Genomic DNA, 288,358 nt, shown 5'->3' with positions numbered 1-288,358 from the left:
GCCCAGGATGGCGGAATCTACAGGACTCTCCAGCTCTGCATAATCCCCTCAAGACGAAATAACAGTCTACTGTCTTTGAGGGGTATGACCTCTTCGTATTAATGTAACACACAGTGACTTGTGCGCTGGTTTTTCCGAAAATCACATCAAGCATGCTTTTCACAATCTTCCAATCCAAACCCTCCAGTGGATGGCCTATTTTTCGTATAGCCAACTTTTTTCTATTAGCTTGCCTTGTCTGTATAAGACTTTGTAGTCTCCATATACAGCAAAGATCAAGGGCCGTCTTCTAATCGCAGTACTCTTCTAACTTTAGGCTGCTGATTTTCTAACTCATAAAAGCGACCGAACTGCTTATTGAATACGGACGAGATTTCTTTAGTCATCTCGAGGTCTTGGACAACACAGTGGGCTAGGGAGACGTTTTCCGGGACACTAAAAATATCCTGTCGAACTTCTGGCCATGCCGAATCTAGCACTCTTTTGACATAAATTCATTAAAACTTGGTCGTCGGTCATCTTTGGTGCAAGACGATTTATGTGAACAACTTTTGGTTTATCTTTTGACAACTTCTGAATTCGTTATATTACGTCATTTATTCGGTTTTTAATTTCATATCGACCTTAGCATTGGCTTTGAAGTTTAGGAGACAAGCCTTGACATTCTTGACAATGTTGTAGATTATAAAGCCAGACAAGATCACCTACTTTAAAGTTTTCATTCTTGCATCGAGAATCATCTTTCGGCATCTTTCATTCTGTCACTGGCTAACTGGATGTGTTGTCGGGCAAGTTATACACAAAAAATCATCTTTTAGTACCAGGCAATTCCATTGGCTCCAGTAGGGCTTGACTCTTGGACTACATGCACTAATGTCTTGTCAAGAAGGTCTCTTATCTTGACGCATCCAATCCAATACTCTTTTTATACATGGATCATCTGCTTGGGATCAATAATGACGCTGGTTTGTCTCACGGGGCAAAGTCGTTCCTCTTATTTAAGACAGTGAATATAATTTGCATTGCATGACCGTCTCGAAAGGGCATCAGCATTTAAGTGGACTCTGTGGCCCGGCCAATGAATAATAATATATTAGCGTATAAGCCTTACTGTTGCAGGCGATAATTTTAGATGGCTTCGTACTAGGTCTGGATGTGTAATAGTTCTTGTTGTACCCGTATATACCAAAAAATGATCTACATTTATTATTGATGCGACTCTCGATGTACAAGCTATAAATTCCACCGAAGGACGTAATACTAACAGTTACTACAGTAGCTTTATTTCTAGAGGTCGGCAGTTGCCCCTTGGTGTCGACTCGTTCTAGCTTTTCGACTGGTGTATCATTTTCTTGCAATTACGGCGAATGTGGCCTACGTCGCCACAATTTTAACATCTGGGCTCGCGTGTCTTCGGCATCGTGTTTCGAACTACTTATCGTTTCATTTTCTCCAGACGTTCAACGTTTTGTTCGCCGGCTTTTTCAATGGTTCTTACTCGGTGGTTTCACGAAGTTTAGCTGTTTCGTGTTCCAAGGCAATAGCGAGCACTTCGTCTAGAACTTTTGGTATTGCTAGTGGTAAAGATTTCTGTCATTAATTTTCTTTCAATTCACTGATAATGGTAGCTTGCATTAACTAGTGGTAGTACTCGTACTGTTTGTCCTTCTCCCTTATCGAATGTTCTACAAACGTCTTAAAATATCTCATTGTTCTGTCTACATATTTCATTAAGTATTTGAGAATTTCATCGAATCTTTTTTAGACGGAAACATTTTTAGACGTTTCTTCAATCATTTGAGAAACATTTTCGAATTTCTCGTTGTTCTGTCTACATTTTCTTTAATTTTTTGAGCAGAAACATTTACGAATTTTCCATCAATTATTTTAGTTAAAACTGCTTCTTCTGCTGACTGAAAAATGCCTCTGGGTCACCTCCATTTTTGTTGAGAACATTCTTCTATTGGTCTTGAAGGTTCTTCTTGGATCCGCTGCAGTCTTCATTATGTTCTTCTATTTGTTCACGTAACTGCTTTACTAAAAGTTTCACCAGCAGCATCTTTGGTCCTCGGCATCGTGTTACAAACTACTTATCGTTCCATTTCCTCCAGGCGTTCAACGTTTTGTTCATCGCCTTCTTCAATGGTTATTACTCGATGGCTCCATGAAGTTTAGCTGTTTCGTGTTCCAAGCCAATAGCGAGCTCTTCATCTAGAATTTTTGGTATTGCTAGTCGTAAAGCTTTCTGTAATTCACTTTATTTTAACCCACTGATGAAGATAGCTTGCATTAACTAGTGGTAGCAATCTAACTGTTTGATCTTCTCTTCTCCCTTATCGAATGTTCTACAAACGTATTAAAATTTATCATTGTTCTGTTTACATATTTCATTAATTATTTGGGAATTTCATCGACTCTTTTGGAAACATGTTAGACGTTTCTTCAATAATTTGAAAAACATTTTCGAATTTCTCGTTGTTCTGTCTACATTCTTCTTTAATTATTAGAGGAGAAACATTTACGAATTTTTCATTAATTATTTGAGTTAAAACTGCTTTTTATGCTGACTGAAAAAGGAATCTCTTTGGGTCACCTCCATTCTTGTTAAGAACATTCCTGTATCGTTCTTGAAGGTTCTTCTTGGATCCGCTGCAGTCTTTATCCGATTCTTCTATTTATTCACAAAACTGCTTTACTGAAAGTTCTACCAGCAGTATATTTGATCAGGCACACACGAACTTTCCAAAAGTCTTTAATACAAAAGTCACTACCAAACACGCGGATGTTCTCGACCAACAATACTTTTGAAAAGTTCAAAAGTCTTTTTAAAAAGTCACTGCTTAATTTATTATTAAATTAATAAATTACCTCACACCGTGACACCACTGTAACGTGTTTATAATAAAACGAACGGTGCTAATTTATTTAAGACTATTTATTTTTAAGCTTACAGTACGACATTATCTTATCAACTAACTATAACTACTAGTAACACTTCTCATATATGGGAATACTAATAATACAATCTTCTGGAATAGTCTTCCTCTATTCTTCACCACGTGTGTATTTGTTACCGACACCCGTTTCGCCATACCTCGCTCGCTATCTCAAAGGTTCTCGAACACGCATCATCATTCGGAGAGATTAAACCATTATACGGAGTACGTCGAAATTAGCTTTTTCGTTACAATATAATTTTATTCAAATAATCTGTATGTATTTAATACAGACTTTGTCTATTTATTTATAGAAAAGATGAAAAAATTAACAGATTTGAACGGTCTAAAACTTAAAATGCAATGATCAGTTATCACATTTTTGAATCATATTGAGGTTTATTAAATATGAATTTGACTCATGAATAAGAGTAAAGTACCTTTATTATCGAAATGATCAAAAATAGTTATTAAAAACCTTGATCAAAACTAGATAGGAATCGTGTTCAAATATGCATATATATATATATATATATATATATATATATATATATATATATATATATATATATATATATATATATATATATATATATATATATATATATAAATTAAGGATCACTCACAGGACAAGGAAGGTGGCTACTTCATCTATTTATTGAAGACGTTGAATAGATGAATAGATGAAGTAGCCACCTTCTTTGTCTTTTTTCTCTCCACCTTTTGACCGAAAAAACCCACCACTCTTCGAGTGATCCTTAATTTATATTAGATTGACGGTCGTACTCCTTTTCTATATATATATATATATATATATATATATATATATATATATATATATATATATATATATATATATATATATATATATATATATATATATATATATATAGATCTAGCGGTTAATGTGGGCCTCGTACTAAAACGGTATTATACTAACTCCAGGCGAATATACACCGTGTATATTATTATCTGGGTAGCGCTGTATGTGGACTCCGACCAACACGTCGGATTAAGTGGACTCCGTAATAGGTTGAAACACTTTTGGGATCCGTATACATTTCTTTGCGTACACAACTAAACTCCTCCGATGTTGCCAATAATTTGATTAGTCGTAGATTTTTAAATTTTACAGCAGGTACGTTTTGGAACTTGAAATTTATTTAAATATCAATCAATTTAGTCACTCCGAAATTTCACAAATACTTGGTTAATGTAGTTAAATATTTTATGTTGGTTATTTATATTACTTGCTTTAATTATTTTTAAACTTAAGTTAGTGTCTGTTATAAGCTTGGAAAATGCAAGTGTCCATTTTTATTTATTAGTATTTTTTTAACGCATTGACACTGAAAAATTTAATATATAAATGTACGTTCCGATGTTTCGATTGCTACGTTTTTTGATGTACAATATTTGTTTCACAAAGTAGTAAAATTTAAATTATAATAATTTATAAATCAATCTTAAAATTATAATTTTTTACTGTCTAATTTCAATATTTCGATTTTTAAATGTAGGAAATTCAATATCTTACTATAATACTTTATAGATACACATATATTATACATGGCATAACACCTAATAATTTCGCTTTTAACTATAAATGTATCGTATAACGTAACGTAGGAATCAGTAGTGAGTCATTACTCAGATAAAATATTTCGGTGACTTTATGGTAATTTGATTCTAGCCAACATATCTATTATAATTATTACATAATATAATATGTTCGGTCTTATTGTTTTAAAAAACATTCATGTTTTAAAATAGGTCTGAAGTGAATTATGCTTTGTATTTCTTTAGTGACATCATTATTAACCGTGATTATTAATCTAAGATATTTAAAGTGTTCCATACTTTCGAAATTATAGTTGTTGACTTTAATATTTTACTTAGATGTATTGAATTGCTTTCTTCAAGGGATTCGCTTGTATTTGGTTTTTATTTTGTTGATTTTAAGTGAAACATTTTTCGTGCTCTCTTCACTTTGTTGAAGATGTCGTTTGCGGACGGGAGAGAGTTTCTTATAAGATCAATATCATTAGCAGATACTAGGACTGCTTTGTACCTTGAGCCATTAATGAATTGCATTTTAAATAGACGTTATTTCTATTTTAGTATGCTGTTTATTAAATTTTTGAATATTTGAATCGAGAATCTGTCTTTTATTCAACTGTTTTATAACACAGAGTTTCTTGGCGCCTATCTTCATCTCTGTTTTTTTTTGTTTAGCGTATCATTCTTCTTCTTCCTATGCCGTCCCCATTAACGGAGGTTGGCGACCACATTTCTAAAAGTATCTCTGTCTTTTGCAACGTGAAATAATTCGTCTAGAGTCATTTTTGTCCAGTCACGAATATTTCGCGGCCGTGACTTCCTCTTTCTACCTATTCCCTTTTTGCCATCGACTCTACCCTGCATGATGGCCTGCAGAAGACTTTATATTCCTTAGTATGTGTCCCAGGTATGCAGTCCTGCGTACTTTTATTGTTCTCAACAATTTTTTGTCTCGACCCATCCTTCTCAGCATTTCCTCATTGGTGACCCTGGCAGCCCATGGAATTCTCAACATTCTCCGGTATATCCAAAATTCAAAGGCTTAAAGCTTTCTAACTATTTGCGCTTTTACCGTCCATATTTCTACTCTGTACAATAGTTGAAACCAGACGTAACATTCAACAAACCTCAGTCTCAGCGCAGTATTCAGATTTTTGTCACAGAACAATTGCTTGAATTTTCAGAACGCTGCCCTTGCCATTTCTATTCGTACCCTGATTTCTTAATCTTAATCTAATCCTTTGTTGATGTAAGCTCCCAAATATTTATATTTTTACTCCCGTATCATTATTAAAAGGATTTTGCTGAATGTCGATCTAGGGAATCCGGTGTTATGTATATGATGTTTCCATAACCAACGTTCGAAAATTTGTCTAACTGTAAAGTCATGACGATTTTACTAGGAAATATAGTGCTGTTTAATAATAATAAAGTTCAATTAACAATTCCTATATGCACTAACTTGGTACTGATATCTCTGTCCCCGATACCAGGTAGTAGTCCCGAAAACATTAAAACTGCTACACTCATGCTTCCAATTATCCAACGATTAGCCAGTCCAAGACTATACGCCTTATTATGGTACTGATATTGCTGCTGTCCCTCATAAGTAAATATAATATGCAAGAAAGGTTTTAGCAATTTAATAGCATTTTGTATGTTAGAATATTATTTCTCAGAGAAAGTGAAAAATATCTATTTACTATCCGGATTTAATCCATAGATTAAATATTAGAATGCTATAAAATAATGCTATTAGCAGTAAAAAACAGTAATGAGAAAACTAAATAAATTTTCTTTAACATACAAGAGAGAGGACGTAGAGTAGGGCATAACGTAACAATAAACCCATATAATTTTGAAAGATTGCAGCGTTTTAGGTATCGTAGATAACGCTGTCACATAAGAAATAAAATGGAATATTCAGGTAGCTAACTAATGTAAATATAACCCACATAACACTTTTAAATCCAGAAGTCTAATACAAATCCCCAAAATTAGGATATATAAAAAAGTGATTAAACCAGTGCTATTGACTGAAAATGTGACGAGAACGCTGACAAAACAATGTAAGTAAAACTTAGGTATTAATTAGATCAGGATTACTAGAAAAGTTATCAGAATTATTTTCCAACTTACAAAGGTCCGAATACTAATCAATACCGAACCGGAACTAATGCCAAGGTCTAACAGATATATAAAGATAGCAACGTCATACAAGAGACTAAATCTCAACGTCAAAGTTACGCTGGCGATATCCAAAGGCTTTCTAATAACTGCATTGCCAAGTTAAACTGGGAGAATTTCCCGAGAGAAAAAATGCCCTTAGGACGTCCACGAATCAACAGGGGAGGTAACATATGGTCAGATTTAGGAATAATGGGACTACCTACCGACCCATCATATTTATCAACACATGCCTGTACAACCAACTGCTATCCAACCTACAATCAATCAATCAATACTTATCTGTTGGGAACTATCAAATCCATTACATGTAGTCAAACGAACTAGGCTTAATAAAAGTTGTCTTAGGAAAGGCACTTCAGAAATATTGACATATATTTTTAAAACGTTATTTACGTGGCTAAGTTTTCAATAGGAATGAGGAGACAAAAAGCAGAAAAGCCAATAGAACCTTGTTGCGTTCTGACTATACTATGACGATGACCTTTACAATATAAACAATACTTGAGACAACTGTTTGTCTCAATTTGGTCATTCAGAATTATGTCTGTATTTTTTAATTTGCTTATTTCCATAGATTCTAATTTCCATAGAATCTAAAGATATCTGAAGGCCTTTATTTTAAATATACTTTTTTAGTAATGTAAATACGTAAATAGAATCTGGAATATACATGTAACCTTTAATCTCTGGGATAAATCCATCTCCTGAACAATGGCGCCGATATATTTAGTTAAAATTCTGTGCACTTATTTTAACCGTTTATGTCCTTATCATCCATATATGAGTTGTAACCGATATTACAAACTTATTTACTTTTCACAAAGAGACTCCATATTAACTATAGTTATTACTATACAAATCTGATTCGAAACATCGTCGAGTATGTAAAATTATTTTTAATGAAAAGTTAATTAGCCATTTCTTGTGGTGTTCAAAAGAGAAGCCTTTACAAAAATTTGAGTACAAATAAGACCACCGTAATCAGTTGTACCCTGGGTAATAAATAATTAATTAATCAGCTAATCAGAATCACCCGTTCAATATGATTTTTGTCAAATCGGTCCTTTTTAGGATCAATTATTCTAATTATGTCTATAAATATTAAAGGCATATCTAGAGATAAAGACACTTTACTTTACTTAACCTTATCAGACATATGCGCTTAGCACAAATGTGACATATTTCTAGTGCAGAAAATACATAGGGGGCAAAAAATAGTGTATTTGGTATTAAGCTGATCGCTGAAAATCACATAATAAATGTGAAAGTGCTATCTCTGCCCTGCCGCAAAGAAGCAAAGAAAAACTTAAAATGAGAGAGGACAAAACCAGTCAGCTGAAGGAACCTTTTAACGATGTTGAGCTTGGATCCACTATCTACGTATATAATAAAGAATAGTACGGCACTGACTGAAGATCTGAGCACAAAGCTTATTATAAAATTTGGACCAAAAATACAACAGTTACTGATATCCAAAGTCTGCAGACAAACAAAGCAAAGACAAAGTTGTTGCCTTGCTTAAACCTGGCAAAAACTCCAACGACCACAAAAGCTATTGGTCAATATATTTATTTTGCTTTACAAAATACTCCTCAAGAGGTAAAACACAAGAAAAACTCAAATTAAAAGACAAAAGTTGCTACAGACAGGGAAGATCATGTACGTCACAAATACTAAATCTTGCCCAACACAGCAAAGATGGATACGAAAGATATCAGTTATGAGGAGTGGTATTTGTCAATCTAAGCAGCAATTGGCAGCTTACGACACCTTAAATAAGAGGGCATTTTTTCAAAATCTATATGATATCTCCTTAGGTAATAAACTTCCACATCCTTCCACCCTTAAAACGTAAACGCTTGCATTCTATGCTTCTGCTGCCGAATATACCTTGCCAGTAAGAATGACACCAACACATACTTAACTCGTAGATTTAGCTATAAATTAGTCATCCAAATTCAGCGGATATTAAAACTCACATCCATACATAAGCTCTACAATATCGTAGCTACCAAGACACCTAATATTCGAAGATAAGTAGCTAAGGAACGAAAGAAACAAAATCTAGATTCGGAACATATACTCCACGAATACAAGCCCATTTTATGACTAAAATCGAAAAAAAAACTGGCCAGATCAACACGTGTGTAAGATATACCAAAAAAAGCTAATCCTCGCCATCTGAACCCTCGGGAGGACTCTTGCCTGCAAACACCGGTTAACTTGTGTGAATGTGGGGTGGTAAAAGATTCTTCACACCTTCTTAGTTGACTTTGCCATTTAAATTGCTCTTTTCTGAAGGGACAAGGTTTAATTATTTAAACTGAACATGTACAGTATAGTCAGTAAGCTATTGCTTATAAAAATCATTGCAAATTGAACACTAACTCCACTTATATTGATTAGATATTACCCCTAAATTACCTTACCATTCAGAAGTATGTAATATTGGTAAAGTGATATACTCTGGCTAGATAAATTAAGCATTCTTTCATTTTTTGCGGACTACTATCCATTTTTACACAAAAATATCTATTTTAGCACAAATATTTATTTTAAGATAACCTATCCAGAATTATATGTAGTATACAAACAAAACCAGAAATAAAATAATAAAGAAGCTACAAGATATCGTATAACAATAGATGGATGAAATAAATCAAGTTCATATTAATCGGATTCTTAAATAAAACGTATAAAGACATACTGACGTCAACAAAATGCATTAGGAAATTTCCGCATATGAAAAAAACATCCAACTTGGTAACGAAATCCTTTTGTATCTATAAAGCTATTTTTAGAAAAGCACGTACCTACCAAAAACAGGTATTTGGTAGTAGACATATCTATTACATACTGTAATGCGTATGAATGATTACAAAAATAAGGACTAAGGAGTCCGTATGAACCGTTTAGAATATACGCTGAAAATACACGCCTTAATCGCATAGTTGCCAAACTATCAGAGCTTACTTAAACCGATATACTTATGGTTCCAATATACAGTGAAAAAGACCTGAACGACCCCTATAATATATACAAGTGAACTAAGCGATATACATTTATGATACAGGGGTACTTATGGACTCTACAAAATTTTTAAAAATTATGAAACTATACATGTTAACGAATCGACACAGCCAATATTATGGAATGGTCAAGTGAGCTCCGTATATCGGTGTCCACTTCACCGCGGAGCTCACTTGAACTTTAATTTTAACATGGGCGGAGTTTACTTTATGCCGTAGATATATATAAATAAATATATTATATATATATATATATACATATATATATATATATATATATATATATATATATATATATATATATATATATATATATATATATATATGCAGTGAACGGCTAAATTATGGAATCTTATCATTATTTCGAGAACCGTCGAGCTTTGAGGGAAATCCCGAAACAGGTCGATTTTTATTATAAAATACCCATCTTATAACGTACATGGAGTAGAGATGACGTCACCGGTGTGGGTGTAGCGACATAACCGTTAATTTTTTTTAAATAGAAATTGGTATAATGCGACACCTCATTTGCAGGAGAATTTAATTCTCTATTTAACGACATTACATTTTTAACTAAATTATTTTTTTAACAGTACAAAAACAATTTTTTTAATTTAAATTCAACTAAATTACAACTAATGATTTAATTCATAACATACTTTAAAGTCACCAAATTATGCATAACAATAATTTTAAATTAAATGTTCGAAATGCCATCCATCGGTTCCTGTCATGACTTTCTGAAGTAACTACTTAAAAAAGCAAAAATAAGTAAAAATAATAATGGATACAAAAAGTTATCTCATAAACACTGAAACTTTTTGTCAAATGTTCAATTCAAGCAAGTGATAGTGTCATAGGTACTGTAATATTTATTGACGTAAATGTGAAAATATCTGGTTTCAACAAGATGGAGCCCCTTCGTATTACGCACATGAAGTACGTAAATTTTTAAATCATTGCTTTCCCAGGAGGTGGATCGGAAGACGAGGTTTTATAGAGTGGCCAGCAAGGTCGCCAGATCTAACACATCTAGACTTTTTCCTGTGGGGTTACATAGAATCAAAAGTTTATGTCAATAGACACCAAAATTTACAGTACTTGAAAGATAGAATTAGGCATGAAATGAGTCTAATTACTCCAGAAGTCATCCGCAATGTACTTGATGAATGTGTCCGTAGACTCGCATATTGTAAAAAAACTGATGGATGGCATTTCCAACATTTAATTTAAAATAAAAATTATGCATAATTTGGTTACTTTAAAGTACATTATTAATTAAATCATTAGTTGTAATTTAGTTGAATTTAAATTAAAAAAAATTGTTTTTGTGCCCTTAAAAAATATTTTAGTTAAAAATGTAATGTCGTTAAATAGAGAATTAAATTCTCGTTTAAATGAGGTGTCGCATTATACCGATTTCTATTTAAAAAAATTAACGATTACGTCACTACACCTACACCGGTGACATCATCCCTACTCCATGTACGTTATAACATGGGTATTTTATAACAAAAATCGACCTGTTTCGGGATTTCCCTCAAAACTCGACGGTTCTCGAAATAATGATAATATTCCATAATTTAGCCGTTCACTGTATATGGAAAAGGATAATGCGAGTGAATAATAAAAGTAAAATATAATGGCATGTCTCGCAAAACAGAAAACCAAAAAAGGTATATCGATGGAAGGCAACCGTATATTCGTATTTCTGACTATTGGCCGTCTTCAGTACGGTGCGGCAAAGTTAGAAAAGGAGCATTGTAACTAATTTTGTATTATAAACCTCAAAGTTGCCTATAATTTTTGTTATTTTTTATTGCTGTCCATTAATCTCTGTCAACCACCCTATATATATACACACTCAAAAATGTTTTGCATAATGTAATATTTTCAAAATAATCCACCAAATCTGGTGAAATCTATTTTTTTTTTACAAAAATACTTTATTATATATATAAAATTGTATGTTTTGAAAAAAACAATAAACAAAATTCAAAGGATTAATAATTTATTATTATTATTTATAATATGTATTATAAATATATGTTTTTAAATTTGTACAGTTATAGGAATTAATACTTAATATGCCGTATTTCCACCTCTTGCATCAATGCAAGACTGAATGCAATGTCCCATGCTTCTTATAAGTGTATTAATTTAGTTCTGGTCCATGGTGCCCCATTCTTCAATCGCTGCTATTCTAAGGTCTTGTAGTGTCCTTGGGGGTAGCTGCCGGAACTGAATTTTTCTTTTGAGCATATCCCATCCGTGCTCAATGGGATTGAGGTCGAGTGAGCAAGGCGGCCATTGTAATCTGACGATATCTTCTGTTTCTAAAAAATCTGCCACATGTCTCGTACGATGGGGAGCGTACAACAGGCCTAAGAATGGTATCAATATAAAATTGTCCATTCGTGTTACCAACAATAGGAATTAAAGGAGTTTTATTATTTAGCATGACGCCACACCAAAACATTATGGAGCCACCTTGATATGGGACTCTTTGGACAGCTTGGTTAAGTCTATCCTGTCGATTTGGGTTCCTCCAAATCCTAATTCGGCGATTATTCGACCAAAGGCTAATTTTGGTTTCATCAGAAAATAACACGTTTCCCTATCTGTTATGCCATTGTAAATGTTCATTGGCCCATTCCAGTCGAGTAATTTTCTGCTCTAACGTAAGCTTTGGTATAAATAATGGTCTTCTTGTGAATAAATTCGCCGAATGTAACCTGTTTCTAATAGTCTGATCGCTAATTACAATATTATGAGCTTGCTGGAGCTCTCTTCTAATAGCTGGGGCAGTCAAAGACGGGATTCTCCGGGCAGTTAACGTTAAAAAGCGTTCTTGGACATTGGTATTATTTCTGGATCTTCCGCTTTTTGGACGATCGCTAACAGAATTCGTCTCTCGATATTTTTTCACAATCTGAGACACATCACTCTGATTAACTCCAACCCGGACAGCAACGTCGACTTATGTGTGGCCTTCCTAAATCAAAGTAACGATTCTAGCTCTGTTGAACTCAGATATCACTTGTCTACTCATATTGTTTACTACAAAGTGAATAAAACGCAAACCAATTTTTATAAATATCGGTTTTCGAAAACTGATGAACGCAATGTGAATACTGAGAATCTTTGCGACGATTAAGAAATAAAAAACAAGCAATACAATACATTATTTTAGTAGACAAAAAAAAATCAGTGCAACAAATTTCAAATCAGAAACGTTCAGAGTACGGATAATATGCAAAACATTTTTGAGTGTATATATATATATATATATATATATATATATATATATATATAATAGTCTCCCGTTTTATACCGCTGTCGCGGCTTTGGGAGTATAGCAGGGTAGTCCTAGGGCCTACGGTATACAAGGAAGGTAACATGGCCAGTGCTACGCTTCAACCGTCTATTATTACTCCTGGTTTTACCCAAGGTACTCATTTTTATTCAGGCTGAGTCGACCTGGGGCCTATAGACATTTTTAAAATGTCTAGATGTTCTTGCCGGCGGTGGGATTCGAACCCCGGACCACTGGCTTGCGAGGCAAGCAGCCTACCGCTTGCGCTACGCAGGCCCTTATATATATATATATATATATATATATATATATATATAATATATATATATATATATATATATATATATATATATATATACATATATATATATATACATATATATTGTTGTGAATTTATTAAAAGGTTCAATATTTATAACACTTACGGATTTAATTTATTTCTTTATTTATATTAACTTATCTGACAATAATTTATTATATCCGTACGTAACAAATTCGCGAGCGCGGGTCTTGAGAATTAACTGTCCCTTCCAAATAAAGTTCCGTTATTATATACCAGTGCCGTTATCTCGAAAAATCTAAAACCTTCGATGGCGAAACGGTAAAGGCAAACTGGATTTCCCTCGCATCGGTTCTGGAAGGTCGCTATGGTAAATCGAGGCCTCTCGTAAACTCTACAACATATAAGAATAAAAACATGTTTTAAAGGTTAAAACTATGACTCATATTTTTACGTAACATTGCCCCCCTCTCAAAAGATGGTTCCTCCTGGAACCTTGTTGGGACTAGAACTGGAACGGTATGCTGGTATCGGCAACTGGACCCTCTTTTACAACTTCCAGTTGTATAAAAATGACAAGGGACGGTTTTCTCTCCGCACCAGTAACTATGCGGATTGCAACAGACTAACACCTGGACTTCGGTGTCTTTAAAGATCTCCTCCACCATATTTCGGATAACCCTCCAATCTAATTGGCGGCACTCCAACTTTGGCATGGCTAACTTTTGCACGTCGGACTCTAGTACGTGCCCTCTCAATTGAAGTAAGGCTTCCCATACATCTCGGTAGGTAGGTTGGTCACGGGCAGTGTCTTTTGTTACCAGGTAGAAAAGGTAACGTGATGCATCTTGGAGTTTCAAGGTTTTACCGGGAGCTGGCACTTGGCATTGAAGTTCTGCAACTCGACCAAACTTCCTTCGAAAGACGGATGCCAACCCTGGTGCGTCTTTGATACTGGCCGGGATGGTAAGGGCCAGCGAGTAGTCATCGGGGAGCGCGAGTAGATCTTGCTTTTCTTCAGTGGTAACACCATGTCTTGCTTTACCGGTACCTCCATAGGCACCCATGAATTCCTCAAACGTGAGGTCAGACACGTCTTGGACTTGGTTTACTTCCACTTCTTCATCTACGTCGTGGTCACCTTCGAAAGACGCCAGCCGGTTATGGTGTACTATCATCGGCTTTCCCTTCGGAATCTTGCTTATTCGGTAGATGACATCGTTGATCTTCTCCATAATGAGGTATGGACCTTCCCAAAACTGCTGCAATTTGGGAGAACAACCTTTTCGCTTCTTGGGATTATACAGCCATACTTTGTCGTTCTTCTTAAAGCAACCCTTTTCGGCTTGTGTATCGTACCGTTTCTTCATTCGGTCGCTAGCGATCTGAAGGTGGGAACGGACTAACTCATGTACATCGTCCATTCTTCTTCGTAATTCGATCACATAATCTTCACCTGCTACATCTTCTCCAGGTCGACATCCAAACTCGAGATCACAAGGTAGTCGCATTTCGCGTCCGAATAGGACTTTGGCTGGTGTCTGGCCTGTTGATTCGTTAACAGCAGATCTGTAGGCCATTGTGAAGAACGGAAGGTATTGGTCCCAGTCTCGCTGATGATCGGACACCATCTTTGTCAAATACTTGCCAACTGTCCTATTCATTCGTTCTACCATACCATCCGATTGCGGATGATACGCGGTAGTTCTTGTTTTCTTCATGCCTAGTCTATCACATATTCCTTGGAATAGATCACTTTCGAAGTTCCTGCCTTGGTCACTATGTATCTCCAAAGGCACTCCAAATCGGCTGATATATTCTTGGATCAACTTATCTGCAACGGTGGCGGCCTTCTGGTCGGGAAGTGCGTAAATCTCGACCCACTTAGTAAAGTAATCCATTACTACCAGCATGTACTTGCCTCCATTTTCACTTTCTGGAAATGGCCCAGCGATGTCCAAAGCTATTCTTTCAAACGGGCTTCCAACATTATATTGTCTCATAGGAGCTCTCCTTTTTCGGTGAGGCCCGTTACTCGTAGCACAAATAGTACATTTCTTACACCAGTCTTTTACGTCGTCGGAACTGTTCATCCAATAAAACCGTTCCCGAATTCGCTGAAGGGTTTTCCTTACACCAAAATGCCCTCCCGATGGACTGTCGTGTAACTGACGAAGTACTTCGGCTATTCTGCTCTTTGGGATCACCAACTGTCTTCTCTTCTCTGAACCGTCATCATTTTCCAGGACTCGTTTAAGCAAGCCATCTTCGATGATAAATGAGTCCCACTGGGCCCAGTACGTCTTAACTACTGAGCATAGGTTTGATACTTCCTGCCAAGGTGGTCGACGGTTTTCCTCTTTCCATTTTCGGATTTTTTGTATAACTGGATCTCTCTCTTGTTCTTCCCTGATCTTAGTAGGCGTCCAGTCGTTGTTGACAATCGTCGTTCTTAGCACTGCTGCTTCCTTGGATTCCATTTTGTTGCAGTGGGAACACTCTGCTGAGCATGACCTTCTGGAAAGAGAATCAGCGTTTCTGTGGCTAACTCCGGCCCGGTGCTCAATCTTAAAATCGTATTCTTGGAGTCGTTCGATCCACCTGGCTATCTGACCCTCTGGATTCTTAAACTGCATCAACCACTTAAGGGCGGCATGGTCGGTTCGGATTAGAAACTTTCTGCCATAGATGTATTGATAGAAGTGCTCTACTGATTTAACTACTGCTAGAAGTTCTCTTCTCGTGACGCAATAATTCCGCTCAGGTTTTGAAAGAACTTTACTAAAATATCCGAGGACTCGTTCCTGTCCTCCTTGAATCTGAGACAGCACTCCTCCAATTCCCACATTACTTGCATCCGTATCTAAGATGAACTCTCCTTCTGGCAGTGGATACCCCAAAATTGGTGCTGTTATTAAATGCTTTTTCAACGTTTTAAAGGCATTTTGGCAGTCTATATCCCAGCGGTATTCTCTTGCTTCCTCTGTAAGTCGCGTTAATGGCTTAGCGATATCTGCAAACTTCTTAATAAACCTCCGGTAGTAAGTACATAGTCCAAGAAAACTTCTCACTTGGTGTTTGTCAGTTGGTTTTGGCCATTCCTTAATGGAATCGATTTTTCCCTTATCCACGGCCATTCCTTCTTTACTGACTATATGACCCAGATAATTGACTTTACCTTGAAATAGCTGGCACTTCTTGGGGTTTAGCATCAATTGGGCAGCTTTAAGTCGATTAAAAACGTTTTCTAAATTCCTCAAATGATCTTCGAATGTCTCCCCCAAGACGATTATGTCATCTAAATAAACCAGGCATGTTTTCCAAGATAACCCTCTCAACACATTTTCCATAAGCCTCTCAAATGTCGCAGGAGCATTACAAAGTCCAAATGGCATAACGTTGAATTGCCACAATCCAGATCCTGTGGTGAAGGCTGTCTTTTCTTTATCGACTGGGTCCATTTCTACCTGCCAGTATCCAGACTTCAAATCTAAAGTAGAAAACAATTTACTTCCAGCCAATGTGTCCAGTGTGTCATCGATCCGAGGCAGAGGATAACTATCTTTCTTGGTAACGTTGTTCAGCAAACGGTAATCCACACAGAACCTCGTCGTTCCGTCTTTCTTCTTAACCAGGACCACCGGAGAGACCCATGGACTCGTAGAAGGTTCTATCACCCCGTCTTTCTTCATTTCCTGAACAATCGTTTTAGCTTCCTCTCTCTTCGCCTGTGGTAATCGTCGAGCTGTTTGACGAATTGGCTTAGCATTACCAGTATCAATTTTATGCTTAACAACGGTAGTTCTTCCCGTCTTTCCTCCTTTCGGTACGAAAATATCACGATACTGCCGAAGAAATTCCCTTAATTTCCTTTTCTCCATCTGATTTAGAGACTGTCCTGCAACTGCAACCATTTGGTCGAATTTGTCTTTGGAATTATCAGATGTTGTCGCCTGACGAATTATGGATGTCACAGGTACACAAGTTCCTACTTTTGTCTCTTTCTTTATGGTCACTGGGTAGTCGTTGACATTGATAAGTCTCACAGGAATTTCTTTAGCCGAAGTCACCAATTCCTTTCCAATTATGATTCCACGGCCAACCTCATCGTCGTGGTTCCAAGGCTCCATCATAACAGGTCTCCCTTCGTCTACAATTCCCTGTAGTCGCGCTACTATGATCGTTTCGCTTCTCGCAGGCACGACTGTATCTTCTGTAATGGCTGCTTGCACAGTGTTGTCATTATGTGGATGGAGAAATACCTCCTCGTTGCCAACTTTGATTACCTTATTCTTAAAATCCAATTGGAATCCATGCATATTCATTACGTCCATTCCTAATATAACATCCTCTTCGATGTCAGCAACTATAACAGTATGGACAAACTTTTCTGCCCCAATTCCCAATTGTACCTGGATTTCTCCATGAATGTTGGCATTTTCACCTGTAGCGGTCCGAAGTCGTAACCTCGTTGGTAACAGTTTCTTTCGGCTGTTTATAACTGTCGGGCGTATAATGGTTCTGGTCGCTCCGGTATCCACCAACAACGTATGCTTTTTACCATTTATGTCTCCATCTACATATACACTATCTTCACGACATTTCAAAGAAGCTATTAGTATGAGAGGGTCTTTGGAAAAGTTCTGGGTCGAAGCTGCCCCCCTAAGGCTGACCCGTTCTAGTTTTCCTGATGGTGAGTTTCTTGATTTGCGTCGTACCTAGGGTGCTTACAGGAGCTTCGTACGTGTCCTATTTCGCCACAATTCCAGCATCTGATGGTCTTCGTTTTCTTGTATGTCATGCTTTTCATCATATTAACGAGCTGGTCAAGTTTATCTTCATCTCCTTCCTCTTTTACAGTCCTAACTTTACTGTACCCGCCAGAGGCCTGCGTAGCTGACTCGTATTCGAGGGCGGCGGATAGGACATCAACCAGCGTCTTGTGACGAGCTAATCGCAGTGTTCTCTGCATTTCATGATCACGAAGACCATCAATAAACGTTTGAACGGCCAATTTTTCCATCATGTCTTCGGGAGCTGTTGGATAAGCATATCGTACTAATCTGGCAATATCTACCTCATATTCTTGAAGAGCCTCATCTTTCTTCTGTCTACGATTTTTAAGCTGTGACTGATATACATGCTCCAAATGTTCGTGGCCATATCGCATATTTAACCTCTTCTTCAGTTGTTCGAAATCATCGGTCTCCTCTACGGCTATGGTCTGAAGCACATCTAAGGCATCTCCTCGAAGGGCGATAGTCAGGTTTACAGCCTTTTCTTTTTCAGACCATCCATTTGCTCTTGCGGCTGATTCGAACTGTTTCATGTAGTTGTTCCATGATGATTTTCCGTCGAAAGTTGGGACTTTAACATGAATAGAACCTCCACTTCCTTCAAATTTCGGCCGTGTCTCCAACTTAAATTTCGTCTCGTCTTCTTTTATCTCCACTGTAATCGGATTGTTACCTCTCTCTGCTGTCCCTGTTTCCTCCATCTTCTTTTCCATCTCTTTCCATATCTTTTCTTCGAAGGCTAACATATCGGCAGCAACTTGGTTTTTTAATGAAGATATTCTATCGTCCAGGGCAGACATCTCAGAAGTGACTTTAGAGATTTCCGAAGAGATGTTAGCAGAGACTTTGCTTTCCAGCGAAGAAATCTCGTTAGAAACTTTGTCTTCCAACGAAGCGATGTCGCCGGAAACTTTGGCTACATCACCAGAAACTTTGGCTACATCACCAGAAACTTTGGCTACATCACCAGAAACTTTGGCTACATCAGAAGAAACTTTCGAAATATCGTCAGAAACTTTGTTCTCTAATGATGCGATGTCACCAGAAATTTTCGAAATCGACGAGAGGACAGCATCATGTTTGTCTTCAAATATATAAGTCTCTGGATCTAGTCCTTCTTCTAGCAAAGCGTTCTTTAGTCGTTGGACTAACTCAGCCTTTTTTCCGGTAGAAGCTAATTCTCTGTCTTCAAGATGTCTTCTTAAATTAGTCACTGTCAGCTCATAAATCGTAGCCATTTTCACAATTTATTTTATATTCACTTGTATTATTATTATAAGTCTAATTTATGTTCTATCTCACTCTGACACCATTTGTTGTGAATTTATTAAAAGGTTCAATATTTATAACACTTACGGATTTAATTTATTTCTTTATTTATATTAACTTATCTGACAATAATTTATTATATCCGTACGTAACAAATTCGCGAGCGCGGGTCTTGAGAATTAACTGTCCCTTCCAAATAAAGTTCCGTTATTATATACCAGTGCCGTTATCTCGAAAAATCTAAAACCTTCGATGGCGAAACGGTAAAGGCAAACTGGATTTCCCTCGCATCGGTTCTGGAAGGTCGCTCAGGTAAATCGAGGCCTCTCGTAAACTCTACAACATATTAGAATAAAAACATGTTTTAAAGGTTAAAACTATGACTCATATTTTTACGTAACAATATATATATATATATATATATATATATATATATATATATATATATATATATATATATAAACTATAATACTAATACACTATACTACTAATGAATTAATTCTTATAAGTTCTTAATATCAACAATTAATCAATAAATAATTAATGAATAAATTCTTAATATCAACTCTATTACTATCTTTTTTGTTTTTAGTGTTAAGCAAGATTCTGGGTCAAACCCCAATAGCCCCTTGGAGGCACCTAGTCCTGGTTCTGTCACGGTCTCTGGTAAGTGTTAAGTGTTAAAAAGTAACTCGAAAATTATTGTGTAATATGCGATTATTAAAATATACAAATACACTCGGTTCGCTGATCCCAATCCCAACTACCTAGTAACTTTAGTAATATTTTTTGTTGTTTGAATTTTGACTTCGAGTGGAAGTTGCTGGAAATTAATATACAACGAAAGAGATGTGCTCATAGCCAATATTAATTATAATTTATTTTATTTTTATAATTAATTTTTAGCCGTTTATAGATTATCATTTATATATATATATATATATATATATATATATATATATATATATACATATACATATATATATATATATATATATATATATATATATATATATATATATATATATATATATATACATGGTGGTCCTTAAGTAATCGTACAAAATTAAAGTGCAAAATTAACATTTTATTTTTCGCTATAACGTTCATGTTTTTAAAAATTTATGTATAAAAATTTACAACTGGGTACTTTTAAATATGAGAAATTATAATTTGATGCACACGTTGATGTAACTGATAGAGGACGCCACTTATGCCACATATGTGGTATGAATTTGCACTTAACTTTTTTGCTCTTTAAGGTACCTGTATTTGGAATTAAAAATATTAAAGATACATTATTTTAACAAAAAAAAGGTATACTTCTTAATAACTTCAAAACTCAACAGTTTTCGAGATAATCGCATTTTAAAAATCAGCTGCATAACTCTGATCGTTCTCTGATCTAAGGCAATTACTCCAGGCAACGAAGAAAAAATAGACAAAAACATTAATACTTCTGAATTTTGGTATAAAATACCTTTAACTAAAGTTAGTAGTTAACGAAATATTAAATAAAATAAATATATCAGCAGGATAATTAATAATAGGATTTGACAAAATAACAGAATAATAGGATTTTACATCAAACATTTTACGTTTTATGTTAAATTAAAGTCAAATCAAAACATTTTGTTTACAAACCAAATTAATAAATAGTTAAACTAAATAACATAACTTTTTGTCAAAGTAAGTGTTCACATATGACCACCATTTTCTTTAATTCATTTGTCAATATATTCCATAAAAGATCGTCTCATATTAAATAGCATCATTGGTTCTAAAGAAACTGCTGTAGTATTTATTTCTTTCCATAGTTGGTTGCGAATATTTATGGTATTCTTATAGACACGTTGTTTTAATGCGCTCCATATACCAAAATCAAGCGGATTAAATTCGTATTAAATTACGGATTAAATTCGTAAATGTTGACCAATTAAAATAAAATTTCAATGACCGCTCGACATGAGCGATAGCCGACAACGTACTAGACCGCCGTGTGATTTTGATTTCTGCAAGGAGAAAAGCTGTTTGTTTATTGCTTGTTAACTCAATAAAAAAGAAAGTTTCTTCCATTTTTTCATAGTAAATTATAAATTGTCAAAATAGGTTTAATCATATATCATATTCGTATTCAGCACAAAATTTTACATAAGATAGAATAGTTTTCAACCATCCACCCTTCCATGCATACAAAAAGATACCGAACTGCTGGACTATTGACAGTTTTCTATTATTATTTATTACTTTAGTATTATAATACATCTTAAATTAACATCCATTATTGTTTTTTAATTCAATAATCAATTTACTCTAAATTAGCAATACTGCATTTTATTACTGATGAAAGGGTAGATACGATTTGGATCTTGGGGAATGCAATAAAAATGTATTATTAATAGTTAGAATTGATCAAGAACAATTTTCTGATCTACCACTACATCTAGCCACCTAGACAAGATAACTTTGAAAAATTGAAAGATCGGTTTAACCGCAGTGGTTCAGTGACTATGAAAAACGTGAATGAACAGAAACTAGTCGAATTTACTATTTTTGTTGTATTAAGATGGCACAAGAAAATGGCTTCAAAACAATATTAAGAAACTCATCTGACAGAGGAAAACGAAATGAATATCTGAATGGAAGTTACCGGAAACCCAAACACAAGTATAAGAACAAGGGACTACTCTGTTCGAAAAATTCTTTCTACAAACAAAATGCACCCTTACCATATTTAAATGAACCAAGAATTAAATATTGATGATTTTCAGCAACGAATAGTATTTAGCGCATGGGCCTTAGAACAACTTAATCAATAGAATTTTTTTATTGTGTCCCATTTGGAAATGGAGCTACATTCCATTGAAATGGTTCTATTAATAGGTATAACTTTAAATACTATTATTCAACAAGTAATCCATACCACATCTTCTTCTTCAAGTGCCATCTCCGCGGCGGAGGTCGGCAATCATCATAGCTATTCGAACTTTTGAGACGGCTGCTCTGAAAAGTTCATTTGATGTACATCCGTACCACTCTCTCAGGTTGCGCAGCCGTGACATTCTACGCCTCTCTATGCTTCTCTTTCCTTGGATCTTTCCCTGCATGATCAGTTGGAGCAAGGTGTATTTCTCTCCACGTGTAATATGTCCAAAATATTCCAATTTTTTTGTTTTTATTGAATTTAAAATTTCCATTTCTTTGTTCATCCTTCTCAGAACCTCTTTGTTTGTGACGTGTTCTGTCCATGATATTTTCAGAATTCTTCTGTACACCCACAGCTCAAATGATTCCAGTTTTTTCACTGATGTAGCATTCAAGGTCCAAGATTCCATTCCATAAAATAAGGTCGAAAAAACATAGCACCTCGCCAACCTAACTCTTAGTTCCAGTTTTAAATCCCTGGTACATAGAACTCTTCTCATTTTGTTGAAATTTGCTCTAGCCTTTTCTATTCTTATTTTTATCTCCTGATTGTAATCATTTGTGGAGTTAATCATTGTTCCCAGGTATGCATATTTGTCCACTTGTTCGACGTTGGTTTCGTTTATTAGAAGATTCTCGTTATTTCTTTGAGTTTTCGATATTCTCATAAATTTCGTCTTCTTGACATTCATTGTTAGACCATACTCTTTTCCATACTCTGCTATTCTGGTCACCAGTCTCTGAAGATCTTCAATGTTTTCGGCTAAAATCACAGTGTCGTCCGCATATCTAATGTTGTTAATGGGAACTCCATTTACCTTTATTCCAGCTGTTTCACTCTCAAGAGCTTTTTCAGGACCTCTTCGGAGTAGGCGTTGAAAAGAATTGGCGACAATACGCATCCCTGTCTTACTCCACATCTAATTTCAATTTCTTCTGACAGCTGTTTGTTAACACGTACTTTTGCTCGCTGTTTATAGTATAAATTTGATATGATCCTGAGGTCGTTGTAGTCAATCTTCTTTGATTTCAGGACATTCATTAAATGTTTATGTCGTACTTTATCGAATGCATACCACATAGAAACACATAATGAGAGAAGAACACATAAATAATGAGATGTCATCATCATCATCATTTTGGCTTTACAACCCTGTGTGGGTCCTAGCCTCCCCAAGAATTTTTCTCCAGTCGTCCCTATTCATCGCCTTCCTCCGCCAAGCACGTATTTCCATATTTCTCATATCTTGGTCTATGTTATCTAGGAATCTTGTTCTGGGTCTTCCTCTTCTTCTTTGACCAATAGGTCTATCAAGGAGCGTTTTTCTAGCTGGGTCGGTTTGCTCCATCCGCATTACATGGCCTACCCACCTCAGACGTCCTATCTTTATGTGTTTTACGATATCTGGTTCCTGGTATATCCTATAGAGTTCGAAGTTGTATCGTCTTCTCCAGACACCATTTTCATTTACCGCTCCATAGATGCGCCTTAGTATTTTTCTTTCGAAACATCCTAACATGTTTTCATTGCTTTTTGTTAAAGTCCAGGTTTCTGAACCATATGTTAGGACTGGGCGTATTATTGTTTTGTAGAGTTTTACTTTTGTATTTCTTGATATAACTGTAGATTTAAAAAGGAGATTAAGCCCAAAATAGCATCTATTAGCCGTGCAAATTCTGCGGTTTATCTCTGCGGTAGTGTCATAATGAGATGTAGGTACTTAAATTTTATCGCTAATGATAAACCATAACTGGTAATTCGCGAAACGAATTAACCGGTAAGGTGGTCACCCAGGTTATCACATTTTAATCAAATGGACTTAATTCTTTAGGGTTATGTTAAGAATGAAGTGTATAAAACACCTCCATCAAAAAGGGATGATATGTAAGATAGAATCCGACTTAAATTTCAAAACATATTTTTACAAATCCTTCGTAATGTAATCAAATCTTTCAATGACCGCTTTCAAGCATGGATACATTTTTTTGGAGGTTATTTTAAACACCTTACTAAATAAGTTAAGTTAAAATTAGTGTTGTTTTTTATTTTTTTGTGCATTGATCTTTTTCCAATTTTCCGTTAGTTAAATTATTAAATTAAAAGTAAATTGTTTTCGTTTCTGTATCGTTATTTGATTACTAAACTAACATAAATAATGGTAAACTGTCAGTTTTTGACAAATCAATCCATGGCTAATTCCCAATAATTATAGATAAACGTTTAAACACCTACATAATTATTACTATAGTCGGTTCGCTATTCCCAGTCCTAACTGTCTAGTGAATTTAGTAATTATTTTTTTGCGAAGTTAGTTACTTTTTGACAGACTAAAAGTGGCTGGAAATTACTATACAACCAAGCACACGTACTCATAGCCAATATTAATAGTAAACAAACTAAATAGTAAATAAAATAGAACTTTACGAATTACCGAAAATCAATATTTATTTATCTGCACCATATAATAAATAGTTATGTTAAATTATAATAACTAAAATATAATTTTTAAATATATACTACCCAAAATTTGATGGGTTTAGTATACACTTCCACTATTTAGAATAATTCTTCTTTTTTTAAAGAAAGAAGTCTGCAATAGTAGGATACTTGAGCTATTAATACTGAGAAGTAGGAATTGTTGTGTTGTAGGTTTCCGACAATGAATCTGTCAAAATATGCCCGAGCTAAGCGAATGGAGTATAAAATTTTTATTATTTTATTTTATTTTTTTAATTTATTTATTTTATTATTACCTAGATAGAAAAATGAAAATATCTAACAAATTAATAAGATTTGTTATTTACAAAAAGTCTTATCAATCGTAAAAGTTTATTAGCGGCTGTCAAAGGATTACAATATATATATATATATATATATATATATATATATATATATATATATATATATATATACATATATGTTCGTGTACCTACATATAAAGTAACAATTTATCATCTTAGATGAATATTATTATTACATTTTATGAAATATGTAAATAAATGTACTTAAACTTAAAATATTTAATTGTATTGGAGAAGTTACAGTTCAAAATATTTTTAAGCTGACTTGGTTCTTCAGAAAGGTTTTCGATGCTTCGTTCAAGCGAGTAAAGTGAACATTCTGCATGTGGTGGACTGTTTTTGGGCATCTACATCATGGTCATTATAGTGGAAGATGTTTCGTTAATAAGTGTTTATGGATTAATGTTGTATGACCAATTCTTAGACGATTTATAAACACCTGTTCTCGTCCTTTTTGTCGAAGTTCAAGACGGACACTGATAGGTGGTTTAATCCCTTTAAAAATTGAGGTAGTTGAATCCCAACAACAATATTATTTGATATTAAACTAGATATCTGTGACTGGATTTTTTTTGATAATAATAATGCTTTCATGTGAGGTTGCTTTAACCGCTTCAACGGCGTCAACCTTTTCGTTACCTGAAATACCTATATGTGATGGTATCCAGACGAATTGAACGATTATATTTTTATTTTGCAGGTAATGTAGCCTAGATTTTATGTTTTGGAAGATTTTATGAGTTGAATATATTTGCTTTATGCTTTCGACTACTGATAATAAATCTGAGATAAACAGAAGATTCTTATCGGTATATATTGACACAAACAAATAAGTTGTTTTATAAAAATTTAAGTTTCTAAACTGGTATTCCTTTCTAAAAACCATCTTAATATGTTTATATTATTAAAGAACTATGGTTGTTAATTATTGTTCCTATAGTCCTTTGCTATTATACAGGATGTTAAACTTGATATGGCTTTCATGTAATATTGGGTATAAATTGTTAAATACCCAGAATAACAGAGCACAACTTTATATTGTTGTGATAGTGAAGTTAAATCAGTTTTTAAATTATAATGTTAATAAAGTTATAACGTACTTACGTGAGACACTGTATACTGTAGTATATATATCCTTAACAAATGTATAATAAGGATCTCTTAATTACAGTTTTTAATTACTCACAGCAAACTCTTTTAAAGTGAATTTCAAAGTCTGCGGAAGTTGGATATAATCATTTCAACCTAGTCTTAAGGAATAAATAAGAAAAACAATTAAGATTTAATTTCAATACAGAGTACCACCATTGGGTTATACGTATTTCATCCTTATGGAATCATCACAGCAAACTTGTGGTAAGGTCTATGAATGAAACCAAATCGTTCTGTCATATCAGTAATAATTTAAAAATAATAACACACAGACGCAATAGCGATATCTATTAAAACAATAGACATCCGGAGATTTCTTACGTTTGAAATCAATTCAGGAAACTGCCCAAATCTGTATATTCTACATTTTTCAAAGCAAACAGACGATAAAAACTGACATGAGGAATTAACAATTTGCATTCCATAACTAGATAAAGGTCACTTTATTTAGGCAACAAGCCTTCGCAAATCGGTGTCTCCATTCGTGAGTATTCCAAAAATAAGAAAGTTAGGATGTAATTTCAATTCAGAGCACCACCATTCTCTTATACGTATTTCATCCTTATGTAATCATCAGATCGATCTTGTGGTAAGCCCTATTTTTAAGGATTGCTCTTATTAGGTTATTGGGTTTTATTTATAAATATCGGATTTTTAAATTACCTAGTAGCCTCGGTAGCCTCGAGAGGCTACCGTTTACCATTATAGTTTTAAATTAGCTTTACTAATTAAAGATTTTTTACTGTTTTATTTTAAGGGAAAATTACAAATGGCACTTTTAGTTTCTAAATCTAATTATTGCTATTTAAATATGTAGAATAAAATAAAGATTACTGCCGTGATATTATTCACCAAAGAATCCTGGTTTTTTTATAGAAGACGTTTATTACAGATTCTCTTAGCTTTTTCATTTATTCACAAATATACTGGTTCTTAAAACAACGTAGCATAGAATAATTTTTATATTAATTATGAGAATAGCAAATCTAGACCAGACATTGTTAAATTTTTAGCATTATTTGGTACTAATTATCTATTAAAAATATCATTGAATCTAAGACGTGCATGTATACAGTATGTCTACACTAAAATCTAAAAAAGTCTACAAATCTAAAACATGTCGATTTTTAAATTTAATGTTCTACATTTTACATTCAAATTTCATTATACAAGGTGATACATATTATAGTAATGACATCATCGGCTCTTTTTTTAAATATAACACCCTGTATTTTAGGTTATTTTTAGATCGATAAAAATATAGTTAATATAATATAATAATATATATAATTATATATATTACACACACTGTATGTATTTGTGCTATTAGTGTATGATATTTATATTTGTACTTCATAATTAATTAGTTAACGTTTTTTACCGATAATAGTGTTATCTAGTCACCTTATTATCTTCTAGTTGTTAAAGTGAAAAGTCGAACAATAACAGAATATACCATGAAAGAAAGTATTTGTAAAAGTGCTGTACAAGCAACTATTAAAATACGAGAAAATAACTTTGACCTTAGTAATGGGGCAAAATCATCGTGGTTATTTTACTTTTCAATTTGTTCTGGTAAATATATTTTTTTATTTTGTTGTGTAAGTACATCGTTTAAGAACAAAGCATATTATGTAATCAATACTTGTTTACGTTTATCAAATATAATAATAAAGTCTAAAAGAACTATGCAGAGTACATAATACATCCTTTACATAAAGTAATTCCATAGCTTTACAATATATTGGTATTGTGTGTGTGTGGAGAGAGAGAGAGAAAGAGAGAGAGAGAGAGAGAGAGAGAGAGAGAGAGAGTGAGAGAGATGGCATTAGACAAAGAATCTTTTTGCCACAGAAAATTGTTATAGGGATGTTTAAATTATTATCTAAGAATCGTTTATAAACTTGATTAGAATATTATATATAGATTTGTCAGAATAAGATAACATATTGCTGATGTTAACTGGTAGGCTAATATTGAGATCGAATAAACCTAAATATAGGCTCCGAGTTTGTTCCCTATGATTATGTCAATCGAAAAATAGGTGGTTCAAATCTCCGACAGATTTATTATTACAAGGACAGAAAGGAGTTTCATAGATTCCAATCCTATGCAGATGCTCTGGAAAGAGGCCATGGTTAAGCTTTAACCGGGTTATCAACAAAAAATGTACTTTATTATAGTTAAAATTAAAATGGGGAACATTTTTTGGTAAGCATGGATGAATAGAAAAGTAATGGATTCTTCAAGTCTTCTGAACCTCTTCTGTAAATAAAGGCTGTAAAAATAGAACATTATATTGGTATTATAAAAAAATTTATACAGTGATATACATTGCCAAATCTACAATGTATCACTTAAGCACACAAACAAAAAGTTGACTCTTCTAGTCCCTAAAAAATCTTCAGGGCGACGCGACGCCAAATTCAAATCAATGCTTATCTTATATTATCCATAATCATCAATATAATTATCGAAACTTTTGATCCAAGTAGGTTTTAAGTCTCAAAAACCTAACTAGCCCAGGCTGTTAGCCCTGAGTGAAAAAGAGTGCATTAATGAGTGAATTTTGAAACCTACTCTGTGCTATAAATGGCGATGTCAGGAACAACTCCCCAGTCCGCGCTAAAACAACTTTTTGGTTTTTAATAATTTATGAGACTTTAAAGGGGTAAAATATGCACTTTTTAATTCAGATTGTTTCGAAGCCTAAGGTACGTGACTTTATAAAATATAGCAACAAAATCTTAAAAGTAATTTGACTATGCGTTAATTTAAGATTTTATAAGTCACATTTCGATCGATTATCTTTGCATAATTATCGCTCAAAGTTGAAAAACAGTACTCTAGGAAAATGGGCATATTTTTTGTAAAAATGTTTAAATAATAATTTTTAATGTATTAAATTGACACTTTAAATGTTCAACAAATAGACCATACAAGTAACGATTTTCCCATGACACTCGTTGACACAGGTATCTAACAAATGTTTTTGATACATTTTGTGATAACAATATGTAATAAACAAAATATTCAAAAAAAATAAACTTTATTTTTTATAAAATAAGTACTATACTTAAAAAAGTCATTTTTTACTTATAAACAATTAAACTATTTATTTACCGTGAAGACCGGTAAATTATATGGAAACGTGACACAATTTTACTGAAAAAGCATAGAAAATCCTTTAAAATGAGGGTTTGTAAAGTTATTTTTGTTAATTTGTTGCTTAATTATTGCAAAAATAGCTTCAAAAGTCGATTTTTTAAAAATTAATATTAGCTTTTCTAAAAATGCATAGAAAAAATGCACACATTTCGCGTGAGAATAAGGACAATATTACAAATATTCAACTTTAAAATTTTTAATAAGTTTCACTACGAGCGTAGGCGCAAAATTTCGGGCCAATGTTTTTAAATGCATTCATTTTTTTCGAACCTGAGTAAACTAATACGTACTTTTTAAAAATTTAAACGCAGAATGAAATAATACATTATTACTGAGGGCCGAAAGTACCTGCAAACTTCTATAATGTTTATTTTAATAAGTTACAAGGATGAAAAAGAAGAGAAAATTTAGTGTGATTTTTAATTTCAAATATCTCATTTAAAAAAACTTTTTGTTTATTTTAAGGGACTTTCGGCCCTCGGTAATAATGTAATCTTTTATTCTGCGTTTAAATTTTTCAAAAATAATTGTTAGTTTTCTCGGGATTCGAAAAAAATTAATGCATTTAAAAAGCATTGGCCCGTCATTTTGTACCTACGCTCTTAATAGTTACTGCAAATTTGAAATTGTTTATCCCAAAATCTTATATTTACAACGTTATTATTCGTAAAATATTAGGTCTATATTCCTTTAAAAATCAGCCGTCCATGATGCGCCAAAGATAAAGGGTTTTTCTAAGCAAAGCGAGTTGAATATTTCAAAAACTGAATTCATAAAATCAAATTTGTAAAAGTCACAATATCTCTGGGTCTAATAAAAAAAATATGTTTTGTTTTATTTGGGGTACCCCGTGGCATAAATCAGAAAATGCGTTTAGTTACTTTGTGAAATGATTTTTTTTTAACCGAGTAATTTGTTTAACAATTTAAAATAAATATTTATTTTGCAAAATTTTACTTTTCTCTTATTATTAGTAGAAAAGGTTATGAAATAATAAGCAACATAAATATTTATGTATTATAGTTATAAATAATATCTTTAAACAATCATTTTACAAAAATTAATTTTTTATTTGAAAATCAAACCTATACGTGTTAATTTTTCGTGAATTATGTCTATTATTTTTACAATTATTTTTTCTCAAAAACATCATAAATATATTTTACACAAATTAATTGTTATAAATTTTGTATAATTTCAAACAAAAATTATGGAATTAATCTGTACCTATATATCATTAAGATATTTATTAAAATTTACGTATTTAATTTTACGATTTTTATTTATAATTATACAAAGTTTATAACAATTCATGTTTTTCAATAATTATTTGTCAATAAATATAATTGAAAAACTAATGAATATAAATCAAGAAAAATTAACAAGTGTAGATTTGATTTTCAAAAAAAATGATTACGTTATTATATATTGTTATCACCAAATTTATCAAAAGTAGTTGTTGGGTACCTGTATCAAAGAGTGTCACGAAAAAGGCTTTTTATTTGCTAATTTATCTTTTCTAATAATGAGATTTTATGAAACCGGATCGATTCATTTGTTTGCTATAATTTGTTTATCCCAAGACGAAAAAAGTAAAAGGCTATACCTAGGGCGGGACTGGCTAATAATAAATAAGAGTATGGGAGTCGCCAACCCATACTCTTAAAAAAGCCGCCAACCTAAACTCTAAACAAATGCGCCAAACCTCCTCTTAAACTGTTTACATCAATTTTTTTTAAATCCTAATACACGTAAAGTAAATCAATTTTATTTGTGAATTTTCTTAAACTTAATTTTAATTTAAATCCATAATATAATTTACTATTTCTATTGGGAATAAGCCACAATTTTACGCCAGTTGACACCGCGTACGATGAACCGGCGGCAAGGGACGACCTTTTTAACCGTAACAACTTTAATATATACAGTATTTTAGCTGGAATTACCTGCTGGCACCAGACTTGCCCTCCAATTGATCCTCATTAAAGGTTTAGAGCGTACTTATTCTAACTACGGGGTCTCTGATGAGTCCTGTATCGTTATTTTTCGTAACTACTTCCCGTGCCGGGAGTGGGTAATTTGCGCGCTTGCTGCCTTCCTTGGATGTGCTAGCCATTTCTCAGGTTCCCTCTTTGGAATCGAACCATGATTTCCCGTTACCCGTTACAACTATGGCATCGAAATGTCATAATAATCTTATTTTAAAGTAAAATTTTGGATTAGTTTCGCTAAGTTTTTGTATTTTTCACCTCTCATGATGTGCCCCAAGTATTCCAACTTCCTGGTTTTTATGGAATTTAAAACTTCGCATTGTTTTCCTAGTTGTTCGAGAACTTGTGCGTTTGTTTTGCGATCCATCCATGATATTTATAGAATACGCCGATAACACCACATTTCGAATGCTTCAACGTTTTTAATATTGGATTGTTTCAGTATTCAGGCTTAAACCTCATACAAAAGGGTAAAGAAAATATAACATCAAAGCATTCTTATCCAGAGCGTTATAATGATGTTGCGATTACAGAAAAGTTTTCTCATTCTGTTAAAAGTTGACCGTGCAAGTTTAATGCGTATCTTATGTGATCCATGCTTCACGATATTTGCATGAAGATATTTGTTTAATTTCTATGTTTATTACTAGCTTAACTTTGATGTTTTGTGCTTTTGTAAATACCATGAACTTGGTTTTCTTCAAATTTATGTCCATAATCGTTGCAATACATATTTAGTTGTTTAGCAAGGTGTTGCAAATCTTCTAGTGTTTTCGCCAGAAGGACGGTATCTTGTATATTTTAGGCCAATTATAGAATGTAACACTCTTATATTATAATAGATACAGCTTCTATTGATACCTACTAAAGGTGCCTGAATCGTAAAAATGGTCTTCGAGGGCGCCGCATCTAAGCTATTAACACAAAACCCCAACTGCCATTTTTGAGCTGTGCGTTGGCCTTTGAGGATCTGCTGCCTCATACTAGTTGTATTTTGTTGTAACCACTGACTTTCGTTATATAGGATTCTAAGACGCAACAATCCTGTATGTTTAATGTAGTTAAGGAGCGCAGAAAACTGTAACTGTATATTTTAGGCCACTTATGGGATGTACTACTCTTATGTTGTAAGAGAAACAGCGGATATTGATTCCTAAAGACGCCCGAATCGTAAAAAGTGTTTTTGAGATATCACGCACGTCGTATCCAAGATCTTACTATTAACACAAAACCCGGTGTCTTTTTAGAGGTATGGACGCTGGCCTTTGATTATTTGATATCTGATACGAGTTGTACTGTGTTTTACCCACTGGCTTTGTTATGTAGGATTCTAAGCGCAACAATCCTATATGCATATTGTAGTTAAGGAGTGTAGAAAACTGTAGCTGTATATTTTAGGTCAATTGTGGATTTTACTTTTACCTCTATTAAAGGTGTCCGAATCATAAAAATGGTCTTCGAAGGCGTCGCACGTCGCGTCTAAGCTACTAACACAAATCTCTGGGTGCCATTTCCGAGCTATGTATGCTGGCCTTTGATTATGTGATACCTGATGCGAGTTGTATTTTACAAAAACACTATACTTAATTAAACCAATAAATCAATCAAACGGTGAAATCGGAAGCAAGTAAAAATATTTTTTAAGGGAATGGTAGCTACATCATTTTTGGTTAAAGATTTAACAAATTGTCAGCGTTAATTTTTTTATGGATAGATGTTAACGAAGGCAAAAGGCGCAACGACCCGCGTTCAGTCCGACTGTGGCCATACCTGTTTAGAAGAGACCTAATAAGAGGAGCATTCTCTTTCTATAGAGAATTCTCTTAATAAAGAGAAGCTGATATTTAATCTCTATCATATAAAAATATGCTCAATTTTCATATGAAAATATGCTCAATTTTCATATGAAAATATGCTTAATTTTTTTTACAAATATCCTAAACATTGTAGCAGTTTGAACTCACAAATTATGATTACTGGCTTCAAGACCTACAATAAAAAAAAATGTATGAGCAATAGGAGCCGAGATAGCCTCTTTAAAAAAATCGCTGTTACTTTATTTATAATAATTAAAAAACAAACTTGGCGGCATTCGATACTCAATAACCTATACTTTCGAGAAACGTTTTAGCCCAGTCTGGTTATACAAAAATCATCGATTTCACGGCAAAATGTTTCGCAGATATCTGAAGCTTTTAAGACATAGGTGGGGGATACTAGATGACGAATAGATAAAAAGATACTCCTAGTTTTACCTTGCGTTTTTTTTAAACAATAATTTATGGTCAGAATTTGATTTTTTATCTATAAGTTTTTTCCCTTATAATTTAAATAAATAATATTTATACCATTTTTTTATATTAAGAATATCTTTATTTTCCCGTTTTTTCAATTAAAATTGATAAATAATTTACGGAGATATTTGCAAAAAAGCAATTTTTTGCACTAATTTATAAATTTTATTAATTTTTTTGTTAACAAAATAAAATGTTATTAATACATTTCAACATTGAGCAATTACCGTTCTTTAAATTTGTGCGAAAGTTCCCCCCGATCGGTCAAATAGTTTAAAAGTTATTCAATTTGTTTATCCCTGGGACTAATTATTTAAACCATTGAACTTGCCCTATGAATAATGCTAGACACATTTAACAAATTTCATAGGATTCTTTAAGACTCATACTATCTCAGAAGTTAAATGAATATTGAGTTTTCATCGAAATTATTTACAAAATAAACGTTTGAAAAAGGGATATGTTTTTTACTTATAAACAATTGTAATAACTTCTACATTTTTCAAGCTACAGACTTGTACATACAACCATTAGATAGCTGGTAAAAAACTCACATTTAACAAAAAAAATAAACCTTCTCTAAACAATAGGAACGAAGTTAGCGACAATTTTTTTGTTAATTATATCTCCATTCTTTATAAACATTAAGAAGTAAAATTTGCACAAATTTTGAATGAAAATCTAAACTTTATATTGAATTTTATAGCTATAAAATTCATCCAATTTTTCGAAACTTAAAACCTTTAGAAACGAAGTTACTTTCGAAAGATCGACATAGGAAAGTGGAGGGGAAACTGTTTTAGCTCCTCGCTGCAAAATTTAATATTATGGTTACGGATTTATCATTCAAAAGCTTCAACAGTTATGTAGGAATTTCATTAGGTCCATTTGCTTTTCCATTTTTAGCGTTTCTTATTGCGTATTCTACTTCTTCTTTCAATATGTCTGGCCCAGTTGCATTGATTATTTGAGTTAAGTTGTTTCTATCGTCTTCAAATAATTCATTCAGGTATTCGGTCCATCTTTTTATTTTATTCTCTAGATCTACAATAAGATTTCCATCTTTGTCTTTAAGTTTACCTATTTGGCATTTCTTTATGCTTCCTGTTATCTCTTTTACTTTTTTGTGCATATTGAACGCATCGTACTTTTTCTCATAGGTTTCCATTTCTTCACATTGTTCTTTAATCCACTCCTCTTTGGCTTCTTTTATTCTCTTTTTTATGTGTTTATTTATTTCTTTGTATTTGTCTGGGTAATTCTTCATCTTTCTTCTTTGTTCCATCAAGTCTAGTATATCTTGTGTCATCCACCCCTTATTCTTTGTTGTTGTTTTTGTAAGATATTTCTTTCCTGCTGTTTGTATAGCTGTATTTATGTACTTTAATTTTTAAATAACGTTGTTTGTATCGTTAATTTGTTGCTGCACTGAACGGAGGTTTTCATTTATTTCTTCTCCTGTTTCTTGTCGTATATTTTTGTGTCGAAGTTTATTTAAATCTAGTGCCTTTCTGTGTGATCTTCTAATCTTTTTTGGTCTGGCCTCTATCACAGTAACTACCGGGTTATGATCTGAGCCTATATTAGCTCCTTGGTACGTCTTAGTACATTTAACAGCATTATGATACCTCCTTGCTATCATAATGTAGTCTATTTGATTTCTCACCATTTTTTCTTTGGTATGTTGTGGAGATGTCCATGTATATAACCGTCGAGGAGGTAATTTAAAAAAGGTATTTGTTATTACGAAGTCTTCACTTTGGCAAAATTGAATCAATCGATCTCCTCTGTCATTTCTGTTTCCAAGCCCATATTTTCCTACTTGTTCTCCTACCTTACCTTGACCCACCTTGGCATTAAGATCGCCCATTAATATGTTAATGTATGGAAAGACTGACTTAATAAGTGAAGACAAACAACCTGCAACAAAGAGGTTCAGACCTGACAGTGAAGTCGAATAAATGAACCAAATTTTAACTTTTAAACCAATGTATGTAAAGAAAATAAAAAAAATAAAGTTCAATAAACATTGCAAAATTTAATAAGGCAAGTAAATCGACTTATTTTATCAAAGCAGTAAGGCAGATTAGATTAATATTGTATATCATATTTGTAAGAAAAATAGAATAAAAATCAATATTTTAATTATAAAAATACAAACAATTATAATTAATGTAAGGTACATAATAATATAATATGTAAAAAATTACCTGAAATTTAATTTATAAAATATATACGTATTATTACATCATTGATATAAAATGAAAAAACATATGTTGATTTTCCGGGATTTTCCGAGATTTATGGGGGGTGAAAATTATGTCATAATTATTAATACTGCGACAGACTATTTGAGCAAATTAAAAAAAAGTAAGTATTTAGAGTGAATTTTAAATGGACTCAATTTTTCCGAGTTTTCCCATATTTTCCGGCCAGTGAAAACTATGTAGTTATTCATATTTCGACGAGCTACCCCAGAATTAAAAAAAGAGGCTTGCAGCTGCAAAGGAAGCTGAGATAAAAAAAAACGGAGCTGAAACAGATATCCTCTCCACTTTCCTATGTCGATCTTTCGAAAGTACCGTCGTTTCGAAAAATTAGATAAATTTTATAGCTATAAGTTTCAATATAAAGTTTAGATTTTCATTCAAAAGTTGTGCAAGTTTTACTTCTTAATGTTTATAAACAATGGAGATATGATTTTTTTAAAAATAGTAACTAACTTTGTTCCTATTGGTCATAGAAGGTTTTTTATTTTTTAATGTGAGCTTTTTTACCAGCTATCCAATGGTTGTACGTACAAGTCTGTAGTTTGAAAAATATAGAAGTTACTACAATTGTTTATAAGTAAAAAACATACCCCTTTTTCAAACGTTTATTTTGTAAATAATTTCGATGAAAACTCAATATGCATTTAACTTCTGAGATAGTCTATGTCTTAAACAATCCTATGAAATTTGCTGAATGTGTCTAGCATCATGCGTAGGGCAAGCTCAATGGTTTATAAAATATTTGACTGATCGGGGGGGAAATTTCGCATAAATCTAAAAGATGGTAATTCCTTGATGTTTAAATGTATTAATACTATTTTATTTTGTTAATAAAAAAATTTATAAAATTTATAAATTAGTGCAAAAAACTGCTTTTTTGCAAATATCTCTGTAAATTATTTATCAATTTTAATTAAAAAAACGGGAAAATAAAGATATTCTTGACATAAAAAAATGACATAAATATTGTTTATTTAAAATATAAGCGAAAAAATTTATAGACAAAAAATCAAATTGTGACCATAAATTATTTCTTTAAAAAAACGCAAGGTAAAACTAGGAGTATCTTTTCATCTATTCATCATCTAGTATCCCCCACCTATGTCTTAAAAGCTTCAGATATCTGCGAAACATTTTTACACCTTTTTTTTTAACCAGACTTTGCTATTTATAGTGTTTAAAAATACACTTATTTTATCAAAAATGAATAATAAAGTGAAAGAAATGTTAGCGAAAAAAATCAAGAAAATTGAACTCTGAATTTCAAATTGGCGGATCCCCGAAAAATTTGTGAAAAATCTCGTTGAAAAATGAACCGATTTCGATATTTTTTAATCCACGATATGTTGGGGGTTCCTAATGTTTATAAAAAAGAATAAATCATATTTTTATTGTAATAAGTCAGACTTAAAAATATTTTTTAAGTTTCAGGATGTTTGCAAGGAAAAAAATCAAGAAAATTGAACTCTGAATTTCAAATTGGCGGATCCCCGAAAAATTTGTGAAAAATCTCGGTGAAAAATGAACCGATTTCGATATTTTTTAATCCACGATATGTTGGGGGTTCCTAATGTTTATAAAAAAGAATAAATCATATTTTTATTGTAATAAGTCAGACTTAAAAATATTTTTTAAGTTTCAGGATGTTTGCAAGGACTTGGTGGGTGGTATTTAGAAGCGTTATTCCCCGGTAGTTAAGACATTGCTTTTTGTTTCCTTTTTTTGTTAATTGGTACGATAACCCCTTCTTTCCCTTCATCTGGCATTACTTTTTCTCGCCCATTACCATGAATTGACTTGTATATAGATCTGTACAGTACAGCGCTTGTTCTCCGTGTTTTAAGCACTCTGCGGGTATACCATGACTGCCTGGTGCCTTATTATTTTAAGTTTACTAATTGCCTAGGTTACTTCTTCGTATGTTGGTTATTGGTCTTCTATTTCAGCTGTATGCTCTTCTATGTTTGATATATTATCTTAAAAAAATACTTTACTTTTAATAGGAATAGTATATTCTCATGCTCATTTTTTCATCAAACACTTTTTTTTTAAATAATTAATGTCGTATAAAGTGATGTTCTTCTTTCACGTGATTTTTCCATTACTAGTCTCACTATATGTATAGTGTCTATCGTAGTGTACCCTTATCTACACCACGGTTGGACTGGTCTTCGAAATTAGTCTTATTATATGGGGAATATTCTATTTGATAATGCCGTGGCTCTTCAACAGAGTATTATTAAATAGGATGCTTCATTATTTTGCACAAAATCGAGTTTGCATAAAAGCCAATAAAATAATTTATATTAATGTAACGGCCTTAAGCCGTCATCCGGTATATTGTTATTTATAATAAATATAATTTACTGACACATCTTTAAAGACAATATCGCACAAAAATCAAATCTTAATGAAATAAAGATAGACACACAAAATTTATTTAAAAACATATTTTGAATATTACACATATTTAGACATTTAGACATTGACATTTCATTTATTCGTATTCGTATATTATTTACCGCAACGTTTCCCAAAGTTTTTTGGTCGAGGAGCACTATTCAGGACAGAAATTCTATAGGGAGCACTTACCATATTGCACCTGAACCTATATATGTGTCACAGAGAACGAGTGATATTAGTTGGGGGGGGGGGGATATTAACCATTACATTTTCTATCCACTTTATTCAATTTTTTTTTTCAATCGCAAACATAAGAAACTTAATTACATACACACAGATCCTATTTCTAAAATCTTAAAAAACGTAATGTCTTCATTTTAATATGAAGAATGAGGCTGCCTTGATTTGCACAGGTTAATAATATCTGGTTGAATTTAGGATAACTGAAATCGAATGTCCGGTTCCGATTAAGTCAAGATCTATATTTTGTTTTAGTGGCCACATAGGCAGAGAATACTGCTTCACATAAGTATGTTGTTGCAAACAATTTTAAATTTGTCTTTGAGTTGACACCAAAAATCTACTAGCGACTTACTTCCAAAATGTTTTTTTATCTCAGAATCCGATGTCAAATCTATCAGGCATTTATACTGCTGAAATGTTAAGGAAGCTGGTTTTTTAACAATGCAAGGTATGGATCTGCAACCCAAAAGTTTTCTTTAATTTTGTCGTGGAATTCCTCAGGAAAATAATTATGGAAGTTTTCAAGTAACTTTAGCACATTAGTGTGGAACTCGTTAAAGACAGCTTCAGGTATGTCTGATTCCAGTTCTTCTCTAAATTCTGTGATTCGTGGAACGCTATCCAGATTTTTATTTTTCACCGATTCTGCCCAAAAATGTAATTTCTTCCTATACGCTTTTATTTTATCATTGGCGTTAAAGACAGTTATTGTCTTTCCCTGAAGTAAGAGACTAACTTTATTGACTTTGTTAAAAATATCTGTGAAATATGCCAATTTAATTAGCCATTGCTCGTTACACAATCGATCACCCAAGGCAAAATTGCTGTCAATTAGGAAGGTTCTAATTTCAGCTCTCATTTCAAAGAGCCTAGCTAAACATTTGCCGCGAGAAAGCCACCTTATTTCCGTACTAATAAAAACCGTTTAAACTTCCGTTTAAACTACAAATTTTTTATACATAACATATATAGCATTTTTCATGTATTTTTAGCTGTACTTTACGATTGGACTAGTTGTAAATTAAAATATTCAAATTTAAAAATTTATTAATAAAAAAATTGTTTATTAAAATTGGCGCCATTTTTTGAGATGGGAGATTTACATAATAGTATTCAGCGAAAAATTTAGATGATTTAGATAAAAAAGATAGAATAGTTTTCAACTATTCACCCTTTCATGCATACAGAAAGGTACCCTGCTGCCGGACTATACAGTGTGTAAAAGTCAAATGGAATAAATTCATTATTTAGGTTACTGTACATATTTATAAAAAATCCCGAAACACGTCAAATTAAAATTAAAACTTGACATTCTTTAACGTGAAAATGCAACCCCTACCTTCAACGCCCTTAGAATGACAGGTACAACCCCCAATTTTTAAAATAGGAAGTATAGGCTTGTGATATATCGTTTGAAAGGTCTTTTCATTCTCCATTCAAAAATGTTGTCGCTTACAAGTTTATTAAGATTAATTAAGATAAAATAAATTAAAATCATGTGGTTACCGAAATTCGCTACAATACAATCAAAAACTATAATGTAATGCAAAACGTAATAAAATGTAGAACACGAAAAAGAACTATGAATGTTAATGAAGTAGATGTTCAAAATGTTCACCGCGAACGTCTTAGCAACATCCTAATCTCAAATAAAACTGTCTTCTAACATTATTTAACATAACAGGCGTGATCGACCTAATCGCAAGCGTTATTCGTTCTTTTAAGTCATTTAAATCAGAAGGTTTAGTTTTGTACACATGGCTCTTCACATATAACCATAAAAAGAAATCTAATAATGTAAGATCAGGTGATCGCGCTGGCCATTCAATCGATCCTCGTCTCCCTATCCACCGATTGGGAAATATTGTATCGAGGTACTGCCGGACATTAAGTTGGTAATGTGGTGGTGCTCCATCCTGCTGAAACCATATCGTATTCGCTGGAACTTGAGGGTTTCCTGGATCAGGATATAAATTTGTCAACGTTGGAATGACATCATTTTGAAGTAGTGTCAAATAATTGTTGCCATTCAAGTAGCCCTCAATGAAAAAGGGACCAATGATATTGTTTCCTACAATCCCTGCCCAAACATTAACCTTTTGAGGGTATTGAGTGTGTTCTTCTCTCATCCAGTGAGGATTTTCCGTGGCCCAGTAGCGGCAATTTTGCCGATTAGCATGACCTTTAAGTGAAAAAGTACACTCATCAGAAAACATAACGTCTTCTAATTGGATAATATTGTTACCCAACATGTCCACCATTTGCTCACAAAAAAAAGTTCTCCTATCAAAATCGTCTTCCATGAGCTCCTGAGTAGGTATCATCTTATAGGGATGCAATTTATTTTCTTATAATATGTTTACTATCGATGTATGGCTAGCATTGAATGTAGTGGATGCCTGTCTACTCGATGTATGTGGATTTTCCTGAAACTCAAGCAACACATCTAATTTGAGTTCATCACTCAGTGCATTGGCAGCTGCTTTTTTTATTTGCCTTACATGACCAAACTCGTGAAACTGCTTCTCTTTTTTACTTATTGTTCCTTGGGATATAGGCGGTAAATTAGGAAATTTCTCATGAAATAGGCGAGTTACTTCCTGTTGTGTTCGGGTGTTATCTCCGTAACCAATCATTTGTAAAACTGTTATTTTATGCATTTCCGTTAATCTAAACATTTTTCAGAATTGAATTGAACGAACTTTTTACTTAATTAAAATACTGAGTTTTTTAATGGTTACCATCTAAAAACCACATTGTTATGGTTTTTGTTCACTTTCTCATTATCAAGACCTAAACGGGATATAAGTTTTGAGTATATTTTAGCTAATTTCGGTAACCACATGATTTTAATTTATTTTATCTTAATTAATCTTATTAAACTTGAAAGCGACAACATTTTTGAATGGAGAATGAAAAGACCTTTCAAATGATATATCACAAGCCTATACTTCCTATTTTAAAAATTGGGGGTTGTTCCTGTCATTCTAAGGGGGCTGAAGGTAGGGGTTGCATTTTTACGTTAAAGAATGTCAAGTTATAATTTAAATTTGACGTGTTTCGGGATTTTTTATAAATATGTACAGTAACCTAAATAATGAATTTATGCCATTTGGCTTTTACACACTGTATGTATTATTCCTGTTAAATATATTATGACAATAATGCAGTCTTTTTATTTTGGTCTATATTCAACTAACTCACCCATTATAGTAATTGTGACCTCTTTGGTGGGTTGAATTTGTTTTAAAATTAATTTTTGTATCTCTTTAATGAACTCAATAATGTTTTAATTACTGAAGCAATATTTTTTTAATTTTAGCAATTTTAATTTTTAGCCAACATTCTTCTAATATCAGTAGGATCCATGATGGTCTGGCCGTCGTCAGTAATACCAAAATTATTTTTGAATGATACTGAACTCAATCCATTTGGAAGACCTATCACAGCTATGGAAAATTCAATTCTCTTATCGACTTGTAGCTTTATTTCACTATTTGGTTTTATAGGTTTGGTAAAGTTAGCAGATTTCTTTGGAAGAAAAACAATAATTAGGACGATAGGAATTTTATATTTAGCGTGTCTCATTATTATAGCTTTTGGAAAAAACATTTATGTATACTATGTATTTTGTTCTATAATCGGTGTTCTTGCTGCGGGAGCTATAATTATCATAGCAATATATAATGGAGAAATTTGTACTGATCACGAAAGAACGTGGGTTGGTTGTATGGTTGGTTTTATGGTACCAGCTGGCAATCTCTTTGGATATATAATTGGGTCATTGGTGGAACCAGTAAAAGAGTTGACTCTTATTTATGCTCTACCTCTTGTATTACATGCTATTTTATCATTTTTTATGGTTGAGTCTCCCATTTACCTAGCTTGTAAAAATAAAAAACTTGAAGGTATATCTACTTTAGATAGGTTGAGAAAATTTAGAAAATATGGGGATGCGGAACTGGAATACCTTAAAATAGAACAATTTAATATAAGCCGCGCTAATCTAAATCGTGGACCATGGGCAATTTTTCGTTCTCCCAATTCCAGAAAAGCTTTATTTCTGGGTTTTGTCATTTATGCTACGCAAGAATTATCAGGATTTTTAATTATTGTGGAATATTTGGTCCCAATCTTTAATGACATAGCATTACTCCCAGGTAATGCAATAAGTATTTTGTTCGGATTTACACATATGGTGATTATTTTCCTAGCTACTGTATTTGTCAACAAATCGGGTAAACGGCCTCTTCTTTTATTTTCCACATTGGGTTGTTCGGGCTCTATGGCTTTAATGGCGTTTTACTTCTATTCCAAGCAATATGAGTTGCATTTTCTTAATAAAATACATTGGTTGCCAGTAATCTGCATTTTATTATTTGTAATATCTTATGGTATGGGATTAGGTCCTCTTCCAATTGGTATAGTAGGAGAGTTATTTGATAATGAAGTAAGAGTCACAGGATATTCTGCAGTAACATTGCCGTATTGTATTTTAGCTGTTGGAAGTAATTTTGCCTATCCATTAATATGTAATTCATTCGGAGTGTATATGTGCATGTTATTTTATAGTTTTTCATGTGTTATAGGTTTCATTATTTTTTATTTTTATTTGCCAGAAACTGGAGGAAAAAGTTTTATGGAAATTCAAAGTCTTCTTCAGAAGAATAAAAATTAATTATTACTTTTTTACAAGATGTTTTATTTCTTTAAATACAAAATTGTTATAATGCACTTCATCGCATGGAAATGTCATTTTACTATATATTTATTACATTGATAATAAAGTATGATTTGGTATAAAATTGTTTAATTTGTTCTAGTTTCGTCTAATGGTTCATAAATTCTTTATATCCGTGCTCAGTATGATGCTCAGTATGAGAAAACTGAGTTTACTTCAAGTATTAGCAAGAAGCATGACTACCTGACTTGACATTGGAAGTGCGACCTTCAGAGACGTGCTCTCAAAGAACTTTATAACAACCCTGACATTGTCATCCTTCCGGTCGACAAAGGTAATGCCACCGCCATTCTTAACTCTTCTAATTATTTTGAGAAAATGTGCGAACTTCTCAATTCCACAGAATTAAAACGCGTCCCAAATGATCCCACTATATATCTAGAAAAAACGAGCAAATCCATCATAAATAAGTCCACCCTACCTCCAAACATAAAAAAATCTCTTAAAATCAGAGAAAAATAATCCCAAATTCCAAAAATATACGGCCTGCCAAAAATCCATAAGCCCAATGTCTCCCTAAGACCCATCGTCAGTGCATACAACTGCCCCACTCCCCTACTACCCCAATTGATCGTCTGAAAAACATTTTTATTTCATCCTCAGATATATTATGTTAGTTTTAACATTGTTTCTTTATTCACCAACATTCCTATTAATAAAACCATTTCCATCTTGGACTCTTAACATCAAATCCCCCAAGATACATTATATCTATTATAAAACACTGCATGTCTAATACATACTTTTTATTCCAAAATCATTTCTATTGCCAAATCAAAGGTGTCCCAATAGGATCCCCTCTCACTCTCGTATTAGCTAATATCTACATGGAACATTTCAAAACAACAGCCCTGTCCTTATCAAATTTCAATCTGACCTGCTGGCTACGATACGTTGATGACACCTTTCTCATTTGGTTCCATGGTAAAGACACATTAGATCTCTTCTTCTTCTATCGAAATGGATTACATCCCAGTATTAAATTCACCATAAAAGTTGAGTCTGAAGCGTCTTTGCCATTCCTTAATATTCTTATTCAGAAACATAATCCTCACAGTTTTACCTATTCCCTTTACGGAAACCCACCCATACAAACCGTTATCTCAATGCTTAGTCACATCATCACCCCGCCCAACTTAATTCAGTTATCAACACTCTTGTTTCATGTTCCATAAGACTTGGCGATGACAATCACAGATCATCCGAAATCAATTTAATAAGGCAAACACTGTTACAAAATGGATACCACAAAACCCAAATCAATAGGATCATTCAAAAACATCTAAACCCCATTTCATCCAAAAAAGAAACCTTGATGCATGATCAACCCACAATCTTTCCACCTTTTATCAAAGGTGTCACTGTCAAGATCAGTAGAACTCTTAATCCTCTAAACATCAAAACCATCCTAACTACTCACTACTAACTTTAAGTTGTTCAATCTCGTCAGATCCGTAAAAGACTAAATCCACAATGACGACTATGGTGTCTACGAGATAGTTTGTTCCAGTTGCCCACGAACATACATAGGACAGACACATCGACGAATCCACAACCGTATTTACGAACATTCTATATCTGTAAAATATTCCGATACTACTTCAGCCCTAATCCAACATCATATTCCGATAGGTCACATAACCGTCTCAAATGGACCCATAACCCTCTTGATAATAGCTCCAAAATGGGTGCATAAACATTAAAAACTTTTTTAATTCCTGGGTTTGTCACTTCAATATTACGTAAACGTTTCAGCTATTTGCCATTTTTAATAAGCACTTTAAATATTTAACATTACGTAATACACAAATATATTTTGTCTGCACTATTTGGTGCTTTTACATGGAATCCACTGGGGTACGACCGTCAAATTTCAATACAAAATGTAGTTTATGAACCACAAAAAATGTAAAACGTTCAGTGTCTTCAGAAAGCGAACAGAACCAAGTCAGTTTTTTTTTTAAATATAAGTTAAAAACTATGCAAGAATAGAAGTATAAAAAATGCTAAAAAAATGAATATAAAAACACAGTATGCTTTTCCAAACATAAAGCACAAACAGAATTCCAAAATACAGATTTAACATTAATAAGTTTAACATTTAACTATAGGTAACATCATTAGACCACGTTGTTTAAATCAAAGTAAAAGAAAAATTTATTTTGTATTACAATCCGATTAACAAGCGAACACTTCAAACGTTCTAACGAAAAATAGGCTTGGACAAAGTTGTGAATTTCTACATGCGTGGATATATTATATATTAAATTTTATACAAATTAAAAATTTCTAGAAGAAAAAAAATATTGTGCATTGGGAGTTAATTAGCAAGCATGGAAAAAAGGGGTGACTGGCAATAAAAATTGGTTTTAACAAACATATTTTTTAAACATCCACCCAGCCGTTCGTACAAGTTTAAATCGCCTGGAGACACATCAATGAATAAACGATTTAGAAACGGTGGTAAGGGCATTTTCCACCATGAAAATTTACTCATCGCAAATTTTAAAATAAATCGAAAAAATTGGCAGGCTAAATTTAGAAGGTAACAAGTTTTGGTAAAAATAATAATATGTAAACTGAGTATATGTATAAAAAAGAAAAATAATTTAAATAGCAGTAGGATTATGGAGAAACTAAAATCCATATTTCGTCTTTAACAATGCATAGAAAAATATTTAGAACTTAATAACGTAACATCTAAACAAAAAATAACGATGAGTTTTAATTTGATTGGATAAAGAATAAAACCGTATATGGACAAGATCAAAAAATACAATAGGATATTATGATGATACATGTGTGTACATACCTGAACCTTTACATCACGCCCAACAGAGTTAAGGGCATAACGAAAAGCGAAGTATCCTTAACGGTGCAAGCAGTTTAAATAAATTAGGTATACACGAGTGTCATATTTTATTTTTTGTTACACACCTATTAGTAATCAATTAAAATTGGTATTGATAAAAAAATATGTGAAATAAAAGGAAAGATGTAATTATTTAACGCCGAAATTAAATGTACAATTTAAAATTAAAGAATTCAGTCCAAAAACCAGTCAGCTCCATTTTTGTTTCTAATTTGTGGAAAATCAATAAAAATTTTCCAATATTGTTATTTGTAGGAATTTGTTGTCGAAAAAAAAAAAAAAAAATACCAACTAAGTGTTGGTATTGGAAAATAATTTAATACCAAACTGATAACAAAATATTGTTTTGAGACTTCGACAAAAAAATTAAAAGCTTGGAGTTGACTGTTTTTTGCACCGAACCTCCAAAAAGGACACAAATAAAGTAACATTATTCTGTTCAGCATTTATGTATAAAATAAAAAACATAACTTTATTTTTTAACTCAAAACAATTCAAAAAAACAAGAAAAATAATGGAGACTGCAGGAAAAGTAACAAATAATCTGATAAAAATAAGAAAAAACAACTTTTCAGCAAAGAAAACTGATCAACATAATAAAAAAAACTAGAAATCTTCAGTTTCAACTTCGCCACTGTCAGTGTCCAGTTCTTCTTCTTGTTGTTGTTCATCTTGATTTGTAACTCGTATTTGCTTATAGTACCAGTAATATATTGCTGGTACGTATTTATCTGCTGATATTTTTTTCGGGTTTATTTTAAGTGAAAATGTGTTGTACAGTTTAGTACTTGGCAAAACTAAGCTTTTTGATTACAAATGTAGAATATAGCGAGAGACCTGCTGTAACACTAATCTGTATTATGTTTTTTCTTTATTATTTAAATAGACGATATTTGGAGATAGTAAATCTTTTTTTTTGTTGGTTACTTATGACTTTTTTAAAAATAGGTTTAAAATTTGAAAAATCAATAATTATATCCTGGGTAACGTCTATTACGCGAAACTGTTTTGATGATTTCTTGACTAATTTTCTTTATTTAGAAGGTAAGCATACTATTTCTATTTTTCGTTTTCATTTTTCAATCAGACCAAAGTAACGGTCGCATGGTAGAAAGCTGTGACCAGTTTCTGGAAACTGATGTATAATTTGCTGAATTATTACTATTGAAAGCATTCATAAATTTATGAAAGGAATGCACTATGGTGTGATTTTTGTTTTGGGTAGTTGTTTCTCAAAAATAAATAGAGGGATGTAATAGTTTCCGAGACAAACTTTGTTAAATAATGATATAAATAAATAATCACTTCGTTACAACCTTTTTTGGAAGTGAGCTCATCTTACATACAAAAAGCAGCCCTTTTTTTCTTGGCAGAATGTACATAAAAGTTGTATTGCAAATAACTGCCTTTCATAAAACACGTCGCCTGAATGAATATGCGACAGTGGCAGGTTTTGTTGGAAATCACAGCATAAGACATCAACTGATTCAACATCGTGAGCAAGATTTGTATATTCACGTAATTTAGTATAAAATATTTCAGCCTTCTGTAAGTGTAAATGCTTTTCAGTTTCGAAGCGGATTTGAGTTTCTGCATTGACTTATTCAAGCGGTCACATTTCTGGCAAGTATCTGACCTGGAATGTCCAAAACTAAGATTAAGATTGAAATTAAATTGCCGGTGATAAAAATCATATGTTACTAGTGGCTTAATATCCTTTAAATCTTTCCCCGTCTTTTCTAAAGGAGAACATACTTTTCTGGCTCATATTTTTCAAGTTAAAGGCGATGCATTTATACTATAAGGATTTAACTCATGCATCGGAAATATTGGGGAAAACTAAACCAGTTAGACAAAACGAATGGTTTGACGAGGAGTGCCAAGAAGCAACAGATAACAAAAATAGAACATACCTAAAGACAAATCAAGCTAGATGCACAAGAAGAGCAAAGGAGGAATACCCGGACCCTAAGAACAGAAGAATAAAAGATTACATAGAAGAAAAAAAAGGTAATTTGAAGAAAAGTAGTTAGAAAACATATAATGGTTAAGAAATCAAAACGAAACTCGAAAGCTCTACAGAAATGTAAACAAAATGAATAAAAAGTTTAAGCTGTAAGGATGGAGAAGGAAATATCCTAAGTAATACGGCTTCAATCTCTTCAACCGATGGATTGAATTTATCGAAGCAAAATTTATAGGCCATTCCATTATATCAAAAAAGCAGATAACACCGTAGCCGATGGAAATGATTGGAATCTATTTAACCCAAACGAAAGACCATCTACCACTGACGAGGTTGCCAAACCTATTAAAAAGCTTAACAATAAAGCATCAGTAACCGATCAAATTTGTAGTGAGCTCTACAAGAATGGTGGCAACGCCCTGCTACAAGCACTTCATAAACTTTTACTTCTTTTCTGGCAAAATGAGGCCATGCCCTGTGAATGGTCTCAAGGCGTGATATAAACGTTACATAAAAAAGGCGATTAGCTCCAGTGTGACAATTACAGAGGTTTAACCCTTTTAACAACTGCTTACAAAATACTAGCAAATATTCTCTGCGAAAGGCTACAAGTGCCTGTACAAGTTTACACAATTGCCATAGTTGAAAAATACCAGGCCGGATTCATTCAATAAAACAGATCCTCGAGAAAACACTAGAATTGAATATTGAAACTCATCACCTATTCGTCGACTTCAAGGCCGCATACGACAGTGTCAAGAAAACTAATATACCAATCAATATGTAAGTTTGGTATACCAGAAAAATCCGATTAACGAGAATGACAATGTCTAACTTAAAACCAGCGTTAGGATACAGGGAGAAAATTCTCCATCCTTTGAGATAAAGGATGGACTCCTATTTAACATTGCCTTGGAAGAGGCACTCCCAGACACACGAATTAGAGACGGCGGTACTATTTACAATATTTCGATACAAATCTTGGATCACTCTCAAGAAATATCCAAAGAAAAACTAAAATTATTATATACAAAACACTGCTGAGGCCGGTCCTCACATACGGGGTGGAAACATGGACTCTAACACAGAAGGATGAAAGACTTCTGAGAATATTCGTGCTTGAGATACTCCGCAAAATATTTGGAGCTATAAACGATTACGGGCAATGGGGCAATATATTGAATTTTGAACTATACCAACTCTCTAATGAACCAGATGTCATAACGTTCATTAAACCACAGCTACTTAGATGAGCCGGGCAAATAATACGAATGCCTGACAATATGATTGCTAAAAAGCTAACTACAGGAACACCTCTAGGAAGAAGAAACAGAGGCCGACCGCGAATTAGGTGGTTAGATGGAGTTGAGACCGACTTAACAAGCATTGAAAACATTTTTAGCAGGTTTAAGAGAACCTTTAGGACCCATAATTCGGGCAATCAGACCACAATCTATCGAGCAAGCTATACAATTCATTAAAGAAGAAGATAATATTAAATATTATCAAAAAAGTCAAAACTTTAATAATTATGATAATAATCAGACCACAATCTATCGAGCAAGCTATACAATTCATTAAAGAAGAAGATAATATTAAATATTATCAAAAAAGTCAAAACTTTAATAATTATGATAATAGTAACAAATATTCTAGAAACCCAAACTACAACTTTCATTTTAATTCCCAAATAAGTTCTCGCAATAATAGACATTTTCAACCTTCACAATAACATCAGTATCAAAGAAACACTTCCCAAAGCTATCAGTATAATGTCCAAAATTCTAATAGGCCACCTCAAAATGTTTGGCAACCAAACCCAAATTTTGTTCCTAACAGATCCACTAACATGAGTATATCTACTAGGAATAGTACTCCCCAGTTCAGAAATAGCTTTCAAAACTCTAACAAGCCAGCTCAGAACGTGTGGCGACCAAATCCTAATTTTGCTCCAAACACATCTTCTACTCCTATGAATACAACTACTAGAAATAGTACTCCCCAATTCAGAAATAATTTCCACAACCCTAGAAATTCAAATCAAAATTTTACATTCGAAGAACTATATAATAGTGAATACTAATCGATTAATAATAGTGATCACCAAAATACTCCTCAGACTTCTCATCAACAAGCTTATGATATTGTTAACGAAGAGCATCATCAAAATTTTCAAGACAGCATCTTTCAAAACCAGCCGACTTAATAGAATTAAATTTTTCCACAAATAAAAGAGAACTGCTATATATTCAGATTCATGATCCTCCATTAAAGTTACTGGTAGATACAGGTTCCTCTAAATATTTTTTAAATCCCGAAAAAGCTAACCCTTTCTACAAAAATTATATATTTGATGAACCCTTTGTTGTTTCCGCAGTATTTCAAAGTACAAAAAAGGACTTTTGTGCAGAAATCCCCATTGTTCAGAATTTAATCAGGAAGGTAAGATTAAGTTCCATCTTTTTGATTTTCATAGATGGTCTTTTAGGACCAGATAATATAAAATATCTTAATGCGAGGTTAGATTTCGTAAATTCCCAATTAACTACCTTATATTCTAGTATACCTATAACATACTATAAATCTGACCTAAAAATAATCTTCAAACAAAAATTGGACAGTTTATCTTGTAGTGGAGCCAAAATTCCAGTTTCTCAATAATCAGGATGTATATTTATCCCTGACCAAACTATTCAAAAATGTGAAATCCCTGCATGTCTCTCAAACGCAATAGACGGTTTTGCTCTAGTCGAAATCTATAACCGAACTCAAGATGAAATTTTTGTCAGCTTAAATGCTCCAATTGATACTGTTCCTTTTGACGAAAATTGTCATGAATTATTCCATGCAGACATAATGCCTACTGACGAAATCGAAAAAATTAATATTGAAAATTTAATCCGTACGTCTAATATGAAGTTTGAAGAAAAACAAAATTATTCTAAAAATTTGTAATAAATATTCTCATCTTTTTCATAGCGAAGATAAACCTCTAAAATTTACAAGTAGAGTTAAGCATTTTATAAAAGCTAAGGATGAACTACCTATTTATAGTAAATCGTATAGATACCCTTTTGTTCACAAACCAGAAGTAAATAGTCAAATAAACAAAATGTTAGAACAAGGAATTATTAGACCAACAACTCACCCTGGTCCTCGCCTATCTGGGTAGTACCAAAAAAAGCAGACGCATTAGGAAAAAAGAAATGGAGAATTGTGGTCGATTATAGGAAACTGAACGAGAAAACAATTCCAGACAAATACCCATTACCAAATATTATCGATACACCTGATAAATTAGGCAGGTGCAACTATTTTAGTACACTTGATCTAGCTAGTGGTTTTCATCAAATTGAGATGCACCCAGACGATATTCCCAAGACAGCTTTCAATGTTGAGAATGGACATTATAAATATGTACGTATACCATTTGAACTCAAAAATGCTCCTCAAATTTTTAGGAAGTTATGGATGATATTCTGCGAGGTTTTCAAGATGACATCTGTCTTGTTTACTTAGACGATATAATTATTTTTTCTACCTCAATTCAAAAGCACATTGTAAATTTATAAAAAGTTTTTAAACGTTTATAAGCCAATAATTTTAAAATAAAATTAGATAAGTGTGAATTTCTAAGAAAAGAAGTAGCCTATCTTGGTCACATTGTAACTACAGAAGGTGTAAAACCGAACCCAGATAAAATTAATGCAATTGTCAAATATCCAATTCCTAAAACAGCACGCGAAATAAAAGGATTTTTAGGATTGCTAGAATATTACAGGAGATTTATAAAAATTTTTTCCTGATTAACTAAACAATTAACGAAATGTTTAAAAAAGGATGCTAAGATAGAACATACTCCAGAATTTGTAAAATGTTTCGAAGATTGCAAAAATCTATTAATTAATGAACCTATACCTCAGTATCCAGATGTTGATAAAGATTTTATATTCACTACTAATGCAAGTAATGTAGCAGTAGGAGCCGTATTATCTCAACTGGTAAATGGTCAAGACAAACCAGTAGCTTATGCCTCGAGAACATTAAACTAGTCCGAACAAAACTACAGTGTTATAGAAAAGGAACTTCTTGCGATAGTATGAGCAACTAAGTATTTTAGGCCTTATCTATTTGAAAGACAGTTTAAAATTATGACAGACCATAAACCTTCACAGTGGGTTATGTCTCTCTAAAAGAACCAAATTCACGATTAGTGAGATAGCGTTTAAAATTAGAGGAATTTGATTACATAAAAATTTATTGATTACAAAAAAGGAAGTTGCAATGCAAATGCAAACTCCTTTTCTAGAATACAGATTCATTGTAATGAATTTTTAAAATACATGGAAGAACACAATAAGACTCCGACAAGGAACGATGATGATAGCGTTTCGATGGCTGCAAATATCGACGATGACATTAACAAAAAAAACCTAGAACAAGGAAATGACCAAGATAAAGATTAAAGATAATGATGATGATGAAGAGACTATACATACTAGTATAGAGAATCCAATACTAGGAATGCTCATTTCTGATAAACATCTCAATGTTTTTGATCACCAAATTTTAATTGATTTAGTTTTACACTCAGCTGCCTAACCAAAAATTGAAAAATATTTCCCAACAGAAAAAGACTTGTACAATAAACAATAGACTATTGTACAATAAACTATTAATATATTCAAAAATTACATTGACCCAAAATACAAATATGCTGTGTACATCAAAGAAGACACCTTTATACCAGAAATATTAGAAACGTTAAAAAACACATTTAAAAATTTTGCCTACAAGTTAATAAAATGTAACAGCATCTTAAAAAGTTTAGTAGACAAAGATGAACAGCACGAAAAAAGGTTATTTCATGAAGGAAAAACTAATCACCGAGATATTCTAGAAACAGAAACGGATCAAACGCACCTACTATTGGCCAGGAATAAAACAAGATGTAAAATATGATCGTAATCCGCCAAATCAAAAATTAATGATTACACCCACAGCTACAAAACCGTTTGAAATAATATTTGCAGACACTTTTTAAAGTCAAGGCTAAAAGTTTCTTACCATAATAGACACATTTTCTAAATACTGTCAGGCATACCCACTTTTCAGCTGACAAGTACTGAAATTGTAAGAGGTTTTCTAACCTTCATGACACATCATGGAATTCGTGATCTTGTAACTATGGACCGAGGCACAGAATTAAAAAACTCTGTTGTACAAGAATTCTTCGACATACATAAAGTAAAAACTCATTATGTTACTACAAATAGTACCCAATCTAAAGGATCTATAGAGAGATTTCATTCTACTCTAATAGAACATCTACGAATAATAAGAAGAAAATGAGATAGAAAAATTGACATCTTAAATCAAATGCCTTATGTTATTTTAAGATATAATAACTCAATACATTCCGTAACTCAACAAAAGCCTATAGATATTATAAATGGACACATGAACACTAAAGAAATATTTGATATGAACGTAGACCAAAAACTGATTAATAATTATAAGCAAAAACATAGAGATATGACCAAAGAGATCTATAAAGAACTTAATAAAAGATTGATCGAACAAAAAGAAAAAAGTATTGAATTTAACAATAAGGATCGACACGAACCACTCACGTACGAAGAAGACAGTGATGTTTACAGGAAAAACACTACACTTGTACGAAATAAACTTAACCCTAAATTTATAAAAGATAAAGTTATTAAAGACGCAAGAATTACAGTTGCTACTCAAAAAAGACTTTTACACAAACAAAACTTAAGACGACCAAAAACTAACCGGAAAAAACTCTTGATGACAATGATAATGCTCCTGGGCCTTCAACAGCCCGAGACTAAAGAAATCACCTTTACAAATCTTAAAGACAATTCCGGAATACTCCCTTATAAATTAGGTACTGCAAAAATTAAATCCAGTACTCATTGATTTATTCATTATGTCAATTTAGAACCAATTCAAAAATAAATTAATACCCTAAGACTTTCCTACCAAAATGTAATAGTTGCAATTAAAGACGGCCTTAGTAGTCCTTATTATTCCGAATTAGAAAACTTTGATCGTTTCCTTTTCTTCCAGCTACAACTAGCTGAACAAAAACTCCAATCAGAGCAAAAAGAGATCTTATAGACGGACTAGGCTCAATTATTAAATGTATTACAGGAAACTTAGATACAGAAGACGCAAGACATTATGATAGCGTACTAGAAGAACTAAAAAGTAACCAAAATAAAATTGTAAATAAACTTAATAAACAAATTTCATTATCGACAGAGATTGTAGAGAATTTTAATAATACTATTTCTCTCATAAAGAGTAATCAAGAAGTAATTTTTCTGGTTTAGAATCTATTTGTTCAAACCTTAATAAAATTATTTTTAATTTCTAAGATTTCCTTATAACTAGAAATATTTTAGACCAATTAAGTATAAGTATAAATATTATATTACAGTTGCTAACAGAAATAGAAAACTCGAGACATTTGCGAGACTAGGTATTTTAAATAGTAGTATAGTAAAGATTAATGAACTGAAGTCAATATTAACTCAAATTATGAAATTTAATATCATTCAAGAAACGAACTAATTTATCCGAATATCACATCAGACGTAAATAAATATTAAAATATCTTAGAAACAAGCGTACTACACTAACTTGACAATTGTTTTTATTGTCCATGTTCCAATAGCATATCCTAACGATTACTCCTACTATAATTTATATTCGATTCCTACTGTAAATCGAACTACCATAGTGCCCCCTAACACCTATCTGATAATGAATGAAAATTTTTACCAATACACATCTGTACCATGCTCAAATCTGAAGCCCAAATTCTTCTGTTCCGAGAATTATCTGAAAAGTAAAATACAAAGAAGACTGTCTATTTCAACTTCTTCAACTGAAATCTAATCCTACGAGATGCTAAAGAATAGAAGTTCACATTTCAAAAAATATGATCCAACAAGTAGATGAGTCCCACTACATTACTGTTTTGGTAACCAAAACCAAAATCCAAATGAACTGTACTAACACAGGTAACCAACACAGTACCAACCTAGGTAATTTTTCAATTCCATGAAAAATTCCAGAAACTAAGGGTGGAGGACTTATAGTCGTTGACCTCATAAGCCAATACCCTAAATCCGATGCGTCAGCACCTGAACTATGATCGACCTGAATATAAAAGTACAACTTGTGAATTATTGTTTTATTTTTCAATGTGTAATGTATTTCATTTTAATTAATTATTGTTCAGCCTGATTTGAACCTTTGTACAGTGAAGTCTGATTTTAATATTGTAACTTTTAAGAACGTAATAAAGTTCTCTCGCATTTGTAAATTAAATAATTATTTTTTAAAAATTGTCCCTGAAGGGCAGAAACTATTAGTCACGTTTTTTCCTATTTTCAAGTAAGCTAGCATCGTTGTTTAATTTAAGTTTATTTTGAGTACTGTGTTTATGACATTTTGTACTATGGATAACGTCTTCTCTTTTTTTTTCGATGGTATTTCGATGTTGTTCTCGTCTAACCTGTATTCTTCGATTAGTCTGTCCTATGTACGATTTGTCGCAGTTCTCACAAGGAACCTTGTATACTCTTTGATTTTCCAACGCAATTTTTGTTTTCGCTGATGGTAATATGGTTGAGATTTTCTTGTCGGTGTTAAATATATTCTCTATTGTGTTTACTTAAAAGTCTGCTGATTTTATCTGTCGTGCGTTTATATAGGGCAGGATCGTTTTACAATTGGTTTTTCAGTTTCTACCAAATCTCTGATTTTGTTTCGTAATTTCTGTGCCTTTTCAATCATAGACGTGGAAAAGCCAAATTTTTCTTAAAGATGTTTTAACTTTGTATATTTCCTCCATGGAATATATTAATTTTTTCGAGAATGGGCGATTTTCGAAACAAACCCCGAAACAGGTCAGTTTTTACTGTTAAATCATGAATTTTTTAAAATGAGAATAGGGGTCATGTGCTAGCTCATTTGAAAGGTTATTCACTTGTCGATACAGTGGTATAAACATTACAATAATTATTTATATAAGGTGTATAAAAAATATTTAATTTTTGATATGTGTGTATTTGTTTAATACAAAATACATTTTACTGCTGATGAAAACAGAAAAAATGTTTATTTGACAAATTAAAATTTCTTTTTGGCTTAAATTAAATGTTCAAATTGCCTTCCACCTGCCTCTTAGCAGTAATTAAACCAAGACGACAAAGACGACAATATTCTTGAACGTTATGGATATGGATCATTTCTGGAGTTCTTCTTTTTCTCCTTTCTCTGTATAAACAATTCTGCTTTTTCATTGGCGGATTAATACCTCTACGGATGTTTGTCATTCCATTTTTTGCGCAGTCGTCCGATACTTCTTCTGCCGATTGGTGACTTATTTCATGCTATTTTGACGACACGGGTCTTCTCCATTCTGCTTATATGGTTATTCCATTCTTTTTTCTATTTTGTGTCCATTCATTTATACATTGTACGTTACATTTTCTTCTAATGTCTTACTTCTCTTTCGATGTCTCAGCGTATTTCCTGTAATTCTTCTCAGTACTCTCATCTCTGCCGTTTCCAGTAGCCTTTGCGCCGGGTCTTGTTTCTGAGGCATATGTAATTATTGGTCTTACACTAACTTTATAAATTCTTGATTTCATCTCAGTGTTAATGTGTCTGTGTCGCCATATAGTGTTATTAAGCATATCTTTCAAATTATATCCATTAGACCCGAGTATTATACTATTTTGAATCACCCCATATCGATCTAAAATTGTCCTAAAATAGAAGGTGTTACATTTAAAAAAAGAGCCGATGACGTCATCACTGTAATGTGTATCACCTTGTATAATGAAATTTTATTGTAAAACGTAGAACATTAAATTTAAAAATCGACGTGTATTAGATTTTTTTAAAAAGGCTTTTCATTTAGGAAATATCGAATTTATTCCATACTTTACGGACACACTGTATATAATATATAGCCAAAGAACATGTCATATTAGTGCTGTGTTACAAAAAATAAAAGACAAGGAACTGTGTGATATTAATTTAAGTTTGTGGAGAGTGTGAGTTTAACAAGTATTGTGGGAACTCTCTAATGTTGTTTCAAAACGATGGTATTTTTTAAGAAAATACATGAAAAGTAAAAAGTCTGATAGTCCGAGGCAAGTTGTATTTTTAGATTAAACTTGTCAAAATCATACTGGCAAGATGGCACCACGAAATGTTATTCTTCTAGTCGTTCTGGTAATGGTAAACGCTACATTATACTTCATGCTGGAAATGATGAAGGTTTTAATATTTACGCTAGTTTAATTTTTTCATCCACAAAGAATACAGGGGATTACCATTCAAATATGGATGCAAATATTTTTGTAGAATGGTTTGAAGAAAATTTGTTAAAATAATTGGAGCGACCATCTATAATAGTGTTGGATAATGGATCCTACCACTCAAGAGTAGAAGAGAAATTTCTTTCAAGCAGCTGGACAAAAGAAGAAATAAAGTTGTGGATGACAGAAAAGAAAATTTATCACAGTGACATATTTTTAAAAGTCGATTTAATTCAAAGGTGTGGAGAGCACAAAATTCAAAAGAAATTTGTTACTGACCAAATGGCTCTTAAATATGACCATGGAGTTTAGTTTAGTTCAGTTTAGTAATGCAATTAATTTATTATAAATTTATTGTTTAGTAATATAAATATTGAATTTGACAAACATCAGCAATGATGCAATGAGAGAGATCAGCAGTAAATTCTTTTCTAACGTTATTTAGTTTAGTGAGTGAGTATTTATCGTAATTTAATTTTACTTAACTAAGTACATAATTTTGGTTAACCCTGTACAAATACATATTCAAATAATACATCGTTGTAAAGACGATTAGTAGTTCTCTTAAATGAGATGACAGTAACCTCGGTTTGTGTTTAAAAAAATCATCGATTACGTCGTTACGCCAACACTGATGACGTAATGTCGAACACATATATAACAATTGATGGCCATTCAAAAATTAAAATTTATGTGTTTTAAGATTTTTTTTTCAAAAGTCGTCTCTTCCTGAAAAATAAATTTATTCTATACTTTTGCATCATACTGTATTGGTTTTTATGAGATACTGATCGTAAAAGCGACACAGACTTCAGGTCAGAGTTGGAGATTTAATGGATGAAAATCGCGAACAATGGGATTTAAAAAATCTGAGTACCTGGTTACTCAGTTAAATTTTTCGTTCTATTCTGTTAGTATATTAAATCATGCGGGCGTTGGTCGGTCGGTATCATTAAATAAGAAATGTAATAATAAATAGACTCTCAAAGAAGATGAACTAAATAATAATTTATTTTATTCTCTCTAATAAATTATTGATTTATTCTTAAAAAAATAGTGCTTAAAGTAAAAAATATCTATGCAAATTGCCCTCATGTATCAAGTATTGCGTCTAATCTGGCACCAATACCTATTTTTAAATAGAAAATATTGCCTTCGATCGTGGACATCATCTCCGTGGCCAGTTCCCGACGAAAGCAACATGTTCAATGTTCATGGTTCCAGGGCTGACCGCAGGCTATAAAACTGGAAGTTGTATTCAAAGAGGAATAACCGCAACGGCCGTTAACCTCCGCTTCACGTCAGTGGAGTATGGCTAGATACATATAGTCATAATTTAACTAATTCATCTACCGGTTAAGGTTTAATCTCCGCGCGGTGTTACCACTTATATTGATTTTCAGAAGATCTATAGATTTTTGAAATGAAGGTTTTCCCGAAATTTATATATATATATATATATATATATATATATATATATATATATATATATATATATATATATATATATTATATATATATATTATATATATATATATATTATATATATATTATATATATATATATATATAAATATATATATATATATATATATATATATATATATAAATTAATTTATAATTAAAAATTATAATATAAAAAAATTTTCGCCAAGCAGTAAACTATAATTCTTCACAAAGAATGGTAATATCATGAACCGATCTTCGTTTTGTTGTTAGAAGGGACAAGGGAATCAGTCAGCTGATCTAGGACTTGATGTAACCCGACAGTTTCAAAAAAGTCACAGACAATTTTAGTATCAGCGCAAATCAGTATTTAACATATTAACATTATAGTGACCAGCAATAAAATGTTTCAAAAAGTGGTAAAATATCAGTGCATTCTCAAACTCGTCAAAAAAATTTTGACATTTAATTTAAGAGCTTTTCATACAACACAGGATTCATAGGTACAGTGTGTCAACTTTAAAACTTACAATGGGCTATATCTCACGAACAAAAGCTGATATCGAAAAATTATTGAAACCGTTTGTAGGATAGTAAGGGGGAAGTAAAATGACATGAAAGAGTACTCACCCCCATTAACCCCCTAGGCCCCACTCACCACAACCAAAACAGTTTAAATTGCAAACCCCTACCTGTGATACATCATTGAAGAGGCTATAAAAATGCTATCCAATGGTATAAATAATAATTATACAGGGTGAAGCAATAATTGTGAAACTTTGACTTAAATGGAAAATTTAATGAGGTTTTTGTCGAACTAAAAATTTGTTAAAAATGTCAATTAAGTAAATGTTCAAAGTGGGTTCTATTATTTTGTAAACAATAATATAGCCTATTTTCAAATTCTGCACGAACTTTGGCAAATATTGCTCTAGTAATAGCGCGACATGCTTGCGTAATTCTTTCTCGCAATTCCCCAAGTGACGCAGGTTGAGTTTTATAAAAAAATGAGTTACTTGAGGTAACCCCATAGAAAAAAGTCAGGTGGACGGTAAGTCTGGTGACCTCGGTAGCCACTCAATGGGACGGCTTCTTCCAATCCATTAACCATAATCCATGGATCTTCGTCTAGAGCTAGGTTGCCTTGATCGTCTTTTTGGTTCTCTAATTCATGTACAAGGTTCGATGGTTTTTCCAGTATATGGATATAAATGTGGCACATGTGTGGCACATATGGAACAAAAGTGGCACAAGCTTGGAAAACATTAAAGCAGTTTAGGAAAAATAAGAAAAATGAAGACAACATTTCTCTCATAAAGTTAAATGAATGGGAAGAATATTTTACGAAACTGCTGAAAGAGGATAGAGTAGAGTACAGATGGGAAAAGATAAGGGAATTAATAGACAACAGAGACGAAAGACAGGAAATCCCTATAATAACATTATCTGAATTGACGGAAACCTTAAAAGAGTTTAAAAACGGAAAACCCGCAGGGCCTGGAGACATTCCCAAGGAGCTCGTTAAATATGGGCCGACTGCACTTTTAGAATTAATAGTAGAACTTTTAAATAATTGTATGTGTGGAGACCAGGAAATTCCTAAAGATTGGAATAAATCTTATATAAGCTCCATATAAGATGAAGCTGACAAGACGATGTACGGTGGACGCCTACGCAGAAATGCATGGCACCTTAAGAAGAAGAAGAAGCTCCATATATATACTGTTCCAATTATAGAGGTATTAGTGTGACGAGCTCTGTGGGCCGGTTGTACGGCAGAATATTAAAGAAGAGGGTTAAAAGACAGATACAAGATATTGAAGAACAAAGCGGCTTTCGTACCGGGAGATCCTGCCTTGACAATATATTTATCCTGCGACAAATAATTGAAAAGCGTGTCGCAAGAAGTAGAGAGACCTATTTGGTATTTATAGACCTTGAGAAAGCATATGATAGTGTCCCGTTAAAGAAAATGTTTGATGTCTTCGAAAGGTCCGGATTGGATTCGACGTATATCCGAGCGATATATAAATTGTACGAAAATGCAGTTAGTTGTGTAAAAATTGGAACCAAAACCTCAAATGAATTTAAAGTCACTAAAGGCCTAAAGCAAGGATGCTGTTTATCACCGACACTCTTTAAAATATACGCCCAAGAAGCATTGAGGAATTGGAGAAATAAATGTAGATTTATGGACATCGAAGTGGGACAAGAAACTCTGTATAAATTGTTGTTTGCAGATGATCAGAGGAAATACGAAACCGTACAGGAATTAGAGATACTCGTTCAGATAGAATACAAGGAAGGCAATTACAATGGTATGGTCACGTGATGAGAATGGAGGAGGAGCGGTGGCCAAAGAAAGCCTTAATGTATGTTCCGCCAGAAAGAAGGAAAAGGGGAAGACCACCAAATTCCTGGAGCAGAGAAATTACAAAAACAATGCAATCTAGAGGCTTAGAAGAGGGAGATTGGAGAGATAGGAAAAGATGGAGGCTGAAATGCGGGAAGCGGCAATCGCCGTAGGACTCCCGTTATATGATGATGATGATGGATATAAATGTCTCCACTTTAATTGCCTGCTATGAACAAAGGGCCAATTATAGCATCGCCTAATATTCCTGCCCAAACATTCAGTTTTTCAGGATACTGAGTGTGACCTCCGAATCGATGCGGGTTCGCATTACTCCAGTACCGACAGTTTTGTCAACAAATTTTTTTTAACATTCTCGGTTCAACGCCAATTTTTTCAGTCATTAGTTTACAAAACTCAATTCGTCGGTCTAGATCATCATCTAGTTCTTAAAGAATTTGTGTTTTGTACGGGTGCAACTTATGTAATTTCAACACCTTTCTAACCGACGCATGTGAAAGTCCTGTCATTACAGATACTTGACGTGTTGATGCAGTAGGCTCTATTGCAAAATTTCCAAGGACCTCAATTTGGGATGCTTCATTCAGTAATCTTGGGGAGTCCCTTTTTTTATTTTGCACTGATCCCCTTTCTCTAAACTTTTCAACTAAATAACACTGGTTCTGGGAGGCAAATTTTATTTAGCATTAACTGTAGTTTGAAAACTAAAAGAACAGCTTATAGAGTATTTAATAATAATTTCTGATTTCCTAGAAACAAGAAGACTGATGTGATAAATTCTTGATTATTGTACTGATATGTTCATATACGAATATGTTCTATATGGCCTTCTGCACATATCCTAATTTCCTACCCGCTTTTCGCTTTAATTGTATGATGTCCTCTACAAGTAGTCTGGTAGTATTCTATGAATAAATGTCAATTAGGTAGGATCTATTTATTTATTTTTAATTCAACTCAAAAACTCTTGGAAACTTTAGGGCTTAAAGTTTGAAATCCGAAATCATGCAAACTACATAATTCTGCACAGCGTAAACAATAATATGAATGTATTGTGTAATACATTCAGCTGAATGTAGTCTGCAGCTTAGAATCCGAATGATGAGATGTTACGTTTTTTCTGTCTTACTATATGGCTGGGAAAGTTGGACAATGGACTCTGAAATAGAAAAAAGAATAGATGCCTTTGGGATGTATATATACAAACGAATGTTGAGAATTCCATGGGTACAAAGAGTTACTAATGTTAAGGTACTTCGTCGCATGTGTATACAAAAAGAATTACTAAAAATAATCAAAGAGAGGAAAATGCAATACATGGGTCATGTGTTGAGAGGCGAAAGATACAAATTACTTCAAGTTATACTGGAAGGAAAAGTACAGGGCAAAATATCAGTAGAAAGACGCTAGAACTCTTGGCTAAAAGACCTGAGGGGATGGCTCGACCGTTCATCCGCAAAATTCTTTCGCGCAGCAGTTTCCAAAACTACAATTGCCATTTGGATCGCCAACCTTCGAAAGGAGACGGCGCCATAAGAAGAGAAGATTGTGTAATACTTAATACAAATCAATTTGGCTTCAGGACTTCACCCGCGATCACAAAAGAAAAAGGAAAAGTAATGCTCTGAAGTTTTCTTAGATATTACACAATCTTTCGACAAATTTAGGTAGGCCGAAACTGTATTGTATTTCATATTCACACATGATCCACATCCAGATGAAGGTAACTAGAGCTACATATGCTAATGCACAGTGTTCCCAATATCAGATGAGGACCCGGCTATTGTAACAAACAAACTAGTCAAATATAAACTATATTTAAAATTGGCCAAAATAAATGCAGATTACAAATAAATAAGACCAAATTTGCTCAATTTACTTTTATTAACTTTATATAAAAGCTGTTTACTTGTATCTTTAAATTGTCAATACCTGCTGCAACAAAAAATCATAAAATACTTAAGGGTGTATTTTGGTTTATCATTTGTATAAAATAAATCACATACGTTTCCAACTAACTAACTTGTATTAAGTAGAAGGCCAATCTTAATTAATAGAAAGTAAAATATTGATATAAAAAAAACTATCGCGAAACCCTTTTTGGACTAATGGTGTCGAACTGTGGACAACTACATCAAAGTCTGGTATCGATATACTAGACAGATTCAAGTCTTAACTCCTCAGGATGATGTCTAATGTCACTTTATCTGTGCCAAATACCACCATTGCAGGTGTCCTCGAGATAAAAACCGTAACTAAGCACTAACCACAGTCAAATGTACGCTAGGAGGCTTAGGGAATATTTAGAATTTAATATAATCACCAAATAGATGACTGAAGCGAAATATCTCAGTTGAAGTACTGACAAGATTCTAACCCAATCTACACCTCAGTTATAGGTGATGTTATTGCCAGTACTATGGGCATTTAGAAGAATGCTACTGTATATTTCCCTTCAGGTTAATTATTCTTTTATGATTATAGACAATTTACATATTGTAACTAGAGTATTACGTATTGTAAAGATGGAATGAAAAATAAATCTTTGTAGGGATTTCTTCAATGCAATATCATTTGATAAAGAATTTAAAAAAGAAGCTAAATTTTATAAAGTGAAAGTTATATCTTCTATTGTGAGTAAAGTGAGCTATTTGTGTTGAGTAATTGTAAAATAAAGTTTAAAGCAAAAATTAAATTTTTGCTAAAAATCTGTTAATAAAAATTTGTTTACATGTGCAAGATTATATAAAAATGCCAATTCAACAAGTCAGTTTACTTCTACATTTTAAAGCTTTTATGAAAGAAGTTGCTTAAGCCTAAATACAAAAATTGTTAATTTAATAAACAAAAAAAAAACAAACATATCGTGGATATGTTATATCTGATATAAAATAATAATTCTTATAATTTAGCAATAAATAAATTAGAGTTTGATTTCGCTGGCGAGAGTAAACTAAATGTTATAATGAATATTTATTGGGTCGGGATAGTATCATGAGATTTCTCCTGGTTTTTTTCCAACCTAACATGAGAATTTGTTTTTATGCGGTATTATTAAAGACTGATAGTCCTTCATATAATCATAAACATTAATTTCATGTAACCAAATGAATTATCGTCTATTTTTTCTAACTTTTTTTTTTTTTGATGGGGGTGGAAATGTTCTAAACAGCATACCATTGCTCGGCATGTGTTGGATTCAGGGCAGAGGAAAACATCCGAGCCCATTTCCATCTGTGTAGAGGAGGTCCTGCAAACGGATGTCTTTTTGTTGCCCTGCCTACCAACTAAAACCACTCATTCGTCGTCAAGATACCCCCGTATGTGTTCAGTTAGCGAACGAAACTTAGAGGTGCCTTGCGCTGCCTGAATTAACAATGAAGATTTGTTGCCGGTTCTTAGCTAGGAGCGGTAAGGATCTAAAAGAAAATGTATGTAAAATAGTGACATGGCGTTGACGATGGTATTACCTAAAAGCGGCAAGGAACCAGGGGGAAAGTATATGGAATGTATAGGTATACAAGGTAACAATAAGGTATAGGAATACTAGGTATTAGGTAATACTAGGTAAATATAAGTAAGTATAGTAAACAAGTGTATTACATACATATGTACATACATACATACGTACATACACATACACACCTACGTACACACAAATACATATATACACACATATTCACATATCTGTATATTCATGCATAATATATAATGATAACCAGTTTTGAACGGAGGCGGATTGCCCCAGATCACTCTCATCCTATCTCAGTTTCTTTCTCTATCATGGACTTTCTCTTCATAATTTTTGTTACTTGGTCTATAAGAAATTCAAAGTTCTCTCCGCTTTCCACAGCGACACATATCAAGTTGTCAGGGGATATCTCTCCTAGCTTTGTTCGCATTATATGTTGTTCCGACGCAAACACCTTGCACCTGAAGATACAATGCTCCGCATCGTCTTCTACGTTACATATGACACAATTATCATCGCTGGTTTTTCGTATACAATACGTGTAAGACCTGAAAGATCCATGTCCGGTCAGGAACTGCATAAAATAAAAATTTACTCCTTGACCTTTTACTACTTGAACTTACATTTGTACCAGTCTATCACATTGGGTATTAATTTTTTGGTCCATTGTGCCTTGTCTATCTGTGCCTCCCATTCTGCTTGCCATTCTGTTAGTAATTGTTCTCTAATGACGGCTCTGACCTGAAGTAGGTGGTCGTCTCGAGAGTTATAGAGCGTCTGCCGTTCTTTCGCTATGAGGTGAATAGGGAGCGTGCCCGTTATTACCTGTAGGGCCATCGTTGAAGTCGTCCTGTACGCACTTGTAACTTTTAATAGGGGCTTTCGCTGGGCTCTGGTTATCATGTCTCTGTACTTTTTGTAATTTAGTACATCTGCCCAAATGGCTGTTCCATATAGGGTACCACTTGCAGGTACATTCTTCGTTTTTGGCTGCTTGGGCCTCCTATATTTGGCATGATTCTTTGTAGGGCTGCCGTTCTTTCCTCCGCCCTCCGGACTACATTTGTCAGGTGTTTTGTGGACCTAAGGCCTGTGTCGATGTATATGCCTAGCTATTTTGTACAGTTTGTAGGCATTATAACAGTACTACCAATTTGAAAAGTCATCTCGGGTCTTCGTCGTGGTTCTTTTAGTATGACCACTTCCGTTTTGCTTCCTGCCAGTTCGACATCGTTTCTAGCCATCCAGCTGTTGACTTTTCTGCAGCATGTGTTGACTTTATCTTCGATTTTCCAGTTCATGTCAGTCATGACTAATATCGCCAGGTCATCTGCGTATGCAACAGCTAGAGTATCTCTACCATAGTCTATTTCTAGTACCCCGTTATATAATATATTCCAGAGTGTCGGTCCTAATACGGAACCTTGCGGTACGCCGGCTGTTAACTTCTGTTCTGTATTTTTTGCCACTGTAACGTATCTATTAGTAAGATACCTTTTAATGATATTGATGAGATATCCTGACACTCGTACTGATTCCAATTTTGTTATGATATGTGCCCAGTTGGCAGAGTTGAAGGTATTCTTCACATCAAACATAACCAGTATGGCCCATCTTTTCTTTGTGTTTTTTACAGTATCGATTAAACTTTTTACCACGTCTATTGCTGATTTAGCTTTTCTAAATCCATATTGTCTGTTGGAGATAGTCTCTCTGTCACTTAATTCATCTTCTAGGCTATTTTTGACAATATTTTCGTATAGTTTTCCCAGACAGTCTAATAAACATATAGGCTTGTACGAATTGGCTTCGTCCGGGTTTTTACCGGGTTTATGTATAAGTGTAAGTTTAGCTAGTCTTAGCTGGTCTGGAAACTCTTGTCTTGTTAGCAGCTCAATGAGTGCCCTTCTAGTAGCTTCTGGACATGCATTCACTAGTATTTTTATCGTCTCTGGTGACACACGGTCCGGTCCAGGGGATTTACCTATTTTAATGGAATGTTATTTTTTATAACTTAACATGAGAATTTGTTTTTATTCGGTATTATTAAAGATTGTTGGTCTTTTAGCTAATCATAAAAATTAATTTCATGTAACCAAATGAACTATCGTCTAATAAAGTTGTTCTGCGAACACAACTTACAAATATTGACGGTACCATTTTAAAATCTTCTACTTAGGAAAGTAAAGAAAAGAAAGTAGAACTAAACTGTAGAATGCTATTTTCGATTAATAAAAAAGAAAATAATTTGTTTAATTTTCAAAAAATTGTATTTTAAAAATGATTTCACAGCTAGAAGAGAAAAAATCAAATAAAGTATTTCTAAACACATTTGTGATTAATTGCCAAAAATATTATAATTAAATAAGTCGGTTTACTTCTACATTTTAAAGCTATTATGAAAGAAGTGGCGTAAGCCTAAATACAAAAATTGTTAATTTAATAAACAAAAAAAAAAAAACAAACATATCGAGGATACATTATTTCTGATATAAAATAATATATTCTTATAATTTAGCAATAAATAAATTAGAGTTTGATTTCGCTGGCGAGAGTAAACTAAATGTTATAATGAATATTTATTGGGTCGGGATAGTATCATGAGATTTTTCCTGGTTTTTTTCTAACCTAACATGAGAATTTGTTCTTATGCGGTATTATTAAAGACTGATAGTCCTTCATATAATCATTAACATTAATTTCATGTAACCAAATGAACTATCGTCTATCGTCTATTTTTTCTAACCTAACATGAGAATTTGTTTTTATGCGGCATTATTAAAGACTGATAGTCTTTCGGCTAATCATAAAAATTAATTTCATGTAACTAAATGAACTATCGTCTAATAAAGTTGTTCTGCGAACATAACTTACAAAAATTGACGGTACCATTTTAAAATCTTCTACTTAGGAAAGTAGAGAAAAGGAAGTAACACTAAATTGTAGAATGCTATTTTCTATTAATAAAAAAAAAATAATTTGCTTAATTTTCAAAAAGTTGTATTTTAAAAATAATTTCACAGCTAGAAGAGGAAAAATCAAATAAAGTATTTCTAAACACATTTGTGGTTAATTGCCAAAAATATTATAATTAAAAAATAAGAACAAATGTTAATCCTACAAAAAAATTCAAAAAGAACGACTATAGACAAAACGTTTGGAATTTCTAGTGCTTTTAAGGACCAATGACTGTGAAGAATTGAAATGAGGCAACGTTGCTTTCTCATCCTTGGAGTCAGGATGGAAACATATGGCCACAAATTTTATAATTCCTGCTACAGGTTAAGATTTGACAACACATAAATTATTACTAATCTGTTTCAGTTAGAAGAAATTTTTTATAAAATTACTTAACAAAAGTAAATAATGCCAATCAGTATTTTAATAAAAATTATTTCAAGTACGCAGATATTATGATAGAAACATTTTTTGTTTTTTGAAGGGATATAAGATTTTTCTTTATCTTGAATTTGAGATATCGAAAAATAAAAATTAATATTGTTGTTTGTTATTTTTTTCAATATCACTATTGTCGTATATGAGGATTACAATCGTTTACACATCTCAGATTCTTATTTTGCTCTGCATGTTTGTTAGCTTTAGATAATATCGAAACCAGGAAAGTCCTTGGAACCTGCTACCTCTTATAAACCGTTAGCTGGCTACCATTTTCTTTATGTAGCAAACAAAAAAGTCGTCAGAATTCCATGATTAATATTCTGTTTTGGCGGCGTGGTATTGCCAACGGGTTCAGTTTATTGTGTAATATTACACAAGCGAAGATTAAAGGCAGTGGACAACAGATTTTGGGAATATTTTAATCCACTTTATCAAGGAAATAATGTGCTTACAAATCTGATGTAAAATCCTTGATTTTAGATCTTTTAACAATTTAAATTCATAGCAAACAATGACATGTAATTCGGTCTAGACTTCTTCTCTTCTAGAAGAAAATCTCTTCTCTAAATTTTGTTTATTTTGCACATTTTTTATTTAAAAAATCGTCTCCTATTTTTTTATAACTTTTATTGTTTATTTACAATCTACAGAGTATCCATCTTCTACAGAGAGAATCTAAGGAGAGACATCCAATGATGTCTCAACTTATTCTAGTTTTGAAGTAGGTCTTTGGGCCATGTTCTATCTAGTCTCCTTGTGGCTGGTTCATTGTTAAATAATTTCCTTACTAGCTCATTTTCGTGGTGAATGGTACGTTCATTTTGTGACTCCGTGGCTCTATGATCTCTTATAAACTGTTTGTATTGCAGCTAATTGGCTTGATTTTGGGCTTTAAATATATCTCCGTTTTTATTGTACATTGAGACAATCTTTCATATAATTCGTTAGCAACTTACAACCAAAACTAAAATTCTTATTTACTATTTTTATTGGGAATAAGCCACAATTTTAATTTAAAATAACTTTATTTTGATGTTTCGATTTCCACTTCGAAAAATAAAAAAATAAAATTTTTATATTCTCAAACTATACAAAAAACCCGTCATATAAAAATGATTTACGATTTATTTCTTTAATTAAAGTATAAAATTATACGATAGCATAAGATACGAACAAACAGTATTTATGAAATATCTTATTTAATTTCCCTCTGTGCTATTTACACTTAGACCTTTTGGTCTCATCAAATCATTTTATTAATGTAATGGGATGCAACTTGTTTTTGTTTCTTACACGGTTTGGATCTTCTTAGTCGTTAACCTACTGCCGACTATCGAGTACATGGAGAGAAATTCTGCTGGAACACTACGACTATCCTAAACACTTAGGCGTTATCTTGGATAAAGCATTGACGTATCAACAACACTGTATCAACATCAAAATGAAGGTCTATGGTATACATAATCTCCTTTAACAATATATTTAATATATCCAATATATTGTATCCAATCAGCTTCATGTAGGCTAAAATCACCGTGTAGTTTTCTTAGAGCAATCGTGAACTATACTCGTCTAATTACATCTAAATCATAGAGATGAATAGCATCAACAGATCATAATCATTAGAAGAACTAGCTCCTGGTTACGATGAATCGTGGAAAATCTGGAAATCCCTTAACAGACTACGGACTGAAACTAGCAGATCTGAAGACAACCGTCAAAGAGAAGGATACTCCGTGTCATCCAACCTATGTGATTGTAGGGAGGTCTAGTCGACAGTACATAGGTATTCATATCCAGAGTGTCCCAGCCAATGCAGTTCTGAAGGTCTAATAAATGTAAGCCGTAATGGAATTACGCCTACTACCGTGTATATATTTTATTTATATTCTGTATTTTATATGTTTTAGTATATTATTGTATTTTTAGTCAAATGTTATTTGATTTTTTGATACGAATAATAATAATAATACTTCTTAATCCTTAGTCCGACCATCTTCCTTATTATCAATACGTCCCTGACAGAATGCTTGAAAATGACAACTACAAGTTATACTGGGACCACACTGTGCTCACAGACCAACCAGTGGCACACAATAGACCGAATCTCATACTAGTTAATAAACTTACTAGGCAAACAACACTTATTGATGTGGCGATACCTAACACCAACAATTTACGTGTTAAGTACAACGAAAAGATCGCCAAGTACAGAGATCTAGAAATACAAATCAGGAGACAATGGAAAATTCTCCATGGAGGAGTATTCTATCTTCTACTCTGGTGTTTTTACCAAAAACCTCCTAGAGAACCTAAAACACCTGGGTCTAAATGAACATCTCTATAAGGCTATGCAGAAAGCTGTACTCCTTGCGACACCCATATGTGTAAGAAAATTTTTGGGAGATACTCCAGCATACCAAGTTACCTAGGGCTCGATAACACGGAAAGAGTCCCACCAGAGCTCAATCCTTTTGATACCGTAGGTATCTGGGATGAGTAAATTTTCCCCTTAAAGGGAGTGTGAACCGTATGGCTAAATCTGTCCTTAACCTGTTCAAAACCTAAATAAAGCATACGACGAAATACCAAAAAAAGACATGCAATTAATATTGGGAAACGCAAACGCACAACTGAGAAAGAAGGATACTTGAAAGACTTAGTCGGAAACGGAAAAGGAATTCTACAGGAAAAAACAAATGACAATGGCCACAGAATCTGTCAACTCGCAGTAACACTTGTACACAAGTATGACTTACTTATCGGCAAAATTTGGGCATCCAAGAAATCATAAGGTATCCTGGGGACACCCACCTGTCAGTGAAAATCAAATCGAATACGTCTTAGCAACCAAGACCGAGTTAGTACAAAAACACTGAACAAGAGATCTTTCAGAGGGGCAAACGCGGACATCGGACCACTTTTTCGTAATAATAAAAATAAGCGCGCTCAGTGGGAAAAAAGACATCAAGCTAAAACAAACTCTGATAAATGAAACCTAGAAGCATTAGAAGAGACTGAAGTAAGAGAAAAATTTGAACAACAGATAAAAGACATAAAGACTGGTACGATCACTACTAAAAATCGAAGAAAACGTTAATAAACTATGCCAGAATCACATAGATTAACAACCCATCAGAACAAAACAGGGAAAACACAAAATACCGAGAAACAATGCCAACGCAACAAATAAAAAGAAAAAAAATGAATGGTTAGATAAAAAGCTAAAGGATATTGAAAAAGATTAAAATAATCATAAAATAAAATAATTAAAAAAAATCAGCAACAAAAAATACGCGCGGCGATAAAACAGGAGGACTATAAAACCAAAAAGTAGAAAAGTGTAATTTTAATATAAAAACCATTCTCAACTCAAAAACGATTCAAAATAGGTATAGCGAAGTATTAAAAAAAATGTTCAGAATGACATGAATATTTATAAAATTGAAAAATATACAGGGTGTCCCATTAAAAAACCGAAGGTATAACCGGAAGTAGCAAATAGATGAAAATATTTTCATTAAATAGGTCACTCTTCTAAACCCCGTTATTCCAATTTTCATGATTCAGTTACCTTTAGTTTTAGAGATATTTCTAATTGGCCGTTTATCTGCCACACCCTGAATATTTTTTTGGTTCTTAAACTACAAGTATTCATCACTGTACAGCGTAAATCATTAATACTGTTACGAAAGCTCTGTAAGATTTATCCCACATAGAAAAAGTCCCTTGACGAAAGAGAAGACGGAGTTCGAGAACATTCAAGATGACATCGAAAATTCATGAAATGCCTAGTGAAGTTTGGAAAGTCAAAAAGTATATAAAAACAGGTATTTTTGTCAGTTTAGAACAGTTGTAATTAAGATTTTGAAGTTTATAGTTGTCAGTCTGTTGTAGTGTAAACAAGTTTCTGTTTGAGTAAAATTGATTTCAAAGAAGTGTAACAATACAGACAGGGTGTTAGACAGGAACGTGTTTTATCACCATCCTTGTCTAATTCATGTTCCGAAAATATATTCAGAAAAGCACTTTTAAACGAATCGGCTGATATAAAAATGACTGGCGTAGCCATATGTGATTTCCGATATGCTGATGACACAATACTGATAGCAGATAACATCACTGATCTTCAAATAATTTTGGGTAAACTTGTTGCAACAAAAAAAGAGTTGATCTGTCATTTAATATAAAGAAAAATAAGTTCAGGGTTGTATTAAAAAAAATTATATTCCAAATGTTAATATCCGTGTAAAGAACGAGGGAAGCCCGGCCTCGATTTGGGCTATGGCCAGAACCATAGGATGGTATAGAACGAAGCTATAGAACTAATACAAAACCACAAACAAACATACTGGAAAAAAAGTCAACAGGTAATTATTCAAGGTAAATAAGAATCAGGAGACGAAAAAGCAGGAAGCGCAATAAAAAATATAAAACAAATACTACATAGCAGAGATCAAAGCTTGAAATTAAGAGTTCGAATTCTGTAGTGATATGTCTTTCCAGTTCAGTTTTATGGAGCAGTCATGAACTCTTAATAAACGTCCCCTGAATAAATCAGAAGCTTTTGAAATATGGACATACAGAAGAATTTTAAAAATATCTTGGACAGATAGAGTGACCAATGGATAAGTTCTGCGGAAGATAAATAAAGACAATAAAATATTAGATGCACTCAAAATTTCAATATTTGGGATATATAACCCGTGGTGAAACATACACCACCTTACTGTTGATAATGCAAGGCAAGACTCAAGGTATGAAGAATATTGTCCTGGTTGAGAAATATCAGAGAATGGTTCAGATGTAATTTAATACAATTGTTTCGTGCAGTGACCTCAAAGATAAGGATAGTAATGATGACTGCCAATGTCCGTGGCGGAGAAGGGACGTCAAGAAATAAAGATGGTGTTATTATTGTCTTTTATCCCGGATGTATCTATATATTTCTTTCATTATTTAATTTTGCCTGTTTACCTATATTTTCATTGTTAACGATTAGTCTATTTCCAAGTTCAATTTCTTGTCTATTCCTCTGATTTCTTTGATTTTCTTGTGTATATTAAAAACGTTATGTGAATGTGATTCTTGTAGTTTTTTATTTTTATTTACTGTATTTATTTATGTATATATTTATTTTCTGTATCTTGTTTTATATTTATTTATCGGTGTATTTGACTGTATTATGTTTCTATATGTTCTAATTTTTGCCTTTCATCCATCACTTCGGGCAGTGTCTGACATAAATCTCTGTTATCCAGTGTTTTTTTTTATATAATATAATTATTTTATTTGTAGTATATTATTTAAATTTTTGTATTATTGATTGTTTACGTGTTACTCTTCTATGTTATCGATACAATTAATACGTTGGTATTAGAGGCTTGTGATCTGAAGGTTGTGATTAGCGAATTTTAGTTGCTTTTATAGCTTGTCTCAATCATCACATAAATAATTTGGTTTTATACTATTTTTCCTTTTGTGCCTTGCAGTAATTTCCGGGTATACAGTTTTTTAGTTGTTTGTAGTGGTAGTCTGTAAAATGTATTTGTAATTGCCTGTGACTTCTCTTTAGATATGGTCACATACTCTGTAGTAGAAACATAGATATGATAGATATAAAGAAAGGGTGGTGTCATTTAAACCAATATTCGGTATATTATACTCAGTAAAGTTTAAAGAGAAACATATAGCACTTTAAATTAAATACACACGCAAAATATAATAGGAAAAATAATGAAAGGGAATACTTTGAGTTAATTTTCAATTGAAATACTTCACACTGAAGATTGCGGCGCCAACACAAACAAAAATCAGAGTCGCAGCACTAAATACAGAATCCAGCGAATATTTATACAGAAAAAGAATATCAGAGAAGATCGCTAAGAATTAAATATTAGAAAACGATAACATCGAGGAAAGCTGGGAAAAACTCAAAAATAACATAATTAACACAGCAAAAGAATCACTCGGTGAGAGGAAAGTAACGAAGACTAACATATCAAAAAAGAAAACAGCATGGTTTAGAGAGAAAGTGAAGACAAAATGTGAAGAAAAGAAGAAAGCCTTTTTACAATATAGAACACAACAAACACAACAGGCATATAACCACTATAAACGATCAGAAATAAAACGAATATTTTGGTTAGACAAATAAAAAGCTGGCAGAGCTTCTCAAAACAGATGAAACATGACTTCTACGGAACACAAAAATATGGAGAACGATCAGAGGACAAAGGAAAGAGATGAACGAACTAATAAAAACGAAACACATTCAGAAGGAAACATGGGTAGACTACTTTCGATCCCTATTTGCTAAAGGTGACGATAATGAACCACCAACACCAGAGGTGACGACAAACGAAGAAATAAATATTGAGGAGAAAGAGGTAAAGGAAGCATTAAGGAAATTAAAAAATAGAATACCGAATGAATTCCTAAAGTATGGAGTACCAGATCTAACCAAACAACTATTAAAACTAATCCAAAAATTAATAGAAGAAAACAGAATTTCTCAATAATAGAGATCAAGCATCGTAATACCTCTCTTTAAAAAGGGAGATAAATCAGACCCGGAAAATTACAGAGGAATTAATTTATTAAACACAACACTAAAATTAACAACCAAAAGGATAACTTTGGTAAATGATGATGTTGATAAAAACAACTTAATAATCTGATAAAAAACAACTGATAAAAACAAATAATCTACTATGCAGATGACGCAATACTACTCTCTCAAAATGAAGACGATTTACAACGTATGATGTACCAACTTAATATAGTTGCCAGAAAATTTAATATGTTAATTTCCACAAAAAAGACAAAATGAATGGTTACAACAGCAAATTTACTAAAATGTAAATTGAAGCTGGAAGGTCAGATAATAGAAAAAGTGATGGAGTTTAAATATCTAGGCATCACATTATATAGCTACGGAAAGCTCGAAATTGAAGTGGAAGATCAAGTGAGTAGAGCAAACAAACCAGCAGACTTCCTGAATGGAACAATATGGAGAAATAAAAATATCGGGAAAGAAATGAAAGGCAGAATTTACAAAACAGTCATCAGACCAATAATGACATACGCGGCAGAAACACGACCTGAAACAGCGAGGACAAAAAGGATGTTAGAAACAGCAAATATGAAAACACATAAAAATTGATGGTAAGACACTATGGGACAGAGCTAGAAGTACAGATATACGACGTAGATGCATCGTGGAGCACATCAAGAACTGGGTAAGGAATAGAAGAGTAGAATGGAACTATCATGTAAGCCCAATGACAACAAATAAGGTAGTAAAAACGGCAAGAAATGGTTCCCCAATAGGAAGATCACGAAAACGATGGAGTCACGATGGAGACTTGAGGCACATTGAAAAACAGACAGAGTCATATCTACATAAAAAGAAGAAAAGCAAGTTTACATTGCTTATGACAGATAGGACCTTTCTTAAGTTATAAGTTGAGTACTATTCTATTAACTTATAAAAAAAAACCATGTCCCAACCATCAATTTCTATTCATTTCACATAATAGATAAGAAAATTAAACTTCCATACCACTTACTCTGTTAACACCCTATCAGATATTTAATTTCATGTACTTACAACTTAATTATTTTTACATTTACCAGGTACCAAATGTTGTTTTTTGACATACAGGGCCTTCTATAATCGAGTTATAAGTTAAATTTCACATGACCATTATACTACAAAAGTTTTATCTCATTCATGTAAGAACACTTTCATATTTTAAATACATTCATTCATTTTCCACCAATATCAAACAAAATTTCTATAACTCAACCTTCTACATGTGTCTATTTTCTATTTTCCAAGTACCAAATGTTGAATAAACATAAAGGGCCTAAATATAAAAATCTCTTTTTCATTACACTACCACACACATGCATAGTTGGTTGCCTAACTATAACCACTTTATCTACTCTCCACATTTCATCTCATACACATAAAAATCAATTTTTTAAAAAAACAACAACATTGATGGTTGATACTGTTATATTATTTAATATCAAAAAATCTATTACTTTAACAATTTAATTAACGTTGGCTTTTGTCTTAAGTAGACACATACAGTTATATTGACTACTCTGTTACTTGTTCCGTCCTAACTTGTCAACATTGTCATTTCAATCAGTTGCTTCCATTAAGTCCTCGTAGACACACCGTCTCAGGACTTGCAACTTCAACGTGGAGTCATATGTCGCCATGTTACCTAATCCAACGGTAACTTTAGCATCCTAGCAATTTATATAATATAATGTAAAACAAATGTAACTAAATTTTTGTTAACGGGTTTTTACCCATGTATTTAGTGGCTACATTCATGTACACCTAGTAAGTATTAACCACACTTTACATTAACCTTAGTCAAAATTTTAACTTCATGTTCTCTTTAATTAAGTGGTTATATATTTTATAGGACACTGATGATGGAATAATGGATTCCGAAAACGTTTTGTCTATAACAGCCTGTTTGGGTTTTTAATAATATATACCTTTTACAAAGGATTTTTAATAAATTTTTTTAATATATGGTATACAGCCAAATACAGGAACGTAGATTCCTTGTGGATTTTACAATGTTTCACTTACGTCAAGTTTTTAAAAGCACTACTAAAGAGAGATCCAATTTTGGTGGAAAATCCACATTTTTCCTTTATAAAGGTTAAGTTACTTCTTTGAAAAAACACATACAAGACAGAACATTAGACTCCACTAAAAACACATGAAAAAAATTTGTTTATGGTACGGGTTCAAGAAACTGACCTTTTGGTTGGAGTTAAGGCAAGGCGGCAAACATTATCAGCAGAATTGAATGGCGGCCCTTTAAATGATTCCTCAAAGAAGGTGACAGTTGACACCTGTCGTACATAGGAAACCAAGGTTATTTCAATTATCAAAAAAATGATGCATTGAAATTCATAATGAAATAAGAAATTTATCGAAGACTGTCTAAAATCTTGTTTATCTATTTGAATATAAAATCTGTTTTATAAATCTTGTTTTGCATATTATCATAATTAATAATATATTAAAGATTGACTGAAGGTCAAAGTAGGTTCAATTGACAAGTTATCCCTAAAACAATAATTCAAATCATTAACTTATAATAATAACTTGAACATTGAGCTTGATAGTTCAATGTCAATAATTGACATTGAACTGCTTCTGCTTCTGTAATAGTTCTTTTTATGAGTGCCATAAATCTTAATTTTTATTTTGATGTATTTCCAAAACCTGAAACCTATTACTTATTTCCAGTTGATATTAACTTCCCCTATCTTCTGCTTCTCGCCACATTTCATTTTCGATCTTCGTCTGTTTGTCTATGCTTGTGTTGAAATTATTTTTCTAGTTGGCCTTTACGAGAAAATGGACCGTATCCCTATCTGGTCCTCTCATAGTTCTTACCCCTATTCTGCTGCTAGAATATCTCCCATCAATCAAATTATAATCTATTTGATTATTTGTTCTTCCATCGGTTGATTTCCATGTTGCCTCGTGGATTTTTGTTGTAGCCGAACCGTCGTGGAGTTTTGTTTTGTTAAGGACTAAGTTAAAGCCTGTCGCAAAATCGATCAACCGTGATCCATTGTCATTTGTAACGTCATGTAAACTCATGTCTTCTTATTATATTACACATTATATACGTCTTCCTATGTATTACACTATATATTACATAAACTGTTAATTCCTAACTCTTACCATGGCAATGATCCTTTAAAGTTGAAGCGTAAATAAATAAAATTGTAGAGAATAATAATATATACACTTGCTTAATGCTAGGGGCTTTTGTCCGAGAGTAACAACTATTCGAAGAAGGCACTCTATCGTATTAGTATCATTCTCGTATCAGTATTTCTATTAGTTAATATGCTAAAAGACTTGATATTTTTACTATGCATAGCAACACAATATTTTCTTAGACCTTTTAAAATGAAAAAATAAAGGGTACAACAAAACGAAAAAATATATTGATGAATGGGACAAAACCTCTACCAAGAGGTAGATAGGGGATACTAATTACAAATGTAATCTTATTAATGTGAAATCTATGGTATTTTTTCGTAGAAATCACAGAAATGCCACTTAAAATGTAACGAAAAGTTTACCGTTCGGGGTGCTATATTTGTTAGTTTTACAAGTTGGATGTAAATATAAATAATAAAGAGAGTTTTTGATAGGGAAGTCGCACTATTCACTGACCAAAATAATAACAAAACAACCTCGTTGGTTATCTATTAAAAAAATACAAGAAAAAATATGTGAAAAATGTGCAGTTGATCAAGCTGCTGATGGTTTTTGGCGTCAAAGAATGCACATATCTAAATGTACTTAGTTTAACCTGTCATTTGGTGACACTAAAATAATACTTGCAGAACTTGCGATGCTAGTAAATACAATGCAGATGTAAATACAATACGACAAAACCATGCAGAGGTATAATAGTTGTAGATCTCCAGCACGGTGGGGCGATGACTTTAATGAGTTTACAACAAACTGAATTTTCACGGTACCAGAGGAGGAGAACTGGAAACAACTGAGAAAGGTTGCGACCAAGAGTAGCAATAAATCCACAATACCAATGGAGTTGTCTGGACTTTTGTTGACTTGAAAGAATGTTACTTCTAAACGATTAAAAAGTGGTGCAGTAGACGGTACTGTAGGCTAGCGCGAAGTTTCAAACCCATGTTTTTTTGTATTTTTAAAATCTAAATCACAGTTTTAAAATTGAATAAAGTAATTTCATTATTCATTTAATATTTTTTTTATAGATTTTAATAAAATTGAAAAGGCTTAAATGTTACATAACGGACCACTCTCGTCGCATAAATGGACATCGAGGATTTAGTGTCGCGTAAAGGATTTCAAAAATTGAATTCCTAACTTCAAATTTATAAAAGTCGCAATCTTTTCGGTTTTAATCAAGAAAAATTAATGTTTTTTTTTAATTTGAGGTACCTTAATCAATTTGGGAATTATTTATTTAACTAGTAATTTGTTGTAACAATTTAAAATACATACTAATTTTGCAAAATTTTACTTTTAGCCCAGTCTGGTTAAAAAAAAGGTGGAAAAATGTTTCGCAGATATCTGAAGCTTTTAAGACATAGGTGGGGGATACTAGATGATGAATAGATGAAAAGATACTCCTAGTTTTACCTTGCGTTTTTTTTAAGCAATAATTTATGGTCACAATTAGATTTTTTGTCTATAAATTTTTTCCCTTATATTTTAAATAAACAATATTTATGTCATTTTTTTATGGCAAGAATATCTTTATTTTCCCGTTTTTTAATTAAAATTGATAAATAATTTACAGAGATATTTGCAAAAAAGCAGTTTTTTTGCACTAATTTATAAATTTTAATATTTTTTTTATTAACAAAATAAAATGGTATTAATACATTTAAACACCAAGGAATTACCATCTTTTAGATTTGTGCGAAATTTCCCCCCGATCAGTCAAATATTTTATAAGTTATTTAATTTGTTTATCCCTGAGGCTAATTATTTAAACTATTGAGCTTGCCCTATGCATGATGCTAGACACATTCAGTAAATTTCATAGGATTCTTTAAGACTTAGACTATCTCAGAAGTTAAATGCATATTGAGTTTTTATCGAAATTATTTACAAAATAAACGTTTGAAAAAGGGGTATGTTTTTTACTTATAAACAATTGTAATAACTTCTATATTTTTCAAGCTACAGACTTGTACGTACAACCATTGGATAGCTGGTAAAAAAGCTGACATTAAAAAGTAAAAACCCTCTATGACCAATAGGAACGAAGTTAGTGACTATTTTTAAAAAAATCATATCTCCATTGTTTATAAACATTAAGAAGTAAAATTTGCACAAATTTTGAATGAAAATCTAAACTGTATATTGAAACTTATAGCTATAAAATTTATTTAATTTTTCGAAACGACGGTACTTCCGAAAGATCGACATAGGAAAGTGGAGAGGATATCTGTTTCAGCTCCGTTTTTTTTTCGGCATCGGAACTTCAAATTGCAACACGTAGGAAAAGTTTATATTATATCGGCTTCCTTTGCAGCTGCAAGCCTCTTTTTTTATTCTGGGGTAGCTCGTCGAAATATGAATAACAACATAGTTTTCACTGGCCGGAAAATATGGGAAAACTCGAAAAAATTGAGTCCATTTGAAATGCACCCTAAATACTTACTTTTTTTTAATTTTATCGAATAGTCTGTCGCAGTATTAATAATGATGACATAATTTTCACCCCCCATAAATCTCGGAAAATCCCGGAAAATCAACATATGTTTTTTCATTTTATATCAATGATGTAATAATACTTATATATTTTATAAATTAAATTTCAGGTAATTTTTTACACATTATATCATTATATTCCTTGTATTAATTATAATTGTTTGTATTTTTATAATTAACAATATTGATTTTTATTCTATTTTTCTTACAAATATGATATACAATATTAATCTAATCTGCCTTACTGCCTTGATAAAATAAGTCGATTTTTTCATCACTTGCCTTATTAAATTTTGCAATGTTTATTGAACTCTACTTTTTTTTTCTTTACATACATTGGTGTAAAAGTTAAAATTTGGTTCATTTATTCGACTTCACTGTCAGGTCTGAACCTTTTTGGTGCAGGTTGTTTGTCTTCACTTATTAAGTCAGTCTTTCCATACATTAACATATTAATGGGCGATCTTAATGCCAAGGTGGGTCAAGGTAAGGTAGGAGAACAAGTAGGAAAATATGGGCTTGGAAACAGAAATGACAGAGGAGATCGATTGATTCAATTTTGCCAAAGTGAAGATTTTGTAATAACAAATCCATCCAATGGCGCTACAGCCCAAATCGGGCCTTGGCCTCCTTCAACAGGCTTCTCCAACCATCTCTATTTACCGCTGTTCTTTTCCATGAACGCGTTCCCAGGCAGTTCCTGGCATCCTCATCGACTTCATCTTCCCATCTCTTTTTAGGTCTTCCAACAGGTCTTTTTCCCTGCATTCTTGCATTTAATAATTTTCTGGGGATTCTATTCTCATGCATGCGGACCACGTGCCCTGCCCATCGTAATCTCTGCAGTTTAGTATGTTGTGCTAGAGTTGGTTCGCTATATTGCTCGTCTATTGTACCTAATTCGCCAGTTGTTGTTTTCACTTATTGGGCCCAGGATCCTACGCAATATTTTTCTTTCAAACACATCTAATGCATTGGCAGATTTCTGTGTCACCACCCATGTTTCGCAACCATAACTTACTATGGGCCTGATTATTGTTTTATAGACCCGGAGTTTTGTTTTCCGGTGTACGTCTCGCGATTTGAATATGTGGCCCATCGCGAAATAGGCTTTATTTGCCAGCACAAGCCTTCTATTTATTTCCGGTTCTTCTTCATTGCTTGCGACCAGATCCATTCCTAGGTATGTGAATCTATTTACATGTTTTATATCGTCAATAAAGTGTTGTTGCACCGGTCTATTTGATCTGGTTTGTATGAGTAGTTTTGTTTTATTTGTATTTATTGCTAGCCCTACTGCTTCTGCACTCTGTTTCAACTCAACGTAGGTTTCTTCCGCTGCATTCATTGTTCTGCTCATTATGTTTATGTCATCTGCGTATGCTGCTAATTGGGTAGACTTGTTTGTAAGTATGTTATTTCCGCTCACCGTCAATCGTCTAATTACATATTCCAGAACAAGATTAAAGAGCGTTGGAGCTAGTCCGTCGCCTTGTTTCAGTCCTTGCGTTATCGTAAACGCATCAGTGATCTGTCCCTGAATACATACCTGTGCTTCTGTTTCTGTCATTGTCATTTGCACTAGTCGTATTAATTTTGATGGTATGCCAAATTCTTTCAGTATATTAGGTAGAATTGTTCTATCTATTGAATCATAGGCTTGTTTAAAATCTACAAAGAGATTGTGAACGTCCATGTCATATTCCCATGCTTTGGCTAGTATTTGTTTAACTGTAAATAGTTGGTCAATGGTAGATCTATTTTGCCTAAACCCTGCTTGATATTCCCCGATGATTTTTTCCGTGAGAGGTTGTAGTCTTCGATTAATGATGTTTGTGAGTATTTTGTATCCCGAACAAAGTAAAGAGATGCCTCTATAATTCTGACACAACAGTTTGTCTCCTTTTTTATGAATAGGGCAGATTATACTTTTCTTCCATTGTTGGGGAATTTCTTCTTCTATCCATATCTCTCGTATTAGCTGGTACATCTGTTGTGTCAAATTCCTTCCTCCTTGCTTGAGTAGTTCTGCCGGTATTTTATCTATTCCCGGTGCTTTATGGCTCTTTTGTATGTGGATTGCCGTTTGGACCTCCTCTAGCGTTGGGGGTCTAGTTAATTCATTTTCTTCTCCATCTTTCCCCAGTTCTTGTTGTTGTACCTCCTGTCGTGCCTGCTGCTGCCACTGTTGTTGTAATGGTAGTTGTGTCCCTTTGTTTAGTAATTCCTTAAAATATGTCATCCAGGTTCTCTTAATTTCGTCCATATCGCTAATGATTTCACCTTTCTTATTTTTGCAGAGGCTAGTCCTCGGTTTGTATCCTTGTCTTAGATGTTTGATAAATTGGTATGCGCTACGTGTTTCGTTTTCCTTAAACTCTCTCTCTATGTTTAGTATCCGTTGGTTTTCATACTTTCTCTTTTTCTGCCTGCACAGTTTATCTGCTCTTCGTCTTTTGTTCTCATGTTCTGCTTTTCTCTCTCTAGTACGTCTGAGTATGTAATTCTTATGCGCTTCATTTCTTTCCTGTATAGCTTGTTTGCATTCTTCATCGAACCATGTTTCTTCTCTCCGTTGTGTCTTTGTTCCTAAGACTTCTTTCGCTGTGTTGAGTATGATACTGCTTATTGTGTTCCATTGGTTTTCTATTGTGGAGTCTGCTCTGTTTTCTTCTAGTAATTTTTCATCCACTGTTCTCTCAAATCTTTCTTGTACCTCAGAGACTTTTAGGTTGTCTAAGTTTAGTTTTTCTTGTTTTGTATATTTTTCCTTTGCCTGTCGACTGATTTTGCATCTAAACCGTGCCTGTACTAGCAGATGGTCTGAGTCACAGCTTGCACCACGTCTGCTTTTTACATCCAATATACTCGTCGCCATTCTTTTTTCAGCCAGTATATGGTCTATTTGATTGATCGTATTTCCGTCAGGTGATATCCAGGTGCCCTTATGTATGTCCCGATGTGGGAAGCATGTCGAACTGATAATCATATTCTTTCCAGCTGCAAAATCTATTAGAAACTGACCATTCTCATTTGTGTCTCTATGCAAACTATGTTTCCCTATTACCCCTGTGTATTCTTCTTCTTTTCCGATCTTGGCGTTTGTGTCGCCTATCACCATTTTCATGTCGTTTCTTGGTATTGAGTCATAGATTCGTTCTAAATCTTGATAAAAGGCTACCTTAGTGTCTTCTTCCTGTTCATTTGTGGGACAGTGTACATTTATAAGGGTTATGTTAAAGAAATGCGTTTTTATCCTAAGCTTGCAGATTCTTTCATTGATGGCTTGAAAGTCTGTTATCAGGTGCTTCATTTTATTATCTACGATAAAGGCTACTCCAAATTCTTTATTTCCTTCATCTTTACCGCTATACAGTATAGTGTGTGTTTTAGTGTCCCGGATACCTTTTCCCAACCATTTAGTCTCTTGTACTGCAGTGATTCCTATTTTATATCTTTTCAGTTCGTGTAGAAGGATCCTCTGTGCTCCTGGTCTATTTAGCGTTCTGACATTCCATGTTCCCAGCGTAAATTCCATATTCCGTTGCCAGAGTCGTCGTCTTGATATCCGTCCATTCCGAGGCCTATCTGAAGGTTTCGTAGTAGTACTTTTTTACAAGAATAGGTTACTGGCCTATCGCCCAACCCCCTTTTCGGAGGACCATTTCTCCCTTCCTCGTCAGCCCTGACCCTACTTTCCATTGGGGTTGGTTACCCAATCTCCGGTAAGGTTGCTCAGGTTTGCCGGGGTTCACCCGTGTGATTGAGCCACACTTCTTGGAGGTGAGGATAGGAATTGAGTAGGAGTGGCTAGAGGTGTTATCAGGAAGCAACACCTTGTATTGCGCATCACTACTCCTTAGAACCCCTTGTAATAACAAATACCTTTTTCAAATTACCTCCTCGACGGTTATATACATGGACATCTCCACAACATACCAAAGAAAAAATAGTGAGAAATCAAATAGACTACATTATGGTAGCAAGGAGGTATCATAATGCTGTTAAATGTACTAAGACGTACCCAGGAGCTGATATAGGCTCCTCTATAGACTCATTTATTTCTATGAAGAAATAAATGAAAACCTCCGTTCAGTGCAGCAACAAATTAACGATACAAACAAGGTTAACCAAAAATTAAAGTACATAAATACAGCTATACAAACAGCAGGAAAGAAACATCTTACAAATACAACAACAAAGAATAAGGGGTGGATGACACAAGATATACTAGACTTGATGGAACAAAAAAGAAAGATGAAGAATTACCCAGACAAATACAAAGAAATAAATAAACACATAAAAAGAGAATAAAAGAAGCCAAAGGGGAGTGGATTAAAGAACAATGTGCAGAAATGGAAACCTATGAGAAAAAGTACGATGCGTTCAATATGCACAAAAAAGTAAGAGAGATAACAGGAAGCATAAAGAAATGCCAAATAGGTAAACTTAAAGACAAAGATGGAAATCTTATTGTAGATCTAGAGAATAAAATAAAAAGATGGACAGAATACCTGAATGAATTATTTGAAGACGATACAAACAACTTAACTTAATCAATACAACTGGGCCAGACATATTGAAAGAAGAAGTAGAATACGCAATAAGAAACGCTAAAAATGGAAAAGCAAATGGACCTAATGAAATTCCTACAGAACTGTTAAAGCTTTTGAATGATAAATCCGTAACCATAATATTAAATTTTGCAGCGAGGAGCTAAAACAGTTTCCCCTCCACTTTCCTATGTCGATCTTTCGAAAGTAACTTCGTTTCGAAAGGTTTTAAGTTTCGAAAAATTGGATGAATTTTATAGCTATACAATTCCTATACAATTCAATATAAAGTTTAGATTTTCATTCAAAATTTGTCCAAATTTTACTTCTTAATGTTTATAAACAATGGAGATATAATTAACAAAAAAATTGTCGCTAACTTCGTTCCTATTGTTTATAGAAGATTAATTTTTTTTGTTAAATGTGAGTTTTTTTACCAGCTATCTAATGGTTGTACGTACAAGTCTGTAGCTTAAAAAATAATTGAAAAATATAGAAGTTATTACAATTGTTTATAAGTAAAAAACATACCCCTTTTTCAAACGTTTTTTTTGTAAATAATTTCGATGAAAACTCAATATGAATAACTTTTAAACTATTTGACCGATCGGGGGGAAATTTCGCACAAATTTAAAGGACGGTAATTCCTCAATGTTGAAATGTATTAATAACATTTTATTTTGTTAATAAAAAAATTAATTAAATTTATAAATTAGTGCAAAAAAACTGTTCTTTGCAAATATCTCCGTAAATTATTTATCAATTTTAATTGAAAAAACGGGAAAATAAAGATATTCTTGATATAAAAAAATGGTATAAATATTGTTTATTTAAATTATAAGGGAAAAAACTTATAGATAAAAAATCAAATTCTGACCATAAATTATTTTTTAAAAAAAAACGCAAGGTAAAAATAGGAGTATCTTTTTATCTATTCGTCATCTAGTAACCCCCACCTATGTCTTAAAAGCTTCAGATATCTGCGAAACATTTTGCCGTGAAATCGATGATTTTTGTATAACCAGACTGGGATATTTTCTTCAATTATTATTAGTAGAAAAGGTAATTAAATGAAAGGTAACTTAAATATTAATTTATTATGGTTATAAATAATATCTTTCTAAGAAAAAATTTTTGCAAAAAAAATTTTTTATTTGAAAATAAAATCTATAGGAGTTATTTTTTATTGAACTATGCTTAATATTTTTACAATTACTTTTCTATACCCAAAAACATTGAAAATATATTTTAAACAAATTAATTGTTATAATCTCTGTATAATTATCATTAAAAATAGTAAAACTTAGTATGTAAATTGTACTAAAATATACGTAATATAAACGCATAAAGTTTATAACAATTACTTTGTTTAAAATATATTTCCAACGTTTTTGGGTATAGAAGATTTAATTTTCGAATAAAAAATTAATTTTTTTCTAAAATTTATTGTTAAAAGCTATTATTTATAACCATAATACATGAATATTTAAGTTGGTTACTTATCATTTCATAATCTTTGCCACTAATAATATAAGAGAAAAATAAAATTATGGAAATAAATATTTATTTTAAATTGTTTAAACAAATTACTCGGTAGAATAATCAATTCACAAATTAACACATTGCATTTTTTAATCTATGCAATAAGGTGACCGAAATTAAAAACAAAAACGTCAATTTTCGTTGGTTACAACCGGACATATTGTTATTTTTATCAATTTGAAGTTATGAATTCAATTTTTGAAATAGTAAAATCTAAGATGCAAATCGCTTCGCTTTTAAACAATTCATCTTTGGCTCAACATGAACGGCTCATTTTTAGTTTTAGGAATAGTTTTGAATTGTGTTTGCCAAATCTTGAAAATTTAATCTTTCAAAAAAGTGTCAACTCGGGTTTTAAAGGTCGTAAATTCGTGTAAAATTGTCAACATTTCGAGTAAAAAAATAACTTCCTAGATGTTAATGTATCTGAGGTATTTTAAATTTTATAAGCTTAAAATCACAGCATTTTTAAAAATCTATTTTACAAAATTTAACATAATTTTTTTAATTGTTAAATGATTTAATTGAATAATATAAGTCGGTTCTCTTCAATTTGGTGCTTTCAGAATTTATTTAGACTCAATCGTTTACGCATAATACCGTTATACATAAAAATTTACTGTAATAAACAATTTCGATTTTTCAATATAAATGAAGTTTTTTGAAATTGAATTTTGAAGCTATTTTTGTAATAATTAAACAACAAATTAACAAAATAACTTTACAAACTCTTCTACGTTCTTCACTTTTAGTTTTAAAAAAATGACGTTTAATCCTTTGCATATTTTGTTTATTACATATTGTTATGACCAAATTGATCAAAAGCAGTTGTTAGATACCTGTATCAAAGAGTGTCTTGGTAAAATCGTTACTTCCTTGGTCTTTAACTATATATTTCTTTTCCAGTTTGGTATTACCAATTATATCGGTCATTCAAATGAAATATGTGATGTTTACTAAAATTGCAATATTATTTTAATCTTTATATATAATCTTAAATAGCAGATAATTAAGGTATGCCAACAACGTGGTATTAAATGTTCAAGTTTGAGATCCTGCAGCTCAGTACGATACCGCAACTAACAACAAAACGAATGAAAAAGAGAGGAAAACACGATTGCATCCACGCGGAGTGTGAATGAACTTTGATCCGAACCGGTTTCGATTCTTTCTTGAGAGGTACATATACACGTGTATAGAGATGTATACTATATATGAAGATCTGGCTTTGGGGTAATTGTCGTTCCTTCGGTCTTTTATCGGCCCTTTTTATATTTCATGTGGCGTAACAATTTTTTAGGATGGCGAACAATAGGATAATGTCCGCTTTCTCATCGAAAGCGTGATCAATGCTTTACTGTCACAGGGGGAAGCAATAGGGATGTTAAGGGTCTATGGGGAGACCATTCGGAAAAAACTTTGTTCAGATATTCTACTTATTTTTTATATCAGGATCGGCTTTTATATTAATGACGATTTTGCCATGTTTCTCAGAACAAATATTACATTTTTTCAATTATCACATTTTATGATATTGACTCCCGGATATACCTAATCTTTTTTTATATAAATTCTATCATTTCCTTTTATTATATGCCTCCCAATTCTCTACAAATCTCTCTGGCTGTTTGTCTTTTTGCTGATTTGTTTATTGTGTAATCTTTACAATCTAAAGAAACTGATTTTTATCATGTATGTATTTAAATCAAGATTTAAGCGAATTAGATGAAATGTATACAGATGTATCACACAATAATTGAATAACTAAATATTTGTTATTTTCGCAAGTTACTCCAAAACTATAAAAATCCTACATTTTTGTTTCTTGACGTTTGTTTTCTTTTACTGCGCATGATTTGGTTTCTATTTAATTCTTCTGATACGGAAGTGGTAATACTGCAAGATTTCTATTCGATACTACAGGCAATATATGTCATTTTGGCAGTTATCAATAGAAAACAAATGAGTTACCAGAAAACAAGTGAGATACCAAACTATACTATGGTTCTTTTGCAAACCTTCTTTCAGTGCGTCATTAATTATGACGTCATATAATATATTGGACGTTTCGAGAATTATTTCATGTAATTATTGACGAATCAAACAGATAATAGAATCGTAGTTAGTCACAGGTGAAAAGCTTATGGCATTAAACTAGTACTTTTATTTCAAGGAGGATTCAATTGTAAACAATATTTTTGATTAAATTTATAAATATGGAAATATTTAAAAATTACAACGAAACGATCAATGTATTCAAATTAAAAATGTTTATTAGGTACCTAATATAATTATTTCACGACATAATCAACTAATGATATAGGTATCTGAAACAAAAAAAAACATAAAGGCGACAGGAACTATAAGAGAAAATCTTGTGTAAAAATGTCCAATAATGGAGTTTTCCTTTTCTAATTGAAAATAGTTAAGTAAGTTGAAAATAGTTAAGTAAGTTGAAAATAGTTTAGTAATTTAAGTATCAGTACTTGTTCCTTTTCCGTATATCTTGGCATTTTTAAAATATTTTAATGAAAAAAAAAACCCAAAACACAAAACAAAGCACAGCGAGTAGCGCTGTGAAATAATGTCCAATTTTGATCTGAACGACAACAATCACTTTACTCTTTGACACTTTGAAAGGATGGTCAAGATGGATGAAGGTTTACGTCAAATGTTCGTAATTCGCGCAATTAATTGGCTATAGAAAGCGCGCATTTTAAATATCAACGAATCAAACGTATGTTAGGAATAGACCGCTTATGTAAGTAACGCTGCAATATTTTTGTGTTTAATTACGGAATTACCGCTTTTTCCGTAGCATCCAACTTAATGCGTTAGAAAGAAATCGAAAAACTGTGGCGCAGAAGGAGCAAAGAAGGATCTCAGGAGAACTTTACTACAGAATTACAAGAACTACAGAAAAATATGGTTGAAGGGGGGCATGGTGGGCAGAAAGACCTTGAACATATTTTCTGCATACATAAAACTTAAATTATTAAATTTGTGTTACTGAAAGAACACATCTGTTCTTAGTTTTCATGATGTTTTAGGTTGTAATCACTAAAAATGACGAATAAACAAAATTTTTAAAATTATATTACATCGGATCATATGACAAGTAATACCTCATTTGACATTTTAAGTTCTTTTCAATGATATCTACAGAATTATCAGCTGCAACCGAAAATCTCATATTCATTTCAATTATAAACAATTGCCGGATCTGTGGTTCTGAAAAATATAACTTAAAATAAATATTTTTTAGGTGAACTAAGTTATCTGTTCATAGTTTTTGATAGGATAGAGTAAAGTATTAATTGAAAATTATGGTGTGGCATTTCGTAGGAGCATTTGGAATGGTACCAGTAATTTTTAATCGTGTAGGTATTACTGAAAATAACTTGAAACGCCCTTTTAAATGATATAATATTTGCTGTGACAACATAAAATAAAAATTTTATGTTGGCATTTATGACATTGAGGCTTATTTGTAATTGGTTGCTATTTTAACTTATTTATAAATTCAATTATTTTTGTATTAAAAAAAATGTTTTCAAAATTATAAAAAAATTTTAGAGAAGCATTCATTAGATTAGGACATTTTTGTATTAATTATTTTTAAGATGTATTAGCAGAAATTTTTACTTACTAAACTAATTTTTATTTGGTAAGTTAACAAAAATTGTTTTTTCTTTCTAGTTCAACCTTGTAAGATATTTTGTCTTTTTTAGCTCTTGATAATAATTGTAAACACAATTGAAAGCTCGAGATTAAAAAAATAGTTAACCAATAGCCCTTTTATTGACTCCAACCCATCCAAAACAGTTATATATATATATATATATATATATATATATATATATATATATATATATATACATATATAATATATATATATATATATATATATATATATATATATATATATATATATTTTATATTTTTATAGTGTGAAATACCAAGAAGATTAAATAGCACTATTTATTTCCATTTAAACTCTGAATAATGAGAGAATCTTCTTCCTGTTATTAATGGAACTTTTATCTATTGTCAAATACCAAGAACTTTTAAATGGATTATATCCAAAATGGGCATTACTTTACCATTTTTATGCATTTTACTTTGGTTACACAAAAATATGCAAAAAATTTACTAGTTGCATAAAATATGCACAGTAAGCTCTGTGCATATTTGCCTAAGTCTGATTATCATGCAAATCAGCACTATGCATTACATTGGTTACATCATTTTTAAACTCGTTCTCGTCGATCTGAAATAAAATTTGGACTCATCTAAGTAGAACAGATATTACCACTGGTAGATTGTACAATATTATATATTTTAATCCTTTATTGACAATGCTGCATCACAAATTTTCCTCTACATTCTACTTTAGGCTCTAAAAAACGGTGAAACGGTAAAAATTATTTATACGGTATGTAGTAGCTTACAATAAATCATCTCGAATATTAAATATATGAGAACATAATCTCATAAATCCCAATTGGGTCATTAAACCCAAATATCCGTACCAACATATTTCTATTTACAGTGGATTATTCATTAGTTATTCGATTGACAATTATTACTTCTCACAAGATATAAATAAATCGATGCACTTGGTATGAATTTTAACAAGTTGTTCGATACATAGAAACAGAAATTTCCATTTAAATAGCGTCAAGATAACAAGATTTTCAACAAATTTTATTAACAAGTATGATTACAAAACGTCAAGTGAATTTTAAAATAATGATAATTCCTCAGTTTTTTGACTATTTATTTGACGAGTGATAGTATATTTGGATAATAAACTCATGATAATGTCGAGATAATCATGCAGTGAAATCAAAAGTACAAATGTGGCGTGGGCTTAAAAACTGAGACCACATTTAAAGCAAAAATATCGATAAGTAATAGGATGTTTTTAATATATCCCCATTTTTCCATTATTCATGTATGATACAGACCCTTAAACATTTACTAAAAAGTCAAAATTTACATGAAAAGATCTTCTTGCGATTCCGGACGTTGACCATATTCAATGCAATATGGACTTTGTTACAAAAGTGTCATCTTCATCGAGCCTTGTGCGTCCAAAGTTGAACATAGGCCTCCCCTAATTTTTGCCAGTTCTGTCGATCTTGAGCTTCCTGTAGCCAATTCCCAGCGATTCTTTTGACGTCGTCTGTCCATCGTGTAGGTGGGCTACTTCTGCGTCGTTTGTCAGCTCGTGGTCTCTAGACTGTAGTTTGTGCGCCTGTTCTTCTTCTTATTTCTTCGTCTCTAACTCTGTCTCTAAGAATCAGTCCAAGTAGTGAGCATTCCATTCGTCGTTGGGCTACTCTGAGTTTCGCTGCTGTAGCCTGAGTTGAGGAAAGTGTTTCGGCGCAATAAATCCTGACTGGAAACACACATTGGTCGAACGTCTTCTTTTTCAAATAATTTGGCATGTTCCTCTTGAAGATGCTTGATAGAGCTCTATATGCGGCTCATGCTGCATATGGAGCGGCAATAGTATATCTTACAGTTAATATCTCTTCATTTTTCAATAATGATAATCGAGCTTCTCTCATTCCCAGACTACTTTGAAACACAAAATGGATTTTTCCATATCGTCTTTGTACTTCAGCAACTTTCCTTCTTTTAAGCACATTTAGTAACTCTATAATATGACTTATAAGACTTACAAGATTCTAACGTGTAATGGTGTTCACCCTAAAGTAGTCCTCGTCGGGAAATCTGCACTCTGTTCGGATCTGTTTGCTTCCGAAACAATTTATCTCAGGTAGTGCCATGAATGGGTATAAAAAGTTACCAACGATGAGGTACTTCGGCGCATGAGTAAACAAAAATAATTACTAATCGTGATCAAAGAGAGGAAAATACAATACTTGGGTCATGTGTTGAGAGCGGAAAGATATGAATTACACCTACACTCTACTAAGGCATTGCTTCCTAACTAAAATGCTTCGCTCAGTATTTGGTCGGTTGATCAAAGGGATTAACAAGGGAACAGAGAAGGGATCATACGTCGCCGCCTTTAAGGTGTTCTACAATATATTATGTTAGCGCGACTATACTTGTACTTTGTTTTCGCTGGTTATTAATGTTCTTATCCTTTTCTTTTAACAATCAATTCTCATTTAAAATTCTTAAATACACTTTTTATCCATTGTCGTTTTACTACTTGGGTATAAGTTTGGACATAATTTGTTCAAAGTAAAAGATTTAAATATATATATATATATATATATATATATATATATATATATATATATATATATATATATATATTATAACACTATTTACTAAAGATTACACTTACACACTATTTCACACCGTAAAAACATACATAAAACCTGAAATTCTAAGGAACATCCAGCGCTTATTATTGTGTCTGTACAATAATATGCTTCAACAAAAGAACAAGAATCAGATAATGGATTTCTGTTCTTTTGTATCTATTATATATGTACTTTATTAATTGTCAATTTATCTCCATACTTTTGGACGTAGGCAGTGATGTAGGGAGCGTGCAGTAAAGAGGATATATGAAATAAAAAAGTTTTGATTAAGCTCCATTTTTTTAATAGGGTAAAAGCAAATTTTGTGTTATGTAAAAATTTAGGGGTTAAGCTCTTAATTCTTAGAAATAAGATATACAGATGGCTCATTGTAATGATAGCATCGAATTACACAATTGATTTTGCACGAGATTAATTTAGATGCTTTGATTTATGTCATACTTTATAACCGATAGATACATCAGCTATAAACTGTAACTGAGAATATCTTAGAAATACCACCACCTCGTAGATACATACAGATTTTCTTTTATAGATGGTTATCATGGGCACATTAGATCCAATTATCGTTTATAAATTATGAGTAGGAATACCACAGAATGATCACCACGTTGTACATACGAACAAAGTTGTATTTTGTAGACATAAAGATAGTCTTCATAAAAACATTAAATATAAGTAAAATTTTGGTATTTTTGTATGACAGCAGTGATGGATCCAGCATTGTAAAAAGGAAGGGGCCAATTTTGAGCTACATGCTATGTGGGTTTAAATTATATTTCTTTGGCTAAGACTCTTCTTTTAAAATAATGCGGTATGTAGGTTAATTTTGTTTGTTTGTTTTATGTTTTAAACTCCTTCAAGATTAATTTGTGAGCGTGGGAAATGAGTCTTGTGGAATTTGCGCTATTGATTTCGACGGGTTTGGCTTCAGCCCCTCTGTATATACCATAATAACATGGATCGTGAATAAATTATTTACATTTTAGAGATTTTTTTAATTATTCAAAGAATGAAAGTTATAATTAAAAATGACAAAAACAATGTCAAAACAATTAACAGCATTAACTAATAAAATTTTAAAACAGAAAAGGAGATAAAAACAGCCAGAAAACTACAGAAGTATATATATATATATATATATATATATATATATATATATATATATATATATATATATATATATATATATATATATATATATATATATATATATATATATACGGCTGTCGCCGCTTCTCCGCCCCCAATTTCCATCTTTTTCTGTCATATGCAGTTGCCTCTTCTAAGTTTCTTGGCGCCATTGCTTTATCAATATCGTTGCGCCAACTTCTCTGTGGTCGCCCTCTCTTTCTTCTTTCAGAAGAAATCAATTCCAGTACTCTTCTAGGCCATCTGTACTCTGGCATTCTTTTAACATGTCCGAACCAGATTAATTGTTTTCTTTCTATGTCATCATTGATATTTCGCTCCATTACCGCAGCTTCGTCTCATACTTCCGAACCGTAAAGTGTAATACTTTGGACTATACTACCGTAAATGTGTTTTTTGGTTTCTCGTCGAATTGTTTTTTGCCAGAGGAGAGAGTTTAAGGCACGGGTAGCTGCTCTGCTCTTGTTTATTCTTTCCCTGATTTCATCTGCGCTATTTCCCTTCTTGTTGAAAATGATCCCAAAATATTTGCAGAATTTGCATTTTCATGTTTAGACCTGCGACCTCATATTCTTCTTGCAGTTTTCTTACCATATAGCTAAGATCGTAGCTGTCTTCGGCAATTACTACCTGGTCATCCGCAAAGAAAAGTGTATATAGCGTGTTTTCTTCCACCGTTATTCCCATGTTTCTACATTTTTTTACCCATTTCACTAAGGATCTGTCCAAATAGATTTTGGTGGGTGACAGAGAGCAGCCTTATCTTAGTCCCTACTACAGAAGTATAAACTTGTTAAATACTACGCTAAAACTTACAACTAAAATTTTACAAGTGCTAATAAATCAAAGGATAAGTTTAGCAGATGAACAACAGGGTTTTTGTAGTAGAAGATCGTGTATATGTATGTACAGCCAGCGTTAACAGGCCTTTTAGGCCCATTGCTGGATGGATAATTTCCATCGTTTTCTGTTCTTAGCTATCAGCTTCCAATCGCTGATTCCCATCTCTCTGACATTTTTTCATCACTACATCTCTCCATTTCTTTCTTGGTCTTCCTCTCTTTTTTTTTGCCCTTATGTACTCTCCAAGCAATATTCTTCACTAGTCTATTACCTTGCATTCTTTCTAGATGTCCGAGCCATTTTAGTCTACGTTTTTTCACCAATTTTATTGGAAGATCGTGTACAGATACAATATTTGTTATAAAGCAAATTACTGAGAGATCACTAGAGTATAATAGACCAGCATTTCTGTGTCTGATTGAGCCCCATGCTCTTTAATATGATCAACCATCAAAAGATGGAGTGACAACATTCCATAGAGTTACTAATCCGCCAATAAACAAGCAGAATTGCTTATAAAGAGGAAGAAGAAAAAGAAGATAATTAAAAACAAAAAAAATTGTCAATAAAAAATTTGTATTGCATAATTTTTTTTTTCTACTCTACCGGCCCGTTTTAGCCTACCGATCCATCGGAATGAGTCCCGTACTAATAAAATATATTTATATAATTCATATACTGTAATTTAAAAAAATGTATAATAATCCATTTGAAAAAAAAATTGGGTGTTTTTATAATCTTTATATATAATTAAAAAAAAATTAAATCACTTGCTTTGAAAGCGATTTCCCTATCGCCGATTTTTCTGCAACGTAAATGAGAGGTATAAAGTTAGAAATGAACTTTTATAGGAATCTATCTTCTTTTTGTGCCGTACCCAATTTTGAGTGTCTGCTGCTCTTATGGATATATCTGTGTTGTTTTTTACGCCCATAAATATATGGGACCTTCAGTTTAACCTAGATTGTAAAGGACTAAGCCAGATGGGCTATATTAAGAACACGACTAGGCGAGTCTTTTACAGCTGGCACGGTTTCTCACATCCTATTTTCCAGCGTTTTCTGTTGAAGCACTTCAGTTTTAAATCTTTCTTACCTATCTTTTTTGGCCATCTTTTTTCAGACATTCTCTGCAGTTGTCCACACCAGTTTAGTCTTTTGGCTTCGATTGTGTCTATTATTTCTAGATCAATTTCCATTTCTCTCCTTATGAGTTCGTTCCTCACTTTGTTAGGTCTATTGAGTCGGCAACATCGTATCCAATGGTCCATTTCCGTGGACTTAGTTGTTGATTTGTTTCTTTGATTTAATTCCCAGAGTTCGGCGCCGTACAACCCAATACTTTCTATTATTGTTTTTTAAATCCTTCTTTTATTTTCTTTTATTTTATTATTCCGCAATAGTCCGTATACCTGTCTAGTGGCTGATCTTGCTTGGGCAATCCTGAAATGTATTTCTTCGTTACTCCCTACTTTTGATCTTATTTGGACTTCCAACTATTTGAAGGTTTCAGATGATTTTATAGTTCTCATTTCAATTTGTAGGCTTTCTGGTTTTTCTACTGCAACTAAGTACTCAGTTTTTTGTATATTCATTGTAAGGCCCCACTTGGTGTACTCCTCTTCCAGTTCCCGAAACATATAGTGTATATTACTCTCGTCTTCAGCTAGAATGGCTTGGTCGTCAGCGAAGTTTATCGTGTACAATCTCTCGTCTTCGATTGGGATGCCCAGATTGCAGCATTTTCTTCTCCACATTAAGAGCATCTCATTAAGATATGATTGAAGAGTAGGTGCTATGCAGCAGCCTTGCTTTAGATATTGACTAATAGGAATTTCTGTAGTTAATTTGTTTTCAGTTTTAATGTCTACCGTCATATTTTTGTAAAGCTGTTATAGTTATGTAAAGCAGATAACTGAAATACAAAAAAGGATAGGTCTCGCATGAGCTACCTTTGGTAGATTGAACACCATTTTAAGTCTAATATTCCAAATTGTTGAAAAAGAAAGGTTTTTAACCAATGTGTTTTACCGGTCCTTACATATGATGCAGAAACACTATCGCTGACAAAAGAAACAATAAATAAAATAAGAGTTACACAACAAGCTATGGAAAGATTAACTGACAAAGACAAGAGGCATATCGAAACAGAGGACCACCACCGACTAGATGGACGGATAATATAAAGCGAATCACCACAAATTGGATGCAAGAAGCTCAAGATAGAAATCAGTGGAAAATTTTACGGGAATCCTTCGTTGAGCAGTGGACAAATATAGGCTAGTTAATGAAGCACACGAAAAACAGACCTTCTAGAAATGTTTGTATCAGCTGCAATTTTGCCATGAATTAATTTGAGGAGTTTCACTTAACAATACGTCATTATTACCATTTAGTGGTACAGGACCAGCATTTGCAACATGTTTCACATGTCCAGTTTCTCTAAATTTCCTTTTATTTTTACTAACAATGGACTGTGTGATAGGCGTATTAGAATATTTTATATTAAATAAAGTACATACTTCTTGTTGCGTATTGGTTTTATCCAACTATTCTTTGTGTTTCTATTATTGGGGCCATTATTTATTTATTTCATGCAATAAACTATTCCTTATAAGAAAATGCAAAGAACTGACTTAAATTTGACAGAAGCTACCTCGATTTTTTAAAACTAGACTTTTTGCTATACCTAGTTTTTTTTCGTTACTTAGGTGGCTAATGTGGAAATTTATATTTGGCATTTTATATTAATAGAAAGAGCATCAATACTAAACATTTATTAATAACCTTCTTCAAGTGTTTTACTAATAGATAAACTTAGGAAATAATTTACTGTCCATTTAATCCAATACATTTTAAGAAATTAATGAGGATGAGCCGGATCGCTGATCGACCACCAAATTTACAAGATTTAAAAAATATAATTAGATTGGAAATTCGTAATATAACTCAAGAACTGATCCACAATATTCAAGAAGGTTATCGTCATGGTTCCAAATGACAGGTGTGTAGCAGTTTGAACATTTAATTTAAGCGAAAAGCAATGTTTATTTCTTAAATAAACATTGTTTCTCTTTCCTACCAGCAGTAAAATGTATTTTGAATTAAATAAATTACATACATACTTCTTGTTGTCATACTTCTAATTTTCAATCATAATTTAAAAATAAAAATCGACCCGTTTCGGAATATGTCTCCAAAATGGCCCATTCTCAAAAAAAAAAAATGAAATTCCCTCACTATATATATATATATATATATATATATATATATATATATATATATATATATATATATATATAGTGTGAGAAAAAATATAACTAGAAGATTAATTGAAAAACATATAAGTTATGTCTGTATAAAAATGGAATATAATTTTAGTGATATTCGTTTGAATTATAGTTGTCGTGAAAGCTTAGAATATTATTCGTACATTAAATTATTTAATTTTGAATTAAATTATACTCAAATTTTGTATTAAAAATAAATAAGTCAGTGAATTACAGTAAAATTTATTATATTTAAGAAACGGAAAAATAGAAATGTATTGTTCGTGTTAAATTAAGCAGATTCCCAATAATAAATTCCTGCTCATTTCTCTTTATTTACAACTTTTCTACCGTCACCGCCAACAGCATCATCATTGTACACTTCATCGGTGTTCAAGCACCACCAACAAAACTTAGCGCTGAGCGTTCTTGAGGTCGACAACCCAGAAGCCGGTAGCATGGCATTACTTCCCTTCTGCCAGCTCCTCGTCCCTCGTACCTCATCAACCACGTTACTTCAGCTGCGTCACACTACGGTCCACCTGGCTTCGATCATCTTCTTCAGAGGTTGTTTTAGTACTACGGGAACGCGATTATGCTCTACTCGCTAGAGACGACGTCCACCGGGACCTGGTGAAAACGTGGAGATGGCGTCCAGCCGCCTGCTAACTACGCGACTATCTGTTTTTCGATCGCTAGGACGACAGGAACGACGAAGTCAAGGTTCGGATCTAGAGTGGTGGTGTTGTTTTCAATTGGGTCATGTTTAAATTATGGATACCTATATTTTTACCCCATTTTTTAAAGGAAAAAAGTGTTTTTAATAATCTTTTGTGATATCGTGTCTATTTTGTCTTGGATCTTAAAGTACGAAAAACATGAAATCTATTTTCATACAACAATGTTGAAGGTGATCTTTTAATGGTAAATTGTAGTATTATTTATACCAATTTTTACTAGTAATTATTAAATAATAATTATATATTGATTACAAAAAAAATATTTATCAGTATAAATCTCTAAAAAAAACTGAAATAATTATGCTTTGGTCAAAATAAAATAAATAGTATATCGCAAAATAACAAAAAGTTGTTTCAGAAGAACGTTTGTATGCGAATTTCGTTTAAATTTATTGAGTTTGTTGAAAAGAAAGATGTGAAAGTGTTGTAAATTGGCTGCTAACACATAATAGGTATGCACCACAAGTATTCTTACAGAATATAGCTGTATCAATGGTACTTTAAAATATTTCGATTACCAATTTCATTGAAAATTGAATAATGTGAATTAAATTTGTGCACAATGAAAGAACATATATATATATATATATATATATATATATATATATATATATATATATATATATACTTATACAAATTTTTTCGTCTCCTAGGTACCTCTGTATTAATTTTCAATTCCTTTTTTTGAACATACTAAAAGTTTAGACATTTTTTAATTAAAAATTTTCATTCATCTTTGTTTACAGATATTATGCTAGTATATTTCTTGTTTAAATATTATGTTTTTATGGGATTAAGCCACATAATATTTAACTTGACCATGCCACAAGAAAATAGTTCCAGAACCTGGCTATTTCTTGTTTGAGTTTCTTTACTTTTGGAGTCTACTCTGCCAAGAGTTCTACATTTTCTCAACTATATAAATCAAAATTGTCAGGGGGTTTACGGTTGACGATATTTTCTTTCTTGGTTAGTTATTTTTATTTAAGTCTCTCTTTATTCACTTTGTACATAAACCAGTTTTTTCAAGAGTGTAATAGATTACTTTTCTCTTCTGCGTATCTGAGTTTACACCAATGTTTCTTTACTATTTTTTCTTTACTATTTCATACTTTCGTTCGTTTTCGTATATTTACGTTATATTATATACAATTTACTTATATATAGTTATTATCATATATTATACTTATTTAACAAAATTACTGTGTTATTGTATTATTTATCACCTGTTCTTCTACATTAGTTCTGCTTTCTTAAAGATTAGAGATTTTCGTATATAAATATGCTCTTTCAAATGGTTCTGAAACTGTTTTTTTTTTGTGGCATGTCAAAGTGAAAAAATATTATGTTTATATGGGACTAATCCACAATTGACGATAATGAATATTACATTTTTAATTAAAGTGTGCCCACATAGGTACCTGTTAAAAAGGTTCTTAAACTGTTCTCCTTTTTAAAATAATCTTTTTTGAAAACGATTTCCTTAGTGAAAATCAAAACGTCCAATGTTAGTTAAAAATGTAATTTTCTTTTTAATTAATTGTGGCTTAATCCCATATAAACATAATATTTAGTTATTTAGATTGTTTATCACTTCTATCTATTAAGGATCTGTCATTTTTATTTTTACTTTTCTTCTTATGGGTATTTTTCTATTTCAGATTTTAATATAAAAATTTCTTCTTTCAGGAAGAATGGTTGAAAACATTCAAGTTTTGCTATTGTAGATTCTATGAGCTCTTTCTTTTATATTATAATTCAAGAATTTTTATATTTATATTGCTGTTTTCTCTTTCCGAATATTTATTATTTAACAATATTTCTCTTTTGTTGTATATTTATTTTATTATTATTATTATTATTATTTTCATCTTCTATCTCCCTTTTTCTGAGATATTGTACTTTTAAAGATAAGTTTAATATATACAGAATGTTTTCTTTATACGACGAAGGCTAATATCTTCGATATCAGAAGAGATAATGCAAAACGTTTGATATAAAGATTATATATACAAAAAAATTCACGTTTTAAAATTATTTTCAAATATATAGGAAGTTGCAAAGAGCTAGAACGAATTAAATTTATTTTTTAATAGAACAGCCTGTATATTATTATAAATATGTAGTCTTCTTATATTTTCTATCATGTTAATATAAGGTTTTAGTATCTTTTAGTATCTATTAAAATGGGACCCTTTTCGTGAAAATCTTTCGAAAATAGTAATTTGTGTTAATATATGGATGGCGCAAAACTTATTTCCTCTAATTTATATATTTGTAATACAGTACCTTATATTTTAATTACAATTACAAAGTACTTTAAAAATACGTCTAATTTTATATAGCACTGCCATGTATATTATCAATTAAAACTACAATTTTCATTAATGCAGCTTGTCACTCCTTATTCGGTCTCTCAGTGTGTTTCCTGTAATTCTTCCAAGTATTCATATTTCTGCTGTTTCCGGAATTCTCTATTTTCGCTGTTTTGGGTCTTATTTCTGATGCGTTTGTCATTATTGGTCTTATCCTGGCCTTATTTGGTCTTTGTACTTGATTTCTTACTTCTTTCTCAATATCTCCATAGGTAAACAGTGTAATCCCAAGGTACTTATTTTCATTACTTATTCAGTACTAATTACATTAACTTTCAGTTAACATCTTATTGGTTCTTTACTATTGTTCGGTACTATTGTTTTAGTTTTGTTAGTTAAAATCATAATGTTAAATTCCTTTGCTCTTGTATTAAATCTGTGAACTAGTCTATGAAGGCTACCTTTATTTTGGACTGGCAATATTGCATCCTCTGCTTAATAGAAAATTTTAATTTCATTGTTTCCCATTCTGTATTATCTTCCTTTATTGACGCTCTTTATAACTTCTTCCATGAATTTATTAAATAGCATAGGGCTTAGTGAATCCCCCTGTCTTATTCTTTTGCCCGTATCTATAGGTTTCGTAAGTTGACCATATATTCTTATCTTCATCTTATTATTTTAAAAGACGTTTTCAATTGTTTTTATAATATCCAGCGGGATCTTTTTATTATACAAGAGATGTATTACATATTTAAGCCTAAGTGTAATTTTGTAATCTCTTTTATGACGAATATTGCATCTGTACATGACCTTCCGGTACGGAAACCTTGTTGCTTATCTGCTAAGTTTGTGAGCTAATTTATTCGTTATTGCAAAATTTTAGTTGTAAGTTTCAGGGTAGTATTTAGCAAATTGATACCGCTGTAGTTTTCTAGTTGTTTATTATCGCCTTTTTTAAATAATAGGATTAACTTGCTTAACCTCCATTTTTCTGGTATTTGCACCCTTTTCGATGTGTTTCGGCTCTATTGTTGATATATATTTTATCGTTTTTTTTTTTGTGGGTGAAATACAAATTGTAAAAAAGAAGTTCTTTATTATATACGTTTCGACTTCAAAATCTAAAAGAACAAAATTAAATAGGTTATTTTTAAAACGACTTCTATTTTGGAAAACAATGATGTTGAAATCACATAAACACATATTATGTCAAATTCCACAGAAAATATTTACTTTTTGGATGCCAAAAACATTGATTTTGAAATTTGAGAGCCCATTCTTGGGACTATGTTTTTTCTGTTCTTTAGTAATTTAAACTAAAGGAAAAAATAGTGTCACCACCCGAAACGGGGGTAATCAGGTGTTTTTTGCCAAATTTTAAAAATTAAATGAGCGAAATAGTATTGATTTGAGCGTAAAAATGTCGCGACTTAAAACCACTGTAGAATTTGTTCAAAAGGACCTACAAACCTTTAAAAAAAATGACGACTTTTCATACTTTTAAAATAATTTTTTGTTTTTCCCTTCATTCTCAATCTGCAGGGTGAGTTTTAAGTATGGAACGCCTTAATTATCTTGAAAATACCTTGCATAATTTTTTATAGATTTTCGTACGAGGATCTTGTGATGCAGCCGATATTATGGTGGTATTTACATTGTTGTCAGATCTTCAGTGTTTAAGGAAATCAAATGAACTTTCTTATTTCAAATAGATTATCCTATACTTATATATATTTTTTTGCCTTTTAAAGTCCTTTAAAAATACTGATTATTTTTTATTTTATGTTCCATATACCTAAATTCCATAATTTCGGAGTTATTACCACATTTTTATTATCTTCGCCGAAGTTACATTATTACATGACAAAATTTAGATGGCTATGGCTGTTACAATAACAACTTTGACTTTTTAATAAATTAGTATTTTTGGTGTCTATTTAAAGTCACAATGGATTGTATATCTGAAAAAGAACGAAATGAGATATTATTGATATTATGATAATATGGTGATATGCGTCGAAGTCAACAAGAAAGGTATAATATCTTTAATAATGTATATACTAACCGAAATCCCATGACAAGATCTACTGTCAGAACATTAGTAAAAAAGTTTAACGAAACTGGTTCAGTAAAAGATTGATCAAAATCAGGGCGCAGAAAAAATGCATGAAATAAAAACAAATCTTTAAATGTTTGTGTACTGTTAGAAGACTATCCACATTTGAGACAAGAAATTCCATTCATACAAAATAAGATTAGATCAGGAGTTGTCAGATGATGATTTCGATAGACTTCAAGAGTTTGCAGACATAATGATGAGAAAATGGTTCAATCAAAACGACCGGCGAAAGTAAATCGGCATAATACAGTTATGCCTATATACAGATACTTCTTCTACGGCACTACAACCCAAACTGAGCCTTGGCCTCCTTTATGTTTTGTCCCCACCCTTGCTTCTCTGTGGCTGATCTTCTTCATACACGCACTCCTAAAAGGGCTTGTGCGTCGCTGTTTACTGTGTCTTCCCAGCGCTTTCTTGGCTTTCCAACAGGTCTCTTTCCCTGTATTCTAGCATTCAGTGCTTTCTTTGGTAGCCTATCTTCTCCCATTCTTATCACATATCCGGCACATTGCAATCTTTGTATTCTAATGAAGTCTGACAGTGGTGCTTCCTTATAAAGTTGATAAAGCTCGTTGTTGTATCGACTTCTGAAGATTCCGTTTTCCCTCACAGATCCTAGTATTCTTCTCAGTACTTTTCTTTCGAATGTGTCGAGTTTGCTTTTGGATGTTTCTTTCAGGACCTATGCTTCACTGTCATAGCATGCTATTTGTCGAATTAAGGTTTTATAGATTCTCATCTTTGGATTTCGGTGGATATTTTTAGACAGGGGAGAGGACAAAATAAGCTCTGTTTGCCTGCGTTATTCTCTTCCGTATTTCTCCATCTTCTGATCCGTTGGCATATATTTCTACTCCCAGGTATGTAAACTTTTCAACCGTTTCAATTTCATCTTCAGGTATAATGTTTTGTGGGACTATATTTCTTCTCGTCTGTATCATTATTTTTGTTTTTTCTGTATTAATTTACAGACGCCTTTTTGTTTGCGTTTTTAACTCTGCGTATGTTTCCTGTGCTCCTGTTGATGTTCTACTCGTAATATTAATATCATCCGCATAAGCGGCCAGTTGAACCGTTCAGTTGGTCAGTAGGTTTCCTCGTCCACTTTGCGTTTGCCTAACCGTATACTCCTGCGCCAGGTTAAACAAAGTTGGGGCCAGCCCATCTCCCTGCTTTAAGTCCTGCGAAATTTTGAAAAAGTCTGTCCGGTGGTTTTGTATTGGTACATATGCCGGAGTTTCATCCAGTGTGGCTTTAATAAGTCTAATTAGGTTATGTGGTATTGTCAATTCAGGCAATATATTGTAGAGTTTGTTCCTTTTGACTGAGTCGTATGCCTGTTTGAAGTCAAAGCCTACTGGTTGGAGCCACTGGTTTATAATATCCGTGAAGACTTTATATGCTGTACGTAGTAGAGAAAGTCCACGGTAGTTTTTGCACCGGAGTTTGTCTCCTTTTTTATAGATCGGGCATACTATACTTTTCTTCCAGTCGTCGGGTATTTTCTCTTCTTGCCATATGTCTTTGATGAGCGCGTGGATGTGACTTGCTAGGTAGTTGCCACCTACCTTATAAAATTTTGCTGGTATTTCGTATTTATCGTAATAGCTTCGAGAACTTCCTCTATGGTTGGAGTTTCTACTCCATTTTCTACTTCATTATCTTCTACGTAGTTTGTACCCATTTCATCTTCCATGTCTACTTGTGCACCAAGTAGGGTCTGAAAATAATGCTTCCAGGTTTCTGTGACTTTCTGTTGGTCACTGATTAATTGCCCACTTTTATCTTTACATAGACTTGTTTAAAGTTTATACCCACTTTTTATCTTTTTTAGATATTCGTAAGCCCCTCTAATTTAGTTGTTTTAAACATTTTCTTCCATTTTTCTATTTGGCCATTTTCATAGGCTCTTTTTTTATTTCTACATGATGTTCGTCTTTCCCGTGTGCTTCTTGTTATATACATTTTGTAGGCCTTGTTAAGATATTATTAGGATATAGGATATAAATTATTGAAAAGTATTCAAATTAAACGAATTTATTCATCTAAATGTTTTATTTTATCTTCGGTGAAGATAGTGTAAATGTAGCAATAACTTCTAAATTTTGGCATTTAGGTATGAGGAACATTATATAAAAAATAATCAGTATTTTTTAGCACTTAAAAAGGTAAAAATGTGCAGGATGATGGATTTGAAATAAGAAATAATTTCGAGAAAATGGTAAATCTGACAATAATGTAAACACAATAATATCGGTCGTATTACAAGAACTTTACACACAAAAACTTATAAAAATCGTGCAAGCCGTTTCCGATATAATTAAGTCGTTCCATACTTAAAACTCACTTTGTAGATTAAAACGCAAAAAAAACAAAAGCATTATTCTAAAAGTAAAAGAAAGACCTTCATTTTTGTTTTTTAAAAAAGTTAATAGGTGCTTTTGAACAGATTCGACAGTGATTTTAAGTCGCGAGATTTTTATACTGCAAAATCACTATTATTTCGCTCTTTCAATTTTTGAAATTTTGCAAAAAAACGTGATTACCCACATCCCGGGTGGCGGCACTATTTTTTTCTTCAGTTTTACGTACTAATAAATGAATCAATCAATCAATCGTTATAAATATTGGGTGGTTTAAATAATATGTGGTTTTATTTATTATTTATTGTCGTTATTTTTTTATTGCTATAAATTTTTTTCGTTATTTTCTACATTTTTCTCTCAAATTTTTATTAGTAATTATTATATGAATTATTAAGTATTTCTATTCACGTTTTTGTTATAGGATTTGACTTTCCATTATATTCTACTATAAAGAATTTCACTGAATCCTTTCTCTTTTATCTTATCGTGCCAAATTGCTTATGGTAGTGAATCTTCTTTATTCAATTCTCTTAGTGGTAAATGCTTCTGTATTCATTTTGGATTTCTTTTTTTTGTATTGACAAATATTCCAAACAAAGTTTTTTGTTGTTTTTCTTGTTTAGTTTTATATTTTGTTTATGTTACATTATTTTGTTTATATCTGATTAGTTTTATCTTTTTTTCGAGTTTCGGCTGACTATTTTCATTTGTTTTATTGACTATTTACTATTTTTTTGGTATATAATTTAGTATATCATAGGAGGCCTTCATTCCGTTTTAATGATGTTAGATAAGCATTTAATGTTCAGATATAAATTTTATGAGAATGGTATTCTGCAAATGAAAATTTACAGGCCTTATACATTTCCTCTTAAGTTTATATATTTTCTCCGTTTTTATTTAAACCAATATTTTCCAACATTTTTGTTCCAAATTGTAAAATTAATTCTTGGTTTCTCATCTGTTTTGATTATTAGCTTTGTAGGTGCTACATTAAAAATAAACTAATGTTTAGGCTTCGCAAAAGCAAAAGTTTTTAAGATTGGGAAAAAATTAACTTCGTTATTATTGTTTGTCGTTATTATAAAATCGGTTAATAATGTAATGTCACTTGCACACATTTGACTCCCGTTGATAATTTAATTACAAAAATGAAAAGCATATTAATTTATTAATGTTTTCAATTTTTCATAAATCCTTCTTCTTTTCCTTTTTGAATAATTCATAAATTATTAAATTATAATTATTTATGACTTGAAGATCCTTATTGAAATCGTGTCGCTGTTTGTCCATTTGCTCAATAACTCAAAGAAAGAGTCCTATGGTCTTCATATTTGAGTCATATTATCCCATTGGTTTAAAGATAAACACTACTAAATTTGGTAATGGATGGGTCTTCTTTGTATTAATATAATAGTTAAAAAGCAATACATACATTTACATTTTATGAAGTCGGTTCATCATTATCCTTCAATCTATAAGCCTGTTCCAGGATCAGTTTTCATTTGTTAATATTTAATAACGCCTTCTTTTCCAGTTTCGCACTTTTAATATTCTTACGATTTCCTCCATTTAGTATTTACATCTCGATCGAGTCTTCCTGTCCTCCTTACATCCAGTCTTTGGTTCTTCTTCTTCTTCAGCCTGTATTCGTCCACTGCTGGCCATAGGCGTTTTACATTTGATTGCATTGATATCTACTCTTGGCAATTCTCATCCACTGATTGCCCGCGACTTGTTTGATATCATCTGCCCACCTCTTGTGTGGTCTGCCTACATCTCGCCTGTTTTCTCTTGGTCTCCAGTTTGTTAATCTCTGTGTTCATTTTTCGGGATTATCTCGGGAAACATGTACGAACCATTCCCACTTGAGCCTTGCTATACGTTCTGCTCTTTCACTGTTCTTTCACGAATGTCGATATTTTGAATCCTGTCTCTCAAACTAATCCCTTGCATGGCCCTCTCCATCGCTCTTTGGATCGTACTGAGCTGCTCTAAAGTTTTTTTTGTAAAGGCCATGGTCTCCAGTCCATATGTAGTTACAGGCAAGATACATTTGTCATAAACTCTACGTTTTAGACACATTGGTATATCTTTATTCTTCAAGAGAAAGCTAAACTTGTCGAAAGCTACCCAAGATAATTGTATGCGTCTTTTTATTTCGGCTATTTGGTTTTCTTTGCCGATTTTAATGGTATGTTCAAGATATATATAGTGGGCTACATTTTCAAGACTGACGTTGTCAATAATAATTAGTTTGTAAATTACACATTATTTTTGTTTTCTGAAGGTTCATTTTAAAACCTATTTTGTCTTTGGTTATAATATGTGTTTGGAGGTTTTGTCTTAATATATCTCTTTACATTACGTAGCCATAGGGGTCTGTTTATTTTGATAGATCCGATAATAATAAGTTCAATGGTGATGTGATAAAGTTCAAAATTGTAGCGCCTGCTTTATATTCTGTACTCCTGAACACTATATATGTCAAAGTATTTTATGTTAAGTAGTAGTTAAAAGTAGGCTAGGTGCTCTTCGTTATTTTTTGTTATTGCCCATATTTCTAATGTATACGTAAGGACGGGTTTAATATACGAGTAGTTTCCTTCTTTTGTGACTTTCTGTCTAGTTTCTAGTTGATTTGTGATTTTTCTGTTCTATTCATTCGTTTTATCATTGTGTAAACAGAAGTTTGTGTTACATGTAAATCATCTTTAATTTGGCTAACTAAAATTTTCCCATGAGCACTATTATGTAATTACATCAGTAATCTTGGGAATCATCATCATCATCAAATTATCAACGTTTTTGTTACTTTTATCATATTTTAAAACTTTTTTACGAAATCAATTATTTATATAAGTAAAACAATTGCTTCTCGCAACCTTTCTGATTGATTTGAGTGAAGCGCGGTAATCTGGTTTTGCAGGGCGATATTGGACTATTTACTTTGTCGGATTATAGAATACTGCCTAAAACACTTTACAGTCAGGAATTTTTTGAAAAAAAAAACCTTGTAACCCAACAAATAACAAATCAAAGAATCTATTTGAACTACGAATCATACTGATCAACTTTTGTAATACAGTCTGTTGTATATGTTATTACAGGAAATAACGAAAAAGTTATTAACACAAATAGGAAGTAGGTGTAAGCTTCACATTTTTAAATTAGTTACAAACATACAGGATCTTCCAAGCACAAAAACAGGCGAAACTGTTCATAACAGAACATTCGCCAAAATTAATTTACAGCAGACCTAATAAGCAAAGAAGGCTATTAGACTTTTTAAAAAAGATCAGGCTAGAGGTTGTAATCTAGGATTCAAGGACCACAATAGTTTTGCTTCACAGAAATAAAACTTCTGTCCTTCGTCTTTTAATTCAGCGCTTTATCATAAACGTACCCCTTTAAATGGTAGCACTCAGAAATTTTTTCATATTTCCAAATATGGTCTATTGACCATATTTTTTTACCTGTACGGTGTTTGTATACTGCTTTCTGGTCACAAATGACAAATTATCAGTTATTTTCTAACCTAATTTAATAAACAGCAAATACTTAAATCTAAGGGATTACCCTATGGCTTACTTTTATTTTATTTATCAACTTATGAACTACAACTAACATGCAATGACATCACAGTACTATCTTCTTTGTCAACCATTTTCCATCCACTCCTGAATGTAGGTCTCTCCCAATTGCTTCCATCTTTCTCTATCTTGCGCCAATCTAATCCACTGTTTGCCTGCCACTGTTCTTATGTCATCTACCCATCTTTTTTGAGGTCTTCCCGTGCTTCTTGTTGTCGTCCTTGGTCTCCATTCTAGAATTCTCCGTGTCCACCTGTTGTCATTATATCGGGCTACGTGACCTGCCCAGCGCCATTTCATTTTTGCAATTTCTTCCACAATATCTCTAATCTTCGTTCTACGTCTTATCTCGGTGTTTCTAATCTTGTCTCTTAGTGATATTCCAAGCATGATTCGTTCCATTGCTCTTTGCGTTGTTTCTAATTTTTTAGCATATTTTTTGGTAAGGGCTACTGTCTCCAAGCCGTAAGTACAAACTGGTAGTATGCATGTGTTATACACCTTTTTCTTTAAGTTTACAGGAATGGAGGTGTTTTTCAAGATATATGCTAATTTGCCGAAAGCGCCCCATGCCAGTTGTGTTCTTCTTTTAATTTCAGCATCTTGATTTGGTTTTCCTAGTTTGATAACATGACCTAGATATACAAAATGTTCAACATTTTCTATGGTATGATTTTGTATTGTTATATTTGTCTTGTCTCGGCTCAGTATTTTTGTTTTGCTGTAGTTCATTTTTAAGCCTACCGCTCCTGAAACTGCATTTAATTGTTGTAACATATCATTTAGTTCTTGGATATTATCGGCTATTAAAACTATGTCATCTGCGAATCGCAAGTGGTTTAAGTATGATCCGTCGACGTTGATACCCTTATTGTTCCATTTTGTAAATAGTTTGGGAGAGATGGTGTCTCCTTGTCTTACTCCCCGTTGTAGTCTTATGGGATTAGGTTTTGTGCTTTCGTCCAGCTTTATCTGCATGGTGGCATTTTCATATATGTTTTTAATTATGTTAATGTATCTTGAATCTATACGTGCATTTTCTAGAGATTCAAGCAGTGCCCATAATTCGATGGAATCGAATGATTTATGGAAATCGACGAACGCCATATGAAATTGGAACATTATACTCGGTGCATTTTTCTATCAGTGTTCTTACGGTGTGCAAGTGGTCTATGGTACTAAAATGTTTTCTGAATCCAGCCTGCTCGATAGGTTGATAGAAATCGAGCTTATGTGTTGGGCGGTTGGTTATGATTTTAGTTAGTAATTTATACAGATGTGAGAGCAAGGATATTGGTCGGTAATTCTCGATGTTTGCTTTGTCTCCTTTCTTGAATAGTAAAATGACTTCGGAGTTGTACCATTCTTGAGGAATCTTTTCTTTATCAATTACTTTATTAAATAAAATATTTAATACCTGTTCTATTTTTCTTCCACCGATTTTCAACATTTCGACTGTAATTTTATCCTCTCCCGGACATTTATTAGTTTTTAGTTGATTTAGGGCCATTCTTATTTCATAGTCGGTTATGTCCGGTATTTCTTCTGAGCCGGTGTTAATTATTGTTCGTTCAGTACGTCGTTGTTGTGGTTGTGTATTTGCCGAGTATAATTTAGTGTAGAATTTTTCAATGGCCTCGCTTATTTCCTTTCTGTCTCGGACGGTGACGTTTTTCTCATTTTTTATTTCTATGATTTTTCTTGTGCCGTTTGAGTTTTTTGCTTTGAGTACTTTCATATTGCAGTTATCTTGTATTATATTTTTTATTAGATTGTTAGTATAGTTTCTATGATCGTTCCTAATTTCTTTCTTCACGTTTTTGTTTAAACTTTTGAAGCTGTCCAAAGTTCGATTTGTTCTGTTTCGTCTTTCTTTTAGTAATTTAATTGTATTAGGTTAAAGTTTAGATGTTTTGGCTGTTTTCGTGTTTGAGCATATTTTCTTAACCGATGTTGTTACAGTTACTTTTATTTTATTGGCTAGTCCGTTTATATCCATTTGTCTCAGTGTCTCTACTGATTTTAGTCTTGTGCTTAGCTCTTTTTGGTATTCCGTTTGTTTTTGAAATAGCACATCGGTGGTTGGGTATCGTTCTCGTTTAATAAGTTTGTTTCGTTCTACTCTCGTCTGTATTTTAATATTCGCTCTAACCAATCTATGGTCACTTCCGGTATAGAATTTGTTTAGTACTGTCACGTCGGTGCATATGTTTTTGTTATTGGAGAGTATATAGTCTATTTCGTTCTTAGTTTTCTTGTCTGGGCTGATCCATGTCCATTTACGTTGTTTAGATTTTTTAAAGAAAGTGTTGAGACAAAATAAATTTTCGTTGTTTAAGTAGTTGTACAACATCTCACCCCTTTCGTTCCTGTTGTCTAGCCCAAAGCGACCGATATATTGTGTGTCGCTCTCTTCTTTTATTCCAATTTTTGCATTTAAATCACCTGTGATTATTACGAAGTGTGATTTTTCTTGGTTCCTTGCTGTTGTCAGATCCTCGTAAAATGATTCAGCTTCCTCGTCTGTTGAGTTTCCTGTCGGTGCATATCCATGTATTATCTGTAAGCTGTATCTGCTGTTCAAAGCGATGACAAGATATATGACTCTGTTTGATACTGCACAGAACTTCGTTACTTTATAGGGAGCTCGTTTGTTTATCAGGAACGCTACACCGCCTATGTGATGGTTTTCTACGGAGTTTTTCTGGTATAGGTGGTGACCAGATTTTAAGATGGTACATACTTCTCCTGGTAAGCGAGTTTCACACAGTCCAATTATATCCCATTTGATATTTGAGAGCTCTTGTTCTAGTTCGTCAAGGTGTTCTTGGGTCCTCATAGTTCTTATATTGTAAGTGGCTATACGAAGCATTGATGGGTAGTTTTTCTTATTTGATTCAGTCGAATATTTGCCTCCCCCAGAATCCATGAGGCTGACTGATTGTTCAGTGTGAGATTCTGAGTGTTTAACTCTACTCACCTGGGGTAATTTCGTATTGATACTCGACATCTTTAACTTGGGAGGTTTTAGCATATTTAAAACGCCACGCTTGCCGAGCGGGTTGGCGAGTGATTCTATACAATCCCTAAAATCAGGGGATTGTCACTTCCGCCATCCACGCCGTACCGAAGGTATTCTTCTCCGCCGTGTCTGCCGTTGTGGACTTCATCCGTGACCCTGGATAAGGGACCCTAAGCAGGTACTAGTTTCCCGGGTCAGGAAACCCCTGAAATCTGCGGAGGGCAGGGATTGATTCATTTTTCCTGATAGGACTATCCAGAGGAGTTCCTACCCGCTACCCATCACAGTACTATACACCGCTTTTTACACTAAACTGTTACACATTTACACTAACCCGAATGGTTTTGTCCTTATGAGTCTTCTCTTTAGTTCAGTGTTGTCAAGAAGCTGCATTGCCTCGACATTCACATGACTATGTTCCTCAGTACTTTAAGTATTTTGAAATCTCTGGATAATATGTAGATTACTAGATTTGATACAGACCCAGAGTTGGCACCCATATACCCATACTGGCCTCAGTAATTGCTTGTAAATGGATAGTTTATTATGAATGGATAATGTTGAGTTTTTTCCAATCAGAAATTACAATTTCTTATATCTAATATCTCTTTTCTTTTTGACATGGACTTTTCAGCGCAGCTTCGCGTCTAGGAATTGTCAGCATTGACCATATGAAACAATAAAACCCTTTAATGTGATAGTTTCTGTAGTTCCTTTTAGCCCTTTTTTGGACATTATCAATAATCTATATGCCGGATGACAAATTTTAAAACATTCTCTCTATTTCTTGCTAGCCTTAAAATCACCTTTTTTTATTATTTACTATCTAAAAACCTAGCTTTCATGGACAACATGGGTTCCGAAATAAGCGCATGCTTGTTTCTTTCCTGAAGAGACCACATGTACCTACGCATAGTGTCTATATATCTATTGCCTGACCCACAGTCAGTAGTTGGCACACAGTTTTGAATTTTTTCGTGGTTCTTTTTAATGCTATAAATTGTAGATCGACTAACGCCGTATTTATTTGCTAAACTTCTAAAGAATTAAAAAAAATTGTACGTATTGCAATTCGTGCAATATGGTGGTACGTACAAGCTACAGCCTGTCCAACCATAGATTATATTAGTGAAGATTTAAAAAATGTTTATGTACAATAAACAATGAACGGCATGTCGGATTACAGGGGGCGCCGGATTAGACAGGGCCGGATTACTAGGGTCTACTGTTGGCAATTTGTGAGATTCATTGTTCGTTTTTTTTTCTTTTCGTTTCTTTCTAGTGCCCGTAACGAAAAAAATATCTAAAAGTCTTTAGAATATTTCTCTATATTAGTACGCAATAGAAGAAATCATGATAAAGTAATAATCCCCTAACACTCCCACAAATCCCACAAGGTAGTCTTTCGAGATTTACTTTGTTTCAAAATTGTTCTGAACTGTATTGATTGTAATAACTATCTGACTTATATCTTACTTAGTAAATCTGAGTATATCTTACTTTAATAAAAATTTTGCAAGATCATTCACTTTAAAAGGGTTTATTTTTGTTCTTTTTATTACTTTAAGTACTTATGATAATTATGGGTGATTGCATACGAGTGTATATTTTCTGTTCTTAATAATAAAATCCTTTTTATAATGCCGCCCATACATCTTCAGCATGTTAGAAAATTTCTTACTATTTCAATTACCTGAGTTACATTTTTATGTTTTTTTTATATCTTTAATAAACTTAATAATGACCCACTCGGATTCTTAAAGAAATAAGTAGGAAACATTTTTTACTCGTAAATAAAAATATCTCGGATATCTCTTTAAATAATATTAAGATTTTGTTGTAATTGTGCAGTGGTTTCTTCAAAATAATTTTAAATTCAAATACAACTTGTTTAATACAATCCAGTTTAGTTTTTATTCAACAAATTTACAAGAAATCTAAATTAACAGATGTATCCTAGTGTATAACTATATTTGCTCTCGGGGATGAAAATTTTCGACGTCCGAGTGACAGTTTTTGTCCAACATGAGTTATTTCGATCCGTAAACTTTCGTTATAAAAGTTCATATTCTTGCCCCCTAACATCAAAGTGGTCTCTTGAAATTTTTTTGCTAATAGTGTAGTTTATCAGTCTACAAAAAATAGTAGATATTGTAAATATATATTTACTGATATTTTAATATTAAATTTAGTTTCCTTTATTCATCGATGTTACATTCCAGTACGCCATTCGTTGCTAATTATCATATTTTTATTTTTGACAATGCAGCGTCAAAACAGGTTGGTTGAGCTGCAATTACACAACCGTCGTAAACGATTCAATCAGGAAGTACATCTGCTTTCGTTGCTTCTTCTGCCTTCTTTTTAGTTGTTGCGATTCTTACCAACGAACACTTATATTATGTAATTATAAGATACTGTAATTTTCCGGTGATACAGTATGTTATATACTCGTATTATTGTTATTATTGAAAGCTCGTTAACTTTTATTAGTTTATGAGTAATATATATATATATATATATATATATATATATATATTATATATGTGTATATATATATATATATATATATATATATATATAAACTTGCACAGTAGGTCAAACGGATATGGGAGCTCTCATTGTGACAAATGTGTAGTGTATTTTCAATATGCTGGTAAGCATATACGCTGATCCGGTAGGGGTTTATGAAGTTTTTTGTTCTCTGGCCAGGGTCTGAAGCATCGACTACTAGAATACTCACAGTGAAGTAAATCCGATTCGTTTGTTTCGCTCGCTTGGCTATCTGACCGACAGCGAGGTAGTGTATTTTACAAATTATAAAAGTAATCTCCATATTCTTCAATACATATTTAAATCGCTTTAAATAGGGAAACCGAAAACCGGAAATATTTTGGAAAATCATTAGCTACATATCTACCTCTGGGTGGATATGAAATAGGCGCCCCATGACCCCTCTAAATCCAAATTAAAAAATTCTGTCCGAAAAGATATTCCCTAAGTTCGTTATTGTAATGCGGTTTAGCACCATTTAGAAAAACCACATATTTTCTGGGTGTCGATATTTATCTTCCAAGTACTCTGCTAATAGGAATAGTACTAAGAGGAACCACCAACGATTCTTAAAGTTAAAGATACAGTTAAAAAACTAGCCAGAAACAAATTACCTGGAGTAGATAATCTACCTGCTGAACTACATAAAGAAGGTGGCCACGATACCATAATGGCAGTACAGCAGCTTATAAAAGAAATATAAATACAGAAATCCGTCCCCAATGATTGGAATATTGGAATACTTTGCACCATACACAAAAAAGTAGAAATCTTTGAATGCTTCAACCACAGAGGAATTATGCTTCTAAGTGCAGCGTATTAAATATTTTCCACAGTACTATGTCACCGTATGGCACCATATGCAGAACGGATAGTAGGAAAATACCAGGCTAGTTTCAGAGGTGGTAAATCGACAATTCATCAGATTGCAATTCTGAAACAAATTTTAGAAAAAACACTGGAATATGGCATTGATACTCATCACATATTTATAGACTACAAAGCAGCCTACGACTCTATGAATAGAAGACAAATGTTCAAAGCAATCAAGGAGCTAGGAATATCAAATTAGTTGGTAAATTTAACATAACTAACCCTTAAAAAAGTTGAATGTAGAGTATGAATTCAGCGACAACTGTCTGACCCTTTTAAAACAAATAACGGGTTGCGCCAGGAAGACCCTTTCTCCTGTATACTGTTCAATCTAACTCTGGAAAAAGTAATTCGTATATCACAAATCACAACCGTTATAGAAAACAACGTCATCGAAGCAGTGCACGAATTTGTATACCTAAGAGCGCTCCTGAACACTGAAAGTAATACTATCGCAGAGAGAAACCGCAGAATTTGCACGGCCAACAGATGCTATTTTGAGCTTAATCTCCTCATTAAATCCACAATTATTTTGAGAAATACAAAAACAAAATTCCACAAAACAATAATACGGCCAGTCCTAACATATGGTTCAGAGACCTGGAGTCTAACAAAAAGTAATGAAAACATGTTGGGATGTTTCGAAAGAAAAGTACTAAGGCGAATCTATGGAGCAGCGAATGACAATGGAGTGTGGGAAAGACGATACAACTTCAAACTTTATAGAATATACTAGAAACCAGATATTGTAAAACATATTAAGATAGATAGAGACGTCTGAGGAGGATAGAGCATGTAATGCGGATGGAATAAAATGGCCCAGCTAAAAAAACGCTCCTTAATAGACCTATTGGTCAGAGACGAAGATAAAGATCAAAAACAAGGTTCCTTGATAACATCGATGAAGACATGAGAAATATGGAAATACGTGCGGACGAAGGCGATAGATAGGGACGACTTGTGAGAAACTTTTAGGGAGGCTAGGACCCACGAAGGGTTGTAAAGCCAGATGATAATGTACTCTGTTAATACGTTCTGGAAAATATTGGTTCTATAAGGTATGGTCCACAATTTCTACTTAAATATTAACTTAAAATGTTTTAAAACTTTTTTCTGCCTGCTTAACCGCAAAAGTTTTGCACCACCAAAAAGTATGCTCATTTTGATAGTTGATTTTCTCGTGAATGGATTTCGCTATTTTTTTTATTATTTTAGATTTTTTCTTTTGTATTTATACTTTAGGCACAAGTTTATCCAAACTTCTCTTTTGAGCTTATACCGGGTGGAAGAAAGAAAATATTTTTCTTATGTTAAGTTTAAGACATCCTGTAGGGACAACAAGATACAAGGGTGAGTATACATCGAAATAATGTTGTAGTCTCACGACTTGTGAACATTGTATTTTTTAAATATCCCTAATATCTTTAAAGACAAAAAAAATAGAGGGTGTTATTCTTTTATATGTATTTTACCCTAATAAATAGAGTTAACAATACAGAATGACGGTATTAGATTTTTGTTTTGATAAAGTGCAGCAACAACCGTTGATACGTATTTCGACCTCCTTAAGTCTCTTCAGAACGGTATAGCCACTGCTCTGAACCAAAACAAAAATCTTTCCCGTCCTAGACAATAGTTATTAAAATAACTATATACAGACGTAACTACGCCATCTAAAAACAAAAAGAGAAATCAAACGATTTCTACTTAGCGAAACCGAATTCAAATCTTAACCACTGTGTTTCCTAAAATTTGCGAAACAAACAGCTGGATGAATTACTCGGCAAGGGAATCTAAAATTGCATTCCACAAGCCGTTCATCCTAGTCAAAATTCGTAGTGAATTCAGTTTCTCGTACTTCCAATGAAGTAAATAACAAAACAGAATGACGGTATTAGATTTTTGTTTTGATAAAGTGCAGCAACAACCGTTGATACGTATTTCGACCTCCTTAAGTCTCTTCAGAACGGTATAGTCACTGCTCTGAACCAAAACAAAAATCTTTCCCGTCCTAGACAATAGTTATTAAAATAACTATATACAGACGTAACTACGCCATCTAAAAACAAAAAGAGAAATCAAACGATTTCTACTTAGCGAAACCGAATTCAAATCTTAACCACTGTGTTTCCTAAAATTTGCGAAACAAACAGCTGGATGAATTACTCGGCAAGGGAATCTAAAATTGCATTCCACAAGCCGTTCATCCTAGTCAAAATTCGTAGTGAATTCAGTTTCTCGTACTTCCAACGAAGTAAATAACAAAACAGAATGACGGTATTAGATTTTTGTTTTGATAAAGTGCAGCAACAACCGTTGATACGTATTTCGACCTCCTTAAGTCTCTTCAGAACGGTATAGCCACTGCTCTGAACCAAAACAAAAATCTTTCCCGTCCTAGACAATAGTTATTAAAATAACTATATACAGACGTAACTACGCCATCTAAAAACAAAAAGAGAAATCAAACGATTTCTACTTAGCGAAAAGTAATTCATCCAGCTGTTTGTTTCGCAAATTTTAGGAAACACAGTGGTTAAGATTTGAATTCGGTTTCGCTAAGTAGAAATCGTTTGATTTCTCTTTTTGTTTTTAGATGGCGTAGTTACGTCTGTATATAGTTATTTTAATAACTATTGTCTAGGACGGGAAAGATTTTTGTTTTGGTTCAGAGCAGTGGCTATACCGTTCTGAAGAGACTTAAGGAGGTCGAAATACGTATCAACGGTTGTTGCTGCACTTTATCAAAACAAAAATCTAATACCGTCATTCTGTTTTGTTATTTACTTCATTGGAAGTACGAGAAACTGAATTCACTACGAATTTTGACTAGGATGAACGGCTTGTGGAATGCAATTTTAGATTCCCTTGCCGAGTAATTCATCCAGCTGTTTGTTTCGCAAATTTTAGGAAACACAGTGGTTAAGATTTGAATTCGGTTTCGCTAAGTAGAAATCGTTTGATTTCTCTTTTTGTTTTTAGATGGCGTAGTTACGTCTGTATATAGTTATTTTAATAACTATTGTCTAGGACGGGAAAGATTTTTGTTTTGGTTCAGAGCAGTGGCTATACCGTTCTGAAGAGACTTAAGGAGGTCGAAATACGTATCAACGGTTGTTGCTGCACTTTATCAAAACAAAAATCTAATACCGTCATTCTGTTTTGTTATTTACTTCGTTGGAAGTACGAGAAACTGAATTCACTACGAATTTTGAATAGGATGAACGGCTTGTGGAATGCAATTTTAGATTCCCTTGCCGAGTAATTCATCCAGCTGTTTGTTTCGCAAATTTTAGGAAACACAGTGGTTAAGATTTGAATTCGGTTTCGCTAAGTAGAAATCGTTTGATTTCTCTTTTTGTTAGAGTTAACAATACTTTAAAAACAGAAAGAAACATAACGTAAACTAATATCGTGTGATTCCTCCTCTACTTTTAATAACAGTTCTGATTGAAGCTTAAGAGTTATTTATCGATCATGATTGTTGCACAGTGCAACATAAGAGAGACGAGATTGTTTAATGGAGGTTCGGTGATATTTTGGGGTTGAATTTCCTTGACAACAAGAATGGATTTGGTGTCGTGATGGGGAGGCTCTTTAAATAGCGAAAGCTTTGTTACAGAAATTTTGTTTCTTTTAACACATTGTTTCTTTCGCACTTTACAGGAGACAGTTTCATCTTAATACAATGATAACGCAAGGCCTCACATCTGGCGTGTCGTTACTGAAAATTTAAGTGATGTATATATTTAGATATTGAGTTGGCCCCTCACAGACTTAACGTGAATCCTATTAAACACTTATGGAATATCGTCGGTAGACAATTAAGAATTCGTCCGCATCTTCTTGCTTCCCTGCAAGATATAGAAAGTATGGTTATTGATATCTGAAACTCCATAGACCAAAATCAAATACCCCTCTTCATATCCAGCATGCCTAGGCTATGTAAAGCTGTTATTAGAGGTAGAGGGGGAAACACTAGATATCAGTTAACTTTATGTTTCTTTCGGCTTTTAAAATTTTCTTAACTATTGTTATTTTTTATTGTTAATTTAGTATTGTTTCAGTTATAACATATGCTAAAGAATAAAACCGTCAATTTTCTTTTTTTTTTTTAAGATATCAGGGAAATTAACCTTGTACCTTGTTTTCCGTACAGGGTGTCTCAAACTTACAATAAAAAAATCTTCTCTTCCCGTTTGGGGCGGAAGAAAGGAAAGGAAATGAAAGGAAAGGAAGCGCCAAAGAGAAGTTTGAGTAAACCTTTGCGCAACAGTGTAACTACAAGAAAAGGTAAAATAATAAAAAAAATCAGTTGTCAAAATTTTTGGTAGCAAACCTTTGCGGTTAAGTTATTAATGGTTTATAATTCCATTTACATTGAAGAATTCTATTTAGAATATTTTCTGTTCAAATCAATCGCAAAATATTTTACGATAATCTTCAAGAAGTAACCCTTGAATGCTTTTTAAGTGATAGGAATGAAAATGATGTCCTTGAAACTTCTCAAACCGTCATATAAGAAACGTCGAATTGGGCAGCTATTAACTAGGTACGGCCACAATGTACCAGTCTTCCGTAAATGACGATCAATATGTATATATATATATATATATATGTATATATATATATATATATATATATATATATATATATATATATATATATATGTCCGAAACTCCTGTGGTAGTAGTATAAACCTCCCATTTATATGAGCGCTGCCCGTTTATATGAGCTGGCTTCCGCAGGGGATCAGCCCGCTTTCTCTGTATTTGGTATTCTCTTCCTTCACAGGTTATTGTGTGTTTTTGCTCGATTATTAATCAATTTCCATTTTATGCTGTATTCTACTTCCCTTCTCCACTTCGGAATGTTCATTCTTTTAATATTATCTCTCACCTGGTGTTCACATCTGCACTTCGGTCTTTCTCTTGCTCTCGTATTTGTTGGGTTTCCAGTCTAACATTTTCTTGATTGGTTCATAATCTCGCCTTCTTAGGACGTGACCTAACTATTTCAGCCTTTGTGCCTTTATCTGTCGTACAATATCTTTTTCGTTCATTTGGGTTCTTATCTCGCTTGTTATGATCTCTGCAACAGAGACAACAAAGTTGTCCATTGTTATTTTCGCCAGTCTAATTAATTTTGCTGGTATGTCAATATTTTTCATTTCGACTAACAGATGCCTATTTATAGAGTCAAAAGCTTACTGCAAATCTAGAAATAGGAGGTTCAAGTCTATGTCGCATTCGTTACAATCGTAGGGTTTTAATAATTTGCATTCATATGATGTATATGGCATTTTGGTCAACATCGTGAAGGGCCGTAAACTGCAGTACTTCGGACATAAAATAAGAAATCAAGGCAGATACGAGCTACTTCAATGCATTTTTCAAGGTAAAATTGAAGGAAAAAGGGTCCCAGGACGAAGAAGAATATCTTGGCTTGCTAACCTGAGAGCATGGTATAGAAAGACCTCAACACAGCTATTTCGTATAGCAACCAATAAAGTCATCCTAGCCAGAATGATCGCCAACGTTCGGAACGGACAGGCACCCTAAGAAGAAGAAGATATGGCATCAATCGGTGATTTTTTTCTAAATTCTTGTTAATATACTCCTATTGTATCTTCCGTGTATTACTCTATCCTGTTTTTCAATATATCTGTTAATTTTTTGTATGTAGTAGGTATTCAGAAACATTTTCCCTCAATATTTGTTAGTGTTTGTTGGGACTCCTTTTTATAAATGGTTAAATTATGTCCATTTCTCCAATCTACAGTCATGTTTTCTTATTTCCAAATATCTGTTATGAGTGTATAAATTCGTTGCAAGTTCTTCTCCTCAATTTCTAATTAATTAGTTCATTATTAATTTCATCTAGTGCGGCTGCTTTTTTGATTTCTACATCACTACATCTTGATTTCACTACATCAGTAAATTCTTTATATGAGGGAATGCGTTCTTTTTCGTCTCTTTTGTCCCTTATCACTGGATCGTTTTTTGTCATCCTAGAGCTAGATTTATTAAGTTTCCAAAATGTATAGCTCAGCTTTTTTTACTGATTTTTATTTTTACTATTTTTTTACTAATACATTGTTTCTTTACACATAATTTTTAATCATTTCGTTGTTTATTTCTATTGCATCTGTTTGTTCATTAATTAATTTCGATTTCTTTATTTTGTATAATTTTGCCTTCTTGTTTTTATTTTTTATATTCATTTAGTTTTTCCTTTGTTCACGATTCTATTCATGCAGGTCTTGCTTGTTTCTTCTCTATATTTTTGGCTTTACGTTATTTATCGAACCAGTCTTGTGATTCATGATTGTGCCTTTGTCCAATTGTCTTGTCTGCTACTTCTATTATGCTGCTATTTATTTTGTCCCAGTCAATATTTATGTCTCTGATTTCGAAAGTTTCTAGTTTTTTCGTTATATCCTCTGTGTACTTGCATTTTAATATTTTGTTTTTTAGTTTTCTAGGGTCCACATTCTTTTAATTTTTTGTTCAATTCTGTTTGTTATTATTTTCATTTTTATTTTTGCAATTACTAAAGTGTAATCTCTGTCAGCGTTTGCACCTCTATATAATCTCACATTGTCTAGTATTTTAATCCATTTTTTTAATACCAATATATAATCTATCTGGTTACCATTTCTTCAACCTGGTTCAACCAAGAAAACAATCATACTCCCATTTTATGTTCTTTTTTGTGCTTAAATTGTGTACTGGTTATATAAGTGTTTGTCGTCAAGGCTAAATTGCACAGTTTTGCGGTTGCTATTCGTTTTTTCACGAATTGTTTCTTGTCCTGCTACTTCTATATTATATTCCTCGTTTCCAATTTTGACATTGACGTCTCCTGATATCATCAATATGTCGTTTACGTGAACGTTTTCGCAAGTCTTCCTGAGTCGTTAATAAAACTTTGATTTGTTCTCATCAGTTGCGTCCTCTGTTGTTGCGTCCTCTTCCACTAATTTCTTTAAGATTAAGAATTTTATTTCTCAGTTTTCTGTTAATCATAAAAGCCGTTCCATTTTTTGTTGTCCTTCTTCTCCAGAATATTATGGTGTGAAACTTCTCTTTTCTATTTTTTCCCTTTTTCATCATATTTTCTGTAATGCTAAGATATCTAATTCATGTTTTCTCAGCTGTTGGGCTTTTTCTTGTATTTTTCCTACTGATATTGCCGTTGCTGATTTTGCTTTCTCTTTTTGTTTCTTTGGGTTGGGTTGGGTTTTGTCCATTAGGTTGTGATTTTTGTTGTGCTTATTTTCTTCATTTTACTCATTTGTTGGTTCATCTGTATTTTATTTTTTATGTCAATCATATTCATGTCCCTTTCACTAGCCTCACCGATTTCATTAATATCCGTCGTTTTGTTCCGTAGGTATATAGTTTTCTTTGTTCTATTTCCACAATTTAGCGTCAATTCTAAGTTTGGCAAAGCCTATTTTAACTATTTATTCATATTCTTTTTCTTCGCGTGCTCTTTGTCTGATCTTCTTTTGTATTTCTCTGACTTCTTTGCTTAGGTAGTGATTTATATTTTTTTTCTTTTGTAAGTTTCTCAGTTTTTGTTTGTTTTCATTACCATTTCTTTGTTCTCAGAATCTTTAAGTTCAATGAGACCTATATTTTCCCCCAACGTGTTTACCTCTGTTTGGAATTACAATCAATGATAAATAGTCGTCTGTCTGGTGTGTTGCGATGGGAGTATTTACCATTATAGTGCAATTGATGCAATATTTGCCTTACATTCATTCTTAATTATCAAAATCAGCAATGTTTGAACGCTTTATTAAGCCTGGCCAAACTTACCCAGAATTAAATGATATTTGCCATATTTGAAATCGTGTACGCCATTATGACAAAACTTTAACTTTTCTTAGTAATATTAGATGCATAATAATCATAAGCTTTAAACGTAATATTTAAATTTTACAATATTATTGATGCCACTGTTTAGTAGTATCTATAGCAATGTAAAGTGTTCAGCAACCGACTACATCATTGTTGAAGTATAATGAAAAAAAGGCCGTATCTCGATAAAAACTGGCTCATTAAATCCTATTAAATTTGTATTAAGTGCATAGGGGATGTACTTAAAAAAATATTCTTAACCTTAAGAAACGTGTCCATTTTCGTTACAAAATTTAACATGAGATATTGGAAAGCAATTGTTTTTCATTTTTTAATTTCATTTAGTTGGTGACCTACCTCTTTGTTACATCTTGTATAACCAAAGTTTAAATCATGTAAAACACTAAAGTTAGTGGAGCCAACAGCATGTTTATTTTGTAAGGGTTTTAACGACATTTTTTTGCACATCTACCCTTAAGATGTCATGGTTAGAACCTCGAACGGAATTCGACGACACGACATTTGCGGACGGACATATAAAATAAAAGGGCAGGATCTTTACAACCTGAGGTTATGGTTGTGGTAGATCGGGACGGGGCCCATTTGTGAGCCCTTCAGACAGTTAGACCTCCTAAGACGGGTCTATTGTCCCATCTCTGTCATACAGACTGGGCCCATACGGACCTAAGTCTTTAGCGTTTCTGGGGCCCAGGCTGCTCCGGACTTTCATATCTACTATAGAATAGAATAGAATAGAATATTATTTATTAATCCAATGAGATCACAATGTGATATAGGACAAGTAATATAGTTACATAAAGCATAATCAATAAGTTATATAGGACAATTACATAAAACATAATCAACAAAATATGGATTAATATAAAAAAAGATATCCAATATAGAGCGTCTCTGAATCCCGTCGGTCCTCATTCCCTGTAGTCTCAATAGTCAAGTCAATTCAAAATAATCAATTAGGTTGTAAACGCATAATTGGATCAAACGTGATTTTAATTTATTTTTGAATTTTTGAATATTATTTTCATTTCTCATATTAAGCGGCAAACAATAGTAAAATTTAGATCCTGCAAAATCAGGACTCGTTTCAAAAAGAGTTGTGGAGTGTTTACACACGCTTATCAACCTCCCGTGTTTTGTCGGGTAATTATGAAAGTCAGAGTTAAGGGTAAAATTTTGAAATTTAGTTTTGACATGAATAATACACTTATAAATATATAAAGCATGGAAAGTCAACAGTCTGTGTTCAATAAAATATTTACGACATGATTGTCTATTATCAATATTGAATATCAATCTAAGAATTCTCTTTTGAGTTATAAAACTCTAAAAGAGTTGCTAGAGTTTCCCCACAAGACAACATTATAAGCCATATATGAATAAACCAAATGCATAGTACACACTTATCAATTGATTGGTATTAAATAGAGTTTTCAACTGAAGGGTGGCATAGTAACCCTTATTCATTGTTTTGCAGACTTTAGTAACATTTTCATCCCATGTCATATTACTTTCTAGAATGCTACCAAGAAATAATGTTGTATCACTAAAGGTATTTCCTCAGAACTAACTGTGATCTTATAATCATGAGATGGCTTACAGCGCGAGTAGAACTGCATACAAATAGTTTTCTTTGCATTTACCATTAAAGAGTTTCTTTTACACCAGGTTGTAAATTTCTGTGCTACCAGGTTCATTTTTGATATGAGTTCGACTTCAGTTGACTCGTCAACTACAATTGTTGAATCATCTGCATAGAGAACCGTATGATCTGCAGTTAAAAAAATTATCAAATCATTGACATATAAAAGAAATATTAAGGGTCCCAATACGGAGCCTTGTGGTACACCTTGATCAAGATTAAAAACATATGACTTCTTATTATTGACTTTTACTAGGAATTTACGATGTTGTAAGTATGACCTTAACCAGTTCAAGAAGTGACCCCGAAAACCAAGGGCTTCTAATTTATGCAGTATAATTTCAATGTCAATAGAGTCAAAAGCCTTAGTTAAGTCAAAAAAGAGTGCACCCACATACCTTTCTCGATCCAAAGCAGCGTGGATATAATTAAATAATGAAATAGAGGCACTCTCTGTAGATTTATTAGGAAGAAACCCATGCTGGCATTTATTTAAGATATCATATTTATTCAGAAAATTTAACATTTTATTGTAAATACACTTTTCGATAATCTTAGAGAGTATACTCGTTACAGTGATTGGCCTGTAATTATCAACTAAACATGGATTTTCCTTTTCTAAAATTGAACTAACTACTCTCGTTTTAAGGTCACTTGGAAACTTGTCATCCTTGACAGATCGGTTGATGATGTGAGACAGAACAGGACATATATATGAAGAAATGTATATAATCAGCAGTGGCTCCATATCTGAGTTCTTTCTGCCATTCCGAGCATCTAATCCTTTAGCAACCTTGTAGTCTCACAGAAAGCCACAGGTCTCTTTAGGGGCAACTCCCTCATTTGGATCGGTTGCATAAAATCCGAACCCAGGGTCTGCCACATCTGATAGGCCAGAGCCCAGCACGACACATGTGACAGAGGTTTCCTCCTTCTCATTACAAAGACGGTGGACAATTTGATGTAAATATCAGGATCGAATTGTTTTCTAATGCCCCTTTGTCCGATTCTTTCCTTTCGACGATGGTAAATAAATGGTTGAAGTATGGAGTAAAAATTATAGTTTTATTGACAGCTGCTGATAATTACACTCTAGTTGTTGGTTAGATAACTTTCTAAAATATATTATTTGGCAATTTAATAAGATTGTAGGTTTGCAGGTTGAATGGACTCTAATTATTAAAATATTACTCGATATGTTTCACAATGTTTTGAATTATACACGGTGAAACTATAAAAGGTTAAGAAATTAAGGATAATGTGAGATTACAAATTAAGGGATTAATTTGTGATTGAACAGACGGCACCGTGGGCCATCCTCCAATCCAAGCAGATGAAGGTGCCGCCTGAGTCTACAGTGGTTAGTAAGCATACTGACCACCAGAGAGCATCTTCTACGGTCTAGAAGGAGAAGTTGAACTGTACTTTTGGATGGGCCCACTATGTAGAGCCTAGCCTGTCTCAAAGCTCCACAACTGACCCAGGAGTGCTGAAACCTCTGAACGGCACTCCAATCACTGATATTGGTCCTACAGGCAGGGCGTCAGTCCGTTCGTTCCCTTCCACCATCGGTGTCCCTATACCTATATCAAGTTAACTCTATTGATCAGCGCAATATCAGCAAGTGCTCCCTTGCATTCAAGAACCAGCTCAGAGCTGACTTTGGGCTCTATCTGCTTTGTCAAAGCAGATAGAGATGGTCCTGCCAGAGCAAACCCTATCTATTATTTCTTGAGCACATACCAGTATCGCAAAGATCTCGGCCTAAAAGATTGATGCATGGAAGCCAAGAACCTGGCGAGATTCAATTCCGATTCTGCTACCATATACTCCAGCACCTGCCCGCTCGTTCATTCTGGGCCCATCCGTGAACCAGGTGAGCCCGCTTCGTCGGATCAGTGCAGGCTCTTGCTCCATCCACTCTTCCAGGTCAGAAAATTGAACCAAGAAGAAGGACGAGAACTCAAATTGTGAGATCATGCTGTCCTGTACCATAGAGAGCACAGAACAACAATCGAAGGCATGTCTCCAAATGTCACAATGGCCTATTTGCCCATTCATTCCCAACCAGTATTTAGAGCATTTGACACGGTGAGCTGCCGCCATGGCTTTATATTCTACAATAAGATGTAGAAGAGATAAATCGAGCAGAGCATTAATCTGAGATGCCATTGTATGCGAACTACTGGAGGCGAGTCAACTAGACCTTAGCTGAAACTAGTCTAGCCTGGGGTCACCACACAATGGCCGCATGCGTAAATATAGATTTTATCATGGATTAATATATCCAATGTAGAATTTTCGGCTGCAGACTCCATTTGGCTCCGAAAGCTTTTCTGCACGGCCAGAAAGCATCGGCCTTCTTTACCTTGGCGTCGAGATGGTTACATGTTTACAACCTGAGGTTACATGTTTAAAATTTCCAAAAAAGAGTGAGACAGGGGGAGGTAATATATTTAGTAACATTCAACAAATATAAAAAAATGTAAAATTTAATTGATCACACAAGTAGACGATCCGCTGTTCTTCCATAGATATATTAAAGTCTTTTAAAGTGGTTATTGAATATTTTGTTGTGATACCAATTGTCCTTATTACGGTTCTTTTATGTTCGCATCTATTATGCATTGTGCAGTTGTGTTTGTGGTTTTCTAATTTTTGTTTCTTCTCTGAAAAATCTATTGTTTTATACCTAGGTGATTCAAGGTCTGTTAGTAATACTATGCCTTTAAAGAAAATAAATTTTAGTACTCGCTCGGAGAGAGTAAGGCATTACGACTATTAAAATTTAAATACACAAAACATACACTATACGATTAGATCTTAACTTTTAATAAATGTCTCTACTTTCTATTTCCTCGATCACCTGATAATTGATGGGTCATTGGATATTTGGAATGGATTTTTTGTCAATAATCATAGCTTTGACGTGTTTAAGTTTACAAAAAATTCGCCCGGTATTATTTTATTTTTGTACCCATAATAATAATAATAATATCGTATGGCATTTTTGCCAAGGATATCCTTTCGGACAGGTTCCGGTGCGTTTTGGTAGAGGTTTTGGATAGGATTTATACGAAAACCCGGTTGTTTATCTACTAAACTTATCCTCTGATTCATTAGTTCTTGTAAAATTTTAGTTGTAAGTTGTAGGGTAGGGTAGGTTTCTGGCTGTTTTTTTCTAATTTTTTGAATAGTAGAATTAGTTCGTTCGTTCTTCATTCCTCCGGTACTTGATTGTATTTTAAAATTTTATTAATTAATGTTGTTAATTGTTTTGTCATTGCACCTGCACAATATTTCAGTAATTCGTTTGGATTCCTGTCTTTACCTGCTGCTTTTCTGTTCTTTAGCTTTTCAAGTATTTTACGAACTTCCTGTTTATTTATAGTAAGTTCTCCATTTGTGGTAATTTCTGGGGTTTTCGGTTCTAGCGTCGTTTCTTCTTCCTCTACATAGAGTTTTTTTAGGTAGTCAATCCATATATACTTTTCTATGTGTTTTGGTGATATTAGTTCCTTTACCTCCGTTCTTTGACCTCTTATAAAGAGCCATATTTCCTTGTGCAGACCGTAAAAATCATGTTCCATTTCTTTCAAAAGCGTTCCCAGTGATAATTTTTTATTTTTCTTACAAGTGCATGTGTTTCGTATCTAATTATCTTGGAATTATAGTATGCCCCTTGTGTTTTGATTGACATGTATTTCAGGTAAGCTTTTTTCTTTTTTTTACATTTTTCCTTAACTTCTCTACAAAACGATGTAGTTCTTCGCCTTGGGAACGATTTATTTTTATTTATATTTCTTTTAACAAGAACTTCGTTTGCTGAGGCTTAGATATTAGACTTAATTTTTGTCCAGCTTTCTTCGACCCCATCACTTTCTGTGATATATGTGTTTCTGCTTTTTTCGGTTATTATTTTTTGCAACGGCCAGCTTTTAGAGTCATCCTGTAAGCTTTCGACTTTTATGTTATCTTTGTGGTGCCTAAGAACTAATGCGAGGAAATTGTTCCTTGTAGCGTACCATAGAAGGCAACAGCCCGCTATCCGTTATTTAAATATAACTCCTATTTCACAGTGTTTAAACGTATAGTTGAAATTCATTTAATTATTGTTGCTTATATATTCTTATGGAATTTTACTCAAATATTTTAAGACATACGTTCAAACGTGAGTTACAAAGAGAGCTTTTATGTGTATAAATGGCATCTCAAAATCCGAATCGGTTCTTATAATATGACTTTTACAGAGCTCTTTTAAAATAATTAAAGCCTACACTGATAAGGTACTTTTTTGAGCTTTCAAAACAAATGGGCTTTTGTTTAAAATATTGTAATTATAAATTTTTTTTTGTTTTATTTATGTACATAAGTGATATTTTGGACTATAAGGATATATAGTTTGTTTAATTATAAAGATGAACAACTTTAACTTAAGAATACCTGTCAAAAAATAAATAAATAAAAGCACGTTATGCACATCCAATCAGGTTAGTGTTTCACCTAAATAATTAGGTATTTATAGTTTATATTTAGTTAAAATTTCAAGATGATTAAATAAGGCTACAATGATATAATATCAATCTTATGTCAACCATCGAGAATTTAACAGATTTCAAATATGCAAACATGCATGCTACAATGAACATCACATTATGAAACGATTCATCTATAGTCTAGAAAAAATCATGTGGTAAAAAGAGAAAAATTAGAATTTGCTAAAAATAAAATACCACAATTGGTAAGAATAACCACATCGACTAGAAAATTATAGTTTAAAATAATATCTTCTTCTTAATGTGCCTTTGTTTGTCGAATGTTGGCGATCATCATGGAAATCTTTATCTTTTCTACTGCCACGCGGAAAAGCTGCACAGATATTGTGTTGAACCAGGTTTTAAGGTTCTTTCACCAGGATGTTTCCCTGCACGATGGCTTGTAGGAAGACTTATCCGGATTCATTTCGCATAAAGTACTGTAGTTTTTAAGATTTGATGGTGTTTAGTACCTCTCAGTTTTTCTTAATTCTTCTGAGGGACTTTTCATTTGTAATTTGGTTAGTCCACGGGTTTCTCTGTTATCATCGATACAGGATCATCTCAAACGCTTCCTCTCTTGTATATATCTTTGATTAAGGTCAACGATTCAACACCATAAAACAGAACAAAGAAGATGCAGTATAGAAGCATCTTATTTGTATTCCAAGAGAGAGATTGTGACTTTTGAAGAAGATCCTGATCTGGTTGAAGGTGGAACTATCGTCTCTTATTTACTGGTGGTTTGTCCATTTTTCATTTATTATGATCTTTCTACTGTTGTTTGGTTAACGTAAAGTTGACCTTCTGTTACCCTTTTCTTGCTAATTATCACGAGTTTTGTCTTTTTTAAGTTTATATTAAGTCTATATTGTTGACTTTGGTACGTGATTTTGTTCATAAGGACTCGTAGTTCTTCTGGGTTGTGCGCAAATATAATGGTGTCATCTGAGTATTTCATGTTATTAAACCGGTACCCATTTAGTAGAATGTCCTTTTTAATTTCGTTTACAGCTTTGCTAAAAATTCTTTTAGAGTGAAGATTAAAGATTAGAGGAGACAAAATACAATCTTGCCTTACTCTAATCATGATTTTTACAACCTTATTTGCGATTTGATTTTAGTAGAGGTTTTCCAATTATTCTCAAATCTTTGTTATTAATTCTTGCTTCTTTTAGAATTTGCATTATCTTGACGTGCTATACTCGATAAAATGTTTTCTAGTAATCAAGCAGACATGCGTATACGTTGCAATTGACGTCTCTTCATCTTTGGAATAAGATTTGTACTGAGAGCAGAGCCTCTCTCATACCAATTAGATTTATGAATCCGAACTGGTTCGGGGAAATTAAAAACTTTAAACATCTTATAAATTCTATTATGGGTTATCTTTGGTTACAGTTTTAGTAGATTTATTTGTACGGTAAAATAATATAGTTATAAAAAATATAATCGGATACCAATATTGAGAGTAAACTCAACGTAAGACTGATTACTTACTATGTTGGGCTAGAATTAATAAGAAGATGATTTTACAGTAATGATTGTCTTATGTTATGATTATTTTTTCTGACAGGTGTTCCCAAGTTAAAGTAAATTTATATTGCATTTGTAGTATTTGTATAGTAGTTTGTATTGCAGATAAAATTACACTATTTGAAGATTTTTTATTTGAAGATTGAGTTCCTAAGTGAAAATGGGAACGTCTAGTAAAAAGTATTTTTAATTAATATTGTGAGTTATTTCCATCAAAAATATTGTAGTTAATATAAAAATTACAAGAGAAAATAGTTTTAGAATTATAGTATTTAGTATTTAGAATTATATACACAAGATTTTTCTTAGTTAGTGAAGAACGAAAACTACAAAATTAATTTTTTGAACGCTTAAAAACAACGCATTGGTGTTGAACTAATTATTTAAATATAAATGTTAATTTTTTTAAAGTATCTGAACATAGTCAGATAAATTATTAAGTATCTTAAGAATATTGGGCCAATTCTAGTATATGTACTGAAAGTTTATTAATAAACACAATAAATAAGATATAACCCAGAGCTGTACTGAGTCTCACTATTTGACTTATTTCAACAAATTGTCTTTAGCTTGCTAGAAATAACTAACTAATCTAGAATATTTCCACGTGTTCAATTCTTCTTCATTCTATTTATGCAAATGTTGAGATAAGTAAAACATGTAGTACTGACTTTATGACATTTTTTATTTATCTGTGAATTACTTTATTTAATAAATGCTATGAGGATTCAATGGTAAAGAAGCTAAAATTGTGCCGCCCACATAGCTTCATACTAAACAGGAGAAATAAAGCTCCTCGGCTCTGCTTTTCCACAGCTTAGTTCAGTTCAAACTATCAACTCCAAAGGTGCATTTTTCCTCCTCCTGGTCCTCAAAATTCTTTAAACTTATATTGATTAAGTACTGCTTTACGTCCATAGTTATAATAAAACTTGACACTCTTTTTTAATTTTTATTTCGATCAGGTTGCTTAGATTATATCTTCGATTATAACGAATCACCGTAAACTACATAAATAAATATATATTTCATGTAAATGCTTCGACCTCTTCTAATTTTTCATCCTTCTAATCCACTTCTCTCCTACGGCTTTACATATACGTAAAGAACGAGTTTTAAGTATGGAACAGCTAAATTACCCCGAAAGTAGCCTGCACGATTTATATAAATTTTGTGAGGGGTTTGTAATACGGCCAATCTTATAGATGTATTTGCATTGTTCTCAGATTTTCTGTTTTTTTGGAAATCCGTAAAAACTACTGAAACTTTTTTATGCAATATTTCCTATACTTAAATTCCATAATTTCGGATATGATTAGGCGAATGAAACCATTGGTTTCGCAGTCAATATCCCAACCACACACAGACACATAATTTAAGTGTCTGTAAGTGTTTAAGCTTTTGTGTTAAGTGCGACCAAGTTAAAATAATACATTAAGATGGCTATGATTCAATAAACTTATTTAATTTAAATTCTTAAAGTATTGTCTAACTTCACATGCATAGTATGATGAAGCTCTTTCCATTATTTGGAGTATTATTATTGTCTGACAGTTTCAAATAATTAAATTTCTCTTATTACTGAAATTTAAAATATCATGGAAAATACTTACTTGTATTTGGAAATAACCAAACCAACTGAGGTATGACACTGTTTTTCAAAAATCTAAATAAGCCGGACCATTTAAGGTTCTTTTAATAAAAAGGGTTCCAATTATTTCGTCGCCTATTATTCCAGCCCATACATTAAATTCTGCTGGTTAATTGATGTGGTATTCTCCCATCCAACGAAAATTGTTACGCGACCAGTATCGACATCGACAATTACGCCAATTCACCGTTTCCCTTAATAACAAAAGTGGTCTCATTGCAAAACATAACGTTATTTAAAACATTTGAATCGTTTGGACTTTAAGATTTTTCCATAATTATATCAGCAAACTCTTCACATTTATCAAAATCGTCATCTGACAACTCTTAAACTAAAATGAGGCCCAAAGTAGATATACAGAATTTTTCGAAATTAGTTGAAAACACTACTAGCGGCATAGAAGAACAGTGGTACGAAATAAAGACATCTATAACCCTGTTTTCACATGAAAATCTTAAATAAAAAAAGAAAAGAATATATGACAGAGCAAATATTGCAGATAATGGAAGAGCGAAGGAAATTAAAAGGTTGCATCAATAAGTTGCATAAAAACATACTACGGGAAACAAAAGACCAAAAGAAGTATGGCTGATGGAGAAATGTACGGAAATTTAAGCACTACAATGCAAAACATGACGATTTCCATATGCACAAAAAAGATAAAGTGGTACACAATACCAGAAAATAACGCAATACAGCCATAGTTGTAGACATCGACCGCCAGATTTTAAATACAAATGAAGATAAATTAAGAATATGGAAAGAATACATGCAAGAATTATTCGAAGTTACAGCAAAAAGACAGTTTGAAATAGACAATCCCTACGGTTCAGAAATAAACAACGAAGACATAATTTTGGTCATTAAGCAAATTGAAAATCACCAGGACCTAATAAAGTGCGCAATGAAATTAAGCTATTCAGCAACATATATGATACTGGTCACTTACCAAAACACTGGCTACTATCAATATTCACTCCACTTCCCAAAAAAAGCCAACGCTAGAAAATGTGAAGAACATAGATAACGTGAAGAACGAGGGAAGCACTTTTCAGTTTGCAAGTTCTAATACGAGAGACAGAGATGTCAACTGCGATGTGTATGCATGTTTTGTTAATTTCGAGAAGGCATTTGACAAAGTGCCACATGGAAAACTAATCGATATCCTAAAAACATCAGGACTCGATGGTAAGGATATAAGTCTAAACTTAAACTTCTATAAAAAGCAACGGTGCGATTTGAAAATGAACTGTCCGAGATCTTCACACTCGGAAAAGGAGTTCGACAGGGCTGCTTACTGACCAGTACTATTTAACATATACCATGAAAACATCTTTAGAGAGACCTTGGGCGAATCAGATGATAATATTACATTAAATGGCCAACTTATAAACAATATTAGATATGCAGTCGATACCGTATTGCTGCCAGATAAGCAAGTATTCCAAAGGATGATGGACAATATTATAGAAATATATTATAAATACGCCCTAAAAATAAATTAAAAAAAAATGATCATTAGTAAGAACATAAACGCTAACATATATATTAAGAACACCTGGGACCATAGCTGTGAAATAAAAACTGGTATTGAAAAAGCCTTAACGGTCTTAGGAAGGTTATCTGCAACCTATCTTTAAGTATTAATATTCGCATAGAAATTCTTGGATATTACATCTTTAGTGTCTTCCTCTATGGAGTAGAAAGCTGGAGTCTTAAATAAGATGTCATAAAACGGTTAGAAGCATTTAAAATGTGGTGCTACCAACGTAATATATTAAGGGTCTCATTCTCCAGAGTCTAAGAAAAAGCAAAGAAATTATTAACACTCCACAGAACAGACAATTTACTTACTTCGGCTACAATAATAAATACCGACTTCTACAGTTGATTCCACAAGGTAAAATTGAGGGCAAAGAAGCACTGGACGCAGACGTATATTCTGGCTGGGCAATCTTAGGAAATGGACTAGTCTAACGTCAACTGATCTATTTCGAGATGTTGTGAATAGAATAAGATGGGTCAATGTGGTTCGCAACCTCACTAGAATATAGGCACCTTTACAAGAAGACTATATTTCTGTGGTTTTAAATATTTCATCTGTCATTTTTCACTGTTTCGATTTTCTTTTTAAAACCACTTATTCTTCCCTTTTTACTAATATTTCTTCTCAAGACTTTCTAACTTTTGGGTTTCTTTTGTAGACATTTCTATTATTTATTTGTCCTTGACTTTACTCTTTATTTTTTTGTCTAGCAGGTGTTATTTGTTTTTACAAATTCCATAGTGGACCCTTTTCCTTCTGATGATAAATCGGTTCTTGATTTTATTAACGATTTAAAATGTTATCAGTTTTACTTGTAATTTTTTTTAGTTATTTTTATTTATGGTTGCGTCACAGCATTGTCAACTTTGTTTTAGACCAGGGAACTTACTAATACAGGTATCTACCTACTGCTCTTGAAATATTTACAATAATATGTAATAAACAAAATATGCAGAAGATTAAACGTCATTTTTTACTTATTAACAATGTATAAAATATGTAAGATCGCCATGTGATTTTAAACATGCACAAACAACTTTGATTTCACGTGAGAATAAGAACAATATCACAAATATTCAGCTTTAAAAATTTCAAGAAGTTCCATTTAATAGTTATTGCAAAATTGAAATTGTTTATCCCAAAAAGGGATATCTTTTATCTACAACATTATTATGCATAAACTGCTAGGTCTATATGAATTCTGAAAGCACCAAATCGAAGAAATAAGCTTATTTTATAAAATTACATCATTTAACGATAAAAAGTTTATGTTAAATATTGCAAAATAGGTTTGCAAAAGTACTGTGATTTTAATTTTTTAGAAATTAAATTTTTTTTATTCGCCATTTGGCATTCTTACACCAATTCAAAATAAAACATAATCTCTTAAGACCCTTAAAACCTGATTTAGCCTTTTTTTTTCAAAAATTTTCCAGGGCTTTATTTATAAGCAATAAGAAATTAAAAAAAAAACCATTTGAAAGATTAGGGGTTAGAGTTTGGACAAAAAAAATTAGGAAATTGTTATGTTTTTATTAATCTAATTTATTGTTTTTATTTATTATTAAAGGTTCTACACTTATAACACTTATAAGTTTATTTAAAGTCTGTATTTGTACAATATAACTAATTTATTTACACTAATAATTATATAATTTATCTACGTGCGTTACATTTTAAAAACTCGAGGCGATGTTCAAAAACTAACTGTCCTGTTTACAACAAAATTTATCTTTAAATATAAATTGCCGTTAGTTCCGGAATCGCCGCGATCCCCCATCGAAGAGCCCAGAAGGTCGCTCATACTGGATTTATTCGGCCTGCTTCTGGAAATTTCAAGTCGTGGTTCACTCATCAGAATTCAGGTAAACAGGTCTTTCAACTGAGCGCCGAAATAACTAGAATAGAAAAGAATTAGTCATAATATATTTACAGTTTTATACGCCATAATATTTATCGTAACAAAAGATTCCTTTAAAAATTAGCAGCAATCCATGATGCGCCAAAAGTAAAGGGTTCTAAAGCTACTTTACTAGTTCAAAAACTGAATTCATAAATTCAAGTTTATAAAAGTCTCCGGTTCTAAACGAAAATTTATGTTTTTTCTTTAGTTTAGAATACCTCTTGGCATACTTCATAAAAATGCATTTAGTTATTTTGCGAATTGTTTATTTAACCGACTAATTTCTAACCGACTATTTAACAGCTTAAATATTTATATTTATTATATATACTAATATATATATATATATATATATATAATATATATATATATATATATATATATATATATATATATATATATATAATTTTGTTCTGTTTGCATAATTTAATAAGCTTTTAAAACAATATCCCGGTTAAGATTGCTATCAATAATGCTAAGACTATCAGGAACTTGTTTTCTAAAATTAAAACACCTCTTTCCTTTTTGGAACAAGTGAATGTAGTCTATCACATACCCTGTTCTGAATGTGATGCATGTTATATTGGTCAGACGTGCCGTTCCCTTAAAGGACGCCTTACTTCACATCGTAGTGACATTAAACTTTCTAAACATACCTGTGCCCTTGCACAACATGCAATCAACACCAAACATACTGTGAATTTTGATGATGTTAGAATTCTCTGTAGAGAACGTAAACTTAATAAGAGACAGTTTATGGAGATGTGTCATATTTTGAAACAACCTAATGCATTAAATAAGAGAACTGATATCAGCAACTTAAGCCAAATTTACCATGCACTAATACTACAAAATTGATTATTCCGTATTCTACTTTTAATTATTGGTTTCTTCTTCAGTTTCTTTCATTTTTATGGTGCAAGTTTTTTGTGCACTTTTAGAAAAGTTATTAATCATTTTGGAAAAATTGACATTTAAACCTTATTTTTGTAATAATTAAGCAAAAATTACCAAAAATAACTTTACAAACTCTTATTTTAAAAGATTTTTTATGCGTTTTCAGTAAAACTGCCACTTTTACATATATATTACGGTCTTCACCTGTGTTTATATATTGTTTAGAAGTAAATAATGAAGTTTATTCATTTGCATATTTTGTTTATTATAAATTGTTACTACCCAATTTATCGAAAGCAGTTCTTAGATACCTGTATCAAAGAGTGTCACGAAAAGAGCTTTTTATTTGCTAATTTTTCTGGTCTATTTAGAGAATAATTTTTTTGATATGACTTCCTAGTAATACGTTTTATGGAATAAGTTATTTAATGAAATGGCTTATTATACATCTAACATAGATATAATTAATACATTCTTTTCAGTCACGAAAAGTGAAGATATTACAGGAATTTAAATAAAAAACAACTAAGATCCGATAGATTGGAATCATTAACTATCATCAATAATATCAGTCATCGACCAACTAAGATATTTTGTAATTATTTGAATTAAAAATATCCTTATTATTTTAATCATTAACTAAGTTTCCAGTCCAGAAATAATGTATTAAGTTGCATGTAAATTATTGTTAAAAAAGTTGTTACATTATCTAGTTCTTTCTATACATATTACTGTTTTTACTGCCTGCTTTGCCCATCTTTTTAAGATGATATTTTAAAGTTCAATGACCAGCGCGAAGACTAGTGGTCACTTTGATATCTTCGTTACTTATTTCGAGGAGGCATTAACCAGTTTTGGTTTTAAAGATTCAGTCATAACAAAAATAACGTTTTATGATAGTCAGATAAAAAATACTGGTTCTGCATCAAAAACTTTATATTATGCAACTTTATAATTTATGATTTAAATTAAATATACGAACATAATCGTAAACTATATAGTATTCACTTTTGATTTTTTTATAATTTACTGCCACTGAAGTATATTCTTTTATTTACACTTATATTGGCACTTTTACGAAAGTTTCTATTTTGTTCAATATTCTCTTAAAATTTAGATCACTACATCAGCATACACTAAACATGTAGGTATAGCTGTTAACGTGTCAGCAAGAATTATTAGCGGATATTTAAGATCTATACCCACAAGTAAGCTGTATACCCTATTGTGAGTATCTCTCCACCGGATATCAAAATATAAGTTGCTAAAGATATGGAACGAAAGAAACAAATCGAAAAAATTTTTCTATGGCTAGATCAATCCATCTAAAAAGTCATCAGAAAGAACTCTTTTCAACACATGGCACCTTTCAAAACCTCTCAAAAATAACTACCACCTGGCAGAAACCTTCTTTATCCTGTGTAGACTACTCTATATTGCCTGTGAATCCAAGTCCGAGTGTAAAACTGAGTGTAAATTCAATATAAAGAAATTGGGACTATTACCTGCTTTCTCAGATCCCCAATGTAAATGTGGCGCATTACCCAACACATCTATTTATCTGCCATATGTTACAGTAACCCTACAAATTACACGCAAACCCACACTGTTCTCTTTTGGAGAGACATGATTTGATTTGATACAACTGGACACCATTTTTACCATCAAGAGACCGCAAATGTGTGTACCTTCACTGAATTCCGAAAAACTAAATTAGAACAAAGACGTGTATAGAAAACAGTATATTGCATAACTAAGGTGTAATTGTATAAGTAAAGTATAAGTAAGGTGACTAAGCAAGCCCATTACTATTTACTATTATTATGCAGGATCTCATAATAAACTGCGCAAAGGAAAAAGATAAAAAATAAGAAATGTAATTATGAAAATTCTGTTATGCAGATCAGGTTCCCCTGTTAGCGGACAATAAAAAATACCTTCAATGGTCCTTACATGGTTTTAACACAACAAAGAGAAATGTATACATGGCAATCATCATCATCATCAATCAGCCAATCCCGTCCACTGCTGGACATAGGCCTCCCTCAGTTCTTTCCAGTGTTCTCTACACTGGGCCGCTTGTAGCCAGTTTCCCGCTACTCTTTTTATGTCGTCGGTCCATCTAGTCGGTGGTCGTCCTCGGCTTCTTTTATAATTTCTGGGCCTCTATTCCATAATTCGTCTTGTCCATCGTCCATCTTGTGTTCTGGCTAAGTGTCCTGCCCAGTTCCACTTAAGTCTCGTGGTTCTTTCGATGACGTCTTGAACTCCTGATCTTTGCCTGATTTGTCGGTTTGTTATGTGGTCTCGGAGGCTCACATTCAGCATTGCACGTTCCATGGCTCGTTGTGTAACTCTTAGTTTATTCGCAGATTTCTGCGTGAGTGTTAAAGTCTCTGCTCCATAAGTTTGTACAGGCAAAACACATTGGTTATAAACTTTTCGCTTGAGACACATGGGAATTGAACTTTTTAGAATATGGCTTAGTTTGCCAAATGCTGCCCATGTCAGGCCTATTCGCCTCTGTATTTCATTTGTTTGATTGTCTCTGTTTATTTTGATCTCGTGTCCCAGATATTTGTAAGTGTCTGTCTGTTGTATGGTATTATTGCCGATAGTTATATTTCCACTCATTACGAGATTTGTCATAAGTTTAGTTTTCTCAAAGTTTATCTTTAATCCTGCTCTTTCAGACAGACTTTTATGCGAATGTAGCATAGAAACCGTATCCTGTAAGTTATCTGCGATTAATACGACATCATCTGCAAACCTCAGATGATTTAATCTTTCTCCATCTATATTGATGCCCATATCTTGCCATTGGGTGTTCTTAAATATTGACTCTAGAGCTGCCGTGAACAATTTTGGTGAAATATTGTCTCCTTGTCTTACTCCTCGAACTAAGCTGAATTTTTCTGTGTCTTCGTGTAGTCGTATACTTGATGTAGCGTTCTCGTAGATGTTTTTGATTAGTGACGTGTACCTGTAATCTATTCGGCTTTGATTTAGGGCTTCCAGTACGGTTTCAAACTCTACAGTATCAAAAGCCTTCTCGTAATCGACAAATGCAAGAACCAGTGGTATGTTGTACTCGATGCATTTTTCAATTAAGATCTTTATGGTGTGCAAATGGTCATTTGTGCCATATCCTCTCCTAAAGCCTGCCTGTTCTTTGGGCTGATAGAAATCAAGTTTAGGTGTTAGTCTCTTTGTTAAGATTTTCATAAAGAGTTTATACATATGTGTCAAGAGGCTGATGGGTCTATAATTTTCTAATTTAGTAATATCACCTTTTTTGTGTAACAAGACTATCACTGCATTGTTCCAGTCTTTAGGAATCGTACCCGCATGTAAGCATTTATTAAACAGTTCGCTTACTGATTTTAATAGAATTTCTCCTCCTGCTTTTATTGCCTCAATAACGAGTCCATCGTCACCAGGCGATCGATGGTTCTTCATTTCCTTTAAAGCTGATCTTACTTCTGACACAGTAATGGGTAAAAGTATTTCCGATCCCTGATTTATGAGAGTCTTTACTCGTGTCGGTAAATTTTCTTGTGATCTTTGGCTGGTATAGAGGTCTTTATAAAACTCTCTAGTTATTTTCAGAATGTTTTGTTTATCTGTTGTTGCCTTTCCGTCTTTATCTTCTAGCTTGTATATTTCTTTTTTACTTTGTGTGAGTTCTCTTTTCATTATCTTTAAACCTTTGTTCTTTTCTACTGTTTGAGTAATTACATTAGTATTATATCTTCTTATATCTCTTCTAATATCCGCTGAAATTCTTTTATTTAGTTTTCTATATTCTTCTTTGTTTCCCTTTTCTTTCTCGCTTAGGTTTCGTCGTATTTCCATGAGAGCTTTTGTGTCTTTGCTAATCTTTTCACTTTTGGTGTAATTTTTCTTGCAAAATTTGAGTTGTGCGTTTCTAACCGAGTCTGTGATTAATTTATTATGATCGTCGATACTTAGAGGTTTGGGATTATTACTCTGTAAAGTTTCTGCTACATTTTTTATGTACGCTTCTGGCTGATTTGGTGAATTCCAAACTATGCGTTTGCCACTGTTTATCATCTTTGCTCTTTCTTTTTGTAGGTTTATCGTTATTCTAGCTCTTACTGGTCTGTGGTCGCTTCCTACTGATAGTTTATTAAGTACAGTGACATCTTGAATAATTTGCTTTTTGTCTGTTATTATATAATCATATTCGCTCTTAGTTCTTCCATCTGGACTAACCCACGTCCATTTTCTACTCTGTTTCTTCTTAAAAAAGGTGTTCATTGCATACAGTTTGTGTTGCAGTAGAAAGTTGGTAAGTATTTCGCCTCTTTCGTTTCTTACTCCGATTCCAAAATCTCCGATTGCTACTTCTTGTTCGTCCTTTTTCCTTCCGAGTTTCCCGTTAAAATCTCCCATTATCAGATTGTAATGGGCCGGTTCCTGCTTTTTTCCTCTTTCGATTTCCTCATAGAAGGCTTCAACAATCTCATCTTCGTAATCGCTGGTGGGGGCGTATACCTGGATTATTTTCAGATTGTATCTCTTATTTAGTCTTAGATTTATATACATAACTCTTGGGGAAATGCAGCCAATGCTCTGTATCATTTTCTGTAATTTTTTGTGTACTAATAAACCTACTCCTCCAGTTGTCGATTCTGTTTCCCCATTATAGTGGAATATGTTGCCTGATTTTAGTTTGACCTGATCTTCACCTCTTCTTTTGACTTCGCTAATTCCTATAATATCCCATTTCACATGTCTGAGTTCTTCCTCCAGTTCCGTCATTTTTTCATCTTTGGATAAGGTTCTTACATTATACGTAATTATGTGCAGCGTTCGTCGTTCTTGGTAGCCTCTTACATCCCGGAGATTCTTTGCACCCTCTGCCCGCTGTCCGTGAATCCTACCGCTACCTTGGTTGGGAACTAGCGAGCTGCCGGGGACTGAGGGCCCTTTTCTTGAATGTCTATTTATGCTGAGGGGTTTTGGCATTTAAACACCACGCTTGCCAGGCGGGTTGGTGAGTTGGTTTGGGAAATTGGTAGGATAGTAGGTATTGGGTAGGAATGGGTTTAGGACATGATTTCTCTCCATAGGAGTTGAGAGACAATCAAGGCTCGCGTAGGGCAGGGTCGCATCCCTGAAGTAAGTCTATCCTCCACTGGGATTGTGGAGGAGTACTTACCCGCTACCTGCTACAATACATGGCAATAGCAATTGAAAAAAACTTAATATATATTTATTACTAAAGAATCTATATGATGTAAATTGGATGTAGCCGGGAAAGTAGTAAAAGAATGCTTTTTATTTATGTAAAGATAGAAGATCTCATGCAGAATAATGGGCACAATCTGTGAGAACGATATTTGGAGAAGGGATATAATTTCGAATTGTACGAGAAGTATAAAGATATAGTTCATGGTAGAGATGTAATATGTTTCATAAAAATAGGAAGGCTGAGAGGCTATTAATGGCACCAGTAGGAAATAGGAGTAGAGGTAGACCAAGACTGAGATCTAGGGATAGTGTGGACGAGGAATCGGGAAGATCGGCGAAGCCAACTGGCAATCGTTAGCGATGAACAGAAACGGCTGACGAAATAGACTGGGGAAGGTCAAGACTCAACTAGGCTGTCAAAATACTGATGATGGTGATGAAGATATACAGCTAGATGAAGTAAGAAGTCAAGCTATAAGAACTACTAAAGTCACAGTCTGTCTAAACGACAGAAACTACCATCTTGACATACATATGAAAACTAAAGTGTACAAGACAACAATAATCATGACGCACATTGCAGAAAATAAATAAGCACTGATACTGAAGTAGTGTGAATGTGAATGTTTGTTACATTGATTTTGAAAAAGTAGTTAACAAAGTATATTATGAAAATTAGTCAAAATTCTAAAGATAAAAAACATATACAAAAGAAACTTAAAAATATTAACACATCTTTACTGGAATCAAAGCGCACAAATTGTAATAGATAGCGAACCCCATTCAGAAATTGAAATCAGGAGAGCAATTAGATAGGGATGTATTATATCTTTATTACTATTTAATGTATATGATGAATCCATTTTGAAGACGTACTACTGTACTAAATAAAGGAATAATAATTAACAGAAGAGAGACTAACAACAAAATATAAGCAGATAACACCATGGTTATGGCAAGCTCTGTTGAGCCACTCCATCTACTACTAAACAAAACAAGCAGTTAGGAGAATAGAAAGGAAATGGAGATAGATATTCACCGCTGAAGATTCAGCGGTGAATAGATTAAAAATAGTGATGAGGACATCCAATCTTCTATTGCAGGACGGCACTTAAAGAAGAAAAAGACAAGTAGAACAAAACGAATAATGGAAATAACAGAGATCAAAATAGTATGAAGAATAATCGACAAAACTTTATACGATAGGGAAAGAAGTAAAAACATAAGAAGATGCTGCAAAATAGATCCGGTTAACATATGAATACAAAAAAATAGAATTGAATAAACATATTGATAGACTTGAGCTAACCAGAATAGTAAGAACATTTTGATACAAATCGCCAATAGGGAGAAGAAATATTAAAAAACCTTAAAAGACGGTGCAAAATAGATCCGGATAACATGGATACAAAAAAAAAATAGAATTGAATAAACATATTGATAGACTGGAGCTAACCAGAATAGTAAGAACATTTAGATACAAATTACCAATAGGGAGAAAAAGCATTGGACGACCTTAAAGTCGCTGGCGTGAGTGACTGTTTAAAATATACTGGTATTCTATATGTATATTAAAAAAAAATGAAAAAGAAGCAAAAGTTTTTAGATTATATTGTTGGAATTCGTTATTTTAATCTGAAAGTTCACTTACCATACTTTCACTTACGTTCTGTCCGAATAGATTTCTGATTGCAAACCTTGGTTTTATTGTTAATGTCTTTTGAGATGTAAATTTAGGTCAGCAAAAATCGGAGTTTGGTCCGAGTTATTGTTTGTTTCAGTATAACCAGTAAGAGTTTTTAAGCTGTTCTGAAAGCTCTACTTTATTCCCTAAAAATAAATCCGTAAAATAGTTTCGAAACACAATTCATTCCCTAAAAATACTTTATTTAATTTCTAAAAAGTCTGATGGTAATGTCCAGGTATAAACATCATCATCGTCATCTGTGGCTCGACAATCCTTTGTGGATCCTGGCCTGCTCTAAGGTTCGTCGCCATTTTGTTCGGTTTCTGGCGACCTGTTGCCATCTTCGGATTTTTAATATCCCAAGTCGGTTGTAACCTCATCTAACTACCTAATTCAAGGTCGGCCACTGCTTGTTCTTTCTACAGCTATTCCTATGGTACCTTTTAATCAATCGTGTTGTCCGTCATTTGCATTATGTGTCCAGCCCATCTAAGTCGCTGTGTTTTAATGAACGTTACGACTTCTGGTTCATTAAAGAGTTATTATAATTCTTAATTATATATTTTGCGCCGCTGTCCTTGAATATTCTCAAAAGTCTTTAATTCTTCTGCGTTGAACTTCTTGTGTCTGCCCCATATGTGGGGACCGACCTCAGCAATGTTTTGCATATAATAATTTTAGTTCTTCTTTGGATGTTTCTTGAGTGGAATCGTTTTTATAGTCCATAGTATGCCCTCTTTGTAAGGCTTATTAGTCTTTTAATTTCTTCGCTTGTTTTGTTGGTACTAGTCACTAGCAAGCTTAGGTATGTGAAGCTGTCAAGACGTTCAAATATATGATTTCCAAAGACTGTTTGTCGTTCCTCATTTGCTACAGAATCCTTAGTAATCAACATGTACTTGGTTTTGTACGTGTACTGCTTCGCCGCAGCTTCCAATTCTAGGAAATATTGGTCAATATCTCTCTTGCCACGCCCTAATATGTTAATGTCATCAGCGTATGCTAAGATTTGTATCGCTCTATTATATAGTATCGCTCTATAGTACCGCCGTCTATAATTCGTGTGTCTCGGACTGCCTTTCCAAGAAAATTTTAAATAAGAGACAAGCTACGGCATCCCCTTGTCTGAGTCCTTCCTTTATCTCAAAGGTTCTAGAAATCTATCTCTGTATCCTAACACTGGCTTTTAAGTTAGACATTGGCATTCTCGTTAATCGGATAAGTTTTTCTGGTATAATAAATTCACGAATTGATTGGTATAACTGTTCTCACTATCGTATGTGGGCTTGAAGTTGACGAATAGGTGATGGGTTTCGATGATAACTTCTAGGTGTAAACATGTCACAAAAGGTATTTTTGATAACGAGTTCTTGTTGTGTGTATTATGTTCACTACATAAAAAAATCAATGCACATATCAGATTTGGTGTTGCTTTATTACAAAACTAAAGCAGTGCTTGTATTTAGCTAATAAACGGATGGTTTATTAGAGAGACTCTTTTATTTAAAAATACACTGTTTTCTCAAATTAATTTATTATATGTTACCTGTATATTATTTTATGGTGTACTTATTATGCATTTTAACTCCAGATTATAGATCTTTAAATAATATGGTAATTTGTTTCCATGTTTCGATTTTCCTGTTATTTTATTTTTGCAATTATCATTAATTTAGCTTTTTACCATACAATGTTAGTTCACTTTCTTTACTACTTTCTACAACGTGACTTCAGAGAATCTATAAATCATTTAGCAATTGTACGATCATCAAAGTATGAGCTGATATTGTTATTATAAGGATTCTGTTAACTTTTCATTAGTCAGTTATGCAGATGCTTTCTAAAATACTTTTTGAATTGTAGGTTAAAGTAGATATGGATAAGTAGATTCAATAAACCAACTATGTTTTTGGTTAGTTATTAAATTCTAACATGAGCTTTTTTAACTGAGATACTAAAACATTTTTTTGGCAACGACACACATGGTCTAGTTAAGGCTCTAACGTGAAATAGATATACCGGTTGTCCCAATTTAGATTTTTTAGCAATCGAATAAATTTATTAATATTTCTAAAGTAATAACTTTATTTTTGTTTCAATCATTTAAAATATTTAATTTTTTGTAAAATGACTTACATAAAATCTAAATACATTCATTTATTTATGTTTGATGCATAGTTATTATTTTTATACCAAATTAATTAAATTTCACCATAAGTAACCTGAAACCATAGTAAAAAAGTGGATTGGGCAAACGACTACGAGATGAATACTTATATAACTTAAGTGGCGCTGACGATTAAGTAGTTATCATATAAGTCAAAGGGCGTAAGTTGTATGATTAGGAAACTAGAACAGTATTACATAAAAATTGGATGAAGATAAATGAAGGAAGACCAATGAAAGGAATAGACAAATTTAAAATTTTCTACATTGTAAATCATAAGATTTTCTACTTGGCGAGCCTTTGCATATGACGCTCTAATGATACGTAATAAGGTTGAAATACGTATAAGCGGATGGCATATGCCCTGCATTGAAATTAAATCCTAAACCGTCTTTCCGTTTTAACAATTTTGATTTAAGTAGAGGAACAGCTCCGGAAAATATAAAAAATATACTTAGACAAATAGAGACTCAATATTAAAACTAAACTGCAAGATGGGGATTGGTAGGATAGAGTGAGCCTGAGAGAATGTTGAGAGATTGTATTTGGGAAATTTGATTAAGTACTATTGTAATTTGACATTTAGTAAAATTTGTGTAAATATACGTTAACTTAAAACTTATTCTTAGTTCGCGTATCCTATCATACATAGAATCTATTCATACTATCACCCTGCTCTGGTTTCGACCTACAGATTAATTTGTACAAGTTTTAATATTAAAAATAATGTTTTTTACTTGGCTTTATTTTAATTTCAGTAAATATAAAAAATTATCAATTCAATTTCATCGCCCTCTTCATAAGGATTTAAATATTTTTTAAAATGTATCTGTTGTGAACGTTCTGTTTTCTACAACATAAGTAGCGAGCCAGAGGATGAAACTGGCTGAATATGAAGACTTGAATTAAAAAATTCTTTGGCTAAACAATTTTTAAGTCGAATTGGTAGTAAATAATATTTGATGATTTTTTTTAAAGAACTGTTACAAAACGTATTTATCTAAAATTAAAATTTTATTTGTTATTTTTCTGCTATATACGAAGAGTGTTTTACGCAGTACACGTATAAGTTGCAAAATAGCTGAGATTACACTGTTGTATTGACTAGACGTGGTGTCTGGCTTGAGACGCGAATATCTAATGAATGTTAATATGTACTATCTGGCTTTAGATGCGATTATAGAATGCCATAAAAGCCGCCCCAATCCAACAATTTATAGAAAGCAGCAAACTGTCAGTTTCAATGGCTTTTAACGAAATTAACGAACTTGCATAAAGTGAGTTATTTCTTAATATAATTTCGAAAATAAACCATTTTTGTCATATATCTACTATCGTAAAGATTTATTACTTTTTGAATAAGGATTCCAAATACAATAAAACTTATTAACCCACTTCTGAGTAAACCTATATAACTTAGTGTTTTATACTGAAAGTAAGATGGGTAAAATACGATAAATAACGTTTAACGACCATGTGTAAGTTTGCAAAAACGAAAATTTTTGACTGTATTTAATTTGAGACGAGGTATTTTAAATTATTAATTGTAACGAAAATAATGAAATATTCTTGATGGTATGTTATAGGCAACAGCCATACTTTGACTGAAAAGATGTGAGGATGGATTTTTGCTCTATAAAGCTTCAAATTCTGATTATTTTAAGTGTTCTCCATTATTAATCTGTGCTATAAGTGTTTGTGTATGAGACAGTGTTCTTGTATTTTGTATATGTGTTGTGTGTTGCATGTGTATTGTGTGTGATAGAAGACGAGTCTCAGAATCTCAGAGTTTCTTAATCCGCCATTGTTCGTATGTTCTTATTACTGACTCGTTCAGTATTGGCAACCAAAGCCTACTACATTCTGCTGCTGATTTTTTTTATTGAACACAAAGTACAATGGAAAGATGCATCAATAATCATGAAAAAAATCAGACCTGAAAAAGATAAAATTCAATTATAAACAATACATATGCAACACACATACACAATTCAAGAACACTCTCTCACACACAAACACTTATAGCACATTTTAATAATACAGAACACTTATAGTAATCAGAATTTAAAGTTCGAGGGGGCGAAAAATCCAACCTAATATCTTTTCAGCCAAAGCATGGCTGTTACCTACAATAACACAGCGGCAAAGTGTGTCCATTTTGTGAAATGACATAACATCGTCAACAACTTTGCCGGTTATATACTCAAAATTCTTAATCTTTTTAAAAACGATTTTCGGAGTGGAAATCGTAACGTCAAATTTTTTCGATAAGAATGTTATTATCATTACAATCAATTGTGTCTTAATCCCATATAAACACAATATTTATTTTTATTGGATGTTGATATTTACTTGTTCGAATCTTTTCTGCTCACCACAATATCTATCAGTTGTCTGATAAATTGGAACACCATTAATTCTCTGATATTTCTTTCTAAAATTTAAAATATTTGCTGTCATCTTATTCTACCTTTGTCCACCATATTTTACCTCGACTATTCCTCTCAAGTTGAAAAAGATTTTATGTTGGGTTTCACATTAAGAGTCAATATTTTTTCACTTTTTTATTAACTCATAAATAACAGCTGGTTAATGACTTTCTGTCCTTTAAATTCGACATATAACCCCTTCGTCGTGTATATTACTCGTCCACGCAAATTTTAGTATGCGATTATAAGTCCACATATCGAAAGTCTTCAGTTTATCGTTGCCTTCATAGTCCAAGTCCATTACTTATTGTAACTTGTAATACAGGCACACATGGTATCTGCATATCTCATTCTAATTTTACTATAAAATTAATATCTTTTAATTTTTTGTATTTACTTTATATTTACTTAATTAAAAATCAAGTAAGGAAATGGAAAGACGAGATTTCCACAGCAGTCTAAGAATTACAGGAGAAATAATGGGATTATAGATAGAAGAGTATATTAGAAAAGTAATACGGATAGCAAAGTTGAGTCGACTTTTGCACACAATAAAATATTTTTACACAATTGCTTTAAAACAGCTATTTGCAGCTGTCATATAGACCAATAGGTAGTAAATATTTTGTTCCATACAATTGCTTATAAACAGGTATTTGCGGCAGATAGACCAAGAGGTAGTAAATGAAAAATGAAACAATATACAGAATGTCACCGCTTGTCTACTGAGTTTACTTTTACCGTTGATTGAATAGTTATTCAATCAACGCTTTTACTTAATATCTTATATTAATACTAGTAATTCTGCCCGCTGCCGCATGTGACGGAAGGTTTAATCAATGGCAACCTGCAGTCACTCGTTAAATTTTTAAAACAATAAACTTCTTTCATGTTAACCAAGTAAATATAAAGTATGATCTGATACACTTCTGATCATTTTTTTACTATATCCTGTATATATATATATATATATATATATATATATTATACGCCATTTTGATGACACGCTATATACACTCGCGATCATAAAATCCGGGTCACCTTGAAAATCACCGATATTTCATTTTTAACGAGCTTTATCGTAAATAATAATAGCACAAATACAAACTAATGCATGTTTCTGAGAATTGTTGCGGTTTCCTTTGTAACAAAGAATTCCAATAGTGCCGATTTCGCGGTAAAGTGCACACTTCCCAAAATGAACGCTACCTGTAACTCCGCTTGTTTTAAATGTCTCGTTTGTACTTCGACTTTCTGTTCAAATGCAACGGACAAACGTTTATTATTGCCACCATTAGTGTTTATTAGTGCCATTATTAGTGTTTATTTTTTGACAAAAATGCCTTTGACTGTTGTTGAAACGGCACAAATTGTTGCACTTGTGGAAGACGGTCACACTCAACGGCAAGTCGCAAGAACTGCTGGCGTAAGCCTTTCTACGGTTCAACGAGTGCTTCAACGCTTTCAGGAGGCAAGTTTGCTAACCAGGCGACCTGGCTCTGGACGAAGAAGAACGACCAAGGCACTAGATGACCGTTTCGTTGTGTTTAAGGCTTTACGAAACCGGACCTCAACTGCGGTTATGCATCAAAATCGTCTAGAGGAAGTACGAAATCGCAATTTTAGTGTTGCAACAGTCAGAAGAAGACTTCGTTTTTCTTGACTATCTTCTCGGGTAATAGCTAGAGGACCGCCACTTTGCCGGGTGCCTTGAGTTGCACGACTAGCTTTTGCTCGACAATACGCGCATTGGGGAATTAACGATTGTAGCAAAGTGTTATTCTCAGATGAATCCCGTTTCTGCCTAACTGGATCCGATGGACGTGTAAGAGTTTGGAGGAGAACCGGTGAACGATTTTTACAAGCTTGCATTGCTCCAAGAATGCCATTTGGTGGAGGATCGGTCATGGCTTGGGGAGGTATATCTTCCGACTTCCACACAGAATTACCCTTCATCGAAAATGGGTCCCTAACTGCACGAAGGTACATTACGGAGATTCCGGAAGAACATGTTATGCCCAACATGGCAGGGCTTGGAGAAAACGCCGTTTTTATGCAGGACAACGTGCGACAGCACATTGCCAGGATCAGTATGTAATACTTGGACAAAGTTGGAATTACGAGGGTACCCTGGCCAGCTAGGTCTCCGGACCTGAATCCCATCGAACATCTCTGGGACGATTTGAAAAAACGTATTCAAACCCATACACCTCCTCCTAACAATGCACAGGAGCTTAAGGATCTGTTAGTGAGAGAGTGGAATAACATACCACAACATGTAATCCGGAGAAAAATTGAGAGTATGCTCCGTCGTCTGCAAGAGGTTATTAGAGCAAGGGGAGGCAATACACGATATTGGTCATTGAAATTTCACTGATTTTTTACCACGTTCTGTATTTTCCATTTTTTTTCGTATGTCTGTTTTATCAACAATTTGATTTGTTTTCTGTTTTTTTCAATAAAAACAATAAAAAACCATTTTTTTTCTTTCAAAACAAACATTGATGACAAATAAAAAATATATTAGCCAAAAAAAAGGTTATTACTGCACCAGAGGCAAAAATATTTAAGAAACTTGAAATTTTCAAGATGACCCGGATTTTATGATCGCGAGTGTACATTGTATCTACTACACGTCTCATGTAGTTTTATTTGATGAGTCATATGCTAGGATTCGGCTAGTTGTTTTTTTGTACTAAGTCAGAAGCCTTCTTCAGAAAAATAAAGCAAATACAAATAACAAATACAACAAATAAAGCAAATAAAGTATAATACGTTCGTTAATAACGAAATGCTGTGTAACGCCCTTTTGGTAGTCGCTTTGTTTGTTTCTTCTATCTTAAAGATTCGTTATATTCTCCCCCTTTATTTGCTATGTCGCATGTTAGAATTTGGTCAGTTGTTTATTTTGTACTCAGTCAGAGGCTTTCTTTAAGTCAATAAATCAAAATTTGTCTCACAGTGAATACATTTTTATTACCTTACTTTCATTTAGCATATCACACGCTCCAATCGGACCAATAACAACGAAGATATGATATAATACCCTTTTGGCATTGACGCCATGTGTGCTTTTTTGTCTTAACATATTCGCTACCTCTTCTCTTTTCCAATGAAGTATCATACGTCACGATCCGACGATCTATTCTACACCCACCACAAAACACTAAAAAACTAGTTAAATCATCAGTACGACTTTTTATCGCAAAATAGTGTCAGCTATTCTTTCCGTACAGTTGTTTGTAAACAAACATGTTAGGTTAATAATATAAATAACAATAAAGTGAATGTGAACACATACCTAAATGGGATAAAAAATACCAAAGAAAGTCTATTTATTGACAAAAAAATACTAAAATAAATAAAAAAAGTGCCTAAATTAGCATATCAATTTGATATAACGGAGCAATGTGATTAAATCAATTAAAGGCAATATATATTATTTCATAAATTTTCTAAATCCTTTATTTCTTTCTAAACAATATTATTTCTTTATTAAATAAATATATTTAATAAATATTTCTTCATACATTTATAAACCAGTGACGTATGAGATATAATATAATATAATATCTCTCTTGCGTACAATAAGTGGATAACGTACTTTAATTTGACCCGGTCAAATGCCTTCTTAAGGTTTGCGAAACATAGATATGCCGGTTTATTTTATTCTAATAATTTCTCTTACGCTTGTCTCATAAATATAGCGTCGGTGCAAGAATTCGCGACCTAAAACCTTGTTGTTCTTCTGCTAGTGTTATAATTTCATTTAGTTTATTTGTTATCACTTTAGTTTTTCATTTTAGTGTTGAATAAATTAATTCCTCTGTAATTTTCCGAGTATGATTTGTCTCCCTTTTTAAAAAGATGTATTACGATGCTTGATCTCCATTCTAGAGGAATTCTGTTTTGTTTTATTATTTATTGGATTAGTTTTAATAGTTGTTTGGTCAGATCTGGTCCACCGTACTTTATTAGTTCGTTGGGTATTCTGTCCCCTCCTCGTGATTTTCTATTTTTTTAATTTCTTTAATGCTTCCTTTACCTCTTCCCCCTCAGTATTTATTTCTTTGTTTGTCATGACCTTATATACCTTACATAAAGTGTGAAATAAAGATAACGTTATGGCGTTTTTTAAATCCTTTTTTATGCTTTTTTGTTTTAACTACAAACAACCGTGCAACAAGTCGTGTAATAAAAGGAACTTTAACGATAGGATGTAGAAAAAATACTAAATTGAAAGAAAAATGTTTCCTTAATCAAAAATGTCTTTTCCTTATTTTTATAGCATTCGTTGAACCCAAACTGTTTTATTCGTCTAGAAAATGTTCTTGTTTTGAATTGCTAAAATGGAATCGGTAGTAATTTATCATTGAATTTGTTTTAGTAATGCAGGAACTAAATTTTATATTAATATCGCAGTAAAAAACCACATTGCAGGTCTAAAATATTTATATTATTTTTGTTGATAATAAATAAAATATTTTAAAACTAAATGTAAATTTGCTGTCATTTCGACCTACTGACTACCTAATCTTTCTTATGACTAAGTTCTCCTCTTGCCAGTATATTTCATTTTAAAATAATGTTGTTCTTTCCTTTCTTGTGACTATTTGCTAACGGAGCGAGGAGCTGTAATAATGAGAAGGATATGAGATTTTGAAAATAAATTATAAAAGATGACATTAATATGATTGTAATAATGTACAGTTTTGCTTCTGAACTAAAACTTGAATTGCAATTCAGGAATTTCTTAAGTTAATATTGCGGATAATCGTGTCAATGTTTTTTTTATATTTGTCAATGAATAATTCTCATAAATATATTCGGTGCATGGTTAGTTTCAAATTAAATCACAATATTATAGAATTTATTTTTTTTTATTTTATAACGTAGGGACAAAAAATATTCAAAAGACAGTATCTGGCTTATACTGAATAATAGTGTTGGATTTCTATTTCTACCAATTGAAAACTTTAAAGTTTTGAGTAAAACACGGTGCGAAGTCTATGTGATAGTGCTTAACTATGCCCTTTCAATTTTCTCATTCGCTCTTCATGGTATCCACTTTACGACTTTACTCTATTCCTAATTTTTAAAAATACAATATATTCGCTTTATTTTTTCGTTCTCTATTCAATCTTACTTTCTGTTTCGTCAAACAAGCATTCTTTAGGTGTCAATATTTTTTGCTACGGATAATCAGTTTAACCAGCACCTTCATTGTGATCTTCTCACCTGAGCTCATCTAGTACTCCCGCTTTTCTTTCTTAGTCTTCTCCTTACTAATCCATTTCAGATAGTAGCTGAAACAACCATACACTTTGAACACCTGAGTTAGATGATAGTTTTCCTCTTCCTGTTTACGGCCTGCTCTTGAGGTTAATGATAAAGCACATCATTAGATTAGCCTTTTTCTCTTCTTAATCCATCTTTTTGCATTCACCTAAACCAGTCATTAGTCCTTTCCTAAACCATCAGGTTAATCAATGGCATCCCAGTCAGCAGTGCTACCACATCCGTTGACTTTACCATAACTATTAGGAACTGTGGGAAGACAACAGGGGCATCAGTTTATCAGTTTATCCTGGACGTCCATTATTGCTTCTTTCATCATTTCATTCATCTTAATCTGCAACCCCTGTACGACCCCCATTACGACTGTCAACCGCATCTGTAAATGCAGCACCCTATCATAATAATATATGTTCCACATGATGGATTCGAAGACAGCGTATTGCGGACTATCTGCTTTCATATTGAAAGCAGTATCTCATTCACATATACCTATCATTTAGGTAGCCGTATACTACTCGTATCAATACTTCAAATAGCAGGCTACTTCTCTTTCGTTCAGCTCCCAGTGAAATCTTGTCCCGCCACCCTAGTAGATAAGCCATTCTTCATATACTGTGTTATCAGAATTCAAGAGATCGTGTACCTGCGTTAGCTGCCCTAGAAATCCTTTTCACCTCCATCATTGCATCCACCGTCAATCCACCTTGCCGAAAGCCTCGGATATACCTGCCACTCTCCCACTCTCTCAGCAGTCTGGTATATAAAACACCTCTTTATCATTAGGTTCAATAAGCGTAGTGGACTATATATTCCAGTTTCTTTCTATCTTCCCGTTCCTTCCCAATCATAGTAATACCTTCATTCCACACCCTCGGAAAAATATAATTCGACATTACAGGATCAGTTACATTCAAACATTTTTTTATTTTTATTTAATATCCTTTATAAAAGGTATATAATTAAAACACCAAATTGGGCTACAACACAATCAAAAAACGTTTTCGGAATCTATATTCCATCATCAGTGTGTCTAGGTGTACATGTTTTGAGCCACTAAATATTTGGGTAGAAACCCGTTAAATGTTATTAATTTAAATTTAGGTTACATTATTCCATCGTATATGTTATAATGTTAAAGTGGAATTGATGAAATATGGCAACGTAAGACTCTACATGAGGTTGCTGGTCCTGAGACAAAGTGTCGTACACCTAGACACACTGATGATGGAATATAGATTCCGAAAACGTTTTGTGATTGTGTTGTAGCCAGATTGGGTGTTTTAATTATATACCTTTTATAAATGATTTTAAATAAATTTTTTATGATACATGGTATACAGCCAGCTACAGGAACTTAGTTTCCTTGTGGAGTTACATTCACTCTAACTAAAAAATACGATGAATATTTATTTGTTTGTTAATAATTATATTTTGACCAAGGCATATTGATTATAAAAAACAGTAAACGAAAATAACGAAAAATATATAAAACTAAAATAATATTTTTTCAATTATGTAATGTTATTATCAAAAGTAATTAATAAACAAATGCTTCACTTAACATCGAATGCAATGTATTAAAATTAATATTATTAGTATTATTGTAATGTATTAAAATTATATTTATTTGGTTTGGCAACGAATTAAGAAATTTTGTGGCGATGAAATAATTTTAATAAATACTTTATATTTTTTTTGAGTTTCTACAAATGACAAATAAAGTAACAACATTACTTCAAATCATAAATTATTCTCCTTCCTAAATTATCCATACATTATATGGCATTATAACATACCTATACTATATGTGATTCAATATTTATATGTTCTTTATATTTAAACTATATTTTAGTTAAGAATACGTATAAAAACATTAAAAACTATTGAATATTATTTTTATTTACATTCAATTATAATTTAAACATGACCCACTTAAAAATATATACAAAAAAATATCAGGAGTAGTTTTTGGTGTTGGTAAAATATTCCTACCTTGGGTTCTTTTTTCATTACTTGGTGGAAGATGCATTTTGTATGACTTCTCTAAAAACTTTTCTAAAAGTAAAATTAAGAGATAAATGTAATAAACTATATAGATATTTCTTGCCTTTTTCCACAAAATATGTTCAAGAAAAAATCAGGTAAAATAGACGTTAACTCGATGAATAATTGACTGTCTTTGTCACTTATAATTTCACCTCTTAATCATCTGTAGTATACCATAAAAATACCTGATAACTACTAATTTAAACCGACAATTTGTAGTCAAGAGCCGCTACAAAAAATATGTCTGAAAAAAAAACATTCTAGGTGACTGTATACTATGTGAAACAGGAATGGAAATATAAAATATAATAAATATATTAAGGAATTGACGGGGTACGAACAAAATCGGAAATGGAAATGATGGTAAGAAGAAAATGGCAAGAGATAATTGAGAAACCAACCAAAAAACGGAAAAAGCTTACTAAAACGAAGCCAATCACCAAAAATAAGAAACCACGAATAAAAGTGCCTTAAATTCAATTAAAAACGAAGATCATTAAGGAACGAAAAGTATCTATAAAATTAGTCAATAGACAACGATTCTAACTTTGAAGATGGCATATCAGTTTACTTTACAGTTAGATAAATTACTATCTAAACTGTATCCCAACTGGTATTTCTGCTCAAATGTATTGAACCTATTCCAGTACCGCATTAACAAAATGTAGGACCATATAGCCCATACCACCAATCATATCCAAATTAAAACGTAGGACCATATAAAATGCTGGTGAGTATAATTTTTTACGTCTATAATTATAAAATATATATTAAATATTTTATTGGAAAAATAATAACACTTTATCAAATTCTTTACAGTATTTTCCCTAGAACTATCCTAAATACTTTTATTATGGTAGTATAATAATTATTTTATCGTTTTTTTGAGCAAAATGCTTTGTCTAATTCTTTTTTTTTTATTTTTTTTTTTAAACCGGACGCTTCATTACCAACAGGCGACGTTTCCTTTTCCGTTTTCCTTCAATATTTTTTGTGTATAATATGAGAGTCGCGAAGATCTCTGACATCCTTTAGAATACCCACATACTAATGGATTTGGATTGTCTTATGCTGTTTTTTGTCAAAGAATATGTATAGTATAGGCAAACATATTGGCTACCTCTAATAAGGACTCAGCTTTGATGGAAAATGCTCAAACATTTCAGTTTATTTTTCCAGTTTGTTCCCGTATGTCAAAAATTCAAAAATACTTACGTGGGTTGACATAATCCACATTGGATTATAACGTTATCTACTAGTATGCTTATTTAAAAGTTACTTTTTCGGATAACAATGTTATTTTAAAACCTTGAAGTTTTAGTCGTAATTTTAATTTATCAGTGTGTCAGAAAATTCTAGACGTTATTAAAATCATTATATGACAACTGACAACTATTGAATTAATTATGGATGAAACTTATTATAACGTAAAATTTTTACAACATATCTTTGTTAGATATAAAGTTCCCTATCCGTTTGTCTCCTACTCAACTGTGAGTCATCTTCATTCAATCTTAGCTTGTCTACGGCTCTTATAATTTTTCATCTGTTTTGATCTTGTGCCTCTTGCATCCAATTCCTATGGCAACATTTTAGATCGTCAGCCTAACGTGCTGGTGAATGACCTCTGCTTCTGTAGGCATCATCTCTTAGTTTCCATTCCAGTATCCGCTTTGTTCATCTGTTATCTGTCATTCAACCGGTTCTACTTCAATGTTGCTATTCTTTCTACAGCATCAGCCAATCCCAATCTTCGTCATAGCTGGCGACGATCTTTCTCACTGTTCTCCTTTTTATAGTCAACATTTCCGCTCCGTGTAAACACTGACAAAACACACTGATTAAAGGTTTTTCTTTTAAGACATATTGGTATATTGGATGATTTGAAAATGGTTCAATGACGCTCAACGGTTTGGTTATCTTTTCCTACGCGAATCTCGTGACCTAGGTATTTATAGGCCGTTACCTGGTCTATGCATCATGTTCCATATATCTTCGCCGACTACAAGATTTGTCATCTAGGTTTTAGATATATTTATTTTTAATCTCCCTTCTAGCAAAGAAAGGTAGAGAGCTAGTATCAAAGGCCTTTTCACAATCCACAAATAATAAAGCTAATGGTTTATTATGTTCAGTACATTTTTCTATAAGATTTTTTATTACCAATAGATGATCGAATGATTTCGTAGTCTTTACTAAAACCCGCCTGTTCTATGGGCTGATAAAATTCCAGTTTGTTTTTTAATCGTTTCGTAATTATTTTTGTAAATAGTTTATAAATATGGAAAAGTACACTTATGGGCCTGTAGTTTCTGAGGTCGGTAGCATTGCCTTTCTTATGAAGTAGGATAATTTCTGTGTTATGCCACTGAGTTGGTATTACTACTTCCTGCAGCCATCTAGTAAATAGTTTGGCATGGACCTACCATAATTTGTTTCCAACCACTTTTAAGGCACCTGCCACTATTTCATTGCCTCCAAAGGACCTATTGTTTTCCATTTCTTGCACAGACCTTAGAACTTCATTGGGTGTTATGTCTGGTAAATTTTCAGATTCCTGATTAATTATATTTGGTAATGATCCACCCCAGATAAATTTTTGTTCTTTGTATAGTTGGTTATAAAAACTCTTTATAGTGTTCCTAATTTGATCTCGATCTTCAATGATTTATCCTGTTCATTTCTTAATTTTTGAATGTTTTTTCTTTCAATATACATGTTCTGTCTAAGTACTTTCAAGCTTTTATTTTCTTCCATTACTCTAGTTATTTCTATTGTATTGTATCGTCTCACAACCTTTTTAACCTCATTTTTAATTTTCTGATTCAAACTTCTTAGTTCATTCATGTTATGATTTTCTCTAGTTTTCTTCTTTCCCTAGAAGATGTTTTGTACTGTGGCTTAATTTTTGTTTTTGTTTTCAGCACAAGGCAGTATATCTTTTTAGCTTCTTTCAATGTTTGAAAAATATTATTGTTCATTTCATTGATCCTGATATTCTCTTAGTCATGTATAGCTGAACTAGTCTTAATATTGTCTTCATAAAGTGTTACATCTTCTAATATTCTGGGAGCATCCATATGTAACTCTTCATTTTGAACACCAAAAATTTATTCAAAACTGTTACATCCTGAACTATATCTTTCCGATTTGTTTCTATCTGAAGAACGAATTTAAAAAGACAGTCTCCGGGTATAAGAAGTCAAGAAGCTTGTTACATCTCTCATTTCTCTCGCTAATTCCAAAGTTTTTCATAGCAGATTCTGCCTCACCTTGTTTGAATCCCAATTTGACGTTGAAATCTCCAATTATCATTGTATAATGGGTTTTTGAAGTTTGTATAGCTGCTCTGTTAGTTGTGATGTCTATATTTGTTTTATTGACTACGCCAAGGCATTTGACCGTTGTCACCACCAGAAGATGGTCGCCGCCCTACAAAGAATAGGATTGGATGAGAAGGACATTCGGATCATAATGAATTTATACTGGCACCAGCGTGCTCAAGTCAAGGTCGAAGACCAGCTGACTGATCAAGTGAAGATCATGCGAGGAGTAAGGCAAGGCTGTGTGCTCTCGTCGACTCTTTTTAATATATACTCTGAGGAAATTCTTACTGAAGACCTCACAAACCTAGAGATGGGAATCCGAATGAACGGTAAATACATCAATAATATCCGCTACGCCGATGACACTGTATTACTAGCAACCAGCCGAAATGATCTACAAGCCCTACTAGACCGAGTGAGAACTGTGAGCGTAACATATGGACTAGACCTTAATATTAAGAAAACTAAATTTATGGTTGTCGGCCGTTCAAATTTAGATCCCAGGGCACTAATGGCAGGTATCGAAGAGATCCAGAGAGTCGACAGATTCACTTATCTTGCAACTACCCTCAACTCACAATGGGACTATGCTCAAGAAATTAGATCCAGAATTGAAATGGCACGGTCTACATTTATTAAGTTGAGATCCTTGCTATGCTGCAGTGATCTCAGTTTGGGAACCAAGATGCGGATAGTGAGGTGCTACGTTCTTCCAGTGTTACTATATGGAGTTGAAGTCTGGACACTGGCGCAAGCTACTGAAAAGCGGATTGAAGCCTTCGAAATGTGGATCTACAGAAGGATACTAAAAATATCGTATGTGGACCATGTTACCAACGTTGAGGTCCTACAGCGCATGACAAAAGAAAAAGAACTGCTTAAATTAGTGAAACAACGTAAGCTTGAATACCTCGGCCACGTGATGCGAAACGAAGAAAAATATCCAATTCTTCAACCCATTATGCAGGATAAAGTATTTGGTAGGAGAGGACAGGGACGCCGTCGTATCTCGTGGTTGAAAAACCTCCGACAATAGTTTGGGATGACTTCCGCGGAGCTGTTTCGCAGAGCAGTCAACAAAACCATAATAGCCTTGATGGTCACCAACATCCGGACGGGATAAGATACTGAAGAACACAGCTGCTCTGATATCTTCATAAAATTGATCAACTTTCTCATGTGAATGGTTCGTATTTGGTGCTTCTTTTTCTTCCTCTTTATAAGCAATTCTGCTTGTTGATTGGCGGATTAATACCTCTATGGAAGGTTGTTACTCAATATTTTGCTCGGTCTTCTATACTTCTTTTGACAATTGGTGACTTGTGTGTGCTTAAGCCTATATAATTTTAAGTTTGTATCTTGGATTTAATTGAATAATAAGATAAATGTCTTTGGTACATACACTTTTTATTGTAATTATGTTTGGATTAAGTTTAAGTATATTTCAGTAAATATGTTTTAGGTAAATACATTATGTGTTTTATCCCCAACAAATCATTACTATTTTATTATTTTAACAATTCTTAACAATTCTTTGAATATTTTACACAAATTCGTACAGCGCAAAGGACAGAAAACGATATTACTAAATTGTCTTCGTTCATGACCATCAAAGTAGATAGCACCTTTGTACGCTAACAACTAGGAGACATTCGTTGGACTTGCATATTTGATATTGTATTCAGACCCACTGACTATTTAAATTTAAATATATAATGTAAGTTAGATAAAAATCTCACTGTAATTAAGATCCTTGACTAATAAGTGTAATTATATATATATATATATATATATATATATATATATATATATATATATATATATATATATATATATATATATATATATATATGTCATCATCATGCAACCTCTTCTGTCCACTGCTGGACATAGGTCTCTCCCATTTTTCGCCACTCTTCACGGTTCTGTGCTTCTTGTTGCCATTTCTTGGATATTCGTCCAATGTCGTCCATCCAGCGTGTTGGTGGTCGTCCTCTGCTGCGTTTGTCTTCTCTTGGGCGCCAGTCAATTAGTTTTCTGGTCCATCTTGTGTCTTTCAGTCTCGCTATGTGACCTGCCAATGTTGCTCTTAAAGATGTCTCTTAGTGAACCATACGCCGCCCAAGCAAGTGTTATTCGTTGAAAATTGCAGGTCTGGTTGTCATTGCCTATTCTGATTTTATGACCAAGATATATGTACTGTTCTGTCAATTCTACCACTTGATTTTGGATAATTAGGTGTTCGCTGGGAACTAAATTTGTCATAAATTTGGTCTTACTGGTGTTCATTTTTAGACCTATTGTTGAAGATACGTTTTCTAATTCTTGTACCATTTATTGTGATTCACCCAGATCTTCGGTAATAAGTACTATGTCGTCGGCAAAACGCAGATGAGCATTAGCATTAGCAAAGGCGTATTCGAGGACCGTTATAAATAATTTAGGTGAGAGAGTGTCGCTCTGTCTCACACCTCGCTTGATATGAATTTCTCTGGTGGTATCATGTAGTTTTACACGCATTGTGGCGTTTTGGTATAATGTTTGTACTAGCTTTGTGAGCCGGTAATCTATTCTACTACTGTTCAGAGCAGATATAATGCTGTCTAATTCCACAGTGTCGAAGGCTTTGTGGAAGTCTACGAAGATAAGTACCAGTGGTCTGTTATATTCTAGCGACTTTTCTATTGATATTCTATGATTGGCCTATAGTTTTCTAGGTGAGCCTTGTCTCCTTTCTTGTGTAGTAAAATTGTTACTGCATTGTTCCATGTTTTTGGTATGCAACAATCTGTTAGACAAAGGTTAAACAACATTTTTATTTGGTTGAGAAGGGCACGTCCGCCCATCTTATAGCTTCTATTACGACTCCATCTTCTCCTGGCGCTTTGTTGTTTTTCATATTTTTCATTGCGTCCTGGATTTCGCTTAATGTGATCTCTGGCATGAGCTCTGAACCCTGGTTGATAATTTTGCGTGATGCGGCGGCTTCCAAGTTCTTTTGGTCTTCTCTTTGGGTTGTGTATAGTTCTTGATAGAAGTCTTCAACTATGTGTAGTAGTTCTTCTCTATTTGATGTGAGGACTCCTTCTTTGTTCTTTAGTTTGTGTATTTCGCATTTTCCATTGTTTAGTCGTCTTCTCAGGACTTTCAGACTTTTATTCTCTTCTATAGTTCGTTGGACTTTTTCATTCTTAAATTTCCTTAAATCTTTCCTTATAGCTTTTGATACTTCTTTGTTTATTTTTCGCAGTTCTTCTTCGTCAACGCTTTCTTTTCCTTTGCTTTTTCTTCTAGTTTCCATTAGTTGCTTTATTTCAATGGATCATTTTTTATCAATTCTAATCATTTTGGATCTTTCTGTTATTAAGTCTAATTTTAGTTTGGCTGTTACCATTCTATGATCACTGCCTGTGGTGAAGCTATTAAGGACTGTGACATCGTTGAATATATATATACATATATATATATATATATATATATATATATATATACTTATTTAAAAAAAAATATATATATATATATATATGTATATATATATGTATATATATATATATATATATATATATATATATATATATATATATATATATTTCTTCAATGTCTATTTTGAAATTTATGATAATTTGTATTTTGCCGAGAGAATGGGAAGACAACTTATTGAATCCAATACACAAGAAAAAAGAAGCTCTGTCCGGTAATTATAATTTCTCTATTATCAATAGTCTTAGGGCTTTATACAAGAAAAGGAGCAAACAGCATTCAGAGCCAAAAGACAAACAGTTGATAACAAAAGCATACTACGAAATATATTTATATAGGAAAAAATTTTGTTGGGAGAAACAACACATACATTACGTTTATATACTTTAAAGCTGCATTGGACAGAAAAGTAATGTAGAACACAAAGCAGGAGCTGGAAATATCTAGAAAGTTATTACAGGTAATAAGAAGTACGTACTGCATAGTGGTGGGAAAAGTATAAATAGGATGCAGCAGATCACGAGAATTTAGGATGAATAAGAAGATAAGGCTATTGCAAAATATAAAAATCACAAACAATTTAAAGACAACAATAGGTTATACACACCTAAAGCAAGTTAAGATATAAAAATTACTATATACAGACGACTTGGTACTCATAGCGGACAAACAGAGAAAGATGCAACGACTAATTAATATATGGATTAAGGAAATAGAAAAAATGAAGTTAGAAATAAACATTAACAAACGCAAGACTAAGAAAATAGGCCACCAGGAGAAGACTATTGGATATAAAACTCGAGTGATCTGTAAAGCACAATTAAATTAAAGGTAGTGACAGCCTCCGGGTACCCGATTACGATTATATCAAACGAGGGAAAATTAGACCTATAAATTGCAAATAAGATAAAAAAATATCCAGATTATACTATCCAATAAATATTACAATTTAAAATAAAAGGAAATCAATCGGGAAATTAAATTGCATATATAATCACAGTACCAACGGTCCTATATGCTAAGTACCATAAATGCAGCAGAAATAAAGCAACTGGGAAACATAGCTGGAAAAACGATACTAGACAGGGAAAGAAAAGATATAAGAAACGAACTAAAACCTGAACCAGTAGAGGAAAAATTGAAAAAAGAAAACTGAGCTGGTATGGATGTATAATTAGAATTGATGAAAACAGACTAGTTAAGAAAGTGACAGAGGTCAAAAGACAAGGAAGAGGAAGGAATAGACTTAGAAAGGGGTGGATAGAACAAATCTAGACAATCGGTACCAAGAGAGGGAAAACAGTGCCACAGATGGAGGAAATGACAGAAGACCAGGAGGCCTGCAAGAAATGGGTAAAAAAGGATAGATGCCAACAAGATCAGAAGCTCTAATTAGTTAACCTAATAAGAAATCTGTAAGATACTCAGTTAAAGTTAAAGTACACGTAATATATTCAAATGCGTTCAAAACAAAAACAGAACTAGACGGTACTGCATAATATCACCAATATTATGCAACTTATATTCTGAATATATAATGAGGAAAGTACTAGACGACTAGGATGCAGTAATCACTATAGAAGGCATAAAAATCAGTAATCTACGATGCGCAGATGACCCACTTATACTAGCAGCGAATGAAGTCGAAATGACTACCATCACCGAACAGCTAAGCCGGATAAGCAAATAATTAACTATAGATCAACACCACAAAAACAAATGATTGTAGAAAGGGCAAATAATAATTTACTGCACATACATCAAGTGGCAAATTTCTAAGTAGTAGACAGATTTGTATACTTAAGATCCCTGATCCAACAATGGCGATAGCTCCTCAGAAGATCAAGCGTAGACTAGTAACCGAACCGCAACAGCTAAATTAATTAAAATATAGAAAGACCGAACCAAAACAAGGAATGCTAAGATTAGGTTATGCCCTTATGTTTTCAATTGCTACATACGCAGCTGAAACATGGATTCTTAAAAAAAATCTATAGAAGTGAAAAGCTTTTGAAATGTGGTTCTATAGAAGAATTCTATGCATGTCCTGGATGAAACAGAGAACCAACCTGTCAATTGAGGAAGAGCTTCATATAAAAGAGAGGCTATTGAAAAAAGTAAATCGAGCATACCAAAGTTACTTAGGCCACATTGCCACAAGAATTTGGACTAGGGAACTATTGGTAATAGGAGGAATGGTAGAAAGCCGAAGACGAAAAACAAGATCTACACGATGGACGGACCATATGAAGACTTTGATAAGAAAATCACTAGTATCGCAGCCAATGGGGACAAGAAATGAGGAGGAGGATCTAAAATATAATTTACTGTTAATACTTTGTTCAATATTTATGCCATTATGGTTACAGCTTCTTGTTCTTGTAGAAATATGTGAAATTCTTGATCTTAAATAAAAAACAAAACAAGGCAACTGAATTTATTTAAAATAAACTTTTCAGTTACTTTATTAACTATAAATAATATTAACATTAAAATATTTTTAACAAATATTCACAAATCTTTAGCTAACAACTGCTTCGAACTATAACACATTTCTTCTTTTACTAACATACACTGTTGAAATGATTTGCGAAAAATGTTCAATGTATTTTTCAGACTTCATGCTCCCTTCCGCCCGGTAAAATGGACGTTTTTAAAATAGATCAATCGTTAAGCGGTAACTTGGGTAGTTCTCCCACCTCTGAAAAAATTAATCAGCAGGATATTAGCTTTGAGGCGGGTTCCGAATTCAATTTATGTTTTTTCGACACTCCTGAAGATACTCAAGGATTTAGTGATCCTAGTTCTGTTGGTTCCACGACCAATGGTTCACCACCACCCCAACAATTGACACCTTTACACATACCCCTAACGGTTACGCCAGTTCAGAGCCCGATTTTGCTTTCTTCTCCTGGAGGAACAACTTCAACGATTACTGTAAAACAAGGTAACTTAAAAATTATTTTATATTATACATATAAAAATACATCTTTAAAATATATAATAAATATAAAACTCAGAGCCGGACGGGTCAAAAAAGACATCAACCTTAATATGTATGTACATAATATTATAGTATATGGATCTCCTTACAGTATGAAAAGTGATTTTCATCCTTAATTAAGAATATTTGATATTCCGCTTTGCTTTACGTCTCGAACGTGAAAGTTTGAATAAAAACATGTTTTTTTATTAGTAAAACTCCAGCAGGGGTGTCATGGTTATTGCTATCTGATCGATAAGCAAGTTAGTTTTATCCTAATTTAATACTAGATAAGATATTCTTGAAGCTAACATCAACTTAAACTCTAGCTATAACTTAAAGTTAACATCATTAAGAAACGCTACTACCTGACTTGACAATGGCAAGTGCGACCTTGCCAAAACGTCGTCAAAATAATGGTTTTTTCAAAACCAAAGTTATTCAACGCGGAGTCAAACCCGGAAAACCACAGAAAGCACATATAACTCCCGCGGAAATTTCAAGTGTAACATATATATTATTATCATCTGCCTTTTCTTACTTTTTATTTAACTCTTTATTTATTTAATTACTTTAATTAATTATTTAATTAATTATCTAAGTGTCGCAAATCATATAAAAGAAACAATCTCAGGGTGCCATTTTATAAAAATAATAAATCAGCTTAGGTTATACTTATATTTTCTCGTGGTTTCAAGTATCTCTTAATTGTTTTTTCTCGGGATAAAATAAGGAAAGGAAATAAATAGAAATAACATAAATATACAAATACAAATATATTTTATTAGCAAAAGAAATAATATGAAAATTTTTAAATATTACAATTTTTGTTCATATGTTTTTGTACAAACAATTCTGTATATTATAAAAAGAAACCTTTTAAATTTATTACGCCATATTTATAATTATCCTTTGAAGTAAAAAAAACTTTTATAAACTTGATGGTATCGTAAATAGCGATAATTTTTGTTCTTCTGATAGTATAGAGTCTTTTATTTGAAACATACAAAAAAAATTATGTCATAAAAATTTTTGACTGACCTTTTAACTCACACACGACGATGTCTTCTTTCGATCAGAACAGCTCCCCCTTGTTGATTATGTTAGGCTACCAATCAAAGCCTTCTCCGTTCTAAGTGTCCACATGTCAGCATACCAGCAAACTCTTCCTCCAAAAACACGAGCAGGCCTCTTTTTGAAAACTAAATCGTAGATGCAGCATTCAAATAATTCACTATTATGCACCAACTTCTTCTGCAGATGATGAAGAGGTAGAACAACTTTATGAAGACATTACAAGAGCCAGAAACTTAGAGAAAACATATTACGTAATAATTACGGGATATTTCAGCGCTAAAATAGGAAAGAACGAAAATAGCAACGACAACGAATATATTGCAAATTTTGGACTGGTAAGTAGAAATCACAAGGGAGATATGCTCGCAAATTTTCTCAGCAAAGAAAAACTATTCTGCTTAAAAAGTACAAAATTAAATTGACTTTATACTCTCTAACTTCAAAAGCATTGCTAAAGGTGTCACTGTATTAAATTCTGTCAACACTGGTAGTGATCATTGATTAGTTAGGGTGCGAATAGAAGTAAATACGAAATTCGATAGAAGAAAATTATTAACACAGGATAAATTACCAAACATAGAAGCACTCGAGATGAATCAAGAGGAGTATCAAAGTGAACTAAAAAGAGACTAGGACCTCTACCAGTATTCAACACGAAAGATATAAATGAAATAACACAAAAATTAACGAATGCCATAACATCAACTGCAAAAAAGATCTGTGACCCAAAAAAAAATTGCCCGAGATAATCCCGAAAAATGGATACAGAGATTAACAAACTGGAGACCAAGAGGGAACAGGCGAGAAGTAGGCAGACCACAGAAGAGGTGGGCAGATTATATCAAACAAGTCGTGAGCAAGCAGTGGATGAGAATTGCCAAGAGTAGAAATCAATCGAAGCAAATGGAAGAGGCCTATGTCCAGCAGTGGACGAATACAGGTTGAAGAAGAAGAAAGCTATAACTACAGCAAATTGCTCTCTATCTTGAAGTGTTCTTAATATCAAATGTGTGTCCATGCCTGTCCGGTGTCTTACATTCTTCAGCCAGGAGCATTTTCTTCTTCCTGGACCTCTTTTTCCTTCTACTTTCTCTTCCATTATGAGTCGTAAAGTGTTATATTTTTCTCCTCTGTAAATATGTACTATTGTTTACAATATTTAGGACTTCTCTTTCAGTCCTCATTCTCCTCAGCACCTCGTTGTTGGTCACGTACTCTGTCCACGAAATCTTTAGCATTCTTCGAAAAATACACATTTCAAAGGCTTTTATACGCCTCATACTTGTAATTCCGAGAGTTCATGTTTCCACTCCATATAGCAATAAGGAATAAATACATGTTTTTACAAATTGACATCGGATATAGAACGATAAGATAGAGTTTATTAGGAATGTTTATTACATTCATTAATGTTTACACGTACATTGAGTTATTGCATTTAAATTACTTAACTTTGTCTTGTACACTTGATTTTACTGTCATAGAGAATGTGGGTTTAAATTATTTTTTTTTTTAAGTTTAAGACCCCTTAATGTTGTATCCTTCTTTGTACTTGTAGGGTATTTGAGTTTTAATAACTTCTTATTGGTTTAATATATCGCTTAAAATAATTATTGAGAAAATGGTTCCCTTACATGAGGCATAAATTATATCAATCGCAAAGGTGCAAAAATCTAAATCCTATATCAAAATCACCCTCAAGGACCATGATCCCCCTCCCGACAAAAATTTCTGGATCTGCCAGTGTGGTCGTCATCAGTACGGTGCAGCCAAGTTAGGATAAGAGAACATTGACTTGGGAAAATGATCACTACAGGAGCAATGCATTTATGATATACTTTTGATTTACAGGGCAACAACTAACAACAGCCACGGAGGAAGCTACAGCTACCTGAGGAAAGGTATGCCAAACGTTTTATACGTTTAAAACCTATATTCTCTCATTTTAGCATCAACTATTTCCGCACTTACACTTGCCCTAATAAAACGTTCGTAATTTTATTCTTTTTTGTTTACACCACTTATCAATCTAATCATTCTGGTTTCTGTAACATGCTTTCCTTTTCCTTTATTCTTTTTAACTACTTAAAATTCTGCACAATACATTATATTTGGTCTTTCAGCGGTATTACAGAAATTACCTTAAAGTTTCCTTTTAACCTGTTTATTACACTACATGCCTCATTTCATTTAGTTTTCACTGTGTAAGTGGGAACTGTGCGCTTGGGATATAAAATGCCCTGATTTTAGTCGCGGTATGATTTTTTAATCCATTTCTAATACATAAAATAAACATCATCCAGAGCACAAGTAGAGCATATACAAACTAAAGTTCTTGCCAGAAATTTAAATTGCAATTTAATGTACACTATCGCTTTACAGACCGTACAGACTGTACGGTGTCACTATCAATGTTTGGCACAGATATTGAGAATTGTATGCCAAATATTTGCAATTTTGCTCACAAAACTAAACTATGAGATTTAAGAGAAGTGTATGCAATTTTTATTATAATTATCATAATATATTGTCTAAAAATCTTAAAGCCAAGAGCGTTTCTAAAAAATACAGAGTAAAAACCTTAGTAAAAAGGAAATATAAATGTATTAAAAAACGTACAAAATTACAGAAAATAGAATGCCGATAACGACAATTACTTATTAGGCAACCTCTAATTAACATCCTAAATCTGAAGAAAACTATAGTATAGTAAAAGTGTTAAGATTAAATTGAAAACCTAGAAAACTACTGAAGAGTATCGAAAAATTGTAAATAAAAATTTGTAAATAAAGAATACACGAAGCGGTTAGTCATGGTACTTCAAGCACTAGCAAGAGGTGTTACTACTTGACTTGACAATGGCAAGTGAGTTATTAGGTGCCTAATTCGCTATCGAAGATGGCTCTCCCGACTTCTTGTTGCTTTGTATAGATGCCGCTGCTAGTGTAGTCAGGCAAATATTGTTACTATAACGGCCAAACACAACAACAAAATTTAAGTAACTCGAAACACGTGTAGAACAATGGTGTTCTACAATTGTTTCTGTTCAATTCTCAAATATTCTAAAATTCGAATTGAAAAGGCCACTCTCTTATTTTCAACTAATCTATTATGCGCCGCTGGGGCAGTCATCCAATTTTTATTCATTTTCTTAAGTCTTCAGGTTTATCGTTCTGGTTGTCATCCGACGCTTCGTTTGTAGTCACGTGCTCCTCATTCCAATAGCCTCTTTGTCCGTCGACCGTCTGTCATTTTCGCTATGTGTCTTGCCCACATCCATTTTAGGTCTCGATATTCTTCCAACTTGATATATCTTTTAACTTGATCTCTTGGAGTTATTACCAGCATATAATTTTTATTCTTCTCTGTATTACTCTTAGTTTAGTGGCTTTAGCTTTTGTTAGGGTATATTTCTACTCTTTATATCAGTACTGGTAGAATTCATTTATCATACACTTTCAGAGGTGTCTTTTATTTCAATGTTTTCTCTATTTGAATTTTCATGATTTGTAGATGGTAATTGGTTCCATAACTTTTTCGAAATTCTGACTGTAGATCTCCAATTTTTTTCCGTTCTTTGTAAATATTATTCTGGTAAAAAATTTGTAGGGATGGCTTACAAGACTACTAGGTCGATAATTTTCTAAATGTATCTTGTTTTCCTTTTTATGAAGTAAAATCATTGTGGCGATATTTAATTATGATGGTTTATTGGTATTGTGAAGGTAGGAGTTGAAAAATAGTTTAAATTTTTTTAAGAACTTTTTGTCCTCCGTTCTTTATGCTTTTGTCATTATTTTATCTACACATAGTGTAAGTACAGTTCTGTTTTTGTTGATTTAAATTTTTCCGTTTTCTATGAATTTTCAGCTTTTATTGTCCTCTATTATTTGTTTGATTTTCCTTTTATGTAGTCTAAATCCTTTTTAAATTTTCATATTTATTTCTTTGATAGCTTCTATGCTTACATTGTTATCCTTTTTTTATTTCTCGTCTTTATTTAATAAGGTTAGGAATTTGGCTCAATTTCTTATCTTCCCTATTTATTGGGTAATATTTTTGGGTTTAAGCCTTAGTCAAGTCATCAGAGAGTAAACCCCTAAAAATCATACGAACAAGCTGAATTTGGCCGAGAATATTAATTTTGAGACCCCAAAAATGCAAAAAAGTTTACCACTTTTACTCCCCGGTTTCCCCCTAAAACCTCCCTCGTAGGGGGACAAAAAAATTGATTTACTAAGAATCTGTACGCCGCAGAAAAAAAATATTTCATATAAAAACTGTAGCTGAGATAATTTTAAATAAAAATGTTTAGTAGTACTTTTTGGGCAGAATGAATCGTTCTCTAAGAAACAAGGCTTGAAGCTACCGTCGATTTTAAATGTCAGTTACACGCGCGAAATCAAAGTTCAATCAAATTTTATTTCATTAAAATCAGCTCGACGGTAAAAATTCGATATCTTTTGATCCAAGTATTCTATCGACAAAAATCAAGATGCGTTTTAAAGGTAATGAATGGATCTTTCGTATCCAGTTTCCGTGTTTTACCGAGAATTAACTCAGTTTTTATAAAGGTGTTAAATAAATAAACGTGGCGTGACTTTTGCCATTTTTTACGATTCTCATCAGATCAATAAAATTCATCACTTTCATTAACCATTCGTAGTAAAATTTTTATATTTAGAGATCAATCATTAATACCCATGACATGAAATTTCAATTTTAAGCTATGGCAACAAATATAAGGCATTTGAAATGTAAATAAAAACTAAAAAAAAATTAATGTTTTCCATTAGAAACGATCGCACGTCACCGGAAATGACTCCAACAAGAAGACGGTTTTGCAGGCAGTTTATAGCAGAAGTTTGGTTCTTTTGAAAAACGTACTAGTGTAATTGAAAAAAAAAGAGTTTTAAGCGTTTTAGATTATTTATTATGTGAAAGTTTAAATCCAGCGTTTTTTAAGCATATTTTTTGCCTTACATTTGTTGCCAAAACTCAAAACTAAAATTTCATGTTATAAGTTTTGAAGTTTAGGCTCTAGTAATCGAAACTCCATAGTGGCCAGTCAATAAAAGGGATATATTGTATTGATCTCATGAAAATCATAAAGAATGGCAAAAATCGTGCAACGTTTATTTATTTAACACCTTTATAAAATCTGAGTTTACTTGCAACAAAATACAAAAATTGCATACGAAAGCTGAACTCTTTACCATTAAAAACCATATTGATTTTTGTCGATAGGACACTTAAATCAAAAGATATCGAATTTTTACCGTCGAGCTAATACAAATTTTATTGAACATTGATTTCGCACGTGTAACTGACGTTCAAAATTGACGGTTGCTTCAAGCGTTGTGTGTGAGAGAACGGTTCATTGTACACAAAAAGTGCTAATAAACAATTGTTGTTTAAAATTATATCTGCTAAATTTTTTATTTAAAACATTTTTTTTACGGCGCAGAGATTATTGGTAAATAGATTTTTTTTTGCGTTTTTACCCCCTTACAAGGGGTGTTTTAGGAGGAAGCCCGGGAGTAAAAGAAATAGAGGTTCAGTGGCATTTTCGTCTCTGATGACTGGAGTACTGTTGTAATTAATGTCTCAACTATCGTTTGTTTTCATGTATTTATGTTGGTAGTTGATGTTGCACTCTCCAATATATTGTAAACATATTGCTCAAATTCTTCAATATATAATAGTTTTTGGCTATCTTTATGGATGTTTCATCTTTATCAGTTAAAGCTTTTTTTTATCAACCGATATTGTCAGATTAGTGATTATTAATCTGTAATCACTAATGGTAATGAACTGTTTTGCTACATTAACGTCTTTAAATATCACTTTTTTGTTCGTGATGAAAAAATCGGTTTCGTTTTTTGTTCCTCCTTATGAGTTTTCCTATGTCCATTTTATGTGATTTTTTTTTTAATTTGGTAGAGATTAATTTTTTCTTAATTTATATTTTGTTTATCGCATATTAATAAGGGTTGCCAAGGTCTTTATTAAGTGAGGTATTATTTCAAAACGTTTTTATTTCATCGTCTTTGTGTTGCTTTGTGGAGACTTAAACCTATATTATCCTTAAAGTGTAGCTCGTGCTTAATTTCATATTTAAGCAGGCTACTCTGACGGAAATTTGATTTATAGATATGATGTTGACAATGCTGTGACTAAAAAAAGTTATACCTCCCTTGGATGATTCTTCTTCCCTTTTATATCACAATTTGCTTGATTAAAGTGTAGTTAGATTTTTCCATTTTTTTTTTATTTTACTAATACCCACAATATCCCATTTTACCTTTTAGAGCACCATTTCTATTTGCTCGAACCTTTCCTCAGCAGCAAGCTATCGGGAATATTTGAACAGGTATTAGTCTAAGATCCGATATTACAAAGACCTCCACCGATCTGTTTAATGGATAAAAATTATTTGATAGGTAAGTTAGTATGTTAAAAATTATCAAAATAAGAGATGTCCGAAATAATTTTGTCCAGACTATAATTAATTAATAATTAAAAAATGACTTTGAAAATATTTTATTCAGTAGGTACAAAAATTTTATTATTCTAAACCATAAATACAAATATTACATGTGTAAAATATTGATTCCAATTCGAGAAATTTTTATTCTACTTCTGATCCCTGGGAACTAAAATTTTCATTATTCCTTCGCTATATTCGCCATCAGCTTCTGTCATTTTGAGAATGTCTTGCACTTTCAAAGGCGTTTGGTCACCAATAAATCCTGTTGGTTTTAAATGCCAACCACAGTTTTCAGGCTGGAGGTTTTTACATTCCGACTCTATTGAATTTAGCCACATGGAATTAACAAAAATAGTTCTTCAATTTTTTTGTTGTAAAGATTTTCAGCATGGTGGTATACTACTGTAGTCAAAACATTTATTTTTTTTTAAACTGTTCGTTGTCTTCTTTTGCAACATAAATTTTCATAAAAATGTGATTTCTTGCAACATTTGCTCTGTTGCAGTTATTCACGGTATACATTTTCGCAGTAAACTTTTGAACAACATTCATTTTTTCTTCAATGAATATGTTGGCTCCATCAGTTAACGTTATAAAAACGGTTTAATACCTTTTATTCTGATAGGTTTGATACCTTTCATTCTGATAAAATATTTTGAATGATCCACTTTTTTCTTTATTATAAAACGCTGTAAAAATACTAAATACTATAAACTTTGACATCATTTTGAACCCAACTTCAGCGCCAAATCTATGCAGTTTATGCAATCACGGTGTTGGTCATGTAACTTTTTAGTTCCTGAAAAGGCTAGCCAAATGGCGAATTGTAAAATTTTTGTACATATTTCCAGCAAAATTACCAAAACATTAGTATCTGAAGCTCTAATTAAAATTCTTGATGCAGGTGCAATTTAATGAGAGTGAAAAAGAATCGGCGTATTCACTTCTTCGAGAAAACATGTAAAATCAGGTTCTTCAGTTTTTTTTTTAAATGTAATTATTGTAAGCTTGAATAGCACTGATGATGAACGGTTAAAAATATTTGTTTGTTTTGGATAATGTAAGCAAATTTTTACTACCTCAATAATCAGCCAAAAAGCGTAGCAGTGCCTCTTTAAGGCTTTGCAAAAAATCTTTAGGTCTAACTTGTTGAGGTCTTGAAATTTTATATAGAAAATCGAATTCCCTTTGAGCTTGACGTTCAGAATCTTTGATTGAGTGTAACAAATAGTGGTCAAATATTAAATGAATTTCTACAGCATTTGTTGAACCATTTTTTATTATCAATGTTCTGCAATTTATTCAAGTGTTTGTGTCATAGAGTTACCAATAAGGTGTAAGTAATAAAAGCCATTAATTAGTTCTACGTTTATATATGTGGGCTGAACCATTTCAGTATTCGCTTTCAAAGTTTTCACAAATGGTGCTTTAGGAGTTTTCAACATTTCACCAATTCATGAAAAAAGTGCAGGAGGCATGGGTGCGAGTGAAAAAGTTAAGCAATGTTCTAGATTAATTTTCTTTTGAATGCTAATTGCAAGAAGTCATCCAAAGATGTCTCGTTCCATTTTCATCACCTTCTTATTTTTATCTTTAGTCAAGAGAACTTTTGTTATGTCTTGAGAAGTAAAATTGATGATTTTGTTATGTTTTATAGGTTTCTCAAATCTTCCAGGAATTGAAGAGTAATTTGAAATAAACTCTAATTTTTGTTGAATGTCAGTTTCTTTGACGTTCAGCAGGAAATCGGCAACTTTTTTAGATGTAGCTTTGCCTGTCGAAATATTAAACAACTGTTGCTGATCAATTGGATCATAAAATGTATTCAGGGTTTCTTTTATTCTGTTTATAATACTATCCAAGTTTTTTGTGCCCTTTTAAATTTTGTTTTTTTTTTGCAGAGTGTGAAGTATTATCTTTATAAGTTACTCCAATATTTTCTTTCACATTAATAATATTTTTGTCCTCATGCTGTGGCTGAGTATTCATATTTTGTACTTACCGTTAGTGTTAATTTTTTTTGTTAAACTTAGAGAAGAAACTACTTAGGTACTAGTAAAATTTATAAAAAAGAGTAATTTTTTAATTATTAATTAATTATAGTCTGTACAAAATTATATCGGTCACCTCTTGTTTTTTATAATTTTTAACAAACTCAATTATCTATCAAATAATTTTTATCCATTAAACAGATCGGTGAAGGTCTTTGTTACATCGGATCCTCTACAATATCGTTATGGAATGACATTTGAACACTGCAAAAAACCAATATCCCATGTACTGGGTATGAAACCAGAATGTTAGACTATAAAGGTGCGATATCCATGAGGAGTTATTTCAAGGTAATTTGCGCAGTGGTCCGGTAGTTTATTATTACAGCTGTGCAATAGAATAGATGAAGCCTAAATATTTTTCTTCTTGGGTTCATGGACACGCCTACGATGCCGAAATACATACAGGCAGTACACGATGTTTTTGGCTCTAAAATGTTCGCCTCTCCTATTCCGATGTGCGATTCTTTCGATCATTGATTACATGTTATATTATGATGCAATAAATAGGTATGTAAGCTTAGTGATGGTTTTTTTAGTAATTGTTTTAATATTTCGCATGGAATTTGATCGAATCTTGGAGTTTTTTTGGGGTCGATATTCTCTTTTATTTCCTTAGCAATTTCTTTAGGATTACTAGGTTTAATCTCCAGGTATATATATGCTTAGGGAATATAAGTTTATATTTATGATATAAATTTTCAGTATACAATTAAAAATACAAAATCATACACTAGCTTTGACGTGGATGTCATATGTGTAATTTAAGTTTTATCAGGATTTGTCTGCATTATGAATTTTTTTATACAAATGAGGCAGGTACATGTTGCCTTAAATGAAGCCAAATCGCATTTTCTAGTCGAGACTAATTTAGAACTTCAGACTATATTTAAAAGATAGGATATGAAAAACTAACAACTTAAAAAGGACTGGCATATTGAATAAAACATTATATGTCTATTTCGGAGAATTATTGGTAGCGATATCGTTGGCTGAATTTATTAAAGTAGAAACTGTTAGATCTAACAGTCTAAATAATCTAAATAATTTAATGGTCAGTCGAAAATAAAATTGAAAAAATCTAGTTTTAAAAACAAAAAATTATTGGTATTCTGCCGTTTTAATAAACTTTTTTTTCTAAAGGTGCCTATCTTCTTATGATATTCGCGAATACATCAACGCATCTTATTCTATTTACAGCAGCTCAAAATAGATGAGTTGTCGTTAGACCAGTCTATTTCCTAATATTGTCCTGCCAGGATATACGTCTGTGTCCAGAGTCTCTCTTGCCCTCACTCTTGCCTAGAATCAACTGTAGAAGTCTTCTTCTTTTTCTTGACTGACTTTATAACTTGGGTGAATCTTCGCCGCATTCACTATAGCTCTCTATATTCTACAATCTTGAGCTTCTATTTCTCATTGTTGCACCCCAATCCTTGATAAATCGGCCTTAACATTATCCTTCTATCATTTTCTGGCCTACTGATCTTCTACAATCTGGTCTCTTAAAAAAATCTCTCAGAGTGTCTTTAGCACTCCGTCTTCATCTGGTTTGACCACATGACCTGCACTTATTGTATAAATGAGACCCTTATTATACGTGGGTAGTACCACATTTCAAATACCTCTAACCGTTTTATGGCATCTTCTGTGAGACTTCAGCTCTCTATTACGTAGAGGAAGACACTAAAGACTTAACATCTAAGAATTCTTATAAGTGTATTCGTATGCTTGTATATCACCTAAAGAAAGTTGCAGAGAATTGTCCCAAGACCGTTAAAAGAGATTCTTACTTTTTCAATGAGTTTTTACTTCGTAGCTATGATCCGAGATATCCTTAATATTGCAACCCAAGTAACATATTATTTTCTTCACTCTTTCTAATGGTGTATGGATTATTTTAATCTGGACATTTGTGTAGTGTGCTCACTAATGCTCATTATTTTTGTCTTTTTATGATTTAGTTTTAGGCTGATGGGCTAACATATTAGTTTATGTTAAATAGTTGTGGTAACAGTATGCAACCCTGCCGAATTCCTCTTCCGACTGTGAAGATCTCGGACAGTTCATTTTCAAATCGCACTGTTGCTTTTTGTTGAAGATGTAAGTTTGAGATTGGACTTATATTCTGATCATCGAGTCCTGTTGCTTTTAGAATATCGATTAGTTTTTCGTGTGGTAACTTTTCAACTGTCAATTACTATTTTTATTGGGAATAAGAAACAATTTAAGTTTAAAATAAGTTTATTGACGTTTCAATTTCCACTTCGGAAATTTTTCTTTAGAAATAGAGAAAGATTTCCGAAGTGGAAATTGAAACGTCAATAAACTTATTTTAAACTTAAATTGTGACTTATTCCCAATAAAAATAGTAATTGCTTTAAGGTGCCACAAAAAATAGCTTTAGAATAATATTATTTAGAATAAATGTCTTCTCAAAATCGATGAAATATACAAATACATCGTAGTTCAAATCCTTGGCACTCTCTATTAGAACTTGCATATTAAAAAGTTCTTCCCTTGTTTAATTAATAATAAACGATATATGAATAAACGATACATCACTACAAAGTAGAAATGTTGCCAAAACTGATAAATTTCGGCAATATATTCTATAATAAGTTAATTGCTTAATTAATTTTCACAATTGTTTGATTAATATCAAATACTGCATGTGAAAATAAAATTATTATATCTATAATATAATATTTTATCCTATACCGATATCATATCGAAAATAATTAGTTAATTCAATTACCTTCCCATTTTCAGTTTAAACCAATAATGGAAGAGCGGATTGTGAATTTAATTTTGAATCAATATATCAGTAAATGCCATTAAACAAAAATTACTTGTAGTACCTGTTTTGATTATCGTTATAAATACCGGTTCATGTATTGTGTACTGCTATATTATTTGTAAATATATATATTATACAATATATATATATATATATATATATATATATATATACATATATATATATATATATATATATATATGTATATATATATATATATATTGTTATGATGTGTTTTTTGTTTGAATGATGAGCAATGAGTATTTTTAATATTATAATATATAGGGTTTTTATCGCGGTTCTCAAAGAATTAGCTTGTAAGTACTTTTTTAAATTATCTTTATTATAACTATTATGAAACACACATATATATCTAACCTAATCAATGTAAATTTAAAATAAACTATCTTTAAACTGATATTCTTATAAAACTAATTAAATTCTATAGACAATCTAAAATTTAAACAAACTATCTTCAAAATTGAAATTGTTATGACATTAACTAAATTATATTAACAAAATTTTGTACCTTTCTTTCACTGAATGCCTAAATGAACTGTTTTCCACTATATATATTCTAATCACCACTGAAAGTCTTCGTACTTCGGTTATCCTTGTTTTTGTGAAATTACTTTTTTCAATTATCAGCTTCTACCAATTTAAGATATAGTTTTCTTCACCAGCATTTCTACACCACCAACCAAACCAGCAAACAGCATTTATATTTATTCTTCTTTTCAAAATAGCAATATCCAATTATTATAAGTTGATTTATACTAATCTCCAACCATAATGTAATTTAATTTCTTCCAATATACTTTTTTTTTTTAATCTGATTCACTGACTCCAACTAACTTTCATATTTCTTACTAAACTTTTCTGACTGACTTCTTGAAAATTCTGAACAATATTACTTCACTAAATGTGTCTACTTAACTTTCATAATAAACTGGCCTGACTTCTGACTAAAAACTTCTAAAAACTTCTGAACAATTGACTTCACTAAGTAAATGTATCTATCTTCTAACTAACTTTCATGATAAAACTGCTAAAAACTGCCATCTTGAATCCAAATCACGGGTATTTATATCTTTTGGACATTCTAGAACCATCTCGTCAGATATCATGTTCCAATTTGTTCTATTTCATACTTGTATGAATTTTCTGGAACAAACCATTTCGCAAACATGGCCATCTCCGGAGATCCAGAGAATTCCATTCTTTTCTATTAATAATTTTGTTTACATTTAGGCTTTTCAGATCAGAATATATAATTAAATTAGTAACTTAACATTCTAATTTAATAAAATACACATTTCAAACAATATATTATTATAACCCACTTTATATTCGTAAATACTCTTAAACGTCACTTCAGAGTATAAATATCTGTCAATCTCCGAGAGTATTTTTGGTTGCCTAAGCACATGGCTCACTTATATATATTTACAATATTAAAATACAACTTTTTACAATTATTATATGCTAATTTATTAAAAATGCCCTCACATAAATATATTTTTATTAAATTCTCTAGTATATAACTTATTTAAAACAACCAAATATCTAATATTATGTAGTATATAACTTATAAATTATTTTCTATAAACCCTAATCGTCACAATACCCCAAAATAATATTTAAAATAAATAATTTACTTATTATTTTTTTAAATATTAATTTTCTCATACCTTATTAAATTTAATAAATTAATAATTCAAATTTTTTTTTATTTAAAATGTGTTAAATACATCCCTGTTCGCTGTCTATGTCAAAGCAGAGAACAACGGATCACAGTTCGGCTATTCTATGGTCAAACTGTCATGTCAAATGGAGAGAATAAAATATAACCTTAATTAAAAATATAATGGATATTGTGTTCTGTTTATTTATAGACAAAATCTAGGAATTATTTCCATTCAAAATAACTTTCATCAATATAAATTGGTAAGTTTTTCCACTTTATTATATTAAAAAGACATTTTTATAGCAATTATAGTATCAATTTTGTGTCTAACCCCAAATTATGATTTTTAGGGTACAAATTAATTTCCATATATACAAAATTCAACAAGTATGATGTCAAATTGATTCAAAATAATGAAATCTACCATCTATTTAACAAATGAAGTCTATTGAATAAAATGGATATATCAGTAAGCTGTTAGTGTTAAGTTTATAACCTAGACATATCACTACTTTTTGAAAAAATGTACATTTTTCTTGATTTATTTTAAGTCCAACTTTATCTAATCTGTTTATTATAATTTTTAGGTGTTTCTCATGATCTTCAGCCGTTTTAGAAAAAATTAATATATCATCAATGTAGTGAATTACAAAATGTTCATATTGATCCAAAATATCATGAAGACATCTACATAGAGCACTGCAAGATGATTGAAGTCCAAATGGTACTACTTTGAATTGATATACTACTCCATCTATCTGAAATCCTGTATACTGTCTACTTTTTCTTTCTAGAGGTATTAACCAAAAACTATGCTGTAAATCGATTTTAGTGAAAAATGACATTCCTGTAATTCTTCCTAGTATTCCATCTATACTCATTGGTGCTTCAAATTGCTTTTCAGTGATCTTGTTAATATTCCTTGCATCCAAACATAACCTGATTTCACCTGATCTTTTTCGTACTACTACTATGGGGTTGATAAAACGTGTATCTGCCTTCTCAATGATCCCATCTTCTAACATATTATTAATTGTTTTGTTTACTTCTTCTCTGTATTTATATGGTATTGGGTATGATTTTGTTTTAAAATCTTTTTCCTCCTTAACTCTTATACTATAGATATAATTCTGTGCAATTCTATTTTCTTTATTGACAAGTCCCTTGTGTTGCTGCAATATGGAAATGACTATTGATTTATATTCTTCAGGGCAATTTAAAACTTTCATCATATCTTCTTCTTTACAAATAACATTATTCTTCATTATGTACTCATTATTCCTTGCTTCCAATTTTACGCACTCCGCCTCGTAGGCATCCATCTGCTTAAAATTTCCATTCCTTAAATATTCACTACAATAATTATTCTTTACATTCTTCTGGGACATTTCCCTACCATCAAAATACATTTCTTCTTCATAAATATCATTATTTTCTTTTAATAATATCCTATCAACTCTTATTCCTTCTTCTACCTCATCTTTCTGTAGAAATTTAATTATTTGCCCTTCCAAAGTTACCATTTTTTCTTCAAAATCTATCTTTACTTTCTTCTTTTCCAATTCATCATTTCCCATTAATATATCAACACATAAATCCTTGACAATAAATCCTTGCATATTAATTTCTTTATTAAGAATATTAATTTTAAAATTGGCTAGTTTATCAATTTCACCCAACTTCTTATTATTTGCACCAATAATTTTAATTTTTGGAATCTTTATTATATCTGATAGTTTTAATGTATTACAAATAAAATTCTCCGAGACTAAAGTACTTTCTGAACCAGTATCTATCATAATCTTAATCATTTTATTTTTGGCCAAAGCATTTATATAAATTAAATTAATAGATTCAATAATTTTATCTTCATCTAAAGAAATAAATTCAGAAGGTTTTTCATAATAGCAATGGCCTAACTTGTAATTCAGAAAGTTTACTGCACAAAATTTTGATTATTAGAATTGTCAGATTGTATCTGACCACTTGGATCTGATGTCCTATGTCTTTCCCTACTATGACTTCTACTCACATTTTCTTGCCTTGTACTATTTCGTTCCCTGTCTTCGCAGCTTCTATTCCTTCGAACACAATTTACCTGTCTGTTATAGTTAGGTCGCTCTGTATTTCTTCTATTGTTAAAATCTTGTCTATTATTATTAGTACTGTTATTAAAATGTTGTCTATTATAATTAGTATTATTATTAAAATTTTGTCTATTATAACTAGTATTATTATTAAAGTTCTGTCTATTTGGATTACTGTTAGTATTATTAAAATTTTGTAAACTATCACCATATCTATTATTATTGTTTTTCCTGTTGTTATTATTACTTGTCATATTGCCTCTTTGTATTCTTTGAATAAAATTAATAAAACTATCTATTGTTTGAATATTTTGTACAGTTACTGTTTGGACAACATCAGCATCAAAATGTCTAGATACATTTAAGACTGTTTCATCCTCTCTAAGTGGTGGTTCTAAATATTTTGCAACTGTTATCAGTTTTAATGCATAATCTACCATATTTGATTTTAAATTGTGATTATACTTTCCAAAATATAGAATTTCTCTAAACTTTGCTTGCTCTAATTCACCCCAATAATAATTTAAAAATTTATTTTCAAATGTTTGAAAATTATCTAAATCATTCTCAATACTAGCAAACCAAGTTGCTGCATTGTCATTTAATGTCATTCTAATATAATCTTTAATATCATTAATATTATTCACAAATCTTAATTTATGTTTTAAACTATTTATGTATACTCTAGGATGCAAATTTTTTATATTACCAGAGAATTTAATCCCAGTCTCATTTGTTAAATTTAAGTAAGGTCTCCCTATGTCTCTCATTTGTGAAATATCATCTATTCTCTGTTCCACATTTCTTATTTGATTACTATTTATTTGGATATTTTGTTGTATATCGTCTAATTTTTCTTCTGTGTTTCTCCTGTCTTCGTTAATTTTTACTTCTAAGTTACATTTCTGTAACTCTATTTTCTGTTCTATATCTATTTTATTATCTTGAATAATCCTCTTTACTTCTGTCCTCTCATTGTCTATCCTTTTCTTGTAGTCATTCCGTATACTTTTTATTTCATTTGCAACTTTTTTTTCTGCAGCTTCAAGTTTTTTATCCATTTGTTTTTCCATTTGTTTTACAATTTTATTATTATTATCTTCTATTTTCTTTTCTAATTTTCTATAATTCTCTTCCAATTTTTGTTCCATTTTTTTCATGTCTTCTTTGACTTCTTTTGAATTCTCTTCCAATTTTTTTATGTCTTCTTTGATTTCTTTTGCATTCTCTTCTATTGTCTTGTTCATCTGCATCATTAATGACATCAAAGCTGCCATATTGACATTTTCCTCTCTTTCTGGATTCATTTTTGCAGTATCTTGTGGAACTTGAACTAAACTCTCCTCTTGTATAGGTTGTGTTTCTACTTCCACATCTTCTTCATTCTTTTTGCTTCTTGTACCTTTCTTTCCTTGAGACATTTTGAGACTTTACTTGTTCAAATATAATTAAAATTAAAATCTATACTTTTTTCTTTCTACTGATAATTAATTTAATTATATGAGAGCACTTATCTTCCCAAACTAATTCTTTTAAATAGAGAGCCACCGCGTTGGGTGCCAAATTGTTATGATGTGTTTTTTGTTTGAATGATGAGCAATGAGTATTTTTAATAATATATAGGGTTTTTATCGCGGTTCTCAAAGAATTAGCTTGTAAGTACTTTTTTAAATTATCTTTATTATAACTATTATGAAACACACATATATATCTAACCTAATCAATGTAAATTTAAAATAAACTATCTTTAAACTGATATTCTTATAAAACTAATTAAATTCTATAGACAATCTAAAATTTAAACAAACTATCTTCAAAATTGAAATTGTTATGACATTAACTAAATTATATTAACAAAATTTTGTACCTTTCTTTCACTGAATGCCTAAATGAACTGTTTTCCACTATATATATTCTAATCACCACTGAAAGTCTTCGTACTTCGGTTATCCTTGTTTTTGTGAAATTACTTTTTTCAATTATCAGCTTCTACCAATTTAAGATATAGTTTTCTTCACCAGCATTTCTACACCACCAACCAAACCAGCAAACAGCATTTATATTTATTCTTCTTTTCAAAATAGCAATATCCAATTATTATAAGTTGATTTATACTAATCTCCAACCATAATGTAATTTAATTTCTTCCAATATACTTTTTTTTTTTAATCTGATTCACTGACTCCAACTAACTTTCATATTTCTTACTAAACTTTTCTGACTGACTTCTTGAAAATTCTGAACAATATTACTTCACTAAATGTGTCTACTTAACTTTCATAATAAACTGGCCTGACTTCTGACTAAAAACTTCTAAAAACTTCTGAACAATTGACTTCACTAAGTAAATGTATCTATCTTCTAACTAACTTTCATGATAAAACTGCTAAAAACTGCCATCTTGAATCCAAATCACGGGTATTTATATCTTTTGGACATTCTAGAACCATCTCGTCAGATATCATGTTCCAATTTGTTCTATTTCATACTTGTATGAATTTTCTGGAACAAACCATTTCGCAAACATGGCCATCTCCGGAGATCCAGAGAATTCCATTCTTTTCTATTAATAATTTTGTTTACATTTAGGCTTTTCAGATCAGAATATATAATTAAATTAGTAACTTAACATTCTAATTTAATAAAATACACATTTCAAACAATATATTATTATAACCCACTTTATATTCGTAAATACTCTTAAACGTCACTTCAGAGTATAAATATCTGTCAATCTCCGAGAGTATTTTTGGTTGCCTAAGCACATGGCTCACTTATATATATTTACAATATTAAAATACAACTTTTTACAATTATTATATGCTAATTTATTAAAAATGCCCTCACATAAATATATTTTTATTAAATTCTCTAGTATATAACTTATTTAAAACAACCAAATATCTAATATTATGTAGTATATAACTTATAAATTATTTTCTATAAACCCTAATCGTCACAATATATATTTATATATATATATATATATATATATATATACATATATATATATATATATATATATATATATATTGGAAACCATCAGAGTCTTCTTACTGTAATGCCACAAATTGGTCGCATTGCTCCTGTAGTGATCCTTTCCCAAGTTAACATGCTCAAAACAATGTATTGATTTTTGATAATGCATTCTATAAACAAATTTTTGACACACCTATGGGCTCAAGTATATCGTGTATATTATGTAATTATGTACTCGACGATTTAATAAGAGATTATTTAAATAAGTTGCCTTTTTATATCTCATTTATGAAACGATTTGTGGATGACTTAATACTTGCTTTACCTGAAGACAAAATAAATGAAACTTTACACACTTTTAATAATTATAGTGAACATTTACAATTTACATGTGAAAAAGAGATAGAAAATAGCATCTCATACCTTGACATAAAAATCAAACGTAATGCACAAAATGTATTAAGCACTGAATGGTACAGAAAACCTATATTTAATAACAGATTTATTAATTATCATTCACAACATCCACCTCATATAAAAATAAATTTGATATTGGCTTTAAAAAACAGAATAGTCAAATTATCACACATCAATAACATCAACAAAGGGTTATTAGAACTGAAAGACATTTTATTAGAGAATTCATACCCAATTAAAATAATTAACAAATTTTTTTTTAACAATCCTAATAATAGAATTATTGACATGAATCAAACAAGAGAACCAAATCAACAAATCGTGCAATCTCAATTTACTTTCACATCACTACCTTACATACCAACATTAACACCCAAACTAACTAAAGTCTTTGCTAACTATTCTCATATTAAAATTGCAACTAAAAATCTTAAAACATTAGCATCATTGTATACAAAAACTAAATCACCTATTAGCATTATGGAAAGCTCAAATGTAGTTTATAAAATACTATGCAAAAATTGTGATAAGTCATACATTGGACACACATCTAGAAATCTAATAGGCAGACTAACATCACATAAAAGTGACCTTAGAAATAATAAAAATACAGTGCACAGATTCTAAACATGCCGGTGGGAGATGGCTTCTATGCGTTGTATTATAGTTGGTGTATGAGAGAAAAAGTTTTCGAAATAATGAAATAACAAATTTTATATTATTATTTCATTATTTTGAAAACTTTCTCTCATACATCGACTATAATACGGCGCATAGAAGCCATCTCCTACCGGCACATTTAGAATCTGTGCACTGTACGTGTGCATTAATAGATCTTTTTTTTAATCATTCATTTAATTTCAATGAAACTAGTATATTAAGACGTGAAAACCAATTAAATAAAAGAGAATTCTTAGAAATGATATGCATAAATAAATATCAATGCGTTAATAAAAAAACTGCTATTGATAAACTAAGTAATATCTATAATTACATTCTGTCTTACGAAAATTAATACTATAATTTTCTAATATTAGATTTTCTGACTATAAATACTATAATTTCAAAAAATTTAAATATTCATATTTGGCGCCACTTTGTACGTAATCATAATAACAATCAAGAGCTAGTTATCAACAACAAAAAATATAATAAACAGAAACGAGTGTCTTTCTGACATAAATCAAACATCAATATAATAATCAATGTCATAATAAATTTATACAAAATTAAATAAAATTAAAATATTGTACTTACATAACTATATAATTTTAATAAGTTAAGTTTTAATGTTTTGTCAATTTAAAAATTTAATGGATTAACCTCATGTTGTAAGTTTTTATACTAGTTTTATATAATGTTCTTTAATTCTAATTTCATTGTATTTACTGATACCATATTTTAGCATATCCTGAAGAAGCAAATAAATTTTGTGAAAGCTTGATTAAAGAACAAAGAGTTTCACTTTTCTGCCCTATTAATGACTGCAACCTCAAAATAAAACTTTATATTATATATATATATATATATATATATATATATATATATATATATATATATATATATATATATATATAATATATATATATTTAAACCTAAAACTAAGGTAAATATTATTACCAAAATTAATTTTAAACTCATCAGGCTTCCGGGTTAAATCGCGTCGATTGTTACCAGATATGTCAAAATATAAGTTCGTATGGAGTTAAACCATGGGTCTTATTTTTAGTGTTGTTGATGCATATTGTTGCACACAAGATAGTATAGCGAAGGGATGCTCTTTGGGGTTTTCGGCCTTGATTTGCTCTAATAATTTTTGAGATATCTTTCTACAAATCTATTGGATTGTGAATGATTAACACTAGAACATGTTAGTTTTATGTCGTATAGTCCTCACAGATCTTTGAGTACAGCATTCTTGAATTCTCGACCTCAGTCGCAATAAATTCTTAATGGTGTTCCATAATGCCTGAAAACAGTAGAAGTGTATTTCCTACTGTTACTACTTTTTTGTCTTCTAAAGGATGAGCTAGTGTGAATTCGACATCTTTTGTTAAGTTCTTCCAATTGCATTTTTCCTTCCAATATCTCATAATACTCATTCCAACTGTCAAACCGGTCTATACAGTTGTGAAGAAAATGGTTTATTTTTTACTAACTTGATTAGTCTAATTAATATAAAATATAAATCGGGCTGCTACTAATATTAAAACATGTGCATATTTTAACAAGTAATTATTCTTCCTCCGATTTGGCTAATTTCTCTATTTCCCCAGTTTAGTTTATTAAAAATATATTTTCTAGTAATCGTAAATATATTCAGCGATAGAAATCTGTTTTCTTATTCCTTTTTCTATTTTTAACTTCTTGTATTAGTTGTATAAGTTCTCTATTAATGTCTGCAGTTTTAAACTGATTCTATTATTGCCGAGATTTTTAGTGTATCAAGCGCTGTGTTGTAATCTACAAAATATAAAGGTAGTTCCATGTTATATTCGGTTGTCTCCTCAATACTGTTCCTGGGTGTTTGAATATGTTATGTTACATGGTACTTTCATTTTTCCGGAGTCTCGCTTGCTCTGGTGACTGGTATATTTTGATTTTTATTTGTTAAGAAATACGTTCCTTATTGTAAAAATACATTTTTTGGTTTATGAGTGCGAATGATGTCTTTATCTTGTAGCATTGGTATATATTGATTTTTTTACGCAATTGTAAACTGTTAACAAAATTTTGTATAAATTTTCTTTAGAAATTTTAAAATAATTTTTGTAACCGCCTTTATTCTCAAATGCTACTTCATCGTCGCTTCAAATAAAAGGGACATTTCTTACGACTTTAGTTCATATTACGAAAACTTTTTTAAGTTCTTATATTGACAAAACTCTGACCCTCTGTGTATATTTACGCCCAACTGTATCGAAATCATTTAAGATGGAAAGGGTGTATCCGTTTTAAATACATTGTGTGAACTAAAACTTAGTCTTGGTCAAATTTTGTTGATCAAATAAAATCGGTCAACTTAACTTCGTGAGAACGCGCCTAAACTCTTTGAAAGATTTTCTGATGGTTTAAGTATATCGTTCAAATAAACTTCTCGTCAGTAGTTGTAGACATTGTTAAAAAGTGTTTATAAACATAAACTTGAATTTTTTTTATTTTCGTAAAAAAAGTTTCTTAAAAAAGTGCAAAAAAGACTTCTTTGTAACACTCAATACAATTTAAAAATCAAACTATTTTTTTTAATAAGTAGGTAGTGTATATATCACGAGCTTCAAATAGACGCTTCTTTATTAAATTAACGATTTCTTACTTTTCACTAAATCGTTATATGATGCATCTTGGCGGATGTATGTACATCTAAAGTTAAGGCAGTATTGTTCAGTTGATGCATTTGAGATCATGTGTTTTCGGAGATAATGGTAATGGCGTGTAAATTTTGGCGTGTCAATATACAAATTTTGTTAGTATACTAAGTAGTAATAACCTTAACGAGCACTTTATATTAAGTATTTTGTACTACAACTAAAATGTCAAAGTTGTCAGATTGTAAGACAGCTTACAGGTTGTATCTCAATAAGATAGAATTTAAGATGACTTTAAAAATGTGATATAATACATATTAATTAAATTTTGATTTAATAAGGTTTTGGTATAATATATTATTATATCTATTTTTTATATGGTCCATTTCACCTCTTATTTTCTTTTTGTGTGCTGTTATTCCTATAAGAAATTAAAAAACTAAGATACTACAGAGATACAACTTTATATTGAATAATAAAAATGTTATAATATTCGTTCAGAAGTTTACCAAAAACATTAACTCCCACAAATATTTACTAATAGAAAAATTATAAATATAATCGATTTTATGCGGTGTCGTATCCTTGAGAAAATGTTTTATTTTTAGTTGGTAAATAATTGATAAAATAAACACTAGCTTTATTTAAAATACCTATATTTTACGAACACTGTATCTACATAAAAGAAAAATAAATCTTTGTATACTAATTTAAATAAAAAATAAAGATTTTTAATACATAAATTTAGAATATTAAACTTATAATCTATACTAAAATCATAATCAAGAGGCACTAAAAATGAACAAACCAAGACACGTTAAATGTTACAAGCAGCACTCTCAAATAATTATTTACAATGTATATACATTGTATAAATCCCAAATCATGATTTACAAAGATTATACATTGTAAATCATGATTCGAAATTGTTCCTTGTAACATTTAAGTGTCTTAGTTTGTTTATTTGTAGTGCATCTTGATTGTGATTTTAGTATAGTAGCAAAAATAATACCAACAATAATAAAACCAACACACTGAGACCTATTTTATCCAAAACACAACTAAACAACGTTCAAGAAAGATCAAAAAACTTCATTTATAAAATACCTCTCGTGAATGTAGCATTTTGAAAGATCTCAGATATACGGACATGAAATCTAATGGAAAGATGCGTCAACAATTTTGAAAGAAACAGTAAAATAAATAAAATTAAGGAAACACTCTCAACTAACTAAAATACAAAAAAGAAATTTGTGTAGCAAACTCATCGATAGAATATAGGAAAATCTGATTACCAATACTGAAAGAAGAAGCTGTCGGTAAAAATACACTAACACTAACACTAATGAGTTAACAGGCGATCAGAGAAGCATTATCTATATAAACACACAACCAACAATATGCATGGAAGGATTAGAATTTGATATCAACAGAGTGTATAACAACATATTCAAGATTGTTAGGTCTTAGTGTACGTTCACACACTATGCGATGATATCAAACACTTGTATCTTAAGAGCCTTCTTCAAATAGCGCGCGATTTAGTGCGGTGCGATGCGATGCTAGTAGTGGCTAGTATGCGCTTCGGTTTGGTTTTCAAGAATGTGTGATTCCATCGCCATATCGCAATATGCCTAGCAAGCGATATGGGTATGGAAAAATTAATAAACAATGTTAGAATTCGTCTGGCCCTTTGGGATTAACGATCAAAAGACTATCACAATAGAGACAAGGTGAATAAAATATGGGTTGAGATTGCAGAGGAGTTACAAGTGATTATTCTTGTGTATTTTTTATACGCATTACAACAGTTCACCATTGAGTGACGATATTGGATAGATACCCCACTTTTTATATTTTCCAATGAAATCTAATTAGTTATAAGTAAGTTTCTAACCCTGAAGTGTGATCGTGCGCGAACGAAACTCCGTATTTTTTGGTAGATTTTTGAAAATATTCGATGTACTATTTAAATATTCAAATTTACCTTAAAGTTATTGTAAGCCGTTCTTTAACGCCTAATGGTTTCCTCCAGTTTGTGTGCACTTTCTCTGCATAAGGAGTTATACCTCCCTGCATGTAGTCGAATGTTTCTAAAGACATCCGAAAATATTCTCGAAATTTATCAGGGTGCATAATTAGTTTAGCAAATAAATTATGAAACTCTCCAAATGTCACTTTTTCTCTATTAATTTTGTGAACCCATTTACGTTTTCTATTTAAACACTTTTTGAAAATATAGCACTTTAACAATGAATTTTCCGCCAATATATATTTCAGTTTTCTTTCCATCGTCACGTCCGACACAGAAAAGACTACGGTGGCGACTAGCTCACAAGCATATCATTGTCTTGAAACACCCACAGATAATAGCTTGCTATGTAACGCATAGCATAGCAAAACATCGCATCGCTGATCGCACCATAGCAGTATGTGTGAACGTACGCTTAAGTGCAAATATGGCTGATACTACCAATACCAAGACCGAGTGAGTCCGGCTGTCAAAATTTTTTCCAAGTTGGAAATTAAAAGGTAAAAGCAAAACAAAAAATCTAATTTTTATTATAATTAATTGTGGTTTGTTCCCGTATATAAAATATTTAGTATCCGACACGCAATAGGTGACATATCATTAAAGTGAAGAGTTCAACAAGTTTTGTACTTTCTTCTCTTATTTTCAATATCTATTTTAAATCAACGTTCTAAATTCTCATGGTCAGCTTCAATATTAAAATATCGACAAAAAAGACGAACGTTATGGCGGAAGAAGATACTACCACGTAAAAACAAAAAATAAGTAGGTAATTGAGACTTATCCACTAGAACAAGTATAACAACGTAATCTGTATGAACAATTTAAGATATGGAGATAATACAGTTATTATAGCTGAAATTGAGAATGAGTTTGAATAAGTAATATAGCAACATATGTGGTGGGATTAAAAAAACATTAAAAAATTTGTATAGAATAAAAAAGCGGAATATCCGTCAGAATCGTCAAAATAACATCTTTATCTACAACAAATGAATAAATTTCGTATCCAACTTTTAATACTTTAGCTAGATACTGGGTACTAACCGTTTTTGATCGCGAAAGCGAATAGAAATTTTCACAATTTCCACCTTCCTACTGGATGTTCGATATTTCTGCTATATTTATGCTTTTGAAAGAAAATAAGGTGGACATATTCTTTATAAAGTATATTTTCTTCAGAGACAAATAACATGAAGAATAAAAGAGCTAAACACAATGCTCTTATCTAAGCTGACGTAAGTCCTAACGGTCACAGCACATATATTGTGCTATGCTAATGATCGCATTAAATCAATTTTAATACAAACAGCATGGTCGTAATTGCAACATTACGCTGAAGGATAAATAAAACCCGAAGCATCAATTAAATAGTGTCTGTGCGGTGCAGATATTAATGTCATTAAAAGATTTATTTTATTTCTAGGAAAGTACTGGTCTAGAACAACGAAAGAACTGTTTGTCAAGCTAATAGTAATATTCGTAAAAACATTTAATTTTTAAAAATATTTCTTTTAGATTCAGATTTTAAACTTGGCCATACCTTCCAAATTTTTACAAAGAAACAAAAACAAAAATGGATAAATATTTAAATTCTATTCTATTTTTCATTTGTTTAAAGTCAATTTTATTCATAAAAAAAAAGTTAGCAGGGCACTGATAACCAACAACATTTTACCAACAGTAGTCGAAATAGAAATTATATATTTTTATGAGCTACTTTCCGCATCCTCATACCCTCTATAAATTTTTATGAAAAAGTATTTAATTATTTTAGAGCAAAATTCGTAAATAAATAAGACTAAAAAAGCAAGTAACGGGAGAAATCATAAAAACACACGAGAACGGAATATGAAAACAGAATCAGGAAGAACCGAAATTAATAAAGTCAAAGTTGAGGAAGAAGTGGAGAAAAATATGAAATTATAAAAACAATTCAAATCTACTACACCGAGCTATATAAAATAAAACAAGATCTCACAGAAGAAATACTAAATCAATTTCACAGAAAAGTAAAGAATATAAATTTAGAACTACAGCCCGATATCAGTAAAACAGAAATAAAGAAATTTCTAAACGAAATAAGTATTAAAAATATCATGGACTGACATAATTACAAATAAAGAGGTACTGGAGAGGGTTGGTAAAGAAACAGAAGTTATCATCACTATGCAAACCAGAAAACTAGAATATCTAGGTCATGCGATGAGGGGACCAAAATATCAAATTTTGAGACTTATAATACCGAGAAAGATTCAAGGAAGAAGATCTGTATATTTTTATGTTTTGAAAATCCTCTTAACAACCTGACATTAAAAAAAACAAACTTATAACAAACTATATTACGTAGGTTCTAATATAAATATTACAAGGTGAAATTTTAAAATTATGTATCTATAATTTTCGTCAAAAAATTAAATACAAAACCCAATATATCGATACTTAGTTTAGAAAATTGATATCTGTATTTAGCCAATTTAAAAAAAAATACCATTATTTAAAGTGTGATAAATTATTACCTTCAAAATTTTATGTATTTACTGCCTTGTCGAAAATTATACATAATTTCTAAATTTCACCTTGTATTATTCATACTAAACCATACATAACATATTTTTTAAGATCAAGTTCTTAAGTAGCTTTTAAAAATATAAAAATATACAGGGTGTTTCATTTAAATTAAGATTAATTCTATTCTAGACATGCGTGAATCACCCTGTACATTTAAATTTATGTTTACAAAGCGCACATTTATTCATAATACTCATTCCAGAATTCTGAAACTATGTACCAGCTTGTGCAGATGTAGTGGATGGTTAGCATACAATTTTGGAGTCACTTTATTTAGATTATTGTTATTATCTCTACATTTTCTTTCCAGAACAACATTACGTCGCCGCAGATTCTAACAGTGCTTCAACTACTAAGTCCTTTGTACCCTGTAAAGTTTGTGGTGACAAAGCATCAGGGTACCATTACGGCGTGACTTCCTGTGAGGGATGCAAAGTAAGTTGTTTTAAAAATAAATAATTCATTTTTAACATGTGTAGAAACTAATTTAGATTTTGATATTGGAAGTGCAGTAGTCGCAATATCGTTTAATTTTTTCTGTATTTTCACTAACAACTATATCGGTCACTTGAGGATATGCAGTTGATCTACCAGGTCTTATAGATTTGTAGCGCTTATGCTCCTCCAAAGAATAATTGTCAAAAATAATATTCTTCAGTTGCTCTTTGAAAATCGTTTGGTCAAAACAAATTGAATTTTACAATAAGTATGCTTAAAAAAATTGGTTAAATCATTTTAAACCATCATTTTCTCTTGGTAACACGCACTTTTATTCTAAGAGGACTATTTTAAGTAAGATTATGAATTTAAATTTTAAGAAGTTATAATTTCTTTACATATACAGGTTTTTGTTTTAAAAAGAATTTTTTTAATACTGAACAACTGATTTGTTCGGAGAGTAGCGGGTAGATAGTCTTTTACGTTCCAGGTAGAAGATAGATCTACTTCAGGGATTCGATCCTGCCCATGTAAGCCATAATTATCTCTCAATCTCCTGGTACCTAGGAGCAATTTTGTCCTAGACCCATTCTTCCATGTAATTATCACAGTTTCCCTTAAGTACCAAAATAGAGCGTAAGGGAAAAAATCCTGGATCGGTCTGATATTGGATACTACAAGTTTTAAATTAACCGAACGATTATGGGTATAATTAATCCCCACTTGTTGGTCAACAGCTACGGGTGGAAGAACCGACACGTGGTAGGGCACTCCATTGCACTAAAGCTGAGAAATTAACTACGAAGGCGGAAGAGCCAAATTAGTTAACGGCATTGAGATGTGGAAAGCCACGGGATAACTACCATATTAAAGATCCTCATGAATATCCTTAGTAAAAATCATCATGGATCCAATAGTTAATAATTTACTTAATGATCATGGAACTAGGAATCCAAGATCCGGCAGGAGGGGACAATCAGATTTAGGCAACAGAGCCTCTCAGGTTGTCATCAAGGTTCACCATAGAAAACTTCTATGAATAAATTGGCAATGTCTTAAAGCTGACTAAAATACATAATATAAATATTATATTTATAAAGCTGACTAAAATACATAATATAAATATTAAATAAAGTGGAGAATTGTGTAGAGCGATATGAACTCGGGGAGAGGAATGAACGTGCCGATCGGCTGGCGAGATATCAAAATACAGAGAGGATTCCGCCAGGGTTGCGTGATGTCACCACTACTCTTCAATGTCTACAGTGAAGCGGTATTTAAAGAAGCGCTCTCAGATTCAATAAAAGGTAAATTTATCAATGGAAAAATTTTGAATAACTTGCATTTTGCAGACGATACAGTAATAATAACAACGGCTAACAACAATGATTTACAGAACGTAATGCAACGACTTAATGAATGCTGTCATGAATACGTACAAATGACGAATTGACATGCAATGACATGATCATGACTAAATCAGCAGATACGGACATTCTATTGATGGTTGGCGATACTGTAATTGAGGATACCTACAAATACTTAGGAACATGAATAATATCAAATGTAGACCAAACCAAAGACATTAAGACACGTATTAAAATAGTACGGGCATCATTCGTTAAATTTAAAAAGTTTATTTTGCCGGGATATAAGGTTAAGACTATGCCTAAGAATACGTCGGTGTTACGTATTCACTACATTTCTTTATGGCTTTCTATATGGCTCAAAGGATGTCAAACGCAGAAGTTCCAAAAGATTAGGAAATTAATCTGAAATAATATTGACTATCACAAGAAGAAAACGTAGGCCATGTTATGAGAGCGCAAAGATACTCATTATTGCAGCTTATTCTGCAAGGCAAAATTCGAGTAACGCGAAATGTGGGAAGACGAAGAATATCGTGGCTTAATAGCTTAAGGGAATGATTTAAATGCAGTAGTGCAGAACTATTTAGAGCGGCAGTCAACATAGTCTGCATAGCCGTGACGATTTCCAACCTTCGATAGAAGATGGAACTTAAAGAAGAAGAAAATTTATTAAGAAATTTGAAATTTAATGAGAGCATATGAAAAAATTGTTTATACATAACAATTTAGTAATGATTATAAGTGAAATTTATCTAATATAATTATATTTTAAATCAATAAATAAAATAAAAATAATAATAAAAAGGCGACTTAAGGAAAGATTTGTACATTCCGCAGTCATTAACTTCTTTGTTGTGGATAAATTTGCAATGAAAATACGATAAATGTGATTGTTTTAGCGTTGTATTCCAGTTAAAAAAAAACAGATGGTCCAGTATAACCCGAAAACCGTGTTGGATTTTTTGGAGATCGCGGCTGGCACAAGTCGGCTACCCCCACTTATTTTACAAGTCGGAATGCAAAGTGCTCTTGGATTATTACACGCTTGTTTAAACAAATTTCAATATTTTTTTTTGCTAAAAGTTTTGTTAAAAACCTTTGACCATACTAGAGGCGTTCAAGTATTATGTAACGCAATTTTTGAAGATTTTTGATCCCTCCTCATGTAACGCAACTTTCCTCCATCTAACCTAAACATTACGTAACACACAAGTGACCATTTTTACCTAAAATTAACAATTATGTTGTGAAAAGTACCAGAAAGTCGGTAAAATAACTTTGTTATTATTTTAATGGCATTTGCGGTAATAATAAATAAAACAAGAGAATTTTAACTCGCAATAATAAACTTTTAATGCCAATCTTACAATTTTTTACGTTTTCCTTATTTCATCCTTATTTACATTTTTGGCTTCATCTTTATGGTTCTTCCGTTGCATTTTTCTATTTTAACTTTTTTTAATAATAAACTCATAAACTAACATATTTTTTTACATTTGACAATATAATTATTAGAAACGGTAATATAACTAAAATAAAACATTTTAATCAAATTAAAATCGTATTCTTAACAAAAAATAAAGATAAAATCAAGAGGTAGGTATCTTCTTCTTTCGCTGCCATTCTCTCTAAAGTTGGCAATTACATAGGCGAATTTTTCACTGTCTTTACTCAATCGAAATAGATGTGCAGCACTGCTTATTCCTTTTCAATCGGGAATGTTCTTGAGCCATGACATCTTCCTTCTAATTACTCTGTGGCCCTTGATTTTATTTTTCATGATAAACTGAAATATTCTGTACCGGTCTTCTCGAAAAATATTCCCTAGTTATGAAATCTTTCTTATTAAAATAGTTTTTAATAACATACGAGCTGCATTTGCAAAGTCCATTTTGAAAAGTATATCCAAATAGTTATTAAATGACAGCAGGGATAGAATTTATTCCTATCTGATGCCTTTTTGACTGTAACATTCGTTGGTTCGAATGAGACTTATACGACTGCTTCTAATATGTTTTCTATGATACACAGATTTCCACCATCAATGACTTTTTGTGCTTAATATGTTCAAAAGCGTTCCAGGCTTCACCCTATCGAAAGCCTTTTCGTAATCAATAAAAGCCACATAATTACCTTTACGTTGGTCGTGGCATTTTTGGAGAAGTATATTTAAGCCAAAAACTGCTTCACGGATACCCAGCGCATTCCTAAATCTAAACTGGGTTTTATCTAGGTCTATTTCGTAATGAATAATGCGAAAAAAAATTTCAATGTCTGGCTCATCAGACTAATTAATCCGTATTCGTCGCATCTTTTTGCCCACTGTTTCTTCAGAATTGCTATAAAAACAGACTTTAGCTATTCCTTAGTTATTATAACCTGTAGTATACACACCATTAAAAAGCTTAACTAGAGCACTGATGTGGTTCTCTTGTATCACTTTTACGAGTTTAGCTGATAGTTGCTTTCTTGGTTTTGACTGATATTATTGAAAGATAAAATTCAGATTTTAAAATTTCAGGTACCTACTTTTTGATTTATATTGCTCTGTATGTTTGGCGTGTTATCTTGGAATATACTATTCTTAGTTTCAATTATTTCCCGTTCATCAATGATAACTTTTCCTGCAATATCTACTAGAGTATTGGTGTTTTTCTTAATATACAGCCAGAAACTTCACGACCTTTCTTGTGTTGCAAATTGAACATGTCATGCTTGTTTTCTAATTCTTCCATTTTTAAAGCTACTTTTCTTTAGCTGCTCGTATTTTTTGTTTTATTTCTCTTTTTTCTGTTTTCATCTACCTTTTATTGCCTTGTTTATTCAAAAAGGTCTAGTATTTCTTCTGTCATCCATTCAATCTATTAGTTATAGGTACTATGTTTTTCTATTATCTTGGTCATATGTTCACGAAATAATTTCTATGTTTTTTCAACATTTTCGGTTGTTTTCATTTCTTTCATGTAATTGTTTATATCATTTTCTATTTTAATTTTGTTGACATCTGACACAGTAAAATTCTTTTGTTGATATATCTTCCATATTCGTTTTAGCCTAACTCTTGCATCGGCGACTAAATGGTTGTGATTAGATTCAATATCTGCTCCAGGGTATGCCGGAGCAGATATTGAAGCAGTATCTTTTGTTGATAAGAATGGAAGAAAGAGGTAGGTATTTTAAAAAACATATTAATTGGAGTTACCACTCCTCTGTCCACAGGTTTGTCAGCCACTCACATTCTTTTAATACTGACATCTGGAATTATTAAATCACTTGCATAAGCTTCGTCTTCGTTGAGCCAATCGGCATCCTCAGACGATGTTTTATTGTAATGCACAATGCAGATAAACTCATTTGCCCTTTTAGCAGCAAGTCGTGTCGGATGTGATGTAGATCTTACCGGTTGCACATATTCTGTTCTCTCGCATTGTAGAGATGGACAAAAGACATCGTAAAGCACCTTAAATGCTTTCAGTGGAGGTGACAGATCAATGAAGAATCTGACAATCAGTGGTAAAAACGTGCATAATCCTTTATCTAATTGACCAGGCACCATGAGCTCACTTGAGTATGGCACGATTGGGGAGACTGGCTGCAGGAAATCTGAAAATCACAAATTTCAAGGCACTCCTCGAGCGGCGATAGTATTATTCTTCCGCTCATTTAATCACTTGCAAGAAATATTGCGATTTACGGATGTGAGTGCTATACCGTATTAGGTTCTGCTGGATCCTGCAAGCTATCTTCAGGCTTTCTTTATTCTGCCGAAACAACATAGTTATAAATTTTCACGTTTTTTTTTTAAACTTTTTTTAAAACTGTTTCTGTTTATTATTGACAACGAAAACAAAATAAAAAGGACGTACAATCCAGACGAAGGATTCCCTGGAAAACATAAAGAAAAAAATAGTAATATCGTACAATACAATTGATAGATTCCCTATAAAACATAAACGAAAAGAATTGCCAACTTGGGAGATTTAAATTCCATAGTTTTTTTATTTAAGTAAAAAAATAAAAATTACATAACGCGTTGTTCGAACCCCCTTTACATCCCTGTAATGCACCGTAATGTTTTACATGACCCCACCCCCCTAATTGCGTTACGTAATACTTGAACGACTCCCTATAACTTTGAATATTTTTTAGTTATTTAATTGGAACTAAATTATACAGACTTATTTTAAAGTGCTATTTATTATTAATTCATTTTGTGTACACAAATGCAGTTTTTTTAAACTTTTTTTCCATATGTTATTAGTATATTTATTAATAAAGAAAATAAGCCCCGGATTATTGAGATCCAATTAGTCAAATTATCTGGACCACTTTTAGAAATTAGCTCATTTTTCAAAAAATCTTAAAAACATTATTAACTAAACAAATTAAATTTCGCAAAAACTATTCAACCGATCTGGCTCATCTTTTGTACACAATTTAAACACGGTAAGACCCTCAAGTTCAGGTACGTTTAAACAAATTTTAAGCAACGATGAATGGGCAAAATATTAAGTTTGGTGTTTTGATTTTTTATTTAAAAATAGTTCCACTAAAAAATTGATGAATCCTTAGATGTCTTTTTGTAATATCGCATACTATACATTTCAACTGTAAAACCCGTTTATACACTTGGGACGAAAAAAGGCTTATTTTTCACTAACTTAATTGGTCTGTAAATGCCTTGGTAGTTTTAAAACGCCTACCGACTTAAAGCTACCGAGGCATAAAAATTAAATAAATTTAGCAGTTAAGAAGTACACAAAAATAGTGATTTTGTTGTAGGTTACAGATGTAAAAAAAACTAGTTGTCAATGTCTTGCTTTGCTTTTTCAATGAGTACTGTATTCATTATTTCAAAGTGGAATCACTCTAATTAATTATGATTACCACGTAAGTTTTTGAAATCAGCCAAAAATATAAAGCTGATAATAAGAAAAATAAACAGTTTTATTACAATGTTATTATTTATGGTATTCTAAAATACAGTTGTTTCCGTCATAGAAATTAGCAACTACCATATAGTCTAACCTCGTCTCGTTCAATGGGATATATTTCTTGTACTATGTCGTTCACATCTTATTTTCTTTCCTTGTATAGATTGCTGACGTATCATTGACTGGTATGTTGGATGTTGCTATTGTACTGGAACATAAAATTTATTAGCTCAGAATCTGCTTTACTATCTTTCTGAGAATTAAAAAACTGCTAGTCGATATTCTTTCAGGGTAGGAGTTAAGGTATCCTGCCAAAAAAATAGATGCTACCATTTCTTTATGGTTGATTGTTTTAAGTCTGAGTGCCAGCCGTCGATATGAATATTGTACAAGTATATGCTTTAACAATTGAAACTTATGATGAAGAAATCAAATCGTTGTGTTATAACTAATATATTATGACAAACGCGCCAAGATTGGTGGGACTGAAAAAGATCATGTCTTGCTAGAAGTTGTTGATTTATATAGATTTAGTTAAAGAAACAGGAACAAAGAACGTTTGCTGCATTTCTACACAAATAATAATCTATTCATTATTAGCACAGGCTACCAGCATCTTCCAAGACTTTATTTTGAAGATCTATGATAAATGTTTTCTGCATCATATCCATCTCAAGAACGCATTCATCTTTAATATCGGTTACAAGAAATATATGTTTCATCAAGGTCTTACCAATCTGTATGGTTGCCATTATCTCTCCGTGAATTGGAATAGTGTGACCTGAAGCTGTTTCAAGAACTAAGTTGGCTGTAGTTTTTCATTCAGAAATTCGGTTCAAATAAAGGATCTGGTTGCACCGGTATCAATAATAAAGGAGCAGTTTTGATGGTCAACGTAGCCCTTAAGTAGTAAATTTTGTTCAGTTTTATTAAAAGTATAATTGCGAATTTAGGGCTTTTATTAGATACAGCCGACGCCCGCCCCTTAATGTCGACTTTTATTTATTTCTCTTGCTTTTGTTTGGGACTCTTAGAGACATATCTTCTGAATGTTGACCTAGGCGGCCTTCTAACCTCATTCTTAAAATATTCTTTCCTGGCTTGGGATCGGCTTCTGCAATTGTTTTGAAAATGTCCTATTATTCCCCAATTAAAACATCTGTTTTCATTTCGAGTTTTTTGTTAAAGATTTTGCAGTATGCTTAAAATTTGGGATAAAATAGGTTGGCTATCTGCGGTTACGATTTTTTCATTTTCTTGAAACCTTAAATCTCTTAATTTTAGGCGAGATCTGTAAATGCTTTTTGTTGCTTCATACTCCTGGGCTGAGATTAGTGCTTCATTTACCGTTTTGTGATGTTGTAATTGGAGAGCTTGTTGCATTGCAACATCATGTCGTCCATCTATGAATGCCTATATTCCAATTTGTTCTAGAAAATCTTTAGGTGCCTAAAGGTACGCCAAATATATTTTTAATATCGAACTTTTAGCCGACTTTGGAAAACCTGCTTTAGATGCTGCTGCCCATATCTTGTCTCTAAAGCTTTAACGAGAGAGATATAACTGGATGCATCCGGGGGAGAAATTGCAAAACGGTTGCTGCTTCTTCTCGAGACGATACCACCTTCTTTCTCATTGCAGCCATTTGCTCTAGCTGCAGCTTCGAAAACGATTTTTCAATTCGAAAGTTTCCCCTGCTGGTTTTCCATCAAATGTGGGTAGTTTTGAAATTTTGCTAGTTCTAATTGTACCTGATTCAACTATAGAAGTTGAAAATGTTAGATAAAAAAACGTGGATATTAATTTTACTTTCTAACTCAACTATTTGTCTTTCTAAATTGGATTTTAAATCAATTTTTGTTGTTATTGTTTTAAATAGATTTTTATATGCTTTTGTTCTTTTTCTAGTTTGTCTATTCCACTTTTGATTTTACTTACCTCTAACTGAAAATTTTCGTGAATTTGAGATAAACCATTCATGAGTTCTATATCTACTTTTCTACGCCTTTCTTCCTCTTCTTCTTCGTCTGTCATTTTTAAAAACCATGCGGGTAGTCCGAACGTATCCATTTTTTGTCAAAATCAATAGATCTTGTATTGACCATTAACAATTACTAAATAAAAATCATGAATGTGTTGCTTGTGTGAGTACATTTCAAAAGGTAAAAGAAATAATAAGTTAGACTTACTCACAATCAATTTAATTTAACTAATCGGACGACCGGTTTCGCTTTCTATAATATGCAAAGCATCTTCAGGTCACGATACAAAGTTAAAATGCTGAAAATAATAATCCCATATTAGGGTGTTGTCTAATAAAGATAAAACAAAGGTAGGTGATATAAATTTTATAAATTACAGTAATTATGCCAATATTACATGTCTGTGGTTTTATAAATGAATAAAATGTTTAAGCAGACAAGGTAAGACCCACAAATTGGTAAAATAGTCTATTAAACTGTAATGAATTAATAAATAAACAAATAAATAAAACATTTAATGTTTTATGGAAAATTGTAGTTAAATATGTAAAGATGTAGCCAGGAAATGACTGCTATTTCTATCAGCCGAATTCCGCATGAAACTTGAACAAAATGAAAGAACAATAAATGACGGTACTAAATAATACCCAAAATACAATGACATACACAAAAATACAACAGTGAAGAAGTAACGCAACCTCGGATAATCGATACAACCAGAAGAGTTCGCCAACGGCATCTGGACAGAAGCAAAACATATATCACATACTGCTACAAGAGACAACTAAAAAAGTTGTTTTATCAAAAATTGATAAAACAACTACAGGCTACAGAATTGAAGCATGATAACGAATAGCAAGATACAAAAATACAAAAAACTCTCACCTGAACCAACCATCCAAAAAATTTAGAAAAACATAAAGAACAACAAAACTGAGACCAGAGATATGTTTAAAACTAAAACAGATAACATATTATTTGCACCAAGCCCCATCACTATTAAAGATAAGGACGGAACACTATATATATATTTAGGGATTCTACAGTATTCACTGCCTTCCCTCGCTCAACCGTTTCCATCTCTCTCTGTTGTTCCATTCTCCATCGTTTAGTCCTCTCTTACTCATGGCGTCGTCTACTTCGTTCCTCCAGGATTTTCGGGGTCGTCCTTTTTTCCTCCTTCCTATGGGGCTCCATTCGGTTATTCTCTTTATCCATCTGCTGTCGCTAGCTCTTCTTACATGTCCATACCACTTTAGTCTTTTTTGTTCTATATATGTTAGTATGTCTGTTTCTATTGATGTTCTTTGCTTTATTTCGTCATTACTTCTCCTATCCATTCTTGTTACTCTGCAGCATCTTCGCAGGCATTCCATCTCTGTTGCTATTATCTTACTGCTGTTTTTCTTTTTTATGATCCAATTTTCGGCCCCATATGTCATAATACTTCGCACTAATGTTTTATAAATCTGCGTTTTTGTCTTCATATTTAGGTGTCTATCCCACCATACTGAGTTAAGTTGTCGGATTGCTGTTCTTGTTTATCCTAATCTTTGTGTAATTTCTTCCTCTGTTGTTGCCTTTTTCGTGATTATAAACCCCAGGTATTTGAATTTATCCTTTCCTTTGATTGTTACGTTGTCATCAATCTGTAGATCTTCTATGTCTTCTTCACTTGTAGATAGGTACTCTGTTTTCGCGAGGTTAATATCTAGGCCAGCCTTGGTATATTCTTCTTGTAGTTTCTTCATCATGTAGCTGAGGTCGTCTTGGTCTTGTGCAATCACTACTTGATCGTCTGCAAAACTTAACGTATATAGGTATTCGTTCCGTACCGGTACTCCCATGCCTTCGCATTTTCTTTTCCATGTAATCAAGGCTTTCTCTAAGTATATTTTGAATAGGGTTGGAGATGTGGAACAACCCTGCAGGAGCCCTTTTGTTGTGGTGAAGTCTCCTATGATTCTTGTTCCCATTTTAATGGACACTTTTTTCACTATTTTCTGTTAAATATGAAATTTTAATACTATAAATTAAAAAAATTATAGTATTAAAATTTACACTAAGACACGGTAAAAAGGATTACACATAATAAAACACGCCATAAAATCTTTATTATGAGAAATTGCAGAACAAGGACCTTTTTGCCGGGACAGCGCACGACGGAACAAATATTAAACAAAAATTCAAGGAATTTAATAACACAACGAATCTGTGCTTCATTTATTATATAAAAGTTTTTGACCTAGTGAATTGTAGAAAGATTTAACAGGTTATGTCTGTGCTGTAGGTGCCGTATCACCTATTGCTACTGATAAAAATTGTACAATATTAACTATGCCAGATTTACAGTAAATTGAGAACTAGTTAGAAGTTTCAAAGTAATAAAGAGTAACCTTAAGACAAGGCTGTATACAATAGCCTTGTGACAGCCTGAATATTAAATCCCAGTATGTTCCATATAGTTGGTGAATGGATATTTGTAACTTCGATGAAAGTAAATCACTATTAAAAAATATCGAAGCACCCAGTACATCGGTCGTTCTTAAAATAAAGAAAAAAACGAAGAGCATTGTCCTATTAAAGTCCACATCATTGTTGTCGACCTGTGTGCCTAGGTCCTTGATAATTATTTTTGAAGTTTACACTGAAAGGTCTTTATAAAAGTGTTCGTTCGTATTATGTGCCAATGGATATATTATACCTAGAACTTTGAACGATAGTCTGTTGCAAGGAGAGCCCATGTAGCAGACTCTTTTAAGCTCCTAGATTTAATATTATCTTTGAAAAAAAAATCGAACACTTTTATAAAGAACTCACAAAATTTTCTGCAAAACACGCAAAAATAGATTAAAAATACATTACAACCCCGTTAATATGCTAGTTAGTTTTGATATCACCAGTCTATTCACTGTTGTACCCCTGGAAAAAAACACTAAAAATAATAAGATCAAAATTAAAGCAGGGCTACACATTCACAACTAAAACAAAACTGAATGTATCAGCTATAATAGAGCTATTATCATTATGCGCTGACAACACTTATTTTCAATTAGACGACAATTTTAAATAAGACTATGTAGCATGGGCTAATCATTATCTTCATTATTAGGATATTTATTCATAATTTGATAAAAATATTGTGTATAATCATAAACAAAAATTCACAGTATAGTGAAGATATGTATGTAGATGACGTATTCTCAATTTATCCTCGTGAACCAGACGCACTGAGCAAATGATGGAACTTATCTGTAAAGAAGAATTAAATTCATTATAGAAAAGTAAAAAAAACTCACTACCATTTTCGGATGTGTTAATCACAAATGAGTATATAGGATATGTAAATAAAGTTTATAGAAAACTAAGTCATACAAAGAGATATTTAAATTATCGCTTAAATCACAACATAAATATCAAAAAGCTTCATACTCTGAAAATGCAGTCCAAGAAGAAAAAATCTACTAACAAAGAGTTTTAAAAAATGATTATCCATTGGCATTTATAAACAAAGACTTTCGCAAGGTCAAAAAAAAGGAAACAACAAAACACCCAAAATCAAGAAACTCAAAAGCTAAAAGATCCAGAAACAATACTTGTCCTGAAAAGGGCATTAAACAAGTTCTATAGCTTTTCGTTCTAAGAAGAAATTCCCTTTTTTTTAATTACACTGATTTAAACTTTATTCTTGTTGTTCTTTCTTTCAGCACTTCATTTCTACACAAGCAGAGGCTCAACATAGCGAAAACATTCTTAAATCGAGATTTTGAATTTGTTCAATATTTGATGAACAATGGTTAATTTTCTAGAGTGAGCCACATATACATTGAAAAATTATACTAAATTTTAAGCAATGTAGACTGTATCAAAAGAAAATACATATCGTCGCCTCAAAGCAACAGTAGGATATGTAAAAAAAATGACTTTTGTGATATTCATGTCAAATGATTCGAAATAAACCCTTCTGTTGAGTGTAACACTAGGATAAATAAAAAGTGATATATTTTTTTCATAATATTACATATCCTTGTGTAGCTTAATTCCTTTTAGCCCAAATTTTATAATGCAACACTAAGACAACATACGTATCATACCATTATATTTTTTTACCCATTTTGGTCATCAATATTAATGCAACACTAAGTTATCTTACGCACATATCCTACTGTTGACATGTACTTATTGCTGAGTTGCAATTATGTCTTTGTTTATACTATCCAGCTTGCGGTCACAATTTTATCTTCAGTAATCTTAAACAATAGTTCTATTACATTGATGTTAAAAGGTATATGTTAAAGAGTAAAAATAAATAATTCGGCCAATTTAAATTGTTCAAATTATGGGTATCTAGAAGTCAGTATTTAGTGTATTTAGCGAACAAAAATAACACTGATTCTGAGTTGCTATCTGGAATTTATCAAGCACAGGAAAAAGGTAAGTTACATTCATGATAAATTCCCCTTTAGAAATTTTGGGCTGGTTTAATAAAATGCAATAAATTTGTACTTTCACAACTTTTAGTATCCGCTATTACTATTATTGATTCTGATGATTTTTTCATTTTATTTTGTTTATTATCTTGTCAAATTTTTAAATTTTTGGAAAATAAGTATTTTCATGTTATTATTTATGTAATAACATGTTTGAACAACAAAATTGTTTTGTTCTTTGTATTGAAATGTGTAAAATTTTAAACAAAACTTTAGTGCAATATAAGTTTATATAACAGAAATTTACGGATATCGTTAAAAAACAGATTATTTTTGAGGGCAACAGTAGGACAACTAACTTTTTTTCCAATTATTTTTCACTTTTTTATTAATTAATATAAATTGTTATTTGACACATGTAAAGTAAGGTACTCAAACAAAATTCCACGTACATCCATTCAAATATAAAAAAATTTTCAAATGCGTTTTTCTCGAAACTACATTATTTTACATATTCTACTGTTGCTTTGATGCGACGATATATCGAAAAGAAAAGACTGGATATGATGTGTTATGTTCTATTGGGTTTATATAAGCAGAGAGTTGTGTGAACGTTATTAAAATTTTTTGATCTTGACATCAAAAGTTCGCAGATTAATTTGTTCTAATTTGTTCTTAGTTTGACAAATAAATTTACTAGCAGCAGTATTCTTTATGGTATTCTCTTAGTCAAGCTGTAAAATATGCAGTGTCTTCCTGTTACCAATGGAAGTAAGAAAAGCCATAAAAATTGAAAAACAACAAAATTGAAATCTGGTTTGGAAACCACCCAATATTGCTCTCCACAACAAAAAACTACCCTCTAAATGAATTCTTAAATTCTTGTTAGTGTGGTAACATAACTCCGGGTTATGCAAACATATGAGTTGTAATGAAATAAAATTAAAATTCATTATAAAGATTAATTATTGATCCTAATATATTACGAGAATGTTTATAAATTATTTTTATATTGCCCTGAACAATACAAGAGAAACTCCACAACTTATGGATAACACATCTAAAGAAAACGAGAAGAAGGATAAAACCTATCTTGAAAATATTATATTCACAAAGATTTGATATAATATAACAAGATCTTTATGTGAAAAACAAAACAGGTGCAATAAAAGTTACAGTTAGTTTATGCGAAAATCAGAGTAGCTATTCACAAAATTTTGCACATAGAACAATATCATAAACAAATAACGGCAAAGATAATGAAAAGATTAATGCAGCTACATAAAGAACTTTATATAAAAATAAGATGGAAAATCCCAATATTGTCCATGGCAGGTATCAATTAAAGGAAGAAAAAATATGGGTAATAATCATATAATCCCAGAGTACCAACAAACTGACATCACCAATAAAGAAAATCTCTTAAAATATAAGATTAATATAAGACTAGAATTCGAAATTATTTCCTCCGAAATTAAAGTTCTACGTAGATACACTCCTGTCCATGCCTTATACTAGTGACACTGTACTAACGGCACGCTCTAAAACATACCTGATGTCCTATGCCCCGCCGATTCGTCAACCATTCTCCATCCCATCTACTTTGCTACTCTTTTCTAAAACTACAACATTTTCTCTGCGTTCTTTCGCTTCATCTTTAGTATCTCTTTTATCAACGTAGCAAGCATATCATTAATGAGGTTTTAACCTTTCTCGCTACTGAGCATCAGTTCAACCAGTATTTTTATTGCGATCCACTCCCGTTTTCCCTCATCCAGCCCTTACATACACACATAGTAACCGCAATATCTCCTTACTCTTTTTAGCAATGTACACACACATGTCCTCTCTCTGCCAATCCGTTTCAGCGAGGAACCGAAATAACCATGCCTCTGAACACCTTAGTCCGTTAATAGTTTACAATCATGAATTAAAATTAGCGATAACATGCCGGATCCAGTCAGACTTTCCTCTCTCTTCCAGTCATTGCTCTGTCATATCGATCTTTTTCTTCTACTCACGTCTACGATTTTTTCCCTTTTTGCCTACAATTATTCGCTCATTTTTCTTAATTATCATATATATCTATGCCAATTTAGCCGGGTGGTGCATTCGATACAAGAGTATAGAAATTTCCTTGTATACTAACAAACTTGCTTCTATTTTGGGACCAGATCCAGTCCCTTTTCATTTATGTGACTAAGCCAAAGACATTCTGTTCTAGGTAGACCCTGAACAAGTTGAGTGTGCTTAACATTTCTAACATTAAGATTAAGCATTAAAGATAGCATTAAGGTTCTAGCAATAAAATTACCCAAAACATACTGGACTAATATATATTTAAGAGTGTAAAACTTTGTACCAAATCTAGAAATACTAGCAGTATATCTTGCAGTGTGGGGATCATTTACCATAGAGAATACACGTAGATTTCTAAATAGTTTTTTAGATGTTCCACTCTTTAATAAATGCGAATAGTCAACATAGCGAATGTTTTCTTAGGCATGAAACGAAATCCTCAATGCGGAATAACTACCATTTTTTTAATTTAAAATGTTTGAAATGTCATTGTGCGAAAATAAAAAAATATTCTTACACAGTGTTGAATTTTAATTTGATTTTTTTTTCTAATAGGGATTTTTTAGAAGAAGTATTCAGAAGCAAATAGAATATCGATGCCTACGAGATGGCAAGTGCCTAGTGATACGATTAAACAGAAATAGATGCCAGTACTGCCGGTTCAAAAAATGTCTTGCTGTAGGAATGTCTAGAGATTGTAAGTATAAAAATAAAAAATTATTATTTAAAATATATTATGGATGGGGAGTGCAGATTGTAGGTCCGCACTGTGTGTGGAATGTAAAAATATTCGAGTAACAAACGCCAATTTTTTTATTTAAAGATAAATTCGCATCCTCCTAATGGTTATTGTTATTAGCGACGGCTCTGTAGAATATATAGATTTTACAAGTAGAGATATTTGTTAATTAGATAGTTACGATACTATTTTTTTACTAATACTATTTCAAATGTATTAACCCATCAAGGACGGAGTTTAAAATTTTTTAACAAATTTATTAAGTAAATTATTAATTATGCTTAAAACAACAAGAAATAATTATTTATTTTATTTATTTTTCTCAAAACAGTATGTTGCCATATGGCAACGCTAGTCTCCTGTAGGATCAAAAAATAAGAACATTTATTTTAATTAGTTACAAAAGTAAATTTTAAATTAAAATCGTGTGTGAAAATTAACGTTACAGCTTATATGTACATGGTCCAACCTTGCATTTAGTACACATTGTGCGCATGATGGATTTGTAGTTTTCAGCTGCACATCTATTCTTTTTTCTATCAGGGGTTTTTGTTAATTAATGTCCTATATTGTCAAAACGCACGTCATCGGAAACTCTGCTAAACGATCTACTGAAGATACTTAAACTTGGACGACCTCCCTGCCTTGCCGGATTCTGTACCCTTGACAAATATGTTTTCACATTATCTCGCTTAAACTGAAACTGAGTCATAATATCACCTGATTTTCTTTTTAAATTCCAACTGTTTTGCACTGAACAGTCAATTAACCAAGTAAAACAGCACCACCACCATTTTTTTCCATGGAGTCCTATACGATATTTGGATATGTTTTCATCCATGAGATCAGTGCCTCCCATTGCAGAATTATATTTTGCAATAACTTGAGGTCTGCCTATCTGTACGTTCTTTTTATCGGCCTGGGAATAGCGTTTTACTTCATTCACAGGTGAAACCCCATATGAGGTTTACGCGACGGTTATTATGCTGGTATCTGCCCACCTTACTAATATTATCCCGTTTTCCTGTTCAACTACTGAATCAAACTCAATTTTCATCTCGGCCTTTGACATCAAAGGGCAATTTTTCGAAAGACGATTATCTTTAGTGGTACCTATAGCAGTATATCCCATTTGCTTTAGATGCCAAAGTAAACTGAAACCTGTAAAGAGATTGTCAAAGTACAGGGAGTAGCACAATTTTTGTTTCTCTTCGGGCAAATTTTTTAGCAGGCAAATTAAAGGAGAAGCTGCTTTACCAAACACTGGGTGATATTTAGGATTAATATTGGGATCAGTTTCTTGATATGACATAAAATTTAATAAATAGCCAGCATTTGTGTTTAAACTCCAAACTTTATATCCAAACCTTATAGGTTTGCCACTAATAAATTGTTTGCCTGAATGCTTTCCATAATACTTTATTATCGTAACACAGTTCTTGTTCAGAAACATAATATTGCATAAACTTATCCTATAACATTTTAATTAGGGATCGTAGTTTGGCAAATTTGTCACGAGGATTTAAATTGTCATTATCCACATAGTGGAAGTACCGGAAAATAGTCAGAAATATGTCTCTCCGCATGGCTTCTTTGACCAACATGTTACCCATATCTCCACAGGAGTCGCAATAAAAATTTTTACTAGGAAGAGTGTGGTAACCTGATAAAATTAGAATGGCAAGAAAAACTCGCATTTCTTCAGTACTGGTGTTGAGATCGAATATATTTTTCTGTTTTGCATACCTTTCAGTTTCTGTTATAAAAATGTTATCAAGTGATCGTCGAAAAATAGCTCGAACATTTCCGTAGGTGTTAAAGTTTTAAAGTTTTTATAAGCAGGTTGTGGAAAAGGTTTGCTTGTTGCTTCAATATCGCCACGAATCCAAATGACTTTTGTCGACTAAACTTTTAGATATTCTTCACCCCCAATACTTTAAAAATCCATCTCCTCAAACGGACCATCTTTGATCCCCATTCGCTCTTCTTCTATATCATTCTTGCTAGAAAGAACAACATCGGCCTTTGGGCGAAGTTGATTTCTTGACAAGTTATCGACACGTCCACCACCGTCTTCCTCGCCGGAGTCGTCATCTGTCAGATCACCCTCTGGAGGCTCAATATAGATTTCGTTCACTTCTATGTCATCATCGTACGCAATTTGTAATGCCATTTCAAGTGTGAAGCCTTTTCTAAAAAAAAAAACAGTATATTACAAGAGTCGGTAATAGCGCGTCCTAGCGTTGCCATATGGCAACACTGATATTTAGGATATAATATGACAAATAAAAACTAAAATAATCGGTCTCACAATGTGAAGTATTTTAAATACGTTATTGTGACTTTATATTATATAAATATCAAACATTTATAAGGAATCTTAATATTATTATTTTACTTACGCAAATCTGATGTCCACCTTGAAGTAACAATTTCACAAACACTGTCAGAAACAACTAATTTACGAAACTAATTTTGGTTTTAGTGACATCATTAACACAGAATAAATAACAATCAGAATGCTCACTCTCAGATGTCGCCTTTGAAGTTTGTCAGTACGCGATCGCCATATTTTAAACGGAAACATAGACTCGAATTGAGACATTTGTGACAAGCTATGACAGAACTGTAATTTAAATTTTTAGAGATTAATAATTTAGTACATTTGAAATAATTTAATCTATTCTTCAACTAAAAGTACGAATAAAATAGTGCATATTACGTCTATAGTTGCAGTAAATAAATAAAAAAAATGTTATCAAAAAACTTTAAAAAACACATAAAATCATAAGGGCATAAATCTAAATGTACAAAAACAATAAAGTACCTAAGTGTAAGAAAAAAATTAATTATTGATTTCACAATTCACACAAACAAACAAAAATGCCAGGATGGTCAGCATTGTATTCAATTTTCACCTGAAGCACTATTTTTGTGTTATTTTTTTAACAACTTTTTCTTTTGGCTGTTTTGCAGTCTTTTGTTTTTCTTCAAGAGTATATTTTATAGGTGTATCCGTCAATATTGCAGTATGTGGTTTTTTTTATTATATTTAGGTTGTTCCTTTCTAGCTGGAGTTTTTGGTAAAGGCTTTAATTTTAATGGAGTGATAGGAGGTGAGTTCTCACTCTCCTCTTGAATGGAACTTTTAAAACAGTTAATTTAACAATTGGGTTTATTTTCAAAAAGAGAAACGTCATCATTTTCCTTTGAACACCTTGGCTGTGACTGATTCGACGAGTCACAAGCTGAATTAACGTACTTGAACGGTTCATAGACGGAGCGGCTTCAGTTTATGAGAACACTGGGATGAGAATGATAAAACCGTCACCCCATTATTTTTTTAATAATTTAAGGAAGCTAGAGACAGATGTGAATCATGGTTGTCCAATAATAAAAGTGATGGTCTGTCTAAGGAACAACCAACATATTTAACAAAATGTCTACAAAATTGTAGAAAGTGTTCCTTTGTCATCCACCATAAGGGATTTGCAGCTCCAGCTGATCCAGAGGGCCCAGAAGTTGGAAAAAGCTCTTTAAAATTAACTCGTTAGAAAATAAAGAATAGTGGAATAGAGTTTTCTGTTGCAGATACTGCCAGAGCCATAGTAACCAATGTACTGCGTTTCTGAGAAGTTATACGACCCACTTGCCTAAATCCACGCCTGGCTCGAGCTCTATTGGGTGTTAGGACGGTTGTAACTCCTGTTTCGTCCAAATTAAACATTTGAAATCGTTCAAATCTTTGACGATTCAGAATCGTTTGTAAATTGCAAAAGAACTTTCCTACATTTTTTTTTGAAACTTGAAGCGCGGTAAGCTTGTTGCTTCAGAGGTTCTTATTGCAAGAGTGCTATGTCAATTTAGGTAAGCCGTAAACCAATCTGCGCCAGCTATTTGGTTTTGATTCCTATATATATATATATATATATATATATATATATATATATATATATATATATATATATATATATATATATATTGGCTTACCAGTCACTTGCCGTTTTTGGATATTCATCGAAGAGATTTTTCTGCTGTGCGGTGAACACCTAAAAAAGAAACGGTTATGATCTTGGAGAATACCTAACTTGTGTAAGTTTACATAAACATTAATGATCCACATTTTTTTAAACAGTTGACGATATGTGCTTCTTAAAAACATTTTTTTAGGTTAAATAAAATATTACCTCACGATTTCCAAAATATCCTACGGTAAGCGATGGATGAACAACTTCACTGTTAATCTTTTCATCCGTAAAATTCTTGCAAAATCGTCTTAAAATTGCATCGGGGATATCAAATGCTTTTGCTGTTTCTCTTATAGATTTTTCGTTCAATTTCATTTCCCTGACTGCCCTTAGCATAATCTCTGGTGGAGTTTTACCTTTCTTGGACTTTTTTTTATAGACACGCATTTTGCTGAAATAAAATAAATTATTAAGAAAAATTGAATTTTGGGTGGGGGTTGGTTGACGCATATACCAACCAGACCCCTAAAGGGTGCGTCAACTAACCCCACGTGATGCCCTTTTGATTTTACTAGCACGATACCTAAAATGTGGCATTTGTATTAAATCTAACGAGAACATTTTATAAGCGACGATTTTGCCTTCAATATACAAGAGAAAATATTACATAAGTATCTCTAAAAATAAAATCTTTACTACCAAAAATATGAAATATTAAAAATTTACTTACCACACCAAAAAATGAGACATATGCCGTGTACACTCGACACTATCACTACTGATCCCAAACTAAAACTGCCGTTTATAAGTGGTGGTCATCGGTGTGTTTCGGACACCGCTGCGCACTGATTACTATGCTGTCAAGACTTTTAGTTGTAAGTAAATCTCAGTGTTTCAACCAACCAGGTGCGTCACCAGTCCCGGTCTCCCTTAAACCATTTACAATAATACCTTCTGTTTCCATTAAGGCTTTCTTAGATATTTCCACTAAATACAAGTTGAAGAGTAAAGGCGATAGTTTACAGCCTTGTCTCACTTTTTGTTTTATATTTATCTCATCTGACAGTTCTTGTTCAACTTTTATTATTGCCACTAGATGCAAGTATAGATTTCTAATTATTCGTACATCTTTATATTTCAATCTAGCTGTTTTCAATATTTCCAGCATTTTGTTGAACTGGCAATGTCGGACCTAGTCAAAAGCATTTTCAAAATTTATTAACTAGGTGACCGAGCATGTATTTTGATTTATATCTCTTCATCTCTCTATCAGTACTTGTATACCGAAAAAAGCTTCTCTCGTACCCAAGCCGCTCCTAAATCCAATTTAAGTATAGTTTATTCTCTCCTATAATATTGTTTATATTTTGCTGTATATTACTCGCTGAAAGATCTTCAAAATGTGACTCATAAGACTTATTGTCCGAAAATTACTGCATGTCTTTGCACAATGTTTCTGTTTCTATTGTGACAAATGTTAACATAAGCCAATCAGTTGGTAATATTCCAGTTTCACAAATTGTGTTAAAGAGACCATCCAGTGCTTTAATTTCATTTTTTTTCCAAAAACTAGTATTTCAGCACTTACTTCATCAGGACCAAGTGCTTTTACATTTTTTGTCGTTTGTATTGCCGTAACCTCACTTTCTGATATAGATGGACCCGTTTGAACAATCGGTGTGTAGTATTCTATCAAATAATTCATAAATGTAGTTTTCCATTCTTTTAACTGTTCATTGATTTCTAATATTCTGTATCCGTTTTTGTCTTCTAAACTTTGGGATAGTTGTTTCCGTTTGATTCCGGTGATCTCTTTTAGTTTCTTGTGTTCATGAAATGAATCGTGTTTCTTTTCACAGTGTTCAATTTTATTAAATCTTTACTATGAAATTCTGATCTTCTTGTATTTGTTTTTATCTTCTGACTTGACTTCTTTGATCCATGAGTCTCACTAGTACTTCTGTCATCCACCCTTGTTTTTTTTTCATGTTTTTACTGCACATAATTTTTGAAGGGTTTTGAATATATTTTTAATTCTCATTTAGTTTTCCTCAGCAGTTTTCTCTTTGCCTGATGTCAACTTTATTTTTTGTTTTAATGCACCGGTTATTTCTTGTGTTGTGGTATCATTTGACATATTTTCATGCGGCATAGGCGCAAAATGTCGCTTGTTAAATTGTTCAATGTGTTTTAAATGTATTCATTTTTTTCCAAATCCTGAGAAAACTAATAAGTATATTTAAAAAATTTAAACGCAGAATGAAAGATTAATAAAAGAGAGAATTTATTGTGACTTTTAATTTCAAATATCTTATTTAAAAAAAACTTTTTGGATATTCGAAGTGACTTTCGGTCCTCGATATTAATGCAATCTTTCATTCCGCGTTTAAATTTTTCAAAAATACTTAGTTTTCTCAGGATTCGAATAAATGAATACATTTAAAACCCATTGAACATTTTGACAGGCGTCAGTTTGTGCCTATGCCCTTTTTATTAATAAATTTAATTGCTCGATAAAGATCGAATATTTCGGCTGTAGGTATATATGTTTGAGTAAAGGGAAAGTTAAAAAGATTTTTTATTGAATTCGGTTACGAAAGCAACACTAACTCCATTATTAGATTTGACAAAATAATTTCATTTACTGAGGAATGTATTTCTGATATCCTATTTATCTTATTTTCTTTCTTAAATCAAATATTTAATAAGCTTACATCGATCCAAGCACTTTTTGGCTCTTGTAATACACAGCCAAAGCTTTATGTGCTATGCGTTTGAGTACGCATATTATGCTATACTATACGTATTGATAAAAATCTAAGTTCACATAATTACGGAAAAAACAAGGCATTTAAGAAAATTAAGATAATCTGGATGATATACATTAGAAAGTACTGCAACGCCACGGATAAAATTAATATTTTTAAATCAGACTTGGTAAAAAGATATTATCAAACCAGATTACTGAGAAGAGAAGGAAAAGAAAATAAAACTAAAAGTAAATTAGCAGAATAGTGAAATGTAGTTTGAAAAAAATGATAATAACAAAATATTTAAAAATGACATAATCGTCATTATGATCATCGTTGCCATCATTATTCGCATTAGTGATTTCACTTCATTGTTGCACAAAGCCTTTCTAATCTTTAATCGATTTTATTCTGCATTTTTGTAATTTTTGCAGATTGTGTGAACATATTCAAATCCATTTCTCTCAGTTAGTGACCCAATAGATTCAGACATAAAGTGTCGCATAATTTTAGTGTTAAAATAAGTTAAAGTAATTGAACTTTACCGTTTTAGCTGTTACAATAATTTTATTTTTTCTCACCGACTCGCTCAGCTCTCTTCTTGTATCTACGAGCATCAGTATCCTAAACAGCCCTTGGAGCAACTAATAAAAACTGAACTACAAATCGCTCAAGAAAACCACATAACTCCAAAATTTATATGGATCCTATCGCATATTATAGGAATCATCGGCAATGAAGAGGCAGACAGTAGTGCTCGTGATGCAGCAACAAGTGCGGAATCTGAATTAGTGCGTAAGAGTGTATGTAAAGATCTCAAAACGTTTTTTAAACAAAAAGTGATTGGTCAGTGGCAGCGCGAATGGTTTCTATTGCAATCTAAATTAAGATCGCTAAAACCAGATACACGACAGTAAAAAACTAGTGCTAGTACACGGTTTATTCAAACGGTTCTAACGTCTCTACCAGATTTATTAGGAGAAAACTGTCACGTAAAAAACTGATTAAATTACCTAATGTCAATAAATATTTGGATCAGATTTAAAGTTTGTTTACTGAGTAACGCCGCTAATAACCTGTTGGTGGATGCGGCAATGTTTCTTTTTAATAAAAAAAATAATAATTTTATTTAAAACATAATGATGTTCTCTTTCATTTAGCCGCATTCGATATCCAGTATATTGAAATGTTTGCATTCATTTTATTTATTGTTTTTTAGCTGTTCGATACGGCAGAGTGCCAAAGCGGTCGAGGGAAAGAAGTACCGACGAGCCATTGAGAGTGACAACATCAGATGCGGATCAATCCGATGCTGAAACGAAACAATTAGCCGTATACGACATGATCCTTAGTGTGTCTCAAGCTCATCATGCGAATTGTGGGTATGTGCCTGTATATAATTTGGACGTTGATTAAATAACCATTGGAAGACTTTTTAAAATATTTTTGGAAAGAACATCACTGTGTGGTAATGTTTCACAACGTTCACTAATGTGGCCGAAATTAAGAAAAAATTATAAATTTGATCAAGCGATCTTTCTTTTCCAAAATTTTTACTCTTGTATTATTATATTTTGTGTCGTTTAACACATCTTTACTTTAGTTTAGTAACACTTCCAATACAAAATGTTACAGACATGATTTTTAGTACAGAACTTTAACAAAGTACTAGTAAATAAAGTTTTTTTAACTTCCTTTATATATTGCAATATGTTATCAATATAACAATAAACAATATGTATAAAAGATATAGAAAAATGATACAGTGGGAGTTACACCCAATGGTGAGCACCCTTTACCCATATTTGGTTTACACTACCAAATTTCTGACTTTTATACAAATGAGTAACTTCTATCTAGTTCCTAGCGGTAGTGAGATCTACAGGATCCAACCTTTTTAGTCTTCTAAACAGTGGTGGGATCAGGAGGTTGTTTGCAAGTGGATTTGGATGAAATTATAGTCTCTTAAAGTAGTTTGTACACTGAGTGACAGTTGCTCCTTAAACAGTTTCAACATTCAGGTCATAATGAATAACATAGTTTGGCATATACCATCAGGTATTGTAGACATCACGAAGGACTTTGGATTATAATCTTTGTAGTGTTTGCATATTTGTGTTACTGGTAGTTCCCCAGATTTGAATCCTATACATCCATACCGGTCGTAGTATTGCCTTATAGAGAAAAAGTTTATTTTGGATACTTAAACAGTATGCTCAGCTGTAGTCGTTTGGACCATCTATGTTTTCCCCAATTTGGGTGATTATCTATGTTAATACCCTTTGTTATCGTTCCTAGTAGGTAGTAATTTTCCGTTTATATATACTAGAGGGCAGTTCTCTCTTTTTAGCGTGAATGTGATGAGAGTCGATTTAGTTTTATTTACTTTGACACGCCATAGTGTTAACCAATTTTCTAACTGGTTTAAATCGTTTTACAATTTTCTGGATTCTTATCTTGAAATCACATGAATGGACATTATGTTGGTGTCATCTGCACATGCAGCAATCGTTGTATTCTTTGTAGTAGGGATATCAGTTATGTATAGTAAATATATAGAGTTGGACCGAGTAGAGTACCTTGAGGGACTGCTGCCGAGATCGAATATAGGGAAGTGCAACTTCGCCATAATTAATTAAAAAGGATATCTATCTGTTATATATGATTGTAGAATTTTGTTTAATATATTTCAAGGGCATCTTTAGCTGTTCTGACTACTCTATATATTTTCTCGATTGTATCATGTTTTTGTCTAAAGTTAAATTTGTAGCTTGGTATTAAGTTATTTGTCAAGATAATAGGTTCGATTCAAATCATAAGGATCTTTTCAAAAAGCTTTGCGAGAGTTAGCAGAAGACTCATTGGACGGTATGATGAGAGAATTGTAGAAAAATAGGTTTTATTGGTAAACTTTGGAGATGTCTGTCTTATTACTTGTTTTTTAGAATTTAATAGACTGGAATTCGGCAAAAGTGTAGTTAGAAACGAAAATCGAATACTTTTAAATTAAAGACACAATCAAAGATTTTTTCACTATCTATCTATATTCTGGCTTTTTAAGCATATCCGCTCTTTTAATAGGGATCTATGGGAGTGTAACACCGTTTAGAATTTTAAACTACTACGTTAGTCTTACGTTTTCTGGCCAGGTCCTGAACCATCATCCATTAAATCATTCACAGTGAAGTGAATGCGATTCGGTCGCCTGGCCCGTTTGGCTATTTGTTGGATAGTCAAGTTATTTTTACTACAAATAATAAAATAATAAATCTTCTTCTTCTTGTTCTTTTTATGTAGACATGACCCTGTCTGTTTTTCAATGTAACTCAAGTGGTTGTTCCATCGTGTACGTGATACTCCTGTTAATCGTCTTCCTATTGGGTCTCTTTACTACTCTATTTATTGTCATGCACATGATATGATGGTTACGTTCTACTCTTCTATTTCTTACTCAGTCCTAGATATTCTCCACTTTGCATCTACGTCTTATATCTGTACTTCTAGCTCTGTCCCATAGTGTCTTGGCATCAATTTTTTTTAGAGTTTTCATCTCTGCTGTTTCGAACAGTCTTTTTGTTCTCTCTATGTCAGGTAGTGTTTAGCGTATGTCATTATTGGTTTGATGACTGTTTTGTAAATTCTGTCTTTCATTTCTTTTTCGATATTTTTATATTTCTATATTGTTTCATTCAGGCAACCTGTGGCTCGGTTTGCTCTATTTACTTGATCTTCCACTTCTGTTTTGACCTTTCCGTAGCTAGATACTGTGATGCCTAGATATTTAAACTTCATCACTTTGCACTTGTTCTATTATCTGACCTTCCAGCTACAATTTACATCTTAAAATATTTGCTGTTATAACCATGAATTTCTTTTTGGAAAAATTAACATTTTCTGGCGGTTATATTAAATTGGTGCAGCATACGTTGTAAATTACCTTTATTTTGAGGGAGTAGTATTGCGTCGTCTACATAGCAGATTATTTTAAGTTGTCTTTCTCGTATTTGGTATCCTTTTGTAGTTCTTACTGCTTTTATTATTTCATCCATGATCAGTTTAAACAATACAGGACTCAGGGAATTTATCTTTCTTATTCCATTGCTAGCTTCAATTGAATCAGTTAGTTCTTCTTCTACTTTTACTTTTATTGTGTTGTTTTGGTAGATATTTTCGATCGTTTTGATTATTTCTAGAGGTACAAAGATATGCCGGTTTTTTGTATTCTAATGATTTCTCTTACACTTTTCTCATTATAAATATAGCGTCGCTGTATGATCTTCCCGACCTAAAACCTTGTTGTTCTTCTGCTAGTGTTATAATTTCATTAAGTTTATTTGTTATCGCTTTTAACGTTATTTTTAGTGTTGTGTTTAATAAATTAATTTTTCTGCAATTTTCCGGGTCCGATTTGTCTCCCTTTTTTGAAGAGAGATATTAGGATGATTGATCTCCATTTTTGTGGTATTCTGTTTTGTTCTATTATTTTTTGGATTAGTTTTAATAATTTGTTGGTCAGATCTGGTCCTCCGTACTTTAGGAGTTCATTGGGTGTTCGATCGTCTCCTAGTGATATTCTATTTAGCTCCTTTAGCTCCTCCTTCTTAATATTTATTTCTTCGTTTGTCGTCATTTCTGGCATTGGTGATTCATTATTATCATCTTAAGCAAATAGGAATTGAAAGTAGTCTGCCCATGTATCCTTCTGAATGCGAATGGGTTTCGTTTTTATTAGTTCGTTAATCTCTTTTGTTTGTCCTCTGAACATTTTTTATATTTCTTTTTGTGTTCCGTAGAAGTCGTGCTCCGTGTTCCGTAAAAGTCGTTCCGAAGCTTCTGTTTTGAGAAGCTCTGCCAGCGTTCCCTTGTTATTTGTGTGACTAAAATATTCGTTTCATTTCTGATTCATTTATAGTGGTTGTATCGTTGTTGTGTTTATTGTGTTGTGTGTTGTAAAAAGCTTTTCTTCTTTTCTTTATATTCTCTATCATCACTTCCTCTCTAAACTATGGGATTTTCTTTTTTGATATGTTAGTGTTCGTTACGCCCCTCTCTCCAAATGATTCTGTTGCTGCCCTAATTATTTTATTTTTGAGTTTTTCCAGCTTTCCTTAATGTTATGGTTTTCTAATATTTCATTCCTAGCAATCTAATCCGATATTCTTGTGAAGTATTTCATGATGACTCTTATTTAATATGGTACTAGGCTATGGTCGCTACCTACATCTGCTGAGACGATGATTTTTGATGGATGTATATCTCTTTTGGTAATACATAACATAATCTCTCGTAGATCTTTGTTCACGGGTGTTATTGAATGTATATTTGTGTTGGTCTTTGTGGTCAAAAAATGTGTTGTTTATTCTAAGTTGATTATTCGTGCGGAAGTTTATCATCAGTTCTCCATTTTCTTTTTTAACATTCTCTTTGTGTATTTTCTTAATTCCGGGTATTACATGATTGCCTATGCGAGCGTTTTAATCCCCCAATATTATCATCTTCCCTATGACTTGATCTACTACTTGTAGTAATTCGTCATAAAACGTTTCCCTTGTTGTTTGAGGCTTAATATTTTCTGAGCCGTATTCCGATGATGTTCAGGTATTCCTTCTTCATTCTTATCTTTGCTGTTAAAATCCTTTCTGATATGTATGGACACACTTTGGTGTTAGTTTGGTACTTCTGGTGTATTATTAAGGCTACACTTTCTTTTGTCCCTGATTTCTTTTGCTACTTCACTGTAGATTAGTATGTATTCGCCTAATTTTGATTGTCCTTTTCCTTTCCGTTTTGTTTTCTATAGAGCACAAATGTATATTTGTTTCTCTTTCAGCACTTGGCTTATTTCTTGGTTCCTTGAGTTGAGCGATCTGATATTTTATGTAGTATTTTTCATCTGGGTGGGTTTAGGATATTTTTTACTTGTCCTTATTTCTTACATAATCAGGTCCGAGACTGTACAATATGGACCTAGTGCAAACCGTAATAAAATTATATTTCTTGTTCTTATTATAAAACATAGTCCGTTCTGTTATTTAAAATTTGGCAATATTGATATTCAGCTCCCATAACCACCATAAAGTTAGTAACTAAAATACTAACAAATATATTAACATCAAAACTAAATAATTAACATTCAAAGGAGCAAACTGGATTCAGAAAATAATTTTCCACAAATATTTTAACTATGGAATTATTAATCGAAGAAGTAAACAAATATCACATAACGTTGTTTATGGCATTCGTGGACTTTAAAAAAAGCATTTCTTCTATATCTTTATATATAAAGCATCTTTTATATTTAGTTAAAAAGACAAATTAAAAAAAAAGTGAATAAAGATTTAAATATCGAACAATAAAATTAGGACTCAAAATGAAATTTTATAAAACTAAAACTGTAACACACTAAGAAAGAGACTTAAAATCACAACAGAACAAACAAATATAGAACAAGTAGCTGAATACATATACTTGACAAATCATAAAAGAGTAAAGAAAATCAAATCGAAGATATAAAAAGTAGAAGAAGAATAGCTTGGTCCTGAATATGTATGTGTGTACCTGAATTTAAGGTCTTCACTTTCCACTCTCCTTCAATAGGTTTATATCTTTGATGTCGTCTATTGGTTTCAGCTGTATCTTCTGTGCCAGCTTCCTTTGGTACATTTCTCTTGTAGAGTCGTTTCACAGTGATTCTACATTGAATTTTTCCTGGGTGATTTCCTGTAGAAAATGTTTTGGTGTTATTTTCATTCTTATTTTTCCTAGTACTAGTTTGTGTTCGCTCCCTGCATCTGCTGAGTTTAAAGTTCGGATATCTTTAAAAGTAGATTTTTATATTGGTGACTATAAAAATAGGAAGACTAAGATGGGCAGGACATCTGGCAAGATCACAGCAGAACAACCCTCCTAGAAGAATCCTTATGTTACAACCTGTGGGAAGTAGAAGTAGGGGTAGACCAAAACTCAGATGGAGGGATGGTGTAGATGAGGATGGTAGACAAATAGGCGCAGCAAACTGGCAACAGTTGGCAATGGATAGAACTGACTGGCGTAATAGACTTGGGAAGGTCGAGGCTCTTTTATAGGGCTGTAGCACCAATGATTATGATGACTATAAAATCAATCATAGATTTGTACTCCCTAGAGTTTTCAAATGTATATTTATACTGGAGCTTATGGTCGAAAAATGTATTATTGATTCTCAGTTCGTTAAATGCACAGAGATTAGCCATGAGTTCTCCATTTGCTTTGACATGGTTTTCATTAAAGCTTTGTTTTACTCCTGGAACTATTTTATTTCCGATTCGTGCATTTAAAGTCACCCATAAGAATTAAGGGTTCTTCATGATATTTCATCCAAGATGGTTTGCAATTGTTCGTAGAATGCCTCTCGTTCCTCCTAAAGTATACCTACACCTGCTCGTGCTCGTTCTTCTTTCTTCACTCCACTGTATGCTAGAAAATATTGGTTATATCTCTTTGGAATTTACCTTTCTTCTTGGTTTCTGGGATGACACAAATGTCTACGTTTTTATTTATCAGTTCTTCTATTATCTCTTGGTCTTTGTTGTTGAAAGAAGTAATGTTCCATGTTGCTAATCTGATTTTGGGATTATTTTTCCTTCTCGTTTTCCTTTTCCCTGCGTGGTTCGTCATCTTATGTTCCGTCTGGTTCTGAGGCTTTATATCGGTTCTTTGAGCCTTGTGTTCTTTCACAATGGATAGGATGCTAACTTGGCCCATCAACTCTCCTCTTTTATCCGCGCTTGGGACCGGCTGTGGGCATGAACGCGGGTTATCAGCTTCTTAATCCACCTAGTCCTTGCGCTCATAACCCCCAGGCATAGTATAAAAATACTTAATATTGACAAACATTAAATAAACAAACTAAAAGTGGTACAGAGAGGAATGGAGAGAGCGATGTTAAAAGTCACCAGGAAAGACAGAATACCGAACACTGACCTGACATAGACAGAGACTGACCAAGACAGAGAAGGAGAATAGTTGACATTTTATAATAGTTTATACTGTCTAAAGTCTAAATGGAGAATGGCAGGTCACATAGTTCAAATGAGTGACAACCGTTGGACTAGAAGACTAATAAAATGGAGAGCTAGAGAGGATAGAAGGACTAGTGGTGGAGCACCCACCAGATAAAGCGACGATATAAAGAGGATAATAATCAACTGTTTACACAGCGCTTAAGACCGGAATATGTGGAAGCAGTTATTGCAGGCCTATATTCAGCAGTGGACCAGAATGGTTAACTGATGGTGATAGGAAATACACAAAATATCTTTCAGGTAGCAGTATGAAAAGATCTACGAAGCAAAATCAAATTGTTTTTTTAAATTTTTCAATTTTTTTTCTTTCAAATCTAAAAATCTAACATCTACTTGTACCAAAAATATAATGCAAAAAGTCATAACTTTAAGAATTATTCCAAAACATTACGTAAGGAAACCAATTTGTCTAAAATGAATTATCTAGTAGTTTTAAAAATAAAAAACAGACAATCTTTTGGTTCTTGGTTTTTCTATTTTAAGCAACTACCTTAAGATGTGTATATTAACTAAATACGACATGTCGAAAATATTAAGTAAATAGACAGGATCTTGAAAAATATAAAAACAGTAATTAATGTCAGTTTTGAATGATTAATTCTAATATTTTTATTTATTTTAGGTATACGGAAGAGCACACTAAGAATATCTCAAGAAAACCTATAATTCTTCCTCCCGCGAGTCCTGAATCAGATAGTGAGGTTGCTTCTTCTACTGCTGAATCCATGGAAATGGAAAGATGCTGGTTATGGCAACAATTCGCTTCTAATATTACGCCGTGCGTTCAAAGGGTGGTTGAATTTGCTAAAAGAGTTCCTGGGTTTTGCGACTTGGGACAAGACGATCAACTTATTTTGATTAAAATGGGATTTTTCGAAATTTGGTTGAGTCACGTTGCGAGATTGACCTCTAACACTTCAATGATGTTTGATGACGGAACTACAGTTAGCAGACAGCAGTTGGAGACGATGTATGATGTAAGTATTAATATATATTTGACCTTGATATCAAGAAGATAAGGTCAAGAAAAGCAGCAAATATAAATTTTCTTAAATGAAATGAAAAATCTTTCCCTATTATATTGAGAATAAAATATTCGCCTTCCGGGTCAGGACGTAGATCTTTTTGATAAGTATTTTTTTGGGCATGTATTTTTTGGACAAGCCACGTTTGGGCGCATCTCAGCGTTTTGCATCCTTTATCGGTAGCTTCATGATGAAGTGGTGGTTCTTCTAGTCTCACTTGTCTTAGATTCTTGTTTTATTTCTTTCTTAAAGATAAAAAAGACTATTTTCTTTCATACTTGTAGTTTTTCAAGCCTCTTTCCAACACAATCTTCGGTAGCGTATTTCAATTTTCTTCAGTTCACTAATTGATTAGATGTCCTTATAATATTTACTTAGCTTCCTAGTATCAAGTATTGGCTAATCTCCTGTGTATTCCTGTTTAATTAAAATATTGGATTTTTTTTTCGTAACTGCTTTTCTACTTTTCCAACAACACGGTCGTACCACAGCTGGTAAAAAACAATCAATTTCATTTAAAATATATTTATTTAATATCGCTTTTAAAAGCTATCAACAACAATTCAAATAGTAACTAAAATTTAGTTACTAATAAAAATAACTGTCTAATGAGAAGCCACTTATGGTCTATTCCTAATTTAAAATTAAGGGTATTTGGTACTAGAAGGGAGGAGGTTACTAAATATCAAATGTCTACATCTTTACAAGATGACCCTTTTGGAATAAGAATCGACATGTTTCAGCATTTTCACAAAATCTAATTTATCAGGCTGAACTATTTTGAGTGACCCACCCTGTATATTGCAGGTATTTCAATATAATCCTTAATTAGGAAGACATCCATATGTATATTTTATTATTAATTAAAATTGACATTATTTTCAGGGCGATTTCACATCATCCGTAATTCATTTTGCCGCAAGTTTCAACGCTTTGGCACTCAACGATACTGAGGTGGGATTATTTTCAGCTGTCGTTCTTCTAACAGCGGACCGACCCGGCATTACAGATGTAAAGACAATAGAACAACATCAAGATAAACTAATAGAAGCTTTAAAAGTTCAGGTAATATTTTAATTAATCAAATATATCATTTCTCCGAAAAATTAAAAACTATTAAATCATGCGGCCGATTATTTATTATTTCACAGATATATCTTTTGTATATCTAAGTAAACAAACTTCATAATTGAATAATACATTGTTCCAAACAAATTTAATTAAATAAACATTTACCGGAGATGAAAAATGTAATAATGCAGATACAGAAAGTGAAAGGAAAAATGTTAAAATAAAATCCTCCTAGTAACGAATTTGCATGTTCGTTAAGGACAGTTACCTAGAAATGAATGTGACAAACTTATAGAATCAAGGATTAATGAAGCAGAAAAGAGTACTGAAATAAGGAACTTACTAAAAAAATATATTGTGGACGCCAGCAAAGTACCAACTATACTTCTCGAGGTACGTTATATTGCTATAATAGTTGACTTAATTAGTTTCTTAAAATGAAAAGGAAAAAAGTACTAATTAAACATATATTATGTACAACCCAATTTAATACCTTCTAAATTATAGTAAATATACAGTTAAGAATTAAATTTAACCTATGTTACCCTTCACTTATTAGGTGCTATAATTGTACTGGGAGACCTCAATTCCCAGATTAGAAAAGAGGATTTTGTTATAACAAATTGCTGGAAAGCATGCTGTACAGAAAAACTTCAAAAGACGGCCTAGCAACTAGCACCAACATGATAATAATTTCAATAAAATTTATGCTTACATTTGCAAGATTATATACTGATTAACAAAAGAAAACAATCATCAATGAAGCATGTGAGAACATTTAAAGGTGCGTGTGCAGACTCATATAACTTTTTGGTCACAGCCACTGTAAGACAAAAAGTTAAAATAGAAACAAAACAGAAAAACCAACAGAAAAAATAAAATGTCAATATATGTTATAACCAGGAATGTAAAGAAATATCAGCAAAAAAGGTGCAAGTAAGAAGTAAATGGATGAGAACGGATAAAGAGGAAGACAGACAAAAAAATGAGAACAATTAAGAAAGTTATGTAGTAGATGGGTAGATGAAAAAATGCAAAAAATAGAACAGAAAAGGGCAAATAGAAACCAAAAATTTTTTTATTGAGATATTAAACAACAAACCAAAAAATATCAAGGTAGAACAAACGGAATAAAAAAAGGATAAATATAATAGACGGCAATAAATATAAGCAAGTATGGGCAGATCACTATACATAATTATTCACGGAGAAATATAATGTAGAAAAAATTAATAAGGAAGAGGGAACGGTAGACGAAGAAGGAGAAGACGAAGTAGACATCGAAATCTCAAAAGAATCAACAGAGGGAGATGCCTTATCCACAACACTATTTATCTTGCTTTAGAATATGTACTACAAAATCTAAATAAGCTGAACCTACGAACTATTTTTACTACTAGTTTTATTTCATTTCCGTGAATGTTTATTCAGTTCCTCAGGGCTGAAATAAAGAAAATATCAGTCAGCCATAATATATACTCTCTAAAAAATATTAGTTGTATTACCAATACGTTGAATTGTAGAGCTAAGGTCTTCAATATAGAAGTAAGCTAAAAAGGATATGTAAAAAAGCATATCTCTGTTTGTTGGAAAGAAAAAACCAACACAACACTGTACCCAGAAATATCGATTTCACAAGAATCAATTGCAATTTACAAAATACTTGCCCAGTCACTGTTTGGACACAGAATAATAAAACAATCAGAATGCCCACTCTGCTTGTCAAAATAAATACGCGCATCGGTTTAATTGATTTGCGACAACCATAGACATAATATGCAATATTTTATGTCGTACTTTTAGTTGAAGAATAAATTAAATTATTTCAAATTTACTAAATTATTAATCTCTACTATACAAACATTAGTAAATTAAACAAATTTTGTTTTTGTATGGTTCTGTCGTAGCCTGTCACAAATTTTTCAATCCGAGTCTGTGTTTCCATTTAAAATATGGCGATTGCGTGCTGACACACTTTAAAGGCGGCATCTGAAAGTGGTCATTCTGATTGTTATCGATTCTATGGTTTGGACAAGTAAAGTTGTTTAAATAATCGCTCTCAGGGATAAACAAATTGAATAACTTATGCTGAATTATATTGACTTATTAAACCGATTCTTTGCCAACGCTTTGCCATAGTCCATAAATATAAAGATATTTATATTAAGTAAATTATTATATTCCCCTATTTTTTAAGTGTTTTTGTAACTAGTAAGTGATCGTTTAAACCATAACTCGATCTGAAACCTGCTTGTTCTATCGGTTGATAGAAATCTAGTTTGAGAGTTAACCGTCTGGTTAGTATTTTTATGAATAATTTGTACGCGTGGAAAAAAAGACTACTCAATGGTAGAGTACTAGTCAATTGTACTTAAAATATAACTATTTTTGTTTAAGTTGATGAATCTCTTAAAATTTAGATTTAGGCTTTCAAGTAAGATTGATTTTGTAAAAAGTAAAAAAAAGGTTAAGGGGCAGCACAAAGTGGTTGATACTGTACTACAACAAACTATGTCTTCTACTGAATAGTGCATATCTCGAGTATAATCTAGGATCTCATGCATGTTACACAATCATGAAAGAAGAATTTGTAACTGTATTTTCTCGCACTTATTTCCCACCTGTGTATAATTTATTAAATACTAAATATATTTCATAAATTTAAATAAATTTATTTTGTCATAAATTTGTTAAGATCTATTTTAAACGTTATATTTACATTTTTAGGTTGGACGTAATCATGCAAGCGAACCACAAATATTTTCCAATTTACTTATAAAATTACCAGAGCTGAAAAATCTGGGAGCTAAACACACAGCCCATCTTGACTGGTTTCGAATGAACTGGACGAAGCTGACGCTACCTCCTCTATTTGCGGAAATTTTTGACATTCCTAAAACAGAAGACGATCTCCAGTGACATACTAGAAGGTTAAAAGAAAATGGCGTACGATTCCGGAAATAAATAAGTTGAAAATGTGATCGCCGTGAATCTTGCTGTTTTATGCCTCAACTTGCTCAAATTGTGCTACAAGGCTGAAAAAAGATTGTGGAGAAATTTATTTTCTCTTTTAGGCGAGTCATACAAAATAACTAGAATTTTTAGGAATCTTTAAAATCATCCTAAAATATAAAAGCGGGATGATTTACTAACAATATATCTTTAGATTGTATTCTTACCACGGCAAAAAAGTTTTATTTACAATGCAAAGGTTTGTGTGCTTATACCACACTCTCTTGACAACAAAAATTCTTAGAAAATCATCTTGAAACAAAAATGGTAATAGTTCGAAATATAACATTCTCGGTTTTGTTCTGATCTTTCTTCTTACTTTCACATGCCAAAACTTGCAACCATATTCTAAAAACAAATTTTGATTTAAATATAAGCAATTCAATTATATATACATATATATCGATTAGTGATGTAATAAATATTCGCGAATTTTTTGCGAACATGAATATCAGAAAAAAAATTGACGACAGGTTAATAAAATAAAAATTTATTAATTTTTATATTTTTTATTATTAAGTTTTTAAGTTAGATAACCATCTTGAACGAAATTTAAAACAATTTTTAACTTTCAAACAAAAATACTGTTCTCTTCTCTCTTTATAAAATCTTAAACAATTACCTTTTATTTTAAGTTACTCATTAAACTTCAGTAGAATATTAAATTTTCAAAATAAAAGCTTCGACGCCTTTTCTTCTTCACGTCGGTTTCGAAGCAAGCAAGCAATTTAATTAAACACAGCCTGTGAGACATGTTCACCCCTAAGAATTACGTTCGGGTGTAACAATTCATTGGAGTGAGGTGTATTAACTCGAGTAAAAACAGGAGTCACTCCACCGCGCTCCAATGCTCCAGACCATCCCTTTCCCCCCTATAGCACTCTGATGCGCGATAGGGGCACAACTATCAGCCAAATGCTCTTCATGTGGGGGTCCTGGGTAATAGGACTCAAACATGGTTTAGTAATCGAAATCAAACACAGGACAGCTCATTGTCGCTATGATCCTATTATCTTAATAGTTCGTTTCGATGTGGTGTATAAAGAAGTCCATCACCATTAAATGTGTGCTCGCTCGGGTTGGTGGTGTAACTAAATAATGCCGTACTACAGGAAAAAGACCGTAACTTTCCTTGTTCACTTCCACCATGTTAGGGAGTCGACGTCACTTGCCACGCGTTTTCCGCTGAGTATTCTGTGGCAGTTTTACGGATTAAAAGATGGACAGGGTTTTGAAAAGTAGGAAGAGGCGTGTCTTCACTGTCACTGGTATCCATTAGTACATTTATCGTTTCTTTTAACGATACACTTTTGTGAGTTTTGAAACTTTTAATTTCATTTAATCTTTAATCTGACACGGATTCGCAGATAAGTAGCAAAGAGGTAGCAGATATTCGCATTCGCGAATGTTTAAGAAATGACATTCGTTATATCATTAATATCAATGTCATTTATAATATGGAATTAAAGAGAGAACTTTGCTTTTATAGTTTAGGTTTTTTTGCTAATATATTCAAATCATATGTCTGATTTGGTTTTTTAATTTAAAATCCAACGGTTGTTGCAATCTCCCAGTTACACACAATAAGCAATATCTATAATACGTGTAAAATAGCAATATAAGCTACAATAATATAAACAGATAGAACATTACATTAAATTATAAAGTGATCAAATGCACAAATTTTATTAAGCATTAATTTTAAACCGAACTATATCACTACACCTTCTATCTGTGGTGTTGTTAGTTACCTCCATCTATCCCGAGCGGATTGAGATCAGAAAAAGTCTAATTTTATATCTAAACTTGCAGTAGCAATTGCTGGCCGCAATGATTGTTTTTTGTACTCATATTAGATACACAGATTTGCCCACGTTATTAATTGGCAATATAGTATTTTTGATACAAACTGGTAGTATGTTGCCTTTTTTTAATGTAACCTTTATCTGTGTTGATTTTAAGACAATTAAATTGACTCATCACAGTTTAAACCAATCTTCAAGTTCAAGTATATGGTTTTATTCAAATATATAAATTCAATACTTCAAAATAAAAACTCCCCGACCCCAATACATACCTTGAATACTCGTAATGTTTAAGAGAATCGACGGCAGTAAAATAGTGTTTCGTTGACTCCGATTTACAAGGCTCTCCTCTAAATAAATAGAAAACAATAAACAACCGACAAACCTTTCGATGGAATATATCCAAACTGACGACAAATAATCCTTTATTATCAATTTTAAGATAAAAAATATTGTCGTTATCGTAACATGAATAATAAAACATACTATAAATTGTTTGATAAGACTTGGAATGTAAAATTTGCAATGCATCAAGTAGGCTGCTAAGAATGACAAGTATTCAGATTAATAATTATTGCTAATGTGCAATTTTTAAATTTATGTCCAAGATTAATATTTTAATAGCGTAATATCACTATTATTAATTCAAAATCTGACATTCTCATTTTTGTTCTTATATTCCTTATTACTTTCACATTGCCAACAATTTAAACTAGGTATATTGTATAAACAAATGTTGGGATTTTAAATAAAAGAAGTTAAATTATAATATACCTAGATGTCAGTTATAATATTAGCACACGGCTGCAGTAAATAGTACATTTTTAGATGTAATCTATGGAAAATAAAATTACATTTATAGCGGTATAAATATTTTGTTACCGCCACGATTTTCGAGTTTTGATATCACAAAATCGAAACTGTAATAAAATGTTTATTTTTTAAAAATTATTAGCATTTAATACTGCATGAAAGCCAGAATGAAATATTTAATTCTACAAAAAGTCAATATCGAAACAAATCATTAACTACAAAATATAGATCAAGTTTATTTAAGAATTGATCTGTAGCAATTTGTAGTTTATGTGTCGGGAATAGGTTAATCTTCTTTATGTTCTAGTAAAGTGATGTTGGAAATAATTTGAAGTAAGTGAACAAATTTAAAACAACAACCGTGTCTTTATTGAGTAAACCGCCTTGATAGCGGAATGGGCAGCTTTCTTTGAGCGAAAGAGACTGGTTGTAACTTGTAACCTCGTTAGGAACTGTATATTTATTTTAAATAAAAAGAAATGCTCATCTCCATCAGACAGGTATTTGTTTGAAGTACGTTCCGCAATTGTTCTCATATAATAACCGACTTTTTGTAAGGATAATGCAATCAACTTTACATAGTAACAATACATTTACAAGAGATCTCGTTAGATAATGATATTGGGAGTATGTAAAATATCCTTACTCTCTTATAATATAATCTATAATTGTGTTGAGTATATATTTTATTTTTTATAAAAAAATAGACTTTAGTGATTAGTTGAGCAAAACAATAGTTTTTTTTTATTCTTTTTTGTTTGTTAAACTTCAGGAAAATAATATCAATAACTGGGAAAACATTAAAAGCAGAAAAACAAATTACCTACACATACCTATGATTCAGTTAAAAGTTTGGATTTAAAATCGGAAAAAACATTTATAATTTAGAACCTTCATCGCTAAAAACTGAATAATTAACATTTGGTTATATTTCTATTAAAAATTGGAAGACGGTTGTCCTATTCATTGGACCAGACGTCGGTGTCGTCATCTGAATTCAAGTTTCAACCCAAAAAAACTAAAGCTAAAAAACTAAACTAAACTAAACGTCGTGTTTTTAAAGTCACCATTAACTTGTAATAGAAGCGTTCAATATTTGCTTCAACATTAAACAATAGAATTATTTCAACGTTTCTATTTGCTCCGTTTACATCATACCTGACGTCTTAAGCTTTATCTTCGGTACAGTATGTGACACTCCGAGCACTGTAATAACATTGTTTAAAGATTTCTTATTTTCAATTTTTGTTCGTGTCACACTATGAACATTGTTTTTTTAAAGCGTTTGCAACTTACTGATAACGGTAGTAATGGTCTAATCCTTTCTTTCACCATAAAATACTCTAATAAATTAATAGAAAATTGACAATTTTCTCCAGAAATGGTATTTCCAGGCATTTTGTTATAGCACTATTGCAGTAAGTCAAAAGTTCTAAAACTGTCACTGTGGTTTGACATCTTTAACAAATACTTCATGATTATATTAGACAACATACAATACTGCCATTTAATTTATACTAAAACCAAAGAATATAGATTCTATATTCTATATTCTTTGCTAAAACTCTTCAAAAAGGGGCCATACATGACGACTACCAGAAATGTAAATTAAGTAAAAACTTTCGTATTTCATATTTTCCATTTACCGATGAAACTAGATGCAGTTGCCTAGGTGCTGAATTAAAAAAAACTTACGACTGCGCTTAAAATTCTAACTTGTCTGTATCTGATAGAGATGTAACTCTCAATATGTGCCTCGTGTACATCGGACAAAATCCTTGAAATTAATTATATGTAGTAAAACTTTATGTAGTAAAATTTTTAGATTAAATGTTATGTTTATATGAGGTTAAGCCACAATTGATTGTAATGAAAATTAAAATTTCAAGTAACGTTTGACGTTTCGATTTCCACTTCGGAAATCGTTTACAAAAAATATTTAAAAAATTATGCGAAAAGTACAACCCAAGTTTTTAAATTTGGTTATGTCTTTCAAAACTTACTCTTGACTTACTTGGCCTCGATCTTGTAAGCAACCATCTTATATATTTCGCACATTTTTTTAATATCTTGTTTGAAAACGATTTCCGGAGTAGAAATCGAAACGTCAAACATAATGTTTAACTTAAACATGCCACAAGAAAACAATTTCAGAACCTTATTTTTAGACAATATGGTTCTACTTTTTAAAATAATATATTATTATTAAATCATCCTATATGTTGGGATACTAAAAATCTCGTTTTAAAATGATGATTTTGTATGACTCTTCTAAGGAGACAATATATCAGTCGGTGATTGACAGGGTCTTCAAGCTTTTTTGTTCACCTAGTGATTAAATTTATATAGTCTTTAATTGAGATTTTTTAAAATGTTATACATATCAATATAAATAATTTAAATGTTTAAACGGATCTTTGTACATAGTATTACAAATTATGTTTAAAATTTTGGTGTGGAGAAATAACGGTCTCACAAACTTAATTTATATCCAAAACATTTTTATTTAAATAAATAAAAATTATTTAAAATTAGTGATTCGCACATTTCCAAACGTTCTACAATAGAATCAGACGTTTTCTTTATATTCAATGGTACTAAGATCATCAGTCAAATCTTATTTATAAAATAAATTGTAGACTGTAATTTAACATATATTGGGGAAACACACCAATATCTACATAGAAGGGTTGTTGAACACAAACATAGGGTATAAACCAACAAATTAAACACTGTTTATCTGTTAAATACAATTTTTTCCGTTATGAATAGATTTGTTTCTAAGCTGATCCTCTGGATTTTCTTTTTATGTCCATTAATGTTATGAGTTGCTCTTCCGATTCATTCAATAGAGACAGTACTGTCTGCACACCTTATTATTTTTAATACTGACTAATTTATTGTTGTACCCTTTGGACGCTCAGGTGAAAATTTGACTGATTTGTGAATATAATATAGAAACTAACAGAAATTAAAATAGTCTATACTATAATGAGGCTGTAATAGTAATAGTAGCATCAAATTAAAATTATATTCTACTGCATCAGAGACAAAGAGAGAGAGAGAGAGAGAGAGAGAGAGAGAGAGAGAGAGAAACAGAAAATAATGAACGTTATAAGGCCCATTAAAGGCAAAACAAAAAGAAATGAAGTGAAACACTCAAAAGAGGGAAAGCAATATGGATACAAAACAACACAGAGAATAAATACAAAACCACGATGGAAGAGTGAACGAAAAGAAGCTACCGTAAATAATAATGAAAGATCAACTGGCGATAAAAATCTCTTCTGGAATATCGTTCAAAATAAGAAGAAAATGTGGATTGAGGTTTATCCATTTTTGATTTGTCCTCAAGATTCTGATCTAATTAAATAAGTTTCATCAGTCAAATCATTTAGATTAAAATATGGAAACATCAGCTAGAATTTACAATTTTATATCTTATGCGACTTTATAATCAAGATCGGATTAAAATTCAATCGAATGAGGTAAAAGTGACAAAATTAATTAGCAATAAAAAAAAAGAACTAAAATTTAAAACAAGCAACTTGTGACAAAAAAGTTAAAGCAAAAACAAATGCAGTGTTTAAAGCAAATTTTATAGACGTCTGTGCTCTTAATCGTAGACTTGGTCACACTTAAATACAAGGATGTATATTGATCGTAAATATTTGATTACTTCAATTATGCTCTTTATAAAATTCCGTCTAGAACCAAATTCGATCGTATAGTATGCTCCATATTCTAATATATCAATTCAGACAGAACATGGAAATAATAATGACGTGATATATTTTAAAAATTGTGCAAAACGACTATTCGCTACTTTATGTAAATAAAGACGATTTATAATATATCTATTTACTATTTTAATGTGATATCATCAATTTTATAAAGTTAATCTTATAAGAAATTAAAAAGGTACAGTTTAATTTTTTAGTAATTTAATTTCAAATATCAAAAAATATTTATTAAGATAAAAATGTTTCTGGTATAAATATGTTAAACGGACCGTTTTCGGGTATTACAATAATTATTTATAGTCACGTAATGTTCAAAACTATTATCGATAAAAGTAAGTTAAAATCTAATGTGCTTAACTACTTATTGAAGTGAAATAACAATCATATCGCGATATCTTATATCACTTGTAGACCCTATCCCATATATATTAAAATAAACGCTTAGAATTTATATTTTCTAAATACTGTAATTATTAGAAAATCGCTAAAATGGTGTAAATAACCTGATCTGTTTTACTACGTGATAGCTACACCTTCCCTTATTAAATTAATCTATCTCTTTTTCAGCAGACAACCATAGTTCCATAGTTTCAATGCTAATTTTATTTCTGATACTGTAGTAGAAGTAATGTTAAGATAATTTAAATTATTACTTTAGTAACTTGACAAAGCATTTGGTGGTTACATTACTTTTTGGTCATTATTTTTATTATATCTATTTTATCTTACTTTACATTTTCTAATTTTTTATAGGTACCTTTTGAATAATTGTTTATCTTCTTTATTTCTTTGTTTGTTTAATATTGTTTATAGAGTTTATGTGCCGTGACTATTATTTTTTCTTCTCGGATCATATTTCATACACAAATTTTGTTAATAATGAATTTCTGCATATTAACTAAAGGCGTCCTTTTAATTATTTTCAATTTATTGTTTTAATATAGTTTACATAAGCCAAGTTAATGCTATAGGCCAATTAAGTTATATTTTTTTTACTCGACACAACTGTATATAATGTGTAGTAACTGTGGAAATGTGTAGTAACTGTTAAAATGTGTAGTATGAGATATTACAAAAGACTCAATTTAGGGATTCATCCATTTTTTATTGGAACTATTTTTAAATAAACAATTAAAACGTCAAACTCATTATTTTGCTCGTAACTTAAAAACTTGTCTATTTAGAGATTTGACGTCAACAGACAACTTTTGGATAGTTTTTGCGAAATTTAATTTGTATAAAGATTTTTTGAAAATTTAACTAATGCTAGGTCTAAACTAAAGGCTGGTCCAGATAATTCGACGGAATGGATCTCAATAATCCCGGGCTTATTTTGTTCTTTAAGACGTAAACTAATCACCTATGAAAAAAAATTACATTTATGTACACAAAATGATTTAAAAATCACTTTTTAAGCTTCTAAGTATTTACAATAACTCCATAGCATTTAGTTCAAAATAAAAGGCTAAAAAATTTTTGAAAAGTTTAACATTAAGGTCTGAAATTAATCAATCTTTTATAAGAAAAGTCAAAGTGGGCTACCCCATAGCAATTTAATAATTTTTATAAATAACATTTATTTATATAATTTTATTTTAAATATAAATAAATAAATAATAAGAAAATGCGACTTAGGAAAAGATTTGTACATCTTATAGTCATTAGCTGCTTTGTTTTGGATAATTTTGCAATGAAAATACGATAAATGTTATTATTTTAACGTTGTACCCCAGTTTAAAAAAAAAGAAAGAGGAAATTTGGTCCAGTAGAACCCGAGATATTTATGTCATTTTTTTTTCTAGCGTTCTAATTTGAACCTGTGTTGGATTTTTTAATGAGCGCGGCTTGCCCTTCAGTAGGCTATCCACACTCACTTTACTGTAGTCGGAATGCAAAGAATACTCGCTGTTAAGAACATTCCTGTTTAAAATAATTTCAACAATTGTTTGCTAAAAGTTTTGTTAAAAACTTTGACCTTTATTTAAAAGATTGGTTAATTTCAGTCCTTAATGTTGTTAATTAGCGTAACAGTGATAAGGGTAATCTTGGTTCCTAAGAGGCGTAGGACCTTCTTTTCTAAGTTGTGACTTTTAACCAGATTTCCAAATATTTTTTGCCTTTTAATTTAACTAAATTTTACGGAATTATTGTAAATGTTTATAAGCTTAAAAAGTGATATGTATTAATAAATAATTTTGTGTACATAAATGTAATTTTTTGAAACTTTTTTTCATAGGTCATTAGTATACGTCTTAACGAGGAAAATAAGCCCCTGATTATTGAGTTCCATTCCGTAAAATTATCTGGAATAGCCATAGAAATTACCTCATTTTTCAAAAAAATATTATAAACAAATTTTTCGCAAAAACTATTTAAACGATCTAACCCGTCTTTTGCACACAAATCAAAACGATAACGCATTTTAAGTTCAATTATATTTAAACAAATATTAATAAATAATAAAAAAGTTATTAACAATATTTAAAAACAGAGATTTTGTTGTTCATTTTGCAATAACTTTTTTTGTTTATAAACTGATTTTAATTTAGCATATCTCATTTTGTGTTTCTTTTAGACTAATCTCTAAATAGACAAACTGTTTAAGCTACGATCAAAATAATGAGTGTCAAATGTCAAATTTCAAACCTGTCTATACAGTTGTGCCGGAAAAATATTTATTTTTTACTAATTAATAATTGGTCTATTATTATTTGAAAACAGGACAGTGTGCTGTGAAGATAAATAAATAAAATTTATTTAGAATTTTATGTATATTAGGGTTGATATTTTTTATTTGCTTCTATATTTAATCCGATAACTATATTAGGTACAAGAATATGCGAAAAAGCAGAAGATTAGGCTTGTATATTTGGTCCACGAAGACGTACTTAGATATATGAATTTTAGGCGGAATTTAGATAGTGACGTATATTCAATATACAAATACATAATGACATTGTATAAAATCCAAGACTTATTTAATATCTCAAGTACTCTTTATTAAAATTGTTCTTAAAAAAAAAACTCTTTTATGAGTATATTTACTTTTAAAACTGTACCGATAATAATATTGTACTTTTTGCTGGAAACAATGTCATATTGCTTAACAATAAATGGGAAAGGGTCTAGTATCCTAGTTTTATCTATTGGGAGCTGTTTATATCTCTTTAGAGTACAAATATAATTCTTATAGAATTAAGTATTCATATAATTTATAGTAACTTCGTTGAATGGGGAATGAAATTCTCTAAAAAAGTATTTCGTTGTATAAGGTTTTGGAATATATTTACTAAAACATGGAACTTTTTTGGTATGCTATGTAAGAGGAACGTTATTTTACATCTCCTTAAAAAATATTTAAAATTACGCTTTAAAACATTATTATAAGCGTATCTATTACTTTAAAAATTTATTTAAATTAAAAATTAAAGATATATAGCAATAACTAGGTAGGTATTAAACAATTGCAGTAATTGTCTGATTAATTGGACAATTGGAAGTTCAAGGTATTCTCAACTTTATGGGGGCTCCAAAATACATACTCCCGCAGATAATAATTTAATAACGTATATCAAAAACTCGAGATAGGACGTCCCTACTTAAAAGAAGATGATTGAGGATAAAAATGAAGGCAATATCTATATAATTCCTAGATCCAGCAACCTACACAACACAACAGTTTAGCAATTTGGAAATTACCAATGGATACATATTTCCTATTGTTACTTATTTTCATGGAATGATATTTGGTATTTAATATTTGCGAATTGGCAGCCACCTAAGCGTAAAAAACGAGGAATACCGAAAACAACACGGCTTAAGTAAGTCCAAAAGGCAATGTCAGAGAGAGATCTACGGCCAGGACACTGGGTCGATTTACGTGAATGGAAACGTGGACTCTCCTAAACAGTACTGGAAACAAATTAAAAATCATTCAACACAAACTATTAAGGAATACATTTGATTGAAACCACTGCAACGACAGTACGTCGAGAATTAAAATACAGCCTAAGCTGAACGAACTAATTCGGAACGCAGATATCGTTAGATTAGTGAAGTCACAAAGATTAAATCGGGTTAGTCGTTAAGAAAGAATGTTCAACAATGGCACTTTAAAAATAATACAAAGATGGGATCTAACGAACAAGAACCAGGGGAAGCCCCGTAAAAATACAATTGCACAAGACCAAGAAGACCTCAGTTAAATGATGAAGAAACTACAAGAAGAATATACCAAGGCTGGCCTACATATTAACCTCGCGAAAACAGAGTACATATTTACAAGTGAAGAAGACATAGAAGATCTACAGCTTGACGACAATGTAACATTCAAAGGAAAGGATAAATTTCATTACTTGGGGTCTATAATCTCGATAAAGGTAACAACAGAGGAAAAAATTAAACAAAGATTAGGACAAAAAAGAACAGCAATCCGACAACTTAACTTAGTATGGTGGGATAGACACCTAAATATGAAGACAAAAACACAGATTTATAAAACATTAGTGCGAAGTATTATGACATATGATGCTGAAAATTGGATTATAAACAAGACAAACAGCAGTAAGATAGTAGCAACAGAGATGAAATCCCTCCGAAGATGCTGCAGAGTAACAAAGAACATCAATAGAAACAGACATAACATATATAGAACAAAAAGACTAAAGTGGTATGGACATGTAAGAAGAACTAGCGACAGCAGATGGATAAAGAGAACAACCGAATGAAGCCCCATAGGAAGCAGGAAAAGATGACGACCCCGAAGATCCTGGAAGAACGAAGTATACGACGCCATGAGTAAGAGAGGTCTAAACGATGGAGAATGGGACAGCAGAGAGAGATGGAAACGGTTGAGCAAGGGAAGACAGTGAATACTGTAGAATTCACTGAATATATATATATATATATATATATATATATATATATATATATATATATATACAATAAAAGCTTAGATAACTATACCCTATCATACTTTAAACAACTATTTGAAAAAAACCTTCTTGGCGTAGAAAAAAATCCAAGACTTAGAAGACAAAAGCAATAGAATTTTAATGGTAAAATAAGGTCACTATTAGTCACGATTAATCATAATAAATAGTTTGTTTTTTACATTTTTTTTTCTTGTTATTTTTATTATATTTTGGATTTAGTTTTCATTGACTCATTGTGACTCTCATGAGTAGTACCGCATGGTAATTAGTGTCTTCTCCGTTGAAACTTAAAACTTTTAATTAAAAAACACTGTTTTCGAAATCTTAGAGAAACACCACTTCATTGCAGACTATAATTTCAAAACCTTAAACAACAAAATTAACTAATTGTTTAAAACTGTGAATGTTAAGAGAAATGTTCGATATATTATGCTGACGTTGATTTTAAAAATGAACGGATGGTAAATAAATGTAGGTACAATATAAGTTTTTTTTTTTTAAGTTGACTTGCAAGAACTTTTCTACGGTTCTACGTTTGATTTTTCTATTGATCGATGTTTTTGCAAAAAGTGAATTGTTGTAAAACTATAGCACCTAAAAGCAAGACGTAGTTTTTTTATTTTTAATTTATTTTTATATTTTGAAATATGTGTCATTGTGTTAATGTTAGGAAATGTGGTAATCAAATACGATATTTATTTAAAAGCGAACAAATATTTTAACTTTAATAAACCAACTGGCAATCAATCAATAATTATATAATAAAAATGTGCACTGTCGCTTGCTGAACATTGAGATCTTCCCCAATCGCAAGGACAGATTTCATCCTTTTTTGGTCTTTTTTATTTTTGGTTCTTTCAAAACTAGTTTGTGACTTTGTTTATTTTGTGCTTGTTGTAACTGTATGATTTACCACAGGAAATGTGAGATGTATCTACAATCTTCTTATTTCGCTCTGGGTATTTTTAGTTCGATTGAATGTTTCTTCCGCCATCTGTGATCTCAGTTCTGACCCTTCGACTTTCTCTTATATCTATGTTCGTATAGTCAATGAAGTGTGCGAAATGTGAAGTATCAAACTAGGCGTGATGCAGTTCTCTATACAATGGTATCCAAAAGTCTCCTCAAACCGTCGTATATTTTGAACGGTTATACTTATAATGTGTGAAATTTGAAGGGCGGAAATACTTTTAAAATGGGATATAATTTTAAAATAATACATTACGGCAAATGATATCTTGTTTGAAAGGTATTAAAAAAACCTATTCAATCATACTAACTTTGTTTGGGTTTAAGCTGAATTTGATGAATAAATTAAATAAATACTAACATTGAGGTTTCGCATTCAATTACTAAAGATCTAAGAACCAGTTCTGCTTTCTGACAGTAATGCATCCTATTGCTATACTCTTGTCATACTCATTCAGATGTGCCGGGAAAAATTTCCCTACATTCTTCAGCAAATATTTGTTTAAAAATGTCAATACTGTCGGTTGTTGTAGCGTAAACTTTAGATTTCAAGTACCCATACAGAAATAATCTAATAGTGTGAGGTCCGGTGACCGAGCTGGCCATGATATCGAACCTAGTCGTCTAATCTATCTACTACCTAGATATTCTTTATCTAGGTAACGTCTTACTGCACCATAATAGTGTATAGTATGTTGAAACTTTATTTTCAAGTGTCCGAATTCATCTGGATTATGGAATGTCAAGAATTAACGGCTTAATTGCGTTTTTTAACATGTACAGATACATAACTGGTAAAGTTATCATTAAGAAAAACAGGCCCAACTATGTGGTTTCCAAATATACTGCACAAACATTTACTTTTTCTGGAAATTGAGTATGTTTTTTACTAAAGACGTGAGGATTTGTGTCACTCCAATAACTCACATTGTGTGTGTTAACATTTACAGTAAGGGAAAAAGTATTTCGTCACTAAAACAAATTGTTTTTATATAATCTGGCTGTTGGTAATTTTATTGGACATATTTTCACAGAATTCTAGTTTTCGGTAGGGGTCATCATCTGATAGTTGGTGCACAATTTTTAATTTTGTATGATTTTTATATGAAATTATAAAATTTGGATGAAATTTGTTTTTAGCTAACGCCCGTTGTAGTGTCCTTTGAATAATTCCACAGATAGACGCAATTTGGGATGTAAACGAAGTAGGATTCACTACTATTTGTGCAATTATTTAAATTTTTGTTGTTGGTTATCACTTATTGTTGGTCCACCAGATCGTTTGGCATCTTAAACATTACCTGTTTCTCCAATAAGTTCCGCTGCATATAAATTGTTTCTACATTCACCAGATTAGGACAGCTACTAATTTTTCGACTACAGTACGTACCATTATGCTTATTTAAACATTTAAACTTCTCGCTAAACAATAATTAAACTAAATATTCAAGGTATAAACACTTTTTCAAGAACTTAGTAATGTAAAAACAAGTAGAGAATTGAAAAACATCAACTTTTTAAGATCATCAACATCTAAATCAGCTCAACCAAACAAAATCAGTAATTAAATAGGTATTTTCAATACCTTTCAAACCATATATCACTTGCCGTAAAGTCATATTTAAAATTATCGGTTACAGTGGCTTTGTAACGTCATCTATCACTAATACGTCACCTCTTATGACTAGTTGAGATGCCTACGTTCATTTAGTTCCTCCCTCCAAATTTCACTATTATAAGTATAACCGTTCGAAAGATACGAAGGGGAAAGGGGGCTTTTGGCTAGCATTGTATTATATGCTTCAATAATAAATTTTTGTGTGCTTTTACACTATAAGTTGCAGATTGGCAGTCGACACTGTACAAAATCTTTACGTCTAAGCAGAGACTGTTTAAAAATTGACTCGGGACCAACAGAAAATCTTTCTGCCGCAGGGTATAAGAAGTCAGTTGCATATGAATTGCTACTGAGTAATAATCTCAAATCGCTTTCGTAGATTTTCTTTTAGTTTCAAAATTTTTCTCAGAATTTTTAATTTATTTGCTCTAGATTTTTTATTTTACCTTTATCACTGTTACGTACTTAGCCTCTTTAACGAGCATTTTCTGTACAATGTTTTTAAAATTTTTGGTGTTAATGTACCTTTTGAAATAAGTCACAAGATAAAATTAATTTACAAATGTGTGATCGATTAAAAAATAGACTTAAGAAATTTAAACAAATACTGTATTTGATTGTATGAAAGATTTAAATTACGTTAGTCAGGTTACAAAATTATTTCCATACGTTAGATGTAAAAGACCATATGTAAATATGTTTTCCAACTTCTAAAATATTCAAGAGTACTGTATCCATCTTTTGATTAGATTGGTTTCATTCTATTGATGCAGTAGATAACAGATAAAATAACGTTTTATTTTACCAATCGATCCTATATACTACATAAACATAGATAGAAATCCAAATATCTGAGATAACTAAAAGTTCGACTTTATGGAGTTTATGAACATCAGAAACTAGAACTTTTGGAGTCCCTCTTCTGTAAACGCGGACTCTTAAGAACTATACTGTTACGGATGTTCTTGTGTATTGTATGTAAATTATATTTACTGCTATTTTTCTTGCTTGGTTTGTTCTTTCAAGACCTGCTAGTAGTATGGTATGCATACAATAAGAATAATGGTAGTAGAAACTAATATTGTTCCAGCGTTTAAGCTTAAGAGGTCTGCCTTTTCAAACGTATCCTAAAATTATATTCTAAAACAACAGTTTTCAAAAACGACTGAAAAAATGAGACCAGTAGAAATTGTAAGTAAATTAAATTTAGAAATAAGAGTGAGAATAGACAAAACGTGCGCTAGCAAAAATGATAAAAGTTGTAATGAATATGTAATTCACACTTCGTCAAGGAGTAAAAAAGAGAAGTCCAAATGAATATTCCACACAGTGCGATATATTCCACATCTTTCACAAGGGAAAGTATAGTTAACCAGTCGCAGTACGGGGAATTTGTTTTACACGAAAGAACAGGTGGTATCTAAGGGACACATTATGTATTTAAATATTTTACAAAAAATGAAAATAAACAATTTTTTTGATACAATTGTTATTGTCTACCTTCTTTGACAGTGTAAAACATATTTTATCAACATAAACAAACTAATATTAAAACGTAAAGCCTGAGTACAAAGTCTTCAGTTTTATTAATAATTGCGAAAGGTCCCCCTGGCTGCTTCCCTGCGAATATTTCTAAATTTGACACATAAGATGTTCTTGAGTCTACCATTGTAAATACCTTAATTCCATACTTTGCAGGTTTTTTTGTTATATAAACTCGAAACGAAAATCTTCCCCTAAATGCATAGAGCTTCTCATCTACCGTGACATACTCTCCTAAGCTGTAATTATTCCTACAATTGCTAACAATCGTTTCCCACAGTTCTCGAATAGGTGCCAAGTTATCAACCTTTTTTCTTTCGTTGATATTAAGTAATTAACTAATTAAGTAAAAATTTTATTCTTCTGTAAAATATCGCAGCCGGAAATATTTCCACTTTCGTTCCGTTAGTTGGCCAAAACTCCTTCAGATATAATCTAAAACCTTTTAACAGTCCGGCTAAAAGCAGCAAACTAAGACAGCTTTCATTTCTGTTATATTCATCAATTCGACGCCTTAAGAGTCTTTGTAACGAGGTACAAGTATAAAGATATAAATACTGTTATTTTCGACAATTATGTTCAACTTATGATCGTCAAAAACAGATTGAAAAGTTGGAAAAGGTGAAAAACCAGGCAAATGTGAAATTATATTGTGACTTCGAGTTCACACTTGCTGATTTGGCACATGTTTATTCCATTTTGTGGTACCATCTTTTGCTATATATTGAAGATGCCTATTGCTACCTCTGCAGACGCTAGTGCTAGCCGAAATTTTTGGAGTGTCTTCAAAATCTAACTCTTCTTTCATGGTGTAATGTTTAATAGATGTCTTCTTCTTCGTCAGAAAAGTTTTTCTCTTCTAAATCATCCTCGGCTTCTACTTCATCATACAACTTTTGTAGTCTAGCAATTTCAACTAAATAAGGATCCATTTTTGAAAGAGATAAAACGATTTACTTTCTATAATTTGTGTTACCGTATCGCTTTTCGATTCTGTAAAAGTTAAGCTCGGGTAGTTTCTCCCAGACACAATTGCGCTGTAAAAGCTCTTAAAGACTTAAATTCAAACTGCCGCCTTGCGCAGATGCTACTTAGATGCTAACTACATTGTAATTGATGCAGCTACTCACGCGCCTACGCGTCAGAACTGACCGACCTATTTGCAAATTGTAAAAATATGCAGAAAAAACCTTCGGTTTTGTAAGTTTTTGGTGTAAAAATATGATTGGTTTGTATCACAGACAAGCACCCGTGCCACGAAGGGTTAATATAATACTTACTGGAAATATTACAATGTTCCTATTTTAAGCTGATCCAAAGTCTATAGCGCTTAGGTATACGAGTATACGTTGAAAACTAGAAACATCTAACAATGGATGATAATACATTTTAATTGTGGGTGGATACAAGTACTTTCTGTCAATATGATGTATCTTATTTATTTACATTTTCACTGCCTTATTCACTGACTCACGATCATGTCATCAAGTTATTTATTATCACAAAATCATTCAATAGTCAAATGCTCATTGATGTGTAATTGAATTTTATGTTTTTATGATATTATAAAAGCCAGTCTAAAACAATTTTAATGGAAATAATAAAAGAGCACAAAACAGTCTATAATAGTTATGATTTTACAGTAAACCAAATGCTTTTAGAGACAAGAATTTAGATAAGATTAAACAAAAATAGACAAAATTAGAACATAATCCACAATTATTTCTAGAGTTTAGATTTTTATTATTTAATTAAATTTATTATTTTAAAATAAGTAAATGGCGTTAAGTATCAACTTCAAAGGGAAACAATTTTGATAATTGGAGAAGTATATTTTAAGTTATTCTTCAACATTGAAACATGGAAACTTTTGTGTAGCAAATTACATACTAAGGGACTTTTCTTGTTCTTGTTGTCTAGAAGACACTACTTGGCCTGGCACTTGGTCTGGGACCTTTACACTAAGCCCTGCCCTTTCATTAAACTCCTTTCTGTATTGTAGATAAAAGCCGTCAATTAGGAGTTAAATCATTTTGTTCTCGCTACATAGGTCAGATACAGGTTCCAATTTTATTGTATGGTATATCCGCAATAGTTTTGGTCACTTTTGGTTACCGAAATATATGCCAATACACTTCTAGATTTAGGGAGTTCTTGAGTTTTAACAGCTTTAGTTTTCCAGAAACTTCCAGGGAGAACCTTTCCTCGGTACATACAAACTCAAAATACTCGCCCATGATTCAACCGAGTATTTTGAGTTTGTGTGTACCGAGTATCAATCATATCGAGGAGCAAATCAAGTTATTCTTCAACATATAAAATGTGGAAACTTTTGTGTGGCAGCAAATTGCATACTTAAGAGATGTTTCTTTTTCTTGTTATCTAGAAACGACACTACTTGTGTCTGGCACTTGTTCTGCGACCTTTATACTTAACCCTGCCCTTTCAATAAACTCGTTTCTGTATTCTAGATAAAAGCAATCAATTGGGAGTTTAAGCATTTTGTTCTCCCTACATAGGTCAGATCAACAAAGAAATTGGTTCTAATTTTATTATCTGTTATATCCATAATAGTTTTGGTCACTTTTGGTCTCTGGAAGATGGGCCAGCACACGTTTGGATTTAGTAAATTCTTTAGCCTTAATAGCTTTCCACTTCCAGAAACTTTCAAGAAGAACTCTTCCTCAGTACATATAAATCTCGCTCATAACATCAATTATATCGAGGAACAGATTGAGCTTTATAGTTTTATTTGAGCAACTTTCATGGCGCCTATTTCATTCTCGGACATAATTTTTTCCGAGTGGTTCTTAAGAATCACTACTATATTGTTTTCCATAAAAACAGTTTTATACCTACTTATAAAATTTTAACTATAAGAGAAGTAGTTGGAGGTTTCCGTGATGTGACGACTTTGTTAGTATTTCCTTACGTTTCGGAATGTGGTTCTGAAATGATTATTTGAGACATTTCTATATTATCTAATATATTGGATTGGAATGAACTACAATTTTTGTAAAAAAACGTTATATTTAAAGTTTTGTTTTCAACCTTGTTATTTCTTATTAAAATTGTGGTTTATTTCCATTAAACATAATGCTTCTGAGCTTCTTTCTGTGAGCTTCGGATAAAGATTACCGGGATATCTAAAGTGTTTTTTTCTATAGTACTCGAATCGTTCTCTAATGTTGGTCTCTGCCTCGATGTTATTAGGGGGGACCTCTTCCTTAATCATATGCTAAACATTCCTTTTGGACGTTCTTTTGTTAGTTTTTGGGCCCTTATAGTTTCTCGTTTTCTGACTTTTATTAATGTTGTCCAATTTTTATCTCACTAGACTGGGGAGTAACTTTCCATACTTGCAAAGCATCCAATGTATGTACAATGTCTAATATAAAAGGAGGTGCGGACCGGCACCTCCAGTAATTCGTTTATGACAGATCTTTTTAGACTCTTAACTGCCATGCAGATTTTGTTAGGATACCATATGCATTTACTTTGTGTATTTCTGCCTTTTCGGCTCCAATCCAGTTTTTAGATCTGCAGTTTTGTTCTGAAGATGTATTTGGGCTAGATACAAAGAAAAATGGTTTAAGTGAATTTAAAAATATACCCAACACTTCCAAGATTTGGTGTTGTTTCGACAGCTTTCGTAGTTCTTTTTTATCATACTTGCTTAAAAAACATGAATACAGTGTTACTATTACACAGTTATTATAACACGTTAATAAACAAACACAAGAAAGTAATTAAGAAATTATTTCCTAAATTTGTTTTTAACTGGCTCTACTGAAAGAAAGATATTTAAAAAATAAATATTAAGTGTTACTATGTTGTTATCCTCTATCTTGTTTATTCTATTAAAGTTTAAAATGTAAGGTATTGTTAATGCACTATATTTTTTATATTTTATTCATTCATCATATAAATTTTATTTTTACTCATTACTTTAATAATATTTTGATATGTGAATATTTAGAATTTGTTATTGTTTAATTTCATTAAGAACTGTGTATTATGATATTAATAATTAATTACATTTCTTATTTAAAATTGATTGCGTACGCATCGTAGTTTTCTTTATTTAATTATAAAACCTAGCTTAAGAAAAAAATTATAAGAAAATTATGAAAAAAGTGGAATACACTACTACTAACACTACTTTGGAAGTTATTCTCGAAATATATATTTTCAAACGTTAAAATAAATGTATTTGCAACTCAAAATGTGGTTAATTCTCATTAAAGATAGGAAATAACATAAAAATGCCACAAGAAAATCGCTTCAGAACTCAATGAGTATTCGATAATATCAATCGATAAGGACTCGATGGGTCGTAAACCCTGGAATTTTCAAAACAACAGCACAAGCTCTATGCTCTCGGCAAGTAAATATTCATGTCCGGTGTGGAGCAGTTCACTGAGTGCATGCAATATAATAGGTGGGAGGTATATGCAACCTTAAGAGCGTAGGCGCAAAATTTCGGGCCATTGCTTTTTAAATGCATTAATTTTTTTCGAATCCTGAGAAAACTGATAAGTATTTTTGAAAAATTTAAATGCAGAGTGAAAGATTACATTATTACCGAGGGCCGAAAGTCCCCGAAAACTTCTTAATAAGTTACAGGGGTGAAAAAGAAAAGAAAATTAAGTGTGATTTTTAATTTCAAATATCTCATTCAAAACAAACTTTTTGTTTATTCTAAGGGACTTTCATTTATATGAAAATTCAAACATGAGCCAGAGATTTGAGGTAGGTTTGATGAATGTTCCTGAAGATAAAAATCTTCCTGGGCAAGTAGAACCTTGTCCACACGTTTTGATTGGAGATAAGGCCTTTGCTTTGAAATCTTTTTTAATGAGACCTTTTTTCCTTACAAACAATCTACAAACGACAGACGAAAAGAAAAGTATAATACTCGTTTATGCCAAGCTAGACATGTGGTCGAAAATATATTTGGCATTTTAGCTCAAAAATGGCGAGTATTTTTTAGGCCAATTAAGACAAAAGTTGAAACGACAATTTCAATTGTTGAAACTTGTTGCATTTTGAATACTTTTTTATGCCCTAAAGTAAACCAACAAGGACTAGAGTTTTCAGAAATTGAAGAAAACTTAGACAGAGCTTTTAGTAATATAGAAAGAGGCCTAAGGTGTGAAAACAATTTAGCATTTTCAACTAGAGAAAAATTTATTAACTATTTTAATATTTGAAATGTAAATAAAAACTCTTAAATTAAAATACTTGCGGGATTCTTTCATCCCTTGGTCAATTTTATCCTATACTTTATCCCTACACCTCTTCCGTGACACTATAGTTCCGCAGACTTCGCCTCTTCACCAGCCTGAAGAAAGACCGCAAAACTCATCGAAAGATTCAAACGCAAAAGAGTTTGACGATGGAAACCACTATATGGAGCACCATTACACGAACAGTCTAGACTAAGATCAAAAAAGGATTTCTAAGGACTGTAACGATTCCAAAAATTAGGTCTTAATTCAAGTATTTCAAAATCCTTTAACTTGAATTAATTGTATTTTAATGCTTTTGTCCGAATCTATATAAAGTTGAGATTTTTTGCGACTTGCAATTATTTATTCATAGGAATGATTTTTGTAAACATCTCAAAGTTTACTTAGGGGAGCACTTTAGTTCTCAGGAAATGGAATAAACAAAGTTAAGAGTGTTTGTTTTATTTAGTCCAAATTAAGATCTTATTTAAGTTGCTACAAACAATTACCGTTTTCCAAACTACGTTTTAGTTAATACAATACGTTAAGTTTTGGATTAGATATTGCATACTACATAAAGCGCTAAAATCGGCAACATTGTCTCATACGGGATAGTTGTAATTCTCCGATTCTCTCCTACACCACGACAGAAAATCATTTAGTAACACATAACAACGTATGGGATGTGCATCTCCTTCGATATTTGTTTTCATTACATCTACTCGGTTCATTTCTTAGAGTACATAAACACGATAAAAATAGACTGACCTTTATAAGGCGGTGCATTTGTATTGGTTTTTAATAATGTGAAATATTTTTCGTGGTTGAACTAAAAATAAAAGTGCTTTTCTTTAAAAAGATAAAACAAAAAATATACTCTTATTGAAAATAAAAAATAATTCCTAATAAAATAAGAAATAATTTTTTGTGGACTATAGAAATTATTATATAGGAAGATAGAATTTATATATTTATAGGAAAACTATTTGGAAAACGAGGTCCAGGAAAAAGAAAAACATCTTTGTTAAAGAACCTTAGAATCTGCATCAATACAACATGCTGCTGCAGATAAGATAAAGATTGCCATGATGATCGCCAACATTCGTAACGGATAGGCACATCAAGAAGAAGAAGAAATTATTTGAATATTTGACCTTGTACGGCGGCACTGTATCCCAATCTGTCATAAAAACTTATGCGGACAGATAAAAGAGTTTCTGCTGTAACAAAATTGGAGATTTCTCTTATTTGATTTCTTAATTCATCCGAAATTTGGGCTCTAGCCTCAGTATAATCGTAGATGACGCTTTTTAAATGACCCCAAAAAAAGAAGTCTCTGGGTGTAAGATCTGGAGATCGCGCAGGCCACTTAATATTGTTAACCTGTTCCACTAATAACTCGATTCGGGAAAGTATTATTTAAATACTCATTAATTATTCGAAAGTTGTTAACTACACTGCCATTTTGATGAAACCAAGCATTCCCCAGATTTACATCAGGAAGATTCTGTAACAAATCGAGTTGCTACTAGTCAAGTTGCCCTAATAAAAAATGGACCTATTATGTAGTCTCCTAAAATGTCAGTCCAGACGTTAACTTTTTGAGGACGTTGAGTTCGGTAAACAACACTGCTGTGCTGGTTCTCCCATATCCAATACTCCATGATTTACTGATGAATACCAAGATTCATCAGTGAAGAAAAGCCATAACTCACCTAACTCTCTAGCAACGTTTCTACTTAAACGTGTTGAATCTATCTCGATTGTTTGCCCAAATTTTTGTATCCCGGTATTTTCTTTCCTCGACTTTTTCTGGTGACGCTTCTGGAATTTCCAAAAGAAAGAATTGCGTTGCTCAGAATCTTCCGCGACCTCGTTTATTTTGTGGTTCCTCAAACGCCAACAACGTTTGTTGTGCTAAACTTATTTGTCGCCCAACGTCTTGGCATGATCTTTGTGTGCTACAAGATAATCCTAATATTGTTCTGAAGCTATTTTCTTGTGACATTTTAAAGTAATTACTATTTAAATGGGAATAAGCCACAATTAAAGGTTAAAGTACGTTTATTGACGTTTTAATTTTCACTTCGGAAATCGTTCTCAAAATACAAACATTATTTTGTTTGAATGTTTGTATTTTAAGAACGATGTCCGAAGTGAAAATTGAAACGTCAATAAACGTACTTTAACTTTTAATTGTGGCGTATTCCTGTTTAAATAGTAATTAAGATAATCCTACTAGAGCCACCTGATCAGGTGGGGTGAGATCGACGCATTGTACTCACTAAGCGAATGGGATGAAGTTCAGAACATGTAACACCTACTAAAGTGCGGACTATTTCCTGGTAGATATACCCTCTAAGAATTGCGGCATGCAAGTAACAATTCCATTGTTACCCGTTGTTTTCCAGACGCGAAAAAGTAAGGTAAGTTTATAAAATCAAATAAATAATTCTTGCTCCATCTTTCTTGCTAGTGTTGCTTCGAGGAAAGGCAGCATTGTCTTATAATTTCTTTCCTAGGATGCACCTAATAATACCTTTCTCGTTTAAGCTTCAGAGACAAGATATGACCAGTAACATCTAAAGCAAGTTTTTTAAAAAGTCAGCTGAAAGTTCGATGTCAAGAACATAACGAAAGTCCGCACGAATTTAAAGCCAATACTAAAATACTATTTCATTTGGGGTAACCTCAGGCATCTAAATATTTTTTGAAACACGTTGGTATACATTGGTATACAGTCATAGATGGACTACAGGATATTGAAATGGAACAAGCTCTTTAAGTACAACATCACAAACAGCTAACTGGAGCACTAATCTCAACCCAGGAGTATGAGTAAAAGTATTTCCAGATCTCACCCAAAATTAAAAGAAATAAGATTTCAAAAAATGAGGAAGTCACTACCGCAGATAACCAACAACCTATTTTATCCTAAACGTTAAGCATACTGAAAAATCAACAAAATTTAAAAATGAATACAGAAGATGTTTTAAATGCGGAAGAATAGGACATTTACAAAATACTTGCAGAAGCCGTTTCCAGCAAGGAACTAAAGAATAAGTTCAGAAGATCGATATCCAGAAGTTTGTCACATAATCCTACTAGAAATATTAGTAGATATAGGTCTCTAAGAAATCGATTTACCACACTTACCATAGAAAGGAAAAATACAGTCTGGAATCTAAAGTTGCTCATTTAAAGAAGCAACTAGCGATTAGTAAAAATGATATAAAAAAAGTTAAGAGAACAGGTGTCAATTTTACAAGAGGAGTGTAAGGTTACTCGAAATAATGCAAAAACTACACAGTCCAATCAGGAATGCAATTGCGAGAACTATGTAAAGGAGAAGAATGTATTAAATGAACAATTACAAGAATTCCAAGATGCTTTGAACGAATTACAGTGCCAGTGTCAGCTTGAAGAAAAAGAGAATGTAACCGAAGAAGCAAGTCACAGTTAAACAAGAAGAATCTAATGATCAGACTTCCCTGGAAAATGAAAAATAAGTCAAAACAATGATAATGACTTAAAAGTCATACGGAAATGGCTGAAATGGAGTAAGACCTATTTAGGAGGAAATAACCAAATATAGTGAAAATATAAAGACGTACTGGACTCAATGGGAATCTCTGTATCTTTCCAATGATCTATTATATCGGAAGATGGACAGTCTCGATGAAGTACGTACAATTTAACAACTGGTACTGCCAAAATCACACATTAAAAGTATGTTAAAAGAACTTCATAGCAACCTTTCTGGGTGACATTTTGGAGTCAAAAGAACACTTGTCAAAGTTCGAGACAAATTTTATTGGACCAATTGTTGCCGATATGTAGAAGATAAATGGGAAAAAAGTCTGAAGCTTTAAATTGATAAAGCCAAGGCCAGGCTCGACATGCATGTTACCGGGACAACTTTCTAAACAGGTGACCCAGTCTGGTTATGTAATCCCACATAAGAAAATTGTAAACATAAGAAAGGACTTTGGCTTCAGTCGGTACCTGATAGCCCAGTTATTCGAGGCAAATAACTGTAGAGAAGCGGTTTTACGACAGCTCCTTAAACTTTACTCAAAATAGAAAAAAAGGCGTGACGAAAAAAAGGTAAGAAAGAAAAAGAAGTATTAAAAATCTAGATTGTTCTAAATGTCATCGAAATGTCTCGTAAGGTTTGGAACTTCAGAAAATGTATATAAACAGGAAGTTAACAGGAGAGTAGTAATTGAGTTTTTGAATAGTTCTATCATTCTGTTTACTTGTGAAGTCAATTAATGAAAATTTGAAGTGTGATGATGGGTGACCTACTTACTTGACGAAATTTATGAAACCGCTTCATAGATCGCCCTGAGTTTGCACTATAATTACACTTATAATAGAGGAGACCATGCTGGCTCATATTTTATTCATTCTATATCCCATAGAGCTGTTGTAACTTCTATTATTGCATTTATTAATAAATAAAAAAAAATGTCTTCCTGCATCAAGTCAACAGACCATAAAAGGCCATCATTTCAATAATGTTATTCCAGTTTCTTCTATCTTTTGTTAAATTTTTCCAATCTTTTACATTTGCAAATTTCTATTCTTGCACTGACTGCATCCATTACCTTCATAGACGTTTGATTTTCCTTTTTGCGTCAGCTTTAGTATCCCCTTTTTAATTTCTTGTACTTCTTTATTTTTGTTAATAGCATTACTCCCAAGTAATTCAATTTTATAATATTTTTAAAATTGTAATCCTTATTTGGGTTATATATTCCAAATGACTTTTATTTTCAATCCCTACTCCCTCTCCGTCCTCTCTAGTCTATTAAAAATGTCGGCATGAGCTGCATACTTATGTCTCTGGTGGTATATTTAATCGTTAGGTAAATTATTTGCAGAATTAAATATAACAAGTCACCCTGTAAAATTTCACTAATTTTAAAACTATCGGAAATATATGACCTGTCATAACTCTGCTCTTGGTTTTACTTAGTAGACATTTGCCCTATTGTTTACTGTGGGAAGTCAAAATATTCCAGTGCCTCATAAACTTTTATGATTATTGCACGGGTAGCCAAACCACGTAACAGCAGAGACTTAGAAGTGGCACGCGAAGGAGTTAAAGAAACAATAAAAAAAAAATTTCCGTCAAGCTCAGTAAAAATTTAGCTTTTATTTTACACCATTGTTTTGTGCTGTAAAGCAGCAGCTACAATATTGCCCAGTCACATAAGTCACCAAAAATATGAGTCACCGTTTTGTTAATGACGTTGTTATTAAGTTGACTCACAAAGTTAAAAATTTAATTTTAATTCTTCAAAGCTCATATAGTACAAGATTTAAAGATTTCCAGGAGAAAAATAAAAATATTCAACTTTTCAAAAATTCTTTTTTTCATTTTACTTGAGGACATTGAAAATTATCTGCCAGAATTCTAAATCAAATAATAGATTAACAAAGAAATATACTTAGAAATATACTAGAAAAAGAAACTTAACCCTTTTCAGGCACAAGCAATTAAAATTATATTGAATTTTGGAAATATGTTTTTACAACTGATAGTTCATATCTTCACAATTTTACTTTGCAGTATTGTTGTCGATGTATGTTTGTAAAGAAAGGTCAATTATGAAAGTTATTAGTTTGAAAAATTAAATTTTATTAGCTGTATCAAAAATTGGCTTCAACATTCAACATGTAAGGAAATTTAGTTTCAAAATCCACATTAAAGTCAACAACTTTAACATCGTTCGGTCGTCGTTGACCATCGTTGTTCTTAGCACTGCTGCTTCCTTGGATTCCGTTTTGTTGCAGTGGGAACACTCTGCTGGCCATGGCCTTCTGGAAAGAGAATCAACGTTTCTGTGGCTAAATCCGGCTCGGTGCGAAATCTTGAAATCGTATTCTTGAAGTAGTTCGATCCATCTGGCTATCTGACCCTCTGGATTCTTAAACTGCATCAACCACTTAAGGGCGGCATGGTCTTCCTTCTTCTTCTCGCAGCACTACAACCCGGGGTGGGTTTTGGCTGACTGTACAACTTACTTCCATCTTGAACGGTCATCCATAATAATTGGGTCAGTGGGCAGCCCCATTGTTCTTAGATCTGACCATATATTGTCTCTCCATCGCATTCGTGGACGTCCTAAGGGTCTTCTTCCTGTGGGGGCTTCCGCCCATATTAATTTGGCAAGGCGGTTATTAGAGAATCTATGGACATGACCAGCCTATCTGAGACGTTGGGATTTAATCTCTTGGACTATATCGCTCGCTCTATACATCTGCTTGACCTCAGCATTTGTTCTCATTCGGTTGCTATTAATGTCGTGATAAGGCTCAAAGATTCTTCTGAGGACTTTCCTCTCAAAACATCTAAGTTTTCTTTCAGTTTCTTTGATCAGGGTCCACGTCTCACACCCATACATGAGCACCAGTCTAATCACCGTTTTATATATTCTAATCTTTGATGTTCGTGTTAGGCTTTTAGATTTAATAGTATTGTGGAGGATGACCCCAATGGTTTGGGATGACCTCAGCGGAGCTGTTTCGCAGAGCAGTCAACAAGACCATGATAGCCTTGATGATCGCCAACATCCGGACCGGATAGGGCACTGAAGAAGAAGAAGTATTGTGGAGGCTGTACATACATCTGTTTGCTGCCTGAATTCTTCCTTTAATCTCTTCCGCGATATCGTTATCTGCAGTGATTGTTGCTCCGAGATATTTAAAACTCTCCACTCTTTCAAAGTTATATGGGTCTATTGTCACATTTTGCCCTATTCTATCTCGTCCCTTTTGTCTGTTGATGCACAAGTATTTGGTTTTCTCTTCGTTTACCCTTAAACCAGTTTTCTTTGCCTCTACCTCCAATTTATTAAAAGTCTCCTTCACATTGGTGACAGTGTTTCCCACAATATCAATGTCATCTGCGTATGCTAGTAGTAATTTTGGTCCATTTACTGTCAGTAATTCTGTTTTAAGGTGTGCTGCTCTTACTACTTTCTCCAGGATGATATTAAAAAGGAGAGGTGACAGCGCATCTCCTTGTTGCTTATTTCGAAAGATTCTGAGAGTTTGTTACCTATCCGTACTCTGGATCTACAGCTATTTACACATAACTTAACAAGCTGGATAAGTTTTTTTGGAACTGAAAGTTCTGCCATTGCATTCCACATCTGATCCCTTTTAATACTGTCGTATGCTTGCCGGAAATCTATGAAGAGATTATGGATAGTTCTATTGAATTCCCATCCTTTTTCAAGCAGCTGTCTTAGAGTAAAGATCTGATCTATGATCGATCTATGTTTTCTGAAACCGGCTTTGTATTCCCCCATGAAATTTTCTACAAACGGTGTCAGCCTACTTAATAGGATGTTTGATAAGATTTTATATGCCGTATTAAGTAGGGAGATGCCTCTATAATTAGAGCACTTGGTTTTGTCTCCCTTTTTATGGATGGGGATTATTACACTTTCGTGCCATTTTGTTGGTATTTTCTCTTCTTTCCATATAAGTGTTATTAGTTTGTGTATTTGTCTATGTAGAGTTTCTCCTCCGTACTTAAGGAATTCAGCAAGTATATTGTCAGAGCCTGGAGCTTTTCCGCTCTTCAATTTGTTAATTGCTTGCAATGTTTTATCTATTTTGGGGTCCTCTACCGGTAGGTCCACCCCAAAATATATATTTTCCCCATGTTCTTCCTCTTGATGTATGTTTAGTAAAGTCTTGAAATATTCTTGCCATGTTTGAAGCAGTTCTTTTTCATTTATTATTAATTCATCATTTTTTCTGAGTACAGACACGCATCTAGGTCTGAATCCTTTCTTTTCGTTTGACACTGATTTGTAAAATGCTCGACTATTTGACTGTTGCCTATTCCTTTCCATTTCTTCATATTTTTGTTGTTCGTACTTTCTTTTTTTCTCTCTAATTAATTTTCTTGTTTCTCGGCGTGAGGTTGCATAGTTTTCTTTACTTTCTGCTGTTCCTTGTCCGGCATAGTCGGTTTGGATTAAAAACTTCCTTCCATAGAGGTATTGATAAAAGTGCTCTACTGATTTCACTACTGCTAGAAGTTCTCTTCTCGTGACGCAATAATTCCGCTCAGGTTTTGAAAGAACTTTACTAAAATATCCAAGGACTCGTTCCTGTCCTCCTTGAATCTGAGATAATACTCCTCCAATTCCCACATTACTTGCATCTTTATCTAAGATGAACTCTCCTTCTGGCAGTGGATATCCTAAAATTGGTGCTGTGATTAAATGCTTTTTCAAGGTCTCAAAGGCATTTTGGCAGTCTGTATCCCAGAGGTAATCTTTTGATTTCTCTGTAAGTCGCGTTAATGGCTTAGCGATATCTGCAAACTTCTTAATAAACTTCTGGTAGTAAGCACATAGTACAAGAAAACTTCTCACTTGATGTTTGTTCTTTGGTTCTGGCCATTCCTTAATGGAATCGATTTTTCCCCTATCCACGGCCACTCCTTCTTTACTGACTATATGACCCAGATAATTGACTTTACCTTGAAATAGCTGGCACTTCTTGGGGTTTAACATCAATTGGGCAGCTTTAAGTCGATTAAAAACGTTTTCTAAATTCTTCAAATGATCTTTAAATGTCTCCCCCAAGACGATTATGTCATCTAGATAAACCAGGCATGTTTTCCAAGATAACCCTCTCAACACATTTTCCATTCTTCTTCTTCTTCTTGATGTGCCTATCCGTTACGAATGTTGGCGATCATCATGGCAATCTTTATCTTATCTGCAGCAGCGCGGAAAAGCTGCGCAGATGTTGTATTGAACCAGATTCTGAGGTTCTTTAACCAAGATGTTCTTCTTCTTCCTGGACCTCGTTTTCCAAATATTTTTCCTTGCAGGATGGCTTGATGGCTTTCCATAAGCCTCTCAAATGTCGCAAGAGCATTACAGAGTCCAAATGGAATAACGTTGAATTGCCACAATCCAGATCCTGTAGTGAAGGCTGTCTTTATTTTATCTACTGGGTCCATTTCTACCTGCCAGTATCCAGACTTCAAATCCAAAGTAGAAAACAATTTACTTCCAGCCAATGTGTCCAATGTGTCATCGATCCGAGGCAGAGGATAACTATCTTTCTTGGTAACGTTGTTCAGCAAACGGTAATCCACACAGAACCTCGTCGTTCCGTCTTTCTTCTTAACCAGGCCCACCGGAGAGACCCATGGGCTCGTAGAAGGTTCTATCACCCCGTCTTTCTTCATTTCCTGAACAATCGTTTCAGCTTCCTCTCTTTTCACCTATGGTAATCGTCGAGCTGTTTGACGAATTGGCTTAGCATTACCAGTATCAATTTTATGCTTAATAATGGTAGTTCTTCCCGTCTTTTCTCCTTTCGGTGCGAAAATATCACGATACCGCCGAAGAAATTCCCTTAATTTCCTTTTCTCCATCGGATTTAGAGACTGTCCAGCAACTGCAACCATTTGGTAGAATTTGTCGTTGGAATTATCAGATGTTGTCGTCTGGCGGATTATGGATGTCACAGGTACACAAGTTCCTACTTTTGTCTCTTTCTTGATGGTCACTGGGTAGTCATTGACATTGATAAGTCTCACAGGTATGTCTTTAGCCGAAGTCACCAATCCCTTGCCAATTATGATTCCTTGGCCGACCTCGTCATCATGGTTCCAAGGCTCCATCATAACAGGTTTTCCTTCGTCCTTCGTCTTCGGCCTTTTACCATTTATTTCTCCATCTACATATACACTATCTTCACGATATTTCAAAGAAGCTATTAGTATGAGAGGATCTTTGGAAAAGTTCCGGGTCGAAGCTGCCCCCCTAAGGCCGACCCGTTCTAGTTTTCCTGATGGTGAGTTTCTTGATTTGCGTCGTACTTCCATGAACTTCGTACGTGTCTTATTTCGCCACAATTTCAGCATCTTATGGTCTTCGTTTTCTTGTATGTAATACTTTTCATCATATTAACGACTAGTCAAGTTTATCTTCATCTCCTTCCTCTTTTACAGTCCTAACTTTACTGTACCCGAGAGAGGTCTGCGTAGCTGACTCGAGGGCGGCGGATAAGACATCAACGAGCGTCTTGTGACGAGCTAATCGCAGTGTTCTCTGCATTTCATGATCACGAAGACCATCAATAAATGTTTGAACGGCCAATTTTTCCATCATGTCTTCGGAAGCTGTTTAATAAGCATACCGTACTAATCTGGCAATATCTACCTCATATTCTTGAAGAGCCTCATCTTTTTTTTGTCTTCGATTTTTAAGCTGCGACTGATATACATGCTCCAAATGTTCGTGGCCATATCGCATATTTAACCTCTTCTTAAGTTGTTCGAAATCATAAGTCTCCTCTACTGCTATGGTCTTAAGCACATCTAAGGCATCTCCTCGAAGAGCGATAGTCAGGTTTACAGCCTTTTCTTTTTCAGACCATCCATTCGCCCTTGCAGCTGATTCGAACTGTTTCATGTAGTTGTTCCGTGACGATTTTCAGTCGAAAGTTGGGACTTTAACATGAACAGAACCTCCACTTCCTTAAAATTTCGGCCGTGTTTCCAACTTACATTTCGTCTCGTCGTCTTTTGTCTCCATTGTAATTGGATTGTTTCCTCTCTCTGCTGTGCCTGTTTCCTCTATCTTCCTTTCCATCTCTTTCCATATCTTTTCTTCGAAGGCCAACATATCGGCAGCAACTTGGTTTTTTAACGAAGATATTCTATCGTCGAGGGCAGACATCTCAGAAGTGCCTTTAGTGATGTTAGCAGAAACTTTGCTTTCCAGAGAAGAAATCTCGTTAAAAACTTTGTTCTCTAATGATGCGATATTACCAGAAACTTTGGCCACATCACCAGAAACTTTCGAAATATCGCCAGAAACTTTGTTCTCCAATGATGCGATGTCACCAGAAACATTGTTCTCTAATGATGCGATGTCACCAGAAACTTTCGAAATCGACGAGATGACAGCATCATGTTTGTCTTCAAATATATGTTTCGGGGTCCAAACCCTCTTCCTCCAAAACGTTCTTTAGTCGTTGGACTAAATCAGTCTTTTTTTCCGGTAGAAGCTAATTCTCTGTCCTCGAGATGTCTTCTTAAATTCGTAACTATGAGCTCATAAATCGTAGTCATTTTCACAATTTATTTATACTGAGTTTATTAGTCCAATTTATTAGCTTTATTTATTATAAAATTGTTCTAACACTTAGTTTATTAAAGTCTTCATTTATACAATATTACACTAATTTATTTTACACTATAATTATACAATTTATTTACAACATTTATTACAATTTATATTCCCGACAATACGCGCGTTACATTTTAAAACTTGACTCGATATTATTATTCAAACTTCAAATTCAAAATGAAAAGGTCCTCTATATATATATATATATATATATATATATATATATATATATATATAAGTAAGAAGTAATGGCATGTCTCGCAAAACAGAAAACCAAAAATGGTATATCGATGGAAGGCAACCGTATATACGTATTTCTGACTATTGGTCGCCTTCAGTACGGTGCAGCCAAGTTAGACAAGGAGCATATTAACTTGGGAAAGGATCACTACAGGAGCAATGCAACCAATTTGTGGCATTAGAGTTAGAAGACCCTGATGGTTTCCAGGGCAACAACTAACACCAACCACGGAGGAAGCTACAGCTACCTGAGGAAAGGAATGCCAAACGTTGAAACGTTTAAAACAAATGGAAAAGGATAATGCGAGTGAATAATAAAAGTAAAAAGTAATGGCATGTCTCGCAAAACAGAAAACCAAAAATGGTATATCGATGGAAGGCAACCTTATATACGTATTTCTGACTATTGGTCGTCTTCAGTACGGTGCAGCCAAGTTAGAAAGCTATATATATATATATATATATATATATATATATATATATATATATATATATATATATATATATATATATATATATATATATATATATATCAAATAGCCGTTATTATGGAATCCACTCGGCAACTTGTGTTGACCTTTCTCGAGCAGAAGGGAGCGCCAAACAGGTTTCTAGCGGGTCAGAGAATCTACGAGAAAATTCTTGTTTAGAATAATGTTTACAGGTTTACAGGTTAAATATGAGTCATATTTATCGTAACAGTATTATGAGGTTTTTTCCTCATAATTTACTATGGAATCACTACCAGGAGATTTTTACTGTCATCATGGCATGTGTTTGTTTTTTTAAAGACGTTTGAAATCAACATGAAATCAACGTTCAAGTTAACGTTGATTTCATGTAATCGAATGTACTATCTTACAAGTAAAGTCGTTCCAGGAACGCAACTCAACAATATTGGCAATATCATTTTAAAGTCGTCTACTTTAAAATGTATAATGTATGTCTGAATTGTCAATATAAGTCAGGTAAAATTAAATTATTAGAAGAATTTTTCACCAAGCAACAAAAAAACAAAATTTGTTTAATTTACTAATGTTTGTATTTTGAGAACGATTTCCGAAGTGGAAATTGACACGTCAATAAACTTACTTTAACCTTTAATTGTGGCTTATTCCCATTTAAATAGTATATACTTTATTAGTTTTAATATCGGTCATAGGTACTTAAATCTACTTTTTCTTACTTTCATATCTTACTTTTCATAATCATTTCACCATCCAAAGTTATCATTTTATTTGTAGTAACTCCATCTTTGAATGAGCATTTCAAATATTATGTTTTTGTCCTACTACGTTTTAAAACTTTTTCTTCGCGAGCTTGTCTTCACTGTTTCAATTTTTGTCCTAAATCCCATTCCGCATTTCCTACTATCACTATATCATCAGGACACATTAAGCACCAGCGAATGTTTTGGTGATTTGTGATGGAGTACCTTAAGAGTTACTGAGGTAGGCACTGAAAAGGAAATAAATTCCCCCTGAATGTGCTGAAGTTATATATATTATATTACATCTTTTCTATACTATGTATAATTCACACGAGAGTATGATTGCAGCAGAATTCAATTTTAAGTCCTTATCTATTTTCATTAGTGCTAAATTAGATAATAGAAAAATTCCAAGGCTACATTCGTAGATATTTTAATAAATGATTATGAATTGGTGTTAATAGTAGAAAATACTAAGAGGGAAATGGTCAAATAATTGTAAAAATAATAATTTTAGACATACAGTGGCTCAAGTCTGACCCCCTTCGCCAACTATTTTCTAAACCATAAAATTATCTATGTAGAACGTTTTAGTTTTTTTATGTCTAATCATTAAAAATGGCAGAAGGTATTTTCCAAAATTAAATCTAAATTAGACCATATGGCAAGTAATACCTCATTTAGAAGTTCTTATTTCACTCATTATTTGTAACTCGTCTTCGCTTTGGGTTATTAATTTTATATCTTCTGTGTAGCACAGAAGAATAATTCAGTTTAACCTGAAAGTATTTTTCAGGTCCACAAAACATAGTTTTCATGGTGTATTGTATGCCAGTACTCTTTATTTTAATTGTTTGGATATGAAGACGGCGTCGCGTCGGTACATTATCTTCCAGATCTAAAGCCTTGTTCTGTTGCTAATAATATTATAAGTTCCTTCAGTTTATTTGTATCACTTTTGTTATTCAATCTAGTGTTGTGTTTAGTTCCTATAGTTTATTTGGGTTAAGCCTTCTAAGTTAATGTTCCTATAGTTTATTTAGGTTCAGCCTTCTCCTTTATTCCAGTAAATGACCGTTTTGGAGTGTAATGTTCCTGGTCACGACGGATTTGCTTGAAAATTTGGATTTAGATTCCTCTTACCCTCTACTTTACTTTTGGACTTGAGCCCTTTCTTTTACTCAATACTTTTTGAGTTCTTTGCGAGTGAAAATGTTCATTTTTCAAAATAAAAGCATATTTATCAAAAAAAATTGTGTATTTATGAAGTCTGTAGCTCTAGTAGAAGCAGAGTTGAAGCTCACGAGAAGTAGGTTCTTATTTGTCAAATTTCAAAAAGAATATTTCAACATGAAATAACCAAAAAATGAAGCAGTTTTTGGGAAAACTCATCAAAACTTTTTGAAAGTGTTTAACCAAAGCTTTATTTTGTTTGGTTAAAAAAGTTTCTAGCATCAAAACAATTTTTTGGTAAAAACATCGTGAAAATCGCCCTGTAATTAGCACTTAAAACAAAATTAATCATTACCGCTTTATAATTAACTTTATTTATGTATTGTTTATATGATCTGTACGTTTGATCGGTTTAAAGTGCCTATTTAAAAAAAATGGTTTTAAAGTAAAAGAAAAATTTTTGAAATTTTGAAAAAAATGCCTGTGTTTCAAAATACCTTAAAAATATAAGTGATACGAAAAATTAGTAAAAAGTAAAAAATATAGGATTTGCTTTTCGGAACATTTTGGTTTTGTTTTTCTGTAAGACAAAAATTGGTTAAAATATTACTTCAATTTTTTGTACACTCGTGATTAGTCACTCGTTCAAATCCTTTCAACTACAACCCCTTTCAAAAATAAGGGTTTAAAAGAGTTAATTAAAATGATCTTATTGCATTTAAAAAAACCTACAAAATGGTTTTTTAAGTGCTTCATAGCTTAAGAGCTAACCGAGTTATGAGTAAAAAACCAATCACATATTTTAGGAGATATGTGTCAGTCCGATTTTATTGTATCCTTAAGGCGACATTGTCCTTTTAGGAAACCTATGATAATTCGATGAGGATGCCAGGAACTGCCTGGGAACGCGTTCATGGAAAAGAACAGCGGTAAATATAGATGGTTGGAGAAGCCTGTTGAAGGAGGCCAAGGCCCGATTTGGGCTGTAGCGCCATTGGATGGATGGATGGATGATAATTCGCAGATCATTCCTATTCTTATCTAGGAGATGTTTGGATATCTTCTTCTAAGGTTTATTTATAAAATCCTTCTCGTACCAGTGGTTACGTTTCATCCGTTTAACCCAGTATGATATTGTTCTTTTGGCTGTGCCCCTTGATATGCTAACGAAAGGTTCTGGGCCTATGAATGTTTCTTTTGCCACTCTCCTGGCAAGTATGTCCGCTTTTTCGTTTTCTTTATTACCAGTATATCCAGGCTCCTAAAGTAAACTTACTTTGGTATTTTTTGTGACTTATTAACTTGGGAGTCAGTTTTCCTCAATTCCAGTGCTTTTAATTCCACCTGACTATCCGATATAAATTTTATAGTTATGGCCATGCAGTTTTTCTTTATTAGTTCCTGCAGGCCCATTTCTATACCCTAAATTTCTGTTCTAAGAAAAGGCTAGAGCAAATTTCAACAAAATAAGAAGAGTGCTATGTACCAGGGATTTAAAACTGGAACTAAGAGTTAGGTTGGCGAGGTGCTATGTTTTTTCGACTTTATTTTATGGAATGGAATCTTGGACCTTGAATGCGACATCAATGAAAAAACTGGAATCATTTGAGCTTTGGGTGTACAGGAGAATTCTGAAAATATCATGGACAAAACACGTCACAAAAAAAGAGGTTATGGGAATGATGAACAAAGAAATGGAAATTTTAAATACAATAAAAACAAGAAAATTAGAATATCTCGGACATATTACACGTGGAGAGAAATACACCTTGCTCCAACTGATTATGCAGGGAAAGATCCAAGGAAAGAGAAGCATAGGGAGGCGTAGAATGTCATGGCTGCGCAACCTGAGAGAGTGGTACGGATGTACATAAAATGAACTTTTCAGAGCAGCCGTCTAAAAAGTCCGAATAAGTATGATGATTGCCGAACTCCGCCGCGGAGATGGTACTTGAAGAAGAAGAAATTTCTGTTCGCAAGATAGTGGAATGATTACATAGGCTTTCACTAAGGCTTATTTTTGGTTTCCCTCCGTATATTCCAGCTGCGACTCCTTCATCAGTTTTAAAACCATCTACATACCAGCATTGATCAGTCATTATAAGATTCATTTTATTTGACTCCCATTCGTTCCTTCCTGGAAAAACTACGATAAACGTATTTTCGAAATTATGTTTAGTGTTTGTATTGCATCTGGTTCTATGTCCAACTTTGGATACTTTTTTACTATTTCTCCACATTTGGTCAAAGTATCTTTTCGCCCTGCTTCTACCCCTCCTTCGCCTCCTTCTTCATACATATATGTATGAAGAATGTGATTGTGGTAGTCGCTATTGCTTCTATTATAATAAAGCATGCTTGTCGTTGAAGCTTATTCAGTTTTTTTGGTGGTCTTTTGCTTCACGAACTGTCTTCACGTTTCACGTTTCAATTTTCTTGAACACAAAAGGGCTTTCAATAATAGAAAAACAGATTCTACGTACGCACTTCATCTTCTACTCGTAGATCATAATGATTATTTTTTTGACCAATTTCAAATTCTCCATATTCAAAACAAAGGCCTTACGCTAAAAACTCAAATTTTATTTTTCTTGTAACTGAGTTACTGATGATGGCAAAAAAAAACAAATAAAACTTTAATATATTACAGCAAAGAGTAAAAATCCGAGGATTTCTATTTATTCAAAACCAAAATTCAAATTCTTACCCCGAGACAGTAGACAAATATCTAGGCTAAACAGCCATTTTTAGACGCCAGTGTAAGAAATAAGTTATAACAGATAATGAGTTGTATTATAACAAATTATAACATTTAATGGACATGTTGTTAGCTATTTTGATTCATAATATAATATATGAAAGTATCTCCTTTAAAATGCTTGTCTTCTTTGAACCATTCTATTCCTGCAATGCGGTATTTAAAATATTGCTATAGTCCATCTATTTTACTTACCGTTGCACGTCATTATCATTGACAAAGATGGAAGTTGACATAATTGCCAAAGTATAAAAAAATCCTAAATCCATTTTAAATCAAATATGTCACATAATTATTGCAAAAGTGGATTATACAACAAAACAAATTAATATTTAATGTAAATAAATAGAAACAAAACAAGAGTTAAAAAATAATATCGTTAAAAACAATTTGAGCCGCTTGTATGCTTCGTATAAAGATGTAAAATGGAATACTTAAACAAAAACAACACATTTTTCATTACTTATTTACTTTGAAATGTTTTTTTATAACTAAATTTTCAAATGCTTTTTTCTTTTTTCTTCAGATTTATATTAATTTCGGTTTTCTGATCTATAGTGATTAGATAGAGATCGATTATTCGATTTCATACATAGAAGTGTATTAGTTTTTACGGCCTGAGAAATAGAACTCACAGTTGAAATATGTAAATTTAAAGCTGCAGCTACACGTTAAAACAAGAATGTATATTTTAAGCATCTACAATAATATACAAAACATACATTTACATACTTCTCTAACAGCAGTCAAGGGTAGAATGTAGCCGTTATTATTACGTTCCTGTTCAAAATAATGAATCAAAGAAGCAACCGAATCTCTTTACAACGACTATTTAAATTCTTATGTGACATTTTTCAAATATAACACACTAATTTTGTTCTAAAAAGAACAGATTTTATTAAATAGGTAAACATATAAAACAAAAGGTATTCACTTTAAAATTCAAAATAATAAAATACAAAAAGTGTCAACACCGCAACTGTCAGATACGTGTTACCAATTTATGCCAAAATATCACCTTCCTTCGATTACAGTTACAGTGTGTTCCGAACAAATGTTCTTCATAAAAACGCTTTATAATGCATTTATACAAATTAAATGAAACATATTATTGTGTAATTTGGCAAAGTGATTCTAAAAAAGAACACACCTACCGCCTAAATATTTTTTGTTGGTATCATGTGACCTCACGGGCTATGACGCGGATGACGTGCAACGGTAAGTAAATTAGATGAAGTATACATTCCATGAGGAACTCGGTAATATAAGTTGATTTTGTATCTTAGTAACCAAAATTAGTTAACAAAACATTTAGTAAAGTCAATTACATTTAACAGCACAAAAAACCGCATTGGATTTCAATTTTTTAACATAGAATAAAGAGAGTAAAATTTTAACACACATTTTAAAATATATCTGTTAAATGTTTTTATGTTAAATTTTAACTAATTGCCACAAGATTATAACGAAAAGTAAAATATAAAACACATTTAAAACGATTAGTTAAACAGTTTTCTTCTTGGCTTTGGCTTGCCCAATTAACCAAAACAACAGCTAAAACTTCTTACACGTTAAATTATTTTTATTTCTATATAAATAATCTACTACACTTAAGCGGCGCCAAAATATTTCAGACAAGCGGGCTCCGATAAGCTTGGGAAGTCCTGAATTTACAAAGGCTAGAAAAAACAAATATAATCCTATTGGTATTAAAAAAGCGATCTGAACCTTCAAATTGACACTCTCTAACAAACCTTCACGAAACCACGGGAAGAACTTGAATGCCAATTACATATCGTTTTTTATAATGATTTTTATTGTGGCTGGCAAAATTAAATTACAAATTGACCGTAGCCTTAATGAAAACACTTCTATGATACATTGCTAATTTTAAACCTTTTTAATATTTAACTATTAACTGGTTTTTTACTGATAAAATGGTAAAAGGGAAACCGGATTCAAAATGATAAGCAACATTTTCTTGCGAATTTTTATCAACACAAATTCCGCAACAATGTTTATTTCGATTAAAAACTACAAAATACCATATGCAATGGATATTAAATAGTGCATTTTTTTCTTTGTTACTTAATAATGACGTTTTGGTTTTGTTTTGTAATAATTGTAATAATAATAATTAAAGTTGTAATAATAATGATTTATAATGAATAATAATGATTTAAAACTATTGGTTTCCACTCGAAGCCACCAAGATCAGATGCTGAAAACAGTAGAAAATTTCTCGATATTAGTATGCACTTCGGTCTTGACAAATGTCGTGTCTTAAATATAATCAAAGGAAAGGTTCAGCCCGGCGCATTAGATATGCAAAATGGCCAGAACATCGAGGCCATAGGTAAAAATGATATGTATAAATATCTCGGAATAAAGCAAGCGCGGAAGATTGACCATAAGCAAATGAAAACTGAGATAACTACTGAGTTTATACAAAGGGTAAAACAGCTGCTTCGTTCACACCTTAACAGTAAAAATTTGTTTAAGGCACTAAACACCTACGCATGTTCCGCGCTTAGCTACTCATTTGGTATTGTTAAGTGGACAAAAATGGATATAGAAAATCTTCAGCGAAAAGTACGAACACACCTCACAAAGGCACAAAAACACCATCCTCGAAGTGCAATAGAGAGAACGACACTATCGCGGTATTTAGGAGGTCGAGGACTTATGGATATAAGTGAGCAATTAGAAAAACAGATTACTAATTTAAGAACTTATTTTCGGGAACAGGCTGAGACATCTACTCTACGTCGCACAATTTGTGCAGTAGATGATACAACACCGATCAAACTGAGGGAACCAGAAATACGCATAAACCATCTTACTAAGGACGAAAAAATGCGCATCTGGATGGATAAACCTCTGCATGGACGGCCAATGAAGTCAGTCAGGACTATGTCGACAGTATAGCGTCGAACTATTGGCTGGCATCAGAAAAGATGTTCTCTGAAACAGAAGGTTCACTACTTGCCATTCAGGATCAGGTTATACCAACAAAAAATTACCTTAAATATATCATCAAAGACCATCAAGTCCAAAACGACAAATGCCGATATGGATGTCACACCCAAGAAACCATCCAACATCTTACTAGGAGCTGCCAGGCATTTACTGCAACTGAATACAAGGAACGGCATGATTCAGTAAGGAAAATCCTCCATCAAGAAGTAGCTATCAAACTGGAATTCCTCCAAGTAAACATCTTCCATATTATTAATACGTCTCAGAAAGTATGCTTGAAAATCACAACTTCAAGCTATATTGGGATCGCACTGTGCTTACAGACCAAACATTAGCACACAATAGATCAGATCTCGTACTAGTTAATAAACTAACGAGACAAATAACACTAATCGACGTGGCGATACCTAACAATAATAATCTGCGTGTTAAATACAACGAAAAGATCGCCAAGTACAGAGATCTGGAAATACAAATAAGGAGACAATAGAGAATGAAAAGTACCCAGACAATACCTATAATTCTTTCTACTACTGGAGTCATTCCGAAGAACCTCTAGAAACTCCTAGAAAACATAAAAAAGCTGAGTCTGAATGAACATCTGTATAAGATCATGCAGAAAGCTGTACTACTCTCGACGACCAGATGTGTACGAAAATTCTTGAGAGATACTCCAGCATACCAAGTCACCTAGGGCTCGATAACATGGAAAGAGCCCCACCACAGCTCAATACTTTTGATACCGTAGGTATCCGGGATGATGTGAGCCGTATGGCTAAATCTGGATAATAATAATACTGTTTTGTAACGTAGTTTTAAAGTTTATTGCTAGACTTATGTAAATATGCAACATTCATACTTTGCATTTTATATAATGGATGTTTTTGTTAACAGATAATCGGATTAGAGTCTCTTAACATGGGAATGTTATAGTCAGTATATCTGTAACAAAATTCTACTCGGGAATTAACATGATTTTCAGATTAAACAAATAAGTAACGATTCAACTTATAATCTGTACAAATTATTGTATATAGGTTGGTATCTTTCAGTCGGTAACGATCGTAGAAGGCGAGGCGTTAGTCTAAAAGTAATATTTTAATTTAATCTCTTGCTAGAAATCCCAATGCTACCTAAGTCATTAGGCTAAATAACGGAAGAGAGAGTCCATTAAAAATTTGTAAGAACCATTTCTGGACCACGCACCATGTTTTGTTCTGTCGGAACCAGCCACCTCGAATATTACAAAAATTGTTTTGTATAAAGTCACAAAGAAGTGATTTTCAAAGTGGTCTATATTTACCCCCAGGGGTCGATGGAAACCAGCAAGTTGTCTACGTGGGCGAAAAAAAAAATTGGGGTCTATAAAATGAAAATGAGGATCAATGGCAAGAAATTTTTACCAGCAAATGCAAAAAAATGCCTGTGTGCCTTTTATGCAACGAAGTTTTTAGCAATGACGCTATGAAGCCATCTAGGCCGGAAGATTATCTGAGAATGTGTCACTCTGATAAAACAGATAAAGATTTGAAATATTTTCAAAAACTTTACAATATTTGAAACTGTTTAGAGTTCCTCGATCGATAGTAAAGATAAAAATTTAAAAGAAAATTTATTAAAGAGAAAAGAGACAAACTTTCAGTGGCAAAGTGACCATTTAAATTTGATAAAAACAAAGTTGGTCATTTCAGCGTTTCTTGCCTGAATTAAACTGATGAAGCAAAATATTGGACGGTACGAATTTTCCCAGTTCTTGGATTTGTTCCAGGTAATCTGTCAGGAAGACTATATTTCAGTTTATGTCCAACATTTGAATGTCTTCTATTCAGATTTTGAAACTAGATTTGAGGATATTTTGACGCTGGTAATACCGCACTGATTATCAATTTATTTGGTGACATTGAAGAAACGGATGTTACATTACAAGAAAAATTGATTGGAATGAGCACTATTGAAGAACTTAAAGGTACAGTTTAGAAACGGATATCAACAATTCTGGCTTCAAAAAGACATACCTATTACAAACTTATACTGTATTATATAATACCCTGAGAAAGTTTTTAATTGCTTTTTCTTCGTCATATCTAGTAGAAAGGGGTTTCAGCGCAATTATAAATCCCATAACAAAAAAAGTAACAAACTGGACATTATTAACCGAGAAGATTTAATATTAAACCTAACTAAATTAATGTCAAATGTTGATAATTTATCATAACACCATCAACTTCATCCCTCCCATTAAATAGATTTATTTTTTGCTTAGTTTTTTTTCAATGTAGCAGTTACGATATTTTTATTTAAATTTAAATAATAAATGTGTAAAAATATGTCACTACTGTTAGAAATTTAAATCAAAGTAAATAGAAGGGATTTTATCTAAAATTGAAAAATATGACAAGTGGTCTATGAGAGAAAAAAATTTGGGAACCTCTGGTCACAAACAATTTAAATTTGTGAAATCGGTCATAATGCAGCCTATAGTCAACAATATGTACAATATACAGTCACTAAAGAAATATAAAAGTATGATGGATCAGAGTTCAAGGCACGATGTTCTCATGTAGGCGCTCAGAGTTCAAATCCCACATAAAGGTTTTACTTTTTTAAAAATTTGAAATTATGCAGATATTATATCGTTTTGCTTTAAATCACTAAACATTTATTTCTTTATTAGAAGTGTTTATAGTAAAACATGAAAATCTTATTGAAAAAACAATGTCGTACTTTCGAAAATAAAGTAAAAATTCTTCAAACATAAAAGAACGTTCTAAATAAATGTACTTCCAAAAATATTTAAATAGGTAGAAATTCTATAAAAATAAAAAAAAATTATTCTAATGAAATGTATTTACAATAAATGTTCGAATAAGCCTCCATTAGCAGCAGAACAATAACCCAATCTATTATAAAAGTGTCGTCTAACATTAGTTAATGTTTCTGGACTAATACCTCTCATTGAATCAGAGATCTTTTCTCTTAATTCTTGGAGAGAATTAGGCCTATCGTCTTCAATTCCATATAGCTTGGACTTGATATATCCCCACATAAAAAAATCACAAGGTGCAAGATCAGGTAATCTTGCAGGCCAAAAAATATCTCCGTGGCCACTAATCAATCGGTTAGGAAAAGTCGCACTGAGATATTCACTGACGATGCGAGAATTACGTGCGGGATAACCATCGTGTTGAAACCATATGGAATCGAAAGGTATTGGTAAATTACGAAGGGCTGGGACAATTTGATTTTGCAGAAGTTCCAAGTATTTCCGCCCAGTCAACATACCGTCTATAAAACATGGACCAATGACATGATTCCCTATTATGCCTCCCCAAACATTTACTTTTCGAGGACGCTGGGTACGAGCGACATAAATCTGACGAGGATTTCCTCGAGACCAATACCAAACATTCATTGAATTGTGACGGCCCTGCAATGAAAACGTACATTCATCGGTGAACAAAACGTTCTCTAAAAAATGTTCATCTTGATGTGACTTTCCATTGCAGTTTGACAAAATTCTAAACGTCTATATTGATCCCCAGGGAATTGTTCGTTGGATTTATGAAGTTTATAGGGACGGTATCCATGTCTTTTCAAAATTTTACCTACTCTAAATCTTGAAATTCCATATTGTTCTCCGAGACGAGATGTTGATTGGGTAGGATTTTGCTCAATACTTCTGCACAAATCAAAGTGTCCCTTAGTTCCAAATCTGGATTTACCTCCCTTCGTCTACGAACTCCTCTCGGAGCGAACACGGATCCATAAGTAAAAAAATTACGTATAATAGACTGTTGTTGATCGTGCTGGAGCCGGCCTATTTGGAAACATATTTACAAATTGTTGTCTAATCATGTTGTCTGATAATCCATTCACATGCCAGACAACAATTTGCACTTTTTCACGAATTGTTTTTTCAATAAAAAGTTTCTGTTTACCGTGCAAAAACACTTCTGGGTATGTTATTATTTGATGGCTTGATGATTTGTTTAGCTGTAAAGCAGGCAGCTTTTCGCGCGCATCCATTACAATGTTGTTAATTGTTTTGAAAATCATTACCTATACAGAGGAATTGATATTAACACTGAGAATTTAGTGATGGATTTGGCATTAAACAGTCTTAACCGGATTATTTTGCAATCACAACTCAAGACAACTGAAATTGAATTTGAATTATTTTGTATTTCTATTTTTTAACATTGGAATAAGAATAAATTGTAAATAATGAGTTTTTCGAAAACTTTTTACCTAATATGTATCATATTTTCTATTATTTTTTGATTGAGTAAAACAAAAATTTTATCCTTGGTGTGAATTGAACCTCAATCTTCTTGTCACTAGACCACGTCTCTAACTATTACACCAATTCCACATACAATAATTGTTTTCGGATCGAACATACCTACCTTTAGTTTAATCAAATATATCAGTTAAGTTATTTTTATTATTAAATAAACTTAAAGATTTATAATTTAAAATCGCTAATAATTAATGTTTTTTACTATAATATATCTTAATTTATTCAATCATTTATTCTAACATCAGAAATTATTAAAATAAAATATTTTCGAGGTCATCCGTATAATTATGACTGAAGTGAAATAGCCACGTCAAGAACTAGCTTTATCCCGTACTATCTCACAACTTAATCTGTCTTCTATCCTTTCCGCTATTTTGCCGGGTGGTAAGACACTCATTGTGTCATCGTCATCGCTGTCGTCGCCGTTAATTGCACAAGCACACTGGTTTTTTCATCAAAAAGTGTTTTAAGTTAAATAGGTGTCATATAGTAAATAAGGTGTTGTATTCGCCTCAGCATTTTACTATAGAGAATAAGTAATACAACGCCAGAATAGAAGCCGCGACTCTGTCGCACTCCTCATCTTCGGATGCCGTGTGCTCTATTTCAATTGTTGGCGTTTGGTGCCAATATAGTTCTGACATAATTTGCAAGTAATTTTCATCAATTTCAGTTGTTCTCAGAATTTCGATCATCTTTTGATAGTTAAGTAGTAAAATTCTATTCTATAATTTATAAAACATGCATATACATCTACATTTATGTCTCTACATCGTTGTGGTAACAAATTTTTAGGCAAAAAGAGCTTCTCGTGTTCCCCGTTCGTTTCGAAATCCAAATTGAATGTCACTCATCTGCACCCTTCTTGTACATTCGTATATGGATGTTTCTGAGAAAGTTTTAAAGACATTATTCGATGGTCATCGCATTGTGAGGAATTGGCTTTTTTGTTAGTTAGGGATATTGATTTTAGCCAGTCTAATGGTATATTAAATAAATATAAGGTTGAATGCTCGAATAAATGAACTTTGATCAGATAAAAGGCATATATCGAGCACAGTTTAATTAAATCTTGCCCAAGTACTTTCGATCCCTAGATCATCTTCAGGGGCATTTCGTCAATTGTGGCCTGTGCCGGATAGGCCACAATTGACGAAATGCCCCTGAAGATGATCTAGGGATCGAAAGTACTTGGGCAAGATTTAATTAAACTGTGCTCGATATATGCCTTTTATCTGATCAAAGTTTAATGGTATATTACCTGCTTCAGATACCTTGTTATTAATTTTAGGCTTTTACTTATCTGCATTATCTGCAATTAATTTCACTACTTCGACATTGATATTGTCTTGACCAGTTTCTTTTCCGTTTTTCTGAGCTTTTACTGCATAAATAATTTCTTTGGTTATTTCTGGGCTTTTTTCATTTATATAATAATTTGTGGAAACGTCCAAAAATCTTTTCAGGCCATAATAATGAAAAGACTTACTTCTGTTACTTCTCCAATGTAATGAAAATGTAATAAAAACTATATTGAAATGATAGCATCTCCTGAAATCCTTCGGATTTCCGGATGAGGACGATCTCAAGGGGAACACCATTACAGGTTAGAAAAATTAGGATATGATCTTGGAATCTTGGAAGTATTACAGGTAAGAGTGTGGAGTTAGTACATGCGCTTAAACAAAGAAAAGTACAAATTGCTTGTATTCAAAAGACTACGTGGAAAAAACAAAGGGTGAAAGAACTAGGTTAAGGATACAAGTTGTTGTATGTAGGGAAAAGTAACACTAGAAATGGAGTTGATATAATTGCTGACAGTGAAATGAAAGATAACATAGTAAAGTTGTAAGAACGAGTGATAGAATAATGTCAGTGAAATTTGTACTTGATAAAGAAGTATTGAATGTTGTGTGTGTATACTCCTCAAACAGGTCTGGGTGAGAATGAAAGAAAAGCTTTCTATGATCAATTAGGAGACATACTGAGTGATATCCCATCAGGGAAGATAGTTATAATAGAAGGTGATTTATAATGCACATGTGGCCCAATCCAAGATAGGATATGAATCAATACATGGAGGACTAGGATTTGGAACTAGAAATGAAGCTGGAGAAGACATGCTTGAATTAGCAATAGCATTAGATATGGCCATTGTTAACACATTCTTTCAAAAGAGATAAACTTAACTTGTTACATACTAAAGCGGACACAATCGATCCCAAATAGATTATTTCAGGACAAGAAAAGAAAATATACACGAATGTAAGAACTGCAAGGTAATAGTTAATGAGACAGTAAGCCAACAACATAAGTTGCTTGTACTGTACATCGAAGTAAAAAAGCAAAACCAAACCAAAATATCGAACAGGGCCACAAAAAATGATGTGGTGGATGTTAAAAGATGAGAAAGAAGGTCTTTTCAGGGCAAAAATAGTAGAAAAATGTATTGGAACATGAAAGGAAGTCCTAATACAATTTGGAGGAAGATGGCCAGTATCATTAGAGATACTACTTTTAAAATACTTGGAAAAACGTCAAGAAAGAAGTTTGAGAATAAGGAAACCTGGTGGTGCTCTAGAGAAGTTCAAGAACAAAGTAGTAAGAAAATAGTAAAATACTAATTCACGAAAGGATGTAAAAAAGAGATGGAAAAAGTACTTTGACAGATTATTAAATAAAGAATTCGACAGGCAGTTTGACTGTTTTATTTTGATAGTTCGGTTCAGTTAAGACAGTTCAGTTCAGAGAGTTCAGTTAACGGAGACAGTAACATCAATGGTGACCAAAATAACAAACAAAGAAGGGACTCTAACAATTAAAAAAATATATAAAGGAAAAGCAGTTGGACCTGTCCAAGTCCCACCTTGAAAATATGGGAGAGAGTAATTGATAGACGCATACGTGAAGAAACCAAAATATCCAATAATCAGTTTGGTTTTATGCAAGGCAGATCAATAACAGACGCAATTTTCATTATAGCAGTTGATGGGAAAATACAGGAATAAATAAACAAAAGCTCATATTGTATTCATTGATCTTGAGAAAGCATATGATAGAGTTCCTTGGGAGATTCTGAGGTGGGTACCCAATAAGAAAGGAGTCCCCAGTGAACATGTAAAGATTGTGAGAGACATGTATGAGGGAGTAACAACTATTGTTAGAACTGGTGTGGGAGAGACTGATAAATTTCATATGAAAGTATAATTGCACCAAGGCTCGGTGCTTAGTCTTTATTTATTCTCATTAGTTCTTGATCAAATAACAACCAAACTACAGAGTAATATTCCGTGGTGCTTAATGTATGCTGATGATGTAGTGTTAGTAGGAAATAATAAAATCGACTTAGAACAAAAACTGGAACAGTGGAGATAAGCTATTGAGGAAAAAGGTTTAAAACTTAGTAGGGCAAAAACAGAGTATTTGGAATGTTTATTTAAAGACGGAGTTAGTACGAATAGAATGATATATTTGGATGGTAAATTTGGATTATAGTAATAGTGTTAAGTACCTAGGATCGGTGTTACATAGTAATGGAGGAATAGATGGGGATGCATGCAGTAGAATTGGGGTTGGATAGATGAAGTGGACTAAAGCAACTGGTTTGTTGTGTAACAGAATAATTCCAATGAAGCTGAAGGAAAAATTCTATAAAACATACATAAGACCATTCATGATGAACGAAACTGAATGTTAGTAGTTAAAAAGAAAGAGGAACAACGAATGCATGTGGCGGAAATGAGAATGTTTCGATGGATGAGTGGAGTGACAAAAAAGAATAAAACTAGAAATGAGTATATTAGGGGAAGTCTATAGGTGGCACCAATTGTTGCCAAGATGAGATAGCATAGGTTAAGATGGTTTGGTCATGTTCAACGTAGAGACGTTAATGACTCAATACGAAGAATTGCTGATCTGCGGGTTCATGGAGGTAGTAGAAAAGGAAAACGAAAAAAGACCAGTGGGGAGACGCTTAGGCAGGACATGTCGGTAAGGGGGTATTAATATTGATATGGCTCAAGATGGAAACTTATGGAGAAATATAATTGGGAAATCCGACCCCGCATAGGGATAAAGGCAAAGAGAATGATGATGACGTAGATTGTGGAAGCTGGAGCACAGGGTCTATTGTCGTCAAAAATTGTCTGAATATATTCTTTTCGTCTCTCCAGTTCGTCTTCTGTACCTATAATTATTTTGTTATTATTTTTTTTAATATTGTTTCTTGTCTTTTTCTGTGTCTACCTGTCATTTCTTGCACTTTATTATGGACATTAAAGGTGTCGTATCGTTCTTGAAATTGTTTAATTTCTAGGCATTTTGTTGACCTACACTTTTCTTTCTCGTTTTCTGTTGTTTTTCGTGAACCCGATGTCTTGTTCGTGCATTTTTGTTATTTTAGTTTTTAGAATAGTCCAGTTTAGTTCGAGATCTGCCTGTACCAAGTTCTATATCATTTCTATTTCTTTCTCAACCTTGATATTTATTTCTTTTTTCCTTTCGGAGTTATTTAGTTGTGAGATGTTTATTATCTTACCGCTTTTTTAACTTTCAAAAATCTTTTTTTCTAATATTATTATGACTGAATTGTGATTGCTATGAATGTCGGCTTAGAGATGGTTTTAGTAGATTTTTTACATACTTCTTCAAGTTGTGATCGAGCAAAATGAAGTCAACTTTGGATTCTCTCTGCTACGCTAACCAAGAATCTCCAACTTACATTACCCAATATTGAATTGTCTACTTAATTATGCTGTAGTCGTTTTACATTAATTGATTGCCGGTACAGAATATGCCTTACTTACTAACCAACGGCTACTGGCGGATGCATTGAAAAGTGTCAGGGCACTCTTTTGTTCTATGGTTGAGAAATCGGCCCCAAAGGCGGATTAACCTGTATGTGCTCAACGGCACTAGATTAAAGATCGTCAGATTTTCCTAAACCTAGAACAATAACCATGCAAAATACGGCCAACCACATGGCTCCTAGTCTGCGGCGGACCTTTAATGGTCGAGAGGTGCTAAGAATCCCCGCAAGGAGACCACCGAATGTGGTAAATAATATAAACAACAAGTCCTTTTTAAATTTGGGGACATGGAATGTAAGGAGCTTATTCAAACAAGGAACGACGAATGTGAACGAATGTGGTAAATAATATAAACAACAAGTCCTTTTTAAATTTGGGGACATGGAATGTAAAGAGCTTATTCAAACAAGGAACGACGCAAACCACTAATAAGGAAATGAACAGACTGAACATAAAAATATTCGGCACATGCAAAATTCGCTGGCCTGGTTCGGGTAAAACATTGTTCATGAATAAAACGATATATTAAAAGAAATTACAATAATAAAGGGTAATTTAAATGCATAGATAGGAATAGGTGGACAATATAATAGGTGATTAGGGTTTGATACCTACAGACATACCTAAAATGCAAGTAGATACTAGTATTTAGTAGGTATATTAGTATATTAGTTCGGAAACGTATCTATGACAAAGCAAGTCATTTTTTAACGATTTCAACCCACAACTCGCCTCTATAGGTAGATCCACTGTATCAAGAAATATATACAAAGAGGTTGTGAAACTGTTTTCTTTACATCTGTTTTGACGTTTAAATTTTAAATCCGGAAATCGTTTAAAAAAAAAATGAAGAGCTCGCATGAAGATAATGGTAAGTCATATTTCTACAAAGGTTTAGAAATTGAACTTAAAAGTGTATCGATTAATTAATATGTGCTGCAATGACATTTGTCAGAGTAGTATTTCGGCATTTATAATTTTTAGTGTAGGCTTGGGTTGTACAAAATAGTTTCTCATTTCACACACTTAAAAAAAGAACTTCTTGATTCATCTTGTAAACCATGAATGGATTATTCTTTTGCCATGTTCTCAGTATGTTTTCCCACTCAACTGGGGAATATACATATTGACAATGAGCTCGTACGTATTTTTCTACAACAGCAGTGTCTCTCTGGTAATAACATTGTGTATCCAAACTGTAGAATTATATATTATTTCCTTAAAATTTCCCAGAGCTAGTAAACGAAGTCACACTCCAACTAAATACCAGTTTTTATTTTGGCCGATGCAGTTATCAGATATAGCTATTAACGTAGGTCCTTTAATATTGTGCATTTGGAAGTGTTTAAGCAGACAGCTTCAGATCTCGTCTGCACCTCTAGCAGCGGTTGACTCGTCAAAGAAATAAAAGTATCCCTGTGAGGGATACAACGAGTGTATACCCAGTTTGTAAGAAAAAAGTTTCATTTTTTAAAAAGTAGAACTGCATCACAGGTAGCCTTCCTGTAGGTAGCCAGGTAGCAAGGTAGCCTTCCTGTGATGCAGTTCTTGCTTCAATTTTAGCGCTTTAATTTGTTCCTCATTTCATTGTATCGTAGCCTCTTTATTACTAATATATATTAAATCCCATATGTGGCACGTGTCGGATTTAGGCGATTTAAATTTAACATTGAAATAGTCGGTAAATACTCTTTGAAACTTATCAGCAGATACACATTCTTGATTTTGAGAGAGACATTCAATTTTGTAAATCTCATAGTACTTCTCTATTGTACGTTTCACTGTCATAAAATACGTGTTAGGGCATAGTTGTTATTTCGGAAATAGTGAATCTCATATTTCAGAAGTCTTTCGATAAATTCTTTAAGAAATAGGATTGGAAAACTTTTTTTGTGATTTGCAGGACGTCCTCTTCGATCCATTTTCGGCGTTAGTAAACTTTACTTGATGTTTTTAGCAATTTTCTCGACTCTGCCCCTGTTATGTTGTAGTCCATGAATATTTAGAAATGCTTTCTTACAAATTTTATACTTCGAATTTATGTCTAACGATTTTTTTGCAAAAAAATTACCTTAATTTCAGTCTCAAGCTTAAACATGTAACATTTTTTTCCTTTAGCGTATTTTAAACCTAATAACATATTTAATATTTTTAACTACATAAAATCCATTAAACAAAAAGCACTTAGGTAGTTATTTAAAGAGATCAATAAAACATCTTGCCTGTGTTATGATAATAACTTTATCAATATCTGATATGTTTCATACGATATTTATTTGCCTTATTTGAATATTTTACTTGGATATTTATATATAAATTTTGTGATATTTATGATTTTTATTTTTTATATAGTTGATAGGTAGGTAATACAATTTTCCCTTTTGTGTTTTAATATTTGCAGTTTTTTCTTTGATTTGTGTATATCCCATTTTGTTGGGATTTAAAAATTTAAAACAGTGGTGCTATTTCTTTTTTGAAAAGTTGTTCGCTTCCTTAATTTCCTTTCTTTGTTGTTTAGTATCTTTTCTTCCTTGCGTTTCTTACCTCTAACAACAACCGCGCCGATAATCTATCCTGACTGAGCCACGGTCCTTCGAGCCTATTGTGTATAGATGTTCTAAGATTAATTCATCACAATCTAGATCACTGGATATATTTCAAGGTACGATAACCGGTTATAAATATCTTGGCCTTCTCTATTATAAACTCTTTGTTTTGAAACATGAGCGTTCATGGTGGACCTCCACATTGTCATAGAGATTTTGGACAATATTTAAAAAACATTTTTCCTCAGAGAGAGATTGGTCGATTCTGAGTAGCCGGTAAGATGCCCTGACTTATCACCATATGGGTTTATGTTAACAGGCCGATTAACTTTAATTATAAAAGATAAGTCGTGAAATGTATGTTATTACTGTATAAATGATCAACAATTTTATTTCAGGAGCCTCCACGATAGAGTGTATCATTATCGGAAAAACAAATGGACAACATTTTAAGCATTTATTGTAATGAATAAATTGTAATTTAGTTCAATTATTCAGTTTTATGTACTGTAAAAAACATTTTTTTAAATTACAGTTTAAACAAACTTTCTTTAATTATTTAATTTATTATTCATTATACCACGTAAAAGCTGAGAAAGTAAGTTTTTCTCTGATATATGGCTCAACCTACGTTGAATTGATTTTTAAAAAATACAAGATGGTGGCAATACAGAAAAAGTTAAATCATACATACTTGTAAGATCCTTTAAAAAATGCAAAGCAAAATGACATTTTCTTATCTCACAATTTCATAATAAGTACTTTCAAAGACAGCACTTTGTTGCCAGAGTTTTTCGCAACCCTCTATATAGCTATTATATATAGCTCTATTCTCTATTAGCTTTTTGGACAAGCCGTGGGGAAGATCGAACTTCTCCATCTAGTCCTGCAGGGATTACTGGTGAGCTCTTACTCAACTTAGAGCTCCAACCTCTAATAACAGTTTCAGACCAGACAGGAATAAGACTCCTGCATGTATCTCCACATATTTTCGCATTACTCTGTACTACTATCCTAGATATTTGAAACTTTTATTTTTCACAATCATTTCACCATACAAAATTATTATCTTATTTTTAGTAGTAAATCCATCTTCATATAAACATTCTAGATACTCTATTTTGTCTTACAAACTACCTTACTCTGTTCTTCAATAGCTTGTCTTCACTGTAGTACCAGTCTTTTTTCTAATTATTATTTTATTATTTTTTATTTCTTGTTTTATTATATTTTACTCACATTACATTAAGCACCAGCAAATATTACCCTATAGTTTCCTTGTTATCTGATCCAACTCTAATGATACTAAATAAGGAGTAAGCACTGAGCTCTAACACAATCCTGCTTTCACATAAAATTTATCAGACTCTCCTACACCTGTTCTAACACTAATACCAGAAGGTACTCGCACACTCACATAGGAACACCTTTCTTATGGAGCAACCACCACAGAACCTCTCGAGAAACTCTTATCATATAACTTCTCAAGAACAATGAGTAACGTATGAGCGTTTGTTTAGTTATTCCTATATTTTTTCATCACCTGCCTTCTCCCATATTTTCATGGTATCATTTATCCCTCTTCTGTCTGATATATCATGTACTCCAACTGCTTTACCTTTCTTTATTTGTGAAGCATACACATATAACTCTCAATACTTTTTTATGAAGTACAAATTTCACTGACTGTGTTATATTATCCGTTCTCATACTAAGTTCTCCGTCATTTCTCTATCAGTAATTATACTAATTTCATTCGTATTGTTAATTTTCTATACATACCACAATTTGTATGGTCTATGTAAGTTCTTTGGCACTTTATCCTTTCCAATTCATCTCTTGGGTGCAAATAATTTGTATTATCCTCCTAGTATCTAATATGTACTTGTGTTCCGTGCCATTTATCATCGTCATACAGTTCATTTATGTATATATAGCAAGTTGCTCGAATTTCTTTTTCATCTATTATTATTTTCACAGTCGATTTAATTAATGTATGAATGATTTTCTTTTGATATAGGCCAACACTTTCTATAGTTTGTTATAAACAAGTTTGTCTTCTAGCTCTTCCACTTCAATGCATTTATCTTTCCTCCATTTTTCATTAGCCACTTTAATTTTATGTTTTATTAAGTTCTATTCCTTTCTATATATTATTTTTTAGGTGTCTTCTTTGCTCCATCAAAATCAGGATTTAGACAGTCATCCATTGTTGTTTTTTGTGTCTGACTCGTTTTATTAATATTTCAATATTGGCTCCAGAATATGTTGTTATTTTCTTGACAAATTTTTTAATCTTTTGTTCACTAGAATATACCTAGTCTATGTAATCAGATCTTCGACTTTGTCAAATTTTCGCATTAAAATCACCAAGAATTTTCAGCAGCATTGTCAAATGATTTGAGTGATTATATATTTACTTACCCTGACGTGTCCCTGCAAGCACACTATGGGTCTATTGAACAAAAAGAAGTATTTGCTTTTACTTACTCGTATTTAATTATTTACTTAATAGTAATTGAATAAAAGAACAGTAACTATTTAAAAAAGTTTAGTTGGCGCAAAAAGTAATCTCTGTTATTTTCAAGTAGTTACTGAAAGTATAAAAAGCATAAGGTTATACATAAATATTTCCAGTTGCTACTTCTTTTTAGTTGAATAAAAAGAAGACTATTCTACAATTAGTAAGTAATACCTTAATATTTGTTAAGGGATCTCAAATGAATACTTACGCTAGTAGAGTGTGCATACTTACACTAGTAGATTGGTGGTTCTAAATATTTTTTGTTTGTTATAATTATGGTTGACTTTATATATGTTAGTAAAAATAAACACTACAAGAAAAGAAAAAGCATAAGTCCCAGGAAATCTAAGATTCTATTGCGTTTTCAAAGCGAAAGTATAGACTTTCTATCAGATTATTTTTTGCCACAGCTAGATGAAACCAGAGGAGGTGCACTTTGCTCTCTACAAAGGATGGAGATTTTTCTGCGATACGTTTGGAATGACTGGATTTCAACCAGGTATTACTGAAGATTTCGGCGTTAACCATACGACGGTATGTAAAACCATAGATAATGATGCTGACAGAATTTTTGAGAAATGACATCAGTGGATAAAGTTTCCGTCTGACATGGAAGGTATGGAAGAAGCAAGTATAAAATGCGCAAATCAATTCCAAATAACTACAGTCATTGGTGCACTGGATTGTACCCATGTTCGTATTAAAAACCTTTAAGAATTTGGTGACGAATTTATTAATAGAAAAGGATTTTCTAGCATAAATGTACAAGTAACATGTAATGCAAATGAAGTGATTACAATTGTGGACACTTAGTGGCCTGGAAGTGTTCACGATTCGAGGATTTGAAAACAAAGTTAGATCTATCAAATTTTACATAGTTTTAGAGGCAATTTTTGCCTTCTTGGAGATAATGGATATGGAATTGCTCCATGGTTATTATGCCAATTCAAAAACCCACAAAACAGAAGCCGAAATTATTTAATATTACTCATTCCAGAGAAAGGGTAATAATTGAAAGAGTATTGGGGCAGCTAAAGCTGCGGAGATTTTTTATATTAGGGTCAAAAGTAAGAGTATTTTTACCAGAAGTTCCAGAAATCATTGTTTGTTATGCTGTTTTGCATAATATTTGGAAACATCTACGGGATGATTTTGAGTTTCCCGAAAATGAACTGGAAACCCCACAGGACCTCCATGATGTACACCACAATGAACCGGAAGTAGATAACATCCGTCTAAGAGGAGCTGCAAAACATCAATTGATAGTGGAAACAATATTATTTAAAAACAATATTTAACTTGATTTTGTAATATTCTAGCGTTAATATATTCTTAATTTGTTTACTTAAATGTACGTCAGTACGTCATTGTCAATTTTTGTGTCATAGATACCACAATATATATATATATATATATATATATATATATATATATATATATATATATTATATATATATATATATATATATATATATATATATACAGGGTGGTCCTTAAGTAATTGTACAAAAAGAAACCGTAGATTCTATACTTTAAAATATTGCGATTTAAATCAAATCGCTTTAATACAATATTGATATTAAGAAAGATACAGGGTGTTAAAGTGAAAATTAAAAATTTTAATTTTCACTATAACTTTCATGTTTGTGAACATTTATGTATCAAAATTCATAACTGGTTACTATTGATCATCAGAAATTATAATCTGATGCATACTTTAATTTAGCTGATAGAGGGCGCCACATATGCCACATATGTGGTATACATTTGCACTTAACTTTTTTGCTTTTTAAGTTACCGGTGTTTGTGATAAAAAATATTAAAGATACATTATTTTACAAAAAAAAGGTATACTTGTTAATAACTTCAAAACTCAACAGTTTTCGAGATAATCGCATTTTACAAATCAACTACATAATTCAGATTTAACGCAATTACTCCAAGCAACGAAAGAAAATTATACAAAAACATCAATACTTCTGAATTTTGGTATAAAATGCCTTCAATAAAGTTAATAGTTAACGAAATATTAAATAAAATAAATATATTAGCAGGATAGAATAGTAGGATTTAACAAAATAACAGAATAATTGGATTTTACATCAAACATTTTACGTTTTGCATTAAATTAAAGTGCGACCCGTGCCTTAAACTCTCTTCTCTGGCAAAAAACAATTCGACGAGAAACCAAAAAACACATTTACGGTAGTATAGTCCAAAGTATTACACTTTACGGTTCGGAAGTATGGGACGTCACCAAAGCTAATAGAAACAAACTTATGACGACAGAAATGGATTATCTGAGACGAAGCTGCGGTAGATCGAAACTGGAGAGAGTTAGAAACGAACAAATAAGAAACGAAATGAAAATGGAGAGAAATATCAATGATGACATAGAAAGAAAACAATTAATCTGGTTCGGACATGTTAAAAGAATGCCAGAGTACAGATGGCCTAGGAGAGTACTGGAATGGATCCCTCCTGAAAGAAGAAAGAGAGGACGACCACGGAGAAGTTGGCGCAACGATATTGATGAAGCAATGGCGGCAAGAGACTTAGAAGAGGCAACTGCATATGACAGAAAAAGATGGAAATTGGGGGCGGAGAAGCGGCGACAGCCGTAATAAATCCGTTATTATATTATATATATTAAATTAAAGTCATAATCAAAATATTTTATTAATAAACCAAATTAAAAAATAGTTAAACTTAATAACATTAAACTTTTTGTCAAAGTAAGTGTTCGATATGTCCACCATTTTCTTTAATTTATTTGTCATTACATTCCATAAAAGATCGTCTCATATTAAATAGCATCATTGGTTCTAAAGAAACTGCTGCAGTATTTATAATAAGTATTATAAGTATAATATATAATAAACATAATATAATAATAAAGTATTCGTTTGGGAATTTTATGAATTAAATAATTATATTAATATCTCATAACATGACCAAGGAATATGACTACCACGAACAATCCAACGTTCAGGAAAGTTGTATTTAATTGTGTTCTCACTGCACTTTTCTCTATAATGTGGTGGTGTACCAATCAATAAAATCATTTTATAAAAAATGTAAATAAATCTCATCATTCAAATTACAAGGCAATTCGCATGTCCAAAAAATTTTTACAAATGGTACCAAACCATACGATATGCAGTTTAAACATGAATTTTAAATAAACGTATGATTTGGAACAATTGGTAATTATTTTTTACGGACATGCGAATTACCTTGTAATTTGAATGGTGAGATTTATTTACATTTTTTATAAAATGATTTTATTTGATTTATTGGAAGAATTGTCATCAAACTTAAGGCGAAATATGTGGTTTATGGAAGATGATACACCACCACATTATAGAGAGAGGGCAGTGAGAACATACTTAAATACAACTTTCCTGAACGTTGGATTGTTCGTGGTAGTCATATTCCTTGGTCATGGGGTGAGATATTAATATAATTACTTAATGCATAAAAATCCCAAAAGAATACTTATTATTATATTTATAATACTTATTATAAATACTGCAGCAGTTTATTTAGAACCAATGATGCTATTTGATATGAGACGATCTTTTATGGAATGTATTGACAAATGAATTAAAGAAAATGGTGGACATATCAAACACTTACTTTGACAAAAAGTTTAATGTTATTTATTTTAACTATTTATTAATTTGGTTTATAAATAAAATATTTTGATTATTTCTTTAATTTAATACAAAACGTAAAATGTTTGATGTAAAATCCAATTATTCTGTTATTTTGTCAAATCCTACTATTCTATCCTGCTAATATATTTATTTTATTTAATATTTCGTTAACTATTAACTTTATTAAAGGCATTTTATACCAAAATTCAGAAGTATTGATTTTTTGTCTAATTTTCTTTCGTTGCTTGGAGTAATTGCGTTAAATCTGAATTATGTAGTTGATTTGTAAAATGCGATTATCTCGAAAACTGTTAAGTTTTAAAGTTATTAACAAGTATACCTTTTTTTTGTTAAATTATTGAGTCTTTAATATTTTATATCACAAATACCGGTAACTTAAAGAGCAAAAAAGTTTAGTGCAAATGTATGCCACATATGTGGCATATGTAGCGCCCTCTATTAGCTACATTAAAGCATGCATCAAATTATAATTTACGATGTTCAATAGTACCTAGTTATGAATTTTGATACATAAATGTTCACAAACATAAAAGTTATAGCGAAAATTAAAATTTTAAATTTCTACTTTAACACCCTGTATCTTTCTTAATATCAACATTTTATTAAAGCAATTTGGCTTAAATCGTAATGTTTTAAAGTGTAGAATCTACGGTTTCTTTTTGTACAATTACTTAAGGACCACCCTGTATATATATATAAATTAAGGATCACTCAGAAGAGTGGTGGGTTTTTTCGGTCAAAAGGTGGAGAAAAAAGACAAAGTCGATGGCTACTTCATCTATTTATTGAAGACATTTCATCTAAAAAGAACAATATGAAAAAACCACACAAGCATGGAAAAGTTGTTACATGTGTTACCTGTGTTGTCACATGTAACAACTTTTCTCGTGATATAAACTTGATTGATATTTGATATATTGATTACTTTATTTGATTA

The 288,358-nt window shown here is 32.3% G+C and overlaps 3 protein-coding genes across 4 annotated transcripts; 2 read left to right on the top strand and 1 right to left on the bottom strand.

The window, feature by feature from the left end:
* Window positions 1–27,698: 27,698 nt before the first annotated feature.
* LOC140448432 (glucose transporter GlcP-like) lies at window positions 27,699–43,360 on the top strand. Its single transcript, XM_072541515.1, has 2 exons — window positions 27,699–27,830; window positions 41,963–43,360. The coding sequence occupies exons 1-2, from the start codon at window positions 27,713–27,715 to the stop codon at window positions 43,300–43,302; spliced, it is 1,458 nt and encodes a 485-aa protein (XP_072397616.1). The 5' UTR covers window positions 27,699–27,712; the 3' UTR covers window positions 43,303–43,360.
* A 55,128-nt stretch (window positions 43,361–98,488) lies between these two features.
* On the top strand, window positions 98,489–248,845 carry Eip78C (Ecdysone-induced protein 78C). Of its 2 annotated transcripts, none has more exons than XM_072540433.1 (8): window positions 98,489–98,918; window positions 165,645–165,975; window positions 193,818–193,942; window positions 209,296–209,437; window positions 217,417–217,579; window positions 224,883–225,237; window positions 226,171–226,350; window positions 229,084–248,845. In XM_072540433.1, the coding sequence occupies exons 2-8, from the start codon at window positions 165,672–165,674 to the stop codon at window positions 229,273–229,275; spliced, it is 1,461 nt and encodes a 486-aa protein (XP_072396534.1). In that variant the 5' UTR covers window positions 98,489–98,918; window positions 165,645–165,671; the 3' UTR covers window positions 229,276–248,845. The 2 variants fall into 2 exon arrangements, with proteins under 2 accessions (XP_072396534.1, XP_072396533.1); XM_072540432.1 differs by lacking the exon at window positions 98,489–98,918 and adding an exon at window positions 156,697–156,952.
* On the bottom strand, window positions 107,620–112,344 carry LOC140448879 (uncharacterized). Its single transcript, XM_072542003.1, has 2 exons — window positions 111,693–112,344; window positions 107,620–107,870 (listed from the first exon to the last, which is right to left on the bottom strand). The coding sequence occupies exons 1-2, from the start codon at window positions 112,342–112,344 to the stop codon at window positions 107,620–107,622; spliced, it is 903 nt and encodes a 300-aa protein (XP_072398104.1).
* Window positions 248,846–288,358: the final 39,513 nt, after the last annotated feature.

Source organism: Diabrotica undecimpunctata, chromosome 8, assembly GCF_040954645.1.
Source record: "Diabrotica undecimpunctata isolate CICGRU chromosome 8, icDiaUnde3, whole genome shotgun sequence".
Taxonomy (NCBI): Eukaryota; Metazoa; Arthropoda; class Insecta; order Coleoptera; family Chrysomelidae; genus Diabrotica; species Diabrotica undecimpunctata.
This window is presented reverse-complemented; position numbering and strand designations above follow the sequence as displayed.

Excerpts from the sequence above, each read along its gene's own strand:
- LOC140448432 (XM_072541515.1), top strand. The coding sequence starts at position 27,713 with ATGAAAGAAAGTATTTGTAAAAGTGCTGTACAAGCAACTATTAAAATA. Across the intron at positions 27,831-41,962 it reads TTACTTTTCAATTTGTTCTG|CCAACATTCTTCTAATATCA; the intron begins GTAAATATATTT and ends TTTAATTTTTAG.
- LOC140448879 (XM_072542003.1), bottom strand. The coding sequence starts at position 112,344 with ATGTCGAGTATCAATACGAAATTACCCCAGGTGAGTAGAGTTAAACAC. Across the intron at positions 107,871-111,692 it reads AGACAACAGGAACGAAAGGG|CTTTCGACAAGTTTAGCTTT; the intron begins GTGAGATGTTGT and ends TATCTTGGGTAG.
- Eip78C (XM_072540432.1), top strand. Across the intron at positions 165,976-193,817 it reads AACGATTACTGTAAAACAAG|AACAACATTACGTCGCCGCA; the intron begins GTAACTTAAAAA and ends TTTTCTTTCCAG. Across the intron at positions 209,438-217,416 it reads TGTAGGAATGTCTAGAGATT|CTGTTCGATACGGCAGAGTG; the intron begins GTAAGTATAAAA and ends ATTGTTTTTTAG.